This window comes from Lithobates pipiens, unplaced genomic scaffold (assembly GCF_037356315.1).
Source record: "Lithobates pipiens isolate NorthernLeopardFrog02 unplaced genomic scaffold, aLitPip1_a1.2 Scaffold_19, whole genome shotgun sequence".
Classification (NCBI taxonomy): domain Eukaryota; kingdom Metazoa; phylum Chordata; class Amphibia; order Anura; family Ranidae; genus Lithobates; species Lithobates pipiens.
The window spans coordinates 498,101,338-498,389,695 of NW_027507764.1; the positions used below are offsets into that span (position 1 = coordinate 498,101,338).

At 43.8% G+C, this 288,358-nt stretch overlaps 3 protein-coding genes across 3 annotated transcripts; 2 read left to right on the plus strand and 1 right to left on the minus strand.

The window, feature by feature from the left end:
• The first annotated feature begins 20,046 nt into the window (after positions 1-20,046).
• CCNE2 (cyclin E2) lies at positions 20,047-34,293 on the plus strand. Its single transcript, XM_077493057.1, has 12 exons — positions 20,047-20,139; positions 22,431-22,465; positions 23,714-23,798; positions 24,964-25,023; positions 25,928-26,082; positions 26,349-26,484; positions 27,031-27,177; positions 27,683-27,778; positions 27,868-28,002; positions 28,627-28,738; positions 29,403-29,560; positions 30,928-34,293. Exons 2-12 carry the CDS (start codon positions 22,452-22,454, stop codon positions 31,036-31,038), a joined length of 1,209 nt encoding a protein of 402 aa, XP_077349183.1. The 5' UTR covers positions 20,047-20,139; positions 22,431-22,451; the 3' UTR covers positions 31,039-34,293.
• INTS8 (integrator complex subunit 8) lies at positions 34,266-124,437 on the minus strand. Its single transcript, XM_077493056.1, has 28 exons — positions 124,325-124,437; positions 119,398-119,581; positions 117,599-117,773; positions 113,716-113,856; positions 108,149-108,220; positions 105,818-105,869; positions 103,337-103,519; positions 95,517-95,624; positions 92,776-92,928; positions 91,424-91,524; positions 89,224-89,365; positions 87,982-88,052; positions 87,242-87,417; positions 81,631-81,764; positions 81,349-81,459; positions 72,307-72,508; positions 68,468-68,589; positions 66,945-67,126; positions 63,015-63,048; positions 58,886-58,942; positions 58,747-58,808; positions 57,402-57,520; positions 57,194-57,297; positions 45,976-46,026; positions 44,353-44,426; positions 39,564-39,628; positions 38,480-38,523; positions 34,266-34,452 (listed from the first exon to the last, which is right to left on the minus strand). Exons 2-28 carry the CDS (start codon positions 119,570-119,572, stop codon positions 34,336-34,338), a joined length of 3,027 nt encoding a protein of 1,008 aa, XP_077349182.1. The 5' UTR covers positions 119,573-119,581; positions 124,325-124,437; the 3' UTR covers positions 34,266-34,335.
• A 49-nt stretch (positions 124,438-124,486) lies between these two features.
• On the plus strand, positions 124,487-204,588 carry NDUFAF6 (NADH:ubiquinone oxidoreductase complex assembly factor 6). The gene is made up of 9 exons (XM_077493058.1): positions 124,487-124,629; positions 128,947-129,046; positions 133,025-133,147; positions 136,413-136,469; positions 151,344-151,446; positions 158,274-158,407; positions 179,431-179,532; positions 202,439-202,495; positions 204,447-204,588. Exons 1-9 carry the CDS (start codon positions 124,529-124,531, stop codon positions 204,573-204,575), a joined length of 906 nt encoding a protein of 301 aa, XP_077349184.1. The 5' UTR covers positions 124,487-124,528; the 3' UTR covers positions 204,576-204,588.
• Positions 204,589-288,358: the final 83,770 nt, after the last annotated feature.

Genomic DNA, 288,358 nt, shown 5'->3' on the forward strand with positions numbered 1-288,358 from the left:
GGCAGCAGTTGACGTGCTAGCAATTTAGCCAAGCTAGCATTCAACCGCTGGGCATGTGGATGGCTGGGAGTGAACTTCTTTCGCCGGTCCAGCAGCTGGGGCAGGGACATTTGCCTGCTATAATCAGACGTGGGTGTACCGCTAGCAGAGTTCCCGGAAGCACTTGGCTGTGACACACCTAATTCTACACCTTCATTCCTCTCAGAGCAGGTTTCAGAGAGGACTGAAGGTCTAGTGGGGTTGGAGATGCCAGCTGATGAGGAGCAAGGAGAGGTCCGCTTTGTTCTTTGGTGTGGGTCTTTGAGGTACGCTTGCCAACGAGCTGCATGGCAGGTCAACATATGTCTGGTCAAGCATGTGGTGCCCAAGCGGCTGATGTTTTGGCCAGGCGATATACGCTTGAGACATATGTTGCAAATAGCAGCGGTGCGATCTGATGCACTCGTCTCAAAAAAGGCCCACACCAAAGAACTTTTAGAATAACGCGCAGAGGCACCGCCCTGCACAGGTGGAGCTCTGCGGTGTGATTCAGTCGGTGTGCTGCCCCTAAGCTGGCCCCCGGAGGGCATCCTGCCTCGTTGGACATGTGCCTCCTCCTCCTCCTCTCTCCTTCCAGGCACCCACGTGGAGTCAGTGCCCTCATCATCCCCTCCCTCTTCATCGCTGTAGCAAACCTGGCAGTATGCTGCAGCTTGTGGAACATGACTGCCAGATTGCTGTCCTTCTTGAGCATCCCCTCTCTCTGCGCTCACGCTACTGCCTTCCTCTAGCTGAGTGTCATCATCAGAGCCCACAAAACACTGGGCATCCTCCTGGAGCATGTACCCAACACTGTGCTCAAAGAGTTCAGGAGACTCCTCAGGAGGAAGTGGTGGGTCTAGGGAAGGAGTCACTGATGATGACATTGAGAGGAGGGAAGACGATGCGTTGGCAGCTGCTTTGCTAGTACCCTGAGACTGGGTGAGATAGGATGAGGAGGATGAAGAGGGCTTGGTCATCCACTCTACCAAGTCGTTGGCATGTTGCGGTTCAACATGTCCAGCTGCCGAAAAGAAGGACAAGCGTGTCCCATGGCCACGTGCTGATGACAATGCACCGCGTCCACGACCAGCACTGTTGTCTCTAGACACAGAGCCTGCTTGCCCTCTTTTATCGGCTCGCGCCTGTCTGCCTCTCCTTGCTGGCCTTCCAGACATGGTAATGGCCTGAAGGGAGTTGGGTAAAACAGCAGTGTAATGGAGTCACACAACACCCACTAAGCCCTGCAGATGGCTCTATTAGAGAACAGCAATAAACGGTAGATACAGGTGTATATTGTGCTCGAGTCACAAAAAACCCACTAACTCCTGCAGATGCCTTTTTTATAGAACACCAGAGATAAAGGGGTATATACAGATGTATACTGTGCTGTGCTGGAGGCACACACAACTTCCAATAACTCCTGCAGATGGCAAGTGGGCTCAAATAGAGAAGAGCTATGTAGGTGGATATAGCGGTGTGTACTGGATACAGAGCACGCAGACAGCACGCACAAGCTCCTAACACTACTGACTGCAAGCTCTATTATAAAAGATAGATCACTAGCTATATACAGTGGTGTGAAAAAGTGTTTGCCCCCTTCCTCATTTCCTGTTCCTTTGCATGTTTGTTACACTTAAGTGTTTCGGAACATCAAACCAATTTAAACAATAGTCAAGGACAACACAAGTAAACACAAAATGCAATTTGTAAATGAAGGTGTTTATTATTAAAGGTGAAAAAAAATCCAAACCATCATGGCCCTGTGTAAAAAAGTGATTGCCCCCTAAACCTAATAACTGGTTGGGCCACCCTTAGCAGCAACAACTGCAACCAAGCGTTTGCGATAACGTGCAATGAGGCTTTTACAGCGTCCTGGAGGAATTTTGGCCCACTCATCTTTGCAGAATTGTCCCAATTCAGTTACATTAGAGGGTTTTCGAGCATGAACGGCCTTTTTAAGGTCATACCACAACATCTCAATAGGATTCAGGTCAGGACTTTGGCTAGGCCACTCCAAAGTCTTCATTTTGTTTTTCTTCAGCCATTCGGTGGTGGACTTGCTGGTGTGTTTAGGATCATTGTCCTGCTGCAGAACCCAAGTTCGTTTCAGCTTGAGTACACGAACAGATGGTCGGACATTCTCCTTCAGGATCTCTTGGTAGACAGCAGAATTCATAGTTCCTTTTATCACGGCAAGTCTTCCAGGTCCTGAAGCAGCAAAACAGCCCCAGACCATCACACTACCACCACCATATTTTACTGTTGGTATAATGTTCTTTTTATGAAATGCAGTGTTCCTTCTACGCCAGATATACTTGGACACACACCTTCCAAAGAGTTCCACTTTTGTCTCATCGGTCCACAGAATGTTGTCCCAAAAGTCTTGGGGATCATCAAGATGTGTTGTGGAGAAATTGAGACGAGCTTTGATGTTCTTTTTGCTCAGCAGTGGTTTTCTCCTTGGAACTCTGCCATGCAGGCCATTTTTGCCCAGTCTTTTCCTGATGGTGGAGGCATGAACGCTGACCTTAACTGAGGCAAGTGAGGCCTGCAGTTCCTTGGACGTTGTTGTGGGGTCTTTTGTGACCTCTTGGATGAGTCGTCGCTGCGCTCTTGGGGTAATTTTGGGCGGCCGGCCACTCCTGGGAAGGTTCACCACTGTTCCATGTCTTCGCCATTTGTGGATAATGGCTCTCACTGTAGTTCGCTGGATTCCCAAAGCTTTGGAAATGGCTTTATAAGCCTTTCCAGACTGATAGATCTCAATTACTTTCTTTCTCAATTGTTCCTGAATTTCTTTGGGTCTCGGCATGATGTGTAGCTTTTAAGGATCTTCTGGTGGACCTTACTGTGTCAAGCAGCTCCTATTTAAGTGATGCCTTGATTGTGAACAGGTGTGGCAATAATCAGGCCTGGGTGTGGCTAGAGAAATTGAACTCAGGTGTGGACAACCACAGTTATAGTATGTTTTAACAAGGGGGGCAATCACTTTTTCACACAGGGCCATGATGGTTTTGATTTTTTTTCACCTTTAATAATAAACACCTTCATTTACAAATTGCATTTTGTGTTTACTTGTGTTGTCCTTGACTATTGTTTAAATTGGTTTAATGTTCCGAAACACTTAAGTGTGACAAACATGCAAAGGAACAGGAAATGAGGAAGGGGGCAAACACTTTTTCACACCACTGTAGGTGAGGTGAATATAGCGGTGTATACTGAGGTCAGGGCACACAGACAACAACAAGATCAAAAATCGTCCGAAAACGATCGGTGTGTACTGTGTTGAAGGTACACAGAACACCCACTAACTGCTTCAGACGCCAACACACTACACTAGGCCGCCGCGCTGGCGGCCTTATATAGTGTGGGGCGTGTACTACACAGCCTGAGCTATGATTGGCCACAGGCATCCTGCCTGTGGCCAATCATGGCTCTCCTCGCTGCTGGCGCTGTGATTGGCCAAGCATGCGGGGTCACAGTGCATGCTTGGCCAATCATGAGCCAGCAATGCACTGCGATGATGCAGTGCATTGTGGGCCGTGAGCGCCACACGAATTTGGCGCGAACGGCCCATAACGTTCGGAATTCGCCGAATGGGCGAACAGCCGATGTTCGAGTCGAACGTATGTTCGACTCGAACACGAAGCTCATCCCTAGATATGTAGTATAAATTTTGGCCAAAATTTATGAAAAAAAATTACTAATCTGCTAAATTTTATAACAGAAACAAAGAAAAATTATTTTTTTGTACAGAATTTTTGGTCTTTTTTCTTTTATAGCACAAAAAATAAAAACCCAGCGGTGATTAAATACCATCAAAAGAAAGCTCTATTTGTGTGAAAAAAAAAAGCACAAAAATTTCATATGGGTACAGTGTTGCATGACTGAGTAATTGTCATTCAAAATGTGAGAGGTACCGAAAGCTGAAAATTGGTCTGGTTATTAAGGGGGTTTAAGTGCCCAGTGGTCAAGTGGTTTAAGGACTGTTTACTAGTGATGGACGAACTTCCGACGGGACGTTTCGCGAACGCGAAACGCGAACGGACACAAACGTTCGCGAAAACGACCGTTCGCCGCGGGCTCCATTGACTTCAATGGGAGGCGAATTTCGCAAACCTTTAGGTCGAATTTGCGGCCACGGGGTAATTATTAGGGGGTAGCACGTAGTCCCACCACCTGGACAATAGCATAATACATGTATGAGGTGAATTTGGGATCGATAACTACAAGCATTTTTTTTTTATTTGGGAAATTGTTCTGACAATTCAGGACTATGGAGCTAATGAAGGCAATGGAGGAGAGGGAAGGTCAGGGACCAGGGTAGGCAAACAAGAGGGTGCAGGAGATACAGAGCACTGACAGCAGCACCGTAATACAGAGCACTGACATCAGCACCGTGACATACAGCGCTGACAGCAGCTCCGTGACATACAGCGCTGACAGCAGCTCCGTGACATACAGCGCTGACAGCAGCTCCGTGACATACAGCGCTGACAGCAGCTCCGTGACATACAGCGCTGACAGCAGCTCCGTGACATACAGCGCTGACAGCAGCACCGTGACATACAGCGCTGACAGCAGCTCCGTGACATACAGCGCTGACAGCAGCTCCGTGACATACAGCGCTGACAGCAGCTCCGTGACATACAGCGCTGACAGCAGCTCCGTGACATACAGCGCTGACAGCAGCTCCGTGACATACAGCGCTGACAGCAGCTCCGTGACATACAGCGCTGACAGCAGCTCCGTGACATACAGCGCTGACAGCAGCTCCGTGACATACAGCGCTGACAGCAGCTCCGTGACATACAGCGCTGACAGCAGCTCCGTGACATACAGCGCTGACAGCAGCTCCGTGACATACAGCGCTGACAGCAGCTCCGTGACATACAGCGCTGACAGCAGCTCCGTGACATACAGCGCTGACAGCAGCACCGTAAGCAGCCCCAGGAGGAAGTCAGCACAGCACAGGGATGGTGTGATCCCCTCATAATAAGAACCCCCAGGAGGAAGTCAGCACAGCACAGGGATGGTGGGAGCCCCTCATAATAAGAACACCCAGGAGGAAGTCAGCACAGCACAGGGATGGTGGGAACCCCTCATAATAAGCAGCCCCAGTAGAAATATGACACCGCTCAACCTCTTCAAAGAGGAGGGTAGGGGCATATAGTACGGTGTGCTTTTTTGGGTCAGGGAAGTGAGCCAAATGAATTAAGAAGGTCTGTGTGCTTGATTCCAAAAATTGTTTATAGACATATACATGGTCTACTGATCACATGTGTTGAATTCCTCCGAGATCCATGCCTCATTCATTTTTAGAAATGTGAGGTAGTTAACACTGTGGTGAGCTAGGCGAGTACGCTTATCGGTCACAATCCCCCCTGCTGCGCTGAACGTCCTTTCGGACAGGACACTGGATGAGGGGCAAGCCAACAGTTCGATTGCAAATTGGGCAAGCTCTGGCCAGAGGTCAAGCCTGCCCACCCAGTAGTCTAGGGGTTCATCACTCCTCAGAGCGTCCACATCGGCCGTTAACCCAATGTAGTCGGACACCTGACGGTCTAGGCGTTCCCTGATGCTGGATCCGGATGACACCTGTCGATGGGTCGGCTGAAAGAATGACCTCATATCCGAAGTCACCAACACATCTTCAAACCGGCCTCTTCTTGCAGGCGCTGTTGGATTGGTACCCGCAAATCCTTCTCTGGGAGTGGGAATTGCTCCTCTGCCAGCGCACGCAAAAGCAGAATGCAGCATTTCTCGAAGCAAGGCCTGGAAGTGCTGCATTCTGACAGCCCTCTGCGACGGCGGTAACATTTCCGCCATTTTGTGTTTGTACCGGGGGTCTAAGTACGTTGCCACCCAGTACTGGTCCTTGACCCTCATGCTTTTTATACGGGGGTCCCTATTAAAACACTGGAGCATGAAGGCCCCCATTTGCACTAAAGTGGAAGCGGTGTGGTGGCCTGGCTCCTGCTCATCATCCAGGATAATGTCGTCCTCTTCATTCTCCTCTCCCCATCCTCGCACAACAGGGATCCCAGAAAGGTTTAAAGCATGCTCTTCTTGCTCCTGCTCATCCGCCCCGGCACCATCCTCCTCTGACTCCTCATCAGACTCCTGTTGTTGACTTGTCTCAGATAGAGTAGCCCCCCCTGGGAATTCATCCAGCATTGCGACTTCCTCATCTTCCCGCTCCTGCTCCTCCACAGCCTGATCAATGACACGACGCAATGCACGCTCCAGAAAGAAGGCATAAGGTACCATGTCACTGATGGCGCCATGGCTGCGACTGACCAGTTTGGTGATCTCCTCAAATGGCCGCAGAAGTCTGCATGTGTCGCGCATGAGCAGCCACTGGCGCGGTGAAAAAAAACCCAGCTCCCCAGAACCGTTTCTTTCGCAGAGTTCATACAGGTAGACGTTAACTGCACGTTTCTGCTGGAGCAGCCTATCAAGCATATAGAAGGTTGAGTTCCATCGCGTCGGGCAATCGCAAATAAGACGTCTGACCGGCAGATGGTGTCGCCGCTGAATGTCAGCAAGGCGAGCCATGGCCGTGTAAGATCTTCTGAAATGGGCCGAGATTTTCCTTGCCTGCCGCAAGATGTCCTGGACCCCAGGGTATTTGACAAGGAATCGCTGCACGACCAAGTTTAAGACGTGTGCCATGCACGGCACGTGCGTGATTTTGCCCTGTTTCAATGCGCTAAGCAGATTGGCACCGTTGTCACACACCACTTTACCAACTGTCAAATTGAGCGGTGTTAGCCACTCATCTGCCTGTGAACGCAAAGCTGAAAGGAGTGCCGGGCCAGTGTGGCTCTTTGCTTCCAGGCACAACAGACGCAGCACGGCATGGCAACGTCTCACCTGGCATGTGGAATAGGTTCTGGGGAGCTTGGGCGGTGCAGTGGAAGAGACGCTAGCAGCGGAAAAGGAGGAGGCAGCTGAGGAGGAGAGGGAGGAGGATGGAGTAGGAGGAGGAGAAGAAGAGTCAGGCCTGCATGCAATCCGTGGCGGTAAAACCAAATCTACACGGGTGCCACGGGTTACATGCTTGACGGCCGTCAGAAGGTTCACCCAGTGGGCAGTAAAACTGATATACCTTCCCTGCCCGTGTTTGCTAGACCACGTGTCTGTGGTCAGATGTATCTTGGCACCGACACTGTGTGCCAGAGATACATTCACTTGCCGCTGAACATGGCCATATAGCTCTGGGATGCCCTTCTCTGAGAAATACTTCCTTCCTGGGACCTTCCATTGTGGTGTTCCAATGGCCACAAATTTGCGAAAGGCCTCCGAGTCCACCAGTTTATATGGCAGTAGTTGGCGGGCTATGAGTTCTGACAAGCCAGCCGCCAACCGTTGGGCAAGAGGGTTATCCGGCGTCATCATTTTTTTACGCTCAAACATTAGGCCCACGGAAGCCTGCCTTTTTGCAGAAAAATGTGAGCTTGGCGTGATGGAAGGTGGAGTGGAGGACAATTGTGAGGAGAGAGGAGAAGGAGAAGTAGAAGACGAGGCTGGACGGTGAGAGCCTGCAGTGTGGCTTTGTGTGTTCCGTTGCTCCCACTGGGCTCGGTGATGGCTGCTCATGTGCCTTCTTAAGGCGGTCGTCCCTAGGTGAGTATTGGGCTTACCGCGACTAACGCGTTGACTGCAAAGATTGCAGATGGCAACGCTATTGTCAGCAGCGGACACGTTAAAAAAAGCCCACACTGCGGAGCCATGTGCCGGTGTCCTGGGAGCGCCAGATGTGACCGTACATGGTCGATGACTCGCTCCTGATACATTTGCAGTCTGCTTTGTCCCTGCTGTGCAATGTAAGTCATTGCTGCTTCTCCTCCCTATCTGCTGGTCCATATCTCCCTCTGAACTCCCCTCCTCTTCCTCTCTTGTGGGCACCCACGTGACATCACTAGACACGTCATCATCAACGTCACCTTCCCCACCGCTATAAGTAGAGTAGGCAGCAACACCGGGGACCAACCTCCTCCTTGGGCTGATCTGGGTACTGGCGTCAGACTGCTGAGTAGCGCTTGTTGCTACCTCCTCTTCCTGATCCAATACCAAGAGTGGCTGCGCATCAGAAATGTCCTCTTGATATGGATCGGAAAATAATTCCAGTGACTCAAGCGGAAGGTATGTGGTGGTGGTGGTGGTGGTCGTGTTGTTGGTGGTAGTGTCTTTGGGGGTGCACATAGCAGAGAGTGAAGAAGAGGGTGCAGATCGAGAGGATGAGGAGGGTGCAGAAGAGTAAGGCTGAGCGAGCCACTCAACCAAGTCTGGTGCATCCTTTAAAGTAATTGAACGCACCTTCTGCAACTTCCCACTTTGGCTCAAGCCTGTTGCTCCTGCCCTACCCCTACCACCCCTGCGGAAGGGCCTGCCTCTTCCTCTGCATGTCATTTTTTAAATGACCCTGTGACAAAACTCTTAGTCCCTATACCGCTGAAGGACTGCTGCAGTATAGGTGAGCGGTCAGCAGTGGTGCACGTCAACCCTATCTATTGTGGACCTATAGCGGTCCTTACAGAACAGCAGACTGTACCGCACTCAAGCCTATGTACCGTAGCACCCTATACCAAGTTACCAGTCCTTATAAGAACTTTTGTGGACCAAGCAGGTTGTGTATTAGTGTTTAGCAGACTGTACGTCAGTCCCTATACCGCTGAAGGACTGCTGCAGTATAGGGCAGCGGTCAGCAGTGGTGCACGTCAACCCTATCTATTGTGGACCGATAGCGGTCCTTACAGAACAGCAGACTGTACCGCACTCAAGCCTATGTACCGTAGCACCCTATACCAAGTTACCAGTCCTTATAAGAACTTTTGTGGACCAAGCAGGTTGTGTATTAGTGTTTAGCAGACTGTACGTCAGTCCCTATACCGCTGAAGGACTGCTGCAGTATAGGGCAGCGGTCAGCAGTGGTGCACGTCAACCCTATCTATTGTGGACCGATAGCGGTCCTTACAGAACAGCAGACTGTACCGCACTCAAGCCTATGTACCGTAGCACCCTATACCAAGTTACCAGTCCTTATAAGAACTTTTGTGGAACAAGCAGGTTGTGTGTTAGTGATTAGCAGACTGTACGTCAGTCCCTATACCAATGAAGGACTGCTGCAGTATAGGGCAGCGGTCAGCAGTAGTGCACGGCAACCCTATGTATTGTGGACCGATAGCGGTCCTTACAGAACAGCAGACTGTACCGCACTCAAGCCTATGTACCGTAGCACCCTATACCAAGTTACCAGTCCTTATAAGAACTTTTGTGGACCAAGCAGGTTGTGTATTAGTGTTTAGCAGACTGTACGTCAGTCCCTATACCGCTGAAGGACTGCTGCAGTATAGGGCAGCGGTCAGCAGTGGTGCACGTCAACCCTATCTATTGTGGACCGATAGCGGTCCTTACAGAACAGCAGACTGTACCGCACTCAAGCCTATGTACCGTAGCACCCTATACCAAGTTACCAGTCCTTATAAGAACTTTTGTGGACCAAGCAGGTTGTGTATTAGTGTTTAGCAGACTGTACGTCAGTCCCTATACCGCTGAAGGACTGCTGCAGTATAGGGCAGCGGTCAGCAGTGGTGCACGTCAACCCTATCTATTGTGGACCGATAGCGGTCCTTACAGAACAGCAGACTGTACCGCACTCAAGCCTATGTACCGTAGCACCCTATACCAAGTTACCAGTCCTTATAAGAACTTTTGTGGAACAAGCAGGTTGTGTGTTAGTGATTAGCAGACTGTACGTCAGTCCCTATACCAATGAAGGACTGCTGCAGTATAGGGCAGCGGTCAGCAGTAGTGCACGGCAACCCTATGTATTGTGGACCGATAGCGGTCCTTACAGAACAGCAGACTGTACCGCACTCAAGCCTATGTACCGTAGCACCCTATACCAAGTTACCAGTCCTTATAAGAACTTTTGTGGACCAAGCAGGTTGTGTATTAGTGTTTAGCAGACTGTACGTCAGTCCCTATACCGCTGAAGGACTGCTGCAGTATAGGGCAGCGGTCAGCAGTGGTGCACGTCAACCCTATGTATTGTGGACCGATAGCGGTCCTTACAGAACAGCAGACTGTAACGCACTCAGGCCTATGTACCGTAGCACCCTATACCAAGTTACCAGTCCTTATAAAAACTTTTGTGGACCAAGCAGGTTGTGTGTTAGTGTTTAGCAGACTGTGCGTCAGTCCCTATACCGCTGAAGGACTGCTGCAGTATAGGGCAGCGGTCAGCAGTGGTGCACGTCAACCCTATCTATTGTGGACCGATAGCGGTCCTTACAGAACAGCAGACTGTACCGCACTCAAGCCTATGTACCGTAGCACCCTATACCAAGTTACCAGTCCTTATAAGAACTTTTGTGGACCAAGCAGGTTGTGTATTAGTGTTTAGCAGACTGTACGTCAGTCCCTATACCGCTGAAGGACTGCTGCAGTATAGGGCAGCGGTCAGCAGTGGTGCACGTCAACCCTATCTATTGTGGACCGATAGCGGTCCTTACAGAACAGCAGACTGTACCGCACTCAAGCCTATGTACCGTAGCACCCTATACCAAGTTACCAGTCCTTATAAGAACTTTTGTGGACCAAGCAGGTTGTGTATTAGTGTTTAGCAGACTGTACGTCAGTCCCTATACCGCTGAAGGACTGCTGCAGTATAGGGCAGCGGTCAGCAGTGGTGCACGTCAACCCTATGTATTGTGGACCGATAGCGGTCCTTACAGAACAGCAGACTGTAACGCACTCAGGCCTATGTACCGTAGCACCCTATACCAAGTTACCAGTCCTTATAAGAACTTTTGTGGACCAAGCAGGTTGTGTGTTAGTGATTAGCAGACTGTACGTCAGTCCCTATACCAATGAAGGACTGCTGCAGTATAGGGCAGCGGTCAGCAGTAGTGCACGGCAACCCTATGTATTGTGGACCGATAGCGGTCCTTACAGAACAGCAGACTGTAACGCACTCAGGCCTATGTACCGTAGCACCCTATACCAAGTTACCAGTCCTTATAAAAACTTTTGTGGACCAAGCAGGTTGTGTGTTAGTGTTTAGCAGACTGTGCGTCAGTCCCTATACCGCTGAAGGACTGCTGCAGTATAGGGCAGCGGTCAGCAGTGGTGCACGTCAACCCTATCTATTGTGGACCGATAGCGGTCCTTACAGAACAGCAGACTGTACCGCACTCAAGCCTATGTACCGTAGCACCCTATACCAAGTTACCAGTCCTTATAAGAACTTTTGTGGACCAAGCAGGTTGTGTATTAGTGTTTAGCAGACTGTACGTCAGTCCCTATACCGCTGAAGGACTGCTGCAGTATAGGGCAGCGGTCAGCAGTGGTGCACGTCAACCCTATGTATTGTGGACCGATAGCGGTCCTTACAGAACAGCAGACTGTAACGCACTCAGGCCTATGTACCGTAGCACCCTATACCAAGTTACCAGTCCTTATAAGAACTTTTGTGGACCAAGCAGGTTGTGTGTTAGTGATTAGCAGACTGTACGTCAGTCCCTATACCAATGAAGGACTGCTGCAGTATAGGGCAGCGGTCAGCAGTAGTGCACGGCAACCCTATGTATTGTGGACCGATAGCGGTCCTTACAGAACAGCAGACTGTACTGCACTCAGGCCTATGTACCGTAGCACCCTATACCAAGTTACCAGTCCTTATAAAAACTTTTGTGGACCAAGCAGGTTGTGTGTTAGTGTTTAGCAGACTGTGCGTCAGTCCCTATACCGCTGAAGGACTGCTGCAGTATAGGGCAGCGGTCAGCAGTAGTGCACGGCAACCCTATGTATTGTGGACCGATAGCGGTCCTTACAGAACAGCAGACTGTAACGCACTCAGGCCTATGTACCGTAGCACCCTATACCAAGTTACCAGTCCTTATAAGAACTTTTGTGGACCAAGCAGGTTGTGTGTTAGTGATTAGCAGACTGTACGTCAGTCCCTATACCAATGAAGGACTGCTGCAGTATAGGGCAGCGGTCAGCAGTAGTGCACGGCAACCCTATGTATTGTGGACCGATAGCGGTCCTTACAGAACAGCAGACTGTACCGCACCCAAGCCTATGTACCGTAGCACCCTAGACAGACCAAGTTACCAGTCCTGATAAAGAGCTTTGTGGAACAAGTGAGTTGTGAATGATTAGCAGACTGCAGCAGAAGGGCAGCAGTCAAGTATAATATTCTTTCTATATTTGGAAGAAAGAATATTATACGTGTACAAGCCTATTACCGTACCACTGATACCAGTCCTGAAAAGAACCTTTGTGGAACTAATAGTAACAGCAAGTCTTTAAAATTATCCTCACTGCCTGACACACTGCTTCCTGCCTGTCCCTATACAAATTGGCAAAAAAGAGTAGGCTGGAACGATTAGCTGGAACAGCTCTTTTGTGGACCTGATAGTAACAGCTAATGATGATGATGATGATGATGATGAAGAAAGACTAATCTGGCTGAGCTGTCCCTAAAATAGCAGCATACAGCGCTCTGTCCCTTTATCTAAACTGACAAAAGAAACTCAGGCTGCTGACCTAACACCTATACCAGTCCTGAAAAGAACTTTTGTGTACCAAATAGCTAGCGTTTTCTCTGTCCCTACTCCACACAGGATCCTTTCCCTACAGTGACAGAAGAAAGAATGTAAAATGGCCACCGGATCGGGTGTATTTATAGGTTAGGGGGAATGTCCAAGTGTCCATGAGCTGTCATGTCTCAATTGGTTGTCCTGTAACACATGATAAACGTGTCACGAAAGGTTAAAGTTCTTGTATACATTAAACACGTAAGTCCGCCGGGGCGAACGACGGAAAAAGGCGTTCGAACCCGCGGACGGCGAAAGTCGGAAATTCGCCGCGAAACGACCGCCGGGCGAACCGTTCGGCCATCACTACTGTTTACATCTGCTCATGTACTAAGCCATTCAGACCTGGTGCTGCCCTACATTCTGGAGGCAGATGCTTTGAAAAGTGCTGTCGGAGGGGTTCTGTCCCAGCGCCAGGGTTTCAAGAACCTGATTCACCCGGTAGCCTTTTTCTCTTGGAAGCTCGCCCCTGGTGAGAGGAACTACAATGTCGGTGACCGTGAGCTTCTTGCCATAAAAGCCGCCCTTGAGGAATGGAGGTATTTGTTAGAGGAAGCAGCACATCCAATATTGATATACACGGATCACAAGAACCTCGAGTATTTAGGGACTGCCAAACGGCTGAAACCTTTCCAGGCCCGTTGGGCACTTTTCTTCTCGAGGTTTCTATTCCACATAACCTACAGACCCGGGTCTAAGAGTGTCAAGCCCCACGCGCTGTCGCGCATGTTCGAAGATCTTAAGGACTTGCCAGTATCCGACATTATTCTGTCAGCAGGAAACTCTTTTACTGCAGACCGACCTTGTGTCACAACTGAAGCAAGCATCTACAGTTACCTCTGCTCCCACCAGGAATACCCTTCAGGCAAGGGAGGGTCTTCTTTGGAAGGGGGACCGAGTTTTTGTTCCGGAAGGAGTGCGGATGCCGGTGCTGGGTTTCTGCCATGATCATCCTTTAGCAGGGCATTTTGGGATTCGCAAGACAACAGAACTGGTGCAATGCACATTCTGGTGGCCTAACCTGGAAAGAGACTGTAAAGACTACGTAAGTGCATGCACCACCTGTATCCGAAATAAGACCACCCGAAACAAGTTTTTAAGTAGTTTATTAGGCAGCTCTGGGGGTCTCTTTCGACGATTCCGCTCTCTCCGGCCTCTTCTACCGCTCTCTGGCCTTATTTCCCAGTCTCCGGTTCTTCTCCCGCTCTCTGATTCTTCTCGCAGGCTCCTCCGCTATCTTCTGCTCTTTTGCTAGCGGTGGCCCGGTCTCTTCCATCATCTTCTTCCCTCTTCTCTTCTTCCGATGTTGACACGACGCACGTTACGCAACAACTTATATAGGCACGGGGCAAGGTCACCGGGTGGTGTCACCTAGTGACCCCTCCCCTTATGACGGCACAGTCCCAGCATGCCCCGGGCGGTGATGTCATAAGGGGCAGGGTCCCAGGGCATCCTGGGACTGTGCTGTCATAAGGGGTGGGGTCACCGGGTGACATCACCTGGTGACCCCGCCACATGCCTATATAGGTCGTTGCACACCGTGTACACAGCATTACAGCGGGAGAGAGCGTAGTGTCAACAATTACTATTCATTAGGGAGAGGGCCCTACCTACTGGGTTCCGGTGCCCTCCACTGCTTACCGAAGCCGTCGGTGGAGGTGATCAGATGTTGCTCCTTCCTTGGAATGGAGACGAGTGAGGGGAAGATGGCCCCCACCTGTCTCCATACCATTGCAGGGTGGAAGCGAAGTCAAAACCTCACTTCTGCCCATAGCTCTTAAAGGGACATTTTTTTTTAAATGACAATTTTTATTCATTTTTTATTGCATCTTAGTGTAAATATGAGATCTGAGGTCTTTTTGACCCCAGATCTCAAATTTAAGAGATCCTGTCATGCTTTTTTTTCTATTACAAGGGATATTTACATTCCTTGTAATAGGAATAAAAGTGAAAGATTTATTTTATTTTTTTAAAAGAGCAATGTAAAAATAAAAGGTAAAATAAATAAGAAGTTTTTTTTTTTAAATGCCCACGTCCCGCCAAGCTTGCGTGCAGAAGCGAACGCATACGGGAGTAGCACTTATATGTGAAAACGGTGTTCAAACCACACGTGAGGTATCGCCGCGATCGGTAGAGTGAGAGCGATAATGCTAGTCCTAGACCTCCTCTGTAACTCAAAGCATACAAAATGTAGAATTTTTTTTAAACGTTGCCTATGGAGATATTTAAGGGTAAAAGTTGCCATTCCACAAGTGGGTGCAATTTTGAAACGTGACATGTTAGGTATAAATTTACGCGGCGTAACATTATATTTCACAATATTAAAAAAAAAAAAAAAAATTGGGCTAACTTTACTGATGTCTTATTCTTTAATTCAAAAAAGTGTTGTTTTTTTTTTTTCCAAAGTGCGCTTGTAAGACTGCTCCGCAAATATGATGTGACAAAGTATTCCAACGAGTGCCATTTTAGTCTGTAGGGTGTTAGAACCTCCAAACATTATACATTTTTTTTCTATGTAATTTTCTAGCAAAAAAAATAAAAAAATGTTTTTAACTTGTAAACAACCAATCTCAAAAAGAGACTCGCTCCTTAAGTGGTTAAGTGAACCTAGGCGCTTAACCCATGCTTGTGTGAAAAATATATAATATTATATTACATAATATAGTTAACAAAAATATATATATATTTTTTCCTTTAAAAAAAAAAAATATATAAAAACAGTAGAATGTCGTTATTTCAGTGTGTATGTATAATATAAATATATATATATCTAAAGAAACATACAAAACGAAATCAAGATCTACTGTCCTGTGTATCCAGCTCCTGTCACCGCGCACAGATCTGCAGTCATTGCACTATAGCTCAGCCAGTCAGACAGCTCCTGGCGCTCTGGCTGACAGCTGGCCCCGCCCCTCGGCGGCACACGTGTTTCTCTCGCGCTGTGTTTACATTCTCCAGCTGGCCACGTTGTTCTGACTTCCTCTTCTGCTATTGGCTGGCGCTACCGGCGAGCCCTACCACGGGGGCGTGTCTACGCGAAGCTTTGCAGAATCCAGCGGGAAATTTGAACTGCTGACGGCTGGCAGAAAAGAGCGGGTTCACCGCCCGTCACTGGCAGAATATTGCGCGCCCAACACTAACAAAGAGAGGAGAGTCGCGGTCAGCTGAATGATAATACCGCCCCCCCCCCTCCGCCACTTCCTATAATAATGTGATCGATGCTGGATCTTCATTATATCAGAGAAAGGAGGGAAGGACAGCGGTGACCTCTACAGAGCACACAAGGCTGGAGCTCCATCATAGAGGGGGAAGGGCAGACATTGTGTGCTCACTACATGCCACATCATACATACACATGATGTACCCCCCTGACACCCTGCAATGGGCTGATCATACATGACTATTCCTGATCACATATTGATCACTTCAACTTTAAAGGATGACTTCATGTAGAGATCACCCAGTGACAGGATTGCAATTTCAAATCTTTACCAGCAGCAATATACTTCTTCCTATGGGGCCTGGTATAGTAGAAGTGTTAGCCCCCCCCCCCCCAATGCAGGGGGGGGGGGGGGTCATTCCCCCCCCATGCCATATTTCCTTTTAAAAATAAATGTCAGTGCAGCTGGAGGAATAAATGCGCTAGTCTGTGATGTATGGAGGGGACCCCCCCCCCCTAATGGGAAATGACATAGCAAACAAAAGTTCAGTTATCGGGGTATGTGAGGCCAGACTATGACGTCCCCCCATAACACACTGCGGTATAACATTGCACAGTATGGACACTTACCAGTAGTATAACATGGTGCGGCTTGTTTTATCATAGTATAACATTGCACTGTACAGTTTATTATTTCATAATATAACATTGCATGGCATGGTCAGTCATTTCATAATGCAGTATAACATTGCATGGTTCAGATTGTCATATTATAGTATAACATTACATAGTATGGTGCACCAATCTCATAGAATAGCATTGCATGGTATGGTCAATTGCATCATCCAATAACATTGCACAGTGTGGGTGGTCATAGATGTACTATAACATTGCACGATATGGTCAGTTGTGTCATAGTATAACATCGCACGGTACAGACGGTCATATCATAGTATAACGTTGCTCAGTTCGCTCGGTCAGTTGTATCGTAGTATAACATTGCAAGGTTCGGTTAGTCATATCGTAGTATAACATTGCAAGGTTCGGTTAGTCATATCGTAGTATAACATTGCACGGTTCGGTCGGTAGTATCGTAGTATAACATTGCAGGGTTCCGTCAGTAGTATTATAGTATAACATTGCACAGTGCGGTCGGTAGTATCGTAGTATAACTTTGCACGGTACAGTCGGTAGTATAACTTTGCACGGTACACTCGGTAGTATTATAGTATAACTTTGCACGGTTTGGTCGGTAGTATCGTAGTATAACATTGCACAGTACGGTCGGTAGTATCATAGTATAACATTGCACAGTACGGTCGGTAGTATAACATTGCACAGTACGGTCGGTAGTATAACATTGCACAGTACGGTCGGTAGTATAACATTGCACGGTACAGTTGGTAGTATCGTAGTATAATATTGCACGGTACGGTTGGTAGTATCGTAGTATATCTTTGCACGGTTTGGTTAGTCATATCATAGTATAACATTGTACGGTCGGTAGTATCGTAGTATAACATTGCACGGTTCGATCTGTAGTATAACATTGCACGGTACGGTCGGTAGTATCGCAGTATAACATTGCACGGTACGGTCGGTAGTATCGCAGTATAACATTGCACGGTACGCTCGGTAGTATCGCAGTATAACATTGCACGGTACGCTCGGTAGTATCGCAGTATAACATTGCACGTTTCGATCTGTAGTATCGCAGTATAACATTGCACGGTACGCTCGGTAGTATCGTAGTATAACATTGCACGTTTCGATCTGTAGTATCGCAGTATAACATTGCACGGTACGCTCGGTAGTATCGTAGTATAACATTGCACGTTTCGATCTGTAGTATCGCAGTATAACATTGCACGGTACGCTCGGTAGTATCGTAGTATAACATTGCAGGGTTCCGTCAGTAGTATTATAGTATAACATTGCACAGTGCGGTCGGTAGTATCGTAGTATAACTTTGCACGGTACAGTCGGTAGTATAACTTTGCACGGTACACTCGGTAGTATTATAGTATAACTTTGCACGGTTTGGTCGGTAGTATCGTAGTATAACATTGCACAGTACGGTCGGTAGTATCGTAGTATAACATTGCACAGTACGGTCGGTAGTATAACATTGCACAGTACGGTCGGTAGTATAACATTGCACAGTACGGTCGGTAGTATAACATTGCACGGTACAGTTGGTAGTATCGTAGTATAATATTGCACGGTACGGTTGGTAGTATCGTAGTATATCTTTGCACGGTTTGGTTAGTCATATCATAGTATAACATTGTACGGTCGGTAGTATCGTAGTATAACATTGCACGGTTCGATCTGTAGTATAACATTGCACGGTACGGTCGGTAGTATCGCAGTATAACATTGCACGGTACGGTCGGTAGTATCGCAGTATAACATTGCACGGTACGCTCGGTAGTATCGCAGTATAACATTGCACGGTACGCTCGGTAGTATCGTAGTATAACATTGCACGTTTCGATCTGTAGTATCGCAGTATAACATTGCACGGTACGCTCGGTAGTATCGTAGTATAACATTGCACGTTTCGATCTGTAGTATCGCAGTATAACATTGCACGGTACGCTCGGTAGTATCGTAGTATAACATTGCACGTTTCGATCTGTAGTATCGCAGTATAACATTGCACGGTATGGTCGGTAGTATAACATTGTGTACGGTCGGTAGTATCGTAGTATAACATTGCACGGTTCGGTCTGTAGTATCGCAGTATAACATTGCGCGCAGATGAAACTAGCATGATCCCTGAGATAAAATCAGCGGAGTGCTGGGATGAGGCGTTGTATCACACATGTAAATGGTGTCTGTGGAAGGTGTAGATTTACATTACAATCCTCTGTAGCTAAACATGGCTGCCACCTTCTCCTCCCTGCACACAGTGACCCCCGTCACCGGCTCACTTCCTGCACATTACTTCATCACTTCTACCGCCACAGAGCACACAACTCTATACTGATGATCAGGTGCGCCTCCCTCATTGTTGGCCACACATCTATCGATATGATTGAACTGATCAGTTTCAGCTCTGCGAAGTGGATCAGCCCTGAGAATTTTTTCGATCACTTCTGATCGATGGAATAAATATCTGTGTGGGTGTTGGTGAACCGATTGTAACAAACCTCAATAAACTGATTCGTTTTAAAAGATGGCTCAGATTAATGAATGATCAATGTTTTCAGTTGTTTACAAAGTGTTCTTTAATCGATGGTAAATTGCCTATACCTGATTGGCCATACATTGCTCTGTGTATGGACCTCATTAGGTGTACCCAGCCCCCCAGGAGGCATATACCTCTCTATACACCCCTATAGATGCCCCCAGGAGGTATATACCTCTCTATACACCCCTATAGATATACCCCAGCCCTCCAGGAGATGTATACCTCTCTATACACCCCTATAGATGCCCCCAGGAGATGTATACCTCTCTATACACCTCTATAGATGTACCCTAGCCCCCCCAGGAGGTGTATACCTCTCTATACACCCCTATAGATGTACCCTAGCCCCCCAGGAGGTGTATACCTATCTATACACCCCTATAGATGTACCCTAGCCCCCCCAGGAGGTGTATACCTCTCTATACACCCCTATAGATGTACCCTAGCCCCCCAGGAGGTGTATACCTATCTATACACCCCTATAGATGTACCCTAGCCCCCCAGGAGGTGTATACCTCTCTATACACCCCTATAGATGTACCCTAGCCCCCCAGGAGGTGTATACCTATCTATACACCCCTATAGATGTACCCTAGCCCCCCAGGAGGTGTATACCTCTCTATACACCCCTATAGATGTACCCTAGCCCCCCAGGAGGTGTATACCTCTCTATACACCCCTATAGATGTACCCTAGCCCCCCAGGAGGTGTATACCTATCTATACACCCCTATAGATGTACCCTAGCCCCCCAGGAGGTGTATACCTCTCTATACACCCCTATAGATGTACCCTAGCCCCCCAGGAGGTGTATACCTATCTATACACCCCTATAGATGTACCCTAGCCCCCCCAGGAGGTGTAAATCCCTCTATGTCCTCCTATAGGGACTATACACCCCTCTATGTACCCCCTATATACAGAGAGCAGTGCCTCCCCTCCCCCAGCCCCTCACACCTGGGTGTCCCTGTCCAGGAATACAGTAAGGTGACAAGCCTCCCCTCCCCCAGCCTTGTCTAGTAGCCAGTGGGGGCAACCTGCAGAGTGGCTGGGGGCGGGGCGCATGCGCAGTCCCTCCTCCCGGTATATAGAGGCTTGGCGCCAGCTGATCAGCTGTAATCCGGTGAGCGGAGGTCGGTGTGTGTTGTGTGATCGGTGAGTGTGGGGCTGGCGGGATGTTCCCTCAATTCAATTCTCTGCTTGTCCCCTTCTGTCCCCGCACACCCGGAAGACACGTCGGACACTGCGGGCGTCTCGTATTTGAGCGGGACCGGGGATCCCGCGTCTTGTGTCCGGACACCAAGTGTGTGCAGATCGGGGGCGGGAAGGGTGGGGGATGGGGACATTGATGACTGATCACACTGGCTGCATGCTTATTGATCAGTGTGGGGGGAGCTGGCACTGAGCGGGTTAATTGGAGATAGACAACGGGGGGGGGGGGGGGGGCACAGATCCGGGGGTACAATGGGGGACACAGATCCGGGGGGATTTGATCCTGGCTCCAGATTTCTTGCTCTAGAATAGGGGATGAGGTATATTGTCCAGCAGTGAAGGGGTTAACACATCCAGCTAACAGCTGCCCCCCCCCCCCCCTCAGTATGGCGGTATATGGGGGGAGGGGGGGTGTAGATCCTGGCTGTAGACTTCTTATTGGGATGTGTATATATATATATATATATATATATATACACCCCCCAGCAATGAAGGGGTTAATAAAGGCCTGTGTATGTCTCCATTGATGGGCAGCTCCTTGTATTGGCGGCAATGCAGGGGTTAATGGATCATACCCCCCTCCCCAAATAGAGCAATGAGGGGGTACAGGGGTTGGTATTGGGGTGAGGAGTATTAGGTGTGTGTGTGTGTGTATATATATATATATATATATATATATATATATATATATATATATATATATATATATGGATATGGATAACTATTTGTATAGGTGAATATTCTCTAATTGTAGAGGCGAATGAATGGTAAGGACAGTAAAGGGGGTGCAGGGGATAATGGGGGGGGGGGGTGTATTGTATAGCTCTGGCAGTGAAGGGGTTAATGCCCCCCAGGTGCAGGAGGTGATTGGGTGGGGGTGATGGGGTTTATGTTGTTGGGGGTGGATGGTGCGGGGTGATCGGTGTCGTCGTCCCCAGTGCACACAGTGGGGGATGGGGTGGCGGGTAATCTCCATCTGGCGGATCCGGGTGTCGGAGTGTCTCCCGCCCCCTCAGCCCGGTATTGGAGGGAAGGCGGAGGGCGCCGATAAATTGGCGCGGAAGAAGCCCGCTCAGCCCGGGGCCCCTGTGTGTCCTCTCCGGGGCCCAGCCGGTGTGTCCTCCTCACTGATTGGCGGGAGAGTGCGGGCCGGGGGCCCCAGGAGACCGGATACCCATCCCCCACCCCGCACCCCAAAACCATTCCCCCTCCTTGACACCTCACATCTCTATTATCAACTTCTGATTGTCACCGATTACCGGACTGATCCCTGTACCGGGACATTAACCCCTCACCTGCTGCCACTTCTCAGTCTCCTCACATCATTGTCATACCAGCTGTATGGACCTAGATGGGGTGATTTTATATATATATGTATGTGTGTGTGTGTGGCTCTCTCTCACTGAGTCGTTGTGCACAAGATGGGGCTCATTCACATGTGGGGCAGGGGCCACCACCCCTCTGAAAAGCAATCCACAAGCTGATCGCTTCTCAGTGGTGTTTAGCAGGCAGTGAGGGGAGATGTCACCACCTGATTTAACCCTTTACATGTCACAATCCTGAGCATCACACACAACCTCAGGGCAGTCCCGTAGATCGGCATTAGTTGTGTGTGTGGCGGCACCTCCTATGGAATTCCCGGTCTGGCCGCAGTAACATGGCTGCACAGTGTGTTGGGCGCAATGTGATTAGATGCTTATTTTTCGCGGTTTTAGGCGCGTCCCATTGGCTTCTATTAGAACACGTTTTTTTTGAAGGCGCACCCAGGATGCAGCATCTGAGACTTTGATGCGCGCTCTAATAGAAGTCAATGGGAACGCGCCAAATTTTTTTTTTAAAATGTGTAAAATAAGCATGTAATCGCACTGCGCCCAACATGCACCACACTGGTGTATACCTGGCCTTACAGTTTAGGGGGTGTCCTGAGGGGCCCGGACCCCAACCAGGGCCAACATTACTGTGGGGCAGCTGCTGTCAGAGCGCCCCCTCCTGTCCAGCCCCTCACCTTCCACTGCCTGGTTTTACTGGCACATGTGAGCAGGAGCCTTGTACATGGGACTCGCACATGTGTTTTGTACCTCACCATGGTATACAGCACCGCAGTATTCGCTCACTATACACGGATCTGACACAGCATACTGAACCCCCTCCCCCAATGTTGTGCAATAAAATAAAGTATATAAACAATCATGTATAATGTCATCATAAGTAACACTTTGTTTTGTGTTTTGCAGAAAGTTCCTCATTTCTGAATAATGTCCAGAAGAAGGTAAGTCGTTGTTCATGGTTCCTCCCATACACGTTGTTTTGTATCGCACTGTTTTTTAAACATTTTTCAGTGCACTTGTTCCATTTTCTGGTACAGTCAGGTCAGGGATCATGGCTGCCCAGGCTCTAGTTTTGGGGGTGATCTCTGGGGCTGTAGCGGGCAATAGCTGGATTATGTCTAGAAAAAAAAAACACAAGTGGCACAATCGTATGTGCCACTTTCATTCTTCAAGCAACGGAATGTTCAGTTTGACCACATTCACATGGGCATACGCCTTTGCCAGGGCTGTTTTTGGCAGAAAATGGGAGTAGCAGCTGTGTCAATGCAGGCTGCCATTGACATGAAAGGGATTGGGTGCATGGGACACCTGTGCAGGCAAATCTGGCCCTCACGTGGACATACACTATGGTATGCCTGGTTGAATGAGGCCTAGATTTCTTGGCTCCGGGGGGGGGGGGGGCGATGATAATGTGCCGTGATTACAGAACATCTATGGGAATGAATGGAGTTGGTGCATTCATATACAATTTGCTTAGAATCTGAGGACAGATCAATTTTCAATGGGACTCTAATGCATTAACGCACAGGTCTCCAAACCTTCCAAAGGTCCAGTTTACTGTGCTTCAAACCTGAGAGTAGAAAATGTCCTGGGGTCGGTGAGAGTAAACCATTCCCCCAGACATGGTGGTCAGTGGGAGGAGGAATAGTGCCCCATCGTTGGTGTCATTGGGAGGAGGAATAGTGCCCCAAAGGCTGAAATAAATGTAAGCAAAGGGCCATATTCAGCCCGCAAGCCACAGTTTGGAGACCATGGCATTTAAGCAATGCCCTCCCATGTGCTTGTGCTAGATCACCAGGAATGGGCTGCCAAGCACAGATAAGTGTATAGTGCTCCAGGGTTTAAGGTCACTTTTATATCAGATGCATATATTTTGTGTGCGTTTTTTGTTTCGTGCTAAATAAAACGATGACATTCTCGCATCACCAGGACCCAACTACCTAACTCAGGGCAATGTGGCACACACTCGGCTAGAAAGTTTTACTTTATTGTGCAAAAAATTTTCCAGCATGTTGAAGGCTTTTCTGCAACATTCAGAACTTATTATGCCTTGTAGGCCAAATATACAGCTGGTAGTCACCTGGTTGATGGTTGGATAGGTGTATGTCTTGTAGTCATGTCTGGCATATAACTAAAAAGCAACTAAAGAAAATAACCTAACCTATGTTCAACTTTTTTATTAATTACAGTGGTCGTCTACAAGCAAGAAATGGTAACGCTGATACGGAAAACCAATGTCCATCTGGAATTACTGTAAGAAAGCGAAAAGCTGAGGTAGGCCCATACAGTGGTTGACACCTTGGGCCATATGTTTTCTGTCTACATGCAAACTTAATTCAATAGAATTATATGTGTATGTAGTAACCAACCGGACGCCATCTTTACTGGCGTGGGTTGTGATAAGTCACTGCGGGACTTTGTATAAGAACTTTTTGCCATATCGTCTTCCAGGACAGCAGATGAGATGTAGGAACCTCCTTGTAACAGGAAACTCATCAAAGACTTTAAAAGAGAGTCCTTCTGCCCAACTAGTCAGCTTTAGTGTTTCCTCTATACAGAGGAGATACATCACCTGGAATCTGGGTGAGGGAGGCCTCGTTCTCTGGCTGTTTCTTTCTCCTGCTCCTTTACCTAACTGGCTACCTTGGGAGTAGCTGGTAGGGTTATCTGCTAGGTAGCCCAAATCCCCAACCCCCCCCAAGACCCATCCTCAGTCACTGTCAGAGGGAACCAAGCCACCTCCTAACACAAGGCAGCGTGGGTTCCCTGGGTGTGTGCACTTTAGGGTACTTTGTGGAAGGGAGTCATGCAGTTGCACTCTGATAAGCTCTGGTGAATGCTGGGATCAGCTAGAAGTGGCGCACTGCAGAAGCAGACTGGTGGATTATTTTAGGATTCAATTTGCATCATGGTCACACAACTTTACAGAGCATTCTGTATTACAAACTCGGCACTGTAGAACTGGGTTCACACTGGAAAATCTGGTCTCATCTGAGCAAAGGGAAAGCTATGATGTGCCAAGTTGGCCTTGGGGTTGTTTGGCTGCTCTTAGGGGAAGTGCTTGACTTAAGGCCCCTATGCACATTCTGAATTTCAGTTGATTTCCTGTTGAATCACCCATAATGCAAGTGGCCCTGCAAGCACCTCCTTGGCTCCACAAAATCGGCACAGCTGGGTGGGAAATAATCTGCCAACTAGCACATTACTGCAGTTAATGTTCAGCCGTGCATCTGTATTCAGGCAACTGCGGCCACCGAATACAATAGTGCCCCCAAATGCACGGTTAGCATGGATGGGGGAAATCTTAAAATAAATTTTAAACAAAGCTATGTGTAGCCAGCAATTGACTACAGCATGAGAGATGAATTGCATATAGTCAGACTAAATGAAGGCTTTGGGTAGACTTGATTGTTAATCTTATGACTGTATTCTTTTACAGGAAACAAAGGTAACACAAGAACATCTACAGGACACAAAGAGACACAACTATGAGATCCAGGTAACTTCAACAAGAAGTATGGGCTGTCAAAAAACAAACTTATAATCTCCTAGTTGGATGCAGCATTGATCCGATGCTGCATCTGTGCCCTGTTAGCTGTGCAGTGAGAACTGAGCGTTAAAGCACCATTGATTGCTCAGCTCTCCCCTCTGAGCAGAGAGCTGGGACTGTCGGTCACTGGCTCTCTTCCCTGCCCCTCCAGTGCTCACTGGAGCACTGGGCTGTGGAGGGGGCAGGAGGGGCTGGCTCAGGTTCTCAGTGCATCTCTGAGAGGCTGAGCCGGGTGCCAGTCCAGGCATCTGGGTGGATCCCAGCCATGGACCAGTTGAGTGATGTCAGCTGACAGAATTTAGCCTGCTGTTGGCTGAAAACGGGTCACAGGTGTACAGAACGAACTTCACCCCTGTGACCTACAGGAGAAGTATGGCTAAAATCGCTTTTCAAGGAGTAGGCGTAAGATGTGGCAGTTAACTTCTGGAGCGGTTATAGTGGCGTGTAGGTCTGATAACTTCCAGCAGTACTCTGCTGACTTTGACAGCTGTCGGTCTTGGTATCGATGTATGTGGTCACTGGTGTACAGACATGTGCACCCTCTGTTTTATAATGGAGATAAACTAAGGTTTTGTGATGGACTTTGTCACCTTAGCTTAAATGTGTGGTGAGGGGGGAATCCTGTAGTAACATCCATTTCAGGCTCAGGTTTTGACTGGTAGTACTGGTTAACAGTATTTATTCCATTTAACTAGACCCGTCCCTTGTTGGTTGTAGCACTAAACAGCTTGCTGTTAAGACTGCTGTCCTGCATTTTATGGGTGTAGTTTCCTGCAAATTCTTTTATCAGTTGTGGTAGACCTTTCATTGGCAGTGATGGTGTACATTAATCTGTCTGCTTTATTTTCTGCAGAGCTGCTGGTCACAGATAACAGCTGGAGCGACTACCCCATGTGTTCTTATTGAAACTCCACAAAAGGAATCTCCCGATGCTCCTGATGTCTCAAGGTTCACGCGATACCGGTTCCAGAATCTCTTCATCACTCCATCTCCGTTACCAGACCTCAGGTGGGAGTTGCCCCTTCATCCATAATCCTTTTCATTTACAACTAAACCCTGCAATTATCATGCTTTATCACCCAATTCCCCTGCAGTGAAAGGGGATTGGGTGGGGTGGAACTTCGTAACTTATCTGGGCTTTGAAAGAATGTTTAAAAGTACATTTTAATTCTCTACAGAGAAGGGGGTGTGATCCAATTAAAAAACATTAATTTGAAACGTAGGGCAAAAACCATTTTACAGTTAATTTAATTATATATTTGTTTGCTTTTTAGTTGGGGCAACTCAAAAGATGTGTGGCTTAAGCTGCTGAGCAAAGAGAACAAATACATCCACTCAAGCCAGATGCTTCAACCGCACAGTGCACTAACTCCTGACATGCGCTCGATTCTATTGGACTGGCTAATAGAGGTAAGTGCATACGCCTGTTTGGTGTTTTTGATTGCCCTCCATAAAGCTTGTTCTATACTATTAGCGGTGATAGTTTAGTGCTCACTTATATTTAAAAGCTGTACCTGTGTTAAAATATTTAATGTTAACCTACTGGCGCCGGCCGCACGCAAATGTGGCCCCTTCGCACACAGGGGCTGCATATTTGCGTGAATAGCTGTCCATACAGCTGTGCTGAGGGCACGCTCAGCGAAAGGGAGTTTTTGTATCGTGTGACCGCTGTGCTCTTAAAGCCCCTCCCCGGCTTCATAAAACTCTTAAAGCCGGCGCTGCCTGGCCATTTGGAAGGTTTAAAAAAAAAAAAAAAAAAAAAAAAATGGGCCTCGTTCATGTGGTTAACTACTCCATGCATCTGTATGCTATGTGTGGACCTGGATGGTGCCTTGAAGCAAGTACATATGTTGGGGTTGCTTACTTATTTTTTGGTACTTTTAAATGGTGGCTCTTTATGTATTGGTTGACCGTGCATGATCCCATTATGATTGATCTTATTTCTCTTTAAATCAGGTTTCAGAAGTTTATTCACTGCATAGAGAAACCTTTTACCTTGCTCAAGATTTCTTCGACAGATTTATGTTAACACAGACGTCTATCAGCAAAGGCATGCTCCAGCTAATTGGGGTGACGTGCTTGTTCATTGCTTCGAAAATCGAGGTAAGTGCAGTTCTTGGTGTGTAGATTGATTATTTTTTTTGATTATACAAAAGGGGGGGGGGGGGGAGGGTGGGGTGGGGAAGGCATCCTAGTGCACCCGTGGTGCCAAACAAATTGCTTTTTTGTTTTGGGGAGGTGTGTATGTGATATAGATAGATCATAGATAAACTAAAGGGGTGGGGTTTATACTGCCCCACAAATGGGAGTGATGCGACACTGCAGCTCCTTATGACTTCAAGTTTACTGTAGTGAAATAGGCACTCTTGCAAGGCCCTTAATTTCGTAAAGCTGCCTTCTCTTCATGTGCTATGGAGATATAAATCCATGTTACTTTTGATGGGAATGGGCAAGTAAATGCAGGCATTTATTCCAACACAAAATGGATGGGGGACAATAGTGTTTTTTTTTTTTTTTTTTTTTTTTTTGATGGGGAAAAGTGATTTCTAAATGCTTCATGTATCTTTTTGTCAGTATGTAATGTATTTTTTTTTTTCTCTCCCTTCAGGAAATCTATCCTCCTAAACTTCATGAGTTTGCCTATGTTACTGATGGGGCTTGCAGTGAGGAAGATATTATTCAAATTGAACTCATTATACTGAAGGTATGTCGTGTGACGTTCAGCTGTTAGAAGGTTGTGGATTTGTAATCCGTATTGATAATTAATGATGTCCTATTTATTCTAATTTTTAGGCTCTAAAATGGGAACTTAGTCCCATGACTGCAGTCGGCTGGCTAAATCTTTATCTTCAAGTCTCGTCTCTGAAAGAGTCCCCTAAGCTTCTTCTACCTCAGTATTCACAGGAACAATTCATCCAAATAGCACAGGTAAGCACTGGGAGTGCAAAGAGTATTCTTACATATAGAAATATATGAAAGCCAATATGCAGACTGTTTGTAGGTAAAGGCCTTAGGACTGGTTTCTGCCCTACCTAATTAACTGGGTCAAGTATATGGCACGCTTGTTCCAGTTCAAAGACAAGTAAGGTACTGGGAAAGCGGCTAACACATTTGACCCAACAATTGCAGTGTGGGTTTTTTTTTTTTTTTTTTAAACGCCAAAAATACCTGCTCAAGCTCCAAGCTACTAAAAGGTTTCTCTCAATGGTGAGATCGCGGCCTGACCTGTCTCTCTGTTGGGTGGACCAGCTCTTCAAGCTTCAGCTGTTAATGGCAAATGACCTCACATGCTATTTAATGGTTTCCTTCTGCTGGACAACTGAATGAATACAGCCATTTTGTGAGTGAGCAATATTTAACCTTGTTAAGCATCAGTCTCTCAAAAGGATTACCTTAGTAGTTTTAGGTATGCCATTTTAAGTTTCCAATTTGACTTCTGTGTTTTTTACTAGTCCTGTTTAAAAAAAAAAAAAAAAAAAAAAAAATTGCAGACAATAAAACTCCTAACCAAATGGTGTCCTGTAAATAAATGATTTGTGCTTGTCATTGCAGCTTCTAGATCTATGCATCCTCCATATTACCTCTCTGGATTTCCAGTATAGGATTCTGGCAGCTGCAGCTTTATACCACTTTACTTCAATGGAAGTAGTAGCAAAGGCAACAGGTAAGGGTTTTCTGTGTGTGCTTGCTCCACTTTTTTTTTTTTTTTTTTTTTTTCCCTCCTCTTATCCCTGTTGGCAATAGGGCTATTTTAATACACCCCCCCCCAAAAAAAAGTTGGGAATGGCAGCTGCCCTATTTGAGTTCCCCCTTCACAGTTTGCCCCTCTACGGCTTTAGGGCCGGTTCACACAGCGAGCCACGGCGAGGCGTCTCCGACTTACCTCGCCGCGACTTGCGGGGAGCTCAGCGGCGACTTGCAGAGGACTTCTGCATAGAAGTCAATGCAAGTCGCCCCCGAAGTCGCCCCGAAGTAGTACAGGAACCTTTTTTCTGAGTCGGAGCGACTCGAGTCGCTCCTCTCAGAACGGTTCCATAGTACTGAATGGGGGCGACTTGCGGGAGCGAGGCGAGGCGAGCCGTGTCGCCTCGCGTCGCAGTGTGAACCGGCCCTTACTGAATTGACACTGGGTGTGGGAGGCTCCAGGTAGTATTCCTCTCCTGCTTGTGGGTTTGACTTGCTAAGAAAAACAAACATTACCCCTAAGCCCATAGTGGATGGGTCACTTAATTTTGGCAGATGAGGATTCTGAATCTCAAAAATGTATGCAAAAGTTCCTCATGGCACTGGTGATTGGCATGAGTTAATATTGCTTTATTTCCTAATAGGTCTGAATTGGGAAGACATTTCTCAATGTGTCTGCTGGATGAGCCCATTTGCAAAAGTGGTGCAGAGAAACCCACCGGTAAAACTGAAAGTGTTTAAGAAGGTTTCTGCAGAAGATCGACACAATATCCAAACTCACTTGAACTACCTTGACATGCTGGTATGTGTACTGACATTCTGTCTTCTAGAGAAAGATATAGCAGAAATTATAGCTGGTGTGACATTGCTTTGTTTTATGGTTGATAAAAAAATACTGTAGATATTGTACTACAGTGTTAACACTTTACCTTCCTGTCACTTTATTTTTTTTAAATATACTTGCCTGTTTTTATCGTATACAGATTTATGGTAGAAATGTGGTTAGACACCCAGCTGTGAGGTGAAATTGGCCTTTAGGTCAAAAAAAAAAAAAACAGGGACTGTAGCATTAAAATCTGTGCAACCTTCCCATTACATACTTTACTTTTAGAATAAAGCCCTCCCATGGCACACTCACAGCTGAGAGGGCTGCTATCTTCCCCCAGTCTGTCTTCTGGGTACATATGTTCCGGCTGTGAGATTGGCTGGAGCCATGATGACATCGTGCATGTGCACCCTTGTTTCCGGAATTGTATGCCGGACCTTCAGAGCGCATGTACTGGTGATGACATCAGCTGCATCCAGTGTGAATATCTCCTAAATGGTGCATGTTTAGGAGGTATTCATTTTACCTACAGCTAACCCTTATTGGCAAAAGTCATAGTGGGCTTTACTACTGCTTTAGGCCTGATGCACACCTATGCAGTTGCATTTAGCAATATACATTTTTGACCCATTGAAGTCTATGGAACCAAAAACAAATCCCTGGCCCTTTCCCTAAAATGCACAGATGTGAACTACATCCATAGGAAACCATGTTAAATGGACTGTAGTGTGTTTCTGCAAAACTGAAAATGCACAAAAAAAAAAAAAAAATTAAGGCCTGGTTCACACCTATGCATTAAGGGCTTCAACAAAACTTGATGAGAAAAAAAATAAAAAACCCTCTCCCTCACCTTGTAAAACATGCTTTTAAGCATGTTTTACAAGGTGAGGGAGAGGGTTTTTTTTTTTTTTGTTTAGATGGCAATGGGAGTATCCCTTTTATGGTGGTAAGAAATGGCCATAGTCAGCATCTTAGCGGTTGCACCCTACAAGTTACTGCTATATTGGCTATGCACAATATTTACAGATACAAACCTCTACTGATAATCGGGACTTAAGCAGATATCCAGTGGAATGAGTAGGCGTGACAAGTGTTTCACGATTACTTGCGTTACTGAGTACAAGGATTTTTCTTGCATACTCCATGCATTTTTTGCTAGGCTTTTCCTTCATAGGGGTAAATACAAATGTGGTGCAATAGATCCTGATGTCTAGGGGACGCTAGACAGGGGTAAATACAAATGGCAGACCCAAGTTTGAATGTATTATGTGAATGACAATGGGGACAGTTATGTATAAAACAAGACAAGGTTGCAAACAACTGTATGTAATTCTCTTCTGCAGGAAAATGTCAAGGTGAGAGCTGAACCAGTGGTGGTGGAAGAACAGTCTCCTATGGCGGTTGCTGGCATTCTAACTCCCCCCAAGAGTACAGAGAAGACTCAGATTTTATAATGGCGATTGATCCATTGGGATAGTTGATGTGGGTCTCCTGGATGTTTCTGTGGATATTGTGCTGCATGGGAGCTGGACCAAGCTTTATTTCAACTCAACGTCATTGATCTTGCACTGTTGCCTAAGTGCTTTTTGTAATGTAGTTTACTAACTTATTTATTATCCGGATCTACACAGGCAGCTTGCAATTTTACTAGAACACAGTTTCTAGATCTGAAGAACTTTTACTGCTCTATTCAGCTGGTTTTTGGGGCATCAAGTATTATATCCTTACTCGTAAGGAGATTGCTATATGAAGCTCAAACTTATGTTTTATTATACATAAGGAAGGAGGACCATACAATGCCTGCTGGGTGTTACAATTTTTACAATGCAGCTATTTCATCAGACCCCTTTCCTTGTGCTGTGTATATATCACAGGTGGCAACTGCTCCAAGGTTTCCCATCAATGCATGGTTTTAGATATTTTACACATGTGATAACTGGTGCTTTATGTAAGGAAGGCCTTACCCTGCTGTTTAAAATGTTACGTGTGGATTATTTTAACTGTTGGGGTGCCTAAAAAAAAAAAAATGGTTTTGACTATGATTGTTATGTCAATCTCCCCTTCCCCAGTATGCAGATGATCAGGACTGCTACTTTGGCAAGAGAACTGATCAGACATCTGCATGGACAGTGAGTGTTGGGCTATTGAGCTAAATTGTTGGATTATTGCTCTGATGTTTAACATGCTACTAGAGATTAGTCTTCCACTAGCCTTTCTTTTAAAAGGGGGGGCGGGGGGAATTTTTTTTTTTTTTTTTGAACTGTGCTGGGCCTGCATCACGCCAATGCTACATGACAGATCCAGCAGCATGAGCCCATGAGAGAGCTGTATATTTGGTCTTTGTATACGTCATGAGCTCATTCTGCTGTCTCAGAGAGGAAAAAAAATATATATATATATATTTTGAGTGCCTGGTAAGGGGTGGTAATCTTCCTACTGAATTGTTTTTTTTTTTTTTTGGGGCCTATTTCACATGGGGTCTGCAAGTTCAGTCAGGGGAGGGAAGAGATCTCTGCTGTATGATAGGTCTGTGCCTGCTCTACACAGCCCACTGTCCTCCCTGGGGCAAGCGGATCCACCAGAAGGCTGGGGAATAGTTCCCCCATCTGTCTGTTTTTTGGCAGACATGATTGGATTGTGGTGGGTGTTAGCAGACATTTGTCCACTGCCAGCTGTGTCTCCATAGAAGAGACTGGAGGGTTCAATCGGGTCCTCCTGAAAAACTGACTGGCAGACCTGATTGCCTGTTGCCTGTGTGAAAAGGTGCCTTATGGGTTCAAGTGCAAAAGAAACTGATCCAGCCAGAAAAACAATGCGCTTTAACTGCCTTTGCTGCAAAAAAGGTGTTTATAAGCCCTGTTCAGGTCCCTTTAAACTACAACAAACTTTAACCTGGGATGGAGGTGAAAGTGTTTTCTAGTCTTAACATCTCCTCTAATATTGCCAATACTGTTGAGTGCTGTTGCAGAAGTACCAAGCCTCTTTAATAAACAAATACTGCCATGCCTCAAGGGCATTGGCAAACTGTATTATACATTGGGGGAGATTTACTAAAACTGCAGTGCTCAGAATCTGGCCCAGCTGTTCATGGTAGCCAATCAGCTTGTTCAGTTAAGTTTTGGATAAAACCTGGTTTGTATGCAGTTGCACCGCATTTTGCACTCTGCAGTTTTAGTAAATCCTCCCCCAGTGTGTTTTGGTTTACATGCTTTTATCCTGTTTTTTTTTTTTTTTTTACACCTTTTTATGCTTTATTTAAATATCAGATGTGATCGGTCGGGTTCAAGAACATTAGGGCTTGTTCAAACTGTGGCTGTGAATGACATTGTTGTAATTGTCCAACGGCTATAAATGGTGCTTTTGAGCTGTGGCTACCTATTTTAGAGTTTAGCTGTAGGTGGCACATGGCATCCTTTACATTGACTGACTGACATAAACCTAGCCGTCTATGGGTTATTAATAAAGGCAGACCCTATAGGAGTATATGCACTGATCTGTTTCTATAATGGTAAAGCAAGGTTTGTTAATTTCAGGTGCATTTATATGTTTAAAACCTGCATTACAACTGCCAGTGTCTTCTTTCACAATGTGCTTCTCCACAGTAGTGTCAGTGCATTTAGTAAATCTGGTGTAGCTCTGCATAGAAATCAATCGGCTTAGTGTTTTTTTTTTTTTTTGCGTTTTTAATTTGAACTTTGACCAATTTAAAAAACAAGCTGGCTACCATACAGAGCTGCACCAGATCTTGCACTCTCCAGTTTTTAGTAAATCAAATCCACAGTACTTAAAAGGGCTAATTGTTTCCTAGCTCAGACTTTGCAACCCGTGACCAAGGCCACTAATGAAATCTGTATAGCATGCTACACGTACAGCATTAAGATGATGCTATAAAGTCTTAAAAAAAAAAAAAGTATATATTTCTAAGCAAGACATGGGAAAAAACATGTAATGTGCCATGCATAAAAAAAAAAAAAAAAAGCCCTGTTCCATAATCTAACTTTTGTCTGCAAGTTGGCAGATTACAGTTTGTTGCAAATCAGGGAAGCTGTGACTTAAGTACATACTAACTGTAATGCCACCCCCTTCTATTCAGGCTTGGTTCCTAGCAGGGGTCCAGTGCATGCTGGTTCACTATTTCAGCCCGAATTTTGAGCAAAAGACGCATTGGCATTTTTCTACAAAATGCACCAGACCTGCTGCACAGATATGTGAACCGGCTCCATAGAGAGCCTGTCCAAATCTCCTGCGAATTGGATGTGGAGATCCCACTTAAAATGGTGTGAGCCCAGCCTAAATCCTTACACTATACTGGGGTGTTTTCTTCCCTTTTTAAACAGGTATACATTTCTTTATAAACATAAACCATCAAGGTCTAAGCTATGAAATACCTTGTGTGCCATGTTCATTGATTCTACATCTGTTGCCTTTCTTATGTACTGTGAAACTTCAGTGCAGTTATAAAATGTGATGCTGCTAGATAGATTTAATATTTTTTTCTTTAATAACAAGGCAGGTCATTTGCCTGTTTGCTCAGCTGTAAAAACAAGCTGGCAATTTTATGTCTTTTTTTTTTTTTTTATCACGTTTTTACACCACTGTTCAGGAAAATAAAATGTACATTTGTAAAGTTACAACCTGTATATTGTCTCAGGCTGAAATGAGATTTTTGTACAAATGTAAATATGTATAAAATAAACTGTTGCTATTTATTTTGTGTTGGCATAATTATATATACACACTTACATGACAATTTAGAAATACAATTTAGCCATTGCTTGGAGAAAGGTCTTTTTCCGCCTCTGTGCAGCTAACTGCAGCACTTCCTCAGGGTTACTGGCATTCAGTTCTGGTTGCCCAATGGCTTTTATCTGGATACGGGAAAAAACAGCAGTGGTTACTGCAGGATCTGGGAATGGGACATAATTCATAAATGTGGTTTCCACAATCAGCCTATCCCTAGTATAGAATAGGTTAATTCGATGTAGTTAACGTATAGGGAAAGGTTGCATAAAGCCCCATTTCTTCAATTAGGCCTGATTCACACCTATTCATTTTTAGTGCTTTTTACACTACAGTCCATTTAACATGGTTTCCTATGGAACACGTTCTGTAGTGTAAATCTTCAAAAAGCACTAAAAAATGCTAAGGTGTGAATCAGGCCTCAATATCCAAATCCAAGACCCGATGAGGCAGCGTGCCTGAAAAGCTCAGCCCTTTGACCCTCAATGGCTAAGGGGTAGGCAAGAGAAAGGCTATTAGACTCCAGTATCAGTCTGAGTTACAAACTACCAGAATGGTTGAAGATAGCAGAAACTATCCTCCCTGGTATGCAAGAAATACGTTTGGAGCAACCATCCTGAAGAATGGTTTTGTCTTTTTATAAGTCTAGGGATGTTCCTGAACCTCCAGATCTAGTGCAGCAAAGAACAGAAGAATTCTACAGCTGTGGGCATATGTCTTAGAAAGCCAAAACAAAAGGAAGAAACCTGAGGATCGCTCTAACTCTGCCAAGGCAGAAGACCTAATCCCAGTTGATTAAGTTGCTGAAGTCAGTAAGTGGTTCCCCATGTTTCCTGCAGTATGAGACTACTAATGTGCCAAGGTCTGCTGATGAGCCAGGCAGACACTACCTTGCAAGAACTGGGCCTGCGGCATGCCTAGACGTGTGAACCTCTCTATGAAGAAGTATACTGTATTGTGTTATACAGGAACAGGCCTGCTCTTCTTGACATACAGCAAGACTGATCCGTGCCTAGTAATGGAGACCTGAAGGAAGTATCTGAATAGGGACATGAACGCAAGAGGCATTGTGATATAAAGAGGAGTACAATCATCACAGTGCAGCCCCGGTTACCTTTACATTAAGGTAACATGTAGACGCTGTAAAAAGGGGGGGCGCTATGGAAGGACTCTGAATATCCAGTCCATTAAAAAAAATTGTCTGCCAGGAAACAGGTCCCCGGTGCCAAACAGGTTGGGGACTGCTGAACTATGGGGTTCACTCAATGTGGATACAACTACATTGCAAGCTGGATTCCAGCAACCGACATTAGTTCATAGTTGCAAGAAATAGGCCCATCTAGTTCAACCAACAGAAAAAACAAACCAAAACCCCCCATTGATGCAGAGGAAGGCAACCAAACAAAAAAACACACACCCAGCAAAAAGCTGGTGACTGTTGAGCTTTAGCCCACTGGCTGCTGAAAAATGAATCACATGAGTGCAAAATGATCCGCAGTCCTGTGATCCTCCATTCCATAGACCAGGCATGTCCAAAGTCTGGCCCGTGTTCCGGTTTAAATATATATATCTTGTGGCCCCCAGGGCCACAAAAGATATATACTGTATTTATTGGCACTGCCTCAGAGGGGACAGGGTGGGGGCGGGGACGAGCGCCATCAGATTACATACAGGAGAAGCTCCTGTATACTCGGTGGTGTCTAATAGGAAGTCCCATCTTCTGGGCTGCCATTGGACAACTGTTCTGTCTATCATAGGAGGTGGGACTTTGTATTAAAGAGGCCACCCTATGTAATCTGTTTGTGCTCATTCCACACCCCTTCCTGTCCCCTACGAGGCTGCATTCATGGGAATGGTGAGGCTGCAGATGACACTGACCCTTATTTTGCTTCACAGTTCTTTATTTAAAATTACATTTTTTTCCCTGAAACTTCCCTCTTAAAGTGAAGGTGCATGTTATACGCTGATAAATACTGTATTTATTGGCGTAGAACACGCATGTTTTTTCCCCCTAAAATCGGGGGTGCGTGTTATACGCCAATCCCCCGCGGTTTCTATCCCTTTCTGCCACTCTCTGCGGCTTCCGGGTATTTTCAGCCGTTCTCGGCAGCTTTTGGAAAGCCGAAAGCCTTCGAGGACTGCCGAGCGTGACAGAGAACGTCCGAAAATAGCCGAAGGCCGCCGCCGAGATACACAGGACATCCGCTCTGTATCTCGGCAGCGCCATTTTTAAATGGCAAACACACTAACAAGACTGCAAATGACTGAAACGGCTGCAAATGACTGGCAAGGCTGCAATTGACACTGATAAGGCTGCAATTGATGGGCATTTAAATGTAAGTTTTTTTTTCCTTAAACTTCCCTCCTAAAAGTTTTTTTCTTTTAAATTCCCTCCTAAACTTGGGGTGCGTGTTATATGCCGATAAATATGGTACGTATACGAATAACACGCCCAAACTCATCTCTTCACCACACCCTGAATTGCCTTGATTCAGTTCACATTGCAGCGCTATACAAAATCATTTTATTCACTCTTATACACACAGACACAAAGGCAAGAGAATTCTTGTTGGGCAGTGTATGAGTGCTCAGATGAACACACTTAAACCGAATTTGAATGGTTCAAAGAATGTCAGGCAAAATGGTTGACCCTCATGCATGTTCATTTCATCAAATCTGGCCCTCTTTGAAAAAAGTTTAGACACCCCTGCCGTAGACACAAAATGTAAAAATATTTAATTTATTTAATTTTTTTTTTGTAACTGTGTATTATTAGGTACAACCACCCCTGCCCCAACTTCATGGATCTCAGGTGTAGCAAAAGGTAATTCAGAGCCCACGAGGCTAAACCACACTGGACTGAAAGATTGCGGAGCCAGCCTGCAATGTGATTTTCGGGCACCAGGTTCTGTATTGTGGCACATTTTAGACCTGAGTGAGTACTGGTTAAAGGAGAAGTACAGCCAAAGCTTACACATGTAAAACTACAGGCCGCGTCAAGGCACCTTGTTTTCTTTAGTCCCCAACTCAAATTTCTGAGAGTCTCCACAGTGGAAGCGCATGCATTTTAATGGATAGGCACAGAGCAGGTGAGCCTTTTGGTAGATTAGAGCCTGGAAGGAGCACACCCCCCTCCTTAAAAAGCTACAGGAACACAGTGAACACAGAACTATGGCCGCAAAGATGTCAGTGCGTTGCTTGACCAATATAATCAAAATACAAACAAGTGGTCACTGCTCCCACATATAACTGGTTTGGGCAGAGAGGAGCCCTGGAAGGGCAACATATGTCAACAAATACAAAGATTTCCAAGCTCAAACTTACCAACCAGCCAGCGACCAACCGAATTGACCGGTATTAACAATATGTGATAAGAACAGGAACTGTTTTTTATCAGAAGTTAGAGTCAGGAATACAGAAAACAGGGTGCCTTGATGGTGCTCTGTAGCTTATTCATGTATTTGCAAATGTGTGCAGACTAAACCCCTGTTCTTAATACATACTGTGAGCCCTTGTACACACGGTCGGACATTCCGACGTAAAATGTCCGATCGGACTGTGTTGTCGGATAATCCGACCGTGTGTGGGCTACATCGGACCGTTTTCGTCAGAATATCCGACCGACGTTTTAGAGCTGGGCTATAACATTTTCTGACAACATGATCGTTTGTAGAGAATTCCGGTCGGACAAAGTGCCACGCATGCTCAGATCAAATTCCTAGACCAAAGCTATTGGCTACTAGCCTGAACGTAGTCCCGTCGTAACGAACAAACATCATCACGTTACGAATGATCGGATTTTCTGACAACTTTGTCCGACCGTGTGCATGCAACACCAGTTTCGGACAAAATCTGACGGATTTTGTTGTCGGAATGTCCGACCGTGTGTACAAGGGCTTAGACAGGGCAAATCGGTTGGTCACTGGCTGGCTGATAAGTCTGAGCTTGGAAATCTCTTTGTATTTGTTTGGCAGGTGTGGTTGTACCCAATTATACACAGAGTTACAAAAAAATAAATAAATTCAATGTTTACATTTGTGTCTATTGGATGGAGTGGTGGATCTGGGCAATGGGCAGGCACAAAGATACTAGAATGGCATTTTCCCAAACAGGTTAAAATCGGGGTACTCCCACACAAAAACAAATTTAACTTACCGCTATCTGTCTTTTATCGACCTCTCCCCTTTTATGGTGTAAATCTGAAATACTAGTTAAAGAGATTACATATGGGACAAGTACCAAATAGACATACTGTGATACAGTAGCAAATTCTCCTTTTTACACATCCACACAGGGGTCCCCAACTCCCAGGCCGGGGACCGGTAGCGGTTCATGGTCTGTGGATAGCCGGGCCGTGCATTGGGAGGTGAGTGGGGACCAGAGTCCCAACAAGGACATCACAGACCGTAGTTGCTGCTCACCTCCTGCTGTTAGACTGTTGCACAGAACCCATGTTTCTTCTCCCAGGTCTTCAGCCCCACTGCTGATGTCATCCCGTCAGCAGGACAGGGGGCGGGAGGACCTGGAGATCTGCTCTGGAGAGCAGGAGTCTTTCGTATTAATCACCCGCTTGTTAGCATAAGTTGGGCAGCTCCCACCCCTCCATCCAGATAGGCAGCTCCTGACAGAGTCACATCAGCGTGGGGGGCGAGAGACCCAGGAAAAGACATATGGCTGAAATCTGCCTCTGCCCCTGCCTCCCCTAAACAGTCCTACCTGTGGCAGGGCAATGTGATGAAGCAGCGAGAGAGGAAAGGGGGGAAGGGGGGCTTGTCTGCAAGGGACACTGATATACAAAGGCTGCACTGTGAAAGGGACACTGAAATCATCACAGTACCCCCTTTACAATGCAGCCCACATTACATTAATGTAAAGGGGACTGAACTGTAATGTAAAGGGGGCACGGAAAACACAGTGGAACTGCTTAAAAGGAGGTAACTGTAAAGGGGGGGGGGGGGGGGTTTGTGGTGTGAAGGGGAGCGAAGGACAGACTCCGTGAATATCCAGGCCATCCACCAGTCCCTGGAAAAATTGGTTGCCAGTAAAGCAGTCTCTGGTACCAAAAAGGTTAGGGACCGCTGGGTTGGCAGATCCAAATATCTGGTTGCTATGTGGACTGTTTGCTATAAAGGACAGTGATTTTTGTTATGCCCGATTATACTGGTCAGTCCAAATCGCTGATCATTTATCCAACTCATCAATATCATTTGCAATATTTTTCAATCTGGCTGAAGGATACATGTTAAATACTCCAGAATGGTCACATCCCATATGTATTCATAGTAGGAATCCATTGCATCATGGCTAGAATATAAAAATTAGACAAAAATTATTATTTCCCACTTAATTCAGAACTCGAGTCATGTCCTAAAGAGAGCAACATCAAAAAGAATTTTAACTTGCTTGCTTGTAAATGTCATATATTGGCATACAGTAGGCTGAGTATTCATAGCCCCTTGGTTCTAGGCTGGCATTTTCAGCCGATTGGGCACTGGCAAGTTTTTGAGGACATGTGTCCTGGGCAACCCCCTTATAGCTTTAATCCACTCCGTGAGTACTCAGTTTTGTAGCAAACAATGCAGAGTGACCCAGAAATAGAGGGGAGGGTGGCCTGTGGCTTGTACTGTACTCCAAGATAAGGAAGTTACAGGCAAGTCAAAATTCCTTTTTATGTTACTTGTACAGTACAGGACACAGGCCCAGTATTCATAGACACTAGGATGTGCCCAAACAATGAATGAGAAATGTGGGCAAAAACTGTGCCAATAGGCTCCACAACAAGGGTGAAAAGAACCAAAAATCTTGTGGCCTAAAAACTGCATCTGCAGAAGACTGGACATCCACCTGTTAGAACGCTGATATGGTATGAGGCCCAGGTGGTGGCTTACAAAGCTATGCAACAAAGGCTTGGTGCTTAAATGTCCAGGAAACATCCATCTATTTGGTGGAATGGGTAACAGTGCAGGAGGCATTTTTGTCCTTCAGAGTGTAAGCTCTGGTGATGAGTTGTCCAATCCATCTAGCGATGGTAGACTTTGGATCAGAATGTCCCTTGTGAGGTCCTGATGGTAGGATGAATAGGAAGTCAGCCTTCCTGATAGAAGCTGCTGCTTTGAAGTAGATCTAATGGCTCACAGTCAAGAGCAATTTCCTTTGGGTGCTTTGGAGCAGGGCACAAGAATGGCATATCTGGATCTTCACTGAGGTGGAAGACAAACACATGTCTGACGACGTAGTCCTGCATAGCCCAGAAACATTGCACTTTACATTGAGATGTGATCATGAAATAAATGTTTGGACTTATTTTCAAGGATCCTTGGTGTGCTGGCGACATACTTTTGCTTATGGTTCCAGTCTTCAGCTGAAAGTTGCTGCAGTATCTATTAATTATAGCCTTTTCCAGGAAGGTATGAGAAGGGAATATTATACATAGGATCAGACCCAAGTATTCAAGGCAAAGACAAGGTTGGAGAACAGATTTTTAGAAGTCGATCCCCCAACTGACAGCCTGAAGCATATACATTTTCTACTGAATGTTAGCCAATACAGTATCTCACAAAAGTGAGTACACTCCTCACATTTCTGTAAATATTATATCTTTTCATTTGACAACACTGAAGAAATTACACTTTACTACAATGTAATGTAGTGAGTGTATAGCTCGTATAACTGTAATTTTTCTGTCCCCTCAAAATACCTCAACACAGCCATTAATGTCTAAACCACTGGCAACAAAAGTGAGTACACCCCTAAGTGAAAATTTCCAGATTGGGCCCAATTAGGCATTTTCCCTCCCCGGTGTCATGTGACTTGTTAGTGTTACAAGGTCTCGGGTGTGAATGGGGAGCAGGTGTGTTACATTTGGTGGAAACAAAACAAAAAAGGAAGGCGCACTGACCTAGTGCATTACCATAAATAGAGCTTTATTAAAAACAAAACATATAGCAAAATGGCTACTCACAAAACGAGTATTGATAAAAGGCATAATCAATACAATTGGGTCCATCACACCGAACATCCACACGTCCAGATCTGATGTCAGATGAATTGACTAATACCCCAACACAAATGGCTGACGTGTTTCAGGGGAGAACCCCTGTCCTCAGAGCCAAGACGGGCAATGGTTTCTCGCTGGAGGCTAACGTTACATATATAGGTCTCTGAGTGCATGTGGCCAGAGGACCATTGAGCTCCCTGGAGCTCTGAGGAAAGGGGTTCTCCCCTGAAACGCATCAGCCGTTTGTGTTGGGGTATTAGTCAATTCATCTGACATCAGATCTGGACGTGTGGATGTTCGGTGTGATGGACCCAATTGTAGTGATTATGCCTTTTATCAATACTCGTTTGTGAGTAGCCATTTTGCTATATGTTTTGTTTTTAATAAAGCTCTATTTATGGTAATGCACTAGGTCAGTGCGTCTTACTTTTTTGTTTTGTTTCCTCCAGTATTTGAATACTCAATATTCTGAGGAGGGCTGCAAGACCTTTTTGACACTACCTTTTAAAACTGTCGGTATCAAACTTTGAAGAGCTATACACCAGAGCGCAGGAGAAGTTGTCTTTTTCTTGTGTTAAACTTGGTATCACTCTCACTCTCTCATACTGGTCACTGGAAGCTCAACATGGCAAAGAACTCTTTGAGGATCTGAAATAAAAGAATTGTTGCTCAACTTAACGACGTCCTAGGCTATAAGAAAATTGCCAAGACCCTGAAACTGCCTACAGTCGAGCATGGTGGTCGGGGTGTCATGGTCTGGGGCTGCAGGAGTGCTGCCGGCACTGGGGCGCTACAGTTCATTGAGGGAACCATGAATGTCAACATGTACTGTGACATACTGAAGCAGAGCATGATCCCCCTCCCTGCGGAGACTGGGCCGCAGGGCAATATTCCAACACAACAAACCCAAACACACCTCCAAGACGACCACTGCCTTGCTAAAGAAGCTGAGGCTAAAAGGTGAGGGACTGGCCAAGCATGTCTGCAGACCTAAACCCTACTGAGCATCTGTGGGACATCCTCAAATGGAAGGTGGAGGAATGCAAGGTCGCCAACATCCACCAGCTCTGTGATGTCAACATGGAGGAGTGGAAGAGGACTCCAGTGGCAGCCTGTGAAGCTCTGGTGACTGTGTGTTGTTATTTTTTGGGGGGGGGGGGCAGCAAATTTACACTGTTATACAAGCTGTTCACTCACTACTTTACATTGTAGCAAAGTGTCATTTCTTCAGTGTTCTCACATCAAAAAATAATAAACTATTTACAAAAATGTGAGTGGAGTGTACTCACTTTTGATAGATACTGTAGCATGAAGGGAGAGGAGTCCTTCATGGAAGGAGGAGGTCTTTTAGATAACCTGCGACCTGGATGCCCTGTGTTTTTCGAAATGGCAAGATGAAGTGCGAGGACCTTTGTGAATACCCCGGAGGCACAGAGGATAAGCAAAACAGTGTGACAACCTGTGAGCGATTATCTGCATATTCCCTCTTATCTACCGCATCAGCACTTTCTACACTTTACAGTAAGAGACCATCTTGAATGACTACTAATTACAAGTATTCTCTACGTCTCAGAGAGGCAATAACTGACCTTGCCGATTCCATGTACAATTTTGGAATATTAAGGAATATTAAGGAATTTGTTTAGGGAATTTAGTTTCAGGATAGGATGGATACCCCCGCTGAGTTTTTGAATAGAATCCTTTGAATCTGTCCTCTAAGGGTACTGGAACATCTACTCCCCGAGACAAGAGATGGTTCAGGGAATGCTGATAATCTGACTGTCCTTGGGCAGATTTTGCAGTGAAGGTTGGAGTTCTGAACTCTATTTTGTATCCCTTTGAAACCGCCGACTGAACCCACAGCTCTGGGCCATCCTTTGACAAAGCAAAGTGTGACAGACATCCCCTCACTCTTAGGAGTCAGAGCACCCCTTCACTGGGAAGTCTTGGTGGACTATAAGTCTTGCTCTGAAAGAAAGGGTGTAAAAGAATAGCCTTCTTATGAATTTTGTCAAGTCTCTCACCAAAGAAATGTGCTCCTTCAAAGGGCATACATGTGAGGCATCTATTACAGGCAGATTAAAGCGGAGGTCCACCCTAAAGTGGACCTTCCACTCATCGGAACCCATCGGAAGCACCACAATTGGCACCTTTCAGGGGGGAGGGGGGTGCAGATACCTGTACAGTACAGGTATCTGCACCCACTTCCGGGATAGCTCTCTGCGGAAAGGGGCGTAGATTACGCCCTTTTCCGAAAGTCCCCCCGCTGCCTGCTGGGAAACATACAGATCCCAGAGGCAGCGGGTCCATCCTTATTGCGCAGCGCGACTCGCGCATGCGCAGCAAGGAACCGGGAAATGAAGCCGAAAGGCTCCACTTCCTGATTCCCATACCCAAGATGGCGGCGGCAGCACCCGAGAGACGATCGAGAGATCGGCTTCGGGTGCCGACATCGCGGGCGCGCTGGACAGGTAAGTGTCACTATTTTAAAAGTCAGCAGCTGTAGTATTTGTAGCTGCTGGCTTTAAAAAAAAAAAAAAAAAACACGCGGAGTCCCGGCGGACTCCCGCTTTAAGGTGACCAGGTCTCATATTCTGGTCATGTGAATGGAAATCAGAGCCATTCTAGAACGTTGTATCAGAACTTATTATAGGGAACACAAAAGAGCAAGGCAGAAGATGGTTCTGTAATTGCTTAGTTCAAGTACTGAACTGGAATACAGCCTATAACCCAGGGTCTATGAATACTCAGCCTGTGTTGTGTACTGTATGATTAAGAGAACACTTTTCTTAGTATCGAGGATTAGAACCTTTGCCAGCTTTTTTTTTTGGTTATCTGTGACCTTATGGGAAGATTTCTCTTTAGTTCCTGTCCTTCTTACTGGTGCTTCCTGTCACAGCAAATAAATATCTCCCAAACAAGTACACTGCCATTAAAACCCGATAGTGAGTCTAATCCTCCTTCCCTATTCAATCCACAATCTAAAATTTAAAATAAATAAAAAAAAAAACTTTATCGAATGCAGCATTACCCATTTTGTTCTTGAAGAGCTTTGAAAGCAGTTTTATAATCAACTTCTCGAAGGAATTGGCAGAGTATAGCGACCTGTAAAAAGAATAATCAATCATGAAATCTTAGTGATAAAGACTGTAGAATATAACAATGTATATATGGATGTTTATTGTGCAGAGGTTTACACTCATCCCAAGCCTATCTGGATATTGCATCCATGTTCGCTTTACTTTTGTGGATTTTCTCTAAGTATTCCGGTTTCCTCACAAAACGTAAAGACATGTTGATACAATAGTTCCCTCCCATCCAAACGCCCAATGCCAGCGCTAGACTATTTTGTGCCCTAGGCAAAAGAAGCTGACACATGTAGTGCCCCCACCATGTACAAGGGCCGCTGACACCTGTAGTGCTATCCACTATGTAAAGGGGTCACAGACATCTGTAGTGCCCCCCCCCCCACCATGTAAAGGGGCCGCTGACACTTGTAGTGCCTCTACCTGCTCTTGTATTATATTCCAGCTCTGGCAATGGCAGAGTTCTCTCCTTAGTACACGGACCTTCACAAACCATACCAGAGATAGCATACCCCCACCAGACACTGCCAGTCTATACATATGCTAAGTCCACAGACAACTACCCACTGGTACTTACTGGAGTTGCCGAGACCGAAGCATGAATGTGTGCTTGCCTCCCCCCTCTGTACAAGGTTCACAGAGCGTACTGCTGCCTCAGCCAGCTGCACAGAAGACACGCTCCTCAGCCCCACACTTTAGCATTACTTCTTCCTTCTCCGATTTTCTGCTTGGAGGACATGCGGCTCAGTGGACCTGGCCAGCCCTGTTTTAAGGCAAGTCTGCGGCGGCCAGCCCAGTTAGCCTCTGCCAGGTAGCTGTGGGTTGCACAGCCGCCTAGTTTGTCTAGTGGTAGCGCAGACCCTGCAAAGGCCTGTTGTGTTTGAGAGTGTATGACTGCTGCAGGAACATCTGTAAGCTCCTTTAGGGGCAGAAATAAAATGTGAACAATTCAATGTTTCCTAAATAGCTTTATGAATGAGTACAGTTTCAAAGAGAAGTATGGCCAAAGCTTTTTTGGTTATACTTCTCTTCTGGGTCTTCAGTCTCTGCAAGGCTCCCAACTTTAGGTTCCACTTAGATGTCTGACTGGCAGCTGGCTGAGCCTCTTAAAAAGTGCAGCTGAAAGCATGAGCCAGATGCTCCCATCTCCTCCACAGCCTGGGGCTCCAGTGAGCTCTGGGGGGACAGAGCAGAGAACCAGTGACTGAAAGCTACTGCTCTCTGCTCAGTGAAGACCAAGAACTCAGCGAGCAGCAGTCATTTGACTGCTCAGTTCTGTCTTAGAGCCAGTTGGGGACAGCTGCAGCATCGGGCCAATGCTGCAGCCATATAGGTGAGCATAGATTCATTAATTTTTTTAATTTCCCATAATTCTCTTAACCTATACAACAGTGGCGGTTAACTGGAGACACGCGGAAGTACACAGAGTTTGGGAACAGGTTATAAAGACACTGATAATACAGTCCCTGTAAAAAAGAAATGATCCCGTTATCTAAGGGCTTCAGAACAAGTACAAAAAGGTCTGTAGGTTGGGTATCAGGGAAAAACTATATTCAACGGGCACATACCTGAGTGTGGCAGGAGAGTTGGTTACAGCACTTTATCATTCTTTTAATCACCTGTTGAATGAACAGCAAACTTAAGGCTCCATGTTATATTTATCCAATAAGCAAATCAAATCTAGGATCAGTGTTGAAATGGTTAGAGAAGCTTCTCTGCCAATATTCACTATTCCGGCATACAAACTGTGGATAATGAAGATTTATTTGAACAAAGCAGGCCTTTTAGTGTTTGAAAATTCCAAGGTACAGTGAGGGGAAAAAAAATAAAATAAAAAGTATTTGATCCCCTGCTGATTTTGTACATTTGCTTACTGACAAAGAAATAGTCTATAATTTTAATGGTATGTTTATTTTACCAGAGAGAGACAGAACAACAACAAAAATTTCCAGAAAATACCATTTCAAAAAAGTTATAAAAATGTATTTGCATTTTAATTAGTGAAATAAGTATTTGACTCCTTTGTAAAACTTGACTTAGTACAGGGGTCGGCAACCTACGTCCCTCACCCTACCCGCCGCCAAATGCCCGGCCCATCAGTGCGTGTGATGAATTCATGTGCACCAGGCCCGTGAACATTTTAACCCTGGTTGGCTTTCTTGGGCTAACAAACCACTCAGCTGTTATCGCAAGCAGCGGGAGGGGATGCCCCCCCCTCCTGCCGCTCACCCGGGCTCTTCTGTTCCAGCGGGATGCCCGAGTGACCAGCCGGCACATCCGCCGGATGGCTGGAGACCCGAACAAAGCCACAATCGGCTTTGATTGGGTCTCGGATCTAGTAACTCGGAAGCGATGTCATGACAACAAAAAAGCTGAATACATCCAAATGTATATGACTTAGCACATAACCTGCGTGGTCCAATGACCAACACATTAATTAAATAAATTACTGAAAATAATAATATTAGAGGCTAATAAAGTGCTAGAACAATAAAGTGCATTAACAACAGTGCATATAATAATTAAATACAATATCTGTCTGTATAAAGTGCACTCCTAGTGAGGACACTGATGCATTCAACATAGTCTAGTGATATAAAGTGTTCTTAAAGTGCAAAAAGTGCACTCACTGTGGAAATAATAAAGTGCTACCAGCTTCCGGTCCGCGGCATTCACTACCGGTATGTGATGTTTACTTCTGGTTTTACGTCCTGCATGTTACGTCGCGGCGCATTCCCCCGATGGAGTCACGAGGTGTGCGCCGTGACGTAGAGCGTAGGACGCAAATCCGGAAGTAAACAACACATTACCCAAAAAAACAGGAAAAAAAAGGAAAAATTGTGTGTGCAATTGCAACTATACAGCCGCCTACAAAACTTTGTGGCCAAAACAGGCATCAGCCGATGCTCTGACATCTACCTTGTAGAATTTTGTAAAGGTGTGAACAGACGACCAGGTTGCCGCTTTACACACTTAAGCGACAGACGCTTGATGTCGGAAGGCCCAGGACGTTCCGATTGCCCTTGTGGAGTGGGCCGTGAACGGAAAGGGGGGCACCTGCCCCTTCAAGGCGTAGGCTTGTACTTACAATCTGCCTGATCCACCACATGCCTTTCTTTGGACCAGCCACCAAAACAAACAAGGAGTCTGACTTCCGGAAGAGAGCCGTGGCAGAAAAATACACCTTCAGAGCTCGAACCATGTCCAGGGAATGGAGGGCCACCTCTTTAGGATGTGACAACACCAGATTCAGATCCCACAGGGGTAACTGTGGACGCACCGTAGGAACTACATGCCAGACCCCTTGGACAAAAGTGCTCACTAGAGAATCAGACGCCAGGGGGTCGCTGAAAAAAATACAGCCGAAGCTGATATTTGTCCCTTAATGGTGCTTAACGTCCATTTCTGGTCTACTCCTTGCTGAAGAAACAGCAGGATCCTGGATATTAAAAAGGAGCACGGATGCCATCCTTTCTCTTCACACATGGAGATGTAGGCCTTCCAGGTACGGTGATATATCTTCCGAGAAGAAGATTTCCGCGCTCTCAGCATAGTTGAGATCACAGAGTCTGAAAGATCCCGGTTCCTCAACACTTGACTCTCAATAGCCATGCCGTTAAAGCCAGTGATGGTAAAGCAGGATGAAGAATCAGACCTTGCGACAGAAGAACTTCTCGTAACGGCAGTCGCCAGGGGGTGCCTGCCACCAGGAGCACCAGGTCTGCGTACCAGGGACGCTGAGGCCAAACTGGGGCAATCAGAATTACTGGAATCCCCTCGGCCTCTACTCTGCAGAGCAGACGTGGTAACAGTTTCAGCGGAGGAAAGGCATAGATCAGCTGGTACTGACCCCATGGAGCCACCAGCGCATTCGACGTGTCTGCCAATGGATCTCTTGTCCTGGACACAAATCTCGGCACCTTTCTGGTTGAGACGGGAGGCCAGAAGATCCACGTCTGGTGTGCCCCACCTTAGGCACAGTAGCCTGAACACCTCCGGATGCAATGCCCATTCTCCTGGGTCCAGCATCTGGCGACTTAGTCCACCTGCCAGTTCTCCACTCCCGGGATGTAAATGGCCAACATGGCCGGTACATGTCTCTCTGCCCACTGAAGTATGTGAGCGACCTCCTGTGCGGCGCTGAGCTTCTTGTTCCTCCTGGATGATTTACGCATGCCACAGCCGTGGCGTTGTCTGACTGGATCCTGATCGGACGCCCTCAAAGTCTTATTGACCATGTGGAGAGGCATAGTCTGATCGCTCTCAATTTGAGCAGATTGATCGGCAACTTGGATTCCTCCACCGACTAGAGGCACTGGGTCAACTGAACTCCCATTACTCCACCCCAGCCGGAAAGGCTGGCGTCCGTTGTGATCACCATCCATTTCAGAGGTAAGAACGACTTCCCGGACTGAAGTACTGGGGACCTCAGCCACCAGATCAGGGAATCCCTGACTAACTGGCTCACCTGGATTTGACAGTCCAGGGACAACGGAGATTTGTCCCCTTTTGTCAAAATCTCCTTCTGCAGGACTCTGGTGTGGAACTGGGCATATGGAACTGCCTCGAAGGAGGCCACCATGAGTCCCAGGACTCGCATGCAGAAGCATAGCGACAACCACTCGTGGTTCATCAGCAGTTTTACCGTGGCTCTGAGAGTCTGCAGCTTATCTGAAGGGAGAAACACTCACTTCCATGGAGTCCAGCAACAAGCCTAGGTACTCCAAACGCTGAGTTGGTATGATCACCGGCTTTTTTAGGTTTAACAGCCACCCAAATTCCTGCAGGGTCTGCATGGTGATCGCCACATCCTCCTCCAACTTTGAGGTGGAAGATGCTCTCAGGAGATAGTCTAGGTATCCCATGATCCCTCGTTGCCGTAGCAACACCAAAACAGGAGCCAATACCTTGGTAAAGACTCGGGGGGGGGGCTGATGCCAAACCAAAAGGGAGAGCCACAAACTGGTAGTGGGCTTCCCCGACTGCAAAACGCAGAAACTTCTGATGCCAGAGGCATATGGGTACATGCAGGTACGCATCCTGGATGTCCAAGGACGCCAGGGAGTCCCCTTAATGGAGTGCAGCGACTACTGAGCAAACTGATTCCATTCTGAACCTCTGTACTTTTACAAAGTAATTGAGGGCTTTGGATCCAAGATTGAACGTACCCCTTCCTTCTTGGGGACTACAAACATATTGGAGTAGAACCCCTGGCAACATTCCGCTTCCGGGACAGGTACTATCACCCCACGATTCAGCAGGTCCCTTACCACCCCCAAGAGGGCCTCTTGGCAAGCCGGGAGTATGGGTATGCTGGAGTGGAAGAATGTTAAACGGCCAAGAGAGGAGCTCTATCTTGTAGCCGGAGGAAATCAGATTGCAGACCCATTGGTTGGACAGCCGAGAGGCCCACCGGGCTGCAAACTCCCCAAGGCGACCCCCCCACCCATGCTGTGGGTGGGGGCAAATCTTGATGCAGTAGCACTTTTGCTCGCAGGCTTGTGGTTACAGGGACGCTTTGGTCCTTCAGAGGTCGTCCGGACAGGCTGGGAACGTTTGGTCGAAGCTCGGCGGACAAAAAAGCAGTTTGTGAGCAGAAAATGAGGGCCCTTGCCTACGGCGTGGCTCCATAGCCTTCCTGGGCTATGGGAGCAGAGTACTCTTACCACCTGTGGCATTTTTAGTAAAGTCACCCAAAGAGGCTCCAAAAGAGCCGGTCGCCAAGGAAGGGAATATCCGTCTGGGCTTTTTTGGATGCCTGGTCAGCAGACCAGCATTTTAACCAAATCAGGCGCCTCAGCACCACTGCTGACACTGAAGCCCTGGATAACAGAGGGAGAGTATCCAGGGTCTAGTCACAAACATACCTGTTGCTCTCCCAATTCACAGTGCAACAGTTTTGCCCACTCAGTTAGTGTCTGTGACACAAGTGCAGATGCCAGTACTGGTCACATGGTTGACCCCACAACTGTAAACAAGGAACGAGCCACTGCCTCAGCCTTCCTGTCCGTGGAATCCTTAAAAGCAGGAGTCCCCTCTACCGGGATTGTGGTTACTTTGTTTAACCTAGATACTGGGAGGTCCACGACCGGAGAGGCCGACCACTTCTTGAGAAGGCTCTCCTCAAAGGGGTAGCGCACCGCCATGTATTTGGGGACCGAAAAGGTCCATTGCGGTCAACCCCATTCCTTGTAAATTAACTTGTCAATATAAGTCAGATACGGGAACACCTTGGGTGTACGGGCTGGCTTACGGGTCCCAAAAGGGACCGCTATATCAGCAGAGGGATCTGCTGGCTCCTGAATCTTCAGGATATCATGCACAGCTGTGATAAGTGCTCCAACAAGTGCTTTGTCGCGCATGGACCCGGACAGGGACTCATCCTCACTGTCCGATCGGTCCTGGTCAGCGTCATCTGAAACGACAGAACAGGGGTCACCAGCCTCAGCAGGGCCTGAGTCTGCGTCAGAGCTCTCCCCAGAGGACTGGGGGGGGCAGGGGCCACTTTTTAGCACCTTTGCGCCCACGCACCGCCTCCATCTTGGCAACGAACGAATTGAGGACCGCCGACAAAGTGTCCAGGGGCACTGCACATTCTGCAGGTGAACTGGTTGCAATTGCCTGGATTTCGGAGGAAGAAACACTAGTTTCTGAAGCCATGTTGACCCTACCCTGTCTGCCACCAGATGGGGACTTAGGACAGTGATGGTCCCACCCTCCTAACTGCTGCTGGCTGAGGGGCTCTTTCCCGCAGGACTCACCACCCTGACTGGTTCTGCGCTGTCCAGCAAGTAGTGCCTGTGTTCCTTGTCAGCTCCCAGGTGCATAGGAAAACCCACTGTGTCATCCAGAGCTGCTGCTTATGGTGTTGAAACCGCTCTGCAATGTGCTCAGGCTCAAAGAAAATGGCTGCCCAGCGTCCAGTATAAGGACATAAAGCACAGAGAAAATTGCCGCCGGACTAGAGGAATGCATGCTACTCCTAGAGACTGACCAAAAAACGTGCTCAGGCTTCAAGAAAATGGCCACCGGGCGTCCAGTATAAAAGGACAAAACCACAGGGAAAATGGCTGCCAAGCTACAGGAGAGTATGCTGCTCCTTGCCCTCACCTAAGATTGCCATTGAACACTGAAAACCATGAGGGACAGTGACAGAAAATGGCGGTGAACAGCGCTGCAGGGATCACAGACACAGCCTCCACAGACACCCCCAGGGAGAGAAAACACATATCAGGGTACAGCCAGACAGCGCAGTCCCCCCCAGGTGAGAGCCCCTGTAAACGACACACACTGCTCAGTAGCCACATGCAGCATCCCCCACAGGGGGGGGGGAGGGAAGATAGGGGCAGGGAGAGAAGAGAGGGAGGTGAGGGACCCCCAAATCGACCTCCCCAGGAATGCCCAGCTGCCCAGCCCCACCGAGGCAGGGAGAGCTGTACTTACCAGTACTGAAGAGCTGGGAGACATTCCATCACAGACCCACTCTCCGATCAGTACGGGATGGCTGCTGGCCATGGCACACTGACGCAGACATCAGTAGCCCGGTCATATGTGCGCCCCGGAGCATTAAAGCTCACCGACCACCTCTGGAGCTGAGGTACATCGTGGCCGACCCAGCGCGGAGCTCTGGTGGCCAGGCTGGGGAGACTAAAAGGATAAGAGTATCCAGCCTGTCACCCAGCCGGCTGTTGATAATAGATCACAGGATTGTCTTGCACAAAAAGAAGAGCTTCTGCAGAAAACAATCCGGACCGATGGGCCCGCAGGGTTCCTACGTCCTTCTCCTTCACTAGACAGAATAAAACAGAGTGCTGCATGGCAGGCTGGGGGGTTGTTACCCAAGGGACCGCCCCTTGGGCGGAACCAAAAATTCTGTGTTTTTCATAACATGTTATGCCTAGTCTTCTCCTAAAGGTGGCGAAACAACCCAATGGCTAAGGGAGGAGCTGTGTCAGTCGGTGAATATAAGAGAAAGCCAAACTTGGCGTTTTGAATGCTTTTAAGTACAAACGAGAGGAAGAAAAAATTTATAAAAATGATGTAAAGCACTCCATCCCTCCGTGCTAGTGCACAGACGCAAATGCATATGTAAGCCGTGACCAAAAATGCAAACAGTGTTCAAACCACACATGTGAGGTATCACCTCGATCATTCGAGCGAGAGAAATAAATTCCAGCACAAGACCTCCTCTGTAACATGGCCCCGTCCATAGTTCCTTTGATGTAGTAAAATTGTCCTGTCCCCTTAGCAGAAAAACACCCCCAAAGCATTAGGTTTCCACCTTCATTTTTGACGGCAGCATTTTTCCTCCTCCAAACACTGCGAGTTGAGTTGATGCCAAGGAGCGTGATTTTGGTCTCATCTGACCACAATACTTTCACCCAGTTCTCCTCTGAATCATTAAGATCTTCATTAGCAAACTTCAGACAGGCCTGTGCATGTCCTTTCTTCAGCAGGGGGACCTTGTGTGCACTGCAGGAGTTCAGTCCCTTATGGCGTAGCGTGTTACCAATTGTTTTCTTGGTGACTATGGTCCCAGCTACCTTGAGATCATGGCATCATCTACCTTGCATTCTGTCTATCTGGTTTATCTCTGGCACATGTGAATAACAGAATTCTTCTTCATTCAAGCTCCTGGTGGTGTGTGGCTGTTTTTCTTTCCTACCTGTGTTCTATGGTGGAAAGCAGACCTGGCACCCACTTTGGTTGAGCTGATCATTTATGCACCCGAGCGGTGTACACACTGTCTCCAATATGCCTTTAGATCATTGACAAGATTCTCCAGTGTAGTTTTGGGCTGATTCCTCACTGTTGTCATGATCATTGAAACTCCATGGCGCGAGATCCTGCATGGAGCCTCAGACCGAGGGAGATTGAGAGTTATTTTTAGTTTCTTCCATTTGCAAATAATCTCACCCACTGTTGTCACCCTCTCACCAAGGTGCTTGGCGATGGTCTTGTAGCCCATTCCAGCCTTGTGTAGGTTTAAAATCTTGTCCCTGACATCCTTGGACAACTCTTTGGTCTTTGCCATGGTGGAGAGATTGGAATCTGATCGATTGCTTGCTTCTGTGGACAAGTGTCTTTTACACAGGAGAGTGCTCCTAATCTCAGCTCTTTACCTTTATAGAAGACGCATGGGAGCCAGAAATTTTGCTGATTGATAGGGGTAAAAAATATTATTTTTACTCATACACATTAAAATGCAAATCAATTTATAATTGTTTTGAAATGCATTTTTTTTCTAGATATTTTTGTTGGTATTCTCTCACTGTTAAAATAAACCTACCATTAAAATTATAGACTGATCACTGTTTTGTCATTGGGCAAATGTCCAAATTTAGCAGGGGGAAGCAAATACTTTTTTCCCTCACTGTAATGTATATGAATTCAAAATTTTGACAACCATTTTGCTCTTCTGCACTGAAAAACTGTATATTAGGCAATTTGAGGCACATATAGGCACAGAAAGCAACCATTCCTTTACTAGGATCTAAGTATGGTTAATTTAGTGTTGAGCTAAAGGTTAAGAGTCGTTTAAAAGGTTAGTTTTACGAGCTAAGATTTAATTTTAGTGGCTCGATTAGGTGTTCCTTAGAGATGCAAACAATTTGCCAAACTTGATATTGAAACAAAATTACAGATTTTGGCTAAACAAGCCTTTATATTTGCCCTGTAGCTCCGCAAGGCAAAATTAGATGCAAGAAATTATTTTTAAAGCTACAGCATGCTCCTAGGTGTAAGGCAGGCCAAAATGAAAATAAAGCCATGTCATACCTCCTTGAGACATGTCTTTGTTATCAACAAGACCGTATAAGCATGTTCACACTCACAGAGTTATAAAATGTCCTTCTTGACAGACAAAGAAAGCTATGTCATGGCACAGATGAACAAAACTTCCTGAGCATGTGGCTGTACTTATAAAGCCATGTCAGTAATATGGTTGTCTGAAACAAGGCCACGGAACACCCCATCACTGTATATTATTGTTCTGCTGATAAACCATGACATTACTAACATGCCACTTATATTACTTTTTTATCCAAAGTGTTCCATTATCGTTAGAGTTGGCTTGTATGGCCAGCACTACAACAGTTAGGTTAAGGATAAGGGACAAGCTACAGGGGTTGGACAAAATATGGAAACACCAGGTAAAAGAACGGAATGGTTACCCAATAAGATGTTGGACTGTCTCCCCTGGGAATTGACAAATATAAGTCTTTGATGGTGGATAATGGAATCTGATACCACTCTAAAGGCAAAAATCATTCCAGTTCTTGCAGAGATGCTGGAGGTGGAAAACAAGCCCAAACGTTGTTTTCCAAAACTGACCATAGTGGCTCTATAATACTGAGGTCCAGTGACTGTGGCACCCAGGGAAGGTGTGAGACTTCATCTGCATGCTCGTCATGTAAATCAGAGCATTATGTTCTTGGAAAATAGCGCCATCTTCGAGAAACAATGTCTGTACCATGGGGTGCACATAGTCTGCCAAAATGTGTACATAATCACTGGCAGTAACTCTACCTTTCAAGGTAATTAAGAGGGGATTGTGCCACCACTATGCTTTACCGTTGGCACAAGACAGTCCTGGTCGTAAGCTTGGGACAGTGTTCGCGGCGCGTGTGAAGCTCAATTTATTGGACCATATGACAGTCTTCTATTGATCAATAATCCACGATTTATGGGTGTTGCACCACTCTCGCCTCTTCTGAGCATTAATATTGGTCACTAGTGGTTTGGCAATGGAAGTTTGCCCATGAATGTTTTGCTTATGGCGTCCCCTCTGCCTAGTTTTTGTGGACACTGGCTTTGGAAGACCAATGCCGCGTACACACGACCGGACTTTTTGACAGCAAAGGTCCGACGGAACGAGTCCATTGGACAATCCGATCTTGTGTGGGCTCCTTTGGACCTTTGCTTGCCAAAAATCCGGCGGGCTTTAGAAATAGAACACGTTTAATGCCGCGTACATATGACTGGACTTTGAGGGACTAGGTCTGACGGTCTTTCCGACTCACTTACGGCGGAGTTCCAACGGACTTTCCCACACACAATCACACCAAAATCCAATGGATTCGAACGTGATGACATAAGACCGGACTAGAATAAGGAAATTCATAGCCAGTAGCCAATAGCTGCCCTAGCGTCAGTTTTTGTCCGTCGGACTAGCATACACACGAACGGATTTCTCGGTCCGGCTGTGTTCCGGTGGAAAAATTTAAATGTTCGATTTCTAAAGTCCGCTGGATTTTTGGCAAGCTAAAGGTCCGATGGAGCACACACATGATCGAATTGTCCGACAGACTCGTTCCGTCGGACCTTTGCTGTCAAAAAGTCCGGTCATGTGTACGCGGCATTCAATTTTTCTACCGGAACTCTGCTGGACCGAGAAATCCATTCACTTGTATGCTAGTCCGACGGACAAAAACCGACGCTAGGGCAGCTATTGGCTACTGGCTATGAACTTCCTTATTGTAGTCCGGTCTTATGTCATCACGTTCGAATCCGTCGGACATTGGTGTGATTGTGTGTGGCCAAGTCCGTTCATTCGGAAAGTCTGTCGAAACTCCGCCGAAAGTCAGTCGGACCTAGTCCCTCGAAAAGTCTGGTTGTGTGTACGCGGCATAAGATTGAGCTCTGCAGTCACTTTTGCAGCAGTTGTTTTATAATTATGGGTCACAATCCTATGTAATGTCCTTTTGTCTCTTTCGGCCAGTTGACCATGTCAACTGTGCTTATGCTGATCAGATGTTTTCCTGGAAACTGTATATGCCGTCATAACCTTTGATACTGTACCTCGCAACACCACAAATAAAATTGACAACTTCAGTCATAGAGGCACCAGCTAAGCGGGTGCCAACAATGTGCCCTCTTTGAATCTCAGTAAGCTCTGACATGACTCTGTATTACTAGCAGGGCACGCAGTGAATGAAAAGTGAGGCTTCCCATCTATTAGCTAGGTGTCTCCTCACACGGCGGAAGCAAAAGAACGCTCCATCACTTCTGCTTTCAACATGAAACATCTCCAAATCGTGTAGGGTTTCCATATTTTTGTCCAAACCCTATATAGGTCATGAACATTTTTAGAAGATACTCCATCACTTGTTTTGAACATTGAAAGCTTCATACCAGCAATGATTATCTTGGTCCCAATTAAAAAAAAATTATTGAACTCCCGAGGCAAGAAAGCTCCCTTTCGGTTTAGAATTCTACATACCCAACAGATAGAAGCCAAGCAACCTGTGTACCTCAGATCTTTATCCATGGTTGAATCTCTATAGGTCAGACAGCAGTTTTTCATGTAACTACACGCAATCTGGCCAGCCCCATCATTTCATAGTACAGACCATATGATTGACATATATTAGCATTTCCTTTTGTGTGCAGCTATAAAGCTGCGCTGTGAACTTCCTCACGGAAAGGATTTTATTAGACAACAAACATTGGAATCAAATGAAATCGTGCTTTAAGCATGGCAATAGCTTCGGGTCTAAATCAGGATTGCTTGATAACTAATGATAAGTGACTTTCAGTTAAAAAGAACAATGCCAGCCAACAACAGACATTGCAATACACACTAAATTCATAATCACTGACACATTCCCACCATGGCCTCCCACAAGTGTAACTACTGGCCTCTGTGGTTCCTTTTTTTCCCCCAGGGTTGGGCATAGGTTCACAAATGTGTACACAGTACACCTGCATTAAAAGGGAACCCTATACATACAGACTGTTTCCTGGGATCACAAAGCTTTTTTTGCAATATTTGTACATCTGTCTGACCTGATCGGTATACACATCTGGAGGGACCTGCTTGGTGAAGAAGTCAGATGAGACAGCCCCAGCCTGAAGATAGTAGTTTAAAGCAGCAGAAAACTGGTTGGTTGCTGAGAAAAAAAAAAAATATATATATATGTTTGTACGCTGAGCACACTGCTTGTACCGGATGTCTATGTTACAGGAAGATGTATTATGTAAAGGGATCACTCACCAAAATATATATCGGCTTGAATGATGAGCCAGGAGTGGTTATTAGAATTGATTTTCAGTGAGTATTTCACCAGTTCTTTCACAGTGACAGAAACAGCATCAAAGTCTACAGACTGGAAGCTGGAAGAAATTAGGTCAGTGTAAAAAGAAACAGCAATAACAAAGACGTGACCGCATGCCTCCCCTATTAGGACATTGAACGCTTTGTTGACATTCACACTCTTAATGCACCTCCCCTTCCCCTTTTCTCCTGCCCGCCACTACTTTTCTCCCTCCCCCCTTCCACCTCTTCTAGACCCCCCAATGTCTCCTGTGCCCTCCAATGCAGCTAATCATGAACAGATAGTGCTCGATTTGCTGCATCCTTAGCTACAGTAGTCGAGGAATGACATTTGTGAACCTGGAAGTGATGTAATACACATAGTTTCCATGATCATTAGTCTGCAGTTTTCCATGGTACTGGACTCAATGGAGGGCCACTGGGGCACACCCAGCAGTGGGATATATCCATTTTTACATGAAGTCCCTTCACCAGCTGTTAAAGTCGGTATTAAGGTGACAGCTGCTGCTTACTTTAACTCCTTGTGTACCAAGGTACATTTATAAATGCCATGGTAAAATAAGGGGTTAAAGAAAAAAAATATGACAGGTTAGTTTGTAAAAGAAGGTATTATTTTATGGCAGCAAAAGGAGGACCAGCGAGTGGATGCAATGCCCCAAATAAGAGAATTCCATGTAGCACAGAAGAGGGTCAGGAACACTTTATTTCCTGAGCCTTGCAAGTGACCAAAAAGACTCTGATGACGGTCCATGCACACTATTACAAGTGGGAAGAAAATCAATCCGACACTGCATATCAAGCTCCCTAAAAAGGTACCTGCTCTACCCCTTAACTTGCTCCTCTACCTCCAGGATCCAACACAACCTCCTTAAATAACTAGAAATTCTGTACACGAGGCACCCTTCCCTCTCCTCCCACAATTCCATCCTGGGTTCTTACATGGGCAATTGCCAGGCCTCAGAGCTGTCACAGAGTAGAGGAATAGCATGGTTAGCTGTGTGCAGGTGTTGACTTTCAGAAAGCCAAAACTTGCCTCTCCAAAGCGCTATGCATCTGGGCAGCAGGGTAAAGCCTAGTACAGTTTTTTTGTTTTTTTTCGTTCAACTCAGCAGGGCTCAAGGCAAAGAAACTGAAAGCTCAGGAGGAGCTGTTGTACTAACTATCCAACGTTAGTACAGGGATCTCTCCTGCTGCGCTATTGTATTCCGCCAGGGGGACACGCGCCCCCGGAATATGCATGTAGAGGCTCTCTGTAACATAACAGAAATCATTTACAATATCTTACTTTGGTATGCTCGTTGGCCACATAGAGATGTGTTCAGCAGTGATATCATTAACAATATCCTCCTGTATGACAAATAGAAAACATGTTTACAAGCTATTCATGCTCAATTAAACTCAAACCACAAGCCCAAAGAGCTTACCCGGAGATTATGAAGCTTGACAAACAAAGATAGCAATATTGTCAACACTAGAGGTTCCTGGAGGTAGAGGAAAATAAAATGATTCCATAAATCTGGTCATTATTCAAAAACAATTATTATATACACTTGGCATGTATATGAAATGAGTATTCAGGTATATGTCGGCAACATACTGTAAATCCACCAACGTTAGCAAGTATAGTTGCATTACCATATTGTTTATCGGACATACAGGGGTTGATTTACTAAAACCAAATAGACTGTGCACTTTGCAAGTGCAGCTACACTCATTTTCCCCAGAGTGAAGCTTCCCTTTGTAAAGAATATCCAATCAGGTGCAAGGGAAAAAATAAAACAGCATTTTTGCTTGCACATGATTGGATGTTGGAAATCAGCAGATTCACAACATTCACTGCGTTCACGGGAAAAAAAAAAAAAAAGAAGAAAAGTGCAACTGTACTTGTAAAGTGCACAGTTGGTTTTCCTTTTAAAAATCAATCCCACATACTTTCAGGGTAGGATCTAATAACAGAAAGCTTATACAACAACCTGTACACAAGCCACCCATCTCGTAATGGGCTGATAAATATATATAAGCAATGATCTGTTGTCACTTGTACTATAAATACAGCCACCCGTCATCGAATGGTTTGCAGCTTCACATCCTGGATAGGCGTTGATGTACTGGAACATTAGATGTAGCTCCAATCACACCTTTTGTGTAAATTTAACACTTTTTATTAATGAATGTGCATTACAGTAATAATTTTGACAAAATGCTCAACATGAGCACCATAGCAGTTAAAGTACATTTGAACAGACATGTATCAGGTTATTTGAAAATGTATATACAGCTTGCTTGGATCAGAAAATAAAAGCTTTATAAAAGCGTTCAATGGTTCACCGTTATTTCCCTGGGTATGAAAAATCAACATTAAGTGGTTTGAATTCTGACAGTTGTTATACTTTATGTCCGAGTCAATGGGTTTCTCAATTATTGGAAATGGTGAGGGTAGATACGCACCACGCATCCCAAAGTTTATTATATTTTCTTGGGCACCCTGTGTGTTCATATACAAGTTTTTCATAGGCAGTATTTGGTTTACAATTTTTATCCACGTATGGACAAAAGGAGGACTGGGTTGAATCTACTTAAGTGCAATAGCCTTCCTAGCCAAAAACCGTCTCTTTCAGCAGAGCTCTGCGAGACCTCTACCACTGTTCCTCATCCAGAATACCCAAGAGGCATACTCTAGGACAGGGATCTCCAAACTATGGCCCTCCAGTTGTTGTGGAACTATACGTCCCATGAGGCATTATAAAACTGACATTCACAGACATGACTAGGCATGATGGGAATTGTAGTTCCTGAACAACTGAAGGACCATAGTTTGGAGATCCCTGCTTTAGGAGTTCAGAGAACAGGTAAAGACAATACTGTGGACAGAAAGTCCGTCACCGGCTTCCAGTAACGAGCAATGACAGGGCACACCCAAACTACATGTGCAAAATCAGCTTTTGTGTGATTACATCTTGTACCGTTAGACGTGGGTATGCGATGCGTAGCATGCAACCTCACTGGATTAAGGCAAGACTGGTGTAACATGGCAGGAGACACCTGTAAATGAGAAGAAACTTCTTCACAATCCTCCCCTGTTAAATCTGGTATGATTTGTTGCCATTTGAATTGCACGATCAGTGGATTTTTGCTAACAGTAGCATTTAAAAGATAGGTATAGACTTCAGATACGAGTCCTCCAGGACATTGCAACTTTAATATGCCTAGGAGTGGGCAATTAGAAAATTGAGACAATAGCCCCAAACTGAGCATTCAATGTGTGCCTGAGTTGGTCACTTTTCAGGATTAAAAGTACACACACACACACACACACACACACACACACACACACGCACACACACGCATAAAGCCCTTTTGAAACAAATCTAGCTTCTAGCACAGAACCTTTGCAGTTTCCGCATTCAGCTGGGTACTGCACTGTAGGGGGAAGCAGAGAGCACAGCACACTCCCCTGCAGTTTACTTTCACTTTTGAGGCTGATGGAGCCTCTCACAGTGCCGATGTACAGTTCGGCGAGGGATCGGGCTCATCCGACAGCCCTTCTCTCCCCTAATCCCACGGCACACCTGAGAACCTCTGATGGCACACTGGTTGAGAAAGGCTGCTCTAGAGTAGTTACACCTTTTTGTTCCCAGAAAGACCTTTTGTATAATTTTGAGAGGAATGTGTTAGGGTTCACATTTCTGTTGGGTCTTTATACCAGTCTCTGGATAGACAGTGACATCAATGGTTTGACTGTTTGACTGAGTTGGTATACCTCAACAAAACGCGTTGGGACTACATAAATGCATGATGTCCATACAGATGATTTTATATAGGTCTTTTACATTGTTACACCCAAGACTTTTATACACCATCCGCCCCTCCATTGGCCTATGTTGTATAGGACTTGCCTTCATCCCATGATATGCCAAAGTATCATGGTGTCAATATGTATATGTGGTTTTTAGCATGCCTTGCGTTTATGCATTTTTTGTCATTGAGTATGCTGTATATGATTTCACAAAGTACAGTTGAATAATGTTCTTTGCAATGAATATATATATATAAAATTTGAGGTTAATTAAAAAACAAAACACTTTTTGGCGGATATTATGTAATAAACTAGCCCCAGAGAATGGCAGCGGGAGGGGCTTAGTGCCAGGAGGGACAAGCAATTCATTTCAAATATACAGTCTGAGCCTTGGATTCTCGGTTAACCCTAACTAAAAAGAGGTACAGGTTTAAATACTATTGAAATATATAACAGGTTCACTTTGAGGCCTCATGCACACTGGAAGTTTTGCTAACTGTCCTAGACTCCTTTCCTCCTGGCAGCAGAGTTTTGGCAGAAAGAACGATTGACGTTTGTAAAACACGTGTAACGAGTTTAGTGGCATCTTGCGGTTGGGTGTTCATTTCATTGGCCAGAATCATGATTTATTCTTTCGATCGAAATTAATTAATGCTCATGCGTTAATGCTAGGAGAGCTTAGATCATGTTTAGATGTGTCAAGTATTTTTTCAACCAACATGCCACTGCTCCTGGATGTACAGGTTGTAGGGTTCTTTTTTTTTTCTTCCTCTAATCACCTGTGTGTGCATGGATGCATTGGGGTTGATCTACTAAAACTGGAGTGCAGAATCTGGTGCAGCTGTGCATGGCAGCCAGGCATGTACTGGCCATCGGGACTACCGGGAGTTTCCCGGTGGGCCGATGGCTCAGTGGGCCAGTTTGAGTGACAACCTGTCAAAGTAATGGCTGCACGGCTCGTCATCATCTGGGACGGACAAGAAGAGCATGCATGTGTCCTCCACCCCCCCACCCCACGCTGTCCCCCTCTGTCCTCCACCCCCACCTGTGTCCTGCATGGTGTCCACCTGTGTTCTTCAACCCTAATTGTGTCCCACTGTGTCCTCCACGCCCCACGGTGTCCCTCTGTGTCCTCCGCCTCTCACAGTGTCCCACTGTGTCCTACACACCCTACTGTGTCCTCCACCCCCCACAGTGTCCCTCTGTGTCCTCCACCCCCCCCCCCACGCTGTCCCTCTGTGTCCTCTAACCCCCCCCACTGTGTCACCCTGTGTCCTCCACCCCCCTCCAACAGTTTATATACTGTTTTTGTGCATTTGCAAAACTAAAGTGGGCCGGTCTGGATGAAGTCCAGGGCCAAATTTTTGTCCCAGTCCAGCCCTGATGGCAGCCAGATTCCAACTTCAGCTTGGTCATTTCATTTGTAATAAGAAAACCTAGAAGCTGATCTGTTGCACCTCTGGATAGAAATCTATTTTGCACAATCTAGTTTTAGTAAATCAACCCCATAGGCTGACATGCAGGGGTGTTTAGAGGCAGAAAAACAAAAAGCCAGTCAACGGCCCTAACAGCCACGTTAAACACGTCCACTATGCAAGAGGCCTATGTATATAATATCTACAAAAATAGCTGAGGCTAGCAGGTTAGAGATTTAGGGTGTATTTAAGTAGATTTGCAACCAATACATGAAACATAACTTTGTATTAAAGTCTGTTGAAAGCAACTTCAGAAATAAGTTTTGAAAAGAAAATACTTACTCTTAATTTCTTTATGAAAGACAGAAGTTCACTCCTACAATAAAAGGGATTTGGGAATGATCAACAGTAGCAATACACAAACTAAACAGTCAATGCACATTTATTTCAGTTTTTGGTAGAGGTGGGAGATTGATGTGACACAAAACAATACCTTGTAACACGAAACACGTCACCTCCTGGCTGTGTCCTGGTGGCAGTGTTAATGCATGCAATAAATTGGCATTGGATTTATAGTGGTGTGCGGCTACATCTTTCTTTTCTCTGCATCTACGGTGGCGAGTCAGATCTATCAATCCAACTTTATTTTTATCACTCTTACTCTTCTTGGATCAGGGGAAATACTACCCGACAGATATTGCCCCTGATGTCAGAAGACACTGGAAATCATCTGCTTCAACAGAAAGAATAGCAAAACACATACAACTGCTAACAGCTGAGGCCTGAGGCATTGCCAAAGTTCTTGTCAGAAGCACAGCCATCATGATTTATGCAAGAAAACTGGTCATGGGAAAAATATGGGGTGCCCCTTGCTGACATCATTCTAAAACAAACAAAATACAGGCATACCCCCCTTTTAAGTACACACAATTATTTACTAAAGCTGGAAAGTGCAAAATCAGGCTCACTTCTGCATAGAAACCAATGAGCTTCTAACCCCAGCTTGTTCAATTAAGCTTTGGTAATAAAGCCTGGAACTGATTGGTTTCTATGCAGAAGTGAGCTGATTTTGGACTTTCCAGCTTTAGTAAATAAACCCCATTGTGTACTTAAAAAGTGGGGCATGCTTGTATAGTGTAGAGCAACCAACAATAAATCAGGTTCACATATAAAAATTCCACCGTTGTGCAACTTTGGGTGACAGTTCTTAATATCCATTGACTTCAGTGACCACCACCTCTAGTGGGAATGTCTGCTCACCTCCAAATATTGACCCCACTACAGTCACATATGCCTGGTATTAAATATCTCAAGATACCACAGGGAAATGAATCCTCTTGCTGGTGTCCCTGGACAACACAGACCTCCCCTCCTGGGATCACCAAATGTTGACCCCACTACAGAGTCACACACACACCTGGTATTATAGCTCTCAGGATACCTAGGGAAAGGGAATCCTTTTTCTGTTGTTCCTGGACAACACAGACCTCCTCCCGAGATCTCAACCAGTCGTGTGTGTGACCAGGGCAGCCATCAGAAATGTTTGTGCCCATTACACAGCTTTAACCTGACCACCAACATTCCCCAGGGCTTGCCTATGGGCCATCCTACCGAATCCGCACACCAGCCACCTCACCTGTACCCACTCAGCCCCCCCCCCCCCCAATCCTGTATATATGTCAGCCCCCCTCACACCTGTATATATATCAGCCCCCCAAATTCACACACACCCCTGTATATATGGCAGCCCCCCCCCCCCCCCACACACACACACACACCTGGATATACGACAGCCTCCCTCACACACAACTGTATATATGTCAGCCCCCCCCCCCCCACACACACCTGTATAGATGGCAGCCCCACATACAAAAATATGTATGCACAAAAGCCTCTGGCCCCTCCCTGTACAAAAACTGCCCCCCTCCATCTTCGCAGCCCCTACTGGTCCCAGCTCTTTTTTACAAAGCTGACATGTTGCTGAGAAGCATAGTACAGGCAGAGCACGGTCACACGAGGGGTGCACATGCACATAGTTGTCAGAGGTGGCAGTATAGTGCTTGATGTCTAAAATCAATGACGAGAACTGCAGAAATGGTGAGATCTTTCTATACTGCACAGCACTGATCCCCTTCACCCGTCCTGCCTTCTTCTGGCTCGGGCCCCTTACAGTTGTAACGGCTGTACCCCCCTGTTGGCGGCCCTGTGTGTGACCATAAAATGACAAAGGCAAACCACAGTGCTGTCTGCTACTGATATTTATTTAAAATCGGATTAAAAATACTCACATTTTGTATGTGAAAAACATGCATAGCATCAACTTTGATATAAACGTCCTGAATGGCGGCACCTCACACCATACCAGACATATGTGACTTTGTAGTGGGGTCAATATTTAGAGATCCCTGGAGGTCTGTGTTGTCCAGGGACACCAGGAACAGGATTTGTTTTCCCGTGGTATCCTGAGAGATTTAATACCAGGCATATGTGACTCTGTAGTTGGGGTCACAATTTGGCACTGAGCAGGCATCCTAGCTAGAGGTGGGGGTCACTGAAGTCACTGGATATTAAGAACTATCACGCAAAAGTTAAAGTTGCACAACGGTGGAATTTTTAGAACATGCGGAATTAATTTATTGGTTGTGCAACAAACATGTCATACTTACCTGCTTTGTGCAGTGGTTTTACACAGAGCAGCCCTGATCCTCCTCTTCTCGGATCCACCGCCGACTCTTCTGGTCCCTCCTGCCAAGTGCCCGAGAGCATGCAGTTTCCATCCGGGGCTCCCGAAATACGTGTCCATTCACACACACAGCGCCGCGTCTTGGCCCCGCCTCCTCTCTTTCATTGGCTTACGGGCTGTTGACAGCTGCGGGAGCCATCGACTCCCACTGCTGTCTTAGCCAATGAGGAGGGAGAGTCCCCGGAGAGTGGAGGCTTTCATGCACATCACTGGAGGCAGATGCTGCTGCACACTCAAGGTTTTTTTACCTTCATGCATAAAATGTATGAAGGTAAAAACCTTCATCCTTTACAAACACTTTAAATCTTAGCATGCTTTTGGTATACCTTTACGATCTGGGAAGTAACTCAATATGAAACAGTTCCTTTATTGTGTCATTATGCAGGAGTTTCTTATAATAAAGACCAGTCACTGCTGCCATTTCCTTGTTCAGAGTGACTGGTCTTGTATTCACCCCCTTCTGTAGGTATCTGCAGGCAGCTTGTAGTGGGTGGGGCTCACTAGATTACACCTCCAGCTCTGCTCTGTGCACAACAAAATGGTGATGTCTGGGTTTACAAAGGCAGATTTAATCTTTAGAAACCAGGCACTGTAAGTAAAAGGTCATCAATGGCAGTCTATACATTTCTTAAATGACAGGTGTCCTTTAAAATTACTCTGTTGGAAATATAAACACTTGGGTAATTAGGCTTTGATGGAAGCAGTCATTTCATAAACACTTCTGTAATACACTAGTTTTCAGTGGGTAATTCAGTGATGATGTTCAGTTTTACGCTCTCCAAACTAGTATGGGCCATACAAGTCATGGGTTGGCCACTTTCAGCAGATCCTAATCAAACACACATTTTGTATTGACACGAATACCCTTTGAAAAGCAGCTCCAAACCACAAGCGAGAGCAAGAGAAAGAGCGAGAAAGATAGAGAAAGAGAGCGCGCGCACAAGAAAAAGAGCACGAGAGAGAGCGCGAGAAAGAAAGCAAGAAAGAACGAACAAGAGACAAAAAAAGTGTATCCTTGCAGTAGGCCCATTCTTCTCCAGCAAGCTCCCTCAATCCATGCAACAGGTTCAGAGATGCCTCTTCTCCAGTCACACTTTAGCTTTAGGTCCCTTTCACACTGATGCGACTTGAAAGTCATGCGATTTTGCCACGATTTCAGGGAATGCCTGTGTAAACTTGAGGTCTATGGACCTCAACTTGCCTCAAAGTAGGACCAAAGTAGTACAGGGACTACTTTGAAGTCACAAACATATGAATAGTACTCATTGGAAATCATGGGGTATGCCTTGTCATGCAACTTTGCAGTCCCAAGTCGCACAAGAGTGAAAAGGGGCCTTAATATGTTTTCAGTGTATTGGTATTTTTTAAATAATTTTAAATATTGGAGAGAGTAGTCTTGAACTTGGACAAGCTGATGTGCGTAGGACAATCAAAACTCTTCTCTGTCTACTATAAAGAGTTGTAAGCTGGTTACTTCCAAAATACGATTAGCCAGTGCAGAGTGCCATGTTACTCATCCAATAACATACCGGTACACAATTCCCATGGTAGATTCTCTGTTTTTTATCAGGCTAATCCTTCCGTCGTTGTTCCGTTTGTGCTGGTTGGAGACACTGCATATCTGCACTACCACATCCCACAGATCTTTAGCTGCCCTCCGGCTGTCTGGTCCTGAGAGCTCTTTACATGTAGCTGCCAGCAGCTGACCAAGCTGGAAAGAGAACAGAGAATTCATAATAGAGATTGTGAAAATTAAAGGAATAAATTATAAAAAAAACAATTGACAAAAATGCAGTAGGATGTGCATATAACTGTTGTGGTTAAATAGTGACAGCAGGCAACTAGAAAATCATTTGGAAACTGCTACTGCTATCCGGGAAACATTGCAACCATGCAGATATCAAAGTCCACTTTCACATACTTGAAATATTTCAAGAAAGTTTGCAATCCAGTCCAGAGTTATGAGTAAATCTTCACTGTAAAGAGTATTGCCTACAGCCTCTCGCCTCCCAAGACTCACTGATAGTCACTTAATATAACAGATTGCCTCTCAATGACAAAAGAGAGGTCACACAGATATGTATGCGCTGTAAGCTTTATTTTTGCAGGAATAGTTAAGATCAGAGTATAACTTTAGATGACTTCATCTTTGGATCAAATAATTTTGCCCTGTGGTTTTGCCTAAAAGGTAACTTCTAGTTGTTTTTCTCATATGCTTATCCGAGTTGTCCAGGTTTGTAACAAGGGTATCATAAAAGAAAGAATCAGTCAAATAAGCAAGTAAAGATGAGAGATTTATCAAATCTCCAAATCTATGCAGAGGTAGTGGGTAACATGTAAACCCAACCAAGGTTAAAGCCAGACACCCTCATGTGCTGTGCAACAGGGTGGCAATTACTGGCAGTTTGTCATGTAGTTTTATCAGCACAGGATCAATTTAATAAAATCTTTATATTGCTTTACATGCCATGAAGAATAATCATGCTTGGGACCAGGTGGTATGATTTATCCAAGCAAAGACTGTGTGAAAAAACAAAAGCTCTGGACATGTAGACACTATGGGGATGATTTACCAAAATTGGAGGGTGCAAAGTCTGGTGCAGCTGTGCATGGTAGCCAATCAGCTTGTTCAATTCGGCTTTGACAAAAAAAAAAAAAAAACTGGAAGCCGATTGGTTTCTATGTAGAGCTGCACCAGGATTTTGCACTATCCAGTTTTAGTAAATCAACCCCAAGTCTGTGCAAGCATTTTCATGCTTAAAGTTTAAATTTCACCAGACTATAAATCTTTATCAGCTTTAATGGACTGTCCAGACAAAATGTCACCCATCACAGCTGAATCACTCTGTTAGTTATGGAGATTGCCATGAATTGGAAGTGGTGCTAGTTTTGGTGCAGGGACACCTCTGCATCACAGTAATATAGCTTCCCTGAAACTAGCATTGCTTCCTGTAAGAGAACAATAACAGATTGCTAAAATAGAGGAATTTATATTGAAATGATCATGTGCTGACAAACAGAAAAGCAGCTTGAATCTGGAGGAAAATATTACCTTCACATAAGGATTGTTTTGCACTAAGGAGGCAGGTGCCTGTAATGTCAAGTACTCATTTTCTCTCCAGTTAAGTAGGAAAGCTACACACTCTTCAGCAACAACTTGTCGGAGGGGAATGTCTGTAGAGAGAAGATGTACAGCATAATTGGGTGCAGGAGCAAGAGTAAACAAGGTGATCCGTTAGGACATAAAAAAAAGGGAAGAATAAATCAAGAAAAATCCAAATAAAAAAAGCTTTGATCTCCACTATGCATGAGCAAGAAAGGTCACCATTGTCTATCGCCTACTGGATACTAAGCAGAAAAAAGTTGGTGTCTAATAGTGTTGTATAGCCAATAAGAGAAAAACTTTCGCTATTTAATACCCAATAAATAGGACCATGGGGAAAATAATTATGCAATTCCCTGCATATTTTGTAAGTTTGCCACTTACAAAGAAATGAAGAGTTTACAATTTTTAGAATAGGTGTATTTTAAAATAAGACAGAATAACAATGAAAAATCCTGAAAAAACACATGATACATATATTATATATTGAGTTGCAGTTCAGTGAGTAAAATAATTATTTGACCTCCAAGCAAAACATGACTTAGTACTTGGTGGAGAAACCCATGTTGGCAAGCACAGAGGTAAGACGTTTCTTGTAGTTGGTTACCAGGTTTTCACACATCTCAGAAGGGATTTTAGTCCACTCTTCTTTACAGATCTTCTCTAAATCCTTAAGGTTTCTTGGCTGTCGCTTGGCAACTCAAAGTTTCAGCTCCCTCCATAAATTTTCTATAGGCTTAAGGTCTGGAGACTGGCTAGGATACTCTATGACCTTAACGTGCTTATTGAGCCACTCCTTTGTTCCCTTGGCAAAATGTTTTGGGTCATCGTCATCCACAACCCATCTTCAGTGTTCTGGCTGAGGAAAGAAGGTTCTCAGCCAAGATTTTACAGTTTACATGGCCAATGGCCCCGTAACGTGGCAATGTCAGCCTGTATCTTTAACAGGGGAATAGCCCTAAAGCATAATGTTTCCCCCTCCATGCTTCAGGTCATAGTCATTTTTTTTCCCTACAAACACGGTGAGTCGAGTTAATACCAAATAGCTTGATTTTGGTCTCATCTGACCACAACATTTTCTTCCAATTCTTCTCTGAATCATTTAGATGTCCACTGGCAAACTTAAGGGCCTGTACATGTGCCTTTTTGAGGAGAGGGACCTTGAGGGCACTGCAGGATTTCAAACCATGGCAGCATATTTTGTTACCAAAGGTTTGTTTGGGGACTGTGGTCCCAACTGCCTTGAGATCATTTACAAGCTCATCATGTGTAGTTCTGGGCTGATCCCTCACTTTTCACATGATCACCCTTACCCCATGAGGGGAAATCTTCCATGGAGCTCCAGACCGAAGGCAATGGATGGTTATTTTGTATTTCTTCCATTTGCGAATAATCGCTCCAACAGTGGTCTCGTAGTCCATTCCAGCCTTGCGCAGGTTTACAATCTTGTCCCTGACGTCCTTTGACAACTCTTTGGTCTTGCCCATGATGGTGAGGTTTAATGGAAGAAAGATTCCATGGACACTGGACAGGTGTATTTTATACACAATGAGTTGTTGTTAGGAGTACCTTCTTAAATTGACAGGACTAATCTGTTTCCCACGTGAGCACATACTGTAGTCTATGAGAGCTAAAATTATTGTTGGTTGGTAGGGGATCAAATACTTAAAATTTACTCAATGAACTGCAACTCCATTTTTTAAACATTTTTATCATGTGGATTTTTGGTTGATATTTTGTCTCTATCATGTAAAATACACCTATGATAATTATAGACCGTTCATTTCTTTGTAAGTGGGCAAACTTACAAAATCTGCAGGGGGTCAAATAATTTCCCAGACTGTACCCCAAAATACACCACTTGAAACATTAATGATGCTGTAAAGAAGGACTAGAAGGTGTAGACACAGAAGGTATTGGTGTTTTATGAGAAGCTGAAGGATATTTTTCTCATGGTTCATTAATCCATAAAAACAAAATAGTATACACCTGTCTGCAGTGTCTACCTCTTCTTTAGACCATTACCGTAGTTACATAGTAGGTGAGGTTGAAAAAAGACACAAGTCCAACCTATGTGTGTGATTATATGTCAGTATTATCTTGTATATCCCTGTATGTTGTGGTCGTTCAGGTGCTTAGCTAATAGTTTCTTGAAACTATCGATGCGCCCCGCTGAGACCACCGATTGTGGAAGGGAATTCCACATCCTTGCGGCTCTTACAGTAAAGAACCCTCTACGAAGTTTAAGGTTAAACCTCTTTTCTTCTAATTTTAATGAGTGGCCACAAGTCTTTTTAAACTCCCTTCTGCAAAAAAGTTTTATCCCTATTGTGGAGTCACCAGTATGGTATTTGTATATTGAAATCATATCCCCTCTCAAGCGTGTCTTCTCTAGAGAGAATAAGTTCAGTGCTCCCAACCTTTCTTCATAACTAATGTCCTCCAGACCCTTTATTAGCTTTGTTGCCCTTCTTTGTACTCGCTCCATTTTCAATATATCCTTTTTGAGGACTGGTGCCCAGAACTGGACAGCATACTCTGGGTGCGGCTGGACCGGAGTCTTGTAGAGCGGGAGAATTATCGTTTTATCCCTGGAGTTGATCCTCTTTTTAATGCATGCCAATATTCTGTTTGCTTTGTTAGCCTCAGCAATGGTATGCAATGCCAAGCTGCTGCTATCATCTACTAGGATCCCCAGGCCCTTTTCCATCCTAGATTTCCCCCAGAGGTTCTCCCCCCAGTGTATAGATTGCATTCATATTTTTGCCACCCAAATGCATTATTTTACATTTTTCTACATTGAACCTTATTTGCCATGTAGTGGCCCACCCCATTAATTTGTTCAGATCTTTTTGCAAGGTTTCCACATCCTGCGGAGAAGTTATTGCCCTGCTTAGCTTAGTATCGTCCACAAATACCTTACCTTCACTCATATGAAGTAAAAAGTATTAGGCTATCCAGATGCATTAGGATTTCTCTTGTTCAGGCCTGCGGGCTGAATGAGAGAAATCAATAGATCCCCCAACCACATTGAGGCCTCATTCTCATGGATGTACCTATCCGTACACCTGGACCCCATTCAATTTAGTGTTGTGCACGAGAGCAGTGGTTCTTCTGGGTCTCCTCCTCCTGCACCTCATTGACTGAGACACAGCAGTGGAAATCATTGGCTCCCACAGCTGTCAATCACAGCCAGTGAGGAGGCAGTAGGGGGCAGGGCCAAGCAGCTTTCTGTGTGTTTAATAGACACTGAGAACTGGCTTGGGAAGAATCACCAGAGAAAGGAGCCAGAAGTGCCAGCGGGGGGCCCAGAGAAGAGGATCAGGGCCGTTTTGTGCAAAACCATTTCACAGAGCCAATATGTATGAAATTTTTTTTTTAAATAATAAAGAGAAGATGAGCCTTTACATTTGCTTAAACAGCATGGATTTTTGAATACCCCCCGACGACAACTACATTCTGACAGCTGCTGCTATGACTGGAATTAGAGACCTCCATGGCTATACACGGCTCAAAGCAGACTGAAAAAAAAAAAATCCCCCCACTGGGACATTGTATTCTGATCGCTGCACCCAGTGGAAAAAAAAAAATTCTAATATGTCCCTTTGACAAATCAAATGGTCGACTTCTGTTGAGCAGGGACGGCCACACACTGATTGAAAGTCAGCTGGTTCCTGCTGCACTGGCCAAACTTTGATCAGCGCATATAGCCAGCTTAAGGGTGTATAGCGTACGTGTGCGTTAAAAGGATAGTTCAATCTGTAGGAAGCGTTAGTCAGAAGTCTCACCAGGAATCCTCATTTCCAGATAACCTCGTACTCTGCTGACAAGTTCCGATGGTGGCCGATCGCCAGAGACTCCACCTCCAGCCTCATAGGTGTAAATATCCAATAGCAGCATCTCATTGAGCATAACCTGGCGCAGCTTGGGAGAGAATTCTGTCACCAGCTCTAAACAGGAAGTGAGCAGCTGCTTAGCGTGAGGAAAGTCCTGTGAAATACACAGACAGGCCAAATAAACTTCACAGATCGCTTTTTGAAAGTCATCATATAAGCTGGCAAACTAAAAGGCTGGGGTGAATAAACAAAAAAAATAAAAATTGAGCAAACACAAGACAATGGAGTTTATTTACTAAAACTGGAGAATAAAAAATCTGGTACAGATCTGCATGGTAGCCAATCGGCTTCTAACTTCAGCTTGTTCAATTAAACTTTGTCAAAAAAAAAAAAAAAAAAAAAACAACTGGAAGCTGATTGGTTTCTATGCAGAGCTGCACCAGATTTTGCACTCGTCAGTTTTTGTAAATTAACCTCAAGAAATAAAACCCACCTATTTCTGATATAAAAATCACATACTTCAGGTGGCCATTTTAGTATAATCCCGTTTTGGTTAACCAATAACTCTTGCTTCTGAATTAAGGAGATCTTGTTACTAGCCAATCATTTTTTATTCACTTGCAATGTGCCTTTAAAGTTACCAGAAAACTGTACTAACACCATGCCCTCCACCGCGTCAAAGCCCTCTCCTATTCTATACTACTCTCTCTGATCTTTTTGCTGAATGTGGGTTGCTTGGGGTAAAATAAGATTTCTGTATCCACCATAAAATTAAATTCTTGTAGATGTCACTGGGGGAAGACCCCACATGTTGCTGCCTACATGAGAACTGACACATAGGGGGTTGTTTACTAAAGGCAAATTCACTCTGCACTACAAGTGCACTTGGAAGTGCAGTCGCTGTAGATCTGAGGGGGACATGCAAGGAAAATAAAAAAACAGCATTTTAGCTTGCATGTGATTGGATGATGAAATCAGCAGAGCTTCCCCTCATTTCAGATCTACCCCTCAGATCTACAGTGACTGCACATTCCCGAATGCACTTGTAGTGCACAGTGGATTTGCTTTTAGTAAATAACCCCCATAATGTCAGGTATTTGGTGTATACCCTGTGTAATGGGAAGATGCTAAACATCTATGTACCTCTAATAGGAAGACACTGCAGGCCTGGTCTGGTCTATAGAGTCAAAAATGTACACCAACAGCCTATATATTATAATTAATAATAGGAGAAAGACCCTACCACAGTATGTGTGCACCTATGCACAACTTGGGCAACATTTTACAGAGACCTAGACCTATACCAGCTCAGGAAACTAAAAAGACATTTCAAGTTCCCATTTCTGTCAAGTATTCACACCCCTTTAAAAAGTTCAAAATTTTTCATGTTACAACCAAAAACAAATGCATTTTATTGGGATTTTATGCGATAGGAAATGATGTGGAAAATAATAAATGGTTTACACTTTTGTTTTACAAATAAATATGTGAAAAGTGTGGCGTACATTTGTATTCAGCCCCTCTGAGTCAATACTTTGTGGAACCACATTTCACTGCAATTACAGCTGCAAGTAATTTTGAGTATGTTTTTACTAGCGCTGCACATCTAGAATGATATTTTTGCCCATTCTTCTTTGCAAAATAGCTCAAGCTCTGTCAGATTGGATGGAGAGCATCTGAACAGCAATTTTCAAGTCTTGCCACGGATTCTCAATTGGATTTAGGTCTGGACTTTGACTGGGCCATTCTAACATATGAATATGCTTTGATCTAAACCATTCCATTGTAGCTCTGGCTGTATGTTTAGGGTTGTTATCCTGCTGGAAGGTGAACCTTCGCCCCATTCTCAAGTCTTTTGCAGAATCAAACAGGTTAGGTAAGATTGCCCTGCATTTGGCTCCATCCATCTTCCAATCAACTCTGACCAACTTACCTGTCCCTGCTGAAGAAAAGCATCCTCACAACATGATGCTGCCACCACCATGTTACATGGTGGGAATGGTGTGTTCAGGGTGATGTGCAGTGTTAGTTTTCCGCCACATATAGCGTTTTTCTTTTAGGCCAAAAAATTTAATTTGGGCTTCATCTGACCAGACCACCTTCTTCCACACGTTTGCTGTGTCCCCCACATGGCTTCTCGCAAACTGCAAACGCGACTTTTTAAGGTTTTCAACAATTGCATTCTTCTTGCCACTCTCATAAAGGCCAGATTTGTGGAGAGCACGACTAATAGTTGTCCTGTGGGGAGATTCTCCCACCTGAGCTGTGGATCTCTGCAGCTCCTCCAGAGTTATCATGGGCCTCTTGTCGGCTTCCCTGATTAATGCTCTCCTTGCCTGGCCTGTCAGTTTAGGTGGACGGCCATGTGTTGTAGGTTTGCAGTTGCCATACTCTTTCCATTTTCGGATGATGAATTGAACAGTGCTCTATGAGTTGATCAAAGCTTGGGATATTTTTTTTTTTCTTAACACCCAACTCTGTTTTAAACATCTCCACAACTTTATCCCTGACCTGTCTGGTGTGTTCCTTGGCCTTCACGATGCTGTTTGTTCACTTAGGTTTTCTAATAAACCTCTGAGGGCTTCACAGAACAGCTGTATTTATACTGAGATTACACACAGGTGGACTCTATTTACTAATTAGGTGACTTCTGAAGGCAATTTGTTACAATTGGTTCCACTAGATTTTAGTTAGGGGTATCAGAGTAAAAGGGGGCCGAATACAAATGCACGCCCCACTTTTCAGATATTTGTAAAAAAAAAAAAAAAAAAAATTGGAAAACCATTTATCATTTTCCTTCCACTTCACATTTATGTGCCACTTTGTGTTGGTCTATCACATAAAACCCCCAAAAAAAACATTTACGTTTTTGGTTGTAATGTGACAAAAGGTGAAAAAGAAAAAAGGGGGTATGAATCATTTTTCAAGGCACTGTAGGGTTTGTATAAAACATTGTATATATAAATAAGTGTTGTGCAAACCAAATGTTGAATAAATATCTAAACTGTTAAAGGGGTTGTAAAGTAAAAATTTTTATTTTTTTAAAATAACAAACATGTCATACTTACCTCCACTGTGCAGCTCGTTTTGCACAGAGTGGCCCCGAACCTGCTCTTCTGGGGTCCCTCGGCGGCTGTCTCTGCTTCCTCCCGCAGGTGCTTCTCACGTTAATGCGAGCTCCCTCGCATTGGTGAGAAGCACTGCGGGCGCGCTCCCGTGATACAGCCGGCGGCTATAGCCGCTCGCTGTATCACAAGGCCCCGCCCCCCGGCGCGCTGCGTCATTGGATGTGATTGACAGCAGCGCGAGCCAATGGCTGCGCTGCTTTCAATCCATCCACTCCAGCCAATCAGCGGCCAGGCTGAGCGGCGAAGAGGACGGCGGGGGCGAGCACGGGATTTTCGAGGGGTCAGGTAAGTAAAACGGGGGGACTGGGGGCGCCAGCAGTGTGAGATGTTTTTTCACCTTAATGCATAGAATGCATTAAGGTGAAAAAACATTTACCTTTACAACCCCTTTAAGCTCAAACAAATTTATCAAGACATACACCAAAACCATATAAAAAAGGAAAATTTGCGCATCCCGGACCGGAAGGGAGGTTTGGATGCCTTAGTATATGATGTACCAAAGGCATTTAGCTGCTATTTTGATGTAAGAGTTATTCCTGTAATAAAATTGATTTTACTGGCAATATTACATTATGGGAAGTCACTTTGTTTTTATCCCAACATATGGATAAACATATGTGAGGGAGTCTTAAAAGGGACCACCACCACAGGATATCCAAACCAGCTGAAAAGGACAACTGGACTAACATTGATGAGGAGGATTTGATTACTCATTAAGGCGAGAATACTGGGAGCACTTCGGCGTCATGATCGGGTGGAAGCACACCATTTGTTTTTATGTTGTCACACTGAAAATGCTATCACTGAAGAAGGAAAAAATTGTGCACTTTATTTACTGTTGGATACAGACTATTATACACTTTCAGCACATGTGCACTTTATTTTAAACAAATCACTGCATTTTTTTTTAATATGGTTTTGATATACGGTATGTCTTCATGACAGATTATTTGAGCTGATCAGTTTAGATACTTATTCACCATTAGTTTGCGCAACACTTATTTCTATATAATCATTTTATTGCTGATGGGAACACAGTGTTGTGTGTGTGGCAACCACAACTGGCCATTTTTGAACAACCATTAGTACTGAAATACTATTATTATTATATTATAATGATAAATAATATAATATAATAGGATTTTGTCTACAGCTTACCTGAAAAATCCTTTTCTTTATCGTACATCACAGGACACAGCGCCGGTTATTATATTAATAACTACTTGGGATGTCCCAAAGCAATATCCTTGGGGAGAGGGAGACACCATCATAGAAACTGCCACCAGAGAAATAATACTCCAAAGGCAGTATCTTCTACGTTATTGACATTCACCTGGTCCTGTAGGTAGGTATAGGTATAAACCAAAGACCCAATTGTGGTCTTGCACACCTGGACCACTGACACCCAATGATGGATGGCCCAAGATACTACTCCACACCTGGTAGAGAATCTCTACCATAGGCATTATTGATAAACTGGCAGATCCACTGCTAAATATTCAACCTCAATGCTGCCTGCCCGTCCTGGGCCTTCTGGTAGCACAAACCAGGATTCCTGACCTGTGCCGACAACTCAAATAGATTCTGAGCCCCTGAACAACTTCTAGAGCAGTGGTTCTCAACTCCTGTCCTCAGGACCCACTAACAGGCCAGGTTTGCAGGATAACTGAAATACATCAAAGGTGATATTTTCTGCTCAGCGATTGCAGTATTCTAGTCTGCATCTCTCCAAGGTAATACATAAAATCTGGCCTGTTAGTGGGTCCTGAAGACAGGAGTTGAGAACCACTGCTCTAGAGTATGTAGCGATCTTTCTCCTGCCGACTGTGGATTAGGAGAAAAATAAAAAGGCAAGACACTGTCCTGATTCAAGTGAAAACTAGAAACCACTTTAGGCAATAAAAGTGGATGAGGACGCAACATCACCTTATGATGAGAGACCAAGAACGGTTCCTTGCATGAAAGAGCCGCCAACTCTGACACTCCACTCAGTGAAGTGATAACAACCAAAGAAGCCACCTTACGAGGACCAACAGAATCCCCTGATTGGTTCAAAAAGTGGCCTCTGCAAGGACAATCAAGATCAAATACAAGTCCCAAGGACACAAGAATGGCCTGACAGTTGGGACTGTCCAAGTTACATGCTGTATGAGGTATGCACAAAGAGTGAGAAATGGCCTCTGGAAAAGAATGGATAGGGACAAACTCTGACCTTTAAATGGTACTTAAGGCCAATCTCCATTCCCCTACTGATTGGAAAAGAAAAAGAAAATCTCCCACTCACATTTCTGCAGGTGCCACTTCCTGGCTTCACCCCAGGAAAAAAATTTTTTTTCCAAATCCTGTAATTTAAGTTCCCCGAAGCTGGGCCTCCAGGGGCGCAACAGTGCTGAGATATAGGACTCAAGACCATTAGGTCCCGCTGGACTTGGAGTGTCCAAAGAGCAAGCCCTGCAAGACTCACTATGTCAGTGCACCAAGCCCTCCTGGGCTAATTCGGCCAACACTAACATTAGTGTTACCACCTCACGTGGCAGAAGCCGAAACAGGGGAAAAAAACAAACAAAAAACAAACGTCAAATAAGGGAGAACTAATCCTTAAGATGTTACCAGTACATTTACCCCTATTGGCAGTGGGACTCCTGTCCCGGACACAGCTGTCCCAACCTGTTGTAAAACTTGGAATCTAGTAGATTCTACTGCAGAGATCCCCCTGCCACTATGCTATCCCTGGAACATGTATTGGCGATAGAGACAGCACATGTACTGTCCCATACAGAATGTTGGTTCACCTCCCTCTGTCGCATGACCTCTGGTGCCGCCTTGGTGGTTGATATAGATGCCTGCAGAGGCCTTTCCAGATTGAACCTACAACTGGTTTGCCCTAGAATCCAGAGCAAGGCGTACTGGCCAAAAATTCAAAGATATTGTTGGACAGTATTCTCTCCTGTGGAGACCAAGCGCCCTGAACTGTAGCCAGCCTCAAATAAACTTGGAGAGACTGGCATCAGTGGTTATTCTCAAAATTCCTGAAAAGGAATAAACATCAACCACCAATTTTTGTTCTGCAACACTCCAGAAACAGAGCCTTCCGCCAATCCAATGCCTGGATCTTCAAATTCCAGACAGAGAGAATGATCCTCTATCACGAACTGGAGTAGGACTGTATATAGGGAATGTGCTTTGGCCTAAACACAGCTTTGTCCTGTAGAAATATATCGAAGGAACCCCTGGAAATCGACTTTTTCCTGAGCAAAGATTATTGAGGTAATGATTATTGAGGTGTCTTCAGCAAGTCCAGCACTGGGGCTAGACACTTTATGAACCCTCCAGAGCTGTGGCCAACCCAAAGGAAAAATTCTCAAAAAAAAAAAACAAAAAAAAAAAAAAAACACGTCTTTCAACTGCAAATAAAGAAATCCTTTATGAGCCTGGAAACAAACCGCCACATAAAGATGTACATTTACAGATTATTATGGACCCCAAAATCTACCTCTTGCAGAGAAGTCATCACTGAACAGATCTAGCCTATCTTAAAACAGAAGGATGTTCAGCGGCTTGAGATCTTAAGATGGACCTCATATCCCTATTTGGTTTTCGGACCTGCTACCAGTAGTTAAAAAAAAAAAATAATAAAAAAAAAAAATTTTATTAAAATAGATTTTAATGCAGCTGAAAAATGCTAAAATAATTTTAGAAGTGCAACTCCACTTTAACCTACCAGGTTTCTACTGGCTAAAGATGGGACAAACCACCTCAAAGACTGCACTAAGGTCTTCTGGTCTGACAAACTACCTAAACACAGCCGCCTCAGATGCCTCCCTCACTCAGGTGGGGAAAAGCTTAAAGCATCTGGTATTCCCGGGCAGTCTCCAATCTATATACTAACCAGGCTTGATCCGCTTAGGCTTCGATAACCCAGATCAGACATGATCAAGGTGATACGGCCGCAGTCTGGCGATAAAGATGAATGCATCAGGAAACACTGCAATGCCAAACACCACAGTGGCTCAGATGCACCTGACACCACTGTCCATTTGGGAGATGTGGACACTGACAGATCCCTGAACCTGAGAGCAGTGCACCTGCCTCCCCTGGCTGCCTCTCTTTTCTGGAACCATTTAACTGGTATAACAGGTAAATAATGCATGCCGATATGCAAGTACCTAGGCATGCAAACATGCAGGTATACAAGTATTCTTGCCATTCTTGCATTTATGTATGCAGGTCAAGGCCAATAAGCACACACGCATGTACCTCTAGGCAAATAAGAACATATGTATGCATATGCAGTCCTAGGCAAATAGATATGTATGTAGTCCCAGGAAAACAAGTACATATGCATACAGCTAAATGGAAATAAGCACACATGTATGCAGTTTAATGTAAATAAACATACGTATACAGTACAAATGAAAACATGCCAGCATGTGTTTAAGCAATGTGCATCTATGGAAGCCTGCGTTTATGGAAGCACATGCTTATGCAACTATGCATTTAGTCAAAACATGAAAGCGCGAGTCCCTATAAAACACGCATTTATACAATACATGCCCATGGAATCATGCATTTACGCAATAAGCAAGCGTTAATGAAACGTGTTTATGCAACATTACACAACATGCATCTATGCAGACATGTATAAACCTGCATCTTTATGCAACCCTGTATCCTTATGCAAACATGTATAACCATGTATATTTATGCAAACATGTATAAAACATGCATCTTTGTGCAACCATGCATCTTTATGCAACCATGTATCCTTATGCAAACATGTATCACATGTATCTTTAGAAACCGTGCGTTCCAGCAACCGCTAGTTTGCAAGCATACACCTGCTTAACTGCAGTTGGCCCCATACTAGTCCTGCAGGATTTAGCCAAGCACCTATGCATCTAATGCAGCCTCTATGCCATTTCAGAACAGCGAAAAAATAAAAAAAAATAAGCTGCAGACCAAAGTGCACACTATACTGGAGACAATTCCTTAAAGTGCTCCCATGCCCATGTTTTTCTGAACAAGTTTATATTTAAACATGCCTTTAAGCAACAAGTTTGCAAGTATGTATACTACACTGCACCTGGCTTCCGAGCAGTAAAAAAAAAAAAAAAAAAAAAAAAAAACACACTTTAAAAGTGAACTGCTATCTGTACAGGGGTGTATCGACTTTGTTGAACAGTCCCCCCCGGATTAAGCAGTAAATATGCAGCATATAATCTTGTCCACACAGTTCTCACATAGTAAGTACTCACACTTTGTTAGTATCCATGGGCTGCTGTTATGTCTCCAGAGGCCCTGCTGAACCTGTTGACCACATGGCAAAATGGCCGCCCTTCCACTTCCTGCCTCCATCTCAATAGGCCATAATGAGCAAGCCTGCGCCCTCTGGCCAGGAGGAGAAAAAACGCAGCCCACACGACTAAGAAGTACACAGCATGATTAAACAGCCACTGCCCCCCCAGTGGCCACCTGGACATGTCAGATCTCGCTCTTTTTTTTTTTTTTTTTAAAGAGAAACTGCAAACAAATGCAGATTTACCATTCCTGCTGCAGGACTCTGAACATACCAGGGGTCCAATCTTCACCCATCATGGCAAACTGTCATAAAACACCTTCAGAGAATGAGCCCCCTTGAATGTGGGGTCCACTCCCTTGGACCTGTATAGCAGCCTGCAGGAAAGCACCTTGGTCAGAACAAACACTGCACAGGGCTCCATTAAGCAGGGTCCAACGCCATATTATTATTATTATTAGTACTGTATATTTTACGCTTTAAAACTTTCTTTTGCACAGAGGTACCACAGAGGTATTTATTATTATTTCACTGCATAAAATATTCACATCAATAAGCAGAGCAAATCACCTTAATTGCACTGCAGTGTAAGCCTTTGGCCAGCAGTATATAGACAAGGTCTCTTGTCAGGTTATCTTTAATTCCCAGGATTATTCCGCCGTATACTGTTGGCACTTCCCACTAAAATGAAAAAAAAAAAAAAGCATTTTCAGGAACATGCATGCAAATTTAAAAAAGGGGGGAAAATTACAAACAAAAAACAAATAAATGGATGCAATACTACTAAGAACAACTGCCCAGGAGAACATTAGTACGTGTCTGTGAAGCGGTTACTTCTTGTATGTACTGTACCTTGCTAGACACAGTCCAGAACTGGTTGTCAGAGGTCATGCCATATAGTTCAATCAGAATCTGCCGTATTCTCCAGGGATCAACACTAAGGATGAGTTGATGTTCTAGCTGTCCAACGTTCACACTGGCGGAAGCTAAAAAAAAGTGCACCAGATTAAAAGCTGAAAGAGACGCCATAACAGTCCACACATTTGTTACTTCCTGTACAGACATTTATTTTGTGGCACACCTTAATGTACAGAATCTAGGCATTAATAAATATCGAGATTGTGAAAAAGGAAAAATGAGTATGCTTGCATCTATGGGAAGGGGAGAAGGAGCACTTGGAGATGAGCAATCTATATAGTGGTTCATAGCTCGCCAACCCTCAAAATCCACTCGCAAAATGCAAGCAGAATTTTTGAGGGCTGTCATAGGGTACCATCCTTTTTGCACAGTGTTTTCACAATGTTCCACCTTAACCACTTAAATACAAGGCACTTATACACCTTCCTGCCCAGACCAATTTTCAGGCTTTAGCACTGTCGCACTTTGAATGACAATTGCGCGGTAATGCCACACTGTACACTGTATTCTCCCCCCTCAGCATATATATCACCCTCACTTCTGTCCTCTCCTTATTACTGTACCCACCAACTCCTGCTAATTCTAAATTCACACACACTAAAAATCTCCAAGACCCTGGGCCATGTCCCTTCATATAAAGCATACTCCCATATTAACTCCCTCACCCTCCTGCTTCTCCTAACCTCTGGAGATATTCCCAAACCCTGGGTCTCCATCATTTAACTGTACCCCATGCACCCATCACCCTGCACCCTCTGGCAGCAGCCGCAATCAACACAATTTAGTTCCCATTTCTATTCTTCCCAAGACCAGACTCCCTTTCTCTTGTGCCCTTTGGAACTCCCGCTCTGTCTGCAACAAACTCACCTCTCCATCGTCAACTCATTTAACCTACTCGCCATTACCAAAACCTGGCTTTCACGAATCCAACACTGCATCTTCTGCTGCCCTATCCCATGGTGGTCTTCTCTGGACTCACTACCACGGATCCAGTGGACATAAGGGAAAAGGTGTCGGAATCCTTCTAGCCGCATATAGCACCTTTCAGGTACTTCAGCCACCTCCCTCTCTGTCACTCTCCTCTTTTGAAGCACACCGCATTCGTCTTTTCACTCTCTAAGGATAGCTGTGATCTACAGGCCTCCTGGACCAGTATCAACCTTTCTTAATGACTTCTCTGCCTGGCTACCCTACTTTCTTTCCTCTGAAATCCCCACAATCAAACATTCTCGGGGACTTCAACATCTCTATTAATACCAACACTCCTGCCCATTCCAAACTTCTCAGCCTAACCTCCTTTGACCTGAATCAGGGGATACATGCTCTTACTCACTCCGAAGGCAATATCCTTGACCTCATTTTCTCTCACCTTTGCACTCCATGCAACCTCTCTAACAATCCATTCCCTCTCTGATCACCACCTTATTAGTTTCACTCTCTCCCTCTCCTTCACCTCCTCTTCCTCCAACCGCATAAAAAGTTACCCGCAGAAACCTACGTCTTCTCAACCCTTCTCTTCACTACTCTGCCATCGACAACCTCTATGAAAAAATCTCAAGCCTATCTTGCACCAACCTAGCCACTTCTGTCTACAATGCTTCACTTCTAGCCTCATTGGACTCACTGCCCCCCCTCACTACACACAGAATCAGGCCCCAACTCCTTCAACCTTGGCAAACAGATGATACTAGAAGTCTGAAAAAACATAGTCATGCTCACAAGTGCCTGTGGCGTAAGACCAAGTCTCAGAGAGATTTCAACCAATATAATACATATATACATATCTGCCCTCTAAAAATACAATTCCAGTCTCCTCTCTGCCAAGCATACCTATTTTATCACTCTCATTAGCAACTTATCAGCCCGTACCCATCAACTCTTCTCTACCTTCAACTCTCTACTTTGTCCTCCACCGCCTCCACCCGCCAACTCACTCACTGCCCAGGAGATCGGCAATCACTTCAAACAGAAGATTGATGCAATTCGCTCTGAGATCTCTACTGTTCCGATACCCTCCACACTTTACACTTCATGCCCACAGGCACAAACATTACTTCCCTCTTTCAACCCCACCACTATAGACAAAATTACTAAACTACTTGCTAATGCCCACCTTACTACCTTGCCCTCTGGATCCTGTTCCCTCACAAATGCTACGTAAACCCTCTGGCTCTATGCTACACTCTCTAACCCACATCTTCAATCTCTCCCTCTCTCTGGCATCTTCCCCAACTCTCTAAAACATGCACTTGTCAGCCCTCACTGGACCCATCCAATCTTAACAACCTACGGCCCATCTCCTTGCTCCCCTTCTTATCCAAACTCCTCGAACGTTTGGTCTACAACCGACTGAGCATCCACCTCGCTGGGAATAGCCTTCTTGATCCCCTGCAGTCTGGATTTCGTCCGCAACACTCCACAGAAACTGCTCTCCTAAAAACGAACAAACGATCGACTAACGGCCTAAACCAATCAACACTATTTTATACTCCTACACCTCTCTGCTGCCTTTGATATGGTTGACCACCCCCTCCTCCTCAAAAAAAAAAAATCCACGCCTTTGGACTCCGTGACTGTACTCTTCACTGGTTCTCTTCCTACTTATCCAACCGCACCTTTAGCGTTTCTTACAACTACTTCCTCCTCTCCTTTTGCTTTCTCTGTTGGGGTCCCCCAAGGTTCTGTTTCGGACCGCTCCTATTTTCAATCTACACCTCCTCCCTGGGTCAACTGATAGTCTCCCATGGCTTCAAATACCACCTCTACGCTGATGACACCCAAATCTATTTCTCTACCCCTCAGCTCACTCCCTCTGTCTCCTCACGTATCACTAATTTACTATCAGATATATCAGTCTGGATGTTACACCACTTCCTCAAACTCAATCTATTCAAAACCGAACTTATAATTTAACCTCCCCCATATGCCCCTTCCCCTGATCTCTCTGTCAAAATCAAATGGCTATACAACTATAAGGCTATCCCCACATGCCAAGATTCTAGGTGTAGTCCTGGACTCTGAACTCTCCTTCAAGCAACACATACAATCACTGTCCAAATCCTGCTGCCTCAACATCTCCAAAATATGCCCCTTTCTAACCAATGACACAACAAAGCTCTTAATTCACTCGCTGGTCATCTCCCACCTCGACTACTGCAACTCCCTTCTCATTGGCTTACCTCTACATAGTCGATCACCTCTTCAACCAATCATAAATGCTGCTGCCGGAATCATCTACCTTACCAATCGCTCGGTGTCTGCCACTCCTCTCTGTTAATCCCTCCAATGGCTTCCGCTCAGCCAAAGAATTAAATACAAAATACTAAAGCCGCGTACACACGAGAGGACTGTCCGTCCAACTTAGTCCGCCGAAACACATTTCAGCGGACAGTCCGCCCGTGTGTGGGCTTCAGCTGACTTTTTCAGCGGACAGTCTGGCGGACTATGCCTTTCGGAATTTCCGTAATATTGTCCGTCCAACTTTGGACTAAGTATGGCGCATGCTCAGAAAGGATTTACACGGCGAAAGGTTGCATTGCAGTGTATTGGACGTCGTATTTCTAGTCCCGTCGTACGTGCTGTACACGTCATCGTGCAAGCTTTCAGCGGACTGTCTGTTCATCGTGTGTGGTCAAGTCCGTTCATTCGAAAGTAGGACGGACTGTCTGTCGGATTGTCTGACGGACTTAGTTGGCCAGACAGTCCGCCCGTGTGTACGCGGCTTGACAACTACGTACAAAGCCATCCACAATTTCGCCCCCAGCTACATCACTAACTTAGTCTCTAAATACCAACCTACTCGTTCTCTTCGTTCCTCTCAAGACCTGCTCTCTAGCTCCCTCGTCACCTCCTCCCATGCTCCCCTCCAGGACTTTTCCAAAGCATCTCCAATCCTATGGAATGCCCTACCCCAATCTGTCCGCTTATCTCCTACTTTATTAGCTTTTAGACAATCCCTGAAAACTCTTCTCTTCAGAGAAGCCTACCCACACCTAACAACTGTATTTAAATTTTCTCCATCAGCTCATCACCCACAGTTATTACCTTTTGTTTCCACTTGACCCTCCCTTTTAGACTGGAAGCTCTAACAAGCAAGGCCCTCTGATCCCTCCTATCCCTCCTAAGTGTACTGTCTTCCCTCATGTTTTAAAGAGCTGCTCAAACTGTTGGTGCTATATAAATCCTGTATTATAATAATAATAATAATAATAATAATAATAATAATAATAATAATAATACCCAAACTAAATGTTTATCATTTTGTTCCCACAAACAGAGCTTTCTTTTGGTGGTAAATAAAAAAAGACCAACATTTTTGGAAAAAAAAAAAAAAAAGCGGCCCGGATGGATGGTACTGATGGGCACTGATTGGCATCCATTGTGGGCACTGATTGGCATCCATTGTGGCTATGGGTGGCATACCTGGTGGAGACTATTGGTGGGCATCCCTGGTGGTCCAGTGTGGGCATCCTCGGAGGGGCTGCACTGATAATCAATCAGTACAGACCCCCTCTGTCAGAGCAGCCGATCGGCTCTCATCTGCTCACGTCTGACAGACATGAGTGAGGAAAAGCCGATCAATGGCTCTTCCTGTTTACACTGATCAGTCGTGATTGGACACGGCTGATCATGTGGTAAAGAGTCTCTATCAGAGACTCTTTACCTAGATCAGAGTTGCAATGTGTCAGACTGACCATACCTCCATAACGATCGCTGCGATGAGCGCCCGCGGGGGCGTTCAGCGGCTTGATATCTTGGCGATGTCATATGACTTCCGGTCAGAATATCGCAAACACTTTGCCAATGTCATATGTGCTATATGGCAGGCGGCAAGTGGTTAAGATTGGTATATGGGAAACTACCACTAGCTGATATCCTCAGACATCGATAACCGAGACCCAGGGAGAAATAATCCAGGATTATTCACTTCATGGTGGAGCACTTCTATTAGGAGTATTTGAGGCACGTTTAAAGACCAGGAGCAGTGATTGGAGCTTTCTTCAGCAAGATTTAGGAAACATTTTTTGGACTGTGCAATATTTATTAATAATTCTTATAATTAAACATGATTTCACCTTTGGACTCTCGTATATTTGGACTGTTTTTTTATCCTTTGTTCGCCTTGGTTTTCATAGGTGGTTTATTCACTTAAAAGGGGCAGCTTCACTATTTTTAGCATATTGTCATTTTTAGTTGGTGCTGGGCTTACTAATATTTCTTACACTGCACTACATAGTTGAAGGAAAATTTAAAGGAGATTGTAAGAAAATTGAACAATGAATAGCCAGCTGACACCCAAATTTAGATACCTGGCATAAAATGCCTAGCTAAGTCACAAGCCCTGGATGTACCTCTAGGAATTCTATCCCCCACAGTAGCAGCGTGGGAACTCTGGAACCTCCCAGTTTATCAGCAGTCATACATTGATAATAAATCCTGCTCAGTGTGCTGTCCTGTCCAGGTAAAACCTACTAAGTGAATGTGATTATAAGAAGAAATAGCACTAAGAAAAAACAATCCAAAGAGAAGAGACATTGCAGCTGACCTGGTATATCATAGAAGGAAGTCACAGGCTTAGTACAGAGATTGGTGTGGGAGGTCCTCTGCCTGATTTGCTCAACCAGCATCTTCCTTTCGTCATCTGTCAGCAGTTTCATGAACAGCTCATGGGAGGAAATCATAAACACTAGCTGTAAGTCTTCGATGCCCAAGCACAAGTTTCTGGATGAAGAAGTGGAAAAACAGGAATTAGGTACTCTGGCAAATGTTTACATTGAAATACAACTTACTGTTTATTTGGACTTCTTGGGAGGAACTAATGGAATAAACAGGCTTTATCTATAGTATCACATTCATTCTAAGATAAGTTGCACTCAATTTTTTAATGCGTGAAACAAAATAAAAAAGGCAGAGAGGTTACCCATTCCTAGGGAAGTGAGGAATGAACCAATAAAACAAGTGATCCTTTTGATTATAAGCATTGCTTGAGAAGATCAGGCCCAGAAAAGCTCCACCACAAAGATCCCTTATGTATACTTATTGGTACTGGATCCCTGCACTCTATGGCCATCCTTACTTGATACAAAACTACACAGGGCTAGAAATATAAAAAAAAAAAAAAATTGTACAAGGACATGGAACTTTTTCTAATGGCAGGCTAATTTAACATTTCACTTTTCCAGTCCAGGTTACAGAAAGGAAGCTTATGAAACACAATCGGTATCCAATTTATTTTTCATAATCAGTCTTTCTTTGGCAATGCTTACAGATGAAGCGGATCCTTACTTTAAAAATGAAGCTACCATTCGTCTTTGAGACTCCGTTGCTTCCTCAAACTTCAGAGACTTGGAACACACCTAAAAAAAAAAAAAAAACACAAATAAAATGACTGCTCTGTATTTATATTAAAGCGTAATTCCAGTCAAATTCTAAGGCTAAATTTACTCACACCCCAATTCTAAGACTTTTCTATCCACCCTTGGTAAAAAAAAAAAAAAAAAAAAAATGTATATCTACCCATTCTGAAGCCATTCCAGTTCAATCCTATGACTTGCTTCCAGTGCCGGCTCCCATGTAGGAGGAGGGACAGCTGACAATGGCTGCCCCATAGTAAGCCTATGGGCGACATCTCCAAGGTTCTGCAGCCATTTTTGCGGGCTCTCTCCTCTACACTGAAGCTGACACTGGGACCCGATCATGTGACCGGACTAGTGTGGCTTCAGAAAAGGCAAGTATAGGCATTTTTTTTTTTTACAGGGTAGGAGAACAGTCTTAGAATGGGGGTGGGAGTAGATGTATCCTTAATAAGACACTTTATAATTTGTTTATCTAATGATATGCAGTATGTATACATGACAAATTGTATTTGAAAGAACTATAGGCAAAAAATCATTTTCCTGGGTTTTTGACCGCTAGCTGCTCACCTCCCCCTTCTGGTTGAGTTCACAGAGGCGAGCTCAGCCAGAAGAAGTACGGCCTCCCTCCGCCTTCTCCCGCCACCAAGCCATTCACAAAGCGCAGCACGCTTCGCACATGCGAAGAACTGATCAGGCTGTGCAGCCGCTAGGCAGCAGCACCCGAGATCCATTTGAAAAATTGGTTAGGGTGAAGACACTGCTGGATTCATGGACAGGTAAGTGTTCTAATATGTAAAAGTCAGCAGCTATAGTATTTAAAGCAGCCTGGAGCCCCACTTTAAAGTACAAGGATCAGCACGATTACCAGGCGACTAATATTTTCAAAGATCAGAAATGGCTGCCCACAAACACAGATATAGGAGGTATAAAGGAGAATTCATGCAAGTTTAAGATATGCAGATCTTGGGATGTGGGTTCCGGTCTCCCTAAAAGGGTCCCACACAGCAAAGTAGCTACCAGAATATTAACCATGTCCCATTCTAAGAGGAGTACATTTGGTTTGAGCAACAAATACTGCATGTTATATATAACACATATACAGTATATAACATACGGAATGTATACTTATTATAAATAAATGAGCAACAAGGCAAATAAAAGAACCTCATACCTCAAGAAGATAGTCTATTTTCTCATTGTTTGGCTTCATAAAGAGCTGGTGAAAATGCACGCTGACTGGACGTCCATTAAGAATGTCTCGCATTGTGTTGCAAGCACAGATTTTAAAGCAAATCTCCTTCAGAGCATCATTCCTGCAGTGAAAGGAAATTGTTTCAGGCAGATCAGGCAACAACATAATGCTTTTGAGCTTAAACAATCTTCCTTAAACTTAACATTTTTGCAATTCCAGAAGAAAAACTTTTCTGAAGGTTTCAGTATTTATTATTTCAAATAGATTGGATAGAAACACATGTGATCACGAACATGCTTATGTTAACCTAAAGTACATCCAGGACAACGACATACACAAACGTGACAACCACGACGACTTAAATGTAGTAAGAGTCATGATGATACTGTGTAAGGAATTACCCACTGCATCAATGGCAGCCAAGTGGAATACCTTGGGAATTGGGAATGATTCGAGCCCCAGAGTTTTCATCGCTGCAGAAGCTTGCAATTTTTTAACACCTGCTGAAGAAGCTTCAGAATAAAAAGCAACCTTAAAGCCCATTTCACACAGCGCGATCCAATCAGGTCCACCTGTTGGTTTTTCAGGCGTAACTACAGGGGTCACAAATGTGACCCAGCCCCATGCTCCAGGTGCCTTAGCGAACAACCCCCCCCCCCCCCCCCACTCCTGTACACCTCAATAGGAGGGGCATGGTATATAGAGGAACTGATGCCCTCCATTTTCCTCCTGCAGCCACTGGATTGGTTCCTATATACCGTCACCCCTCCCTATCCAGCTTCTTTCTGCAGCCCTGGGCTCCCGTACTCTCTCCCAGCCCCTCTTTGCTCTCCCATGGCCCTTCCTTGTCCCCCCGAAGCTCTGCCGGGTTCCTCCCTCCCTCCCTCAGCCTCTCCCAGCTGCTGTCAGGGACATGTCAGGATGGAAAGCGGGGGAAGGGCCAGTAAATGTGCAATTTACCAGCCTCTTCCTTTTCTGAATGAATAGAGTCAACGATTGGCACAATCACTAACTCTGTCCATTCATAACTTAAGCAAATTGAACTGTATTTACTCTGCTTCAGTTTGTGAATGAATGAAAAGCTTTGTACAGAGCTATTCCTGTCCATTCATTCTGTGCAGCTGAGGCTGCAGAGATGGAGAATGGGGCTGTGTCCTCAATCTCCTTTCTCAGTCTCAAGGGAGAAACATCAAAGGTCTGTTTAGACCCCTGATATCTCACTAAGGATTGATTCACACTGGTGCGATGTGGGAAACCCTCCAAATCCAGTGCAGGCTCCTGTATCCTGCCTGAATTAAGGAAGATTCACACTGCCCTCTGCGAACTGCTGTGGGTGTCAATACAAAAAGGTAATGACATCCCCTCAAGATTGGTTCACAGATCGCATTGCAAACTGAGAATTCAGGCAGGAATCGGAACGCATAGGCGTGAACACCCAGGATAACCGATTCTGATGCAGGCCAAAAAAAAAAAGGGTCCTGCACGAGTTTGGTCCCAATGGGATGCATATTCAGTTTGTATGGCTGAATACGCATCGCACAGACATCGCATGTGATCTGCATAACAATGCGGTGCAATTCACATGCGATGTCTGCCATCGCACCAGTGTGAGCCAGCCCTAAAACCCTCCAACAGGGCTCCTAAAAAATAGTAATAAGAAACAAAATTGTAAAAAAAAAAAAAAAAAATTAAATAAAAATAATCAACCACTGACACCAGTGGCAGAACTATCAGGGTTGCAATGGTCATATCTGCAACTGAGCCCGGACAGCCTGCCAAAATTGAGTGGACACAGATGTGTTATTCGCCCACTCTGCTCCAATCAGCAAGGGATCTGTGAGCTGATCGAAACAGAATCCTCCCCATGTGAAAGGGGCCTAGCTCTCCAAAATCCTCAGTTTTTTCCAAATAGCTTAAGTTCTGAGGAAGAGGGTATTTTACAAACCTCCAAAATGCTTTGGAGTTTTTCCTCCCCCCAGTTTTTAAACACTATCTGTGTTCCTGTTAGAGACTTCTATGATTGAGCACAAAAAAATTCACAACGGGACAAAATCAGCGAATAAAGTAAAGCAATGCTTCATTTTTTTTATTTTTACCACATCTAAAGGAAAATAAAGATGGCTGGGATTGAATTCTAAATTACAGGTGCAATTTAGCATTAACAAGTGAAAGCACGTACCCTTGCTGTACCTTCTGGAAGAGCTCCCTCAAAACCGACTGTCTGAATTGGTCAGGTAGGTTACCATATACATTATCTTCATAGAAAATATTTAGTATTCCCTAAAAGTTACAAACAAAGGCGACCATGTATAAAACGATAAGCTAAAAAGGAGAACCCCAAAAGGGATTATACTGGAAAACTGAAGAGGCACAAGTCCATTATATTGCAATTTAAAGAAAGAAGTTATACTTTTCTGCTCTGTGCAAAAGTATTGCACAGTGTGGTCCCTTAACTTTGAATTCTGGAGTCCCCTGCCAGCACTGTCTATTCCTCCTTTCCTGCAGGTCTGCTCTCAAGCTGGGCTGTGTGCATCCATAGACACACACACACACCCCCTCCTGAGGACTTGACTGACAGCAGCAGAAGCCAATGGCTCCCCCTGCTCTCAATGTGTTCTGTGAGAATAAAGAGAGGGTAAGTGCACAACAAGTATTGGGGATTTTTTTTAACCATAATGCAGAAAATGCATTAAAAAATCCCGGTTAAAAAAAAAAAAAAAAAAAAAACCTCTGTGCACTGATTTTTTTTAAATACATTTTTGTAACGGTAAAAATAAAAGTTATACGAATGACACTGGCTGGGAAGGGTTAAAAACGTGTGCCTAACCAGTGTTTATGTGTATTGTGAGGGGCTTTCACTGAGGGATTTGCTGGTTTTAGCATATCCCCACTGACTGCACAGAGTTCTGTCCCATCTTCCTGCTCACCGATTAGTGGATGTTGGAGATCGGGTATTGGCCGGCACCCACTGATTGGCTTGTGCTGCGACTAATCACAGCACAGCCGCCACACACACACACACACACACACACACACACACACACACACACACACACGATTTGGCACAGCCGACCTGCACTGTAGCATTACTGTCTCGGATGTCCTGTGTCTCTCTCCCCTCAATGGCTGAGACACAGCAGTGGAGGCCACTGGCACCCACTGTGCCAATGAACAGAGAGAGTGGGAGGCGGGGACGAGCCATGACTATACGTCTTATGAACGCATAGAGCGGTGCTCAGGAGAAAGCACTCATTGCTTGCTATTGGAGGCACTGATCAAGGGGGAGGAACCAGGAGTGTCGGCAGGGGACCTGAGAAGAAGGATCGGGGTTGCTCTATGCAAAACCATTACACAGAGCAGGTAAAAATAACATATTTGTTTGTTTTTTTTAAACCCCAAAACTTTTAGAATCACTTTCAGCTTTAATACTGACGTCAAGTAAATGGTCAGGCAGACCCTACAAAAACAAACGGTTTTATAACCAGTTGCAGACAGATATTTTACAAAGGACAAATAAATGATCTGCCTTACCTGGTAATTACCACTCTTCATAAAGTTATGAATCTGACTATATGTTGATGATTGCTGGACAGTCACATTTGATGGGGCTAGAACACTGCATGCCTGGCAGTACCCAGCCAACCTCCTTTGATCTATTGCGCAGTGGGCGGAGTCTGAACCAATCTGAAGAAAAGAGACAGAGAAACAGACCCTTCCCTTAAGACCGTAACAGAACTTTCAGGGCTTCAAAAATAACATTTAAAGCGAGCTTAGTTTTTTTATTTCTAGGTTAAATACAGGTTTGCAATTGTAATATTAATAACACAGGTACGGGTTTACAACCACCAGGGTCTACAGTACTCCCCATGACAATGTATTCATCTGCTCTTCTTTATAGAAGGATGGACACGTTTTTACAGACATAATTCAAAATCAGCATCTACTTCCTGGATTGAGATGCCAGCTCAGAGATGGCACCACCATGCAAATCCTGGTGCCTGCACAGTTCTTGGCTGTGTTCAAAAAAAATGTCCAGTGCAGATCAGCCCCTGCTGCAGTCTCTCACCAGGCGACATGCCACAATGTTGCAGTCTGATCGGAGAGGAGAGGAGAGGAGAGGAGGGGAGGATAAACCTTGCCTCTTGCCAGAAACAGACTGGTGTCATCATGACCACCTAGGCAAAGTCACTAGCCTATACCACAGGATTGTACCTTGAATTTTACAAGGCTGAGCTTTTCTGAAAAATTTGAGGTTTTGCTGTATATGGTGACATATCAGAAATCTTTTAAAGTTAGTGAAAGGTCACCTTTTAACCACTTAAGGACCGGAAGATTTTCCCCCTTAATGACCAGGCCATTTTTTGCGATATGGCACTGCGTCGCTTTAACTGACAATTGCAACCCTGTACCCAAGCAAAATAATTTTTTCCCCACAAATAGAGCTTTCTTTTGGTGGCATTTGATCACCTCTGCAGTTTTTATTTTTTTGCGCTATAAACAAAACAAGACTGACAATTTTGAAGAAAAAAAAAACAATAAAAAAAAAATAAAAAATAAAAATAAAAAACACATTTTTTTTTTTACTAGTAATGGCGGTGATCAGCGATTTTTAATTGTTTAAGCTCCGGTGGGCAGGCGAAACATGTCAGGAGTGTGGCTTTGGTGGAGAGTGAAATGAGTATTTGACCCCTTCGCAAAACATGACTTAGTACTTGGTAGCATAAAGAGGTCAGACGTTTCTTGTAATTGGTCACCAGGTTTGCACACATCTCGGGGGGGGGGGGGGGGGGAATTTTGTCCCACTCCTCTGCAGAGCCCCTCCAAGTCTTTAAGGTTTCGAAGCCAACGTTTCGAAAGCTCCCTCCACATAATTTCTATGGGATTAAGGTCTGGAGACTGGCTAGCCAACTCCAGGACCTTAATGTGCTTCTTCTTGAGCCACTCCTTTGTTGCTTTGGCCATGTGTTTTGGGTCATTGTTATGCTGGAATACCCATCCACAACCCATTTTCAATGCCCTGGCTGAAGGAAAGAGGTTCTCACCCAAGATTTGAGGGTACATGGCCCCGTCCATTGTCCCTTTGCTACAATGAAGTGGTCCTGTCTCCTTAGCAGAAAAACACCCCCAAAAGCATAATGTTTCCACCTCCATGTATGACCGTGGGGGTGGTTTTCTTGGGGTCATAGGCAGCACTCCTACAAACATGGTGAGCTGAGGCCAAAGAGCTTGATTTTGGTCTCATCTGACCACAACCCTTTCACCCAGTTCTCAGAATCATTCAGATGTTCATTATCAAACTGCAGACGGGCCTGTACGTGTGCTTTTTTGAGTAGGGGGACCTTGAGGGCGCTGCAGGATTTCAGTCCTCCACGGCGTAGTGTGTTACCAATTTTTTTTTGGTGACTATGGTCCCAGCTGCTTTGAGATCATTGACAAGATTCTCCTATGTAGTTCTGGGCTGATTCCTCACCATTCTCATGGTCATTGAAACTCCACGAGGTGAGATCTTGCATAGAGCCCCAGACTGACAGTTATTTTGTGTTTATTTTGTGTTTCTTCCATTTGCAAATAATCACGCCACTCTCTCACCAAGCTGCTTAGCGATGGTCTTGAAGCACATTCCAGCCTTGTGTAGGTCTGCAATCTTGTCCATGACATCCTTGGACAGCTCTTTGGTCTTGGCCATGGTGGAGAGATTGGAATTCGATTGATTGCTTCTGTGGACAGGTGTCTTTTATACCGGCAACAAGCTGAGTTTAGGAGCACTCCCTATAAGGGACAGTGCTCATAATCTCAGCATGTTACCTGTATAGAAGGCACTTGGGAGCCAGTGATCTTGCTGGTTGATCAGGGATCAAATACTTATTTCACTCATTAAAATGCAAATCAATTTATAACTTTTGAAATGCGTTTTTCCTGGATATTTTTGTTATGCTGTCTCTCATTGTTAAAATAAATCTACCATTAAAATTATAGACTGATCATTTCTTTGTCAGTGGGCAAATATCCAAAATCAGCAGGGGATCAAATACTTTTTTTCTCTCACTGTATACACCTCAAAACATCCAATTTTTTATTTTTTTTGCTGATACCACAGTGGTCATATGTCACCAATCCAGACCCTGTATTCACGTAAGAGGCATTTTACTGTGCCAGCAGTGAGCCAACAGCGGTTTCTCACTCTTGTACAGCATGCAGTGCTTTATGGTTTAGAAGACATATGGTAAAGGGGACACAGCAAATATTTTATCTGTTCAGTTTGACAGTCTTACCTTGGATACTAGTTGTTTGGTGTTGAAGAAATGCTCCCTAGCCAGCTCATAATTTACTGGGTTGGAGGGTCCTTGCTGGAAATAAAAGGCTCCAAGGTCATAGCACACCTGCAGAAGAGAAATAAATCTATTGGTTCCAACCAAATAAAATGTTTCATGAAGATGTTAAAACATCCAGCATAACCCTCACCCACTCATAACACTGAAAAGTAAAATAAATGAATATGTTGTGAATCAAAACACCTGTGTGAAATTATCTGGATGGAAGCAGACATTTTCTGACCATATGTTGCATACCATTTGAGCCAAAGACTATTTTTTAGCTTTAAAGACCCAAAAGCAGCACATGAACCCTGGGGAGCAGCTATTTCTATGAGGATCGTCCCATACGGGGGTTTTACTTTGAACCGATTCCTCTTATGCCGCGTACACACGATCGGATTATCCGTCAGACTCTGGACAATCCGCCCGTGTGTGGGATCCGGTGGACTTTTTGTACCCAAAAGTCTGGCGGACTTAGAAAGAAGTTTTGACTCAAAATTGTCCACCGGACTCGGCAGTCCAGCGGACAATCCGCCCGTCTGTGTGCTAGTCCGCTGGACTTTTGAAATGAACGGACTTGCCCACACACGGAGAAAAGTCCGGTCATTTTGAACGTGGCTCCAGGTAGACGGGACTAGCGCAAGAAGTCAGTCGCCGCCTCCATCGGCGAGATTGACACCTCGCGAGCCCCGTCACCTGGTATGGATTTAAAGGGGAACCCCTACGCCGAAAAAACGGCGTTGATGAGGACAAGGGCCTCTTCCCGACAACCCTGGCCATTGGTTGTCGGGGTCTGCGGGTGGGGGGGCTTATCAGAATCCGGCCCCCCACCATATGTGAATGAGTATGGGGTACAATGTACCCCTACCCATTCACCTGGGTAAAAAAAAAAAAAAAAAAGTTAAAAAAACACAACTCAGGTTTTTAAAATACTTTATTAGACAGCTCCGGGGGTCTTCTCGCTGGACTCCTCCACTATCTTCTGCTCTTTTACTAGCGGAGGAGCCCGGCTTCCTCCTGCATCGCCGCCGCCACCCGGGGGTCTTCTTCCGACTTCAGGAGTCTTGTCCCGATCTTCGGTTCTTCTTGCCGGGCCTCTGCTTTCTTCTTCCAGCTCTTTTACTAGCGTTGACCCGGTCTTGTCTTCTTCCGATGTTGACACAACACTCTCTCTGGCCGTAATGGCAGGGACACGTCACGCAGCGACTTATATAGGCATAAGGGGCAGGGTCACTGGGTGATGTCACAGTTCCAGCATCCCCGGGACTGTGGCATCATGAGGGGCGGGGTCACCATGTGACATCACCCAGTGACCCCGCCCCTTATGCCTATATAAGTCGGCGCACGATGGGAAGAGGAAGGAGGAGGAAGAAGAGGAAGAAGAAGACGACGACAGCCACAAGACCGGGCCAACGTTAGTAAAAGAGCTGGAAGAAGAAAACGGAGGCCCGGCAAGAAGAACCGAAGGAGCGGGACAAGACCCCGAAGTTGGAAGACCATCCCTGGACATCGGCGGTGACGGGTTCCTCCGCTAGTAAAAGAACAGAAGATAGTGGAGGAGTCCGGCAAGAAGACCCCTGGAGCGGTCTAATAAAGTATTTTAAAAACCTGTGTTGCGTTTTCTTATTAACACTTTTTTCCCCCAGGTGAATGGGTAGGGGTACATCATACCCCATACTCATTCACATAGGGTGGGGGGCCGGAATCTGGGGGCCTCTTATTAAAGGGGGCTCCCGGATTCTGATAAGGCCCCTGCCCGCAGACCCCGACAACCATTGGCCAGGGTTGTCGGGAAGAGGCCCTTGTCCTCAACATGGGGCACGCGGCCTGGTACGGCTCAGGAGGGGGGGCACTCGCTCGTCCCCAACCCCTTTACCGGGCTGTGTGCTCGGATAAGGGTCCGCTATGGACTTTGGGGGGACCCCCACGCCGTTTTTTTTCTGTGTAGGGTTTCCCCTTTAAATCCATACCAGGTGACGGGGCTCGGGAGGTGTCAATCTCGCCAATGGAGGCGGTGACATTGACTTCCTGTGCTAGTCCCGTCTACATGAAGCCACGTTCATAATCAACAGACTTTACTCCGTGTGTGGGCAAGTCCATTCATTTCAAAAGTCCGGCGGAAAAGTCCAGGCGTGTGTGAGCAAGTCCACTTGTTTGGAAAGTCTGGCGGACCTCTGCTGCAAAGTCCGGCCGGATATTCCGATCGTGTGTACGCGGCATTAGGAGAACTATAGTTTGAGCTATTTTGCTGAAGCACAACATGCAGAAATTTTTTCAGCCTTGCTGAAAGGCATTTTGTGCCATTCTTCATAGGACAGCTGGACCAATCTGAGCAAGGCAAAAGCCAGTTTTTTATTTTTCAAAGGTTTTAATTTTAAGATTAGACAGAAACATAAAAAAAAGGAGCACACAAAAATAAATAAATAAAATACATAGTCCTACCAGGTTGGAGGTTCTAGTATGAAATGCATGACAGGAGCCATGCGTCATATGTCCATACAGTTACACAGCACAGAGTAATCAGATAGACAACAAACACTTAGAGAGACTAAACTGTACAATAAAAAGGAATACACCAAGCACTTAAAGTGTTACTAAACCCAGGACTCTGTATTCACTATAACTGGTCTTCCACAGTACACAGAACCTGGAAATGCAATTATTTTAGTAAATATAAACTGCTAAATACCTTTTCTCATCAGCAGTATATAGCAGTCTTGTGACTTCTATCAATGTCTGGCCAAGCACTGGTTAAAGCTTGTAGGAGGAGTTTTAATTCTCCCCGATTGTCCTATGAGGATGCATGACCCCTGACCCTCTGTCTGGACAGTGCTGATCACATGCACCTCCCAAGAAAAAAAAAAACAAAAACAAACAAACAAACAAACACACACACACACACACACACACACACACACACCTCTCTAGCAATACACGCCAAACTGAGCATATGCAGCTTGCCCCCAAGGCTCTGTTCTGTAAGCAGATGGATTGGGAACTGTGGAAAAAGAGGAGGATCATAGAAGACAGGATCAAACAGCCTTTTTACGCATTGCAGGGGATTAACCGCTTGGGTTCCAAAGTGAGTATAACAAACATGCTTTACTGCATATACAGACTGATTTTACTGTTGTGGGTTTAGTAACACTAACTATCTCGGAGACGCTAGGCCTGTAGGAACGATGGGGTTGATGCAGAATATATGAAGAGTATGCCAAATAAGATATGATAGGTAAAATGATGCATAAACTATACATACAGATATGAAGAAGAAATCATGTATTTCAGTGCACTCAATAAACCAGGCATTTGGTTTAACAGATAAAGTATACATGTAGAACAAAATAGGTAAATCATGCACTGTGCTGCAGTGGCTGAACTAAGCATTTAGGTGTGATGGGTTAACCAGAATTTAGGTATAATAGACTTATCAAGCATATAACCATGATGCCAGCATGTGTCTTAGTAAAGTAGTTGTAACAATAGCGGAATAGAGGGGCTTTAAAGCAGCTATACAAAACGGATTTGAAAGGAATTGAATAAAAGTACTTTATTTAGGAAAATATAAAAGGTAAATAGCACGTTGCTGTTAAAATATAGACTCTGGTTAGGGGAGAACAAAAACATTCCACGTTACAGAAATGCAAACATAAAATTACAGCATCACATATATGTCTGCTGTGATGGTGCCCTGGTACGTTTCGACCCATGTGGTCTTCTTCAGGGGGTTGGTTTGCTATAAAGAGATATATTTAGCATCTCACATATTAAAAGAGGATTTTCCAACATGTATTCAATTTCATATATACACAAGGTATAGTTACCACTGAAAGGTGAAAAAAAAAAAAAAAATCATCTCCTGACCAGTTTTTTTTTAAACCGTTGGATGATCCCTGAGGTTCCATAACCATCCGTGCCCCAAAGGTGGGAAAAGCTTGATCCATTTGTATTGCTGCTTTAAAGCCCCTTGGGGGAACCTTCCCATATTGTTCATTTTGGGGTGTGCAGCTTCTATACCTCTCATGTCTTTCCCATGCTATATAATGTTTGGTGGTTAAACACCCCTTCCCCCTTCACACATGAGAGATATGCAAGACAGATTGGTCCAATTGAACCAGATATCACCATGGAGAATAAAAATGAAGGATTTAAATATGGTTTAATGTTGGCTCATATTGTATGTTGCTGTTATTTACAAATTGTATTTGCATTAATCTATATATATATATATATATATATATATATATATATATATATATATATATATATATATATATATATATATATATATATATATATATATATATATATATATATATATATATATATATATATATATATATATATATATATATAAATTTGTCCATCGTCCCATTCGTGGTAGATCCTGGTGGGTTCCCACTTTCCTTGATGTCTCCTCAAGTGGGGGTTTCGGCCCCCTATAGCTTCCCAGCAGGGTGGGGGGATGCAGAGTGTTTCTGTGTTCCAACAAGGCTCTAACAGGCAGTCGAAATTTCATTTGGTCACGGGGGGGGGGGGGGGGGTTGTTGAGCAACATCCTGCCGGCATCCCTGGATCACATCTGGACATCTGCCGCGGGGCGCACATGCGCAGGACCCCTGTGTGTGCGGCGTCATGATGTCACATAATTAAGGCGGAAGGGACAATGGCAATTGGGGATTTCCGCCTTCCGGGGCGCCGAGGCAGTGACACCATGGCCGCTTCTCTAGCGGCCTAGGATGCCACACCTTGGAGGTGGGAGAGGGGACGGCACCTGCAGCCTATTTGACTTTCCCTAATCCATGAAGCCCTATAATACCAGGTTGCATGAGGATGAAGACAGGATCCCATGCATCTCCGAACTGATGGTCATTCCACACAAATGGTTCCATGTAAGTACTCTATACAACTATGGTGGATCGCTGAGATTGCCAATTTAGGTTACCATCATTAGAATACATCTTAGATTTAATACTGCAATTTGGGCTTTGTTTATAGAGCTTCTGGCTTCTTGTATAGTTGCAGCCAGGTATCCAATTGATGGTTTATTGTACTCACACTTATACTAAGGAACATGACATTATAATCTATATATAGTTTGCGGGTCTGCACTCCCTGTCACCATATATTATTACGATTACAGTACACTTTGACTGCTTTGTCTCAGTCATTATTTTCCACATACACTTCCAAACTAGCATCAGATTCCTAGTTGAATTTATTGTACACGCCCTTTAATTTATTTTCATTTTACATTCATTTGAAATTTACACACCCTTTCCCATTATTCTGTATGCCTTCGCACTCTTTCACCTGGCATAGCACAATTCACGTCCCACACTTCGACACTTCTTTCATGTAATCTAACCTTCTCATTCACCTACACTTCTCTACTATTCACACTTTCATACAACAAATAATTATTTTACTAGTTTTTCCTTTTCACATAATAAAACATACCATTATTACAACAACATATATACAGTGCCTTGCAAAAGTATTCACCCCCTTGGCTTTTTACATATTTTATTACATTACAACCATTAGTTCAATGTTTTTTAACCTGAATTATAGGTGATGGATCAGAACAAAATAGTCTAAGTTGGTGAAGAAAAATTAGAAAAATATATACATAAAACTATTTTTCAGAAATAAAACAAATTATAATTGGCATGTGCGTATGCATTCACCCCCTTTGTTATGAAGTCCATAAAAAGCTCTGGTGCAACCAATTACCTTCAGAAGTCACATAATTAGTGAAATGATGTCCACCTGTGTGCAATCTAAGTATCACATGATCTGTCATTACATATAAACATCTTTATGAAAGGCCCCAGAGGCTGCAACACCAAGCAAGAGGCATCACTACACTGCCATGAAGACCAAGGAACTCTCCAAACAAGGGACAATGTTGTTGAGAAGTACAACTCAGGGCTAGGTTACAAGAAAAACAAAACAAAACTTTGATGATCCCTAGAAGCACCATCTAATCTATCATAACCAAATGGAAAGAACATGGCACAACAGCAAATCTGCCAAGAGACGGCACCAAAATCCACGAATCTGTCAAGGAGAGCATTAATCAGAGAGGGGGCACAGAGACTCTCTTTTCACCTTTCAGTGGTAACTATAATTTGTATATATGAAGTTGAATACATGTTGGAAAATCCTCTGATATTTGAGATGCTAAATATATATCTCTTTATAGCAAACCATTCCCCTGAAGACCACATGGGTCGAAAACGCGTCGGGACATCATCACAACAGACATATGACATGTGATGCTGTAATTTTGTGTTTGCATTTCTGTAACGTGGAATGTTTTTGTGATCCCCTGACCAGAGTTTATATTTTAACATGCTATTGAACTTTATATTTTCCTAAATAAAGTACTTTTATACAATTCCTTTCACATTCATTTGTATTGCTGCTTTAAAGCCCCTATCTTTCCCATGCTATAGTAAAGTAGTTGTAAACCTCAGACATGAAATAAGAAGAAAACACATCCATCTATTCTTTGTATTTGCTCCCATCCAAAGCACTGACTGTGATTGCTCTCTGCTCCTGCCTTATTTCTTCTGTTGAGTGCATAAGTCAGTTCGGACAGGTTTTCCCGACTCCAAGAGAAAATTGTTAACAGGGCAGGAGGGCTGCAGCACACAGCCTGTGACCAATATCTTCAGCTGTGCATATTCTCAGTGTGCTGAAGGGGGGGGTCTGGCAGGGTGTCCCATACCTCCAGCCAGGGCTCAGAGCTCTACTCACTGAGATCTACAGTGCGGGCACCTCTGTTATTTGGATTCCACTTGCTCAGCGGGGGATCGCTCTGCTGATCCCCACTGAGCAGGCAGATGACAGGTCTGCCTCCACTCACTGTGCAGAGCGGACACAGACCCAGTCCTGCTCTCCTCTATGGGAAAATCGGGTGAAAAAGGACCGCCTGTTTGTTTTCATGCGATCATATTCAGTCCGATAGACAAATGGGAAATAGGACCACCATATGTCTGAATTTTGCATACAGTGTTTGAACGGATAGTGAAGGAAGTCAGCGAAGTGGCGGATGTCACCGCTGACATCCGCCACTCCATAGGGGAGACTAGAGGGTCCGATCAGGTCCTCCTGAAAAACTGACAGGCAGACCTGATCAGAAAGCTTGTGTGAAAGGGGCCTTAGACTTCAGATCTCTGCTCCCTGCTTTTCAGAGCTGGGAGATCCTGTGCAACTTTTGAACTTTGAAAGGCAGTGGTTCTCAACCCTATCCTCGAGTACCCCTAACAGGCCATGTTTGCAGGTTTCCCTTTATCTTCCACAGGTGCGTAAATCAGAGTCAATGGCTTGGTATTTTGGACAGCTATTTTATCTAAGAGAAATTCCCAAAACATGGCCTGTTGGGGGTACTTAAGGACAGGGTTGAGAACCACTGTTGTAGGAGGACAGATGGCTACTATAAACTGGTACAACCTATGTAAAACTATTGGTTTCTTTTCTGTGCGTCACCTGAGGTCACGGTGAAGATATTTGCCAGCACACCATGGAACGACACAAATAGCGTCCAAACGGGTGATTTATTGCATGAGCACAACACAAAGATAGTGCAACGTTTCAGAGCATGTGAGGTCAGTCACGTCACTGGATATGTGAGGGTTTACAACCACTTATAATGGGGTCAAGTTAGAAACGGAACCACAGCCTATTCTGCAACATTTTATTTAGGAAAATGAAGAAAAAAAAAAAAAAAAGGAAGAAGAAGGAAGAAGAAAAAACAAGCTTGGTATTACCTGACATTGCATCTCTTCAGAACTGATCACTAAACCAGCGGTGGAGCTCTCCGTTTCCCCATTCACAGCTCCAGGCTCCATCGCTAGCAGGTCCAGGGTCCTCATGGTATGGACATAGAAGGACTTCTTTAGTTTTAATGCCTCCTCCAGCACTCTGACAGAGTCCTCTGCTTGCTCTTTCAGCTGTAGACATAAAAGAACAAGGCCCTTTTTTTATACAGTAGCTGTCAAATTAGAAATGTTGACAGGGTTGGGAATTTCTAATCCCAATCACAGTTCACATCCTCCTCATGATGTCAGATATAAGTGCATCTGTGTGTGGGTCATAAAAAAACTCCATCGATTGATAATATGTTAAAAATATGGGGCATCAAACTATCAATGTGAAGCCATCTCAACACCGCAATCCAGCTTCATTGTGAAAAACAAATCCTTGCCCATATATCAACCTGTCACTCTAGTTATCTGCCTTTCCATCCAAAAATCTCTGGGACAGGTCATCTAGTCTTCAGTAAAGTGATCTGCTTATCCATCTAACTGCCATTCTGTTCAGATCGTTAGACAATAGACTCAATTCACATAGCTTTATCACAATGTGCATACCCATTAGTGTGCGCAGCCTACTGCATTATTGTGTGCACCCCAGAGCACAAACACAGATGTGTTTATCAGCAGAGCAAAGATGGGCATCAGTAGGGCAGTGGACGGTATCAGTAATTTTTATAATTTTTTACAATATAATTATTACTCTTACAAATTTTTCTAAGGAGCCCCGTGAGGCTTTGGTGAAATATTAAGGGTCCAAACCCCTGATGTCTCACTTTTGAAGAAACCGAGGACAGAGATTTCCCAGTCCCTTTCTCTGTAGCCTGCAGAAAGTATTGTTTACTATGCTTCAGTTAAGAATTAGCACAGGAGTGATTGGTACAGATCACTTACTATGTTCATTCAGAAAAGGAAGGCTGGTTAATGAAATATTTACCAGCCCCTTCCTCGCCCCTGAGAGAGGAGAGGAGAGGGGGGAAGCTGGCAGCACTGCAGGGGAGAGACAGGAAGCATCGGCACCACACAGGGTATTTAGGGTGTGCCCAGGCACACCATCACCCTGTGCACACACCTTTTATGCAAATCATTTTTAAATGTTGTTGGACTCCACTTGATCACTTAAAAAAAGAGTAACTCCACTTTAGAGGGGAAAAAAAATAGCAAAGAAAAATAATATAGCAACATTAATCATATTGTAATTGAATGTTATTAAAAATACCCTTTCCTTTTCAATCTGCAGCTCTTTTCTGAGAATACATTAAAATATGGCTACCGGGTCGTGTTTTGAACACAGAGTGTGTACTGACCACTCCCCAGAAATGTCCTGCTTGTGTGATTGCCTCACCAATTTTCCCAAAAATCTGCACCAAGGTACAAGTCACATTTCAGGCATCCCCTGCAACAAAAATGTCATTTTTGGAGAGATACATTCAATAGGAACCTGTCTAAAGGGATGCAGGCCCAGCAGATTTCCTCATTAGTGCCCTGCGGCTGCTAAACATGACAGTTATTATAAAACCACTCCCAATAGACTCACTCAGAACAGAGGCACAGAGGAAAACACATGGATTACTTCAGAATAACAAAAAGGTAGGAATCTGCAACAAAGTTTGTTATACTCCCTGCAATGTACATAGATCACCCATGGGGGATGTTTTTTTCTCAAAAAAAAAAAAAAAAAGAAAAAAAAGGAAGGTATTCTTATCCTGGTGTGGTAGCTTTGCAAATTCAACCTAATGCATCGGTTTGTCAGATAGTCCATCAGACACCAATGGACTGTCCATTCGTCCACCCAGCGCTCCGTTTGTTTACCAGCCGATGGTAAATTTCTCCATCGATTGGCCCAACATTTTATTGTACGTATTTTAGATGATAGATAATACAGTCTGAGTAGCCCAGAAAATCATAGAAACCCAAGATGAGATCCTTTGCTAAAGCTACCATCTATGAATGAATGACATACTTGTTTACGGTGATCTGATGCTTTAGATTAAAAGTAAATAACTCAAACACAAGTAAAAATAAGTTGTTTTTTTCAAAAAATATACTACAGAAACGGTGTCACATCCAGAAAGCATGACACGGGGTAATAATAAGTAAATTATATATATATATATATATATATATATATATATATATATATATATAGTTTCTGATATAAGCAGTCATTGCGGTTTTGAAAAAAGTCCCCATAGAAGAGTTGCATTTACTCTTTGTATTCATCTCAATAAGTGAAACACTATTTCACCAACAAGGATCATTAAATAAAATAACAAATGACACCATCCGCTATGTAGAATGCCCTGCCTCTAAATGTTTTTACAATGAGTAGGCGTCACCCGTAGACATTGTATATACAGCGACTCCAGACACAACTAGCAATGGTTGACTGAAATACAGACTGATTATCATCAACTGTTTCCATAGCAAACCTACCACTTTCAGAATATTTTCAGTGAGCTCTTTTTCTTGTTGCATTTGATTCATTCTGTTGAACAAAAAATAAATAAATAAACACACATTATTCAAGTGTGCAGTCTTGTGATCACAACAACATTCCATATTGGAGTATTTAACAGAAAAGAACAAATTCATATGGCTTACACAAAGTGGGACATACAGCTTTGTCACTGAACTTGTACAGCTACAATTTGTCAATAACCTAAGTAAGGAGATTTTTGTGCAGGCGGTTTCATTATTATAAAGCAGATCTAAATGGTGGCAATACCACACATATACATGGGGCAAGTCTATTAGCCAAGAGAGAATGGGCTTGTTTACACTGTAGCCCTTGCTCCCTTTCTAAAGCGTGTTCCACAGTGGATCACTTTTCAGTGGGAAGTTGACAGGTGGCTGGGAGGAGATCTGTCCCCTTCTCACTTCCCGTTTTGATCCTGAAAAAAGTCTGTACCATTGCACCGCAATTGTGTACATGTGGTTGCAGCACAGCCCAGTCTATTTTTTACTGCAATCCCCCTGCCATTCCTCAGCTGCATGTGTGAATGAGCCCATATAGTAAATATACACACAGACATATGTCAGCACATGTATATGGTTATGTCAGCTGCAAGCAAACAAATACATAGGAACTATTTTGCCCACCAGAAAAATGGTAAATAGAAACAGCAGTGCTATATCATATAATTAAAAGGGTGAGAACATTTTTCAGAGCCTGACATTCTATAGATTCAATTTGCTGAAAGGTAGATGGATGCTACCCATTTACATTGTTTTGGATGCAAGTACCCCCCCCCCCCCTTTTTTTTTTTTTTGGGGAGCTCTTGCACAATGGATTTTTTTTTTTTTATGAATCAACCCCGTTCTATTCGCTGTTGTGCAGGGCAGGGTAACCAATGCTGAGCTATCCACCCTCATGTTTAAAAACAGACATCGCAATTTCTTGCTGAGGCATCACCTGAAGGCAAATTTTTGTAATGTAACAACCAAAAATATCTGATAATTAGGGGCCAATATACTAAAACTGGAGCATTCAGAATCTGTTGTAGTGGTGCATAGTAACCAAATCAGCTTCTAAACTTCAGCTTGTTCAATTAACCTTTGAGAATAAAACCTGGAAGCGCATTGGTTTCTATGCAGAGCTGCACCGGATTTTGCACTCTCCAGTTTAAGTAAAATCAACCCCACAAGGTTAGTGTGAAAGGCTTTAATTGTATTAAGGACCAGTAGAAACGCAGTCCAGATGTGTTACGGATTCTTTTCTGCATACGCATTTTTGATGCGTGCCACCGCCCCTCATTTTTCTTAGTCTTAAATAAGGACATGTGCGTTACAGTTAGGGCTGAAACAATTGATTAATCGACAATTAATCGATTACTATTTTCATAATCGATTAATCGGCCAGTAACATAATGGGGTTAAAAAAACTAAAAAACTAAAATGAGCACAGGACTGTATGTGGTGTGAATTAGCCCCCAGAGTATCTAAAACCAATGGGGTTGATCAACTAAAACTGGAGAGTGCAAAATCTGGTGCAGCTGTGGTAGCCAATTGGCTTATAACTTCAGCTTGTTCAATTCAGCTTTGACAAACTGGAAGTGGATTGGTTTCTATGCAAAGCTGCACCAGATTTTGCACTCTTCAGCCTAAGGCTAGGTTCACACAGATGTGAGAATCGCTCTGACTTTGGAACACTTATCGCTTATCAGAAGTCAAACCCCATATGCACAGAGCCTATCAATTTGTGGCTGCCGCTGAGACTGCCATTGCTGGCAGATCTTGAAGGTCAGATTGCTGGTTCGGACTGTGCAAATATATGGGTTGATTTACTAAAGGCAAATCCACTTTGCACTACAAGTGCACTTGGAAGTGCAGTCACTTTAGATCTAAGGGGAAGATCTGAAATGAGGGGAAGCTCTGCTGATTTTATCATCCAATCATGTACAAGCAAACATGCTGTTTTTTAAATTTTCCTTGCATGCCCCCCTCAGATCTACAGTGACTGCACTTCCAACTACACTTGTAGTGCAAAGTGGATTTGCCTTTAGTAAATAAACCTCATAGTGCTGCATTCAAAAGATGCTCATTTTGTTTTTAAGAGAAACAATTTCATGCAATTAAAAACAGTAAAGTACAATTGCTATTTGGTTCTGCAACAGAAGGGCACAAAAATCAAAAGATACAACGATAAAAAAAAAAAAAAAAAAAAAAAAAAAAAGCACACATGCATTAATAAACATCCCCCCATAAAGTTTACCTACAGTCAGATAATGAAGCTGCATGACTTTTGTTATAATCTTGAGGACTTACACATTTGGTTGTAGTGGACCCTGCTTAACTGGCTTCACAAGGAAACTGCTTTGTACAATGGTCCTGATTGCCCTGTAACAGAACAAATAACAGAAGAGGTAAAAAAAAAAAAATTAGTTGCCTTCACAATTTCCACTGTAAAAGTAGCTCGTGTCCAGAAGCAATTAATTATCTGTTCTTAACTGCAGATAAAAAAAGAACTGGCTGTGCGATTATATCTGAACACCGGATAACAGCAGCGCCCACTGTCAGCCGGTCATTGCTTTGTGTATGTGGAGCAACTATATGCATCTGTCCATCTGGCCTAAGAGGGAGGTGTGAAAAGCCTATGACTTCTGGTCTGTGAAGGATGGGGAGAAACAGAAGCCCCTCTAAGTATAGACTTTTAAAAGGTCTATTACAGGAAATGTGTCAGAGCAACTGACATTTTCCAGGTTAAAAGCAAGCATAAAACAGGTCCTTCTCCAGTGGGATCAGTCTGTCACATCCATCATATCAGCAGCTGCTCGGTATGCTGCTCATCTGTGTTCCAGGAGCTGGCTGTGTGTGGAAGGAGAGCAGAAGAGAGCTGGAATGCTCGTGGAGAGTAGCAGCAGCATGATGACGTCACAGAGCGTGTTCATCACGCGTTTCTGAGCATGCGTGCTGACAGTGGCATGTCAGACATGCGCCTTCAACAAGCCTGACATACCAAATCCGACACATTTTCTGTAATAAATCTTTTAAAAGTCTACACTTAGAGGCACTTCCGTTTCTCCCTTTCCTTTGCATGTACCTTTGGAGATCATTTTTACTCCTTCAAAGAGGCTTCTTGCCCTAAGTTTGACACATTTAAAAAAAATAAAAAAAAAAAAAAAAAAAAAAAAAAAAACACCCTTTCAGCTTTTACCCCTATCCTTGGATTGAGCCTACCTATTCTTATTTATGGACTGTGCTTTTTCTAATGATCTTATAATTTGTGCCAACACTATACTACTTCTACTATGTAAAGCTTGCAGAGCTGAAGCAAACCAGCATAGAGAATCCCAGGTACTACACTGTGCCTGCACAGAAACTGAAACACACATAGGGGGACATATATCAAGTCATTTGTGACACAGTTAAATGCAAATTAGCCCGTCTCGCTTTTAGCAACGTATAAAGCTGGGAACACACAAGTAGTTTTGCAGCTGAACAATTCTAATCTGAAAGCGTAACTGGGTTAGTCAGACACTTTTTTATTCCCCTCAATAATAAGATGCGGCACTGAACAGAATTAGCAGAAAATTGACGGGCCTCCCACAGAGAAGATATGTGAAAAAAATTGACTTAAATGGGAAAATTTAAATCGGTCATGGATTAGGGAGACGCAGACCAACTTTCTTCATTAACTACAGCTCTGCATGCTTTATCATCATCAAGGATAAAAACAGACATTCAATATTGCAAAACAGGGGATTAGAATTTAAATCCATATTAATCCCAAATATAGGAGAAGCGCAACACAAATTCTATCCAACCAACATTTGATTGCCGCTGCAAGTTTAATAGGTTTGTACGTAAGAAACAGTAAGAACCACAATAAAATTTGCTTATTTGGGTTACAGTCTATAGTATGTTTCTGATGTACTTTACACACTGTCTAGAGCTGTGTGTCTCAAACACACCCATGAGAGATATTTTGGACATAGGTGATGCAATTTACATGTTTTTGTTTGGTACAGACACACACTGGAGGTCTTCAACTGGCTTAAAGTGGTTGTTAAGCCACTATCTCATCTTTACATCATCCCCCTCTGTCAGCTAAAAGCTGCATCCTAGTGCCTGTGCTTGATTAAAAAAAAAAAAAAAAAAAAAGAAAGAAAAAAAAAAAAAAAGGGGGGATTACTACATGTTTAACAGCGTCTCCCAGTGATAAGATGACCACAGGCTCTCAGCTCTCCCAGTGTGATATCTCCAGTGGGCTGGACTGATAATCCCCTGCTGTCAGCCAGGAAGGAGGGGAGCAGAGCGGAGCGTACACTGACAACAGTGTCAGGGCTCAGCAGTCCTGACATATTGTGGTCAGCATACAGAGGGGAGGGTAGAAACTGGCAGGATCAGTCAGGTATTTTTAGGTGATACAGGGGGCCAAAATACACAGCGCAAGCACTGTGCTGTATAACATGCTTTAAAAAGGAACAGGATCTTTATTTTTATTTAGGTCTTTTTTGGTTCAAACTGTGGGGATTGTGCTGAAGAACTGTTCTGTTCAGTGTACTGCCCTACTCCCTACGGAGACGAATAAGCCGAAGTTCCACTTTTGACAGGACCCTTCCCCACTTCCAGAGACGGTGCCCTGGCCAAGCTCAGCCCCCCTCCTCCTTCCTCCATCGCCAGGCCAATTAATAAGGGCAGTGCGCTTCGTGCATGCACAGTATGTAACCAGCCGTGAAGCTGGAAGGCTTTACTGCCAGGTTCACTAATCGGCAATGACGGCGGCTACACCCCACAGCCAATTCGTAGATCAGCTAGGGTGCCAACATTGTGGGCTCCATGGACATGTAAGTGTCCATATATGAAAAGTCAGCAGCTGCAGTATTTGTAGCTGCTGACTTTTAAATTATTTGTGGGGTGGGCGGACCTCCGCTTTAAATATAAATTTATTTTGGGAGAAAGGAAAGTCGTAGCCACAGCAAGTGTTTAGAGCTCAAGCACAGAGATCTCACCAACAGGGTCCAAGGGAAATAAAATAACTTGTCAGGTAGTTTACCATCCACAAAAAACTGACCCAATGAAATGAATGTCAACAAAAACCAGTATCACAACTGATGCTAAAGTCTGGTTTATTCCAACATCTCCCTTTGAGAAGCCATCCAGAGAAAGCTTAGTGCAATGAGCAAGCCTGGGCCATTGAGTGTCAGCCTCTATTGCCTGCATATACAGTACAAGCATTTTGTAAGCATAGTGCCAGAAATCAAGATATTAGAAGCTTAAAGCTATCCTTTACATAGTTCCTACATCCCAAGACATATTCCTGTTATAGATAAAAAAAAAAAAAAAAAAAAAAATTAGCTGGCTGAAGTGCAGCACCCAGGCTAAGAGAGAAAAGGTCAGTACTAGAAGTCAGTCAAGATCTGATGCAGTGCACATGTGCTAAAAAGGTAAAATAATGACAGAGGAAGTGGACATATCTCATCAGTACACTGCTGTACCTTTACTATCCAACCACAGACAGTGGAAGATCCAACACCAGACTGTATTGCTTAAAGATCAACTCCACCCTTGGTGTGGAAGACGCCCGGTGCTGGATTGCGGGGTGGTGAGTCTGCAGGGGACAGGGCTACAGAGTATACACTGTTAGGGAGCGTGCTAATTTTTTTTCTTATTTGCACGCCAATAAAGGATGTTTAAGTTTGCCTACCTTTTGGATCCTCTCTATTGTCATTGGGGCAGCCTGTTATTTTAAGTGATTGACTATCAGGGAGTCTTGGGAGGCAGGAGGTTGTGGACCAAACTCTGCGTTTACAGGATTTTTTTTTTTAGATTTACTCATAACTCTAGACCGGGTTATCCAAGTTTGTGAAATACACTAGATTACCAAAAGTATTGTGACGTATGCTTTTACACGCACATGAACTTTAATGGCATCCCGGTCTTAGTCCGTAGGGTTTAATATTGAGTTGGCCCACCCTTTGCAGCTATAACAGCTTCAACTCTTCTGGGAAGGCTGTCCACAAGGTTTAAGATTGTGTCTATGGGAATCTTTGACCATTCTTCTAGAAGAGTTCAGGCACTGCTGTTGGATGAGAAGGATTCTGTGCAGGCCAGTCAAGTTCCTCCACCCTAAACTCGCTCATCCATGTCTTTAAAGTGGTTGTAAACCCTTACAAACCACTTTGACCTACAGGTAAGCCTAGATTAAGGCTTACCTGTAGGTCCAAGCAATATCTCCTAAACCTATATGGTTTAGGAGATATTTGCCCAAAAACAGGCACCGTTGTCTACAGCACATGCGCCGTAGACAGCGGCGCGCAGGCGCACTGAGCGCGGCATTCTCAGAGACGGAGCTGCCGCGCGTGTCGGCTCCCGTGCGCATGCGCGGGAGTGACGTCATCGCGGCTTCGCCGAATGACAGCGGCGGAGCTGCGAGACCCCACCAACAAGATGGATGCGGCGGACTACAGGGGACAGCGGCGACTTCGCTGGCTCCTGTGTCAGGTAAGTGACACATAATGGACTACTATGCGATGCATAGTAGTCCATTATGCGTTGCCTTTGCAGGGAATGAAAGAGGAAGTAAACTCATCAGGGTTTACTTCCTCTTTAAGGCCCTGGCTTTGTGCACTGGTGCGCAGTCATCTTGGAATAGGAAGGGGCAATCCCCAAACTGTTCCCACAAAGTTGGGAGCATGAAATTGTCTTGGTATATTTACACCTTAAGAGTTCACTTCACTGGAACTAAGGGGCCAAGCCCAACCCCTGAAAAACAACCCCACACCATAATCCTCCCTCCACCAAATGATTTGGAGGGGTGGCCCAATACTTTTGGCAATATAGTGTGGATGAGCAAGTTTGGGGTGGAGAAACTTGACTGGTCTGCACAGAGTCCTGACCTCATTCCGATAGAACATCTTTGGGATGAATTAGAGTGGAGACTGCAAGCCAACCATTCTCGCCCACATCAGCGCCTGACCTCACAAATGTGCTTCTGGAAGAATGGTCAAATATTCTCGTAGAACACAGTGGTGTAGTGGTTAGCACTCTCACCTAGCAGTAGGGGTTGCTGGTTTGAATCCCAACCACGGCACTACCTGCCTGGAGTTTGCATGCTCTCCCTGTGTCTGCGTGGGTTTCCTCCGGGTGCTCCGGTTTCCTCCCACAATCCAAAGACATGCAGGTAGGTTAATTGGCTTCTGTCCAAAATTGGCCCTAGTATATGAATGGGGACCTAGGATTGTGGGCTCCTTGAGGGTAGGGACCCATGTGAGTGTACAATGTACAGGGATAGGGACAATTGTAGACAGTCACTCAGGTTGAACTGGATGGACTAGTGTCTTTATTCAACCTTACTAACTATGAAACACACTCTTAAACCTTGTGGACATCCTTCCCAGAAGAGTTGAAGCCATTATAGCTGCAAAAGGTGGGCCAACTCAATATTAAAGCCTACGGACTACTACTGGGATGCCATTAATGTGTGTGTGTGTGTGTGTGTGTGTGTGTGTGTGTGTGTGTGTGTAAAGGCAGGCATCCCAATACTTTTGCCAATAGTGTGTGTGTGTGTGTGTGTGTGTACAAACACACACACTTAGCAGTGTAAAATTTACCTGGAATGCAGCATTAACATACTGTATCACCACACCGAGGTGGAAAATCATCATCTGTACCTAAATATTTTTCTCACTGAATCTGTATGGAAAAATATTGCTAACTCTACATATAATATATGCTCAGCTAGCCTACTAATTCATGGATCCTATCTCAGGGGGCAATTGCAACCAGTCACAAATCTGTTAGCAGGCAGGTACAAATAGACTAATGAGTGGTAAATGGATTTTGATTAAATAAGTTGATTTATTCAATTAATGGCTACTCATTTACATTACCATCTGTTGTACAGCATGATGGCCATGGCAGTGGTTGGAGGTAAGCTGGAGAGGTCCAAGTCCACATGCTTTGTTCCGGGAGGTACTTTACTCACACAAAGGAGCTCATTGAGTAACATGTTCAGCACAGGTACTGATAAACTGAAACACAGACAGACAAATAAAAACATTAGATGTTATCAAAGACTAATATGAAGACATATAAATAATATTGGCAAATGAGACCTAAAAAGTTAAAAACCACACAAATTTAGAAAGAAATAACTACAAAAAAAAATCAAATAAATAAAAGTTGAAATGAAACTCTTGTGGTGCTGAGAAGCAAAACAAAGACATGGTTACCTTGTTACATTTATGCTGCTGATCAACAATACAAATATTAGAAAAACAAAATGGCTGTTAAAGTCGAAATGTTAATTTTAGGTAGTATAGAGAAAGGTTACTACATTTGTCAAACTGCTCTCTGTATCCCCACTGGGACATTTTTACTCCCTTTTTGGACAGGAATCACACAGAACAGGAACTGGGGAAGTTGGTCCCATCAGGGCACATATAACAAAAACAAACCTATAAAGCAAAATTAGGAAGAATAAGAACCTCTTTCAGCTTTAATGCTATTTATATTCCTACAGGGGAGATTTCTCCTGACTTCCTATTCAGGTGACATTTGTCAGACAAAGCAGGAAGTGGAGTGAAATCTCCTTACAGGCGATAAGACAGCATCATCAACATCTAAACTGTCCCCATCTTATCCACAAAAGGGGACTGACTGGAGCTGGACTCCGCAGAATAATAATCAATGAATAGCTGCATAGCCATGCTTTGTTTTCACAACAAAATCATTTTTAGGCATCTATGAAAAGCAATTTTTCTGCCTTAAAAATTGTTATACAAAAACTAAAGAAGCCCAGCAATGATTCATATAGCACAGTGGATGTTATTCAGTATGAAATATCGCTTAAAGGGTAACTCCACTTTCATGGCAAAAAATATAGGCAATAAAAAAAAAAAATTTCATAATGCATATGCAAATGCTACAAAAACTAGTAGGAGCCACTTGGTGTGCATGCACAGCGATATGCAACATGTCTATCGCAATCGTTATATTGTGTATATTTAAAGAGGAAGTCCACCCTAACACTTAAATTCTTACCCTGCAGTCATTAATGTGAGCCAAGTCTTATGCTCTAAAATGAAAAAGAAAAATATATTTTTTTTGCGGCAATTTGTCAGGGCAATGACTGCTGTTAGCGCTTCAATCATCCCAGCACCATGATTGATTTAGTGTCAGGGTGACTGAAGCGTTCATTATTTCTATTATTACATTGTAAAATTAAACAGTTAAACTCTCCATAATGCAGAATCAGTGGGAGCCCTGAGCGTGTCACTTGCCAAAAGATGCAGCGTATCACTTGCCATGTCACCTGCCACCAGATTTGTATTGTCACTTGCCACATCGCCTGCCATCAGATGCAGCTTGTCTCCTGCCACCAGACGTGAATTGTCACTTGCCATGTCGCCGCCACCAGATGCAGCTTTTCATGTCACCTGCCACCAGATGTGGATTGTCAATTGCCATGCTGCCTGCCAGATGCGGTTTGTCACTTGCCACGCCACAAGCCATGTCGCCTGCCACCAGATGCGATTTGTCACTTGCCACGCCACGAGCCATTAGATATGGATTGTCACTTGCCACCAGATACAGCTTGTCACGTCGCCTGCCAGATGCAGCTTGTCACATCGCCTGCCACCAGATGCGAATTGTCACTTGCCATGTCGCCTGCCACCAGATGCAGCTTGTCACTTGCCACATAGCCTGCCACCAGATGCGAATTGTCACTTGCCATGTCGCCTGCCACCAGATGCAGCTTGTCACTTGCCACATAGCCTGCCACCAGATGTGGATTGTCACTTGCCATGTTGCCTCCCACCAGATGCGGTTTGTCGCTTGCCATGCTGCCTGCCACCAGATGTGGTTCGTCACGTGCTACGCCACGAGCCATTAGATGTGTATTGTCACATGCCATGTCGCCTGCCACCAGGTGCAGTGTGTCACTTGCCACCAGATGTGGTTTGTCATGCTGCCTGCCACCAGATGCGGATTGTCACTTGCCACGTCGCATGCCATCAGATGTGGATTGGCACATTACCTGCCGGTGCCACCAGATATGGATTAGTACTTGCCACGTCAAATAAAACCAAGGAATTTCCAAGCTCAACTTACCAACCAGCCTGCGACCAACCAAAATTAAATTAAAAACAGGGATTTGCAAATGTGTGCATCTAAACACCTGTTTTTAAACGCATACCGATAGACAGGTTAATTTAGTTGGTTGCAGGCTGGTTGGTTAGTTGAGCTTTGAAATTCCTTGCTTTTGACATGCGTTTGCCCTTCCAGTGCCTCTTTGCTGTGAAGACCAGTTATAGGTGGGAGCAGCAACATTTTTTTTTTGTACACTTGCCATGTCACCTGCCAGTGCCTCCAGATGTGTATAATCACTGCACTGGTGGCAGCACTGGTCCATTATGCACAGAGGTAGGATGCCGGTTCTAAGTGAGGGCAGGAGAGCAGTGATGCAGGGTGGGCGGTGAAAGATGATGTCATCTCTCTGCTCCCCGCCACACCTCCGACATTGATGAGGCCCGCACCATGTGGGCAGAAAATCGGTGATGTGGGGCGGGCAGAGAGAGAGAGATGATGTAATCTCTGCACGCCCACCCACTCGCTTCTCTCATCCACCCACCCGCCCCATGTCTCTCCTGTGCACCACTGAATGTAATGTTGTGCAGATCACACTGCATTACATTCTTTCCCCAGCCAGGGCTAAATGTAGAAAAAAATAAATAAATGAATGACTTGTTCAGTGTTGTAACTGCATGTTCCTGGTGTCGGCCATCACAAATTGTGCATCCCTGCAACAGTGAATGGGCTGAAAAAAGTCTAGGCGCCATAACGCAATTTCTAGTCACCATGGTGCCTGGGATTTGTTGAGCCCTGCTGTAATTTAATGTAATTAAAAAATACCTTTTTTCAATCTGCAATGCTGTAACTTTCTGTAAAATTCAATGCAACCTAGAGGTATCTCCAGAAATGTCATTTCCTGCTTGTGTAATTGGCTCACTGATTTTCTCAGAAGTCTGTACTAAGATACAGGTCAGATTTGAAGCATCCCTTGCAACAGATATTTCCATTTTTGGCGAGACACTCTCTAAGGTTTAAAGTTCTAAAAGGATGCAGACACTGCAACTCTCTCATTAGAGCATTGAAAGTGCATCAGCTGGTTATAATGAGCCCTTCACTCCAATCAGTAAGCAAAAGACAAGGTAAAACAGCTATTTCTTCAGATCAGAAACAGGTGGGAATCTGCAACAAAGTTTGTTAAAATCCTTGCATTGTACATAGATCACACAGAGGGGGTTGTTTTTTTTTTCTCAACAAAAATTGAGTCACTCTTTAATACATAATGGAATGCTTAACCAGATCTATAACACTCCTTTAGCCAGAAGGCAGAAATCAACGAGCTTGATTGAGTGCTTCGGGAAAAAAATCAAGACTGAAAGAGGGAGATGGATTTTTGTACTGAAAATTAAACCAGAACCTATCTGCAGAATGCTTTTGAGTGGTGATGAGCTCAGGCATGTTTGGATCTTAGTCCAAACCTGAGGAAGGAAGCTGTATTGAATCAGTCATCTGTGGCATGGGCATTCTCCACTCCGCACCCACATATACAAAGGGTGTGTATATGTGTGTCCACAGGGCAGGCAAGGCCTGGGCCATGTACGATTGGCCAATAAAGTGACTGCTTCCCGGCAAGCTCGCTCAGGTGGGTTTGGATGAGGATCTGAACACACCTGAGTTAAACCTTACTTGAACATTAAATACCTCTTCTCCAGCACATTAAGGTCCCACTTTAAGTGAGCTGCCACTTTCAAAGCCAACAGTTTCAGTGTGCGATTTCTCTTGTTGTCAGTAGGGGGTTGTACTTGATTCTGTTCATTTACAGTGGGTTTGGAGGCTTGCTCTAGAAACTGGACGATCAGCTGAACAGGAGGTGGATCTAAGGATAGAAAAATGTCAAACCATTAAATTAACAAGTCAAAGACATCACAATGTTTACAAATACATTTCTTGCTGTGGTCAGATGAGATCAAAATTGAGCTCTTTGCATTAACTCGACTCGCAGAGTTTGAAGGAAGACAAATTCTGACTATGACCCCAAGAACACCATCCCTACAGTCAAGCAAGGAGGTGGTAACTTCATGCTTTGGGGCTGTTTCTCTGCTAAAGGTACAGGCTGACTTTGCCGCATTGAGCGGTCAATGGACAGGGCCATGTATTGTACAATCTTGGATGAGAACCTTCTTCCCTCAGCCAGAACACTGAAGATGGGTCGTAGATGGGTCTTCCAGCATGACAATGGCCCAAAACATACAGCCATGGAAACAAAGGAGTGGCTCAAGAAGAAGCACAATAAAGTCATGGAGTGGCCTAGCCAGTCTCCAGGTCTTAATCCTATAGAAAATTTATGGGAGGGAGCCGAAACATCGAATCGCCAAGCGACAGCCAAGAAACCTTAAAGTGATTGTAAAGGCTTTTTTTTTTTTTTTTTTTTTTTTTTAAATAACAAACATGTGTAAAACATCAAAAAAATTCTATAAAGACTGATTTCAGCAGCGCTAATAAGCAATTATCGCCTTGAAGCAACAGTTTAAATATCAGCCTCTTTTTGTGCAATAAATATAGTCCATATATTCGGGATCGCTGTCAAACACTGTAAAGCAGAGTCTATTGCAGGTAAAACAGATGTGGAATACTGGCACCAACAGATATCGCCTCCACGTGTGCACAAGTAAAAAGGAAAAGGGGGGGGGGGGGGGGGTGGAAGAGAACCTCCCTTAGTATTGCTCTTACCGGGAACCAAAAGGTTCAATCTGGCATATAAATCAACAATTCAATAGTGGCACCAGTCTTCCCATCTTTTATCCACCTCTGCGCTTATCCCCTCTATACCCCCATGGAATAGAAGAAAAACAGCAGACATAGCTTAATCCCGTTTAAAATATTTTAATGCTATTCTTAAAAAGCCTTCATAATATGCACTCACACAAAAAAAGATTAATATCACAGCGTTTGGTTCACATTACAATTGCAACATCAGATCGATGCAGATCTCTCCTACAACGCACTGTAGCTTGCTGTAGTTATAGCTATTGCCGATGGAGAGCCTGACTTCCCTTCTGAGATTACAGGTGATTTACAAGTGTATCATCATTGTACAGTAATAACATAATCTGCATGTGAGAGAACATATACTCTGTACATTTCTTCAATCCTCTGCCCATTAGCCCCAAGAGATCTCCACACAGCTTTCTGTAAGCAATGCTGGCAACTAAACAGCAAAGCACACCTCGCTGTTATGTAAACTCCACAATAGTAACACAAGAATAAATGAAAAATAAATCAAATTTGAACACAAATAAACACATTAGGGTTTGTGCTTTGCATATAACACTAAAAGATACTGCTGCAAAAGGAAAACCTTGAGTGAGATTGCTCTGGCACATTCCCAGCAAGTTCCTAAAAAGGGTTCACAGAAGAACATGCTGGTTGTTTCAGTAATACGGGTCTTTTTTCAGAAAGTCAAATGCACCAATTAATGCACATAAACTAAAAGCCAGTACCTGGAAATAACTTCTGTAGGTGAGCCTCCATCAATGAATCATCCAATAAGAACTCAAACCATGAAGTCTGAGGAGGAGTACAGGGCCGGCTGGAAGTTGCAGCTTCCCTGTCTGCAGCTTCTGCACTCATCTTCTTCGGCTGGACCTTTTCACTTCCTGGGTTTTTCTTCTTCATTTTTTCAGCCTGCAAACAGATGAGAGATGTCTGAGCCACAGAAATATTCTACAATTAAGTACAGCAAATGTCTGCATATAACCAGCCAGTTATGGTAAAGCTGGACTGAACTACAATTTTAAGCTTACTGTCCATAATCAGTTTAGTGTATGAAAACTGCTCCCTTAAAGTGGAACGCCAGTCCAATAGCTTCATGGGCACAGGTACGGTAATTATATTTCTAACACTGCACAGCCAGTCTTTCGAAAATTTCCAAGCCCGTGGGAAAGATCACTTCTTCCTAGTTCAGCTTGGCTTTGAAATGAATAGGGACGATGATGCCGAATCACTGTCAGGTCAGCAGGCTGGAGGCAGGGGGACATAGGTGGCATGGGAAAGTACAATGATGAACCAGGAGGTAGCATTTATCAAACAAATTAGCAACAATATTACCGTTATAGCATCCACCGTGTAAAGCTCTGCTCCAGACTCCACTCCTCCTCCCCAGTATGGGATGAGACAGGTTCCAGCCATATGAGCCTGTCCTTGCTCTAGTGCACTGCTATATCTTTACAGGGAAGGCTGCACACTAATGGCATCACTCCTTTGGAACAACTTTATTCAAGGTCTGTTCATTAGGGCTGGGTATAAAAGATCAGATTTTCTTTCCTGCAACCAGGAAAGAAAAAAAAAGAAAAGAAAAAAAAAAAAACGGTGGAGAAATCTCTTCCCCAGTGCTATCGTGTTGTTCCGAGGGAGGTTGGGGGGGGTGGTCGCAGCGGCCAGAAGAACAAACCGTGATTATTGCAGGCGGCTATAGCACGAAAAATCTGACAGACTTGTTGTACCCAAGTGGTACAATCAGCCTGCCTATAAATGGTTCACAGCGGCCCGCTCCTCCTTTTCTGGGGTCCGCAAGTGGTGCTCCTGGCTCCTTCTCGAGTGCCCCCATGGAGAGCGGCATTCCGCGTGGGCATGCTCCCGAGTCCAGCTGGACTCGGCCCTGCCCCCACCTCCCGTGGCACTGGATTTCATTGACAGCAGCAGGAGCTAATCGCTCCTGCTATCACTCTATCCAATGAGGACCCCGGGACTGCAGCTGCTGGGTTTGTGCTCATCGCTGGAACGATAGGGTTTAGATAAGGAAAAGGGGGGCTCTGGTTGGGGGCAGATGTTTTTCACCTTAATGCATACATTGCACGAAGGTGAAAAACCACAAGACTTTACAACTCCTGTAACAGTTCCAGCCTGTAGCCAATGACACATTTTACCATGGTAGGGCATAGTTGAAACTAAGTCCAGACTAAACACAACAGTCATCCGCCTGATCAGTGGGGATCAGTGGAGACATTATCATTGAAAACAAAACTGTGTTAGTTAAAGCAGAGTTCCGCCCTCCCCCTCCAAAAATTAAAAGTCAGCAGCTACACATATTGTAGCTACTGACTTTTAATATTAGGACACTTACCTGTCCTGGAATCCAGCGATGTCGGCACCCCAGATGATGATTCCATCGGCTGTCGGGTACTGTTGCTGCTGCCATTGCTGGTTAGGGAACCCAGCAGCAAAGCCTTATGGCTTCACAGCTGGTTCCCTACTGTGCATGCATGAAGTGCGCTGTGCTCTCTTACTGGCCCAGCAACCTTCTCTGTCCATGTGCATCAATGAAACTTAGCCATTCATGACCCCGTCACTGGTTCACCAGTTCTCCTTCCTTGGACCACTTTTGGTCAGTCCTGACCGCTGCAGATCGAGTCGCCTTGACCCAGACATCAAGCCATTACAATGTGGCCCTTGTCAAAGTCGCTCAAATCCATAGGCGTGCGCACACCCCAATTACCCTGTACAGATTCCCCCTGCTGATTGGCTGCACAGAAAGAGACTGGGAAATCTCTGACCTTGGTCCCTTTCTCTGTCCCAGACCCCTGATATTTCACCAAAGCCCCCCCCATGGGGATCCTAAAAAACATTAAAAAAAAAAAACACACAAATAAAAAAATATATATACAATAATACATATATACACACACACACACACACACACACACACACACACACACACATACACACACTAGCTCACAAAAGTGAGCACACCCCTCGCATTTTATTATATCTTTTTATGTCACAACACTGAAGAAATGACACTTCACTACGATGTGAAATAGTGAGTGTACAGCTTGTATAACAGTGTAAATTTACTGTCCCTTCAAAATAGCTCAACACAAACACACAGCCATTAATGTCTAAACCACTGGCAACAAAAGTGAGTACACCCCTAAGTGAAAATGTCCAAATTGGGCCAATTTCTCTCCCCGGTGTCATGTGACTCGTTAGTGTTACATGGTCTCAGGTGTGAATGGGAAGCAGGTGTGTTAAATTTGGTGTTATCACTCTCACTTTCTCATACTGGTCACTGGAAGTTCAACACGGCACCCCATGGCAAAGAACTCTCTAGGGATCTGAAAAAAAAAAAATTGTTGCTCTACATAAAGATGGCCTAGACTATAAGAAGATTGCCAACACCCTGAAACTGAGCTGCAGCATGGTAGCCAGGACCAGACAGCGGTTTAACAGGACAGGTTCCACACAGAACAGGCCTCGCCATGGTCAACCAAAGAAGTTGAGTGCATGTGCTCAGCGTCATATGCAGAGGTTGTCTTTGGGAAATAGACTTATGAGTGCTGCCAGCATTGCTGCAGAGATGAAAAGGGGGGGGGGGGGGTCAGCCTGTCAGTGCTCAGACCATACGCAGCACACTGCATCAAATTGGACTTTATGGCTGTTGTCCCAGAAGGAAGCCTCTTCTAAAGCTGATGCACAAGTTTTTCCAGCACTGGGGTGCTACAGTTCATTGAGGGAACCATGAATGCCAACATGTACTGTGACATTCTGAAGCAGAGCATGATCCCCTCCCTTAGGAGACTGGGCTGCAGGGCAGTATTCCAACCTGGTAACGACCCCAAACAAAACTCCAAGACGACCACTGCCTTGCTAAAGAAGCTGAGGGTAAAGGTGATGGACTGGCCAAGCATGTCTCCAGACGTAAACCCTATTGAGCATCTGTGGGGCATCCTCAAATAGAAAGTGGAGGAGCGCAAGGTCTCTAACATCCACCAGCTCTATGATGTCGTCATGGAGGAGTGGAAGAGGACTCCAGTGGCAACTTGTGAAGCTCTGGTGAACTCCATGCCCAAGAGGGTTAAGGTAGTGCTGGAAAATAATGGTAGCCACACAAAATATTGACACTTTGGGCCCAATTTGGACATTTTCACTTAGGGGAGTACTCACTTTTGTTGCCAGCGGTTTAGACATTAATGGCTGTTTGTTGAGTCATTTTGAGGGGACATTTGAGGGGTGTACTCACTTTTCTGAGATACTGTATATAAAAAAAAAAAAAAAAAAAAATATATATATATATATATATATATATATATATATATATATATATATATATATATATATATATATATATATATATATATATATATATATATATATATATAGATATATATATACACATACACACACACACACACACACACACACTAGGGCTGTTACTGATTAAAATTTTTGAGTTTGATTAATCAATTTTTTGATTAATCGGCTAATTTTGATTAATTATAACGCACATACAGATTCAACTACTTTTAGCTGATCTCCTTGCATTGCAATTCTGCATTAGTCAGTGGTAAATGTGGTATACACTATATACAATCACCCGACACTAGTTAGTTTCCACAATCCATGACTTAACTTCACAGTTCACACAAATACATTTTAGATTCAAACTGTAGCACTGATGTAAGTATTTTTTTTCCCACAGTAGTGTAACAATCCCTCCACCTCCGGTCTAACTAATCACTCTCACCTTATGGCATGGACCCCTGTGCAAACAGGTGGTCATGCAAGTGGGTATCAAAAGGGTTAACACGGACCATAAACTTCTCACCTCTCCTTATATCTCAGCAAGGATGCCAGGTCATGGGTAGAAAGAAAAGATCTAAGTGCTCACCGCTTAAGTATAAGATTTCATTTTTGTGTTAAAAAAACAAACTACTCACATAAAGATGATAAAAACACAGCATGTAAAGCCGACAATCCTGTTATTTCTGTAGGGCAGCAGCAGGTGACGTCATGTGTAGCTCCTCCCCGTACGCGTTACGTTCAATCAGAACTTCAACGTCACCGGACTCCTCCCCCCTTCCCTTCTTTAGCAGACAGAGGCACTTGGGGAAGGCTGGAGGAGTCCAGTGACGTCGATGTCTGTGACGTCACCGGATCTCCGATGGAACTCCCTGAAGCCGAAAGAGAGGCGAGTACCGATCAAAAGAATTTTGATTGATCAAAAAAAAATGTATTGATTAAGCGAGGAATTCATCTTTAAATTTCCACAGCCCTAATTTATATATATATATATATATATACACACTGTTTTTTGAGCTTTGTGGTGTACACCCTAATGCAATAGGCTATGCACACCTATTATCAAATCCTTACACTTCCTTGCAACATCAACTTCAGGGACAACATGTTCACCTCCTGCCTAATACATCCCACCCAAATTCAGATGCCATTGTTATGAAATAATGAATGTTATCCAGTTTAGTAATGTTATGGCTGATCGGTGTATGTGTGTTGTTGGGATCACTGTACCCCTGACCGGCCCTCCTCCTCAGAAGGACCGCTGTTTGTACACAGGGAATGAATGGGAAGAAGTACACCCCCGCCCCCCGGTGGAAGCCCCTCCCTCAGCACCCCCTCCCGGTCACTCACCGGCTCCGCACACCGAGGGATGAAAAGAAAAGAAGAATCTATGTAGACGGTCCGGCGCCCGTGAAATGCGTCACTTCGGGTCACATGACCACAACACAGGCTGCGGATGATGACGTACAGGATTGCGGTCTGAACTTTCCCCCCAATGAGAGGATGAGCTGAAGTGGTGAAGCCCCGCCCCTTGAGTGCTGGGGTGACTTTGTCATGGCAGTGAGGGCAATGCTGCGCTTCCAGTCACCTGTGTACCCGGGGAACAGCCGGGGGAAAAGCGGCAAGGCGGCCTCATACTGCGCCGAGCTGGTCAGGTAGAGTGAGGGGAGGGACAGCATGGCTGAGCTCACCTGTGTTGCTATGCACAGCTTCTCTAGTTTTAGTTAATTCCCCCAATAGGAATCCTCACTGCAATCCTTCTTCCCTGTGGAGCACTATATAGAGCAGGGATATTCAGTCAGAGGACCTCCAGCTGTTGCAGAACTACAAGTCCCATGAGGCATAGCAGGACTCTGACAGCCTCAAGCATGACACCCAGAGGCAGAGGCATGATGGGACTTGTAGTTTTGCGACAGCTGGAGGTCCACTAATGGCATATCTCTGATATAGAGATTGCTCTGTTTGTCAGATACTTTGTATGGTTGTTGGTTGTCCATCAGGCTGCATTCGAACCTGAGCTGACATCATATAAACACGACCAGTAACGCCACCTTCTGCCCACATCTCCACAAAGCACTTCACCGCTGTGGTGCCATTTCTTTCTTTAATAGCACTTCAAATGTGGGTAACAGTTGTGCATCTTGTTGCATACTTTCCGCATGACAAAACGCATGTTGCTAAGCCTGCGTGGCTCAGTGCCATGAATGATACTTGAGCTTCTTTGATGCACAATGGGCAGCTCGGGTTGCCACCTGTCCGGGTTTTGAATCTTGTGTCCGGGTTTCAGTCCCCCTGAAACCTGCACACATTATTCAGACAGGAATGTGTCTCAGAGCAGGGCCTGACAGGATGGAGAGGGGGGCATTATGTGTGCTGCATTACTATTCTAAAAAAGTGTCGCAAAATGCTTAGTGTCGCTCAGTATAAATGCGGCCTTAAGACACGTTTACAGGGGCTGCCGAAGGGGCAATAAAAGCGGGTGGTTGAGTCATGGTTTTACCACTCTGCTACTGCTCACCTAAACTAGGGCAAGCAAACACACAGGGCAGTACACATGCCATGGCTGCTGCAAACATTAAACAGCATGTGGCATTTGATTGGTGGCACTGCCCACAAAACCGTCTTGTTCAAGTAAATCGCATCAGTGCCGCCAGTGTCCACTGCATTTTGTCTTTCAGAGGGACGGCAGGGGCCACTACCCCTGTGAACTAGCCTTTAGCATAGGCTGTTATAAAAATGAGCATTATAAATACCTATTTAGAATGATCTTCAGGCCGGTCACATGACTCGCAGCCACTGAATACATCCGATTATATGACTTCTGCGGGAGGGGCCGAGATCCCCCTCTGACGTTAGCGGGGGAGATCACATGGCCACTCAGCCTCTCATGCAGTAGCCCTGGAAACTGTCCGAGAGTCACGCTAAATCGATATTTACAACACTTGTTTTTATAAGACTAAGGGCCGGTTCACACAGCGAGCCGCGGCGAGGCGTCTCCGACTTACCTCGCCGCCACTTGCGGGGAGCTCAGCGGCGACTTGCAGAGGACTTCTGCATAGAAGTCAATGCAAGTCGCCCCCGAAGTCGCCCCGAAGTAGTACAGGAACCTTTTTTCTGAGTCGGAGCGACTCGAGTCGCTCCTCTCAGAACGGTTCCATAGTACTGAATGGGGGCGACTTGCGGGAGCGAGGCGAGGCGAGCCGTGTCGCCTCGCCTCGCCTCGCAGTGTGAACCGGCCCTAATGCAGTGTGCTCTACCAGCCTATAAGAGAGAGGCCAGCAGGGATCATTTATAATTATTCTAGTAATGGCATCAGGAGGGCGGAGACAGAGCCACACAGAGATCACAGGTAAAGAGGAGGGGGGAGAGGAGAGCTGAGATCAGGGCTGCGTAAAACGGAGGGATACACTCTGACCACAGTGGTCAGGGCTCAGCAACCCTGACCACCATGGTTAGTACAGAGAGGGGGATACAGGAAGTGTCAGTTTTTTTTTTTACAGTTTAGAAGTGGGTAGATTACACAGCACAAGTACTGTTCTGTTTAATCTGCTTTAAAGGGACCAGAAAACCATTTTCTTTTTTTTTTGGGGGGGGGGGGGGGGGTCAACAAGCACTTTAATTTTCTGACTTTTAAAGTGGTCTAAAACTCTACAAAGAATCGGTAGAGGAGAAACCAAGGGCACCAGCATTCCAGTAGATATACCAAACCAAAAACTATGTCAAGAATGAGACCTTTGAGGTGCTGACATATAGATATATAAAAACAGATAATTTTATTGATACAACAATTTGTATAAAGACATTCATTAAAAATCCAGCGGGATACATAGTTCCAGAAAGATCAATGACATCATATACATAAATGAACCTTGCTCCTATAAATTTCATATGTGGCAGCTTGAAGAAGTCATCTCAACAGGTTTCACCTTTTGGCTTCATCAGGAGATTTTCTACTATACTAAGCAGCTGTATCGAAGAGATAACACATCACTGTGCAAAAGTTTTAGGTAGATGTGAAGAAATGCTGTAAAGTACGAAGATGGTGGAGCGCTGCTTGATTAGAGCTGAGTGGGCAGCCATATTGGTACACCTGCATCGAACAACAAAATTACTCCTGTCACTTCACTGCCACAGTGTGAGAAGGACACCAGGGGGCCCAACTACTCCTCCTACACAGTGGGGAAAAAGGGAGAAGGGACTTTATATGAGACACAAAAAATGTGTCTCCATCCCTATATTGGTTACAAAATAAAAGTTTGGGACTTTATATGAAGCATATGACAGACCATAAAATGTATAAAAGTATCAAAGTATTTATTATCAAACAGTATATCTAGCACATAATATATGCATGCAGAATTGATATATGTACAAAACACGATTACATAAAATATATATATGCATATATTGCATTGATGTTAAGGCACGTGCTAGTGGCCGGTATGCAGGGCTCCATGTGGTTAGTAGGAGATAATAATGGTAAAAGCTATAACCATATATAAAAGGAACATGATGGATTAAAGTCATGACTGCATCCTGAATAAGACTGACACGGTTCATGGTAAAAACCACTCATCGGGGGCGGATGCATCGACATGTCTGAAAAAAGACCAGTAAATTTAATAAAAACCTTTAAGAGGTAATATAGATATATACAATGGCAAGGAAAGGAAGTATTCAATCCTAAACTTACATGAAGTTAATAGGCAAAACATACGGTATAGTCCATCCAGGGACCCATGATGTGGCCCGTCCCGGGAGCTGAGGTGGCGTCATTTTGGGGGTGCAGACCGCACCCGGGTAACACCCACCAGAGGGGTGACACCCAGGGTATGCTGCTGGATTGCCTCCGCTGCTCAACAACACAGCAGAATGGAGCAGGAACCAGAGCTGAAAGTTTAGAGGGACGGCCAGGTCTTGGTAGATTTGCAGTGGTCTGATACTCCTTTCATTTCAAAATGATCGCATGCACAGTGCTCCTTGGGATGTTTAAAGCTTGGGAAATCTTTTTGTATCCAAATTCGGCTTTAAACTTCTCCACAACAGTATTACGGACCTGCCTGGTGTGTTCCTTGGTCTTCTTGATGCTCTCTGCGCTTTCAACAGAACCCTGAGACTATCACAGAGCAGGTGCATTTATACAGAGACTTGATCACACACAGGTGGATTCTATTTATCACCATCAGTCATTTAGGACAACATTGGATCATTCAGAGATCCTCGCTGAACTTCTGGAGTGAGTTTGCTGCACTGAAAGTAAAGGGGCCGAATAATTTTGCACGCACCACTTTTCAGTTTTTTATTTGCTAAAAAAGTTTCAAAAATCCAATAGATTTCATTCCACTTCACAATTGTGTCCCACTTGTTGGTGATTCTTCACGAAAAAATAAAATTTGATATCTTTATGTTTGAAGCCTGAAATGTGGCAAAAGGTTGAAAAGTTCAAGGGGGGCGAATACTTTCGCAAGGCACTGTAGGTCTCTTATGTGAAAGGGGGAGAGTGGCCGAGATCTCTTATGTGAAAGCACAACCTTGCAGCTCCCTCCAGACTGGGAAAACCTTGAACAGTGCTAAAAAAAAAACATACTGAAAGCGCACAGCGTGAAATTCTATTAGAAGGCAGACTTGCACATTTCAAGTAGCTCTGAAGAGGAGGTATGCCCTTGAAATGCGCAAACCATTATGCACAATTGACACAGCGATTACATTCTAGTGTATGGAGTCGATAGTTGGATATGTGTGCCTTTTAGTCTGAGAAAGCTTCCACATGAATGGATCTAATGATACACCAGGTACCTCCTTTGAGTATAAGATATAGCTTTTAATAAACATTTATTGAGGATTTCACACAATGCCAGTGCACTTTCTGCTTTTTACTATTCCTCTACATCACAGATGAGAGGTGTTTGTACATGCCTTGCATACCTAGATTAACCTGTTAACCCCACATAAAAACATTATTTTTTTTGCAGGAAACGGGACTATGAAGGATTTTTATGTACATTGCTGCTACCCCCAGAATCCCAAAATTCTGTACTTGCTCTGCGTGCCTTTAATGTAGAACTATCACAGGTAGGTATTCTACAACTCCAGTAAATGATCTTTGTGTTCTGTATTAAATCTTGTCCACATGCCATCGACATAATGCACCACAACCTCCTGCAAGCTTGGTATAAGTCCTGTACATTGCCTCTTTTGTGAGCACCTTCTCTTCAGCACTAGTTTAATTTTAATGTTTCCATCATGATGTGCTCACATCTTCTTCCTAGTAGCAGATTCAAACTACTCATGGCTTCCTTGCATCATCTGTCCCCCTATGCTGCTTGCTTGTCGTGCCTATCTACTTTTATAGGTCAAGATGTAATTGGGTGTAATGCTAAAATGAACACTTGGCCTGTGCTCATGCACGCCCACTTATTTATTTATTTCATTACTCTCTCTCACCCAGAGACATTCATTTTTTGAAGCCAGGGGTTCCATATTTTAACAAACTTGCTATAATTTCCTTGTTTGGTTAGCATTGCTTTTTCTGACCATACTAATTTATTCATAGTTCTCTCTCAATCTTTCAGGGGCGGGGGAATCTGTGATTGCCAGTTCTGTGCAATCAGTTTTCTTGCCTGATACAATACACATGTTCTGGGTTCCAGTTCAAGGTTTACACTAAACGTGTTATTGATTATTTTCACTATCTCTGCCCAATATCGATGCAACTTTGGGCATCTCCAGAACATTTGTATAAGGTCCCCTGTCTCGGTGCATCTAGAGCACTTATCATCTGATCGGTGGCCAAACATGCACATTTTCTTAGGTGTGTAATAAGCTCAATACAGAAGAAACAGGTGGGATACTTTTTGCGAGGGGGAGACCGACACCAACGATCCGAACTCTAGGATCCTTGCCCATTGGTCTGCTGTAATTTCTCCTACATCCTCTTCCCATCTTATTTTATTATTGAGCAAGCTTTCGTTCATATTCTTTTTGCCCATAATTTGCAAATACACTATTGATATCAAACCTTTATTAGATACAGCTTTAATTAATCTTTGGAGAAGGGAAATCTCGCTCCATGCTGGGATGCCGTTGTTAAACTGTTTACCCAAAGCATGTCTTATCTGTAAATAGCTGTAAAATACCTTATTTGGTATCCCGTATTCCTGTCTCAGCTCTATGAATGATTTTAAGGTGTTACCCTCATACAGTTGGGCTACCTGGCACACTCCGTGTTTCTCCCATTCCTTATTCTTTTCTATATTAAGAAGTTCTTGCAGATTTTTATTATTCCAGATGGGTGAGAATTCAGTAACTCCCTTATACCCCATTATTTTCTTAGTTGTTAGCCATATTTTAGTTATCAGTTTTGATGTTGGTCACCTACTATCCAAGGAGCCTGCCTCTAGCGCTTCTACTATGGATCTGTGCGGAGAGTCCAGCAGCAACAATTTGTCGCTCATCTTCCCCCCTCCCCTTATAGCACTTCCTCCTAGATGTTGCAACTGAGCTGCCAGATAATAGCTATACGGTTGGGGAACAGCCAACCCTTCCTCGCTTGTTGGACATTGCAGGGCTTTTAGGCTAATCCTAGGCTCGCATTTCTTCCAAATTAGCTTTCTAAAAAGTGTTTGTATCTTTTTGAACCATTTTTCTCCAATTAAAATTGCGGAATTATGGAGCAAATAGAGCAATTGCTGCATCCAGATCATTTTGACCAAATTGGCCTGTCCAGTCACTGATAGGGGAAGTCTGCTGCAGATGTCACATTTCTGTTTAAATTTTAACAATAGTGGAGCTAAGTTGTCGGATATATACTGATTCGGGTCCTTTGACACCACTATCCCAAGATATTTTATTTTGTCTACTACTTTTAGCACCTTCTCTTCAGCACTAGTTTCATTTTAATGTTTCCATCATGATGTGCTCACATCATCTTCCTAATAGCAGATTCAAACTACTCATGGCTTCCTTGCATCATCTGTCCCCTTATGCTGCTTGCTTGCTGTGCCTATCTACCTTTTATCTGTCACTGGTGAGCAGGTTAGTGAAGATGTAATTGGGTGTAATGCTAAAATGAACACTTGGCCTGTGCTCACGCCCACTTATTTATTTTAATTTATTTTCTCCCCGTGCTTTGTCACTTTCACTTTGGTGTGTGTGTGTGTTTTTTTTTTTTCTCCATAAGATGAAGGGTGTGAGTCCCCGGGCTTGCCCTGACGTCTAAAAATAAAATTCGCATAATGCTGTGAGGGTCCTGGTGACCCAAAGTAATCTGGGTATCCTTGCTGGTGTAACTTTTCACTTTCCTCTCCTTCCTTCTCCGCCACTTTCTTTTATTTAAAGCCTTTTGTCACTTTTTGTATTTTGTTTTTGCATGTGTGACTGGTAGGGTATAGGACCTCAGGCCTTGGTTTGTCCTCTCATAGGGCTTCCCTTCGGGGGAGCCCCACCAAGTACTTGGGTGGGTCTGTTTCGGCAGACCCTCCAGAGAGGGTCTGGTTTTCGGCCAGATAGACCAAGTGTAAAGTACCCCAGCCCCCGTCTGGAGCCTCACGCCCTGGGGGATCAGGGCAAGGCCCTCTGATTTTAGAGGGCTTGTGTACACCCGTTGCACGTTTTTGCGTTTCACTCTTTGTGTGTGCACATTTTTTTTTTTGGCACCGAGTGAAGTTTTTGAGTGTGTTTTACACGCCATGGGCTTTAAAAAAATCCTTGCTGGTGTAACTGGATGGATGTTGAGCCCGTGCTAGTATAAAGGAATTCCATAAAAGCTGTGAGAGTCCTGGTGTCCCAAAGCTATCTGGTGAGTGGCCCCTTTCTATAGGTGGTGGTGCACATCTGTAAAAAGGAGCACTTTGAAATAAGAGCAGCATAGTTCACAATTGCACAGGTGGTGATATAAAGGAATTGTAAAAAGGACTGATATTGCTTCAATAGAACACAGGACATTGTCTCACTGCTATCATTAGCATGGATTTGTTTTATTGTATATTATGTTATTTTTATTTCACTTGGTTGTTTTTTGATTATTGAAGAGGACCCATGTATAAAAATGTATGGTTTTAATTGTAATAGCCACCCCTCAACATATAAAATCTTATGTTTTTTTTTTTTATTTATTTTTTTTTTTTTTCATTTAACTCCCAATGCCATCCATACATTTTTTTTTTTTTTTTTTTTTTTTTCCCCCAAGCTACATCACCAACCTCATCTCAAAAATATCACCCAAACTATCCACTTCGCTCCTCCCAAAACCTCCTGCCCTCCCATCACCTTCTCCCATGCTCACATTCAGGGCTTCTCCCAAGCTTCCCTTTTGCTGTGGAATGCCCTACCCCAATGTGTTTGGCTATCTTCTACTTCCTGAAAACTGATCTCTTTAGGGAAGTCTGTCCTGCCTCAACCTAATATTTGTACTTTTTGCTTTCTCCATCAACTCATCCCCACAGTTATTACCTTTTTTGTATTACATTTTGTAAAGCACTGCTACATAAACCCTGTGTAATAATATTTAAGTGGCTCTAAAGCCTAAATATTTTTTATACCTTGCATTAAGGTAAAACGTATTTAGGCATCAGTAGCACCTCCTCCCCCCTTATGTACCCGAGCCTTCATTCCATCCAGTGCTGTGCACATTTGCAGCTCTCCACTTTCCTCACTTCCTGGTCTCACTGGCATTGCTGAGTTAGCGAGGGCTATTGGCTCCCGCTGTTGTCAATCAAAGCCAGTGGCAAGAGGCAGGATTAACCCCTGCTGTCTGACGCAGACCGTGAATCTCAGGAGTGAGCCTGCACAAGTGCCACCATAGAAAGTGGCTTTCTTTGGGGGCACTCACCGGAGTGGAGGAGAAAGGAGCAGACAGGGGACCCTAGAGGAGGTTTGGGCAGAGCGGGTAAGTATAAACTTGTTATTTTTATAGAAAAATAAAATAATCAAAGCTTTACAACCACGCTCCGTCTATATCAAGTAACCAGATCTTTAGTTATTGGATTATTAAGCATGGCCTAAGGAGAAGTGACCTTTATAGAACCCCTTGTGTTTTTTTTTTTTTGAAAGGTGAAGGACTCTGTGTCTCAGAAGAACCTGGGTCTGATGCGGATGCAGTTCTGGAGGGACATTCTTCAAGACATATACCAAGAAAATCCCCCACATCACCCTGTGGCTCTGGAATTAGCTAAGGTTTCCCTTGTTTGTTTAGCACATGTGAATTAATTGAAAAATGTATTAATTTACTTTTTGCGTGGGAAGTGTTACTGTATATAAACATAAAATAGAAATCCAACTCTTGGTGAAAAGTGAATGTGACTTCTAAAGTGCAACAGTGAAGTACTTATAATTGAACACAAACTCCAAAGTCCAATGCTTATGACTCCTTGAAGTACAATAATTAAATAAACGTCCCGTGCAAATGAGCAAGACTATTAAAAAAAATAAAATAAAAAATTCACAAAGTGCTTGATGGATAAAGTGCAATAGTGATGATCACTAAAATCAAAAGTACTGAAAACGTGATTGTCCAAACAACACAGGTGTGGTGGTTCTCTTCTTTCCATTCAGTGACACCTCTAGAAGGGGCCTCTAACCTCACAGCTGTAAGGTAACAACATGAAAATGTAGTAATGGTCTGGTTTCCTCTTCGGGTCCCTTTCTGGGTGTCTGGTCGATTGTGTAGCCTGGGGGTGGGGGTTTACTTCTTGTGTTCATCCAATAATCAGTAATAGTAGCTGATGGCTCCGCTATACTCCGCTTCCACATACACCCCAACCTAGTAAGCGGGGGGGAGAAATGTCCAAATGGTGTAGTATGTATTTTAAAATGTTATTCCATAAAAACTGTAAGAGATTAAGCAATAGTAGAGTAAGTAAATCTCCATGAGCGCCGAGCTCGTCGCCTGCGTCACTTCCGGTTGTTTCTGTCAGCCAATCCTGATGCATATGGTCACAGTTCTTTTGCCTTCATCACCTGAAGAAGTCACGTTACTCTCTCCTCCCAGGCTACACGATCAACCAGACACCCAGAAATGGACCCACAGAGGAAACCAGACACCCAGAAATGGACCCACAGAGGAAACCAGACACCCAGAAATGCTGGGTGTCTGGTTTCCTGTTACTTTGCAGCTGTGGGGTAAGCAGCCACCCCTTCTAGTGTCACTGCATGGAAAGAAGAGAGACCCACCACACCTGTGTTGTTTGCATGATCGAGATTGGGACAATCACGTTTTCACTACTATTGATTTTAGTGATCCTCACTATTGCACTTTATGTATCCATAAAGTGCAATAGTGATATAGTCTTGCTTATTTGCCTATTTGCACTGGATGTTTATTTCACTATTGCAATTCAAGGATTCATATGCAGTGGACTTTAGAGTTTAGACTGTCATCTTGTGTTCAATTTTAAGTACTTCACTGTTGCACTTCAGAAGTCACATTCAGATTACACCAAGAGTTGAATTTCTATTTTATTTTAGTTTGAATTCATTTGTATTATTTCATTATATGTATATTGTGTAGTTTATTTGTAACCGCGCAGCACCATTCGTTAGCAATTATAATTTTGGTTCTGGAGTCCCCTATCGGTGCTTGCAGCAGTTACACTTCTATCTATTTATATTTACCTTTACCTTAGTGATAGCGTGGGAGTACCCCCTTTTTCTAGTTACTGTATATAGCCCTGGTGCCCAACCTGCAGTCCAGGGGTCGAATGAGGCACTTTTTGTGTGGCCCTTGGGGCCCCTGCAGACAGTAATCTGTTCATAGTATCTGACAGTTTCCTGCAGCATGTTCACAGTCCACGAATATCTCTTGTAATATGTCTGCAGTCTCTGACCATCGCCTGTATCGTGTCTAGTCTCTGACCATCTCCTTTACGGAGTATGCAGTCTCTGACCGTCTCCTTTACTGAGTATGCAGTCTCTGACCGTCTCCTTTACTGAGTATGCAGTCTCTGACCGTCTCCTTTACTGAGTATGCAGTCTCTGACCGTCTCCTTTACTGAGTATGCAGTCTCTGACCGTCTCCTTTACTGAGTATGCAGTCTCTGACCGTCTCCTTTACTGAGTGTGCAGTCTCTGACCATCTCCTGCCCCATGTATGCAGTCTCTGACCGTCTCCTGCCCCATGTATGCAGTCTCTGACCGTCTCCTGCCCCATGTATGCAGTCTCTGACCGTCTCCTGCCCCATGTATGCAGTCTCTGACCGTCTCCTGCCCCATGTATGCAGTCTCTGACCGTCTCCTGCCCCATGTATGCAGTCTCTGACCGTCTCCTGCCCCATGTATGCAGTCTCTGACCGTCTCCTGCCCCATGTCTGTAGTATGACTATCTCTTGTATTATGTCTTCAGTCTTTGATCTTTTCCTGGTCTGTGTCTGCTCTGCTGTCTCCGAATAGCTCTTGTATCATGTCTGCAATTTCTGAACATCTCCTTTATTATCTCCACAGTCTCTGACCATCTCATGCCCATAGTTTGTGACTATATCCTGTTGTGTGTCTGCCATCTCTGAAACTAAATATTTTCTGAATTTTATGTACAACCCTTTGGTGATAATGAGGGCCACGCTTGAGGACCCCATATCATGAAAGTTGGACCACCACTGATATATAGTATGACTACATATCTAACGTATTCATGCTCAATAGTCAGATCAGGGCAGTAATGAGAGGCACAGTTGATTGAAATACTGTAGATAAAGGAGTTTATCAATTTATTGTTGGACTAGGATGGAATATGCTGATATCTGCTGACACTCATTCTTTGAATGTGCAGAGATAATGAAGAACTAGATCATTTATGCACATCTTTCTGTTTGTGTAGGACTGATGCTAAGAGCAGCTATTGCTGTCCAGTATACAAAGCTATCACTGTGCAGTCATCTGCATGACTGCCTGATTGGTACAATGCCCTCTGGGTGATTAATATACATTGCAAGGATTTTAACGACCATTCTTACCTGTTTCTGCTCTGAAGGTATAGCTGTTTGTTAGATCGTGTTTTGTACAAAGTGAATCTGAATGGGAGTGACTTTTGCATTAATAACCAGCTTATGCACTTGCAGAGTTCTAATGAGGAAAATTGCCAGGTCTGCGTCCCTTTAATAAGTATCAACCCTTTGGGAGTACCTCACCAAAAATGAAATTACAATATGGATTATACAACAATTGTGTATACTATCATTATTATTTTAATTTGCTATTTCTCTTTCCCACAAAATTGGAATTGCCCTTTTTAAAGAAGTCCTGTACTTGAGAAAAATAAAGTCTGTGATTGCTGTGATAGTGTTGCATTATCCTGTATAGTCTCATAGAATGTAGTGAAGTACAGTGAGCTAAGTTAGGGTCTTTGAAGCAAGTTTTTTTATTGTCAAATGCCTAAGAATTGCATAATTTAATGAGCTTATAGAGAATGCTAAAATCTTCATAGACTTATCTTATTTTCTGTGCACAGGCTGTGCAGAGACACAAACTGACAAAGCGATGGCTGACCAGAATCATTGATGACAGAGTGAGTATTTTATTACAGGCATTATTATATAGTTACAGGCATAATTATCATTTTATATTACTTGTTACAGATATTTATATAGTGGCAACAATTTACACAACTCTTCACCTACTGTACATTCACATCCGTCCCGGCCTTGAGGCTTACAATAGAGTTTAGCTGTGCTGTTCTGTCTGGTGGGAGGTTGACTTCGGGGTCTAGGTCAAAAGACTGAATGTACTTAAAAATCCTTTGGGTTAAACAGCTCCCATATACATCTCTCAACTGTATATTAATGAGATGTATGGGAATAGCAAAAAATACTCGCCTGACAAATGCGTGGTCATGCAGCGCTGTACCCAAATTCAATTTTTATAATTTTTTTCACACAAATAGAGCTTTCTTTTGGTGGTATTTAATCACCTCCTGGGTTTTTTATTTTTTGCTAAACAAACAAAAAAAGACAGAGAATTAAAAAAACAACAACAAAAGAAAACGTTATCATTTTTTGTTATAAAATTTTGCAAACAGGTAATTTTTTCTCCTTTACTGATGGGCACTGATGCTGCGGCACTGATAGGTGGCACTAATAGGTAGCACTGGTGGGCACTGATCAGGAGGAACTGATTAGGCTGCATGGATGGGTGGTACTGGTGGGCACGGAGAGGTGGCACTGGTGAGCACTGATTAGCAATACTGATGGGCACAGATTTGCAGCACTTGGGGGCACTGATTAGCACTGATGTCCCTCTAACAGAAGCCAGTTACTGGCTTCATTCTTTTCTTCATGCTGATAGCGTGAAAAAAAAAAAGAAGCCGTAACCGGTTATTGTTTACGACCATGATCAGCTGTCATTGGCCCACTGTTATTGGCCCTTTACCCTGCTCTGTGATCTATCGAGTCTGAAGAACTCGGCAATCACAGAGTGCGCCCCAAGAATGGGAGAAAGTACACTAACGCCTTCCTGGCATTTGAGGTCTGCACTGTAGCCCTTTTTTAGCTACAGCGTGGACGTCAAGTGGTTAATTCTCTGCAAGTCTAATGGACAGGATCTGTCGGAGAAGAATAAACTATCAGTAGTTCCATGAAATGCCCACACTGCTCCCGGTAACTACAGTCCATGTAATTGTGTGTCCAGGCTTGGGTGCCGTGAGGGAAATTGGCTGCAACATTTTAGTTACCCATTTTACTGCTGCCATACTGCGTGTTCATACATGGAAAAGTGGTGGATAATTATTTCTGCAGCTCCGCTTTAATATGGCTGTATGTTTATGGAACTATCATTAGGCAGACAGATGTACAAAGCATAAAGGAAAAAATGTTGCACTAACTACTGGTAAATGGATAAGCTACTATCTGAATAACAATAATATAATATGTGGCAACTTTGTGACATAATTACAATAAAGAGCTTTCTTGTGCATCATCTTTTAGAAGAGGCTTCCTTCTGGAATGACAGCTATGTAAACAAATTTGATGCAGTGTGCGGCGTATGGTCTGAGCATTGACAGGCTGCTCCCCTTCAACCTCTGCAGTAATGCTGGCAGCACTCATACGTCTATTTCCCAAAGGCAACCTCTGGATATGATGCCGAGCATGTGCACTCAACTTCATTGGTCAACCATGGAGAGGCCTGTTCTGAGTGGGACCTGTCCAGTTAAACCGCTGTATGGTCTTGGCCACCGTGCTGCAGCTCAGTTTCAGGGTCTTGGCAATCTTCTTATAGCCTAGGCCATCTTCCTGTAGAGCAACAATTCTTTTTTTCAGATCCTCAAAGCGTTCTTTGCCATGAGGTCCCATGTTGAACTTCCAGTGACCAATATGTGAGTGAGAACGATGACACCAAATTTAACACTCCTGCCCCCCGTTCACATCTGAGACCTTGTAACACTAACGAGTCACATGACACCATGGAGGAGAAGATGGCGAATTTTTCCCAATTTGGACATTTTCACTAAGATCTCTTTCACACTGAGCCGCTCCGGGCTTCAGCGACGATATTCGGCCGCCAGCGGGGTGGTTTTAACCCCCCCGCTAGCGGCCGAAAAAGGGTTAAATCCGCCCGAAAAATGTCGCTGCAGCGGCGCTTTGCTGGCGGTATTGTTTTCAATGGAAAGGAGCAGTGTATTCACTGCTCCTCTACCGCTGCACAGAAGCTGCTGGCTGGGTCTGCAGCTGAGGTTTTTTTCAGGCGCTATTTTTAGCGCTGTGGAGCCTGAAAGGGGTCTTAAGGGTGTACTCACTTATGTTGCCAATGGCTGTGTGTTGAGTTATTTTGAAGGGACAGCAAATTTACACTGTTATACAAGCTGTACACTCACTACTTTACATTGTAGCAAAATGTAATTTCTTCAGCAGTGTTGTCACATGAAAAGATATAATAAAATATTTACAAAAATGTAAGAGGTGTACTCACTTTTGTGAGATGCAGCGTGTATGTATGTGTGTGTGTGTGTGTGTGTATATGTATGTATATATAATTATTATTATTATTATTATAAAATTTATATTTTTTTATTTTGGGAGAAATTACCAACCTGTAGGATGAAAACCTGAACTCGACTGACCTGAGGAAAAGACAGAGGAGAGTTGAATAGCCGTTACGCTACTGAAGATAAATGTATGACTGGATGTTGCTATGTGTATGCGAAGGCTGATTGGATGCCCCCGTGGTTTGTTTGTAATCTGGTTTGTGCCTGGAATGTTTTGACGCTACTGGAGATAAACTGACATTTGCGTGGTTGTGAAGGTCACTATGACTGTTGTAGGTTGCTGCCACGAAATTGCATGATTGCAAGGGTCTCAGTTTGGTGTTCTGCGATGCTATAGCGTGGTCGCAAGGGTCTCGATGTGTGTGTGATGCTAGTTTTTGAGATGGTATTGCATGGTTGCAAGGGTCCCGGGGAGTGTCCTGCTGCTGGGACGATACTGATTGCAAGGGTCTCGATGAGTATGAGTTTTGTTTCAAGATGATATTGCTTGGTTGCAAGGGTCTCTGCGAGTGTCAGGCTGCTGAGACGATAATGCGTTTGCAAGGGTCTCAACAAGAGTGAAAGGCTGTTGATACAGTTTTGTGAGGATGCAGGGTCTCAACGAATGGGAGTTGGGTTGGTGAGAAAATGATAGAAACACCTAGCTTGTTTCACCGAACCCCTGAGTGGGTAGTACAAGGAATAAGGACAACATCTGACCGATTCGTATGTTCCCTAGGGGGAACTAACGAACGATCTGAGGGACAACGAATGCTAAGGAATAGGTACAACATAAAGAGAGTGGTGATGATTCTTTATCTGCAACAGTGAGCCATTTGAGTGGTTCGCGGCGGACTGTGGCGGGAGTGCAACGTATCTGGAAGGTGTGGCATAAGGCAAAACAACAAAGTTTGGTGTGGAAAATGGATGAAGAGTGATTCGTAAGTTCCACTCCGGGATTTGAAGACATGGTATGGGTGACACTGTGAGTGGCTACGAGTTAACACAACAACATGGTAACGAATCCTACCTGTGACACTGGCCATGCGACTGGCTCCGTATCAGTCCAAAGTGGATATGCAACGTATCCGAAGAATGTGGTGTCGCGCTGTGCATGATGCACACAAGATAACTTGTTTTGGAAAGTTACGGGGGGAAGAACCGTGTATGAACGATTCGTAAGTTCCTCGGCAGGAACTGAACACATGACATGGGTGATATAACAAATGGCAACGATTAGGACATAAGATTGTAAAGTACCTCCTACCTGCAACCGCATACGAGATTTGAAGGAAAAGCTTTGAATAAGCAACCTCAACATACTGTATTCACGAAGACGAAGTGAGCTGAAAAGTCGGCCTGCTGACATAACGAATCGCGCACTGGAACCGACAATGAGTATAGGCGAGTGGTCTGCTTAAATACCCTCCAGGCTCCTCCCATAAATTCAGGCCACCATTCTGGCCTTCTTATATAATATTATTATTATTATTTTCTATTTTCCCCAGACGTCCTTCATTGATGGTCTCAGCACTTATACTTATAGTCACTCTGACTACTTCAATTTCTTGAAATCTGTCTCCCCTGGATGATTTTCTTTCTGGACAGCTGGCCACTCACACCACCTCAGCTCCCATTGGAGGTGCCCCCCTTTAGGGGTCCCTGATCTACAGTGCCACACCTTTTTATTATATAGACAACCTTGTAAGTATGGTAAAGAGTGGGTTTCCATACAGTAACTCCTTCTACTATATATTTTTTATTGAACTCATGTGCATGCTCCTGAAGGGTGGATGTCAGTATGTATAATTTTTGATATTAATCGTTTATAATCATGTGGCAACCCATCTATATTGTATGTATAGATATACATTTTTATGAACATATCATAATTGTTTTATATAATATAATATATATATATATATATATATATATATATATATATATATATATATATATATATATATATATATATATATATATATATATATATATATATATATATACATAATTGTATTGAATATACACTAAGCCCCTGTACACACGGTCGGAGATTTCCACAACCAAATCCGTCGGATTTTGTCCATCAGATTTAGTCTGACGGATTGTGTCCGAAACTGTTGCATACACACGGTCGGACTAAGTTGTCGAAAAATCCGATCTTTCGGAACATGATGACGTAATTTCGTTACGATGGGACTAGATTCAGGCTAGTAGCCAATAGCTTTGATGTAGGAATTTGATCTGAGCATGCATGGCACTTGGTCCGATCAAAATTCTCTACACATGATCGGATTACATCCGACCGGCCCAGTTGGTCGGGAAATATTTCCAACATGTTGGAAAATTGGGTCCGACGGAGATTCGGACGGAATCAGTCCGATGCATACCACACACAGTCGGATTATCTGACGACACGGTCCGATAAGACGCATTCCGACGGATTCTCCGACCGTGTGTACGTGGCATTACTCAAGATTATGCGTTTGTATGTTAATGTATATAAAAAACTGAATTCTTTATACCTACATGCTTCATTGAAAGTCCCAATCCCCTTTCCCCTCCTTTTTGACATGTAGCAGAATACAGTTTGCCTAAACTGATGAATACATTTTATTTATTATATATATATATATATATATATATATATATATATAATATATAGCAGAAAGTAAAAAAAAAAAAAAAATACTTATAAATTTGGATGTGCATTATAGCAGAAAGTAAAAAAATATATAATATATAAATTTTTTTATTTTATTTTTTACAAAATTGTCAGTCCTTTTTTGTTTATAGCGTAAAAAATAAAAACCACAGATGTGATCAAATATCACCAAAAAAGCTCTATGTGTGGTACTAAAAGTACATCAATTTTGTTTGGGTACAACGTCGCACGACCATGCAATTGTCAGTTAAAGCAATGCAGTGCTGTATTGCAAAAATGGCCTGGTAAATCCTTCCGGGGCTGAAGTGGTTAACCACTTAAAGACTAAACCTTTTTCTGACATTTGTTGCTTACAAGTTAAAATCGATATTTTTTTGCTCAAACTTCTTCGAACCCTCAAACTTTTTATTTATATATCGTTGCAATATTTTATGTCTCCCTGTATTTGCACAGCGGTCTTTGCAAATTTTTGGGAAAAAATACACCTTCATGAATAAAAAAAAAAAAACACACGAAACCGTAAAGTTAGCCCATTTTTTTTGTATAATGTGAAAGATGATATGCTGAGAATCGTGATCATTATTCGAAGCAAACAAATTGTGATTCTTATTTTATCCAGATTCGTGCAGCTCTAACAGAAAGCAATAGTAACAGGTTACTTTATGCTCAAGATGAGCTTAATTAAATATTGCTGACGTTTATACCTATACTATAATATTTTTTTATGTAAGTGTTAATTTGTAACAGTCATAGCTCTTCTTTAAAGCAGAACTAAAGCCACATTTTTATTTTTATTTTTGGATCGAGTAAGGGAGGGTTATAACCCCTGTCAGGGGTTTTTGCCATCTGTTTCCTATTGATCAGATTTCCCTTCACTTCCTGTCCCAAAGCCACAACAGAAAGTAATAGGAAATCTCTGGTTGGCAACAAGAACTAGTGACATTAGTAGATTTCCTCTCCACTCTTGTCCTAGTAATAACTCAAAATTTAGGATTTTCATTCTTTGTGATAAGTCGCAAGGTAAATAGAGTGGGTGAAGTTAACCAATAGAAATAGACTAAATAGAAAAATAACACAAATGGAGAAAAAAGAATAAATAGACAGGGTGAAGGTAACCAATAACAATAAAAACCTTCCAGGTGTTCCAATCCCTCTCCACTGTATGCTATAAATAAAAGTTTTGGCTGCTGTTGTGCTTTCAGAATAGCTGTGAAAAATAGATCAATGCTGCCACCTAGTGGTGTAATATACAGAAACAATTTATCACTAGAAATGAGACCGGGGTGGAGGCGCATGAATACATGCTCTTCATTTAAAGTGATTGTAAAGGTAATTTAAAAAAAATAAAATAATAACATACATATCATACTTACCTTCACTGTGCAGCTCGTTTTGCACAGTGTCCCCAAACACCCTTTGATTTTTGCTGTTCTGGAGTCTCCCGCCAGCCCTCTTTGCTTTTGCGTACACCCCTGGTTCAGGCTCAATCCTGAGCCACATGGTGTATGTCTATTAACATAGTCACTATGCTTTGTGAGGAGGCACTGCTATGTCACAGAATTCTAAATGACAGAAGTGCTGAGGCAATCATTTTAGCTCTTCTGTTACTTTTTATTTATGCTTCCAACAAGACTGTTAACATAGCATTACGGTAGCATTGAGCATAGAATTTAAACCGGTATAAAACCAAAAAGCAAACTATACTGTAAACTTGAATGCAGCCATCAAATTTTAGAAATTGGTAAGTTTTAAGTTTTCTTCTTTTTAGGCTTGCTTCTATTTTCATCTGGTGATCCAGTCAGCATGTCGGTTGTTTTTTTCACAACACAAACTTTTCAACAGAATGTATCAGTTTACATGGATGAGATAAACCACTTTACACTGGCAGGGGTGATTAAATTGACCAGTTTTTATTTATTCATGCAAAACCTTTATCCCAAAAGAAAAAAAACTTTGTTGTAAAAGATTTTTAAAGTATGAGCTGAAGTTTGGCCACAATTTGTTAGTTATTCTAAATCTGCTAATATCTTTAATATTCTGCTGGAAATGTGTTACTGGCCAGATCACCAGGTGAAAACGGAAGGAGAAAAAAGCCAAAGAAAAGAAAACAATCATCTAACGATTGGTAAGCTGTAATATAATACATTTTTGGGTTTATTACCGCAAACAAATCGCAACCTGGACTTCACTTAAGAAGTGTCCGATTGAAGAACATTCAGTGTTTCTCTAGTCTAGTAGTTGCTTCTGCCTTGGGGCCCATTCACACTATAATGCAGTGCGGGAGAGCCGCTTTCCCGTGTGGCTTCTTGCACCGCATTGCGATTGCAATGGCCTTGCAATCTACTGCAGGGGTCAGTTGATGTTAATGACACCCCAAACCCAGGTCACAAACGCATTGCGTTGGCCCGCACAGTACAAAAGTACCACGCAATGCGGTTGCTGCATGTTCAAAATGTAGTGCAATACGTGTGGTGCAATTATGAATGGGATTGCAATCGCACGGCACAGAATTGCATATAGAGTGCACAGGAACCACACAGCCTTCCTGTGCGAATCACATGCCATGCCATGTCTAGTGTGAATGGGCCCTTACCTGTTTCTGGAACAGATTAGCTATTGTAGGAGAGACAATAATTGGGTGTAAATGGACAGCCACTGAAATTGCTCCTTCCTTCCTTCCTTCCTTCCTTCCTTCCTTCCTTCCTTCCTTCCTTCCTTCCTTCCTTCCTTCCTTCCTTCCTTCCTTCCTTCCTTCCTTCCTTCCTTCCTTCCTTCCTTCCTTCCTTCCTTCCTTCCTTCCTTCCTTCCTTCCTTCCTTCCTTCCTCATACACTACATATGTCATTCTAGCCTCAGGCATGTCTGAAGTTCGGGCTTTTTTGTACGCAGACAGTTGATGGTACAATATCCATCTCTGCTGATATTAGATTTATATCTGCATTCGTTACAGGGTACAGCGAAAGACATTCTTAGCTATGTGATGGTTTTAAGGCAAGCCAAAATGTAAAAGTTCCATGTTTACACATCGCCCTCTTCTGAGACTCTGGTGCATCCAAATGTAGTTTATAATGAGTTCCCTGCAGTCTAGGTTTCCCTTCAAGCATGACTTTGGAAAAAGAAAGGCCTGAATTATGTTGGAGGTTTAGTATTTCTGGATATTGTCTTCCCTGACCTCTGTACTATATATATGGGCTGATATCCTATACCTGCACATTATATTCATGGGTTTCTTCAAAGGGGCAAAGGTGAAGCCTCCTTCATTACTGAAAACCTTTTTCAGAACAGCTTCTAAGCCAAAGGGCCTAGTTTCCTTATTTTTATATCCGATGCATTCAGACTATGGATAGCAGTCACTTTACTCTATATGACCTCTCTGGTAGCTGATTCCCTCAGGGTTGGAATAGACTATGGGAGGAGGTACCTAAAAAAAAAACTCTTCTGCTGTCGCATGGTATAAATGCTTACAAAAATGGTATTTAAACTTCTTCTCTTGCTTGTTACCCATTAGTCTTTTGAATATCCAGGTTAAAGTGTTCTGCTATACATGTCTGATAAGTGCAAAGAAAAAAAAATACCTGTTGATATCTGCCAAAAATAGTGAGCTGATACAGTGCCTTGAAAAAGTATTCATACCCCTCAGGCTTCACAGAACAGTTGTATTTATACCAAGATTAAATTACACACAGGTGGACTTTATTTACTAATTAGGTGACTTTTAGATTTTAGTTAGGGGTATCAGAGTAAAGGGGGCTGAATACAAATGCATGTCACACTTTTCAGATATTTATATGTAAACATTTTAAAAACCATTTATCATTTTCCTTCCACTTCACAATTATGTGCCACTTTCTGTTGGTCCATCACATAAAATCCCAATAAAATACACTAATGTTTTGGTTGTAATATGACAAAATGTGGAAAATGTCAAGGGGTAGGAATACTTTTTCAAGGCACTGTAACTTCCTGTTCTCTCAGCTTGTGCTGTACTCTTATCAGTTAGCAGTATGAACTGCAACTCCCTCCCCCATGTTATGGAGAAGAAAACAAGAGGAGGTATTTTGTAGTCCTGTCCAAGGGTGACAACACTGGGGTATAAAGATCACTGCAGTGCATATGCAAAGTAAAACTGAAGGCAAAACTTTTTCCTGGTGCCTCCATGGCAGCATACCTGTGGCTCCTCCCTCATGACCAGTGAATATTATAAAAGAAAATGATTAGTGCACTCCCAGCATTATCCTTTTTTTTTTTTTTTTTTCCCCTCATACCTCATGGTCAGTGAATGGTGGTCAAACATCCCTTACCTCTTCAGTCGGCAGCTTCCAGCTGGGTTCAAGCCTCTCCCAGGTGCATTTCCTATTCTTGGGCAGCTAAATGCGCTAAGAAGATAGGGAGTGCCTTCTGTGGGTTTTTTGGGACAGCAGTTGTCTCTTAACTAAGAGATCCTATTTGCATTTATATACTGGCATTTGCTCAAGCCTGCAGCAGAGAAAGCAGCTATAACTATTTTTCACTTAGCCTTATCCTTCAATTTCTCCCTCATGTCATCTATTCTCTTACTTTCCTTTCCTTGTGTTCCTCACTCTCTCTTTCACTTTCTTCCTCCCTCACCACCTTCCCCTTCTGATATTGTACCTTTCATTCCTGGTTGCTATTGTGGGCGACGTGCATTTTGTGCTGGCTTCTCTGAGTCCCTCAGCGTCTTCCTGCCCGCTCTCGGATGCGCGGACATCAGGAGCAGGCTCGGTGGTCTGGGCTGAGTCGAGTAGGCCGCATGGGTCCTGGTGCACGGTCTGACCGGAGGTCGTGGCGGCCATCTTGATTAGTAGGAAATTTTAAATTTTTGCCCTTGTTTGTTGAAATAATTTTTTAGAGGGTTGTATCTACCACAGATGTCCCTCCCCTCTCTATTGTTTATTACTGGGGGCTTTCAGCATGGCATCCTGTTATCTGTTTTTTTGCCAACAGTAAATGTAATACATTATTTTCTTTTTACTCATTAATACCGTTTCCTTGCGCCATCTGAAATGCCAGTTGCAACCTCCTTTTTCTTTCTCTAGCTGCTTTTTTCTGTCTTCTGCCTAAAATAAGCAGTACGCCACCTGAACAAGAACCTCTCCAACATTTTAAGGTAGGGACCGTCGTCCAGGTGAGTAAAAAAAGGAGCACTTATGCTGGTACGTTTATGTATTTCAGCCTTGTACACCAGAAGAAGTTCAAGTGGACATCAAGGCGACATAAACAAACTTGTGAAGATCCCAACCAGAGAACACTGTCCAGATCAGGATACCATGCAAGCGGCGAGGGTTCATCCGTGAAAAGACATAGTTCTTCACGTTCACCAACTCTCATATCCCTAAGAGCCGAGCATGCAAGGTCATCCCATTACCAGCCATTTGGTCTGCAAAAGCTGTTTTAGAGTCTATGCAGCAGACAGAGTCAGAGGGTTAGCTGTCCTAATCAAAAGATATCATCACAAATATCCTGGAAATCCCAGGTGGCTTATCTCGCATCGACAGCATTTGTTCTCTCTGATCAGGACAAATCAGTTCTGATTCAGATAGACAATAGAGCTGCAATATCATATATGCATCACCAAGGTGGAACCAACAACATTTCCTTACTAGGGGTAGTGGAACCCATCTTCATTTGGACAGAGGGGAATCTGAGGGACCTAAGAGTAGTCTATCTTCCAGCCCACTTAAACACAAATGCCAATCGCCTATCCCAAGGATTCCTGGATCCCAACAAATGGTCCCTACAACTGAAGTTATTCAGTTGGATCGTGGGCCAGTGGACTTTTCCTGCACTGCATCCTTTTGCTACAGCGAGCAATACCAAGCTGCGGAGGTTTGTTTCACATCTACCTCACCCTCAGGCAGAAGCAGATGCCCTGTCAAGTCCTTGGGCATGCAATCTAATTTAGGCCTCTTCCGGCCTCCTACTTCAAAAATTCTCTTGAGACTTGCAATATCAACAATAACAGTCCTGCCATATTTGCAGGGAGACCCATGATTCCCTAGGGCAATATATCTTGGTGTCCAGTCTCCGGTAAATATTCATTTGATACTCCTTCTTTTTTTTTTTTTCTGGCTCGAGGCATCACACCTATCGGACTTCTCACATATTGCACCTTCACATTAAGAATGTTAAAACGCAGAGGCTTTAATCATTAGGATGTTCCTCCAGAGTTGTTTCAACTCTGGTCAAAGCACAGGAGCCTTCAACAAACAATATGTATGACAATGTTTGGAATAAATTTTATATTTTTTGCCAATGGAAACTTCAATCCTGATGTGCCCTCTTCCTCCCAGCGCCTTCATTTCCTGCAAACAGACCTGATTTAGGATTAGGATTAAGCAATTTAAAGGTACAGCTGGTGGCAATCTGCTGTGACCACAAGAGATATGCCAAAGATCCTTTTAATAATCAAATTCTTCAAGACAGTCAAGAAGATAAGCCCACCCATTAAAACAAATCTTTCCCACTTGGGATCTCTATCGCTCTGGAGCCCTCATCCAAACGGCCTTTTGCCACATCTGATTCAGCATCCCTGTGGAATCTCACTTGGAAACTATTTTTCTTGTGGTGATGGCATTGGGCTGGGGAGTATCAGAACTTCAGGCTCTGGGATCAGAAGACAATATTATTTTTTGTACTCTGATAGAGTGAAACTTAGAACGGTACATGGATTCATCCCTAAGTTCTCCTTTTCTTCTACAAGCTCAGAGCCTTGGGCCCTGCCAATCTTTTCACAATTTCGACCTTCTTCACAAAGAGGTTCTTCATTCGGTACTAAGACACTATCCTCAAGCCACAACTCCCTTCAGACTTTCATATAACCTATTTGTAATACCCCCACCAAAAAAAAAAAAAAAAAAACAGGCAAAGAAGCAACATCTGGGGCGGAGGCCTCCAGAATGTGGCCCTCCAGCCAATCCGGAACTGCTAGCCATAAAAAAAAGTTGCCTATATATAACCCCATTTTCATGGTGTTTCAAGTCAATAGAAGAAAAAAAACAGGCCAATAAACCAAAAATATTGTAATTATAATTTAAATCATAGTGACATTTCCTGCCTTAGGGAGACAGCACTTGCTGTACTGCATTTCTAAAGGACCAGCATTGTTACCATACTGCAAGGGGTATCACTCTAGGATAAGAAATGATAGGACTACTAACACACTTCCCTTCTCCACAAGTTAGGCCTCATGCACACGAGACGCAGTTAAACGCGCGTTCAGAAGCAGTTGGACAGTTTTTTCAACTGCCCCTGAACTCATTCAATGTTATCCTATGTGTCCATGCACACAGTCTCGTTTTTTTCCGTTTTTATGCAGTTGCGTTTAGTCTCGTTTTTCCAGAAGCAAAAAAATGCGTTCAGAAACAAAAATTTCCACGTTTCAGACGCAAAACGCGGCAAAACGCGGCAAAACGCCGCTACCGCGTTTTGCCGCGTTTGCGTTTATATGCGTTTTTAAAGGTGACCTTTTTTTTACATTAAAAATCTCAAAAATGATTGCAAATGATGAAAAACCATTAGAAAAATATTTTAAGCAATTGCAAGTGGACAATCCACAACTTGTGGCAAGTGACATGGCAGGTGGCAAGTGACGTGGCAAGTGGACAATCCACAACTTCTGGCAAGTGACATGGCAGGTGGCAAGTGATGTGGCAAGTGGACAATCCACAACTTGTGGCAAGTGATGTGGCAGGTGAAGTGGCAAATGACGTGGAAAGTGGACAATCCACAACTTGTGGCAGGTGACGTGGCAAGTGACCTGGCAGGTGACGCGGCAAGTGACCTGGCAGGTGACGTGGCAAGTGGAAAATCAACAACTTGTGGCAGGTGACTGGCATGTGACGTGGCAAGTGGACAATCCATAACTTGTGGCAAGTGACGTGGCAAGTGGACAATCCACTTGTGGCAGGTGACGTGGCAAGTGACGTGGCAAGTGGACAATCCACTTGTGGCAGGGGACGTGGCAAGTGACGTGGCAAGTGGACAATCCACTTGTGGCAGGGGATGTGGCAAGTGACGTGGCGAGTGGACAATCCACAACTTGTGTCAGGTGACGTGGCAAGTGGACAATCCACAACTTGTGGCAGGTGATGTGGCAAGTGATGTGGCAAGTGGACAATCCACTTGTGGCAGGTGACGTGGCAGGGGACGTGGCAAGGGACGTGGCAAGTGGACAATCCACAACTTGTGGCAGGTGATGTGGCTGGTGACATGGCAAGTGGACAATCCACAGCTTGTGGCAGGTGGCATGGCAGATGACGTGGAAAGTGGACAATCCACATCTCGTGGCAAGTGACGTGGCAGGTGATGTGGCAAGTGACGTGGCAAGTGGACAATCCACAACTTGTGGCAGGTGATGTGGCAAGTGGACAATCCCCAACTTGTGGCAAGTGACATGGCAAGTGACGTGGCAAGTGCACAATCCAAAACTTGTGGCAGGTGACGTGGCAAGTGACGTGGCAGGTGATGTGGCAAGTCACGTGGCAAGTGGACAATCCACAACTTGTGGCAGGTGCCGTGGCAAGTGACACGCTAAATACAAGTACACTGCAGCTCTCACAGCTGCTGCTACTCACTCTGGTCTCACAAAATTGCTGAAATAGTTAATTTTTGAGCTGGGGAGGGTCTATGATGTTAGCTTAACTAAACGCTTCTAGACACAAACGCGGTAAAACGCCGCCAAATCGCGGTAAAAATCGCGGCAAAACGCGCGTTTCTAAACGCCGGTTTCAACATGTGTCCAGCAGCGTTTGCATCTGCGTCTCGTGTGCATGAAGCCTTAGTGTGTGTGTGTGTGTGGGTTGGGGGGGGGGGGGGGGGTGGGGGGTCTGTTCAGAGAGAATTGGAAACAATGCTAATTAATAAGAGTGTCAAGCACAGGAAGTTATCCACGGACAAGATTTCTGGCAGAATAAACCGATATTCTTTAGCACTTACTGAGCAGATCTAACAAAATGCTTTCAATACTTTATTTATTAGACAAAAAAAGAGGACAAATGAGAAGTTCATTGTTAGGGTTTACCTACACTTGAACTGCACGTCCACACACAGGTTAACTCCCTTTTCTAGAAAATGCTTTATTGCAGTCCAAAATTTTATCTTAATTGGTTCTAGTGTTTTTATTTTCTACCACCGCAGTTTCAGTTGTTTTCTGGCCTCCTTTTCTCTTGGCTTGTGCTTGCAGTATACATTTACTGTCACTTGGTGGTGCTGTCATTTCTCTTTTAGAACATCTGCACAGGTACAAAACTATTTAACCATTTTTATGTTTTTTTTTTTATTTTATTTTTTTATTTTTTTTGCCATTTAGCTATAGGAAAATTGAGGCAGTTGTGGTGCGTTTTAAATACAATACACACAGATTAAGCACATTTTTTTTTTCTTTAAACAGAAAAGTCAATCTTTGACAAATAAAGAACTTTTTTTTTTTTCCTTTTTTAATGAAAAGTAAAGGCTGCTTTCCTTTGGTCTTGATGGTAGCAGGGCTAGAGCTCACTCTTCTGGTTGTTAATTGCCTTTCTATAGCTCAAGGCTGCAACTAGATTGGCTTCTTATCCTGTGCTCTGCACTAATGCATTTACTTGCTGATTCCTCGGTGGCTTGAGTGGTGCCCTGTCGGAAATGGGCAAGATAAAATAATGCTAAAGAAGTAGATAGAATGTGGCTGTGGTTTCCTGAACTGTTGGTTTGGATGCATCCATTTTCAAAGATTTATTCTGTTTTGACTGTTTTTATTGTCAGGAAAAGAATCTAGATGATAGAGCATATCGAAACATTAAAGAGATGGAAACCTATGCAGAGAACACGCAGAGCTCCTTGCTGTATTTGACCTTGGAAACACTCGGTGCGTACTAAAAATGTACTATGTACTTTAAAGCAACTATACTATGTACTTTAAAGCCTTCTTTCTTCCTTTTGTTTACCTGGTTAAAAAATACCTGTATTGAGGAAGGATGTAGGCTTATACCGTTCTCTCCTTTTTAAAATTGTAATTGCCAGGTTGTTATGTTAATCCAGTGGCTTTGATACTTAAATTGCTGAACAAAGTATGCAGAGCCATTCTGACTTTGCCTTACTGCATGCTTGTTTTGTGTTCCCCTACCGAGTGCAGCTTACCTGATGAAATACTTGCCTTCTTTCCTGGTCCTGAGAGTCCCTGCCTGGCATCACACAGCGAATCCACTGAAAACGCCCCACTAGGCCTCCTCCTTACTTCATATGAGTCCTGGGGCTCCGTTTATTCTCATGGGAGAGCCGGACTTCACTAGACTGCTAGAGGGAAAATCATCCCAGTGGGAATATACTGCAAAGAAAAGTGTATCAGAGATTCCCTTTCCCCAGTATGTCCAAAACTACAAATAAAGTTTAAGGCTAAGATTTAGCTGGGATTTAAAGTAAAATTAAAAAATGTATACGTTTATAAAGATCACCAGATACAAATATAACCAAGATGTGACTACAGACACCATTTCCTATTGGGCAGTGACACTGCCCATCACACTGTAATACTAAAAACACAAGCGTGGAAGGAGGCAGGGCCAATCGCTGACTTCCTGAATGAGGTCAAGATTTGCAGTATACACCACCCTGGATTTTCGGGATTGCAGGATTACTGGAGCTCTGTGTGGTGCTTTATATATAAAATAGCAATTCAGACTTAAAGTATATAATAAGGCTTACCTGTAGGTAAAAAAAATCTCCTAAAACTGTATGGTTTAGAAGATATTCCCCTTGCAATGAGCCACTGACTGCAGCAGCTCATGCGCACAGGGGATTCTCGGCTGGGTGACAGGCTGGATAATATAGATCCTTGTAGTCTCCCCAGCCTGGCCATCAAGCGAGAGCAGACCCTAGCTACGCACTGGGTCGGCCACGACATGCCCCATTCTGGTCCAGGGGCGGCTGGTGAGATATTTACATCGGGGCACACATATGACTGGGCTACGACTGTCCGTGTCAGTGTGCTGTGGCCTACAGCCACCCCGTACTGCTCGGATGTGGGTCTGTGGTGGAATGCATCCAGCAGTCCCGGCAGGAGGGGTAAGTACGGTTCCACTTGTCTCAGCAGGATGGAGCAGCTGGGCATTCTCTAGGAGTTTGACTAGGGGGTCTCTCACTCTCCCTTTCTTCTCTCCTTGTCCCTTTCCCTCTTCCCCATGCTATGGGCTTCTGTGTGACTGGGCATATAGGGGTGCGATGCACATACCTGGCTGGGGGTCCTCCGTGGGGGCTCCGAGCCTTGGCAGGGGGCTGCGCTGGTATCAAGTCTCTGGTGGGAGGCCAGGTTTCTAAGAGGGCGCCCCTTGCAGCCGAGTGCAGTGTACCCCTGGGAGTGAGACAAGGAGTATGGTGCCCAAAGGTGCATGGGTTGGCGGATGCAGTTTCTGGGTAGCCGAGCTGCTGGGGTGCGCAGGTAAGTTGGCTGGGCAACCGTGCGTGGAAGGTTCCAGTGGAGCAACAAAGAGCTGGGTCAAGCCAGGCCAGGGGTCATACACAACAGGTTCAATCTGATACAAGGTACAGCATGATGTATCAGGAACAGAGTTGGTAGCCAGACCAAGGGTCAATACCGTGCAGGCAGACGGAGGTACAGAAGTTCAGGCGGAAGCGTAGTCGAGTCCAAACCAGGGATCGGTGCAGGCGGAGAGCAGGGAGAGTCAGGCAAGCCAAGTAGACAACAGGCAGCAGGTACATGGAACACGGGGAGCTGATGACAATCCAGCAACCTGCCCATAGTCTGCAACAGACTTAAATAGGCCAGTAGGCGCCAACTACAGTTACCGTGCGCACACATGCGTCGGCCTTATGCACCTTGCCTTAGATCCCTAAGCGGTGACAGGCGTGTGTGGGTCAGCATGGCGTCAGAAGCTGGCGCTTCTTCCCCAGACATCCCTGTTATTGCAACTGGCTCACTCGCACCTGCCGTGCCTATAAATGCATTATCGGCGGTCCTGGAGTCCTTTGTTTGCCAGGTTGGAAGCGACACGCAGGCTCAAGGGGGGTAAAAAAAAGCGCCCCTCCCCCCACTGTCTTCTGGGGAGTGCTCTGATTCAGACTCGGGTGAGAACCCCTGTTCTGATGGTCAGAGGATGCGAACCAGGACTGTTCGGACAGTGAGGATGACTCCTTGTCCAGGTCAGCACAGAAAAAAGCGTTAGTAGGAGCACTTATTACAGATCCCTCTAGATACAGGATACGACTGGGACATCTGCAGAGGTGTCGGTCCGTTTTGGGTCCCACAAACCGGCCTGCACTGCTTAAGTTGTTTCTGTATTTAACTTATTTTGATAAGTTCATTCACAAGGAAGTGAATTGGGAAGGGGAAGCCTGCAACGACCCTTTGAGAAGAGCCTCCTGAAAAAATGGGCATCTCCTCTGGTCTCCTCTGGTCGTTGACCACCCCCCACCCCCCCCCCCATGCAATGGGCCTTTTCAGTACTGAGAAGAATGGCGGTGTGTGACCCTTTTGAGGAGAGCCTCCTGAAAAAATGGGCATCTTCTCCGGTCGTTGAGGAGGAGGGCCGGTCCATGTTTACGGTGGTGAGGTCAGCGTTACGAACGGTGTTGGCCATGGCCTGGGTGTTGCAGATGCTTACTGAAGGGGCAAAATTGTTACACCGTAAATTGGAGATGGAACAGGGTTCCCCTCTGGAACTAGCAGACCAGTTGGTGCATGGCCTTAAGTATGTCTGTGATGCGGCCCTGGAAACGGTCCCCCTGCTCTCTAGAGCATCAGTATCAGCAGTGCTACGGCTCCTGAATTGGCTGAAATGCTGCACTGCGGACCAGGCATCTAAGAAAGCACTGGCAGATTTGCCCTTCCAAGGTGAGAGGCTATTTGGAGCCTCGCTGGATGACATTAAGAATGTTACCGGTGGGAGTACGTTGCTCCCACAGTCCAGGAAGGGTAAGGAGCCACATCGTAGGCAAGGGCTCTCTTTTTCTACTCAGAAGCGTATTCTTCGCCCGGGTCGGCAGGTAAGCGTTCCCAGTCCGACAAGGCGCCGGCTGAGGGACAAAAGCGTTGCTGGTTTCGTGAGCAAATCTATTACCGCATGAAGGTTTGCCCCCGCCCAAATCGGGTGAGGGGTCGCCTTCGGTAGTTTGCAGCTCGGTGGACCTTCCTATTTTCTGACCAATGGGTCTGCAAACTGGTTTCATCAGGATACAAGATAGTTTCTTTCTTGTCCGCAAAACAGATTCTTTCCTTCCAACCTTCATCTCCCTCTGGCTAGTCGGTTGGCTCTGTTTGGGGCAGTACAGGACCTGCTGCTACACGGGGTAATAGTACCTGTACCGACGCTGGAAAGGTTTCAGGGTTTCAATCTATTTGTAGTCCCACAGAAGGAAGGGATCCATGCAATCCTGGATCTCAAGGCCCTCAACAGCTTTGTGCGAGTGCAAAGGTTCAGGATGGAATCAGTCGCTCCGTGGTCGCTGCACTCCATCAGGGGGACTTCCTGGCTTCTATGGACATCAAGGATGCATACTTGCATGTTCCCATATGCATCAGGCAACAGAGGTTTCTGCGTTTTTGCAGTAGAGGAAGAGCACTACCAATTTGTGGCTCTCCCTTTTTGGCCAGCGTCAGCACCCCGGGTCTTCACCAAGGTGTTAGCCCCAATTTTGGCATTTTTAAGGCAACGTGGGATCGCAATCGTGGGTACCTAGATGACCACCTTCTGAGAGCAGCTTCTGCCTCAGAATTAAGGGAGGATATGACGATCACCATACAGACTCTTCGAGAACTTGGTTGGGTACTGAACTTCCAGAAGTCGGTGTTGGTGTAGACTCAGCGCCTGGAGTACCTGAGCTTACTGCTGGACTCCTCAGAAGCGAGAGTCTGCACCCTTTGGACAAGCTGCAGACTCTTAAAGCTGTGGTGAAGTTGTTGGTGACCCTGAGGGGGTCGTCACTGCGTTTTTTGCATGCGAGTCCTGGATCTCATGGTAGCCACTTTTGAGGCTGTACCGTATGCTCAATTCCACATTTTGGTCTTGCAGAAGAGATCCTGTCCAAAGTGGACAAATCTCTGTTATACCTGGATTGTCAAATTCGGGTGAGCCAGCTAGTCAGAATCCCTTCTCTGGTGGCTGAGGTCTCTGGCCCTTCGGTCCGGGAAATCGTTCTTTCCTCTCCATTGGACGGTGATCACAATGGATGCCAGTCTGACCGGTTGGGGGGGATTTTTGGATCTGGGTCGCTGGACGCAGGAAGAATCCTGCCTGCCGATCAATGTGCTAGAGCTTCGGGCGAGCAGGCGGTGCCTCTCCACATGGTCAAAGAGGCTGCAGGAGCGTCAGGTCAAGATCCAGTCGGTCAACGCCACTGCGGTGGCGTATGTCAACCAACAAGGAGCTTGGCTGCAGCATGGGAGGTCGCTCACATCCTGCAGCGGACAGAGCGGCGTGTGGTGGCGCTGTCGGCCGTATACATTCTGGGCGTAGAAACCCGGCAGGCGGACTACCGAAGTCATCAGATTCTAGACCAAGGGGAATGGTTGTTGCATCCGGATGTATTCCGGCTCATCTGCCTAAGGTGGGGCACACCAGATGTGGATCTCTTGACCTCTCGGCTCAATCAGAAAGTACAGAGGTTTGTGGCCAGGACAAGAGACCCCTGGGCGGACACATCAAACTCGTTGGTGGCTCTATGGGGGCATTATCGAATGATTTATGCCTCCTTCCCCCCCCCCCCCCCCCCACTAAATCTTCTACCACGCCTGCTATGCAGAGTGGAGGCCAAGGGGATTCCGGTGCTTCTGATTGCCACAGATTGGCCTCGGAGTCCTTGGTGCACCGACATAGTACGATTGGTGGCAGATGTTCCTTGGCAGCTGCCAATACGGTAGGACCTTCTGTCGCAAGGTCCAATACTTCATCCTGCCTTACCGTCGCTGGTTTTAACATCATGGCTGTGAAAGCCAGGTGCTAAGGGGCAGAGGTCTGTCGGACTCAGTAATTTCCACCATGCTAAGGTCACGGAAGTCGACATGCGACCCCATCCGGTTCGACCACCGCTGCCTCCGTGGGATCTGAATCTGGTGTTATCGGTTCTTCAAAAACCACTGTTTGAAAACATTAGGGAGATTCCCTTGTTGACTCTTTCACAGAAAATAGTCATCCTAGTGGCGAATACATCGACCGGGAGGGTGTCTGAGTTGGCAGCCTTGTGATGCAAGTTTCCCTACTTGGTCCTGCATCTGGATGGTGCTGCATCCGCAGCCTTCTTTTCTTCCCAAGGTGGTTTCAGCCTGTCATCGGAATGAGGACCTCGTATTTCCGTCCCGATGTCCTCGGCCATTACATCCTGTTGCTTTGCCTTACCTGGATGTGGTCCGGGCTCTACGGGTGTATCTGTCTGCTACTGCTCCTTTCCGGAAGTCGGAATCTGTTTGTATCGGTGGCTAGTCCGGAAAAAAAGGGCTGGCGGTCTCGCCAACCACCATCTCTCGGTGGATCAGACAGATCGTAGTTCAGGCTTATGCTTTAAAGGGGCGGGTGCCCCTCTTTCCTTTCACTGCACATTCCACCAGGGCAATTGGAGCCTCCTGGTTTTTTTTCGACATCAGGCGTCAGTCTCCCAGGTGTGTAAGGTGGCGACTTGGTCGTCCGTTCACACTTTCACTAAATTTTACAGAGTTGACGTGAGCGCATCTTCAGATGCTTCCCTCGGCCGCAAGGTCTTGCGGGCGGCTGTGTAAGGTTGCAACTCACACTCTCATTGAAATTACAAGGTTGTTGTGAGCGCGTTTTTGAATGCATGCTTTGGCCGCAGGTTTTGCTGGCGGCCGTTTAAGGTGACAACTCCTCTGTTGAGGAGTTCCTCTTTGTTGTGGGTACAGTTATTTCTTGCTGTTTCCATACCTCATTTTTTGACACTGCTTGGGGACGTCTCTAAGGTCAAGATTTAAGGAGCTGTGTTCATCAACGAACGAAAGAGAAAATACGATTTTTGTACTCGCCGTAAAATCCTTTTCTCTGAAGTTCATTGACGGACGCAGCTCCTATTTATGTTTGCACTGCTTTTTGACCAACTGAGCTGCAGGAAGCAGAGTGAGGGGTTATAGCCAGTGGCACTGCCCTCTGAGTGGTACTGTGCAGTTTTGCTGGTTTTACATGTTCTACCTAGTCCTCTCCTGAAGGTGGCAATATAACCCTAAGGTTAAGATTTAAGGAGTTGTGTCCTTCAATGAACTTCAGAGAAAAGGATTTTACGGTGAGTACAAAAATCCTTTTTTTCCACTTCCAAGACGCCTTTTTTTTTTTTTTTATCCTTCGCAGGCCCTTATAAGCCTTCAAACTGAGAGACAATTCCTCCTACTAATGTAGGGGTACCCCCACTTGCTTGGGTGGGCAGACGATTGCTGGCCTTCATGGACATTTGCATTGGGGAAATTGAGCATGATTGGGTCTACAGTGTACTATCTCTGGGTTACAAACTGGAATCCCTGAACCCTTCCTTTCCCTTGTTTCGTGCTGTCAAACGTTTTGCTTAATCCACTAAAAAAGAGCAGTCCATGCAATAGAATTGTTCATACAATAGGTGTGATGGTTAGATGTCTACTAGCTTTTGGCCATCATGTATCTAGCTGTTCATTACAACATAAACTACATTTAAACATCAATGCATTAAATAATGGCTGTATATATTCCTCCTCCTCTTCTGTAGATGTTAAAGATGTTCATGCAGACCATGCTGCCAGTCACATTGGCAAAGCACAGGGTATCGTCACATGCTTGAGAGCCGTTCCTTTTCACAGCAGCCGGCGACAGGTCTTCCTGCCTGTTGACATCTGCATTCTGGTGAGTATGTGCCTACATTCATTCAGTAAATTTCTGTGTGTTCCCTGCAAAGGTCAAGTACATTGTCACGGACACCTGGTAAACTTCCAGTGAATTATCTTCAAGTGCTGGTAGTAATGGACTTATTTAACCACAATGTGCGATTTCCCTTCAGTTCAGCACACGCTGTTTGTATAGTGGAACCATGCATTAGGCGGCTTTCTCAATCATTTTGTCCTTTTTTCCAAGTGTGGTTGTCATGGCAACATCCTGGGATTTCATTAAAATGGGGGGGAACAAAAGAAAAAGCTTACATGCCATAATAATTTGTGAATGGTTTTAAGAATGACAAGTCCTTCAATTTGTTACTTTCTGTCTGGACTTCATAATCCTCCACTAGGTCAAAAGGCGAGACTAATCTTTTAACTCTATTTTGGCCATGGCTGAGTAGGCCCATGTTACCTCCCTTGCTGTTGAAGCAACAAATTGGATTTTTAACAAGTTGAGACTCGAGGGTTTAAAATTGTGATTGGTGCATCTAGGAGTTTTTGTCGTCTGCAGTGAATTGCCCCCTCGTGTACTTGAGCCTTGAGTAACTCTATCTTCAGTCTGAGGGCAGTGAGCTTGAAAAAAAAGTATGTTACCCCTTGGAATTAATTGGTTTTCTGCAGTAAATTACCATATAATGTGATCTGATCCTTATCTAAGTCAACACAATGTGCTTAAAGTGTAAGTTCTCCTTTACAGGAAATCTGTAAGGTTACCTTACATTGGACCCCATCCCTCCTGGTCGCACCTGTACCAGATTGGAACGATCCCCCGCTGTTAGACACCGAAATGCCACTTCACCGATCTAGGGATTTGAAATCCAACCACTTTCTCTCCTCTTCTCGCAGTGCTAACAGTACAGGCTATACCGCTTCCGATTGGGCAGCATTGTCCATGTGATGGTGCTGACCAATTAGAATCCCTGTAGTCAGTACTGGCTTAGCAATACGGATACACAAGCCCCAAGGGTTTCAAATCAATGGACCGGTGAAGCAGCTTTTCGTTGTCTGACAGCGGGGGATCGGGCCAATCTGGTACAGGTGGGACCAGGAGGGATGGGGAAGGGGTCCAGTGTAAGGTCACCTTACAGATTTTCCGTAAAGGTGAACTTACACTTTAAACTGAAAATACACAATTCAAATTTCTCCTGTCTTTATTGAGCAGATTGAGTAGAAGTTGGAGCGGCTACCTGCTAACGTTGATTTCTGTACTGATTCCGCCTCCTGAACCTACTCCTCTCAGCACCTCTGTAGTTCAGAAGGCAGGCTCTGTGAATTCTGTGACACAGCAGTGCCTACTCACAGGGCATAGTGCATAGGTGTCACCAAATTCATGGAATGAAATGTGTAGGGTTCTTCACAAAGTAAATTTACAACCTTCAAGATCGTTGTAAAAAAACAATGTGCAAATGACTGATTTTCCACTTTACCCATCCGCCATTGCCCTCTGAAGCTAAAAATGAAATAAAACAAATAGGAGAAAACTATACCGCTGCTGCTTGTCGGCTCTTGGCTGCCACAGTACTTACAAGCTCAAATGATATTGTCGTTCTTAAAGTGATTGTAAAGTCTTTTTTTTTTTTTCTAAAAACAACAAACATGTTATACTTGCCTGCTCTGTGCAGTTGGTTTGCACAGGGCAGCCAGGATCCCCCTTTTCAGCTATCTTGCCCCCTCCCTCTTGTTGAGTGCCCCCACAGCAAGCAGCTTGCTATAGGGACACCCGATCTCTCTCCCTCTCCCTCTCCCTCTCCCTCTCCCCCTGATTGGTGAACTGACTTTGACAGCAGCGGGAGCCAATGGTGCCGCTGTTGTGTCTTGGCCAATCAGGAGGAGAGTCACGGACTGCCGAGGAACTTGTGGACATCGCTGGACAGAGATGGGGCTCTGGTAAGTATTAGGGGGTGCTGGGGGGCTGCTGCACACAGGTTTTTTTTTAATCTTTATGCATAGAATGCGTTAAAATAAGGTATGTGCAAGACTGGCCAATTATCTCTATAAGCAGATTCTGCAACCTCTTAAGCTGACCATACATGCTACAATCAAATTGTGTAATCATCTTTCAATCTACCAACAACTTTGAAGCAGAAAAACCTGCCTGACTGGATACAAATTGGATGGATTATTATACTGTTTTTAAGGGAAATTGTACAATCAGATTGTCACATGTATGGTAAATTGCTTGTATACAACCAATTATTTTGAGGTGGTGGGGGAGGTGAGTGAGAAGCTATACAGCTGCATCTCTGGATATACCAGTCACCCTCTATTTGTTTTGGTAACTGTTTGTCAGTATGAATCACCTGAGTAGTTTGAGCCTGAAATGGGAAAAGAATCCCGTAAATGAGTAATCTTTTTCTCCATTCAAGTTTATGTAAGGGATAGGATTATTCATCAACACGTACTGCCCTGTGATTAAACTGCTGTATTGTGCTGTTGTAGGAGATTGATAGCTTAATCAAACTACTGCAAATTTCTTGCATAGCATATCTTAAAACGAATGTGATCAAAAGAATCCAAAAACATGTCACTTTAATCCTGTGATTGGGAAACTAAAGCCTATCTGTCTATATATATATATATATATATATATATATATATATATATATATATATATAGCCGTCACCTACTGTATATCTGTATATTTCTTATAAATCAAGCAAACTGCTGTAGTTTTTGTTTGCGGGCGCTAGGCCTGTCGTCCTAGACCAGGGTGACATCGCAGATTTTACAAAATGTCAGTGAATTTACTATCTGTCCGTGAATGTCTGTTATGGACTGAGGACTGCGAGAGGATGATGCCAGGTTAAAGAGGTGCTCCAGGCTCCCCCCAAAAATGTTGACTGCTGACTTTTAATATTGGGGCACCTGTTCGGGCATCCAGCGGTATCCTCACACAAACCAATTCTTCAATCGGCTATCAGTCCTGACGCCGCCATCTTGACTAAGGGAAACCGGCAGTGAATCCTTGCGACCTCACATCTGATTTCCTTCTGTGCATGCGCGAAGGGCACTGCACTTTGTGAGGGGGCTGCAATGTTATGGGAGCTGTAATTTATCCCAGAGGATTACAGGGGAAGGAGGGGGCCGAACTTCTGGCTCAGTTTGCCGTGTTGATAACCAGGTACCCGCTACCCCCCTTCCCCCCCCAAAAGGGTTGCCAAATGTGAAATCTGAGGGGGGGAGCTGACAGACGAGCGCAGCTTTCCCTTTTGGTGGAGCTTCTCTTTAAATTCACTGCTTGCATTTTTACAGATAAACATTAGTTTGTGTCTTTTTTTAGATTATGACTTTTTCCACCCAGTCAAGGGTCTGCCATGATCACTACACGGTGTTCGTCTCTCTATAGGTTGGTACGGGGTACATATAGAATTGCTGAAAGGTGTGATGGGAAGAAAAATTCACCTCGAGATGAAAGTTGCAATTTGTGCATAAAGGGTCCAGGGGGACTAAGTAGTGCGGAAAGACTTTTAGGCTCCATGCACGCTAGTATTTTTTATAAGCTAAAAAAATGCTGGAAAAAAAAAATCTGGATAAAAGCCGCTGGTAATAGCTTTTTGTAAGTAGCGTTTATTAGCATTGGCGTTTTATTAGCATTTTTGCAGTTCCTTAAAAAAAAAAAAAAAAAAGCTCAAAAAAATGCTATTAGCAGAATTTAGCAGCAGCATTCCTCTCCCTCTCCTCCCCCTAGTGCTTTCTATTGGCTAAACAAAAATGTCTGAAGCTGTAAAACGCTTGTAATACACTTTTAAAAAGCTTTCAAAAAATCTTTAAAAACCGCCAGTAAAATCGATATGCTCAGCTGTGAATGGAAAGTGTAGTGAATCGGGGATCTGGTGCTCCAAATGGTATGTGTCCTTTTTTTTAAAAATAGTAGGTAATTGTTGAGTAGCAATAGTTAAGTCTGCTAGGCCAAACTGATAAGTGAATGGGGGGTTAAAAGGCAGCAGCCATCCTCAGAGGGTGGAATCATGTAGCAAAGGAGGGAGGTGGAGGCGCCAACTAATTGTAGTATTAAGGGGTATTCCTTTATTGCACAGGATAAAAAATACTTGCAAGATGCCGAAAGAATTCATGCCCATCATAATCAAATCAGTCAAGGTGGTTCCTATGCCATCCCGCGGGCTACACGTATGGTCCGATAGCTGGTGGGGATGTAAGCCAGGTATATAGCTGGATCTCCAGGGCTAGCAGGAAAGTTGATGCTAATTGGCATGCAACGCGGATGCGGAAGTGACGTCACCAGCTGTCAGACTGTATGTGGAGCCCACTGGACGGCATAGGAACCCCTTGTTTACTTATCAGTTTGGACTAGCAGACTTTACTATTGCTACTCAACAATCGCCTACTATCTTTTAAAAAAAAGGACATATACCATTTGGAGCGCCAGATCCCCAATTTCACTACACCCATTCACTAGAGAATATCAATTTTACTGGCATTTTTCTGGCTTTTTTTTTTTTAAAGATTGTTTTTGCAGCTGTTTACAGGCTTTCTCTAAAGCGTTTTAGAAGTGTATTACAAGAGTTTTACAGCTTCAGGTGTTTTTTTGTTTAGTCAAAAGACTAAAGCTGCTATTTAAGACTTTTAATGGGCGTTTTTCTGCTCAAGTCAGGCATTTCTATTGAAGTCTATGGGGCCAAAAAACGCTTGTAATCTGCCGAAAACAAGCGCATGTACTTTTTTGAGCATCAGTCTACAGAACGCTTGTATGTGAACAGGGGCCATTGAAATAATGGAATTTGCTTGGGCGCTTCAGTGCTGAGTGTTTTTACAAGCTGAAAATCACTCAGGTGTGAATGGGGCCTTAGGGTAGCAAAAATAAGTACATGTTGTGTATAGTTTGGAATTCCAACTAGTTATCCTGTCGTCATGCTACAGTCAAAATTCAAGTTGTCTGTGCCCAATCCCTAAATAAATAGAGCTCCTGGAAAGTAGAAATTATAGATGCCAGCTAAGCTCTACACATAAAATTCTAGATCCTCTTGAAGCTGCACATCTAAAACCACATGTCAGAAAGGAGCTAGGAGAAAGGCGGGCAAGCTTTAGGGCTGAAAGGTCAACAGCATATCACATATTTCCTTTGATGAGAGTATTCAAGTGAATAGAAATGTTTCATCTGCTGATTTTTAAGAGCCATATGATTTTGTTACTCAAACACAGGTGTAAATATTCATAAAGGATTTGGCCATACCAGAAATGCTAATTGAGATGGTAAAGAACCGCAGCATGGTCAACAGTTGTCAGATCTTGCCGTAATGTCCAAATGTACAAAATGTACATGCAAATTATAACAGACTTACCTCCTGGGTTTGCTTTCTTCCAGCAGCGAATGCTCTGTGATTCCCCATTGCCACCCCATTTGCTTTTTCAGCTATTTTCTTCCCTCATTGGCTGCTGAGCAGTCGCTGATGATATAATTCCTGCCTTGTCAAAGTCACTGAGATTTTTCAGTAGATTGAGGCAAGTTGAGGCATTGACATGTATTCTTGTTATTAGGCAAACAAGGAAAATGGGAAATGACTATCAGGCGTTAAACGGTCATCTCCACACAAATATAACAATATTGGGAATACATAAATATATAATTTATTATTGATAAAAATAAACAGAGACATACATACATGCATATAAACAAGGGAGCAAAAACTATCCCTATAAAATTATATAGAACGTCCTGTGAGCCTCCACTAACAATAATAAACCAATAAAGCCTCTTTGAATCAGCTGCAAGCGGTAAACCTCTCATAAACCATGTAAAAGTACTAAACATACATTAAAAAACACTGCACTTTCCAAGGTATAAGCATAAAGCCTCTGAACTGGTAAAAATATATCCTCTACACCAGGGATATGCAATTAGTGGACCTCCAGCTGTTTCAAAACTACAAGTCCCATCATGCTTCTGCCTCTGGGTGTCATGCTTGTGGCTGTCAGAGTCTTGCTATGCCTCATGGGACTTGTAGTTCTGCAACAGCTGGAGGTCCACTAATTGCATATCCCTGCTCTACACCGTGGTAATGATAATGTATAAAATAACAAGTGCTTAATAGCTAAATAATAAAGTGACAATGTGCATTCATACAGTAATGGAAAATATTAAAACAAATAAGTCAGTGGAAAGCTAAATAGATCCAAATACTGGAATTATAAAGTGCTTAAGTGCACTTTGCAAAGTTCAAATTGATCTGATTTACAGGTGCTCCACACTCCATGCAATTCAGTATGCTGTGAAAGTGATGCGATAAACAGATGCTGTGTTCTCACTCAGGTGCCCCCCCCCCCATGTAATGAAGGCTCACCTTAAGGTGTGTGACCTTGCTGTTAGGCTTGGTCAATACATGCTTTGGAACCACTACAGGGTTCAACAGTGCGTCCGGGATACTGGATCAGTCGCCAGTGTGCCTCAGTAAATCTGTGAAAAAAGGCATCTTGCAGTGTAGTATGCTTATGCAATTTATTGGAACAAAACTAAACGGGTCCCACACAGGGTACTTACAATATCCAGGAGCTTCAGTGTGCCATTCTACAGCAAGCAAAAAATGAATGGTTGAAACCGGCCGGTAACGGGATGGTATGCTGATCATTCCTAACAGCTGATCTGCTAAGCGTGTAGGGACAAGGGACAGGTTGGCACGCTGAGCAGATCAGCTGTTAGGAATGATCAGCATACCATCCCGTTATCGGCTGGTTTCAACCATTCGTTTTTTGCTTGATGTAGAAAAAAAATGTTGTGCTCCCGGGACTGCAGATAAGGGAAATAGATCTTTCAAGTCTTCCCCGAGAGGTCCCAAGCAACCTTGGTCAGTTAAGCCTAGACCTGGCTTCTCCGGTCCCACAGACAAGACCCCTTCAGCGTGAAGATCTGCCCTCACCCATAACTGGAGTGGGGTGACATCTTCGCTGATTTCCGGCTTCCTGGACCTCCTTCGCGAGCATCAAAAGGGGGCGGGGGCAGAGTTCATCCATTTCAAAGTTTTTAGGCCCCGAGTCTCCCTGCGGATACAATTCCTGTAAAAGTTCAGGTGATGTCGGAACTACCAAAGTCCCCCCCATCCCCGTCTGGGGAAATGGAATCACCTGAGTCTGCTTCTGGATTTAATGTTGACCAGGGTGGGCCTTCTTTTGGTCGTGCTCCCTATTTGGTGGTCCACAGAGATAAAGTGGTTCTTTGTCTCTGTCCATCGTTCCTACCTAAAGTTGTCTTGGACTTCCATTTGAATGGGTACATTGTGTTGCCTTCCTTGTGTCCCAAGCTGTCTCATCCTAAGGAATTTACTCTGCATGCCTTGGCTGTGGTTCGAGCAATTCAGGTGTATCTGGCAGCCACGGAGTCCTTTCGGAGGTCAGGCTCACTTTTTGTGGTTACACAAGGACCAAGGAAAGAGCTGGCTTTTTCTTAGGCTACGATCTCCAGATGAATCAGACAGATGGTGACTAAGGCCTATTCTTTTAAAGATGGGGTTCCTCCTTTCCCTGTCACAGCGCATTCTACTTGGGGGGCTTAGTATTTCTTGGGCCTTCCGTCATCAAGCGTAGATATTTCAGGTTTGTAAGGCAGCCACTTGGTCGCCGGTGCATACTTTCACTAAATTCTACAAAGTCGATCTTTTAGCATCTGCAGATGTTTCTTTTGGCCGCAAGGTTTTGCAGGCTGCTGTTTAAGAGGGGTTGTTCCCACCTTGAGGGGTGTTTTTCTTTAAATTTCTATTTCAGATGGGGCTCCTGTCTCCTGGTTGAGCTTCTGAGACTCGGTTAGGACTCTTGTGTTTAGCCTTGGGTTATTTTCCCCACCCCTCATTTTCCTTTGTCACTGCTTTAGGATGTCCCTATAGTCAGGATTAATGGAGCACTGATGAACTAAATAGAAAATGGGATTTTTGTACTCACCGTAAAATCCATTTCCCTTAGTTCATCGATGGACACAGCACCCTCTCCTCTATGGAGTTTCAATACTTCTAATACTACTTGCTATTGAACTGGATGCCTATAGCAGAGGGGGGTTATATACCAGCTGAGGATGGCCCATGGGCATAGCCTAGTTTTTTGTTCTGCCTAGTCCTACTCCTGCAGAAGGCAATATAACCCTATAGTCGGGATTAATGGAGCACTGTGTCTGCCAATGAACGCAGAGAAGTTGATTTTTACGGTGAGTACAAAAATCAAATTGTTCCCTTTTAATTGCAAAGCTACTGTGCAAAACAATAATAATTAGAACTAACCAACAGGTTGCCAAAAGGCCTTTACTCTGTAAACAAATTTCCGCTTTAATTGAAAACTATTGTGCAAAATAGTATATAAGCTAACTCTAAAATAATTCCACACCGCAGACATGGGCCGCCTTTGCTGGTAGTACAGTAATATAAGATTAAAAGCTAGAGTGGGCGCAAAATCTGAAGGGGTAAAAAATGTACTTTTACTCCATATCCAGCACTCACCTTGGCAGTCCTTTTGACTGATTGGGCAAGGGTCCAGTGGGAGGAGTTTATGGTGACATCACGCAAAAATAGTGCAACTATTGAGGGCAAGCACTAGAGCAGAGTAATGATAGTGGAGATAGAGTGGTGTCTGCGGAGGCTGCACATTACAGCACTGGTTGTAATATGTAGGCATATAGCTGCCTTTCTTCTATTGGCAAAACGCTGATAACCCTATTTTCGGGCCAATAATTTTCAGCTGCCGATATATTGGTGCATCCCTAGTTATCAGTAATGATACACATTGCTCATTTAAAATGTAGTTATTATAATGAGTGACAAGAGGTCTTTTTCAAATAAGGACCCTAGAAGCAAGACAAAATGGGAGAAGACATATTTCCCAATTGGATGCAATGAAGAGGAAAGCAGGGAAGATGAAAACCAATGACTGGTGGGCGTGGATGTAAGAGAATGTAGGAAGATCCCGCAGGAGTCCATAAAATTTGAGTTGTTACAGTGATAATATTGCAAAAGCTTCTCAGCATGACTGAGAAGGATTAATAGGACAAATAAAATTGCATGTAAGCGATAACTAAAAATTATCTCCCTCCTCTGGTATACATGCTGAGCCCCAGCCTAGGCTTTCTGTTTTTTCCTCCTAGATGTCTTCTACCTTTTCTACCTTGTAACCACTGCATAGCCACTTGTATGAATGTATTCTCTTTACTACCCATTGTAGATTAGTTACCTGGCTTTGCCTACCTCCAGCATGCCCCACAATGACTGGAGGCTCAGAGCAGGATAATCTTCCAGATTACTCACCAAAACAATAAAGACCAGAGAAATTTTAAAAAACACATCATGAAAGAATTCCAGAGGTAGCCAATATGGGGATAGCCTCTGAAAATGCTAGCTGCCTGGCTTTCCTTGGCTTCAATGCTTTGAGTAACAAACCTCAAACTTGTATGCTGCAACTGAAGTCACTCCTGATACTATTGTACATACTAATTCTCGGTCAGTATCTAAAAAGTATTGAAGCCAGTGGAAGAGCATGGCAGCCAACTAATGTTTTCAGAAGGATAGGGAGCCCTCGATTTTCAATAGTGTAAAAAAATAAAACTATTTAAGGCCGGTCTGGAACAATTTCAAGAGCCAATACTGCTTACAGCTGGTGCCTAACCAAAGTTTTCTGTATTTGACAATGGAACTGCTTGATGGGGGAAAAAAAATAAAACCTGCTGGCGCCTTGATTGGGCAACTGGCTTGTAAATTTCATATTTGTCTATTTTAGAGTACTTGCAGACCTCAGATAATGATCGATCCAGTTTCACAGATTCCCCATTCTTGGGCTAGCTAGTGATTTTTTTGCCTTGTTGGTTAGTATGTCTGCCAACAACAGTTGTTTTCTTTATATTAAGATGCCACGAACTCTCACCCTACAGCTTGGTTTCATTTGTACAATTGAATGATTAATAATGGACAAAAGCAAGGTAAATCAATGACGTTGTGGTCTGATTATATTTTTGATTAGAAAAAGAATTGTATGCTTTGCTTGTTCCTGTCTGAGAGCTTTACATTGCTGAATATAATTTCATCAGTACCCAGATGTCAGTAATAACATGCTAAATCTGGGGATTAATTTCTGCTGCTCTGTTTGTATGGAACATTTAGTTCTTCTGTTATGTTTTATTTATAGTGATTCAATTATGTGTCATTTGGGACAAATATTGGGGAACAACTGTTTCCAGAATCTTGTGGATTTGCTCAAATTCAACAGATGAGCGCTATAATTCAGCAAGTTTACATGTCATTTGATTTTGTAATATTTGCTTGGAATAATGCAGAATTTTAATGTATATACATATATAGTTTAACCCTTTCATGACTAAGCCTATTTTTGGCATTTGGTGTTTACAAGTTAAAATCCATATTTTTTGCTAGAAAATTACTTGAAACCCCCAAACATTATATATATTTTTTTAACAGAGACTCTAGAGAATAAAACGGCGATTGTTGCAATATTTTATGTCACACGGTATTTGCGCAGCGGTATTTTAAATGCAACTTTTTGGGAAAAGGGACACTTTCATGAATTAAAACAAAAAACAGTAAAATTATCCCATTTTTTTTGCATAATGTGAAAGATAATGTTACGCCGAGTAAATAGATACCAAACATGTCACACTTTATATTTGCACGCACTTGTGGATTGACGACAAAGTACGGTACCTAAAAATCTCAATAGGCGACGCTTTAAACATTTTTTACAGTTACCAGGTTAGCGTTACAGAGGAGGTCTAGTGCTAGTTATAATTATTGCTCTCGCTCTGACGATCTCGACGATACCTCACATGTGTGATTTGAACACCGTTTACATACGCGGACGCGACTTCCGTATGTGTTTTCTTTGCTTTGCGAGCTCGCGGGGACGGCGGGCGCTTTAAAAATTTATTTATTTTTTTTATTTTTTTTATTTATTTTAAAATGACTAAATTGTTTAAAAAAAAATAAATAAAAATTTGATCACTTTTATTGCTGTCACAAGGAATGTAAACATCCCTTGTGACAGTAATAGGCGGTGACAGGTACTCTTTATGGAGGGATCTGGGGTCTAAAAGACCCCCCACCCCTCCTTTACACTTCAGTGTATTCAGATCGCCGAAAACTGCGATTCTGAATACCGGATATTTTTTTAAAACCGGCGCCATTGGCAGCCGAGTAAACGGGAAGTGATGTCATGACGTCGCTTCCGTGTTTACTATGAGGAGACTGGAACGAAGCCGATTAAGGCTTCGTTCCAGTTCCTCCCCAGCGGCTGGAGGCATCGCACAAGGAATCGGTGCTCCCGATCGAGCGGGAGCACCGGTAACAGCGGCGGGAGGGGGGATGTCCCCTCCCGCTCCTCCGGCATAACAGCCGAGCGGCTTTCAGCCGCATCGGTTGTTATGGCTGGATAGCCAATCGCCCGCTGAACAAAACGGTACCGGGATGATGCCTGCAGGTGCGGGCATCATCCCGGTATACCCCCCGGAAGCCGAGTACGCAGATCTGCGTACGCTCGGCGGGAAGGGGTTAAGGTTAAACCTCTCTTTTCTTCTAATTTTAGTGGCCACATGTCTTATTAAACTCCCTTCCACAAAAAAGTTTTATCCCTATTGTGGGGTCACCAGTATGGTATTTGTAAATTGAAATCATATCCCCTCTCAAGCGTCTCTTCTCCAGAGAGAATAAGTTCAGTGCTTGCAACCTTTCTTCATAACTAATATCCTCCAGACCCTTTATTAGCTTTGTTGCCCTTCTTTGTACTCGCTCCATTTCCAGTACATCCTTCCTGAGGACTGGTGCCCAGAACTGGACAGCATACACCAGGTGAAGCCGGACCAAAGTCTTGTAGAGTGGGAGAATTATTGCTTTATCCCTGGGGTTAATCCCCTTTTTAATGCATGCCAATATTCTGTTTTCTTTGTTAGGAGCAGCTTGGCATTGCATGCTATTGCTGAGCCTGTCATCTACTAGGACCCCCAGGTCCTTTTTCATCCTAGATTCTCCCAGAGGTTCACCCCCAAGCAAGTAGATTGCATTCCTTGTTTTTGCCACCCAAATGCATTATTTTACATTTTTCTACATTAAACCTCATTTGCCATGTAGTTGCCTATCCCATTAATTTGTTCAGATCTTCTTGCAAGGTTTCCACATCATGCATAGAAGTTATTGCCCTGCTTAGCTCAGTGTTGTCTGCAAAAATAGAGATTGAACTGTTTACCCCATCCTCCAGGTTATTTATGAACAAGTTAAACAGGATTAGTCCCAGCACAGACGCTGGGGGACCCCACTTCCCACCCCTGACCATTCTGAGTATTCTCCATTTATCACCACCGTCTGAACTCGCCAGTTTTCAATCCATGTACTCCCCCTACGGTCTATGCCAATGGACCTTACTTTGTACAGTAAACATTTTATGGGGAACTGTGTCAAATGCTTTTGCAAAATACAGATACACCAAGTCTACGGGCCTTCCTTTATCTAGATGGCAGCTCACCTCCTCATAGATTGATTTGGCAAAAAACGATTCTTCATGAATCCTTGCTGATTACTGCTAATGATACAATTTTCAATACTAAAATCTTGTATATAGTCCCTTATCATCCCCTCCAAGAGCTTGCATAATGTTGATGTTAGGATAACTGGTCTGTAATTCTCAGGAATGTATTTTGGCCCTTTTTTAAATATTGGTGCTACAGTGGCTTTTCTCCAATCAGCTGGTACCATTCCAGTCAGTAGACTGTCAGTAAAAATTAGGAACAATGGTCTGGCAATTACTTGACTGAGTTCCCTAAGTACCCTCGGGTGCAAGCCATCTGGTCCCGGTGATTTGTTAATGTTAAGTTTCCCAAGTCTATTTCTATTTCTGTCCTCTGTTAGTCATAAGGGTGCTTCCTGTGATGTATCATGAGGACAAACATTGCAATTTTGATTATTGAAGCCCCCCCGATTCCCTCGTGAAGACTGAGGAGAAGAATAAATTCAATACCTTCGCCATCTCCCCATCCCTTGTAACCAAATGTCCTTCCTCTTTCTTTATTGGGCCAATATGGTCTGTCCTCCCTTTTATTTTTTATTTTTATTTTTTTTTACTGTTTATATACTTAACCACTTCCCACCCGGCCAATGCATATATACGGCCGGGTGGGAGCCGTCTATTCCTGACAGGCCGTTCAGGAACGTCCTTCAGGAATAGCGGGACCGCGCGCGCGCTCGCGCAGCGGCGCGATCCCGATGTGCTCGTGTCACCCGGACACGGCACATCTCAGATCGGCAGGAGGGCTCTGTGATTGGCCCTCCTGATCACATGACGGCCGTGTCCAATCACGGCCGTCATGTGATGTAAACAAACAGCCGGTTGCTAGGCAATCGGCTCTCCTCTCCTCACACGGAAGTCACCGCTGAGGAGAGGAGAGCAGAACGCTGCAGCCGGCTGATGATCAGTGAGTATGGGCTGCTTTTTACAGCTTTTTACTCACTGATCATCAGTGTAGTGTCAACACACAACACACCACACAGTCCCCACACATGTCCCCAAAACACACATGTCCCCAAAACATACATGTCCCCAAATAATAAAAACACATGTCCCTAATAATAAAAACATGTCCCCCACATATGTCCCACTAAAATCACATGTCCCAATGATTATCTGCACACATATGTACGTGATCACCTGCACACATATGTACATGATCATTTGCGTACATATGTACGTGATCACACAAACCAATTATTATACACTTAACGGAATTTTTTTTACCAAAAACATGTAGCAGAATACATTTTGGCTTAAATTTATGACAAAATTTGATTTTATTGGATTTCTTTTCAAATAGAAAAAAGAAAATATAGTTTTTTTTCCAAATTTCCGCTATTTTTGCGCTTATATCGCAAAAAAAAAAAAACGGAGTCGTGAATAAATAACACCAAAATAAAGCTCTATTTGTGCGAACAAAATGATAACAATTTCATTTGGGTACAGTGTAGCATGACCGCGCAATTGTCACTGAAAGCGCTAGAGCGCTGAAAGCTGAAAATTGGGCTGGGAAGGAAGGGGGTGAAAGTGCCCTGTATTGTAGTGGTTAAAGAACTTCATGTGATTTTTTTTTTTTTTTTTTTTAGCTCTCCTCCGCTATGTGTCTTTCATGTTCTATCTTAGCCACCCTAATTGCACCCTTTCCTACCTTGTGGTATTCTTTGTAAAGTCTGAATGCTGATGATGATCCCTCAGCCTTGTATTTTTGAAGGCCTTCTCCTTTGCTATATATGCATTTTTACATTGGAGTTAAGCCATCCAGGACTTTTGTTCGCTCTTTTAAATTTATTTTATAATGGGAGGCACTGGCTAATGCCCTTATTTAATATGCTCTTAAAGCAAACCCATCTCTACTCCGTGTTCTTTGTTTCTAAGATTTTATCCCAATTTATATCTTCTAGCAAGGTTCGTAGTTTAGGGAAGTTGGCTTTCAGTGTCTTTGTATTCCCCTTATGCTTCCTATTTATACTGAAGCAAATTGACCTGTGATTGCTGTTTCCTAAATTGCCCCATTTTACCACATCCGTGATAAGGTCTGTATTCTTGGTAATCAGTAGATCTAGTAATGCCAGGATTCACGTTTAGCTCTCTCATCTGTACATATACGCAGACTCTTATGGCTTAAAGTGGTTGTAAACTCTCCCCCACAACTTTTTCCCATGTGAATCAGCATAACAAACCCTAATGAACACTGCTTGTAGATATCTCCTTACTTGCATCGTATTGTTTTAATCCTTTTTGTTCTTTAGAATGACGTCACTGAGCATGCCCATATCTCCCATGATTTACGGAACACTCTGTGTGCCTGTCTATCTAATATTAGGACTTCCTATGGCACAACACTGAAATCCCACGAGACTGCATAATCATTTAGAGCTTCCTACTACACCCCCATGTGACCATGTGCCATCACATGGTGTGGAAAAAAAGGCATCGAACAGCATTACTGCAGTCTTCTATCAGCTGACGCTGATAAGACTGACATAGGCAAACACTAGATAATCGGCACAAGTAAATACTATAAAATAAAACAAGTCGGCTATGAGCAGGGAAGCAGGGTTGCCATAGAAACATTGGATTATGAAGGAGGCTTGGTTAACCATACAGGAAGTGCTCAATGTAAGGGTGGAAATACACTCTACTGTGGGCTCGGAAAACAATACTTAAGATGGCGCTGCCTTACCCCTGGAAAAAAGTTTTTTTAAAGTTTCTTTAAGTAGTAAGTTATTTGCAATTTGGGATTGATTACAGTGTCTATAGTTTTGATAATTACTTATTATAATGGACTAAATGAAAAGAAGCATCAGAGTGGGAGAGTTTATGTCCTCTTTAAGAACTGGTCAGCCGAGCTTCCTTGTAAAAAGTTATTGGCAGGTTCCCCTTTTCATGGGGAACATTTATTTGGTGATCATTTGGACAACTATATCCAAAAGAGTTCTCTACTTCTTGTGAAGAAAAACACCAGACGTCCCTCATTTAAAGCCTCAGGGACTGCTTCCTTCAATGTCTCAGCGTCAAGGCGGTTCCACTGCCAACAGGGTGCTAGGGCCAGGGGTACTGCAGGGCCAGAAGAAGCCTTGCGTCCAAGATTCTTCTAAACCCAGCACCAAGCCCTCCTTTTGAGTGGATGCCCCCACTCCAACGAGTGGGGGTAAGGCTGCTGCACTTTGCGGACATTTGGAGAATAATAATTCGGGACAAGTGGGTCACCTTAATTATATCTCGCGGTTACAAGCTAGAGTTGCGGGGGGTTCTCCCTCAGAGGATTTTAAGATCCAGCGTTCCCTTGGATCCTCCAAAAAGAAACTTATTGCTTCAGGCACTATATCATCTAGTACATCAAAGAGTGATTGTAGAGGTTTGGTTATCCGAAAGGGGCACAGGGTTTTACTCAAACCTGTTCACGGTTAAGCAGCCAAACGCGAACACAAGGCGCATTTTGGACCTAGGATCCCTGAACAAGTATCTGCTGATACAGTCCTTTTCAGATGGAGTCTTGTCCGCTCAGTAGTAGCCTCACTCCAGAGGGGAGACTTTCTAGCCTTGATATAAAAGATGCGTATTTACACATACCTATCTTTCAACCTCATCAGAGGTTCCTACGTTTTGCAGTAGAGGAATGTAATTTTCAGTTTGTGGCTCTACCCTTCAGGCTGGCTACAGCTCCCCAGTTGTTCACAAAGGTCCTAGCACCAGTGCTGGGTCTTTTAAGGGCCCAAGGGAGCCTGGTGCTCGGGTATCCAGAAGACCACCTACTCAGATATCATTACAGGCTCTAGAACAGAGCATAATATGCACAGTGCTGTATTTGAAAAGCTTAGGCTGGATCATAAATACCGAAAAGTCAGCCTTGAAACCAGCTCAAAGTCTAAAGTATTTAGGTCTGATCCTAGATACGGTTCAAGCAAGAATATTCTTGCCACCCATAAGGATCTGTGCCCTGAAGGCTCGGGTGCATCAGATAAGGGGCACCAGACAACCCTCCATTCAGCTCTGAGTCTTCTAGGGAGGATGGCATCCTCCGAGGCAGTGCCCTATGCCTAGTTCCATTCCAGGCCTTTACAACAAGACATCTTGTTGGCCTGGACCAGAAGAGGAAAAGCCCTGGATTATGCAATGTGCTTATCTCCTCTGGCACACTTAATCCTAAATTGGTGATTGCAGGATCAGAACCTGCAAAAGGGAAAATCCTTTCTCCCAGTATTTTGGAGAGTATTGACTACAGAAGCCAGTCTCTCAGGCTGGGCAGTGACCCTAGAAGGGCTCACAGCTCAGGGGAAATGGTTAGGGACAGAACAGATTCTGCCCATCAACATCCTGGAATTATGGCCAGTACATCTTGCCCCTACGGTCCTGGGCGGTGGAGCTTCAGGACTGCCCTATCGGGGTTCAGTCCGACAATGTCACTGCAGTGGCCTATATAAACCACCAAGGCAGTACCAGGAGTCGTTCAGCTCTGAAGGTGAACCACATACTAGCCTGGGCAGAGGGACATGTGTCGATTATATTGGCGGTCCATTTCCCAGGAGTAGAGAACTGGAAGGCAGATTATCTCAGCTGCCATCAGATCTGCCCGGTGGAATGGTCCCTACTCCCAGGGGTGTTCAGGGGAATTTGCCAGCATTGGGAATGACCAAAGGTCGACCTATTGGCATCCAGATTCAACAACAAGCCACATCAATTTGTGTCCCGAACAAGGCCTCTGGCAATCGGAGCATATGCTATGATAGTTCCATGGAGACAGTACTCCCTGTTTTATGCCTTCCCTCCGATCCCTCTCCATCCACATTTGTTGCACAAGATTTGGAAAGAGGGGGTTCCAGTCATTCTGGTGGCACCAGCATGGCCCAGAAGGCCCTGATTCCCAGAGATTGTTTCAAATCTTCTTTTTATTATTTCCCAGAGATTGTGAGACTGACAATAGACAGGCATGGACGCTTCCATGTCGCCCCGATCTACTATCCCAAGGTCCTATATTCCACCCCAATTTATAGTCTCTAAATTTGACGCATGGCTATTGAAGCCAGGGTTTTAAAGGACAGTGGCATCTGGGAAAAGCTGTCACTAAGAAAATTTATTATATGGCCTGGAAGACTTATATTGCTGGTGTGAAGCCAGAAAATGGCATCCTCAGAAATACATGATCGGGAGAATTCTCTATTTTCTACAGTCAGCTGTGGAAATCAAATTGGCTTTGAGTACAAGCAGAGGTCAATTTTCATCCCTATCAGTATTTTTCTAAAGGCCTTTAGCCTCCCATTCACTTTATGCAGGGGGCAACTCGTATGCTTCCCCCTATTAGGTCACCTATGTGTCCTTGGGACTTGAACTTGGTGCTATCTGTATTACAGAAACAACCATTTGAATCTATCAAGGAAATTGGGTTAAGTCTGCGATTTTAAAGTTTGAGAATACTGGGGGTATGGCGAACCAGTCTAGCATTATATTTGGGCTCGATGAGTGACCCATTTCTTGTATGTAGTCGTTGTGCGGAAGTGTATCCAACAAGCCCATGTAGATGTAAATGAAGGCACTTAAAGAAACTTTGTTACAGAGTTTTACCTGTTTCTACTTGGAAGAAAAAGTTGTTTGTTGTCTACACAGTGAACCTAAATGAAAGTGACTTTTATTATTGCTATTAGGCCTCTTTCACATGTGTGGCCATTTGTTTCACCAGTTCAGTCACTATTTTTCAAACAAAAAAGGATGAAGTTTACATCCAGTTTTTCATCTGTTTTATATATCCTCCAGCTAGAGTCCTTAACCACCTTAACCAACTTAAGTCCCGGTAACATTTTTTCATGCAAAAATGGATTTACGTCTGTTTTTTGTCCGATACGTTTTTTTTTTAACTGAAAAAAATAGGGCTTTTGATCTGTTCCGAAAAAGTGGATGTTGACGAAAGCGCATGTAAAAGAATGTAAATGGATGATAATCTGTTTACATTCGTTTTTCCATAGAGCTGCATTGATGTTCGTTTTCCACTCGTCAAGGGATGGATGAAAAGCAGACAAACAGTCCGCGTGTGTAAAAGGGGCCTTATTCAGCTGAAGCCCCTGTAGTGTTCTAATGAGGAAAATGCAGGGTATGCATCCCTTTAAAAAGTGATTAACCCTTTCTGAGCATCTCCACAAAGAATTACATTTTTGTTGCAGAGGATGCCTATAATATAACTTGTATCTTAGTGTCGACTTATGGGTAAGTCAGTAAACCAATCGAACAAGCAGGAAATTTAATTTCTGGGGGTATTCTGGATATCAGTGGTGTTTGTAATGCCTCTCCAGGTTGCCCTATAGCAGGGATATGCAATTAGCGGACCTCCAGCTGTTGCAAAACTACAAGTCCCATCATGCTCTGCTCTGGGTGTCATGCGTGTGGCTGTCAGAGTCTTGCTATGCCTCATGGGACTTGTAGTTCTGCAACAGCTGTAGGTCCGCTAATTGCATATCCCTGCCCTATAGCATTGAATTGTACAGAAAATTACAGGGCTGCAGATTGAAAAGCAAAGGTCATTTTTAATTACATTCAATTACAATATGGCTTGTGTAGCGATTTCTATGTGCTATATTATAATTTGTATTTATCATTTTTTTTCCCCACAATAGTAGAGTTACCCTTTTAATGCTGTATTTGAGGTGAGGCAGACTAGCCTTTTGTGTGGCAGTTTGTACTGGGAAGGGAGCTGTGCCAAGTGTTTACCATTTTGATTACATTTCTGAGTACATCCATGTGTTCGGTAATGTACTTTATTGCAGGAAATTACCTGGCCAATGTGTTTTATGGGAATATTAAGTGCAGCGCTAATCCATATTGTGTGTGTGTGTGTGTGTGTGTGTGTGTGTGTGTATATATTAGAAAATTGTGCAAGTATGCAAACTGTAAGTATAACACATTTACTGTGCAAATTAAAAATAAAGTGGTAGGTGCAAACAGCAATAAATGAATATAAATACAATTCATAGATTGAAATCACGAAAAAAATCAATGTATGTGAAATGGCATTGAGACTAAATGACCCATGAGGGGAAAAAAAACAAAAAACAGGTGACATGAAATCACAAGTGTTTAGGTAGAAATCAATGTTGAAATTGAAAATATATTTGACCTCTGAAGAATAGGCCACGATCCAGTAAGAAATCACGATAGATTTTGAATCCACCACTGATGGGGAAAAAATGGATACTCTTACTGGACTCGGTGGACCCAATGCCAGCGGCACGGATTCAAACGGGCATGGAACTGGGAATGTGGTGACTCTCAGAAAACATGTGAGGTCATCTTCCGTTCAACCTTGCCACCGGACCCAATCATGGACTCCATCATTCATAAAAGAAAAAGGCTGCCACATAGTGTAAAACCATCAACTATGGGTTTTATTGTAAAAGGTAGAACGTTTACCGTATTTATCGGCGTATAACACGCACTTTTTCCCCCTTAAAATCGGGGGAAAGTCGTGGGTGCGTGTTATACGCCGATCCCCACTGTCTGTGAGGCAAAAATATGAGCGGCGCCGAAAAAGACCGAGCCGTCTGCTCGGCTCCGCTCGTAGTCCCGCCCATACTGGGCGGGACTGCGAGCCGAGCCAAGCCGAATACACAGTAGAGTCGGCTCGGTCTTTTTCGGCAGCGCTCGCTCCAGAAACAGCAGGGAGGCGGGACTATGAGCGGAGCCGAGCAGACGGCTCGGTCTTTTCCGGCGCCGCTCTCTTCGGTCTGTCTCGGCGGCGGAATATTTAAACATGGAAGGCTGCAAACGGCACTGGGCGAGCTGGAAATGACACTCTGCAAGGCTGCAAACAGCGGTGGGCAAGCTGCAAATTACACTGATCATTCTGCAATGATGGACAAGGCTGCAGATGCACACTGATAAGGCTGCATTGATGGGCATTTAAATGTAAGTTTTTTTTTTTCCCTTAAACTTCCCTCCTAAAACTTTTTTCCTTAAAATGCCCTCCTAAACTTGGGGTGCGTGTTATACGCCGGTGCGTGTTATACCCCGATAAATACGGTATGTTGATGATATAAAAAGGCGAGATAAGGTATGTGATCACAAATTCATACAAGAAGTGCAGTAACGTGAAGCTAGTTCAGTCTACCGTCCGGTTTCGTTCAATAGAACATCATCTGGGGCGTGAGCCAGCCCCGTACACACTGCAAATATTTAAGCTTCCACATTTCATCTAATTAGTAAAATTAATAAAAGCTGGTCACACACAGCATCAAGATCAATATTGACATCCAGTGTGCACACCAAGCCTCAATATGAGATTGTGTTTCATGATCTAGTAATTGGTGGTGCAGTTGTTTGCACATGAACTGTGTGGCCTCGCATGAAGCTGCTGTGTGTGCAGGTGTGGAATTGGGCAGAAACCTTTTTTCATCTCTATTTCAGAGCAATATGAGACAACTTGACTGAGCTGTGTATTCTCTAATCCCTGCTGGATCGACATGTTTATTTTTATTCATGTGTCTTTTTTTTTTTTTTCCCTCCTTCCTGCAGCATGGAGCTTCACAGGAGGATTTCATCAGAGGGAGCCAAGAGAGAAATGTCAAAGATGTTGTATACGATATTGCCAGTCAGGCTTATGTACACCTAGAGCATGTAAGTATATAGTTATTTAATGATGATATGCTAGCAGGACTCTGTACTGTTCATTTTTGTGCTACGTTTGTAGATCATCCCCTGGTTTGGTCACATAAAAAAAAGGTTATGTGTAGATCCAACTCAGAAAGTCTTTTGTTCCTGGGCATGAAAATGTGTATTTTTTTTTATGGGTGAAGGCTAGTTTGGTGAAGTTACCAATTAATTTTTATATCAAAGTCTCCTTGGTGGAGTTCTTGGTCCTACTTCCATTTGCCTTGTAGTCTCGTGAGTTTCTATGCTGCTTCTGTATTACCAGTATTGTAAAATGAGTGGGCCAGCAGAGTCCATGACAGATGTAGAATGTGAGGTAACTGCAATTGGAAACCACTCAATCAGCTGGCTACCAGGACTAACTGGCATGGAATGCTGTTTATTATTACTACTATAAAGCAGAAAGCACAATTTATATAAGTATTGAGTAAATATCCCTTAATCACATCATTTATGTATACCAATCAGACATACCACTGACAGGTAAAGTGAACAACTTTGATTTTATTTTTACAATGGCAGCTGAAAGGGGGGTGGGACATATTAGGCAGCAAGTGTGTTGATAGCATAAAAAATGGGCAAGCGTAGGGATTTCAGTGACACTGACTAGGGCCAGTTTGTAATGGCCAGGTGACTGGGCCAGAGCATCTCCAAAACTGCAGCTCTTGTGGACAGAACCTACTAAACTGCTCCAGGGAAGGAAAATCGGCAAACCAGCAAAAGGACCATGGGTGGCTAAGGCTCATTGGTGCATGTGGGTAACAATGGTTGGCTTGTGTAGTTTGATCCAATAGAAGGGCAATTGTAGCTCAGATTCTTGAAAACATTATTGCTTGTTCTGATAGCCAGGTGTCAGAATACACAGTGCATTGCAGTTGCGTATGGGGCTGTGTATCTGCAGATTGGTCAGAGTGCCCAAGCTGCACCCTTGCCCACAGCCAAAAGCACCTACAGTGGGCACTTGAGCATCAGAACTGGACCATGGAGCAATGGAAGCAGGTGGTCTGGTCTGATGAATTCAAAAATTATTTGAGGAAAACTGCAAGTTTGACATGTTAACTTGGCCTCTAAATTCTCCAGATCTCAATCCAATTGAGCATCTGTGGGATGAGCTGGATAAACAAGTGTGACCCATGGAGTAAAGATCTGTCACTGACAGCTTAGTGTTTAATACAGCATGCCTTCAGAGGTCTAGTGGTGTCCATGTCTCAACAAGTTATGGTGGGTGGTCATAATGTATTGCTTGTTATGTGTGTGTGTGTATATATATAAGACCTGCAGTGGCAGCATCTCCCTGCTTATGCTTCCTTCACTACGTGGGTATCTGCTTCCTCCATCTCTCCTGCTGCATCTTGATTATTCCCACATCAGCCATTACAATACCAGTCCTCAGGGGGCAGCTCTAACACAAGGAAGCAAAGCCCTGCCTCTATAAGATGGATGCCTCCACACAGACACCATGCAGATCAGCTTTTTTTTTCTTTTCCAACACACTGTGACCAGAGAAATCATTTTACCATTGTAACACTTTACCATGGGGAAGTGATCAGGATCTTTTCTTTCTTGTACATCACGGGACACAGTCTCGGTAATTACTGATGGGTTATATAGGGTATCACTAGGTGATTGGACACTGGCACACCCTAGACATATATAACCCCTCCCCTTACTGGGAGCATCTCAGTTTTTTCGCCAGTGTTTTAGGAGGTACAAATACCCCGAAAAACAGGGGCTCAAAGGGATCTCCCTCAGGCTCTGAGGACCCCCCCCCCTCTACAGCACCTTCCCCCCGAAGGACCTGGCGAAGCTGGCCAGGGCCAGCCATCAGGGCCAGGGGCTGCATCTGCTTCTGGCACTTCAGCCCCTGTATGCATTACACAGGAGGTTTTTTCCTCAACCATAAATGGGCTAGAGGAAAGATTAGTGGACTTAATCGCATCTTCACTCAGTGGAAGAAAATGCACTAGGTCCCCCTCTGCCACCCATGACCCTCAAACAGAGGAACGCTGGGGGGAAAAAGGAGAGAAATCCCCTCAGAGGATCAGGATGAGACTGATGATTCCTCTTTTGAGGAATCAAGTGGAGAAGGGCCCTCTTCAGCTTCTCAGGATAAGAAGGTGTTGGTGCAAATTCTTGCTGGATTGGTCCGCTCCACATTTAAGTTGTCCGTATCTGAGTCATTTAAAGAACCCTCCTCTTGTTTGGGTTTACTGAAGCCTCCTCAAACTGCACATGCCTTTCCTGTTCATAGTTTACTAGAAAAGCTTATTATTCTGAGTGGGATCACCCAGATGAACATCTTTTCCCTCCTAAAAAGTTTTCAACACTTTATCCTATGGAGGAAAAATGTATTAAGATGTGGGGTATACCAGCTATTGATGCCGCCATATCAATAAAAGTCTGACTTGTCCTGTTGACAACAATCAGATGCTTAGGGATCCAACTGATAAAACATTGGAATTCCTGTCAAACAATTTTTCTCCTTGACAGGTTCAATCTGCAGGGGCAGCAATCGGAGTTTGTCAGTACTTGAGAGACCATGTTAAACAGGTCCTCAAGGCTTTACCTGAACAGCAAGCCTGGGGGATGGCCAACCTACCAGCGGCTTTGTGTTTTGCTGTTGATGCTATCAGGGATTCTATCCTCCAGACCTCTCGCCTTACGCTTGGGTTGGTGCATATGCATAGAATCTTATGGTTGAAAATTTGGTTAGCCGAATCACCATGTAAGAAGCTTCTGGCTGGATTCCCCTTTCGTGGTGCAAGGCTGTTCGGAGAGGATTTGGACAATTATCATCCAAAAGATCTCTAGTGGGAAAGGCACCCTCTTGCCGGTTAAAAGAGGAGTTATCGTCCCTCTTTCAAACGTGCTCTTTCCCCAGTGCCAGGAGCATCGGCCTCCAAACAGTCGCAACGGCCTTCTCCGTCAGGCTCAAGAACTAAATCTGAGTCAACCCCAGGAACAAAAGTCCTGGGGGAGGAAGTCTACAAAATGCTAAAGCCTCTTTATGAAGGGGTGCCCCCACTCGCTCGGGTGGGGGGATGACTGCTACAGTTCTCAAGGCTCTGGCAGGAGGATTTTCAGGACAGATGGGGGCTCTCCACAATAACTCTAGGTTACAAACTAGAGTTCCAAGAATTCCCCTCTCATCGTTTCCTCTGATCCAATGTTCCCAGAGACCCAGAGAAAAAGAAGTCTCTTTCTAGCGTTGGAGCGACTATTGTCGCAAAAAGTTATCGTGGTAGTTCTCACGCAAGAGCAGGGATTGGGGTTTTATTCAAACCTTTTCACGGTACCAAAGCCTAATGGAGATGTCAGGCCCATTCTAGATTTCAAGGATCTAAACTGATTCCTAAAAGTACAGTCCTTTCGCATGGAATCGATCCGTGTGGTAGTCTCCATCCTACAAGGAGGAGAACTTCTGGCATCAATAGACATCAAGGATGCGTACCTGCATGTACCTATTTTCCCTGCTCATCAAAAGTACATGGTTTTTGAAGTAGAAAAAACGCCAGTTTTTCTCAGTTTTTTTTTTTTTTTTTTTTTTCAGTTTGTAGCTCTGCCTTTCGGGCTAGCTACTACAGCTCAGGTGTTTACAAAAATCTTGGTCCCTCCTCTGGCCAGTTTAAGGGCCCAGGGTGTAACAGTAATAGCATACCTAGACGACCTGCCCTTGATAGAACAGTCGGTAGCCCGCTTGGACCAAAACTTGGTCGCCACGGTCTACTACCTGGAGTACCTAGGTTGGGTCCTCAACTTGGAGAGGTCTTCTTTAAAGCCAGTAAGAAGACTAGAGTATTTGGGTCAGGTCATAGATACAGCCCAGAAGAGGGTATTTTTACCCAGGCAAAGATCAGTGCCGTAAAGGAACTGATTCAGGTAGTCAAGGCAAAGAATGGTCCTTCTATTTGCCTTTGTATGAGGCTGCTGGGGAAGATGGTGGCTTCATTCTAAGTAGTTCCCTATGCTCCGTTTCATTAGAGACTGCTGCAAAACCGTATCCTGTCTGCCTGGAACAAGAAGGTTCTGGCGTTAGATTTTCTGATGCGTCTGTCTCCTGCAGTGCATCGGAGCCTCAGTTGGTGGCTGATACCTGAAAATCTGCAAAAAGGAAAATCCCTTTTACCAGTTACCTAGAGAGCTGTAACAACACATGCCAGTCTTTCAGGTTGGGGAGCAGTTCTCGAACAGTCGCCTGTCCAAGGGAGATGGTCCAAGACTGAGAGGTCCTTACCCATTAACATTCTGGAGATCCGTGAGGCTTATCTTGGCCTAAAGGCCTGGACACTCAGGTTCCAGAGTTGCCCTGTCAGGATCCAGTCCGACAACACAATGCCACAGCAGTGGCTTATATTAATCACCAAGGAGGCACCAGGAGTCGTGCAGCTCAGAGAGAAGTGAACCAGATCTTAATCTGGGCAGGAAAGCATGTGCCGTGCATATCGGCATTCTTCATTCCGGGGGTAGAGAACTGTCAGGCGGACTACTTAAGTCGCCGGCAGTTAGTCTTCACCCGACATCTTGGCCATATGCCAAAGATGGGGGATTCCGGATGTAGATCTCTTTGCGTCCAGGTTCAACAATAAGATCAACAACTTTGTGTCAAGAACAAGGGATCCTCTTGCATCCGGGACAGATGCGTTGGTGACTCCATGGCATCCGCTCTCACTGATTTATGCATTCCCTCCTATTCTGCTACTGCCATGACTTCTTTGCAGGATCGGGCAGGAAAAGAAGTCGGTACTTCTGGTGGCCCAGAAGAGCTTGGTATGCATAAATAGTAAAGATGACAGTAGGTTCCCCATAGACCCTACCGTCGCATCCAGACCTGTTATCCCAAGGACCAGTGTTCCATCCTGCCTTACAAATGCTAAATTTGATGGTTTGGCTATTGAAACCCACATTTTAAAGAGTGGTGGGCTTCAGGCCCTGTGATTTCTACCTTGTTTAATACAAGAAAGCCAGCAAGGAGTCTGCCTCCTGGTGTCAATCCAGGGTTGGCATCCCAGTACATATGTCATAGGTAGAATCCTTGACTTTCTGCAAATGGGGCTGGCCTTGAGTACCATCAAGGGCCAGATCTCAGCCTTGTCAGTATTGCTTTGCATTCTTTGGTCCAAAGCTTTTTACAGGGGGTAACGCGTCTTAATCCTCCGATTTAAGGTCCCCATAAACCCCTGGGACTTGAATTTGGTTCTGTCAGTTTTACGGAAACAGCCTTTTGAACCGATATGTCAAATTTCCTTGGTCCTGTTGACAAGGAAGTACATTTTTTTTCTGGTTGCCATTTCTTCTCCTAGAAGAGTATCAGAATTAGCAGCTCTTTCCTGTAAAGAGCCTTATTTAACCATGCACAAGGATAGAGTGGTATTGCGCCCTCATCCTAGCTTCTACTGAAGGTGGTTTCAGGTTTTCTTCTAAATCAAGGTATTGTTCTGCCTTCCTTTTTTCCAGATCCTTCCAGATGTTCTATGGAAGAAAGGTCACTACATTCTTTGGATGTAGTGAGAGCAGTCAAAGCCTATCTGGAAGCAACTGTTTGTATTGCCGGAAAGCCACGTACACACGGGCGGACTGTCTGTCCAACTTAGTCCGCCGAAACACATTTCAGCGGACAGTCCGCTCGTGTGTGGGCTTCAGCGGACTTTTTCAGCGTGCAGTCTGGCGGACTAAGTATTTCGGAATTTCCGTAATATTGTCCGTCCAACTTTGGTTTCAGCGGACAGTCCGCTCGTGAGTAGGCTAGTTGGACGGACTAAGTATGGCGCATGCTCAGAAAGGATTTACACGGCGAAAGGTTGCATTGCTGTGTATTGGACATCCTATTTCTAGTCCCGTCGTACGTGCTGTACACGTCATCGCGCAAGCTTTCAACGGACTGTTTGTTCATCGTGTGTGGTCAAGTCCGTTCATTCGAAAGTAGGACGGACTGTCCGTCGGATTGTCTGACGGACTAAGTTGGCCATACAGTCCGCCCATGTGTACGCGGCTTAATTGTTCAAGCTTATGGTTTGAAGCAGAAAGTTCCACCTTTTCAGATCGAGGCACACTCCACAAGGGCTATTAGTGCTTTGTGGGCAGTGCATCACCAGGCCTCTATGGCTCAGATCTGTAAGACCACAACCTGGTCTTCGGTCCATACATTCACCAGATTTTATCAGGTGGATGTGAGAGCGCATGAGGATATAGCCTTTGGGCGCAGTGTGCTGCAGGCAGTGGTACAAGGTCGTCGGGTCTGATTACACCCTACTTGTTGTTCCCCCTCCCCTCAGATAGCATTGTTCTGGGACATCCCATCAGTAATTACTGAGACTGTGTCCCGTGATGTACCTCAAAAGAAAAGGATTTTACAGGTAAGCTGTTATAAAAATCCTATTTTTTTTTTTTTTGCACATTGATTGCTTATAGCAGGGAATTTCATTGCTATAAGCATGCATTTTATTGACTGAAATCAATTCTTTCAGTTTTTGTTGTTTGATTGGCCAGAGCTAATCCCATGGTACAGATGGCCTGTGATTGGCCCTGTCTGTACCCATGTGTTCACTGTGACCAATCACAGCTAGCAACACAATTGTATACAATGAATGGCATGAAAGGAAGCCATCAATTGTTTACAATTGTCATGTGATCTGCTGTGATTGGTCAGAGTGATCACGCCATTGCGTGGCCCTGCGCTTTGGAAGAATGTCATATGTCCTCCCAGAACAATAGTGCTCCCGTCTGGCCTATAGTAAAATATTAGTCATATGACGTGCTCCCAGAACGCAGGGTCACGCAGCACTGCGATCTGTCACTGGCCATATCCACCAGACGCAGCGGATGACTGATCATTGAAGGTGCTAAAAATCAACAAACAAGTTATACTTTCCTATTGGTTGAACTAGATGGTCTTTTTTCAACCAGACGAGCTATGTATCCTGCTCTGTGCAGTGGCTTTCCTCTTCTTCTCGGACCCCCACCAGCACTCCTGGCTTCTCCCCCCTGACCTATGCTCCCAATAGCAAGCTGCTTACTATGGGGGTACTGGTGCATGCCCGCTACGGTGCTTTGCTCTATGCATGCATAAGACACAAATAGCTGTGGCTCAGCTCCACCCTCCGCTTTCTCCTCCTTCTGGCTGTGATTGACAGCAGGGAGAGCAAATGGCTCCCTCTGCTGTCTCAGCCAATGAGGAGAGGGCGTCCCGGCACAGCTGAGGCTCTCGTGCACATCGCTGGATCGAGGACAAGTTCAGGTAAGTATTAGGGGGCTGTGGTGGGAGCAGCACAAAAAAGGGTTTTTACCTTCATGCATTAGAATGCATGAAATGAAAAAACCTTCAGCCTTTACAACCGCTTTAATGGCCCCAAAATGTTGTGCTTTGTCTTTGACAAATAAATATCCCTTTTTTATTTGTGAAATGGTGTGCAGGTGACATTTTGCTTTCTTTTGCTGTCATGGAGACCTGTGGAGAAAGCACCACTAATGAGTGTAACTTGTGTCTTTTTATGCACACATTTCATATGAATTTTTTTTTACTTTCATTATGTACATACATTCAGCCTAATGAACTCATCACAGTATGTTCTTATCGAAGTAGCTGTAAAGAACAGCTGTCTGCCTGCCAAGCTCATCTCTTATCTCTTTAGCTTGCTACCGTATATGTATTATAATTCTTGCATTATATCACCTAGAGAGGAGGTGTATGTACCTTGCAGGGCCATCTTATATAACTGATAATGGCTTTGGCCTTCTCTAAAGTACTCAGTCATGTTTTACTATCAATTAACGTTACCGTCTTGCATTCAGACCCATAGAAATAATTCAGCTACTCACTGAGAGAGCAAGAACTGCTTATATTCTGTAATGGAAATATGTAAATCCCTATTTGATGCAGTATTACTTTCCTCAAACGGCCTCTTAGCATATAGTAGCAGTGCACTCTGCCTGCTGATGATTGAAGTTCTCGATGGACTGAAATTTGGCCGCAAAAATATAATTGTTCTCTTAGGGCTGCAGTGCGAGCTTTCAAGCTGAACTTAAAGCAAACAGCTAAACACAGATAGATCAAATACATAGAGAAGAGTGATTTTACCTGCCGAAGGGTTTATATTTCTGTCAATCTTTGCCTGAGATTTACACAGTGCCGCCACACAACACAGTCCTGTCTGGCATGGTAACAAACATGATTATTTTCTTATCTGCAAATAAAGTGGTTGTTAAGTCACTGTGTAAAATAAATGCAATCCCCTCTGTTAGAAAATGTCCTATGCTTGTAAAAAAAAATATGCCCATTACCACCTTTTTTCACAGCTGCGCTCACGTGACTCCTCACTACTCCCTCTCGCGATCTGACAACTACAGCGGGAGGGGGCGAGAATCCCCCCGCTGATGTCAGTCAGGAGGAGGAGAGAGCGGAGACGTAAGCCGAGGAGGAGACGCAGCGCAGAGCGGCGTTGTGAAATAAGGTAGTAATGGGCATGTTTTTTTACAAAGCACAGACACTGGGGCATAGACCATTTTCTAGCAGAGGGGATTGCATGTACTTTACACTGTTATTTCAGCAACAGGAGGGGGAGTGGGCCCTGACACAGAGCTGACAGGCAGGATGGGGAGGGGGGAGAGAGGACCAAGGAGAGCTGCAGATAGCTGCGGATGATGGAGACACGTAAACTGACTACAGTGTCAGGGCTCATCAGCAGTGATGGCTGCTACTAGAGCCTTATGAAGCCTACTAGAGCCTCTGGCTCTAATTACATGCTTAAATTTAAAAAAAAACATTGGAATCCATGTGTCTGGTGACCCACATGTATATTAGGGATCCAGACGCATGGATAGGGTGGCTGGGCCCCCACTGCTCAGCAGCCATGATAAACCGTGGTCAGTTTAGAGAGGAGAATGCAGAACCACATTATTTTAGGTGATACAGGGGGCCAAATTAAACAGCACAAGCACTGTGCTGTATAACATGCTTCTAAACGAACAGGATCCAATATTTTTTTTTTTTTTTTTGGGGGGTTACAAATGCTTAACTGCTTGCCGACCAGCCGCCAACATTATACTACGGCAGATCAGCACGATCCCGTGAGCCGCTGTAGCTATACGTTGGCTCCTTTAAACGAGATGACAGGCGCAGCACCCGCTGCACTCGAGGGGTTCCAATGCTCGTGGCCGACAAACGCAATGACTGCTGCCCACGAGCGATCACGGGCATAAGAGGCAGAACAGGGATGCGTTTGTGTGTAAACACACAAATCCCTGTTCTGTGAGGAGAGACAGATCGTGAGTTCCTAATAGCTAGGAACCATGATCTCTCATTTTCTCTAGGTCAGTCCCCTCCCCCTAGTCGCACCCTGCGTCATAATGTCCCAGTCCTGATAAAAATTGCAGATCGCCACCCTTACTAGTAAAAAAAAAATAATAATAATAAAAATGCTATAAATCAATCCCCTATTTTGTAGACGCTATAACTTTTGCGCAAACCAATCATTATACGCTTATTGTTCTTGTGTTTTTTTTTTTTTTTTTTTTTTTTTTCAAAAAATATGTAGAAGAATACATTTCAGCCTAAACTGAGAAAAAAATTGCTTTTTTTTAAACAAAAAATTGGGATATTTGTCGCTCTTATAAAAACCGCAGAGATAATCAAATGCAACCAAAAGAAAGCTCTATTTGTGGGAAAAAAAGGACGTCAATTTTGTTTGGGTGCAACGTTGCACGACCACGCAATTGTCAGTTAAAGCAACGCAGTGCCGAATCGCAAAAATGTCCTGGTTATTCAGCAGCCAAATCTTCCGGGGCTGAAGTGGTTAAAGTAACACAGGTCTAGCCCCTCCTCCAACCGAAAAACCTGAACAATGAAAAGGGAAGCAATGGGCTGATGTTCTCATCTTTCTTTCTGCTCTCTTCTCCGATCAGCATGTTCATAGTTTGTACATGATCACTGCAACTCCGTGGCTCCTTGTACTGCTTCTCCCTCTCCCAGTCTGAGCTCTGCTGTACAAGGGGCAGCAAGAGGCTCAAACCCAGTCAAATGTAGGTACTTGCAGTGCTTCAAAAAATCCCTTTTTATATATATATGTATGTGTGTATATATATATATATATATATATATGTGTATATATATATATATATATATATATATATATATATATATATATATATATATATATATCTGCCTGAATTCAGCTTTAAAGCGGGAGTAAACCCGCTGACTTTTTTTTTTTTTACACCTGCAAGGGAAAAGGCATAATGAGCTAGTATGCACCGCATACTAGTCAATATGAAATACTTACCTTAGAACGAGGTGCCGGCATCTCCCTCGGTCCACACCGAGGGAGCTGACATGTTCCCTTGGCGTGTCTTCCAGTGCTGTGAGTGGCCGGAGCCACAATGTTGTCACTCCCGTGCGTGCACGCGGGAGATTTCTTTCCGGCATGGTCCGACGTCTGCTGGACTTTCAGCCAAGAATTCCCTGTGCGCATGCGCTGCTGAAGTCAGCTGCTCATTGCGAGGGGAATATCTCCTAAACCGTACAGGTTTAGGAGATATTTTTTTTCCTACAGGTAAACCTTATTATAGGCTTACCTGTAAGTTAAAGTACAAAATTTAACTATACAACCGCTTTAAAAGCTTTTTCCTGTTAAAACTCGCTTCAAGTGATAGAGCTTTTAAAGACACCGCCACTTTCTTTTTTCCAACTTTATTAAAATAAAGATTTGAGATCAAAGCATTTCCCTTGCAGGGGTTTTAAGCACTTCTCTCTCTTGCAAAGAAGAAATACACACTCAGCCTCCAGGCTTGCACTTACAGCACCGCTGTTCTGGCCTTCCACTTTAGGCCCTTGTCTGTCTCCTACAGACTTTTCCCACCACCTGTGTTCGTATAGATGGCAGCCCTTTGCTGCTCTGGCTGACTCCTGGATGAAGACCTTGTGCCTGCCGTGGTGGAGCCCAGAACCCTAGTCGGGTTATTCAGAACAAACTCAGCACACATATGTCCAATTAGGGTGCTTGGGGTTCTGAAAACCAGGACTAGAGATTTCATCCCACCCAGATCACTACAAAATCTCCTGGCTCCAGGTCAAAAAACTGATTTTACTAAATAGTGAGGAAACTGAAAAGCTGAATAAAGCCCCCTGAAGCCCTTTACCCCACCTGGATGAGAATCCTGGGTCAGCAACTCTTTCTACACTCTGGCAGGGCAGAGCACTGCCGCACTGTCCTTGCAACACCAAGACAAGAAATGACGGGAGTGGTTGACTCTAGGACAGGAAGATACAGACAACAGTAATAAAAATTCTAACAAGTGATGACCCATTTGCACTAAAACTCTTGGCCTCCAGGCACTGCTTTAAGACTGCACCGGGACAGTGCCTATTTGTAACTTGTTACTCCACAGTACTTCCACCTAGTATGAAGGCTCAGGCAGACCTGCTGGTATAGTGATCTATTACTAGATGATTGCAGCCAAAAGTGAAGTGAATCTGTTGCTGCACAACTCTTTTTAAAATAAAAAAAATCTATATATCCTGACAAAATTAAAGTGGTTTCGGTGGGATGGACCGAGGGTCTGGTGGTGGGGAAGGTCGAGCCCCTCTTCGTTTTTTTTTTTTGCCCCTCTCCCCCTCTCCTCTGCTCCTCCCATATATGTCTTCGTGACATGTGGTAATAGCAGAATTGATAGCGATGCGGGATGAGAGGGAGGGGTTTGGGAGACATGTTTTGTAATGGCATTACACTTTTCTTTTTTTTTCTATGTGCTTGGCTTATCCGCCGTCGCTGGTTTGTCCCCACATCCGACCCGGTGCATGACGCCCCCTCTTTTTCGTAGGGTGTGCCTCGTGGACACTATGGGACGGGTTTTGGACATATTTGTCCTTCAAATTCTACTGTTGGATCATCTGGCCTTTTGCCACATGACCCCCTTTTTGATTTTGAATATTCCAGTTTTTGTTCTATTTTGCTATTTGGCCAGTTTGGCCCAGTTTAAAAAATGCATAATTATTATGATTGTTTACTCTATTTTGGTATTATGGTACAATTTTTACTTTACTTATGTGATACCTCATGTCTGCATCTCATATCCCATTATCTATATCATACTCACCAGATTTATTATTTCCACCTCTCCCCTAGATGTGGGCTTTCATTACGTTTCATTCTCCCCCTCTATACTCCCACGCACCTTCTCTCAACGGAGATTCATCTCCCATTTTGTCACCACTATCGATAACCTTCCTCTAACATATCGCACTCAAATCTCTCCTAATGGGCCTTAGAGTACTCTCTCACAACGTTCAAGGCTTCAATTCCCCTCACAAACGCAAAAAAGCCTTCCAACATTATAAAAGACTGAAGGCAGACATTATCCTCATGCAGGAAACACATTTTTCAGCCACAAACCACCCAAAATTTTTTGATAAATCTTACAGCCAAATTTATTTTACCACATTCCACAACAAAACTAGAGGGGTTGCCGTTTTTGTCCGCAACTCTATTATTTTTGATATCCAAAACATCTACAAAGACGAAGACAGCCGCTTCATCATCATTAAGGGCACCATCAACAACCGCCATATCACAATTTCTTCACTTTACGCACCCAATGAATCCCACCACGCCTTTTACTCCAAATTTTTTGATACCCTGGAAAAATTTAACTCCCCACACTTGATTATAGCAGGAGACTTCAATCTAAGGGCTCATCCAGCTTTAGATAGAAGTAATGCAACACCATCCTCTAAAACCTTCTCTAAATTTATGAACAGAACTCTCAACAGCCTACAATTGATAGACTCTTGGAGGGCACACAACATCGGTATTAGGGAATACACTCATTATTCCTACCCTCACAATTGTTATGCCCGACTAGATTACCTATACTGCACACCCATCCTACTCGCTAATTCATCCGAAGCACTTATTCACTCCTGCCCATGGTCAGATCATAACATAGTCTCGATCGATCTCACCCACATAGGACTACCTCCAACCCCTTTTAACTGGCGTTTAAATGACTCTCTACTAACAGACCCCTCTATTATCCAAAAGGTTTCTACCCATATCGATAATTACTTTCTAGATAACTCTACAGATGACGTATCTCCCACAACCCTTTGGTCTGCGCATAAGGCAGTCTTAAGAGGCCACCTCATTCATATAGCGGCTACCAAGAATAAAGAGAGACTTGCTACAATTAAAGACCTTACTAGGGATCTGGATCTGCTATACCAAAAAATACACTTTTCTCCATCTCAAGAAATTAACTCTCAGATTCAGGAAAAACGCCAACAACTTGACACTATATTATCAGCAAACACGGAAAAGGCACTTAGATATTCCAAAGCTAAATTCCTACTACATGGCAACTCCGCATCAACGATGTTCGCACGAAAACTCAAACAAGAAATTAACCCGCCACATTTATATAAGTTGCGAAACAACAATGGCAACATTGTTACTCACCCCCAGGAGGTTATGGAAATCTTCACAGCCTTCTATAAAAATCTTCTCTCTGACCCTAACCCCCATCCTCAAACCCCACCGCTTGATTGGATAGACAACCTACACCTCCCTTCCCTCTCGAATGACCAAATTAATTCTTTGAAAATCCCATTCACAATTCCTGAAACCATAAAAGTCATTAAATCTCTTAAAACCTCCACCGCCCCAGGCCCGGACGGCTACACATCCTCCTACTATAAAAAATTCACTCCCCTCCTGGCTCCCAAATTAACTAATCTTTTCAATCATATTCTTCAAGGTAACCAGTTCCCCGAAGAAATGCTCCTGGCCAATATGTCCTTAATCCCCAAGCCACATAAAGACCACTCCCTTCCACAAAATTTCCGTCCAATATCTGTTTTAAATAATGATCTAAAAATATTTGGCAGACTGTTGGCAGATAGACTTGCAGCAGTAATTCACAATCTAATTCACATAGACCAGACTGGATTCATTCCTAATCGTCAAATAGTTGATAATATTAGACTTGTCACCAATATTATACAAGACGCTAATCTGCATGCCAAACCAGTCTGTCTTCTTAGTCTCGATATTCATAAGGCTTTCGACAGTGTTGATTGGTCATACCTTAATCTTCTTCTTCCCAAATTCGGCATCCCTGACAAATTCCTTCATGGCTTTAATGCCCTTTATCATTCCCCACACACCAGGATCAAAATACCTGGCATAAATTCAAAATTTTTCCCTCTTAGCAGAGGCACTAGACAAGGCTGCCCTCTATCCCCCCTCTTATTCGCCTTAGCCATAGAACCCCTAGCCCAAGCACTAAGGAACAACATCAATATTAAAGGGTATACCAAGGGTCCCCATGACTTTAAGTTGAGTTTATATGCTGACGATGCTCTAATATTTCTATCCGACCCACTTATTTCTATACCTAATCTTCTTAATGAACTTAAAGTCTTCCAAAGGCTCTCGGGTTTAAGTATTAACATCAGCAAATGCTCAGCCCTTCCCATTAATATCCCCCAAAACATTCTAAATATCCTACACTCAAACTTCCCATTCACCTGGACCACAAGCTCATTTAGATACCTTGGCATTCACATATCCCCCTCTTTCAAATCCCTTTATAAGGTCAACTACCCCCCTTTATTTTCCCACATAAGTGCCCTACTAGATAAATGGTCCTCTTATCATATCTCCTTTTTGGGTAGAATCTGTGCCATTAAGATGTCCATAGTTCCTAAACTTTTATACTATTTTAGGGCCCTCCCCATAAACGTCCCCAAAACTAGAATTCTAAAGCTTCAAAGAGAAATAAACAAATTTATTTGGGCTAATAAAAAACCCAGATGTAGTAACTCCCTCATGCACAGGCCGCAAAATTTAGGAGGTCTCGGTCTCCCAAACATCTGGCACTATTTCCTCGCATCCAAGCTCTCCCAAATTTCTCAATGGCATGCCCCTATATATAACATCCCATGGAAAACATTTGAATCTTCTTCTATCCTTCCTCTATACTTACAAGGCCTCTTATGGTCGAATCACAGCAATTTTCGTACTTTAAACAAGGCTAACATGATAGTTGCACAACTTTTCCAAATTTGGACAAAGATCAAGGATACATTTAACCTTGCATCTACCATTTCCCCACTAACCACATTCCTCGGGGATAGGAGATTTTCTCTTTCTTTAGATGTCTATAATCAATATGCTTTATGGTCTAAATACAAACTTTCTACACTGGGCTCCTTTATCTATAAATCTTCTTTCCCTACATTTAACTCACTTCAAATCAAGCACGACCTCCCCCCTACGGAACTCGCACGTTATGACCGAATAAAACAATTCTTTGATCTTCACTACACCTTACAACCCCTCTCTTCAGAAACACTCTTTGAACACATTTGTTTGCACTCCTCCAGAGACAGGGGTATCATCTCACTACTCTATAACCTGTTAAACTCCTCCTCCACCCCGGAAAAATCTACCCCAATGTTACACTGGGAGGAGGAGCTTGACTGTTCTTTCACCCCAGAACTTTGGAGAGAGATGACTGACAATCTCCGGAAAAGTAATAAAGCAATTGCCTTTAGAGAAACCCCTCTCAAACTATTCTCAAGATGGTACATGACCCCGTCCAAAATTCACTCCTTTTATCCCGAAACTTCCCCTAATTGCTTCAGGGCTGCACAGAACCAGGCACATATGCTCATATTTTCTGGAGGTGCCCTCAACTTCAACCCATATGGCAAGCAGCTATCACCAGATTTGAGCTATCCTCAAAGCACAAAGTCTCCCTTACACCACAAGTATGCATATTGTATGCCAATCTCCCTAACACTCCTACTCCTTGCACGAGACTGTTTCACTCCCTCATTAGCTCGATACAATGGATGATTGCTTTAAATTGGAGAACTAATACCCTTCTCTGGTCGCAAGTTTTGAACCGTATGGAAATGCTCAAACTATCAGAAAGAATTCACCATACCTTATATGACAGTATGCACATCTTTAACAACAAATGGTTATACTGGTCCCTACCTTGATCATATTCTGGTACCCCCACTCAAAATCTCTCTTCTCTCCTTAGGTCCCGTACATAAAATTGTATTTCTATTATCTGTATCACTTTTCCCATCCCCTCTAATTTCTGTACCACCCTCACATTATGTAAACCCTAGCTTGTATTATCATCTACGCTTTATGCTATATTTTTACCAAAAAATTATCTTTTTATGCATTTTATTTGTATTTTCTAACTGACAAATAAAGCTTTTGTAAACAAAAAAAAATTAAAGTGGTTTCATAGTCTTTTTTTTTTTTTTTTTTTTTTTTGATTAAAATTAAAAAGAGGTTTATACTTCCTTGCTCTGTGCAAGGATATTGCACAGAGAAGTCCCTTATCCCTTCTTTTCTTAGTGGCCCCCTGCCATTGTTCTCCCCTTATTCTCACTGCCTGTGCCCACATATCAAGCTGGTGCTCCCTAACCAGGCTCTGTACGTCCATAGACACAGCGTGGCTTGAAGAGGGAAGACCTGTTGGATCAATTGAGAACTCAGCTAAGTGTTTGGGAGGGAATAGTAGCTGTAGTGGGGGGAATAGTAGGTAACAGCCCCCCCCAATACTTAACTGAGCCCCATCTCGATCCGGCAACATACACAAGATCCCCGGCTCGCTGGGGACTCACTCCTCATTGACTGATGGAGCAGCGGAAGCCAATGTCAACCACAGCCAGTGTCGCCAATGAAGGAGGAGGGGTGGGACCAAGCCATGGCTCTGCATGTGAATGGACATGCAGAGCCACGGTTCAGGAGCAAGCCTGCTTGGGTGCCCCCAGAGAAAGCTGCATGCTCTGGGGGCACTTGGCAGGAGGGAGGGGCCAGGAGCTTCAGCAAGAGACTCGAGAAGAGGAGGATTAGGGCTGCTCTGTGCAAAACCACTGCAACACAGCAGGTAAGTATAACATGTTTGTTATTTAACCTCTTGACATCCGCGCTATAGCCAATTGACGGCCACAGCGTGGACCTGAATTCCCGGGAGGCTGTCATATGACGGCCTCCCTTGTGCACATTCTCTGCGCGCGCTGCGATCACTGTGTCAGTGAGACGCAGGTGATCACCGATCCGAGTAAGGGGCCAGTCCTGGCTCATCTGAAAGGGACATCAGTCCCGAAGAGGAAAAGGCAATTATGCCTCATTTATGCCACCTGACAGTGCCCACAAGTGCCACCTATCAATGCCCACCAGTGGTGCCAATCGGTGCCACCTAGAAGTGCTGCCTATCAGTGTAACCCATCAGTGCCCATCACTGCCACCTATCGGCGCCCATCAGTGCCGCCTCATCAGCGTACATCAATGACGGACAAAAATGACCTGTTTTAAAATTTTATAACAAAATAAAAAAACATTTTTTTATTTAATTTTAACAAAAAATAAAAATCGCACAGGTGATCAAATACCACCAAAAGAAAGCTCTATTTGTGGGAAAAAAAATATATAAACATTTAATTTGGGTACAGTGTAGCATGACTGCGCAATTGTCATTCAAAGTGCATCAGAGCTGGAAGCTGAAAATTGGTCTGGACAGGAGGGGGTTTAAGTGCCCAGTAAGCAAGTGGTTTAAAAAAAAAAAAACTTTAATATCACTTTAATGCAAAGAAGGCATTCAGGCAAAAAACATCTCGACTTTAGAACCACTTTAATCCCCAGGCCATAACAATTATCGGGATGATACAAAGGTAAATCAGATGGTGAGGAGTTCACATTACACCTCCTCAACGCCTGTCAAAGGCCATCTGTAGAGTGATCCAACACAAATTGTTTATCAGAGGGCACTGCGTGTGTGGATGAACCCTAAGTGGATTTGTATGGACAGCTTTTGAACCCTTATGAATCAATGGTGCTTTCTTCCTGATAGGCCAGAGAAATTCCTCCACCAGCTTGCTTCATAGGCTGGAAAGTTTTCACCCAGTGTCCATTCATGTTTGGTGACCTGGCTGCAGACACGAATGTCTGGGGGTACAGTCTGTTTAACTTTAAAGCGGTTCTGCACACAATTATATAAATTTTTCTTCTCCTTTTAAAAAGTCTTTTCAGTCTAACGTTAAACTCACTTTTTCTGTGTCTGTCCGGTATCCATGTCCGTTTTTTCTTCAAATCTGCACTTTTAAAATCAAAACAGAATTTCCATTTTGCTTGTGGGCATTTGAAGCCCACAAGCAATAACTTCCTTGTTCCCATTTCCTTATATCTACCAGAATGCCTCGCTGGTTCCCGCACATGCGCACTGGCACAAGCACCGAGCGGCGTAAACAACTGTGTTGCCATAACAACGGTATAGCAATAACGTCACGTGCGTGAAATCACGTGAGATTTTGCATCAGCTGTCCGCACTGACTCCTGGGATGAATGACACCAGATCCCAGGAGACTGTGCGGCACTCAAAGGAAGTGATGCGGATACCCGCACAGACCCCGCCCACAGCCGCAGACACAGAGGGATGTATGGATAGACTGGGCAGGAATAATAAGGTACGATTGAATACATTTTTTTTTTTTAAACTCCATTTAGCACTAGTTGGATGATTAGGAGAACAATGACCTAAAATTAAATCGGCGTGTGCAGGACTGCTTTAATTCTAGGTTTACTATCTGGTGCGTGAGATGGCTTTACACTATTCAAAACCATAATACTGGTGAAAATATACATCCCAGTGTGACCGTATTGTCTGCCTGCTTTATAAAAATACAGATAATAAATAATAAATAATAAAGCTGACTATACACTAGTAGAATTTCAGTAGAAATTTTTTGTTTTTAGAACATTCATTTGATTTTCTAATTCTTTCTTTCTATATTAAGACCAATCCATGCTGCTCTCTCTCCCCTTGTATATGGTGACTGGTCTTGTATCTGCCAACATGTAGATTTCAACTGTGATCCCTCCCACACCTCTGCTCTCTGCACAGGCTATTTAGAGCCCAGTGGTGTCACTGCTTCTTTTATAAGGTAATAACTGGGTTGGTGCACACAAAGTGAATTTATATTCTTTCTGCCTATTGAGGAATATATTTAAATGATAGATTTTGTGCCCCGAGTTCAGCTTTAAATTTGGAAGTATTTTGATTTTTGAGTGATGACAGAATCACTCTAATGACCAACATAAATTGTGCATGGCGATTTCTATTGTATTTTTTTTTTATGTAAAAATACAGTTAAACTAAAAGCAGCATTTCAATTATTTTGCTTGCAAATTCATAAGTCAAATATAATAAAGTATGAACTGCTGGAAATAGATTTTTCTAATGATATTCATCAATGACAAGACCAGGCCAGCAGTCTGAGATTCCAAGAGTTTGACAAAAACTGTACACAACGATGTTCATTACTTTTAGAAAATGTGTCTGCCCTGTTGTCAGGAACAGCAGGTAGTGTAAAAGTTATCGGAGCATTTTTTTTATAGATGACGTCTTGCTGAAATAGAAAAGATAACACATTTTTACTGTGATGCTGTCATGATCGGTCTTTGTTCTTTTGAACTCAATTGCACAAACAGACATATTTTCCTTTTAAAGTTATAATAAACCCTTACATAATAAGCACACTGAAGTGACCTGCCTCAAGTGATACTCTGTGATTAATCAAATTCTCCTACATAAGCTGTTTCTCTGCAGCCTTCTCTCCTCCACGGCTTTATAAAGTACACAGTTTAGATGGTATTTCTTAACTTCCAGTAGGCAGGGAGTGGAAATCTGATGTCACAAACTGCACAGCAGAGAGCCAAGTGTAATCTGAGACCTGAGTGGAGACAAAGGACCTGCCTGCCATACTGGGAAACATGCACATGTGCGGCTGCCAGTCACCTACTGCATCGTGGGGGGGGGGGGGGGGGGGGGGGGGGGGGGTTGTCCCCAGGATTGCCTATTGTGACTCTGCAGGTAGCAGAGGCAGGAGATAGCAGACAGCAACCACACAAAGTGCTGTGGGCTGGGATAAGCGCACACTGTATGCCTGGTGATATGCTTTTGTTTATCACTTCAGATGTTTCCAACCACTTTGAGTGCATGCATGATAAATGGGTGGGCCTATCCTGCACCCTTACAAAGCTATTCCTTCGCATGCAATGAAAAGTATATGTAAGGTGCCTATAGACAACTGAGGGGGGTTGGTTAAAGCTTGCAAAGTGTTCTGCAGCCTTTAGAGAAGGGGTCTCAAACTGGCAGTACTCCAGCTGTTTCCATGAGGCATTGCAAGGTTGACAGTTACAAGCATGACTCCCACAGGTAGAGGCATGATGGGACTTGGATGGGTTTTGCAACAGCTGGAGGACCGCCAGTTTAGACCCCTGCTTTAAAGCTACAGCCAGTACATCCCTTATGTTTAGAATTCAGCACTTTAAAACTGGAGCTGAAAGTTGCTTAAGGCCTGGTTTACATTACTGTGGTTCTGTGATCCGTGTTTTGCGCGGGCACAGCAGCCATTCATTTGAATGGACTGCCGTGTTCCTTAAAACCCAAGGAAAAAGTTCCTGCATAATTTTTGATATTGCAGCTCACACAGAAATAACAAGTGCAGTGTGGTTTCCAGTGTGTGTAGGTGGTTGCAGATGCGGGGGCAGGTGCAGACCGACAACAGGAACCCCCCACAAAAGTGTGAACCAGGCTTTAAAGTAATTCAGTAAAAAACCTGTTTAACCCAAATTAATAATGAGCAGAGGATGAAAACGACATGTTAAAATGATAATTAGATCCAGAGATACAGGCAGCTGGAAACAGAATTATGGAAATGATTACTTTTCCTCTTGAACCTGGGTGCATGTGACCGTATAATGCAAATTGCAGTTGTTTTTCTGCACCAAGAATACATAGCTGCGATGAACAGCCTACCACTAACGAATTGCCTACCTGTGTAAACCTGCACATGCATAAAGCCATACACTCCCAGGTATAGACTGTGCATACAGGGTTGTAAGCCCATAGAAATGTTTGGGTTCACATAGGTAGCTGTGTGAACCCCCGTACAGCCACATACATCTATATTCATTTCTGTGCCTCTGCTGCACTGGAAGCCCAGGAAGTCCTATCTGCCTTGCTGAACTGCAGAACACCTTCCCCATGTTATGGGATAGAGGAGGGGTGGTAGTTCTCTAGTACACCAGAGAAGGACTGCACAGGGCGGACAACACTGTTTTGACATTTAAGTGTAGCAGATGCTCTGTGTTGTTAGTTCAAACAAAAAGTTGGAAGCACACTGGATCAACAGGTATTTTTGTGTACTTGCAGGGGGTTTAAAAGGATAAAACAAAGAAAATGGGCATGTATTGTGGAGATATGCTGCATATATTTTTTTATTTTGCCCAGATGTCAAAAAAGCCGCTTGAAGCTTGTTCAGGCCCCATTCACATATGGGTGGTTTGGAGTAGTGGGCAGAATCACTGTGAGTCCAAATCACGCCAAGACACACTTTTGTGTGTCATTCACCTTGAATGTCACCCCAAACGCAACGTGACTTTGCTGCCATTGTTGACTGGCAAAATGTACGAGAATTGCAGCAAACCACAAATGCAAAATGGTTCCTGGCTCAGGGCCAAAGATTGGTCCCTGAACTTTTTTGCCATGACAGTTGCACATAGATCAGCTCATACAAGTGAATAGGCTGCCCTATATGTGACGCACATTTCCGCCTGAGAATCGTGCTAACAAAATCGCAAGCAGGTCCTGTTGATTTTTTTTTCCAGCAGGACAGTTCCTGTTGTACTGGCTACATTTCGGCCTGTGTGTACCCAGCTTAAAGTGGTTGTAGAGGCAGAAGGTTTTTTTATCTTAACGCAGTCTATGCATTAAGATATAACCCCTTCTGTGTGCAGCAGCCCTCCCTAATACAGGGTACTTACCTGAGCCCATCTTGATCCATCAATGTTGCATGAGAGACTCGGCTGTCTGGGACTCTTAGCCCTTGTACACACGGTCGGACATTCTGACAACCAAATCCGTCTGATTTTGTCCGAAACTGTTGCATACACACAGTCAAAGTTGTCAGAAAATCTGATCGTACTTAATGTGATGACGTTATTTCGTTAGGACGGGGCTACGTTCAGGCTAGTAGCCAATAGCTTTGGTCTAGGAATTTGATCTGAGCATGCGTGGCACTTTGTCCGATCATGTGTAAAGAATTCCGATCGAACTTTTCCGATCGGAGCATGTTGTCGGAAAATTTTATAGCCCAGCTGGAAAACTTGGTCCGTCGGATACTCCGATGGAAACAGTCCGATGGAGCCCACACACTGTCGGATTATCCGACAACACGGTCCTATCGGACATTGTCCATCGGAATGTCCGACCGCGTGTACAAGGGCTTACTCCTCATTTGCTGAGACAGCAGCAAAGTAGCATTGGCTCCCACTGCTGTCAATCAAAGTCAGTGAGCCAATGAGGAGAGATAAGGGCAGGACTGGGCTGTGGCTCTGTGTCTGAATGGACACAAGGAGCTGCAGTCTGTCTCGGGTGCCCCCATAGCAAGCTGCTTGCTGTGGGGGCACTCAGCAGGAGGGAACAGCCAGGAGCGTAGAGGAGGGACCCAAGAGGAGGAGGATCTGGGCTCTGAGCAAAACCACTACACAGGGCAGGTAAGTATAACACATTTGTTATTTTTATGGAAAAAAAAAAGACTTTACAATCACTTTAAAAATTATGAACGCGTGTGTTTAGGGTTTGAAGATTCAATGCCAGTTTTTAGAATGCTCCACTGAAAAACAAATCTTTATCAAAATGTTTATTTTATCTGTAAACTCTGCAGTTGAAAAATAATGAATCACTTGTAAAATCTGAGTCATATCTTTTACGTTTGCTTCTTGAAATATGCTGTCAGTCTGCAACAGATACAGCAGTAGAAAACTAACACAATTATTTTCACTTTGTCATTCAGGCGCGTTCTTTCCAGAGGAAGGTTTCTGAAAAAGCATTTCCTGCCTTTAATATAACGGTAAGCATTCTTAGAACTGGCTGCTATTCTGTTATCAACAGCCTGCTAGTAGAAGTTTCAAGGATACCTTCACATAAGTGTGTATAGCTTTGGTAGTGACTTGTTCATGAATTGCAATTTATTGTAAACATGCCGGGATAGAAATTTCTTAAAGTGAACCTGTGCTCTGCCCATCCTAAGTAAAGTAACAGGTTGACTACTGTATAGAAGAAGGGCTATAAGGAGAAAGTTCTTTGCTCTCACGGACAGCCAGACCAAAGAAGAATTATCTGGTAAGGTATTGGCCTCCATGGTACTCTGTGCCTGAGTGACCATTCAACAGGTCCAAGCATTGTGGCAGAGAAAGAAATTAATAATTAATTTAAACTGCGCTCTCTCTAAAAATGAAAGACCTGAATAACTATAAAGTGCAAATGCATAAAAAGTGTGTACAAACAAAATCATAAAATATAACGTATGTAAAGTCCATAAGAGACAACATCTAATAAGTGTCCAATATATATAAATTCAATTAAGTGCATGTGAATCTTCTTGATTCTGGTGAACAATAAAGAGTGACTGTAGATCAGAGGTCTCAAACTGGCGGCCCTCCAGCTGTTGCAAAACTACAAGTCCCATCATGCCTCTGCCTGTGGGAGTCATGCTTGCAATGGTCATCCTTACAATGCCTCTTGGGACTTGTAGTTTCCCAATAGCTGGAGGGCCGCCAGTTTGAGACCTCTGCTGTAGATCTTCCACCTCCATCACCTGCTACACATCCTACTCACCAGAATTCAATGACACCCATTACAGGTAGTCAAAAGCGCTGGAAAAAGATTATGCCAATGGGGGGGTTTCTCACCACCACAACCCCGGTCCCAACAGATGTCCAATCATCGGTGGAGAGATGAAAAGAAGAAAAGGGCTCTCATGGTGAAGTATATCACGATTTATTCAAAGGTTTAAAAAGTAAAAACACAAATATCCATCACAGTGGCCGCGATGTCCCCGGGCAACCCGCAATCACTTCTCATAGAGCCAGAACGGGATCTGTCAATGTATACAGACAGATCCCCGTTCTGTCAGGGAAGTAGAGAGAGATCTGCTGTTCCTAGTGATCAGGAACAGCAATCTCCCTCTACTCCCCGTCAGTCCCCTCCCCCCAGAGTTATGAACACCTCCCTAGGGAACACTTAACCCCTTGATCACCCCCTAGTGTTAACCCCTTCCTTTCCAGCAACATTTATATAGTAACCAGTGCCTATTTTTAGCTCTGATCACTGTATAAATGTCAATGGTCCCCAAAAAAGTGTCAAAAGTGTGCAATCTGTCTGCTGCAATGTCGCAGTCCTGCTAAAAATCGCTGATCACCGCCATTACTGAAAAAAAAAATGAATAATAAAAATGCCCTAAATATATCCCCTATTTTGTAGACACTATAACTTTTGCGCAAACCAATCAATATACGCTTATTGTGATTTTTTTTTTTATTTTTCTTTTAAAAAAATTATGTAGAAGAATACATATTGGCATAAACTGATTTTATTTTTTTTTTATTTTTTTTTTTGATATTTATGATAGCAAAAATTAAATAATATTGGGTGTTTTTCAAAATTATTTATTTTTTTGTTTCATAACGCAAAAAAAACCCGCTGAGGTGGTCATATACCACCAAAAAGCTCTATTTGTGGGAATAAAAAGGACATCAATTTTGTTTGGTTACAATGTCGCACAACCAGTGGATAAATGACAATTGAACTGCTAGTGTCAGAAATACAAAAAAAATAAAAAGTTATATACATATATATATATATACATATATATATATATATATATATATATATATATATATATATATATATATATTATATAAATTTCAACTAGGATTAGTGTATCTTTCACATTGAGTTTGTGTTGATAGATCCACTATAAGTTCAAAATTGTCACACTGAAGCAAATATTTGTTTTCCAGGTTCCCTTGGACAGTTATCTAAAGAGGCTTCGTAAAGCAGACTTCAATATCTTCCACCCTCGTTTACAAAGGAGAGACCCCTGGATTCCTTTGTCTTTATATATGCGGTCCTGGAGAAAAACCTATTAAAATGTAAAAATATTCTCTCTTGTGCTCATTCCTGTGGCCTAAATGCAGTGATAAACCTATTAAATGGTAACGGGAAGCTTTTCGTTCTTGCGTCTAAGGATTATGCAATCTCTTGCATTACAGTAAGGAGTTCTGCTGTTCGTACAGTATGAAGCTGCATTAAATTTTATTGCATTCCTTAATTGTCATAGTATACCTGAGGCCTGAATAGAGATCACCTATAAAGAAAAAAAAAAAGGTGAATGTACTGTACTTCCTCTTCAGGCGGCTCATGTATGAAAATGCACTGGAGAACTTCTGGAAATATTTGACTTTTCCATATGTGTAGAATACTTGCTCCCCTCTGGCTGCTGTGATCCCTACAGGATGTACAAGCCAGTGGACGGAACCACAGCAGCTAGCAGGGAAGCAAGTAATTTACTTATTCAACGGTCAGATACTCGTTGAGGCTGCAGAGTCAAGATTCTGTGGCTTTTCAATACATTAGATGGCAAAAAGGTAAGTTTTCCCCTGCATCTGCCATCGCTCTGCAATGTATGACAATATTCTCTGCAGTGCCATTCACATCAATGCAACATGGTGCAGTGCAATTTTTAAAAGGTGTAGGTGCTTAGTAGTGCATTTTTTGGTCCCATAGAGTTTGGTTAGAGCGTATGAAAAAGTGTGTCTGACGTATGTGTTTTCTCTACATGACAGTGCATCTAAAACATGTGTTAAAATGCACTGAAAAACACTTTATTGTGCAGCAGCACTATTATGAACCTAGGCTAAAGCCGGTCATACATGGATCAATGTTCAGCTGGAACCAGCCAAATTTGAAGCCATGCATGCCCATTCCCATTCATGATAAGTCAATCTATTTAGCGATCTCTCAGATTCAATGAGCGCCGCAGCCATTCTTGTATCTGTGTATCCTGATGACAGGAAGGCAAGGGGGTCTCCTCGCTGTCAAAATACAACACAGCAGTGAGGATTCCCACTTAACACTGAATATGTGGATGGGGCAATCACTTCAGGGTTTTTTTGTTTTTGTTCGGCTGGCTGAAAAAACCCCCGAAACTAAACCATGGGTTCAAAAGCTGGCCATAGATTGATAGAATTTTGACAGGAAAGATCTTAGGAAACTTCTTAAAGGGGTTATATAGTTAGTAAGGTTGAATAAAGACACAGTCCATCCAGTTCAACCTGAGTGAGTGTCTACAATTGTCCCTATCCCTGTACATTGCATGCTTACATCGGTCCCTACCCTCAAGGAGCCCACAATCCAAGGTCCCCATTCATATACTAGGGCCAATTTTGGACAGAAGCCAATTAACCTACCTGCATGTCTTTGGAGTGGAGTGTGGGAGGAAACCGGAGGACCTGGAGGAAATCCACGCAGACACAGGGAGAACATGCAAACTCCAGGCAGGTAGTGTTGTGGTTGAGATTCAAACCAGCGACCCTTTTTACTGCTAGGTGCGAGTGCTACCCACTACACCACTGTGCCGCCCATAAAGGTTGTTGTGAAAGTAAAAGTTTTTTTCACCTTAATGCATTCTATGCATTAAGGTGAAAAAACATCTGACAATGCCGGACCCTCCCCGGTTTACTTACCTGACCTCTCGAAAGTCCCGCGCTCGCCCCTGACATCCTCTTCGCCACTCAGCCTGGCCGTTGATTGGTTACAGTGGATGGATCGAAAGCAGCGCAGCCATTGGCTCACGCTGCTGTCAGTCACATCCAGGGACGGGGCGCGCCAGGGGGTGGGGCCGAGTGATACAGTGAGCGGCTATACGGGAGCGTGCCCGCAAGCACTCCCACACCATGCGAGGGAGCTTGCATGAAGGTGTGAAGTCCTTGCGGGGGCGGAGCCGAGACAGCCGCCGAGGGACCCCAGAAGAGCAGGTTCGGGGCCCCTCTGTCCAAAACGAGCTGCACAGTGGAAGTAAGTATAACATGTTTGTTATTTTAAAAAAAATAAAAATTCTTTAGTGATCCTTTAGGAAAAGTCATACACAAATTCTCAGGACTTTTAAATGTCTTTTGAAAGATTTCTTTTGATTGGGAATGAATGGATTTTACTGAACGAAAACCACTTATGCTGTTAGAAATTCATTCATTCCAGAACAATATTCCATTGTGCTCCTTTGATTTTTCCTGTCACTGTGGTCGAAAATAAATGTCATGTTGACCCACTAATGATTATAAAAATGAACAAACTGTCTTGGAGCATTCATTTCCTAGGAATTTTTATTTTACATTTTACCCATCTATGGCCAGCTAAAGCATTATATACACTGAGCATTTACCCAGTTCTTATAAACGTTTTTCTTCTGGCACGAGAAAAGCACCAAAAACAGGCCTAAAGCTGTGTTTTTGCAAATGCGCTTAGGCATGCTTAACCACCAGCCGACCGGGTCATAGCCGAAAGACGGCTGCAGTGCGGACGGCTTATTCTGGGAGGGCAGCCATGGAAGTCCTCCCAGAATCTTGCTCCTGCGCGCCCCCTGGGGAATATCCCGGGAATATCAAATGACGGAGCGATCACTTGTAAACAAACCAGCGTAATGTCTGGTTCATCTTTCCCCTCCCTGTACCGATCGGTACAGTGTGAGGGGAGAGATCGGATGCAGCAGCGTTGTGGGCTGCATGTGCAATGTCTACATCGCTGATCTGTGCCCATTCCAGCACTCATCCAGCCATCCCATACATACTCAGCAATACTCATCCAACCATCCATCCATACTCAGCAATACTCTTCCATCCATCCATGCTCAGCCATCCATACTCAGCAATACTCATCCAACCTTCCATCCATGCTCAGCAATACTCATCCATCCATGTTAAGGAGTTATTCCTGCGCCTAATCAGGGAAGGGAACAACGATCTAATTTTTTGTACCGCTGCATACACTGGAAATGTGGTACTTGAACCCCTTTTTGCAGAATAGAAAAATATGGGAAGTAGTGTTGCGCAGTACTGGATAGGTAAATATTATCCTGAAGATTTAATAAATTCTGTCCGCATCACAGTAATTAAAAAATAAGTGTGCTATCACCCAAACTAAAACAGGGTGATATATGGGAGGTAAAAAATTGGCAAAATGAAAGAAATGATGTTAAAATGTGGATAAATTTGTGTGAGTATCTTCTATATCACAGTGTGGATAACATAGTACATAGATAATCAACAAAATAAAAATAGTGATTCTTGATGCGATTAACCAAAAAATCGCATAAACAGTGCCAGTGCTGAATGGTGAGTAAATCTATAGAAATATCTCCTACACCATAAAATAACAACCAATAGACATATAAAAGTCACTAAAAACCAGAATTATGTAAAAAACTTAATAGTGACTACGAAATCGCATAAAGTGCCAGTGCCAAGAATTATTGTAGATAGGTGCGTATACCATATACTAAAACGTGTAAGTACGGTGAACATATATAATCGTGCAACATTAAACAAAGAATAAAAACTTATAACAAAAAAAGGAAGAGATGAAATCTCTCAAAAAGAAATCACAGTGAGTGTGCACAGTGATTTAGAACTATATCAACCAATACACATAGTTAGAGAGGTTCTATAATCGCATATATAGGGTTAATGTCCATTCAAAATGTGCAACAACTGGTGGCGATTCTATCCAAAATCGCATGCAACAGAAACGCATATGGTGCTGGTGTTGGATTATTTTGTGTGCACTGTAAGATAACGGAGCGATAGGTGATTGTATTGGTGATGGTGACTATATCCCACGTGGTCCTGTGTGCTCAGGGTATGGATGTCCCCTTACCTTACAGCTGTAAGGTAACAGCGTTTGACATGTGTATCTTTAGGGTTCTTGGTAATCCTTATCCCTCGAGGTCCTATTCTTGTGGCCCCAAACCTGGCGTCTGCTGCCTATTGCGCCGTGTTGATCTCCTCAAATGGACGCTCAGCGGTACTCAGGGGGGGGGGGGGTGGTTGTTAGGTTGCCTCAGCGGTAAATTTATGTGGGGGTTAAGCAGATAAGGAAGAGGGGAGCCCCATAGTGTAGTAATTTTGAACAAAGTTTAGGTTTTATTTAAATATACTGAATAGTACTCACAAACATATAGAGCTTCTTTGCAAGGTATAAACGAGCCTCGAGCTCGATTGCGTCACTTCCGGTAGCGTCCCGACGCGTGTTCGTCACGGTCACGTGACTTCATCAGGGGATCAAGTCACGTGACCGTGACGAACACGCGTCGGGACGCTACCGGAAGTGACGCAATCGAGCTCGAGGCTCGTTTATACCTTGCAAAGAAGCTCTATATGTTTGTGAGTACTATTCAGTATATTTAAATAAAACCTAAACTTTGTTCAAAATTACTACACTATGGGGCTCCCCTCTTCCTTATCTGCTTAACCCCCACATAAATTTACCGCTGAGGCAACCTAACAACCACCCCCCCCCCTGAGTACCGCTGAGCGTCCATTTGAGGAGATCAACACGGCGCAATAGGCAGCAGACGCCAGGTTTGGGGCCACAAGAATAGGACCTCGAGGGATAAGGATTACCAAGAACCCTAAAGATACACATGTCAAACGCTGTTACCTTACAGCTGTAAGGTAAGGGGACATCCATACCCTGAGCACACAGGACCACGTGGGATATAGTCACCATCACCAATACAATCACCTATCGCTCCGTTATCTTACAGTGCACACAAAATAATCCAACACCAGCACCATATGCGTTTCTGTTGCATGCGATTTTGGATAGAATCGCCACCAGTTGTTGCACATTTTGAATGGACATTAACCCTATATATGCGATTATAGAACCTCTCTAACTATGTGTATTGGTTGATATAGTTCTAAATCACTGTGCACACTCACTGTGATTTCTTCTTGAGAGATTTCATCTCTTCCTTTTTTTGTTATAAGTTTTTATTCTTTGTTTAATGTTGCACGATTATATATGTTCACCGTACTTACACATTTTAGTATATGGTATACGCACCTATCTACAATAATTCTTGGCACTGGCACTTTATGCGATTTCGTAGTCACTATTAAGTTTTTTACATACCGGTAATTCTGGTTTTTAGTGACTTTTATATGTCTATTGGTTGTTATTTTATGGTGTAGGAGATATTTCTATAGATTTACTCACCATTCAGCACTGGCACTGTTTATGCGATTTTTTGGTTAATCGCATCAAGAATCACTATTTTTATTTTGTTGATTATCTATGTACTATGTTATCCACACTGTGATATAGAAGATACTCACACAAATTTATCCACATTTTAACATCATTTCTTTCATTTTGCCAATTTTTTACTCATCCATCCATGCTCCTCCATCCATACTCAGAAATACTCACCCTTCTATCCATACTCATCAGTACCTATCCTTCCATCCATACTCAGCAATACTCATCCATCCATCCATGCTCAGCCATCCATACTTGGCAATATTCATCCATCCATCCCTACTCGGCAATACTATCCATCCATCCATACTCCGCAATACTCATCCATCCTTTCTCAGCCATCCATACTCAGAAATACTCATCCTTCCATCCATACTCAGCAATGTTTATCCTTCCATCCATACTCAGCAATGCTTATCCATCCATCCATACTCTGCAATACTCATCCATCCATCCATACTCTGAAATACTCATCCATCCATCCATGCTCAGCCATCCATACTCAGCAGTACTCATCCATCCATCCATGTCCTTCCATCCATGCTCAGAAATACTCATCCATCCATATTCAGCTATACCCAGCCATCCCATACAAACTCAGCCATACCATGCTCAGCCATCCATACTCAGCAATACTCATCTATCCATGCTCGGCAATACTCATCCATCCATGCTCGGCAATACTCACCCATCCATGCTCGGCAATACTCACCCATCCATGCTCGGCAATACTCACCCATCCATGCTCGGCAATACTCACCCATCCATGCTCGGCAATACTCACCCATCCATGCTCGGCAATACTCACCCATCCATACTCGGCAATACTCATCCATCCATACTCAGCCATACCCCGCCATCCTATCCACACTCAGCCATACCCAGCCATCCCATACACACTCAGCCATACCATGTTCAGCCATCCATACTTAGCTATACTCATCCATCCATCTATCCATCCATACCCAGCAATACTCATCTATCCATCCATACTCGGCAATACTCATCCATCCATGCTCAGCAATACTCATCCATCCATGCTCAGCAATACTCATCCATCCATCCATGCTCAGCAATACTCACCCATCCAACCATCCATACTCCAATACTCATCCATTCATGCTCAGCAATACTCATCCGTCCATCCATACTCGGCAATACTCATCAATCCATCCATGCTCGGCAATACTCATCCATCCATACTCAGCCATACCCCGCCATCCTATCCACACTCAGCCATACCCAGCCATCCCATACACACTCAGCCATACCATGTTCAGCCATCCATACTCAGCTATACTCATCCATCCACACATCCATACCCAGCAATACTCATCTATCCATCCATACTCGGCAATACTCCTCCGTCCATGCTCAGTAATACTCATTCATCCATCCATGCACAGCAATACTCACCCATCCATCCATGCTCAGCAATACTTACCCATCCATCCATGCTCAGCAATACTCACCCATCCAACCATCCATACTCAGCAATACTCATCCATTCATGCTCAGCAATACTCATCCATCCATCCATACTCTGCAATACTCATCCATTCATCCTCAGCCGTACCCAGCCACCCCATACACACACAGCCATTCCCAGCCATCCCATTCATACCCACCCAGCCATACCCAGCCATCCCATCCACACTCAGCCATACCCAGCCATCCCATCCACACTCAGCCATACCCACCCAGCCAATCCATACTCACCCAGCCACCCCTTCCATCTCCACCAGCCATACTCAGCCATCCCATCCATGCCCAGCCATCCATATTCATGGCCCAATCATGCTTAGCCATCCCCATCCATGGTTTATCCATGCCACTACAGTGCCCATCAGTCCCACTACAGTGCCTCAAAGTGTAAAAGGTAGTCAAATTAGATTTGAAATTTATGCACCCAAAAAAGCCTGAACTCCTTGCATGTGGCCAGGCTGTGTAAAAGTCTCACATGTGTATCGTCATACTCAGGAGGAGTAGCAGACAATATTTCGGGGTATAATTGTTGCTGTGCACATGCGATGTGTTAGAAAAATTGTATAAATGGACAACATTGTGTAAACAAAAATGCGTTTTCATTTTCTTTCTACATTTTCTAAAAACTTGTAGAAAAAAAATTACATGTTCAAAAGACTCATTATGCCTCATAGATTATACGATGGGGTGTTTTCTTTCCAAAATGGGGACATTTTTTGGGTGTTTCCATTGTCCTTGTGCTCCAGGGCCTTCAAAAGTGTACAATGTAGTCAAGAAATGATATGGGTAATTTATGCTCCTAGAATGCTTGATGTTGCTCCCTGCATGTTGGGCCTTTCTACGGTATGTGGCCACTCTTTGTAATACTCTCACACATGTGGTGTCACCATACTCAGGAGTAGTAGAATGTATTTTGGGGTGTAATGTGTGATATGTATATGCTGTGTGAGAATTAACCTGCTAATATGACAATTTTTTGAAAAAAAAAACCTTTTTAAAAATTAGATTTAGCAAAGAATCGTGGGAAAAAATAACTTAAAACTCACCATGCCTCTTTCTAAATACCTTGGAACATATACTTTCCAAAAAGGGGTCATTTGGGGGGTATTTGTACTGGCCTGGCTTGTTAGGGTCTCAGGAAATAAGATAGGCCGTCAGTACTTCAGGTGTGATCAATCTTGAGTGATTGGCACCATAGCCTTGTAGACTCTATAACTTTCACAAAGACCAAATAATATACACCGATTTGGATTATTTTTACCAAAAATATGTAGCAGTTTAAATTTTGGCCAAAATTTATGAAGAAATATTACTAAGTTGCAAAAATTTTATAACAGAAACAAATAATTTTTTTTTTTTAACAGAATTTTCGGTCTTTGTTCATTTATAGTGCAAAAAATACAAAACCCAGTGGTGATTAAATACCACCAAAAGAATGCTATATTTGTGTGAAAAAAGGTCAAAAATTGGGTACAGTGTTGCATGAGTAATTGTCATTCAAAGTGTGAGAGTGCTGAAAATTGGTCTGGTTAGGAAGGTGGTTTAGGTGCTCAGTGGTCAAGTGGTTAAAGGAGTTGTAAAGGCAGAAGGTTTTTTATCTTAATGCATTCAAATAAAAAAGCCTTCTGTGTGCAGCAGCCCCCCCTCTCATACTTTCCCAAGCGCCATCTCTGTCCAGTGATGTCCACAAATCCCTCGGCCATCCGAGACTCTCCCTCCTGATTGGCAGAGACAACAGTGGTGCCATTGGCTCCCGCTGCTATCAATCAAAGTCAGCCAATCGGAGAGAGAGGGGATAGGGCCGAACGGCAGCTCCCTGTCTGAATGGACACACGGAGCTGCAGCTTGGTTCGGGTGCCCCCATAGCAAGTAAGTGAAATGTAGCGCTAAGAGTGATAACACAGTGAAGTGAAAAAAAATATCAAACAATGAATAGTCCAATAAATATGCAATGTAGTGATGAAATCTAACATATGAAAATAAGTCCCATAAACTAAATCCAATCCTGAAAAGGAAAATAGAATGGGAGTCCATAACTGTGGAGTGATACTCTTCAAACAAGTAGAATGGGATAACTGTAATGCCCCGTACACACGAGCGGACTTTTCAACATCCAAAGTCCGTCAGACCGAGTCCGTCAGACTATCCGATCGTGTGTGGGCTGCAACGGACTTTAGCTTCGCAAAAGTCTGACGGACTTTAGAAATGAAGCATGCTTCAAATTTTCCCGACGGAACTCCGCCGGACCCAGGTCCGATGTAGAAGTCCGCTCGTCTGTATGCTGTTCCGACAGTCCTAAAACGACGCATGCTCTGAAGCAAGTACGAGACGGAAGTGCTCGGTCTTGTAAAACTCCAGTTCGTATTGGAAGTAGCACATTCGTCATGCTGCAAATTCTGTGCTCGTTTAAATGTATAGCGCATCTTCTTTATAATGCTAGAAGAACGAAGCCTTTTTATTTATAATGCTAGAAGAACGAAGTTGCTTTGCTGCTCATATTCACTCACAGAGTTCTCACCAAACACATTTCTGTTTTATTTCTCCTCATCTCATGAATGATCTTGTTTTTATTTTAAAGCCCCATCTCAATATTTATTTTTTTTTTTTTTTAATAATTTTTTTTACTCCATATTTTTGGTACAATTCTTTACCATGTTTTTCTTGTGATCTCCATATTTAATTATTCTGTCAATTAAAACCAAAAAAAAAAAAAAAAAGTTGTTAACTTGACCGAATAATTAAATATGGAGATCACAAGAATAAAAATGTTCATGATTTCACCCAAAAATATTGATGAAAAAATTACTCCAAAAAAATAAAAAAAAACAAGAAAAAATGTTGGTGACTAATTTTTGGCCTACATATTTTTGGTACAATTCTTTACCATTTTTTTTTTATTGTGATCTCCATATTTAATTGTTCCGTCAAGTTAAAACCAAAAACTTTATTTTATTTTATTTTTTTTTCATTACCACAATAACCTTTTTATTTTTATTCTGGTGACAAGTTACCACAATAACATTTTTATTTTGTTTATAACCTCAAGGAGGTTAGTGTCCCTTGTTAATTTCACATTGTCTTTTATAGAAAGGTATTTGACCAAAAAACACATAGGCAATTATATTTTCAAACAAAAATACCCATTTATTCTGGTTCAACAAACAAAAAAATGAAGGCAACACTGGAGAAACTTGTGACATTTGTGTAGCCTTTTGGCCCCAGGGCAAACGTGAAACTGTGGACAAGAAAATTCAAATATTACAAAATCCAATATGGTCCCAGAATCCCAGACATCAAGAGCAGCATCAGATGGTATATATGTCCCCAGGCTGTGGTACAACAGGCTGCGTCTTTTTGGTGGGACCAGAGTGAAGCCAGGTCATCACCTTCTTCTCTTCGCTCCACCCTTCACTGCACCCTTCCCTGCAGACTTCCCTGTAGCCTTCCTGGGAGGCTGTGTCTCCGGTGGTGGACTCGTGGCAGGAGGAGGAGGAGGAGGAACAGGAGGAACTTGCTCCACAATATTACTGTTGGCAGATAATTCTCCACTGAACCCCTTCTGTAACGCCAGGAAAATGAGCCTTTCACAGTGGAGACGTTGGCCCATCTCTAGTTGCTGGAGCCGGCTGGCGATGTAGCAGCCATAGGCCTCTTCTGCGTCAGGGGGGCTGTTTAAAACATTAGTAGCCTCTCTAATTAGTCGCAGGGATTCCTCTTGTGCCTGCGTATTTTTTTTGGCCCTTTTGGATGGAAGACGGAGGGGAGGCACTTGAGATGTTGTCATGCTTCTACTAGGCCCGGCCACCTCCTGCCTGACAGAGGGCATGGACTCCTCCTGGCTGAGAGTGGGCATAGCCTCCTCCTGCCTGCCACTTTCCCCACCTTCCTCCTGGCTGAGCTCCTCCTGTGTATAAAAAAGGGACATTGTTTTAGTTTTTTGTTCATCAATCCTAAACATTTTTCAGCTCCTGACTTCAAAATTCTGTTAATACATATAAAAGAGTATCATTATGACACCACTATTTCTTGTTTCTGCTGGTGACAAACATTTGTGGCCACTACTGTAAATTGATATGTCCAAATTTTAACTATTTTTTAACATCAATAATAGCGTACAAATTCGAATAACATCTAGTTAACATCATTAATATTATGAATATCACTATTTTTGGTAAAAAAATACCTGGCTCCAGCTGGGTGCATCCGCTTCTTCCAGGATGGAAGGCTCATCAGCCTCTGCTGAGGTGGAGGGAATGCTGCAGGGAAGGGTGGAGGGAAGAGTAGAAAGCGACTCCCTGGGTCTACACCGGTCGTCCAGGAACCGTAGCTTTTCAAAGTACCACAGCCTGGGTACATACACATCACCTGGTGCTGCTCCTGATGTTTTGGATTGTTCGATTTTCCTCTTTTCCTTTCGGTACATATTTTGCAATATTTGAATTTTCTTATCCACAAAGTCCACGTCTGCCTCTGGGATCCAAGTCTGCACAAATGTCACAAATCTCTCCAGTGTTGCCCTCCTTACTGGTTTATTAAAATAATCCTTGTGCTTGGTATGCCACAGATTTGACATCTCTTTATACTTGTCGATAAACAGACTTAAAAATTCTGGATCCCTGAATTTTTGATTCATTTTTCTGCAAGACAATACACAAGCCAAAAAACATAATGTTAGCTCAGACTCTTCTAATCTTAGCCCAAGATAGACTCCAGGATCTGCCACTTATTTGGGGAAATGGTTTAAACTTACCTTCGTTTTTCTTGCTCCCAACTTCTGTTCCTATTTTCGCAAACGAACATACGACATGTGATTTTTGTCGTTATATACAGTGCGTACGGGTAGAACTACGCCTGCGTTGCCCGCCCCTGACGTTCTTTTAGTCAAGTTCATGTTTTCCCGCCCCTTTCTGCGCACTTAACGTACGTACGACGTGTGATTTTGTCGTAAGATCCAGTGCGTACGCGTAGAACTACGCCTGCGTTGCCCGCCCCTGACGTTCTTTTAGTCAAGTTCATGGTTTCCCGCCCTTTCTGCGCACTTAACGTACGTACGACGTGTGATTTTGTCGTAAGATCCAGTGCGTACGCGTAGAACTACGCCTGCGTTGCCCGCCCCTGACGTTCTTTTAGTCAAGTTCATGGTTTCCCGCCCTTTCTGCGCACTTAACGTACGTACGACGTGTGATTTTGTCGTAAGATCCAGTGCGTACGCGTAGAACTACGCCTGAGTTGCCCGCCCCTGACGTTCTTTTAGTCAAGTTCATGGTTTCCCGCCCTTTCTGCGCACTTAACGTACGTACGACGTGTGATTTTGTCGTAAGATCCAGTGCGTACGCGTAGAACTACGCCTGCGTTGCCCGCCCCTGACGTTCTTTTAGTCAAGTTCATGGTTTCCCGCCCTTTCTGCGCACTTAACGTACGTACGACGTGTGATTTTGTCGTAAGATCCAGTGCGTACGCGTAGAACTACGCCTGCGTTGCCCGCCCCTGACGTTCTTTTAGTCAAGTTCATGGTTTCCCGCCCCTTTCTGCGCACTTAACGTACGTACGACATGTGCATTTTGGCTTAAGATCCAGTGCGTACGCGTAGAACTACGCCTGCGTTGCCCGCCCCTGACGTTCTTTTACAAGAATATTTCCCGCCCCCTTTTCTCTACGGTGCGCAGTAGGAGAAACATGGCGGAAACACAACAGGTGCTTGATATGAACGACTCCAGTAGTCAGGAATCCCCGGAGCCACAAACGTCCCGATCCGGAAAGAGGAGATTTAAGGCCTCAAATATGGCATTTCAAGAGATGGTGGAGATGGTGGGAATCTTGCGAAGTAGGGATTATGATGGCAAGCATGGACCATACACCCATCCGAACTTGCGCAAGGCCAGAATCATGGCCAAAGTAGTTAAGACCCTGCATAATCGTTTTGGGGTACGACGGTCAAAAGACCAATTGAGGAAACGGTGGTCCGACCTTAAATTGAGGGAGCCGGATCAATACAGAAGGATCAAGAAAGTTCTGAAAAAAAGTAAGTACTTGTCGTGTGTTCCTATTTTATGATTATTGCATACAGATCCATATGCTTTACCTTTGTACAATGTAAAAAATTGCTGCTTTCATGTTGTATACAGTAAAAGAATCGTATCGTTTTAACAAACCCTCGTAAATTGTTCGTGGCAAACCTCGTTTATGATACAGGGTTTGAACAGCATTTTTAGGGTGTGTAATTTTTAGGACACAACAAATGATTAGGACATTGTGGTTTAGATGTGTTTCAAAATACAATGACTAGAAAAGAACATTCAGTGTAATTGAAGGAGAGGACACTTGGCAGCTGGGTAAAAACACATCTGCACTCATGAGCAAAGGTGTGGGACACCAGAGAACATTTATTAGGGTAAACCACACGCCACACGGGGTTCCCTGGTATACTTGGGGGGGGGGGGGGTTGGGCATGTGTGAACCTTGGCACAAAAAGCAAATTATTTGCTTTTTTGGCAAAGTGAATTGATTTCTCATGTCTTCACATTTTGCATCTCTTCATAAACCGACAATTGTACAACACTTCTAATCAAGGTTTCATCTTCCTAGTTCTGGCCTTAAATATCTGTGTGCTAAAGTCTACCTTTTTGTTTGTTAATTTCTCATAGGGGAGAAAAGCCTCACAAAGCAGGATCCCAGGGACCGCCACCCTTGCCAGCAGGAATGTGAGGTTAGCCCCATCCCCCCCGTGGATGTGCATGTGGAGGAAGGAGAGGTGGAAGAAGGAGAGGAGATGGGCACCCCACCAGGTGAGTGTCTGACACCACAGCTTCAGGTAATCGATGTATACCTGCATATTTCCAAACACATGTTTTTACATCTATTTTAGGTGATGTTGTGGTTGTGGAAAGCGACACATTTCCAAGCACCAGTGCCCCCCCCGAGGATGTCGAGGAAGGAGAGGTTGAGGAAGGAGAGGTGGAGGAAGTAGGGGAGCTGGGCACCCCACCAGGTGAGTGTCTGACACCCCAGCTTGTTGAAATCCATGTATGACTGCATAATTTTTGACCCAATTTTTCCCATCTATTGTAGGTGATGTTCTGTTTGTGGAAAGGGCCCCATTTTCCAGTGACAGCGCACAAAGGCTGATTGGCCAGATAATGGGCTGGAATGGGGAACTAGATGACATGCGAACTAGCCTGGATCTCATGAAGAGTCAGATTGACAATATGCAGCTGGAAATGAAGAACATGATCGATATTTTGGGGAGAATATAATCCGTTTCTCCATAATATCGATCATGTTCTTCATTTCCCTTGTTTTAGTTCAAAGATTGTTACTTCACCAATTTTTACGATTGTGGCTGATTGTTGTTTTATACATTTTTCATATTTTTTCTAGAAAAATAAAAACCACCAAAAAAATAAAAAAATAAAAAGTTTTTAAAAAATGGAAAAAAAAGGAAACAAAAAAATGTTTGGCAAAGAAAGTTAAATAAACCCAAAAAAAAATTTAGATCACTAAATATTCAATGGCACATGTGAATGTGGCCAAATTAAAATTTTGAATAATCAAGAATGTGTGGCGTATTCTTTCAATGCTTAATACCAGTTTGGGAAAAGGGATTTTGTGTATCCAGTGACAATGGGCCTTATTGAATTTAATGAAAATACACTTGGCACTACAAGTGCACTAGGATAACATAGGAGACAGCACAAACCAAAAGCAAGCAAGAAAACACATTTCAGATTTGAGGTTATTTTATTATTTTACTCTTTTTAAAAATTAAATATTGGGTGGCATTGCAATGGCCCCCCTACCGTTAAAATAAGTCACATATCTTTCGCGCACTTCACGTGCACTTTGGGGGGCCAAGCCAGTACGGCCAGTATCCAGGCCTGTCATGGATTCTGGACCAACTCCAGCCTCCGGCATTATTCCTGATAAGTAAGTATTGGAGTATTTGTGTAAAAAATTATGCAAAATGCAGCACGTAAGTATGACATAGTTCAGTTTGTATTCCGCTAGGTTTAGAGCCGTCAGAAATACACGGAACCGGCTGGCCATTATTCCAAAAGCATTTTCCACCACTCTTCTCGCTCTGGCCAGCCGGTAGTTGAAAACCCTCCTCTCCGGGGTGAGGGCTCTTTGGGGGAATGGCCGCATTATGTGGTTGTCAAGAGCAAAAGCCTCATCCGCGATGAATACGAAGGGTAGTTCCTCCACATTCTCCGAATCAGGTGGCAAGCCCAGGCCACCTGTCTGTAAACGGCGGTAGAACTCCGTCTGGGCGAAGACTCCTCCATCCGACATGCGGCCATTCTTCCCCACGTCCACATAGAGAAATTCATACTGTGCCGACACCACCGCCATTAACACAATACTGTGAAACCCCTTGTAATTAAAAAAGTATGACCCCGAATGGGGTGGTGGCACAATGTGGACGTGCTTCCCATCTATGGCACCACCGCAGTTAGGAAAGTCCCACCGGGTGGCAAAATGGGATGCCACAGTCTGCCATTCCTGTGGCGATGAAGGAAACTGGGGAGGCAAAAAGCAGAAAAAAAAAAAAATAAGTACTTTTGCACATTAAACATTGTACATTACAACACAAACTTTATTTCACGCTTCTGCCTAGTCACATGACACCGATCGTCTGCTCCCTGTCATTGGGAGCAGTGATCAGGGTCATGTCACTGCTAGCCCATCCCCCAGACAGTTAAGAAAAACACTCACCCAGAACACACTTTAAACCATTCCTTGGCCCCCTTGTGCTTAATAAAACACCTTCACTGCATGTGACATTTTTACAGTAATCAAGACAATTTTTGACAGCATTGATCACTGTATTAATGACAATGGTCACAAAAATGTATGGAAATTGGCCAATGTGTCCGCCATAATGTGGCAGTCACCAGAAAAACAAAAAACAAAAAAAAAAAAACAAACGGTTAGCAACGCCATTACTATTTTCAAAAATGGCAAGATTTTACAAATGCCAGCAAAATAGACCATATTTACGAAACGATTGAACTTTTAACCAAAACAATCAAGAAACGCTTAAATTGTGATTCATTTTAACACATTTTTGTTTACTAAAAGACTACGTATCAGCATCAAATGATGTCCCAAAAAATCATGGTGATATATTTTTGTGCCTATCTTTCTTTAGAGCGAAAAGAGAGAAAAAAAAGCATATTTAGAAAAATGCATTTTGGGTTTGTTGGTGGTTAATCACCAAAACTAAAAAAGCAGAGGTGATCAAAGACAACCAAATACAAAATCGCTTTGTGCTAATAAAATGAAGATAATTTACTAGGAGGAGCCATGTTACAAGGACGCACAATTGTTAATTCAAACAACGCACTGCCAAATCACCCAAAAAAGTGATGAAGGTCAGGAAGGGGGGAAAATCATTCCAGGGTTGAAGTGTGTTAAAAATACAATATATAATTCAACATTAATTTAAGGACACACAGACTCGTTGGAATTATATTAAGTGTGTGTGGGTGGGGGGGATCCAGTTAAAGGACACACAGACCATTTGGGATACTATTAAGGGGGGGGGGATTCAGTTAAGGGGACACAGACCATTTGGAATAATCTTTAAAATGTTTGGTTTTAGGATAAAGCAATAGAATGGAGCTGACAAAAGACATTTTAAGTGACTAGACTAGGTGGATATGGGCCTACCATAGCATGTTGGTGAGGTTTAATGAAGGCAAATATGCATGAAAAACAAAAAAGGAGCATTAAAAGATTGCAGCATGCATGAGGACAAAGGGGACATTCACAGCATATTGCAATCATGGTAATTAGAGATTGAGGAAAGAAATACAAGGCATTAGCAAACATTAAAGACAATAAAATGTGATGTTAAATGCTAAATCTTACCTTAATATAGTCCTCCTGCAGGACCTGTATAATGGCAGAACAGGTCTCTGGGATAATGATCCCCAGAGCCTGGGGGGAGATGCCTGTCGAGAACTTCAAGTCCTGAAGGCTTCTCCCTGTCGCCAAGTAGCGCAACGTGGCGACGAGCCTCTGCTCCGGAGTGATGGCTTGCCGCATGCAGGTATCCTGCCTGCTGATATAAGGGGTCAGCAAAGCCAGCAGACGGTGAAAAACGGGGTCCGTCATCCGGAGATAATTCCTGAAATCATCAGGATTATTCTCCCGGATCTCACGAAGCAAAGGCATGTGCGAGAACTGGTCACGCTGGAGCAACCAATTCTTCGTCCATGAACTCCTCAACACCCCGTCCAAGGACTGTTCTTGGGTTGCAGAATGAACTACAACACCAAGCGCAAGCAAAGCACGAACTCGACGACGAGTACGTACACGCAACATGGCTTCAAAACGGTCGGATTGTCAGAGCGAACTTAACAGACGTCACTGAAGACCAGCAAGGCCTGTGAAGAGCGAGCTGAAAGTCAGCGAGCGCAGTTAGATCGCACTGCAAAATACAGACACGAACTGACTACACGCACTAAAAAACAGATACAAACCTCACAAGCACAAACTGAAAAGCAGTGAAAAACGTTCTGGAAAATACGAGTCTGAAAACCGCGAATCGTCTCTCACCAAACTTCTACTAACATGAGATAAACACGAAATTAGCAGAAGGAGCCCAAAGGGTGGCGCACTTGGTATTGAACTTCCGTTTTATAGTCTCGTCGGACCTGGTGTACGTCACCGCGGACCAGACGGGCAGACTTTAGTGGGATCGTGTGTAGGCAAGTCCGTTGCGTCGGAACTCTGTCGGAACTCCGGCGGAACTCCGGCGGAACTCCGTTGGGAACTCCTTCGGATTTAAGTCCTCTCGTGTGTACGGGGCATAAGACAAAAAATATATCAGTACAGCGCAAATACAAAATAATACAGTAAATATCATAAAGTGAAAAAAAATATAAGTAAAAAGTCCATATAGTGAAAGAGATATTCAGAAAGAGTCCACTTGTGTAATGTATCTTCAATCAATAAATCAAGTGACGATGTGATCCCTTCACCATTGAGCAAGTTGAACTCTCACCTCAACAAGTGGACCTCTGATAAATCAGATAGGTCAAAAACGCATATTCCCATCAAGGGTAGATCATAAGATTACAGCAGACCAAGCGGAAGCATTTCCAGGTAAGGTTCTCCTCCGTATCATCAGATCAATGTGATATCATATAAAAAAGAACAGGCAAATCTAGTGCTCTCCGTTGATGTAAATTTATTAAACAAATAAATAAAAAACAAATACCACTCACATTTAAAGGCACTGATCTCCAGTGCTGAGTGCTCAGATAAAAAGTACCATGCATGGATCAGTGTGTCAGCTGGCGGATGACGTCACGACGCAGGTCACGTGGTCCGTACGCGTTGCGTCCCAGAAAGTAGGCGGGACTTCATCAGCGGTGACGGAATGACGTCGGACGGCCGCTTTTATACCAACACACCATTAGAGAACCAATAGTAAGCGGAGTTGTGCGCAAGACAGATACCGTAGACAGCACGTATCAAACGTGACACCGGAACATACATCTGCGTTCACTCCAAACACAGGAAGGAGAGAGAGAGAGCATCAAAAAATATAAATATGCTATGGAGACATGAAAACAAAACCAGAGGGAAGCAAAATAATAGTCTGCTAATTGGCAACAGGATACCATCCTTTAAATATTCTCACATAAACTATGTGAGGACCAAAAAAAAGGATATTGCCTAAAGAAACAGTACAATATAATCCCCTGGTAAGTCAAAAATAGAAATCTAGTGAATAAGCCCGCAATGCCGCTGACGTCATCAGAAAGCTACACTGATCCACACATGGGTTGATAACAATATGTACCAAAATATAAATCAAAGCTAAAAATGGGAACAAATAAAATAAATAATAAATATAATTTATATTTTTTGATGCTCTCTCTCTCCTTCCTGTGTTTGGAGTGAACGCAGATGTATGTTCCGGTGTCACGTTTGATACGTGCTGTCTACGGTATCTGTCTTGCGCACAACTCCGCTTACTATTGGTTCTCTAATGGTGTGTTGGTATAAAAGCGGCCGTCCGACGTCATTCCGTCACCGCTGATGAAGTCCCGCCTACTTTCTGGGACGCAACGCGTACGGACCACGTGACCTGCGTCGTGACGTCATCCGCCAGCTGACACACTGATCCATGCATGGTACTTTTTATCTGAGCACTCAGCACTGGAGATCAGTGCCTTTAAATGTGAGTGGTATTTGTTTTTCATTTATTTGTTTAATAAATTTACATCAACGGAGAGCACTAGATTTGCCTGTTCTTTTTTATATGATATCACATTGATCTGATGATACGGAGGAGAACCTTACCTGGAAATGCTTCCGCTTGGTCTGCTGTAATCTTATGATCTACCCTTGATGGGAATATGCGTTTTTGACCTATCTGATTTATCAGAGGTCCACTTGTTGAGGTGAGAGTTCAACTTGCTCAATGGTGAAGGGATCACATCGTCACTTGATTTATTGATTGAAGATACATTACACAAGTGGACTCTTTCTGAATATCTCTTTCACTATATGGACTTTTTACTTATATTTTTTTCACTTTATGATATTTACTGTATTATTTTGTATTTGCGCTGTACTGATATATTTTTTGAATTTTGAAATGTGGGATTTGGTAATTTGACCTACAGTATTCTAGCTGCACTTTTATATTTCTTTTCACTGTATTTGTTGTGTTTCTTAGCGCTGGTTGATTTTTCACTTTATATAACTGTAAGACATCCAGGATGGTGGAGTGTCTCTAAAAATATGAGATTAAACACTTACTGAAACCAGTGGACCCGGATGTCAACAACACCGAATCATAAAGGCATGGATATCCAAAGGGATGACCCTCCAGAAACGACCCAGGATCTCCAATGTTGTCTCCAAAGGACCTCTTGGATTCCAATCAAACTAGGAAGACCAGTGCACAGTGGGAACATCACATCGACTCATATTCAACCAGAGTATGCGGGAAGAAAAGAAGGGGGGGGGCTCCAAATAGTGCAGGTCAACAAAGTTGGTTTATTATAAAAACCAACATACAAAGAATAAAAGTGATCACAAATAAAACAAAAGCAATGTGGGGAGCGATGAACCTTTCCCAATGCGTTTTGTCCAACTAAGACATCTACAGGGGCATCTAATGCTCCCCCACGTTGCACATATATATATAAATATCTTTAAAACATCACATCCAATCAGCAAACAATTAGATATGGAAATACCAAGGTCTCTGATTGGAGGTGGATTGGTCAGCTGCTCGCTTAACTTCCAGGCCTTAATCTGGACAGCAAATAAAATAATAAAAAAAAAAACCTTAGAAGAGTTCTAACCAATAAAAAAAGCTTCTAACAAAAAGAACAGAAAAATGGCATGGCTTCCACACGGTAAAAAACCCAGTCGGAGAGCCCGCAAAGTAGACCATGCATTCACATGATACCTAACAGGCAATTGCACAAGGAGGGGGGGGGGGGGGACTGAAGTGTCACCAAGGCCCATAACGGGATGACGCTGATGCCATGCGTCACATAGCAACAACAACCCCGTGCCACACTACGTGATAAACACCTGACCTGGCTCTCCTGCTGCACATGACGGGGGCAGCCAATCTCAAAGAAGAGTAACCAGACGTCGCCTGTCACACGACCGAACAGCAATGACACCATGTGTCACAGGGCACCAACAGGGAGCGGCACCACGTGGCAGGGTTCCCCATTACCTGCTGTGGAAGGGGCCATGAATAAAACATGCCGCACCGTACAGTCGGCACCCGGACCAACACAGAGCCAGTTATTAAAACAGAAAACATATACCAGAAATAATAATGAACCCAAAACATGGCCACCATTAAGGAAGAACTCTGAATATTGAAATACAAACATCATGTAATAACTGAAGAGAAATGGAACAGTAATACCATAAAGTTTAAATATATTGAAAATAAAACAATAAAAGGTGATAAAAAGATGAGTGTGTGAATAAGACCAAAGCTCATGGCTCCAATAAGTCTCAAGTCTAGAGACCCCCCGTAAATGAGACTAACCACCCCAGTTGGCAACAAACAAACAAATACCTATGTATTGCTTTTTACAAGGACAAGTCAGGAGGTACACTACAAACTTAGTGGCACAGGTAGTAAAGTGTCTCATGGGATAGGACCGTTGTGTGACAGATGACTGAAATGTCTCCATTTTACGTCTGCCACTGATGTTGTAGAGACATACATTGCGTCTCCTGCAGGGGAAATAACCTTTACACTGTTGGAAAAAGGAAATATTTCTAGGGGGGTCTATTATATTAGGAGCTATCTGACCCTGTATAGACCGAGCTCCCCTAAAAATAACACCTGCTAAATCTGTAATTCTGGAGTACCCCCCAGTGTTTTTTCATAATATTTTTAATTTGTCTCAACTGAATAGAATATGTAGTAAAAAAGGACCACCTGAATTTATTATCTGTGGCTACCTTTGGACATGTTTCTAATAGTGACTTTCTATCCATAAGCGAAATCCTCTGGATCTCTGCATCCAATTCCATAGATACATAACCCTTCTCTAGAAATCTACTTGTCAGAGTCTGGGATTGTACAAAAAAATCCTCCATCCAAGTACAATTCCGCCGCAGTCTGAGGAACTGACTGCACGGAACTGATTTGAGCCATTGTGGATGGTGGCAGCTATCGACCGGAATGAAACCATTCCGGTCAGTAGGCTTTAAGTAAGTTTTAAACTCTAGATGTTGGTCAATAACTGTAATTTCCAAATCCAAAAAAATGGATAGAGGTTAAACTAGCTTCAAAGCTAAGGCGTATACCCCAATCATTGGAATTTAGCAAAGCCATAAATGCCTCCAATGATGCAAGGTCGCCATTCCACAGGAGTAGGATGTCATCTATGTAACATGCCCAGAGGACCAATTCAGGTCTCCTGAGACCCTCCTTGTGCAATTGGCTTTTAGGTATCATGTGAATGCATGACCCATTTGACTGGGTTTTTACCGCATGGAAGCCATGCCATTTTTCTGTTTCTTTTTGTTAGAAGCTTTTTTATTGGTTAGGACTCTTCTAAGGGTTTTTTTAATTATTTAATTTGCTGTCCAGATTTGAGGCTTGGAAGTTAAGCGAACAGCTGACCAATCCACCTCCAATCGGAGACCTTTGTATTTCCATATCTAATTGTTTGATGCTGATTGGATGTGATTTTTTTAAGATATTTATATCTATATGTGCAATGTGGGGGAGCATTAGATGCCCCTGTAGATGTCCTAGTTGGACGAAACGCATCTGGAAAGATTCATCGCTCCCCACATTGCTTTTGTTTTATTTGTGATTACTTTTATTCTTTGTATGTCGGTTTTTATAATAAACCAACTTTGTTAAACTGCACTATTTGGAGCCCGTCCTTCTTTTCTTCCTGTATACTCTGGTTGAATATGAGTCGCTGTGATGTTCCCACTGTGCACTGGTCTTCCTAGTTTGATTGGAATCCAAGAGGTCCTTTGGAGACAACATTGGAGATCCTGAGTTGTTTCGATCGTTTCTGGAGGGTCAGGCCTTTGGATATCTTTGGATATCCATTCATATTTTTAGAGACAGTCCACCATCCTGGATGTCTTACAACTATCCCATTCTACTTGTTTGAAGAGTATCATTCCACAGTTATGGACTCCCATTCTATTTTCCTTTTCATGGTTAGATTTAGTTTATGGGACTTATTTTCATGTTAGATTTCATCACTACATTGGATATTTATTGGACTATTCATTGTTTGATATTTTTTTCTCTTCACTGTGTTATCACTCTTAGCGCTACATTTCACTTTCTAATTCGAATTTTGTCACATTCTTGTGTAGCAGCTTTGCGCCCATCACATGGTTATTTTTTAATAATATTATTTTTTTGAAATTTGCACAGTATATTTACACCGGCCCCCATAGAAAACTGCTTTCTGTGGGGGCACTCCAACAGAAGGGAGGGGCCAGGAGTAGCGAAGAGGGACCTGAGAAGAGGAGGTTCCAGGCTGCTTTGTGCAAGTTCACTGCAACAGAGCAGGTAAGTATAACATATTTGTAATTTTTTATTTTTTATTAAGAAAACAAGACTTTACAACCACTTTAAGTGTGTCAAGCACTTGGGCGTTTATTCCTGTCATTGGCCAGAATATTCATTTCTTCTGGCCATTGAAATTAATAAATGCCCAAGTGCTTGATGCTCACATCTAGGCGTTGCTATTTTACAGGCGTTTTTCGGGCGTTTTTGCAGCATTTTTTTACAGGTGTTTTGAAGTTCAAAAGGTCACCAATGTAAAAGAATTAAAACGCCTGTAATCTGCCTAAAAAGAAGCTCATGTACTTTTTTGAGCGACGGGCGTTTTGCTTTAGGCGACAGAACGCTCAGATGTGAACAGGGGCCATTGAAATGGGTATATGTGAGGGTTTACATCCACTTTAACCACTTAAAGCGGAGTTCCACCCATTTTTTTCATTTATTAAAAGTCAGCAGCTACAAAAAGCATAGCTGCTGACCTTTAATAAACCGACACTTACCTGTTCCACGGTCCAGCGATGCGGCCACCTGGAGCCTCGCTCCTCTCACCCTCCTCTCCTTGGCGCCTCCATTGATACTGTGGGCACCCGGCCATAACAGCTTACGGCTTCACGGCCGGGCGCGCACTGAGCATGCACGAGTCGCGCTGTGCTCTGCTAATCTTCTGGGACTAAGGCGAGGAGTCGCCTAGATGGCTAAGAACAGGAGGGAGAAAGTGGGTTAAGAAGTCCCACTAAAAAGAGGGTACACACTCTTCCCCCCCCCCCCCAAAAAAATTACATGCTAAATGTGGCATGTCAGGGGGCGAGGATTGCTTAAAGTGGAAGTTCCACTTTTGGGTGGAACTCCGCTTTAAGGAGGGAGCCTCTTTTTGAGATGTGTTGTTTACCAGTTAAAAACTGTTTTTTTTTGCTAGAAAATTATTAGAACCCCCAAACATTATATATTTAATTTTTTTATAACACCCTAGAGAATAAAATGGCAGTTGTTGCAATACTTTGTTACACTTTTTTTTTTGAAAAATACACTTTTTTGAATAAAAAAATAAGACAACACTAAAGTTAGCCCAATTTTTTTTATATTGTGAAAGTAATAATGTTATAATGTTACGCCAAGTAAATTGATACCCAACATTTCACACTTCAAAATTGCAGCCGCTCGTGGAATGGCAACAAACGTTTACCCTTAAAAGCGCCATATGTGACGTTTAAAATTTTTTACAGGTTGTATGTTTTAAGTTACAGAGGAGGTCTAGGGCTAGAATTATTGCTCTTGCTCTACCAATCGTGGCAATACCTCATGTCTGGTTTGAACATAGTTTCCATATGCGGGCGCTACTCACATATGCGTTCGCTTCTGCACACGACTCGGCAGGATGGGACGCTTTTACATTTTATTTTTTTATTATTTATTTTACCTTTCTTTTTTTTTTTTTTTTTACACTGTGTAAACATCCCTTGTAATAGAAAAAAAGCATGACAGGACCTCTTAAGTATGAGATCTGGGGTCAAAAAGACCTCAGATCTCATATTTACACTTAAATGCAATTAAGAAAAATAAATTGTCATTTAAAAAAAATGGCCCTTTAGGAACTGTAGGCGAAAGTGACATTTTAACGTCACTTCCGCCCTGCATTGTTATGGAGATGGGTGGGCCATCTTCCCCTCACTCGTCTCCATGCCCAGCCAGGGTGAAGATCCAATTGCCTCCGGAGCACGGCGGGAGGAGGGGCCTCTCCAGCCGCCGATAAAAGTGATCTCACTGTGAATCCGCCGCAGACAACACTCTTATCAGAAACTGGACCACCAGCCGAACGCGAGAATGCTGGGGTTATGGCAGCTAGCTGCGGCCATAACAATGATATCCCCCGTCAAAGTTAGGACATATATCGGCGTGCGGCAGTCCGGAAGTGGTTAACCATGTTTAGACGTGTTTTTTTTTTTTTCAAATATACATTTTTATTGAAGATTACAAAGAAAAAGAGTACAGAAAGGTACAGTACAACAGCGGTCACATTCAACATTCTAATAGATATAGAGGTCTTCAGTAGAAGGCTCGTGTTCAGTTTCCAGGAAGGGTAGCATACCATATGTCAAACAAAAGAAAAGGAAGCGGTAGCTCGTTGTATAAATCATACTATTTGGCCCGAAAACCAGTCCATACAACTTATACAGATATACGTAAAAAATTGCTATAATTACTGGTTGGTGTACCCAGTCGGAATACAGACTACTCTATGACCTTAGCAGAACTGGAGGGAAGGGACGGCCTCATAGTAACTGAAAATAAAACCATTAATTGAAGAAATAGGGGTGTGAAACAGACAGAAAGTAGAGAAGAAATGGGGGAGTGGATATTTGTTCAACACGAGCGTGATGGACACGGCAAGGGCATCGGCCTGTAGTTGGTCTGAGTTTGCGCGACCCTCAAGAATTCAGTAAGGGTTGTCCTTCATCAGAAAAAATGAACATATTCTATAATAACCAGGTTTTGGAATGTTTGTCTTGTTTGTGTTGGGCTGTGAGCACTGGATCTTCCAGTGTTTTAATTTCTTCTAATCTGCGCAATCACAATCTCACTGAGGGGGGTACATTTTGCTTCCATGTAGCTGGAATGCAAGACTTTGCGGCATTGAGCAAATGTCTAACCACCAACTTCTTGTATGGCCATGCCGGGACTGCGGTGGCGTGTAGCAGAAAGATCGCAGGGTCTTTCTGAATTATGCGATCTGTAAATTTCGGAATGATTTTGTCAATTGTTGTCCAAAAGTGTTGTAGTAATGAGCAAGTCCAGAAGATATGGAGAAGTGTCCCTATGTCTGTCTGGCAGCTCCAGCACTTATCTGATGTATTAGGGAAGAATCTGTGTAGCAATTGAGGTGTATAATACCACCTAGTTAGAATCTTATAATTTGTTTCTTGAATTTTTATGCAGATGAACGACTTCAGGGGGAATTTAAGAATGTTTTGTTTTTGTATGGCTGTGAAAGTACATTGTAGGTCATTTTCCCATTTCTGCAAGAACAGCAGATCTGGTTGTTCTGCTGGGGTGTAGAGCAGAGTATATGTTTTGGAGAGTATCTGGGGTAATGTACCTTCGTCCCTACAATAGACTTCTAGGGTTGTCAGGTCGCGTTTAAAATGTGCAGGTTCTGGTATTGAGTGAACTAAATGGTGCAGTCGGATCTTTCCATAATGATAGTTGAAAACCCCCAGTATCACTCATCAGTGATTGGATCGAGGCCCAATGGTCCCTGTCTACGTAATGTGGTGCGCAATCTTTACCCGCCGTCCATAGCGTTTCATACTCTGAGTGGTGTAGTCCTGGTGTGAACACCAGATTGCCTAAAATGGGGAATAGAGAGGACTGTCTTGAGATCAGGGAGAGGTGGTCTTTATTACTGTCGCTCCCACATATAGTGTGGTGCCTACGATAGGGTGTGTAATCATGTCTGGGGGGGGGAGTCGATGTGTTTTTTGTTTTTTTTGTCAAAACTTAATTAAAGAAGCTGACCTTAGAATCTGGTTACTATGCAGAGCTGCACCAGATTTTACACTCTCCATTTTTTTTGTAAATTAACCACTTAGAGTTCATTTAAATTTTTTTTTTTTTAAGACTTAATTCTAGATGTAGAACACACCCACTCCTCTCACATAAAACAGAAAAAAAGGATACATACAGTGCCTTGCGAAAGTATTCGATCCCTTGAACTTTTCAACCTTTTGCCACATTTCAGGCTTCAAACATAAAGATATAAATTTTTTATTTTTTGTGAAGAATCACCAACAAGTGGGACATAATTGTGAAGTGGAACGAAATCTATTGGATAATTTAAACTTTTTTAGCAAATAAAAAACTGAAAAGTGGTGCGTGCAAAATTATTCGGCCCCTTTACTTTCAGTGCAGCAAACTCACTCCAGAAGTTCAGCAAGGATCTCTGAATGATCCAATGTTGTCCTAAATGACTGATGGTGATAAATAGAATCCACCTGTGTGTAATCAAGTCTCTGTATAAATGCACCTGCTCTGTGATAGTCTCAGGGTTCTGTTGAAAGCGCAGAGAGCATCATGAAGACCAAGGAACACACCAGGCAGGTCCGTAATACTGTTGTGGAGAAGTTTAAAGCCGGATTTGGATACAAAAAGATTTCCCGAGCTTTAAACATCCCAAGGAGCACTGTGCAAGTGATCATTTTGAAATGGAAGGAGTATCAGACCACTGCAAATCTACCAAGACCTGGCCGTCCCTCTAAACTTTCAGCTCAGACAAGGAGAAGACTGATCAGAGATGCAGCCAAGAGGCCCATGATCACTCTGGATGAACTGCAGAGAACTACAGCTGAGGTGGGAAAGTCTGTCCATAGGACAACAATTAGTCGTACACTGCACAAATCTGGCCTTTATGAAAGAGTGGCAAGAAGAAAGCCATTTCTCAAAGATATCCATAAAATGTCTCGTCTAAAGTTTGCCACAAGCCACCTGGGAGACACACCAAACATGTGGAAGAAGGTGCTCTGGTCAGATAAAACCAAAATCAAACTTTTTGTCCACAATGCAAAACGATATGTTTGGTGTAAAAGCAACACAGCTCATCACCCTCAACACACCATCCCCACTGTCAAACATGGTGGTGGCAGCATCATGGTTTGGGCCTGCTTTTCTTCAGCAGTGACAGGGAAGATGGTTAAAATTGAGGGGAAGATGGATGCAGCCAAATACAGGACCATTCTGGATGAAAACCTGTTGGAGTCTGCAAAAGACCTGAAACTGGGACGGAGATTTATCTTCCAACAAGACAATGATCCCAAACATACAGCAAAATCTACAAAGGAATGGTTCACAAATAAACGTATCCAGGTGTTAGAATGGCCAAGTCAAAGTCCAGACCTGAATCCAATCGAGAATCTGTGGAAAGAGCTGAAAACTGCTGTTCACAAACGCTCTCCATCCAACCTCACTGAGCTCGAGCTGTTTTGCAAGGAAGAATGGGCAAAAATTTCAGTCTCTCGATGTGCAAAATTGATAGAGACATACCCCAAGCGACTTGCAGCTGTAATCGCAGCAAAAGGTGGCTCTACAAAGTATTAACGCAAGGGGGCCGAATAATTTTGCACGCCCCACTTTTCATTTTTTTTATTAGTTAAAAAAGTTTCAAAAATCCAATAGAGTTCGTTCCACTTCACAATTGTGTCCCACTTGTTGGTGATTCTTCAGAAAAAATAAAAATGTTATATCTTTATGTTTGAAGCCTGAAATGTGGCAAAAGGTTGAAAAGTTCAAGGGGGCCGAATACTTTCGCAAGGCACTGTACCTCCCTAACATTTTTTTTTAACAATTCAATGATTCCATGGGTCCGTCTTATCTGCCTGTGGGGGGCATTCCTTACTGCAATGCAAACTTCAACTTGGGCAGTGTTCTGTGTCGTGGCACTCTGAACCCAGGCTGTGTGATGATGTGACCTGTGGCGGTTCCATGACAGTCGGGTTCTGAAGAAGTGGGTTAAAATGACTTGGGTCATCATGCAACCTAGAAGTCTGACAGGATACAGCGGAGAAGAGAAAATCCTATGAGGAACTATTCATACTGAAGGTGAGTATTGTAGCAAACGTTTATTTTTATTTTTATTTTAACGCCCTTTTCTGCATGTCTTCTTTCTAAAACTAGAGTACAACATTTAAAATGTTACTGAACCCAGGACCCTGCATTCACTATAATCTGGTCTCCCACAGTACACAGAACATGGAAATGCAATTATTTTAGTAAATATAAACTGCTAAATGCCTTTTCCCATCAGCAATATATAGTATATAGCAGCCTTGTTACTTCTATCAGTGTCTGGCCGAGCACTGGTTAAAGCTTATAGGAGGAATTTTCATTCTCCTCTGACTGTCCTATGAGCCTGCAGAACCCCTGACCCTCTGTCTGGATGGTGCGGATTGGCCCTGTGCTGATCATATGCACCCCCCCCCCCCCCAAAAAAAAAAAAAAAAAAAAAAAAACAATACACACCAAACAGAGCATGTGCAGAGTGCCCCCGAGGCTCTGTATTAGGAAATGGATTGGGGACTGTGAAAGAACGGGAGAAGACAAGATCAAACAGCCTTTTTACACAATGTACAGGATTAATCCCTTAGTTTCCACAGTGAGTATAACAAGCATGCTTTATACATATACATGCATATACAGACTGATTTTAATGTGGGTTTAGTAACACTTAAAGGAACTTAGTCACTGTTGAAATAACTTTTTCCTGCAAAGTAAATGGAATACTAACCTCTACCACTGCCTGCTCCTCTGACCTCTGCTGTAATGAAGAGAAGTTGCCAACTGAACACTCTGCAGAATAGGACACTTTCAGCATTGTTTTCCCAGTGTTCCTCTCACTAGTGCTTACATCATTGGGTTGGCAGACTGAACCACTGAGCACAGTGGAGGACCAGGAATCTGACACTCCCAAAAATGTTAGGTTCTGCAGGATTTTCAGTTTCTCTTGGAGGGGCGAGTAGTCAATGTTTTCTTTGCAGGGAACACACATATATCATATATGCAGTATTGTGCAAAAGCAAATAATTTAAGTGTGTAAAAATGCTGTAAATTTAATAGTTAATTTTTATCAATAAACAAAATGGAAAGTAAATGGACAGAAGAACACTTTGTAAATTGATAAATAAATATATATTGTTTATTTTTTATCGTACATCACGGGACACAGAGCCACAGTAATTACTCTATGGGTTGTATGGCACCTTCTGATCACCGATCCGAGCAAGGGGTTGATCCCGACCCCTTATCACATGATCAGCTGTCAGCCAATGACAGCTGATCATGTGATATAACGGAGCCGGTAATCGGCTATTATTCCTCCTCACGCTGACAGCGCGAGGAGAAAAAAAAAGGCGATCACTGGCGGCCGTGATCGGGACATCAGTCCCGATCACGGCCAGCCCTGCCAGTGCCCACCTGCCCCCTGCCAGTGCCCACCTGCCCCCTCATCACTAAACATAATTAAAAAATAAGTGCCCCCCGTCAGTGCCACCCAGCAGTGCCCATAGTGCCACCCAGCAGTGCCCATAATGCCACCCAGAAGTGCCCACAGTGCCACCCAGCAGTGCCCACAATCTGCCTCAACAAAGGTGCTGCACCACAGTGCCACATATCCATGCCCAGCAGTGCCGCCCAGCAGTGCCACCTATCAGAGCCACCTATCAGTGCCACCTATCAGTGCCCATCAGTCCCATCTATCAGTGCCCCTTAGTGCCACCCATCCGTGCCACCCATCTGTCACCCATCCGTGTTATCTTATCTGTGCCCATCTTTGCCCATCAGTGCCGCCTTATCTGTGCCCATCAGTGCCGCCTTATCTGTGCCTATTAGTGCCGCCTTAACTATGCCTATCAGTGCCCACCAGTGCAGCCTATCAGTGCCCACCAATGCAGCCTATCAGTGCCCACCAATGCAGCCTATCAGTGCCCACCAGTGCAGCCTATCAGTGCCGCCTCATCAGCGCACTTCAATGAAGGAGAAAAATTACCTGTTTGCAAAATTTTATAACAAATTATTAAACATGATTTTTTTTTTTTTTTTGCATCTTTTTTGTTTGTTTAGCAAAAAATAAAACTCCCAGCTGCAATTAAATACCACCAAAAGAAAGCTCTATTTGTGGGAAAAAATGATAAAAATTTCATTTGGGTACAGTGTTGTATGCCTGGGCAATTGTCATTCAAAGTGCATCAGCGCTGAAAGCTGAAAATTGGTCTGGGCAGGAGGGGGGGTTTAAGTGCCCAGTAAGCAAGTGGTTAAGTAAATGTTGTCATGCCTATAGTCGCCACCGGGGGCTGTCAAGTGCATGTACCTGATTCCATGCTTGTCAGTCTTGCTCTGTCTCACAAGCTGCACTCTTCCTCCAGCCCAAGCTCCAGGTAAGATGTGGGAAGGGGGTTTTTCTCTTTTGAAATGTCCCGCACCTGGAAAGCTTCTCTCCAGGAGGCCGAGGGAGCATGGCTCAGTCAGCGGTATGCCGCTGCCGTAACCATTACGGCGATTCTCCATCCGGCAGCTCTCCTCCACCCCAGCCCTCCTACACATGCGATCCGGTCGGATCGGAGCCCGCTTGTGTGGGAAACACTCTTTTGGAAAAGATGAGGGGGGGCGCGGTGGGTGGTCGGAGGAAGGAGCGGGGCTTTTTCGACGTGGTTCAGCTTCCACAAACGCCAGCTGTGTAAGCTATAAAGAGCACCTTTTTTCAGGTGCATACAACTGAAGGAGGGACACAGAGCAGAATGGTGGCATGTGAGTGTTGGTGACACAGGCATTCCTAGGGCATGTTTACTTAGCATCAGGCTGAGCTTCAATAGCAGCAGCACTTGCTGGACTATTGCTCAGCAGTGGGTGCATTTTTTTGGTAGTACCTCTGCGTTTGTGCTCAGCACTATGATCAGAGGAGATGGTATAAATACCACAGAAAACAAGGGCACAAAGGGTCGCCTTAAGGACCCTCCCTCTGCAACACCATTTCCCTTCAAAGATCTAGGGAGGCTGGTCAGAGTGAGCCATTGGGGTCATCAGGGGCTGCAATTGTTTCCGACACTTCAGCCCCTGTCTATACGACTTAGGAGGTTTTCTCCTCAGCTATGAGTGGATTGGAGGAAAGGTTAAAGGCTTTAATCGCATCTTCACAGAGTGGAAGAAAGCAAATTAGGTCCCCTTCTACCACCCAGGATCTTCAAACGGAGGAGCAGTGGGAGAGGGAAGATGAATCCCCCTCAGGGGACCGTAAAGCGACTGATGACTCCTCTTCCAAGGGATCAAGTGGAGAAGGACCTTCTTCAGCTTCACAAGCTGAGAAGTTGATGGTGCATTCTCTTACTGAAATGGTCCACTCCACATTTAAGCTACCCTTAACTGAGTCGGTTGAAGAGCCCACTTCTTATTTAGGTTCACTAAAGCCACCTCAAGCTTTGCGTGCCTTTCCTGTCCATTCCTTGCTGGGAAAGCTTATGTATTCTGAGTGGGATCACCAAGATAAGCATTTTTTCCCTGCTAAAAAGTTTTCAACACTTTATCCTATGGAGGAAAAATTTACTAAGATGTGGAGTATACCAGCAATTGACGCTGCTATATCCTCTGTGAATAAAAGTTTGACTTGTCTGGTTGACAATGCGCAAATGCTTAGGGATCCAACTGATAAAAAATTTGAATTCCTGTTAAAAAACATTTTTTCCATGGAAGGTTCAGTAGCTCAACCTGCAGTGGCAGCAATAGGGGCATGTCAGTCCTTGAGAGATCATTTGAAACCGGTTCTCAAGGTTTTCCATAAACAGCAGGCCCAGGAGTTAGTCGAGCTGCCAGCGGCTTTGTTTTGCAATTGACGCAATCAGAGATTCTATTCTTCAAACCTCTCGCCTTACCCTTGGGTTGGTACATATGCCTAGAATCTTATGGTTAAAAATTTGGTCAGCCGAAGCGCCATGCAAAAAGCTCCTTGCTGAGTTTCCTTTCCCTGGTGAAAAGCTGTTTGAGGAGGATTTGGACAAATATAACCATAAAAATATCAAGTGGGAAAAGTACCCTTTTGCAAGTTAAGAAAAAGAGTAAATGTCCCTAATTTAAATGGGCTCTTTCTCCAGTGCCAACCGCAGGGACAAAAGAAGTCCTAGGGGAGGAAACCCACAAGCTAAAGCCTCTTTATGAAGGGGCGCCTCCAGTTCTTCGAGTGGGGGGAAGACTTCTGCAGTTCTTAAGGGTCTGGCAGGAAGAATTTTGAGACAGATGGGTGGTCTCCAATAGCTCTAGGTTACAAACTAGAGTTCTGAGAATTCCCGTCTCCTCGTTTCCTCAGGTCAATTGTCCCCAAAGATCCAAGGAAAATACGTCTCTCTTTCTCTTTAGACTGAATTTTGTTGCAAAAAGTGATCATGATGGTCCCCAGGAAAGAGCAGGGGTTGGGGTTTTATTAAAACCTTTTTATGGTGTCAAAAACAAATGGACATGTCAGACCCATTCTAGATCTCAAAGATCTAAACCGGTTTCTGAAAATTCACTCTTTTCGCATGGAATCAATCCGATCAGTAGTCTCCATCCTACAAGGAGAAGAACTTCTGGCATCAATCAACATCAAGGATGCATATCTGCATGTACCTATTTTCCCCGCTCACCAGAAATATCTGCGTTTCGAAGTAGAAAAACATAATTTTCAGTTTGTAGCCTTGCCTTTCGGTCTAGCTACTACACCTCGGGTGTTTACAAAACTTCTGGCCAGATGAAGGACTCAAGGTATAACGATAATAGCTTACCCAGACAAACTGCTCTTGATAGACTGGTCGGTGGCCCGCTTGGACCAAAGCATGTTCACCACAGTCAACTACGTGGAATACCTAGGTTGGGTCCTCAACCTAGAGAAATCTTCTTTAAAGCCAGTAAGAAGATTATAGTACTTGGGTCTGGTTATAGATACAGCCCAGAAGAGGGTGTTTTTACCCCAGACAAAGATCAGCGCCATAAAGGAGCTGGTTCAGGTGGTCAGGGCAAAGAAGGGTCCTTTTATTCACCTTTGTATGACGTTGTTGGGGAAGATGGTGGCTTCATTCGAAGCAGTTCCCTATGCTCGGTTTCATTTGAGACTGCTGCAAAACAGTATCCTGTCTGCCTGGAACTAGAAGATGGAAGCATAAGATTTTCTCATGCGTTATTCACCAAAAGTGCGCCAGAGCCTCAGTTGGTGGAGGATATCTGAGAATCTGCAGAAGGGGAAATGCTTCTTACCAGTTGCCTGGAAGGTGGTAACAACAGATGCCAGCCTTTTGGGTTGGGGAGCAGTCCTAAAAGAGGCATCTGTCCAAGGGAAATGGTCCAGAACCGAAAGGACCTTGCCCATCAACATTCTAGAGATTCGGACAGCGTACCTAGCCCTAAAGGCCTGGACATTCTGGTTGTGGAATTCTCCTGTCAGGATTCAATCCGACAATGCCAAAGCAGTGGCTTATATCAATCACCAAGGGGGACCAGAAGTCAGGCAGACCAGGGAGAGGTAAACCATATCCTAACCTGGGGAGAAAAGCATGTGCCGTGTATATCTGCAATCTTCATTCCAGTAGTAGAGAACTGGCAGGCGGACTACTTACTTGGCCAGCAGTTGTTCACGGGGGAATGGTCCCTTCCCCCAACATCTTCCTGGCTATTTGCCAAAGGTGGGGGATCCCAGACGTAGATCTGTTTACGTCCAGGTTCAGCAACAAAGTCGACAACTTTGTGTCAAGAACAACAGATGTGCTGGTGACCCCGTGGGATCAGTTCTCACTGTTTTATGCATTCCCTCCTATTCGGTAGTTCTTGTGGCCCAGAAGACCTTGGTATGCAGAAATAGCAAAGATGGTGATGGGGCCCCACCACCATGTCCAGACCTGCTATCACAGGGACCAGTGTACCATCCTACTTTACAAAATTGCTAAATTTAACGGTTTGGCTATTGAAACCCACATTATGAAGAATCGTGGGCTTTCAGGCTCAGTGATATCTACTTTGATTAATGCAAGGAAGCCAGCTACCAGAGTCATTTATTATAGAGTCTGGAAGGCATATGTTTCTTGGGTGAACCCAGGGGTTGGCATCCTAGAAAGTATGTCATAGGTAGAATTCTTGCCTTTATGCAAATAGGGTTAGAGGTGAAACTGGCCTTGAGTACTATCAAGGGCCAGGTCTCGGCCTTATCGGTATTGTTTCAATGTCCGCTTGCTTTGCATTCTTTGGTCCGAAGGTTTATAAAGGGGGTAACGCGGCTTAATCCACCGGTTAGAGCACCCCTGAACCCTTGGGACTTGAATTTAGTTCTGTCGGCATTACAGAAACAGCCTTTTGAGCCGATAGGACATATTCCCTTGGTCCTTTTGACAAGGAAACTAGTTTTTCTGGTAGCCATATCTCTGCAAGAGAGGTTATCAGCGGCTCTTTCTTGTAAGGAGCCATATTTAATCATTCACAAGGATAGAGTAGTATTGCATCCTCATCCTAGCTTTCTGCCGAAGGTGGTTTCAGGTTTTCATCTAAACCAGGATATTGTTCTACCTTAATTTTTTACAGAACCCTGTTCTATGGAAGAAAAGTCACTACATTCTTTCAATGTAGTGAGAGCAGTCAAAATCTATTTGAAGGCGACTGCCTAGATTCGGAAAACAGATGTTTTGTTTGTGTTGCCTGAAGGTCCTAAGAAAGGACAGGCAGCGTCGAAATCCACTATTGCCGAATGGATTCGGCAAGTAATTATTCAAGCTTATGGTTTGAAGAGGAAAATTACACCTTTTCAAATCAAAGCACACTCCTCCAGGGCTGTTAGTGCTTCGTGGACAGTGCATCACCGAGCCTCCATGGCTCAAATCTGCAAGGCCGCAACTTGGTCTTCAGTCCATACATTCACCAGATTCTATCAGGTGGATGTAAGAAGGCATGAGGATATCACCCTTGGGCGCAGTGTGTTGCAGGCAGCAGTATAGGTCCTCAGGTCTGATTGCACCCTACTTTTTTTGGTGTTTCCCCTCCCCTCAGATAGCATTGCTCTGGGACATACCATATAGTAATTACTGTGGCACTGTGTCCCGTGATGTACGATAAAGAAAATAGGATTTTTACAACAGCTTACCTGTAAAATCCTTTTCTTGGAGTACATCACGGGACACAAAGGTCCCTCCCCTCGTTCTGGTTACACGTGTATTGCTTTGCTACAAAACTGAGGTACTCTCAGTAAGAAGGGGGGGGGGGGTTATATGGGGAATTGAAATTCCTGTCTACGGTGTGCCAGTGTCCATCACCTGAAGGTTCCATATAACACATACAGTAATTACTGTGGCTCTGTGTCCCGTGATGTACTCCAAGGAAAGGATTTTACAAGTAAGCTGTTATAAAAATCATATTTTTCTGAACGTATGCTTTCTTTGCAGCATTTCTTCACACCTGCATAAAGCTTTTGCACACTTCTTTGTGTGTATGTATGTATGTATGTATGTATATGTGTGTGTGTTTTATATATATATATATATATATATATATATATATATATATATATATATATATACACACATACACACACATTTTGTGTGTGCACTGAAGGTAACGCCACATGAAATCATGTACAGTATGTGAAACTGAGGACAAGTTCCTATTTTTTAATGGGAGGAGGACTTTGTACAATACAACAGCTTTTCTCAACCAGGGAACCATGTTGGGTTCCCTTTTGGTGTCGTAAGCGTGAGACTTGCTTTACCCAACGTCATGAGTTACCATGTTGCAGGGGGGCCAGCCGCCAGTACCAAAATAATCAATGGTGCTTTAAGACCAGGACACACAGCATTATTTGGTGTTTGGGTGATGGCACCCAGCGCATCTGCACAATGGCAATACATGCAACGCTGCCTGCAGCATTCAGAAGAAGATAGAAGTATACCTGCTCCACCCTCTGCTGTGCTTCTGGAGCCGAACTGTAGGGTTCTGCTGTGAAGAGGGGTCTCTGTGATGGGGGACTCATGTATAGAGGTGACGCTGATGTTATGGGGTTCTTATGTAAAGGGGGGACTCTGACATGAAGGGTGACCTGATTTAAAGGGGGGCTTCTTATGTGGTTAATTTCTACAAGATAGTTGTGTGGATTGTCCCAGGCTCAGGTTTTTCGTTGATAAGTAACATTTACAATCTTTACATTTTAGAACTGGGCGTCTCAAGATTTTGCATACTTTAAAATGGTGCCACAAGGAGATTCACAACCTTGTGTGAGACAGGTTTTATCTCCTGTTATGTATGTAACCTAAAATGAACCTCTTAGATCATAACATGGAAGTTGATTTGTTTTTTAGACCCCTTTTACTCTGGGGCCACGTTCATGGTAAAGCGCAACTCATTTTAGCAGCGCTTTACCGCTAGCGGTAAAGACTCCATTGTTGCGGCACTTCCGAAGTTCTGCCCATTCATTGCAATGTATACAGTGCTCCCAACACGCCCCAAAGATGCCGCTTGCAGGACTTTTCCCAACGTCTCACAAGCACATCAGAGGCAGTTTTCAGGCGCTATTTCTAGCGCCAAAAGACCTGAAAACTGCCTCAGAGTGAAAGGGGTCTTAAATCATAACTTCTGTAGCTCCTACCCATCCTTCTCTGTGAACTGTGACTTGAAACATACAAGAATGTCATGTGTTAACATACCTGATTAATTCATACTTGTTACAGGGCAGTGATCCACTAAAAAGTGAGGCGAAGATGACTATGACAGCTTTAGAACATGCACTCTCTGAAACAAATCAGCATAGCAAGTCCCAAACACTATATGGAAAAAAGTTTGAGCGCACCTGACCACAAAACCTATGACCAGATATGTGTAAGGACAACCACCAAATTTCTAGTAAATGGTACTGTTAATTCTACAGCATTACATTTTTTTTTAGGAAACTTAGCACTTACAACATTGTGATAAGAGTTTGGAGAAGGCAATTTTGCTTCCCTGTGCACAAAACCAGCTTCTTAGGCCGCGACACACGCGGGGACTGTTCGCTCAACTTTGTCCGTCAAACAGTTTCAGCAAACAGTCCGCTCAAAATTAGCATGGACGGACTTGCCAACACACGACGAACGAACAGTTTGCTGAAACCGTGCGCGATGACGTGAACGGCACGTACGACGGGACGGAAAATACGACGTCCTATACACTGCATTACAACTTTCGGCGTGTAAATCCTTTCTGAGCATGCGCGGAACTTAGTTTGACGAACAAGCCTACACACGAGGGGACTGTTCGCTGAAACCAAGTTTCAGCGGACAGTTTTTCGGAATTTCCGAAAAACTTTGTTCAGCAGACTGTTCGCTGAAACTGTCAGCTGAAAGCCCACACACGGGCGGACTGTCCGCCGAAACACTGTTCAGCGGACAAAGTTGGGCGAACAGTCCCCGCGTGTGTACGCGGCCTTAAAGACATGGTTTGATTAATTTGGTTTGGAGGAACTTCAGTGGCCTGTATAGAGCCCTGACCTCAACTATAATAAACACCTTTGGGATCATTTAGAATGCCAATTGTGAACCAGGTCTTCTCATTCAACATCAGTATCTTACCTTACAAATGGTCATAAATGAATATGCTCCATTGTAGCCGCTGAATTTAGATTTAATATTGCTGTAATGAATAAGGATACAGGTTATAGTTCTGAATTGACTGAGTCCTGTGTCTGCCTCAAGGATGCTTTATTAAGGTCATGTCTGGGTGAAGGACAAGTGTGGGCTGAAAATATACATTTCTCTGAATGCACTTGCTGATCTTATTATCCTTTTTCTTGGAAGTATACCATTGTTCTACCTTATTTAGAAATACATCTTTAATAATAAGTTTAAAAATCCACATTTACCCTCATGTTAGCTGTGCTACAAGTGCCTTGCGAAAGTATTCGGCCCCCTTGAACTTTTCAACCTTTTGCCACATTTCAGGCTTCAAACATAAAGATATAACATTTTTATTTTTTCTGAAGAATCACCAACAAGTGGGATACAATTGTGAAGTGGAACGAAATCTATTGGATTTTTGAAACTTTTTTAACTAATAAAAAAATGAAAAGTGCTGCGTGCAAAATAATTCGCCCCCCTTGCGTTAATACTTTGTAGAGCCACCTTTTGCTGCGATTACAGCTGCAAGTCACTTGGGGTATGTCTCTATCAGTTTTGCACATCGAGAGACTGAAATTCTTGCCCATTCTTCCTTGCAAAACAGCTCGAGCTCAGTGAGGTTGGATGGAGAGCGTTTGTGAACAGCAGTTTTCAGCTCTTTCCACAGATTCTCGACTGGATTCAGGTCTGGACTTTGACTTGGCCATTCTAACACCTGGATACGTTTATTTGTGAACCATTCCTTTGTAGATTTTGCGGTATGTTTGGGATCATTGTCTTGTTGGAAGATAAATCTCCGTCCCAGTTTCAGGTCTTTTGCAGACTCCAACAGGTTTTCATCCAGAATGGTCCTGTATTTGGCTGCATCCATCTTCCCCTCAATTTTAACCATCTTCCCTGTCCCTGCTGAATAAAAGCAGGCCCAAACCATGATGCTGCCACCACCATGTTTGACAGTGGGGATGGTGTGTTGAGGGTGATGAGCTGTGTTGCTTTTACGCCAAACATATCATTTTGCACTGTGGGCAAAAAGTTAGATTTTGGTTTCATCTGACCAGAGCACCTTCTTCCACATGTTTGGTGTGTCTCCCTGGTGGCTTGTGGCAAACTTTAGATGAGACTTTTTATGGATATCTTTGATAAATGGCTTTCTTCTTGCCACTCTTCCATAAAGGCCAGATTTGTGCAGTGTACGACTGATTGTTGTCCTATGGACAGACTCTCCCACCTCAGCTGTAGTTCTCTGCAGTTCATCCAGAGTGATCATGGGCCTCTTGGCTGCATCTCTGATCAGTCTGCTCCTTGTCTGAGCTGAAAGTTTAGAGGGACGGCCAGGTCTTGGTAGATTTGCAGTGGTCTGATACTCCTTCTATTTCAAAATGATCGCTTGCACAGTGCTCCTTGGGATGTTTAAAGCTTGGGAAATCTTTTTGTATCCAAATCCGGCTTTAAACTTCTCCACAACAGTATTACGGACCTGCCTGGTGTGTTCCTTGGTCTTCATGATGCTCTCTGCGCTTTTAACAGAACCCTAAGACTATCACAGAGCAGGTGCATTTATACAGAGACTTGATTACACACAGGTGGATTCTATTTATCACCATCAGTCATTTAGGACAACATTGGATCATTCAGAGATCCTCGCTGAACTTCTGGAGTGAGTTTGCTGCACTGAAAGTAAAGGGGCCGAATAATTTTGCACGCACCACTTTTCAGTTTTTTATTTGCTAAAAAAGTTTAAATTATCCAATAGATTTCGTTCCACTTCACAATTGTGTCCCACTTGTTGGTGATTCTTCACAAAAAATTTAAATTTTATATCTTTATGTTTGAAGCCTGAAATGTGGCAAAAGGTTGAAAAGTTCAAGGGGGCCGAATACTTTCGCAAGGCACTGTATATACCATATTAACTATGAAAAGTGAAAAACAAGTAATCACTGATCCCTTTCAACAGCGTACCACACTGGGGAAAAGTGGAAGCAGGCAGACTCTCCACAACCTTTCTACCTGTACCTTGTGTTTTTGAACTGTGCAGTGTCACTTACAATTCTACTTCCTCCTCTCCTCTTCCCTTCTCCGTCCCCCAAGGTTCTTTTCTCGGACCTCCCTTCTTTTCAATCTACACCTCTTCTCTGCGTCATCTGATTGCCTCTCACAGCTTTCAACATAATTTCTACGCTGACGATACCCAAATCTATCTCTCCACCCCTCAACTCACTCCATCAGTCTCCTCACTCATCACTAACAGACATATCTGTCTGGATGTCACACCACTTCCTCAAACTCAACTTGTCCAAAACCGGCTTATAATATTTCCCCATGTGCCTCTTCCCTTGACTTATCTGTCAAGAGCAATGGCACAACCATCCAGCCCTCCCCACATGTCAGTGTGCTAGGTGTTATCCTGGACTCTGAACTCTCCTTTTAGCCCCACAGCCAATCACTTTCCAAAGCTTGTCGCCTCAACCTCCACAACATCTCTAAACTACCTCCCTTTCTAACCAATGAAACCACAAAGCTCCTGATTCACTCCATGGTGATGCACCTGCACTGAGGGGAGGCACTGCGCCCCCACACATTGTAAAAGATGGGAAACATTTTTTGGTTCTCCAACTTTGCTGTAGCTGTGATCGTCAACTTTTTGTGACGGGGAAGAGATTGGGTGCAGTTCTGGTTGAGGGGGCGATCCTTGTTTCCAGGAGGAGGACTGTCATTGGCCACTGCTAAAGCCAATCACAGTCCTGCTAGCCCTGTCCATATGGAGGAAGATGACTTGCTTGGTTGCCATTACCAGTCTCAGAAAAAGGGATTTCTCTTACTCTGACACAGCTCTGAAGGGTCTGGTATGGATATTTAGGGGGAACCCCACGTCAATTTTTTTTTAATTTGACGCAGGGTTCCCCTTAATATCCATACCAGACCTGAAGGGCCTGGTCATTGAATTTGGGGGACCCCCACGGTTTAAAAAAAAAAAATTTAATTTTTTTTTATCAATGACTTTCAATGAGTGTTCTCTGTATTACGGAGCCGACAATTCATAATAGCTGCGAGTGATTTTAAAGGACTTTTTTCCTGCATAAATGACACTTTGTGCAGGGACAGTTCTAAGCACCAGAAACATGAGCCCCTTTACAGGCATACTATAGACACCCCCCCCCCCCCTACGAAATTTAAAGGAATATTACACTTTTATTGTTTCACTTTAATCATTATTAAAATCACTGCTCCCGAAAAAATGGCCGTTTTTAAAACTTTTTTTTGCATTGATACATGTCCCCTGTGGCAGGACCCGGGTCCCCAAACACTTTTTAGGACAGTAACTTGCAGAATCTTTTCTCTCTGTCAAATGTTTTTTCTCTGTCGAATATTTTCTCTATATAATCTTGGACTAATAGAGGTAAGGTTAGGCACATTTGACCACAGGTTCTATAGACACAGATTGTTATTGTCAGAGTAATGTCGAATCTCCTATTCTATATCGAACTGTTGTAGCAATGAAAACGAAAATAAAGCATTTATTTATGTTGGATCTTTCGTTTTTCGGATTCTGTGCTTTCGTTATCGTTTGTCAAAACGAAAACGAAAATAGCTGAAATTCGGACGAAAATGCATTTGGACGAAAACAATTACACATGTCTAGTTCAGAATGAAATCAGTTCGCTCAGTAGTCATTACACTCCATCAAGGGGACTCCCTAGCGTCCTTGGACATCCAGGATGCGTACCTGCACATACCCCTATGCCTTCGGCATCAAAATTTTCTGCCGTTTGCAGTCGGGGATGCTCACTACTAGTTTGTGGCTCTTCCTTTTGGTCTGACATCAGCCCCCCGAGTCTTTATCAAGGTATTGTCTCCAGTTTTGCGTTGCTGCGGCAACATGGGATCGCGATCATGGGATACATAGATGATCTCATCTTGAGGTCATCTTCCGCCTCAGAGTTAGAGGAGGATGGGGCGATCACCATGCAGACCCTGATCACCATGCAGACACCATGCAGAATTTGGGTGGCTGTTGAACCTAAAGAAGTCGGTGATTGTACCAACCCAGCGTCGGGAGTACCTTGGATGACTGGTGGACTCCACTGAAGCGAGAGTTTTTCTCCCTTCAGACAAACTGCAGACTCTCAGATCCACGGTTAGACTGCTTATGAACCGCAAGTGGTCGTCGCTCCGCTTTTGCATGCAAATCCTGCGTCTCATGGTAGCCTTCCTTGAGGCAGTACCTTATACCCAGTTCCACCCCAGAGTCCTACAGAAGGAGATTTTGACTAAATGGGACAAATCTCAGTTGTCCCTGGATCATCAGATCCAGGTGAGCCAGTCAGTCAGAGACTCACTGATCTGGTGGCTGAGGTCCCCGGTGATTCAGTCCGGGAAATCGTTCCTGCCTCTGAAGTGGACAGTGATCACAACGGACGGCGGCCTATCTGGCTGGGGTGGAGTGATTGGGGTTCAGTCGGCTCAGGGCCTCTGGTCGATGGAAGAATCCAAGTTGCTGATCAATCTGCTCCAGTTGAGAGTGATCAGGCTATGCCTCTCCACATGGTCGATGAGAATTCAGGGGCGTCCAATCAGGATCCAGTCAGACAACGCCATGGCTGTGGCATATGTCAATCACCAAGGGGGAACAAGAAGCTTAGCCTTTGCACAGGAGGTCGGACACATACTTCGGTGTGCAGAGCGACACGTACTGGCCCTGTCGGCCATTTACATCCTGGGAGTGGAGAACTGGCAGGCGGACTATCTGAGTCGCCAGATGCTGGACCCAGGAGAATCCGGAGATTTTCAGGTTACTGCTCCTGAAGTTGGGCACACCAGATGTGGATCTTCTGGCCTCCCGTCTCAATCGGAAGGTGCCAAGTTTCGTGTCCAGGACAAGAGATCCATGGGCAGATGTGTCAGGGCGCTGGTGGCTCCGTTGGATCAGTACCAGCTGATCTACGCCTTTCCTCCACTGAAACTGTTACCATGCCTGCTTCGCAGATTGGAAGCCAAGGAGATCCCAGTAACACTGGTTGCCCCAGATTGGCCTCAGCGTCCTTGGTACGCAGACCTGGTGGGTCTGGTGGCAGATGCTCCCTGGAGACTGCAGTTGCGAGAGGACCTTCTGTCTCAAGGTCTGATTCTCCTTCCTGCTTTACCATCGCTGGCTTTAACGGCGTGGCTATTGAGAACCAGTTGTTGAGGAACCGGGGTCTGTCAGACTCGGTGATCCCAACTATGTTAAGGACACGAAAATCTTCCCGGAAGATATACCACCGTACCTGGAAGGCCTACATCTCCATTAGTCAGGAGAAAGGATATCATCCGCACTCCTTTTCTATATCCAGGATCCTGCTGTTTCTTCAGCAAGGAGTAGACCAGGAATTGGCATTAAGCACCATTAAGGGACAAATTTCAACCTTGGCTGTCTTTTTTCAGCGACCCCTGGTGTCTCACTCATTAGTAAGTAACTTCGTTCAGGGGGTACGACATGTAGTCCCTCCGGTGCGTCCACCGTTACCCCCATGGGATTTGAACCACTGTTTTGAAAATATCAGGGAGATTCCCCTGTTGACTCTTTCTCAGAAAGTGGTCTTTCTAGTGGCCATCACATCAGCCAGGAGGGTTTTGGAACTGGCGGCCTTGTCTTGCAAGTCGCCCTATCTGGTTATCCACAATGATAAGGTGGTGTTGCGGCCGCAACCGTCTTTTCTACCAAAAGTGGTCTCGGCTTTTCATATTAATGAGGACATTGTATTACCATCTCTCTGTCCTAAGCCGAAACACCCTAAGGAGGTGGCCCTTCACACTCTGGATGTGGTTCGGGCTCTGAAGGTGTATTTGTCTACCACTGCTCCCTTTCAGAGGTCAGACTTGCTGTTTGTTTCGGTGGCTGGTCCCAAGAAAGGCATGGTGGTCTTGTCGGCCACCATTTCCAAGTGGATCAGACAGATTGTAGTACAAGCCTACGCCTTGAAGGGGCAGGTGCCCCCCTTTCCGGTCACGGCCCACTCCACAAGGGCAATCGGAATATCTTGGGACTTCCGACACCAAGCGTCTGTCGCTCAGGTGTGTAAGGCGGCGACCTGGTCATCTGTCCACACGTTTACCAAGTTCTACAAGGTAGACGTCAGTGCATCAGCTGATGCCTGTTTTGGCCGCAAGGTTTTGCAGGCGGTCGTATAGTTGCAATTGTATATGCAATATATTTCCTTTTTTCCTGGTTTTTCGTTAAAAACACAGTACCGTTAAGTTAATGCGCTGTTACATTACATTGCACAGTTTTTTTGTTTGGTTGTGGGTAGTCACTCCTGTTGAGGGTACCCTGGTTTGGTGGTCGATTTCTCCATGCACTGTTGTGTTTTTTGTGGGTAATGTTTCACTAGTTCCCACTTGCCACTGTGGATGAAGTTTTTATGCTGTTTTCCCACCCCTCATTTGGCATTGCTTGGGGACATCCCAATGGCTAAGAGAGGAGCTGTGTCAGTCGGTGAATATAAGAGAAAATGGGATGTTTTTGTACTCACCGTAAAATACTTTTCTCTGTAATTCACCGACCGACACAGCTGCCGCCCCTCCTTTTTATCTTTACGTTATACTGTTTCTTGATGTACTGATGGCTGCATGGCAGGCTGGAAGGTTGTTGCCCAAGGGACCACCCCCGCGGAACTAAGAGTTCTGAGTGTTGTATTACAACTAATGCCTAGTATTTCCTAGTAATAGGGCATAACAACCCAATGGCTAAAAGAGGAGCTGTGTTGGTCGGTGAATTACAGAGAAAAGGATTTTATGGTGAGTACCAAAAATCCCATTTTCACTGTGATTGAGAAAACCAAAATCAGGTGACAGTTTGTGGAATTACTGTTGAGTTTCTGGGAACTTTGTTGAAACCTTTGTTCAGCCTTTTGCATCACTTACTACTGAACCCCTGCAATCTGTGTCCCTTTAAGCCAGAGCCTGAAAATCACACCCAACTTTTGCTGCGGCACAGAAACTTTTTCTCAGCTGCAGGGGCCCAACTTATGATCCTGCGCACAGGCCCACTGCTTTCAGAAAATACCCCTGACCTGAGCTCATCATTGCATATCCATTCCAGATGCTTGCATGTGACATCACATACAAGCACGTGGGCTGGATGCAAAAGGTATGGATCAGAAGGAAGAATGTGTCAGGACAGGTAGATGTGTCTCATCTCTGCTTCCTTTCACTTCTCTGCATATCACGCATATCATAGATGAGAAGAGGGTACAGCGGTGGAGTAGATGAGTAGGAGGGTACTGTCACGTACCTGGTCGGAGTCTGAAGTGACGAGGTCTCTTGTATCTCCAGCCCCGGTCCCGCTGAGAGTGGAGACGGAAGGAAACAAGCGACAGGAGGAACACGAGTGCCTGCAGATGTAGCCCTGGAAGCTTGAAGCAGAAGATGCGACTCTTGGAAGGCAGGAAGTCGCAGCTGGTCACAGGAGCGGAGTTGCAGATAACCGGCAGAGTAGAGCCAAACAGGAGACAGGAACGTAGTCACAAGAATAGCCGGGATTGGTAGCAGATGGACAGCAAGGTACCAAGACATCAGGCAAGAGCAGGATCAAATAGGAAGCCAGGATCAGTGTAGGAGAGTCCAGTAGCAAGGTCAGGGAAAGCCAAGGTTCAGCAACGGATAACAGGCAGGTAACAGCAGGATACAGGTATAGGAACAGCTGAAGATCGGTCAGCATCTGTCTAAAGTCAGGGCGCCCCTTAAATAGGCCGTCTGGTGCCAAAGGGACGCGTGGCCACGTTCCCACGGATGAGCACACTTCTTCGTGCACGTGCATTAGCGCATCTGTGATCTGTTGAATTTCTTGTGCGCGCATGCGTGCAAGAGTGCACCCAAAGTATAACAATAGTTCTCTTATATTGCCTCCTTCTGATGGGCAGCCTTCGGATTCCCCTCAGGGGCTTCTTCTCTGAATGGCACTGGAAAAGGGCTTGTACTTTTTGTGCGGCATGCACATTAGCAGCTGGTTCCCAAGAATTCTCTGGGCCTTAACCTTTCCATTTGATCAGGAATTGTGTTTGGACCCTCTTGGTTTTACAATCCAGCACAGCTTCGACTTCATATTCCTCATTGCCTTCAACGAGCAGTGGAGAAGGGTTTTCCAGATCCTGGTTGGGAAAAGGGTTAGGCACTGTTGACTTTCGTAGAGAGATGTGGAATACCAGATGAATTTTCAGATTTTTAGGTAGTACTAGTTCAAATGCCACAGGATTGATTTTTCTCTTAACTGGAAAAGGCCCCAAGTATTTCAGACCAAGTTTCTTGGAGGGGCAGCTACGTTTTAAATTTGTGGTAGATAAGCAGACTTTGTCCACCTGTTCCAGATTCAAGTTACCCCTCTTCAAAAACTTTTTGGTTGTTCGCCTGGGTCATGGAGATGGTCTCCTGAAGTAGTTTATTGTTAGAATTGAAAAAGCTCAGTCTGTCTTTTGTACAGTAGGTACGGAAGACTCTATAGACAACTCAGGCAAAAAGGAAGGGTGATAGAAATAACTGTTGAAAAAAGGTGATTGTTTGGTAGCTTAATGAATGGAAGTGGGAGAAGGGATGACCAGTCAACCTGAGAGAAAGAGGAGAAACAACGCAAATACTGCTCCATGGTCTGGTTAGTCCTCTCCGTTTGTTTGAGGGCGGTAAGCAGTGGGCAAGCGGAGTTCAATGTTTAAGGCTTCACACAGAGCCCTTTAAAATCTGGAGGTAAATTGCACCCCTCAATCAGAGACCATGTCAGGAACCATGAAACAGACTGAGACAGAAGTACAATCAAATCACACTTGTTTATCAATAAAAATAAAAAGGTAAATAGAAAAAAGCGTAGTCAAGCATAGCCAGAGTCCAGTAGCCAGATGTCAGAAAGCCAGTCTTGAAAAAAACAGCAGGAGATGGTTCCTTGTGATGTGACCAACGCGAAGGCAAAGGAAAGAGTGAGCTGGAAGGCTTTAAATAGGCAGGTCAGACAAGCATCATCGGGAACAGCTGGTAACTGTGGAAAGAGAAGAGAGCTGGCAATTAGCCGACAGCTGAGCGGCCAGCCCAGAGGAGGAAGGGCTAAGCCAGCCCTAACAGACCGTCAGGGATACCGTGCAGTCTTACAATCTAGCCTAGAAGAGGTGGTCAAAGAAGGGAACAAAGATGAGCTGGAGGCAGAGTAGTGGTGCCAATAACCACACATGGCAGGTTGAACAACAGCTTATATTCAAATCTGTTCACTATACCAATGCCCAGTGGGGATATTCATCCCATTCTGGAGCTAAAATTCCTCAACATCACTGAACCCAATCCCCAACTAGGCATGCATGGTCCTAGCCATGCTGTGATTGCAATACAGACACCCGTGGGCTGTGAGTCCATTTTGCTACTGGTGAGTGTATAGGAGGGAACTCTCTCCTTTCATTACCCATACTTCCTTTTTCCAACATGTTGGTGGTAGTATATTATATTAATGAGGTCATTGTGTTTTAAATACTGTATGTTGTAGATTACTGCTGTGGGACCTTTCCTCCTTACTCTGTTTAAATATTGGTATCCTCTCTGCTATTCTGTCTGCGGAGCCAATTTGTATTCTATTATTGACCTTACCCACCGCTTTGTTTTCCATCAATTCCTATGATCGATATATACAATAGGCTTTTGTGAGGCCTTACTATCCAGTTAGCTTAATTTTTTTTAAAATCATTTTCAATTTTTTTTTAAAGATATATTCCCCTTGGTGTCTGTTCCCACACTCACCCCCTGGGAAGGGGCTTACCCCGGGGTTTTGGGTCTCGTCCTATGTTGGGCCCCTTCTGTAGTCCTCATTGGGTGAGTTTCAATGCCTAGCCTAATGTTTGCTAATGATATTATAGAATTATATTATGTTGTTACATTCATTATGTGTTTTTCTTTTTATTCAGAAATGACTACATATCCCCTATGTCTCCTGAAGAAGCCGTATGAACTGCAAAACATGTGGAGAAACACATTATATCTGGAGTTTGTTGTTTCCCTATACTGTAGCTATGTAAATTTTGCTCATCTCTAATGCCGCGTACACACGACCGGACTTTTTGACAGCAAAGGTCCGACGGAACGAGTCCGTCGGACAATTCGATCGTGTGTGGGCTCCATCGGACCTTTGCTTGCCACTTTAGAAATAGAGCATGTTTTAAATTTTCCCACCGGAACTCCGCTGGACTGAGAAATCCGTCTCAGACAAAAACCGACGCTAGGGCAGCTATTGGCTACTGGCTGTGAACTTCCTTATTCTAGTCCGGTCGTACATCATCACGCTCGAATCCGTCAGACTTTGGTGTGATTGTGTGTGGCCAAGTCCGTTCATTCGGAAAGTCCATCAGAACTCCGCCGAAAGTCAGTCGGAAAGACCGTCGGACCTAGTCCCTCAAAAAGTCTGGTTGTGTGTACGCAGCATAAGGCCTAGTTCATACCTATGCAGTTTGCTTTTTATCTATTTCTGCAGTGCTTTCCGTGGTGTGTTCTGCATTTTTGCACATTTGTTGGGCAGATTAAAAAATACAAAATGCATGAAAAATGCTTCATAAAATACACGTTAAAAACACACTACATGCTTTCCTGCAGCTTTTCCATTGAAGTCTATTGAACCAAAAATAACTGTTTTGCAATAAAAAAGTCCATGTCCCTCTTCAAAAATGTCTTATAGGAAACCATGTTAAATTGACTGTAGTGAGTTTCTGCAAAAAGCACCAAAGAATTCATCCTGCTGCGTTTGTCAGCAGTCACATCATCAATAAATACAAGAGAATCAGTTCCATTGCAGCCATGCATGCCCACGCCATGACACTACCACCACCATGCTTCACTGATGAGGTGGTATTCTTTGGATCCTAAGCAGTTCCTTTCCTTCTCCATACTCTTCTCTTCCCATCACTCTGGTACAAGTTGATCTTGGTCTCATCTGTCCATAGGATGTTTTTCCAGAACTGTGAAGGCTTTTTTAGATGTTTGGCAAACTCTAATCTGGCCTTCCTGTTTTTGCTCACCAATGGTTTACATCTTGTGGTGAAGCCGCTGCATTCACTCTGGTGAAGTCTTCTCTTGATTGTTGAATTTGACACACATACATCTACCTCCTGGAGAGTGTTCTTGATCTGGCCAACTGTTGTGAAGGGTGTTTTCTTCACCAGGGAAAGAATTCTTCGGTCATCCACCACAGTTATTTTCCGTGGACTTCCAGATCTTTTGGTGTTGCTGAGCTCATTGGTGCATTCTTTATTTTTAAGGATGTTCCAAGCGATGTTCCAAAAAGTTGATTTGGCCACACCTGATGTTTTTGCTATCTCTCTTATGGGTTTGTTTTGTTTTTTATCTGCTCCTTGTAAATGAGATAATGAGGGAATAACACACACCTGGCCATGGAACAGCTGAGTAGCCAATTGTCCCATTACTTTTGGTCCCTTAAAAAGTGGGAGGCACATATACAAACTGTTGTAATTCCTACAACGTTCACCTGATTTGGATGTAAATACCCTCAAATTAAAGTTGAAAGTCTACAGTTAAAGCACATCTTGTTCGTTTCATTTCAAATCCATTCTGGTGGTGTATAGAGCCAAAAAGATTAGAATTGTGTTGATGTCCCAATATTTATGGACCTGACTGTTGATTTTTATAACTGCGCATCGTCTCTGTTCTCTGCTGCTTGTCAAAAGGGGCGTCATATGCCTTGGTATAACAGCTGTAGTAAGTAAAAACGATGTGCTTGTTTATTTTGCCTTAGAGCTGAACCCCAGGGAGATATAAAAGGCACAAACTGATGCAATTATGTTATAATTAATACATCCTTAAATGTATTTAAATGCAAACACTATAATTATGTGAATTAGACTTTGTAGCCTCTTTCAGTATACTGTACATTCTAAATAGCAGAGCTCAGAGAGGTGGAGAGAGAAGCAGCGCAGGGAATCAATCAATTGTGTTGAGATGCAAGGAGCATGTTGATAGGAGCTGAGAAATTAGCTTCCTGTCCATGTCCACCCAAAAGGGGTTTGCTCCCCTTCAACCCCCGCAGTACTGCGGCCCAATGATGACATAACACCAGCCGGGAAAGTCTCTCCTGACAGTTAAAAACTGCCAGGAGACACTTGCTGGTGGACCTCAGGACTGCACGCCAAATGATGGATCTTACCAGAGGACGGACCCTTTCGTGACATCTACTCATTTCGCGGGCTGACCTGCTTCATCTGGGCCTCGGATTATAACTGTTTGCCCCATAAGTTGGGGTGTTTGCCTAACTCTTACTTATTAAGGTAAGGACCCTCAACGAACACTTTCTCCACCCCCTCCCTTTCCTGTCCATTCTCTTTTCCTCCCTCCCTTCCTTCCACACCTTGGTTTCTCCCCTTCCCTCCTCCCTCCCCCTTCCTGTCAGGGCTCTGCTCAGCCCTTCCTTCTCTGGGCTGGCCACTCAGCTGTTAGCTAATTGCCAGCTTCCATCTTTCTCCACAGTTACTCAGCTGTTGATGATATCCTGCTCATCAGTCCTGCCTACTTAAGCCTTCCAGTCCAGAGGAGATCTGCCTTTGCCTTGGTCAACATCACAAGAAACATCTCCTGCGTTCCTGTTTAACCACTTGCTTACAGGGCACTTAACCACCTCGCGCCCGCCCTATAGCCAAATGACGGTCGTAGAGCAGACGCTTTCGTCCGGGAGGCCGTCCCTGGACGTCCTGTTGTTTACTTCCGCAATGCGCGCCGCCGCGGGCGTGCATCGGGGAAGTTCTGTGTTTGCCGTGTCCCCCGGAGACAGGCAAACACAGATCGCTGTAAACGGACAATCACAACGGCCGTTTACAGCGTGATCGGCGTGTCCAATGTGAGATGATCTCATATGTAAACATATGAGATCATCTTTCAGCGCCGCTCTCCCTCCTCACACAGACAGCGTGTGAGAGGGGAGAGATGAATGGCTGCAGCGGCCGTAAGTGTAAAAAAAAAAATAAGTTAAAAAAAGTGCCATCCTCACCCAGTGCTATCCTGCCCCAGTGCCATCCTGCCCCAGTGCCATCCACCCCAGTGCCATCCTGCCCCAGTGCCATCCGCACCAGTACCATCCACCCCAGTGCCATCTGCCCCAGTGCCATCCACCCCAGTGCTACCTGCCCCAAGTGCCACCTGTTAGTGCTATCTGTCCCCAGTGCCACCTGTTGTCAGTGCCATTTGTCCCCAGTGCCATCTGTCATCAGTGCCACGTATAAGTGCCATCTGTCATCAGTACCATGTGTCATCAGTGCCACATAGTGCCATCTATCATCAGTGCCACATATTAGTGCCATCTGTCATCAGTGCCACGTATCAGTGCCATTTGTCATCAGTGCCACCTGTCAGTGTCACGTGCCATCTGTTGTCAGTGTCACGTGTCATCAATGCCACTTATCATTGCCATCTGTCATCAGTGTCACGTGTCATCGGTGCCACGTATTAGTGCCATCTGTCATTGGTGGCACGTATTACTGCCACATATTAGTGCCATCTGTCATCAGTACCACATATTAGTGCCACGCGTCATCAGTGCCACGTATAAGTGCCATCTGTCATCAGTGCCACATATTAGTGCCATCTGTCATCAGTGCCACGTGTCATCAGTGCCACGTGTCAGTGCCATCTGTCATCAGTGTCACATGTCATTGTCCTGGTGCTCCAGGGCCTTCAAAAGTGTAATAAGTAGTCAACAAGTTAGATGTGTAATTTATGCTCCTAGAACACGTGATGGCGCTCCCTGCATGTTGGGCCTCTCTATGTGGCCAGGCTGTGAAAAAGTTCCATACATGTGGTATTGTAATACTCAGGAGGAGTAGCAGAATTTTTTGGGGGGTGTAATTTGTGGTATACACGTGCCATGTGAGAGAAATAACCTATTACAATTACAATTTTGTGGAAAAAAATAAAAAAAATGAAAAATCTTAATTTTGCAAAGAATTGTGGGAAAAAAATGACAACATCAAAAAGCTCACCATGCCTCTTACTAAATACCTTGGAATGTCTACTTTCCAAAAAGGGGTCATTTGGGGGGTATTTGTACTTTCCTGACTTGTTCGTGTCACAAGAAATGAGATCGGCCACCAGTACATCAGATGTGATCAATTTTGTGCGATTCGCACCACAGCTTGTAGACTTTCTAACTTTCACAAAAACCAAATAATATCCACTAATTTGGGTTATTTTTACCAAAGATATGTAGCAGTATAAATTGTGGCCAAAATTTATGAAGAAAAATTAATAATTTGCATAATTCTGAGACAGAAACAAAGAAATATGCGTTTTTTTTCAAAATTTTCGGTCTTTTTTCATTTATAGCGCAAAAAATTAAAACCCCAGAGATGATCAAATACCACCAAAAGAAAGCTCTATTTGTGGGAAAAAAAGGACAAAAAATTCATTTGGGTACAGTGTTGAATGACTGAGTAATTGTCATTCAAAGTGTGAGAGCACCGAAAGCTGAAGATTGGTCTGGGCAGGAAGGGTGTTTAAGTGCCCAGTAAGCAAGTGGTTAAAACCTCCCTCCTATCCAGACCAATTTTCAGCTTTCAGCGCTGATGCATTATGAATGACAATTACACGGCCATACAACACTGCACCCAAATTATCATTTTTTTATCATTTTTTCCCCACAAATAGAGCTTTCTTTTGGTGGTATTTCATCACCTGTGCGATTTAAATTTTTTCTCCAAAAAATGTAAAAAGACCGAATTTAAATATTTTTTTTTTTTACATTTAGTTATAAAATTTTAAAACGGGTAATTTCTGTCTGTCATTGATGTACGCTGATGAGGCGGCACTGATGGGCACAGATAGGTGGCAGTGATGGGCACTGATCGGTTACACCGATAGGCACCACTTCTAGGTAGCACTCATTGGCACCACTGGTGGGCATTGATAGGTGGCTCTTTTTGGCATTGATAGGTGGCACTTGTGGGCACTGTCAGATGGCATAAATGAGGCATAATTGCCTCTTCCTCTTCGGGACCGATGTCGCTTTAAGATGAGCCGGTAATGGGCTTTTTTTTTCTCCTCCACTGTCAGGGGGGAGAAGAAAAAAAGATCACTGAGCTTTTGTTTTGATCATGTGATCAGCTGTCATTGGCTGACAGCTGATTACATGGTAAGGGGCCGGGACTGGCCCCTTACTCAGATCGGTGATCACCTGAGTCTCAGTGACTCGGTGATCACAGCAGGGAGCGTAGATGGGGAGGCCGTCATATGACGGCCTCCCAGGAATTCACATCCTCGCTGTGGCGGTCATTCGGCTATAGCGCAGATGTCAAGTGGTTAAATACGGGCTTTGTTGACATCCTATCTGGCTCTGGATCCTGCTTGCTGTTCCACTACTTTGATCCCTGACTTCTGGCTTGGCTGACTATCTGTTCCGGTTACTGAACTTTGGCTATGTTTTGACTACGTTTGTTCTTTTTACTTTTATTATTAAACAAGGGTGATTTAACTGTACTTCTGTCTTGGTCTGATTTCATGGTTACTGACACTTCACTCCCTTCCCTTCTCTCCCCTTTTCCCCCCTCCTTTTTCCCTTCTCCCACTTGTCCAATTCCCTTGAGTAGGGACATATATTTATATCGATCTCAGTTCTTTTCAGGTGTAATTGCCACTCTCAGCTTGAATACTTAATTAGCCATGACTATATGTGAACAATATCTTCCTGTTGGGGGCATGCTTAACCAATCCCCACGGGCTCCCCAGGCTTGATCTCAATCAGGCCGGTGTCAATTTTCTTACAGGTGAATCTGAATTTAAAAATTTCTGCTGCCTCTCATGTTTTTCTTGATTTAGATTTGTGAAAAATTTACGGCATAGGCTGCATATGCACGTGTTTTCAGATGGTCGCCCTCTTCCTCCCTCCCACACTTTGTCATGGTGCATATCACAAGATTTATTGGGTTCTAATTGGTAAACCATATAATATACCATAAATAGGCACAGAATAATGTGTTATTACTAGATAATATTGTTATAACAGTCAGTACATTTTTTAATATCAATATGAATTTGTGTGTTAATAACTAATTTGTATATCATTACAGTATTTACATAATTTGTGATATAATTTGGAGGCCCCGATGAAGCGTGTCAACCTCCGAAACACGTAGGCCATTTCTTCGGATTCCTCTGCCAGGTTAATCATGCCCTGGACAACCAAACTGTAATTGTTTTTTAACAAATGTTCTTCTCTTTTTCTAAATGAAACTATATGTATGTGCAAAATAAAGATTTGTTTATTTTTATAATTTACTAGTTTTGGCATTTGTTAGACCCCACAAGGTACATGCAAAGTCCCACCTATTTTTCTGTTATACAGTAGATGCTTATATTAATTTTAATTTTTTTCCCTAGGTTGGAACTCCTCTTTAAGTGAAAGTGAAACTACAACAGAGAAAGATCAGGTTCGCTCACCTGCTAGACAGAGCTGTGCTGTGCTGTGAGGCAAAGCTGTATAACTCTTAGGAGTGAATGGACAGAAATACAAACCCTTGGCAAGGAAAAAAAATATTTTATTTTGACAAAGGTGTGCATGCTCCAAAACGCGTCACTGCCCCCTGCTGTGTGACGTCATCTCTGCTTCTGGTGTGTTCCACAGTGGTTCCAGAAGTGAGATCACCAGGTGAAAACAGAAAACAAAAAGAACACGATGCAGCCACATGTAATGAATGGTAAGCTGCAATATATTACACTTTTGGTTTGTGGTTTAATACCACTTTAGCAGTGAGGAATAGGGCAGACAAAGCATTATGAAACTTGCCATGGAAATTGGAAGGTATCAATAAGGACTGGATTTCTGCATAGCCAACTGTAGCACTAACCCCGAAGGAGCTGCTGGTTAGATTTGAGCTTACGTTACCTTCTGTTCTCCTCATTGCACGTCTAGGGGTATCCCGTGGTAAATGGGCCAGTAACTTGAGAGACCGACAACAGATCCATTTGAATGGATTTTATTTGCAAAACATAGACAATGAACAGTCTCTTAAATTGGGATCAGAGGGTTGGAAAGGAAAATTCAGGTACTCTTAGTGTCAAAGTCAAAATGTTGAAGAACTTGCTTACTTTGACTGCATCCAGAGAATAGCCATTCACAACTGGATGATCACTCAAGTTGGACAGTCCCTCTCTCACAAGGCCCAGCAGCCAACAAGGTGCTTACTCAGGAACAAGTCTCTGCCACAGATGTTGTAGAACGTACAAGATAATGTCTCTGCCACAGACGTTGTTTTAGAACACTGAGGCCGCGTACACACGGGCGGACTGTTCGCTCAACTTTGTCCGCTGAACAGTGTTTCAGCGGACAGTCCGCTTGTGTGTGGGCTTCAGCGGACAGTTTGACGAACAAAGTTTTTCGGAAATTCCGAAAAACTGTCCGCTGAAACTTGGTATGAGCGGACAGTCCGCCCGTGTGTAGGCCACTTTCGAAATGAGCAAACTGTTCCCGCTCGGAGGAAAGTCTGCTCATTTCGAGCGCGTCTACAGGTAGGCGGGGCCCGCGAAGGAGACGTCGCTGGCCCCGCCGCCTGGTATGGACTTAAAGGGGAACCCCAACGCCGAAAAAAATCGGCGTGGGGGTCCCCCCAAAGTCCACAACAGACCCTTGTCCGAGCACGCTACCCGGCCGGCCAGGAAAGGGGGGCGAGCGAGCGCGCCCCCCCTCCCGAGCCGTACCAGGCCGCGTGCCCTCAACATGCGGGGTGCCTTGGGGAAGGGGGGGCCGCGCGGCCCCCCCCACCCCAAAGCACCTTGTCCCCATGTTGATGAGGACAAGGGCCTCTTCCCGACAACCCTGGCCGTTGGTTGTCGGGGTCTGCGGGCAGGGGGCTTATCGGAATCCGGGAGCCCCCTTTAATAAGGGGGCCCCCGGATACCGGCCCCCCACCCTATGTGAATGAGTATGGGGTACAATGTACCCCTACCCATTCACCTGTAAAATAAAAGTACCCCAAAAAAAAAACACAACACACGAGATAAAATATTTTATTGCACAGCTCCGGGGGTCTTCCGTCTTCGGGGGTCTTCTCGCCGGACTCCTCCGCTATCTTCTTGTAGCTCTTTTGCTAGCGGAGGAGTCCGGCTTTCTTCCTCCCCGCCGCCGGCCTCTTCTCCCGACTTCGGGGGTCTTGTCCCCCTCTTCGGTTCTTCTGCCGGGCCACCGCGCCTTCTTATAGCTCTTTTACAGGCGGTGGCCCGGTCTTCTGTCGCCGCCGCCTTCCGTTCTTCTGCCGGGCCACCGCGCCTTCTTATAGCTCTTTTAGAGGCGGTGGCCCGGTCTTCTGTCGCCGCTGTCGCCTTCCGGTCGCCTTCCGTTCTTCTTCTTGTTCTTCTTCTTCTTCTCCAGGAGATGTTGACACGTCGCTCTCTCCGGCCGGAATGCCAGAGCCGCGCTGCGCGGCCACTTATATAGTGACAATGGGGCGGTGTCACATGGTATATGTCACATGGGTTGGTCACATGGGTTGATGTCACATGGGGACTATGACATCGTAAGGGGGCGGGGTCACCATGTGACCAACCCATGTGACATATACCATGTGACACCGCCCCATTGTCACTATATAAGTGGCCGCACAGCGCGGCTCTGGCATTCCGGCCGGAGAGAGCGACGTGTCAACATCTCCTGGAGAAGAAGAAGAAGAAGAAGAAGAACGGAAGGCGACCGGAAGGCGACAGCGGCGACAGAAGACCGGGCCACCGCCTGTAAAAGAGCTATAAGAAGGCGCGGTGGCCCGGCAGAAGAACCGAAGAGGGGGACAAGACCCCCGAAGTCGGGAGAAGAGGCCGGCGGCGGGGAGAAAGAAAGCCGGACTCCTCCGCTAGCAAAAGAGCTACAAGAAGATAGCGGAGGAGTCCGGCGAGAAGACCCCCGAAGACGGAAGACCCCCGGAGCTGTGCAATAAAATATTTTATCTCGTGTGTTGTGTTTTTTTTTGGGGTACTTTTATTTTACAGGTGAATGGGTAGGGGTACATTGTACCCCATACTCATTCACATAGGGTGGGGGGCCGGTATCCGGGGGCCCCCTTATTAAAGGGGGCTCCCGGATTCCGATAAGCCCCCCGCCCGCAGACTCCGACAACCAACGGCCAGGGTTGTCGGGAAGAGGCCCTTGTCCTCATCAACATGGGGACAAGGTGCTTTGGGGTGGGGGGGCCGCGCGGCCCCCCCTTCCCCAAGGCACCCCGCATGTTGAGGGCACGCGGCCTGGTACGGCTCGGGAGGGGGGGCGCGCTCGCTCGCCCCCCTTTCCTGGCCGGCCGGGTAGCGTGCTCGGACAAGGGTCTGTTGTGGACTTTGGGGGGACCCCCACGCCGATTTTTTTCGGCGTCGGGGTTCCCCTTTAAGTACATTCCAGGCGGCGGAGCCAGCGACGTCTCCGTCGGGGGCCCCGCCTACCTGCACACGCGCTCGAAATGAGTGGACTGTTGCCTCGTGTGTGGGCGAGTCCGCTCATTTCAAAAGTTGCGCGGACTTAGTACGACGAACAAAGTTTGCCGTATTTGTCCGCTCAAAAAGTGCCGTGTGTGGGCGTGTTCGTTCATTCAAAAGTTTGAGCGGACTGTTTGACGAACTTAGTTTCGGCAGACAGTCCCCGCGTGTGTACGCGGCCTTAGGGAAAATTAAGCTTGAAAACACTTGTAGCATACCTGGATCTTTCAGCCAGCTTGGCGATATCCACAAGACTGGATTCTCTCGGGTACCTCAGCCCTTCCAGGCTCTTACTAAGAAACCAACCCTTACGTGGTCTTCTTCTGAAGAGTCCTCCCCTGGAATGCTTGAAGTCACTGGGTCTCTCCCAAACCGGAGACGGCACCCAACCACCTCAGAATCATTCTTTAGTTTCCTTGCCTTGGGCTAGCCAGCCCCAAGACATCAAAATCGGGTGGATCCGTACCCCAGGCCATAGCCTTCCTGGGGGCTGGTCAGGAGAACCAGGACCATGAAGTCAGCACATCATTCTGGACCGGAACCCCGAACCACGTGACGTCTGCATGTTAAATACTATCTCCCAGAAAGCACAGTGAGAGCACAACTCCCACTGGGCAGGCTCCGAGAGAGAGCACCTAACCAGGCCATAGTTCCATGCCTGCCAGAAGAGACAGTGCCCACCCTTGGCCAGGCTGAACATTTCACAGTCCAGTCAGACTGATGCTAAAGTCTAATTTAGATAATTGTACCCAAACCAAAACTGCAGTTCAGGCATAACTTTGAAAAAGCCCATAGCATTGCTCTTCAGGAGCCGTCGTTACACAACATAGGCCATATGCAGCACGCATGACGGGGGGACATGCAGCCACCCATATCACCCACTTTAAGTCCATACACCTAGAACGTATCTGCTAGTAAGTCTAGCCATCTAGGTCTAGCTGTTGGTTCTACAGTAGGTGAAGGGGGGACAGCACAAGACAGTTGTCACTGGAGGGGCAGGGAATATAAATCTGGTATAATTCTATATATATACATTTTGTGTGTCTGTTGTGATTAGAGGGTGGGGGGGGGGGGGGCAATACTGAAAAGCCTGAGTGCCCTTATCTTGACATAAGTTGGTGACTTTCTATTCTGACCCTTGTAAACTATGACCATGAAAGTAAAAGCTGATTAGCATGTTAAGTTTAAGGTGGCATATTTGTAAATTCTATTTAAAAGTATAATCATATATATATTTTTTTTATCTCTGAAAAGCCTGTGCTCCAGATGATCCTTCCTCTCCCCACAGACAGCACTGTTGATTCTGCATTAATGAAGGTGAAGTCATGTTTTTTGATCAAACCCATTTGAAATTCAGAATGTGTCATATTCTGTTCAGTATGTGTCCTTGTCAATTTAGAGCTGCTGATCCATAAAAAAAAAAAATCACCAGTCTGCTGGTAGGAAGCTAAACAGTGGGGACATTGAGTGGAGAGTGAACAAGTCTTGCTTTTTGACTGCTGGTGATTGCTGGGTTGCATTTATAGGTTATTTTTGGGGCATTTCCCTGTAGCTTTTTTTTTTCTGAAACTTTTTAAACAGCTTTTTTTTTCTTTGCTTCCTTCTGCTTACTAATTAAGGGGAGTGGTTATTTGGTCACAGGTGCTTGAGGCCTATATAACTTTGTGCAGAACTCATTGTGAGCCTGCTCATCTTTGAGTCTGCTGGAACTCTGTCCAAGTGGAACTGGTCTAAGTGGTGAGTTAAAAACCACAGTTAGTGGAATTCGTCTAAGTGATGAGTTAAAAACCAGAGTTAGTGGAACTGGACTAAGGCCCCTTTCACACTGGGGTGCTTTGCAGGCGCTACAGCGCAAAAAAATAGCGCCTGCAAAGCGCCCTGAAACAGCTGCTGCTGTCTCAGGATGGTCAAAAAAGTCCTGCAAAGCGCCCTGAAACAGCCGCTGCTGTCTCAGGACGGTCAAAAAAGTCCTTCAAGCTGCATCTTTGGAGCGCTGTAGGAGTGGTGTATTTACCCTTTTTCGGCCGCTAGTGGGGGTTAAAAATGTCCGCTAGCGGCCGAATAGCGACTCTAAAATTACGGTAAAGCGCCGCTAAATATAGCGGCGCTTTACCGCCAGCTCCCGCAACGCCCCAGTGTGAAAGTAGCTTAAGTGGTAAGTTAAAAATCAGAGTTTAAAACAGAAGGTTATAATAAGGGGTCATAGTAGTGTGTGTAACTGAGTGTTGTCTGAGTAGTGTGTGTGGATCGTTAGTACTTGTGTATTGTGTACTGTGTATTGTGAGCGCACGTAGGTCTGCGAGTACCTGTGTGTTATATTGTTGAGTACCTGTGTATTGTCTTGTTGATTATTGGTGCCAGGAAGCTAGTTGTTAGATAATTTGGACAGGGTATAATCCCCAGTCCTCATTAAATTTAATGAGTATGATGCCGGATAGGTGGATCTTGCGGCATGTATGCATTCCTTGATCATCCAATTGAGGGTGACTACTGCTGTGCAAAATGTAAGCACGTTGTTTCCCTGGAAACCCAGGTTCTGAATCTGGGGAAGCAACTGTCAGCACTGAGAAGTCCCTCCATACTAAAGGAGAGCCAGAAACGGACATGGCAGGTGCCGGCTGGGGCCAGCACAGAGGCAGGTGGAGACAAAGAGGTGCAGGCACTAGCAAAGAATAGACGGGTGACAGTCAGGAAGTGTAGAGGGGGAAGTGCCAGGGAGGCCGATCCAGGGCTGGAGCATCCCAATAAATACTCTCCATTGAATGACATTGATGAAACCAGTCAGGGACCAGCACTGCTGGAGCTGAGGGACTCTCCTAGCTGCTGGGGGAAGAACTCCTCCAGTGAGAGTGGGGGGGGGGGGAGGGCGAAGGGAAAGGAAAGACCGATTCTGGTGGTAGATGACTCAATTCTTAGAAGGACAGAGAGGCCAATCTGTAACAAAGATCTGAAGTGCTGAAAAGTATGTTGTGTACCAGACGCTCGGGTTCTTCATCACAGATCTGGTGGACAGACTACTGGGAGGGGCTGGGGAAGACCCAGCTGTCATGGTGCACGTTGGTACCAATGACAAAGTCAGAGGCAGATGGAGTGTCCTAAAGAACAATTTTAGGGACTTAAGAGCTAAATTAAGGAAAAGGGCCTCCAAGGTAGTATTCTCAGGAAATTACCAGTACATTAAGCCACACCAGAAAGGCAGAGGGAGATTAGGCAAGTAAACAAGTGATCTGCACCTAAATTAGGAGGGTGCAGATCAACTGGGAATGAAGATGGCCAAAAAGTTAGAGGGGTTTTTAAACTAGGCGATGGGGGAGGATCCAAAGGTAGAGATAGTCAGCACAGAACATATTCCAGAGGGTAGTATTGGGGGCATTAGTGGTAGGTTGACCAAAGCGCATATACCCAAGGTAAGTATAGTAGCAAGTCCTAGTTGCAATCTCGGAACACCCAATAAGAGGATAATATGCGACCGGTCTAAACTACGTGGCATGTTCACCAATGCCAGGAGCCTGGTGGACAAGATGGGTGAACTAGAGATACTGTTGTATAAGGAGGATTTGGATTTTGTGGGAATTTCAGAGACCTGGTTCAACAGCTCTCATGATTGGCTGGCCAACATTCAAGGGTATACCCTTTATCGCAAGGATAGAGAGGGTAAAAAAGGGGGAGGGGTAGGTATGCCTATATATCTAGAATAATGTACAAGTGAATGTGAGAGATGACATTACTAAGGGCGGAGGAAGGAGGTGGAATCCTTATGGGTAGAACTCCAAAGGGATGAAGCTAAGGGGAAAATAATACTGGGAGTATGCTATAGGCCCCCTAACCTGAGGGCACAATTTGGATTAGCAGCAAGGATGGAAAGTGTTATCATAATGGGGAATTTTAACTATCCAGACATAGACTGGGCAGAGGGAACCGCACATTCATCTAAGGCTCGCCAGTTCCTAAAAGTCTTGCAGGACAATTTTATGGGTCAGATGGTAGACGTACCAGCTAGAAATAACTGTTACTGTAATAAACGTTACTGGATCTACTGATTACCAACAATACAGACCTGATCGTGGATGTGGAAATAGGGGGCAATTTAGGTAACAGCGCTCACAGGTCAATTGGTTTCAGTATAAATCACACAAATAGGAAACATAAGGGGAATACAAAGGCACTGAATTTAAAAAGAGCCAACTTCCCCAAACTACGAGCCTTGCTAGAAGGCATAAATTGGGATAAAATCTTAGGAACAAACAACACGGAGGAGAGATGGGTTTACTTTAAGAGCATATTAAATAAGGGCATTAGCCAATGCATCCCATTGGGTAATAAATTTAAAAGAACAAACAAGTTTGCTTTTTTAAGTCCTGAGTGGCTTAACTCCAATGTAAAAATGCTTATAAAAGCAAAGGAGAAGGCCTTAAAAAAATACAAGGTTGAGGGATCATCATCAACATTCAGACTTTATGAAGAATGCAACAAGAAATGTAAGGATGCAATAAGGATGGCTAAGATAGAACATGAAAGACATAGCGGAGGAGAGCAAAAAAAATAAAAAATCAAGAAATTCTTTAAGTATGTAAACACTAAAAAAGGGAGGACAAGACCATATTGGCCCCATAAAGAATGAGGAAGGACATCTGTTTACAAAGGATGAGATGGTGAAAGTATTGAATTTATTCTTCTCCTCAGTCTTCACAAGAGAATCAGGGGCTTCAGTAACCAAAACTCCAGTGTTTATCCTCATGACACATGCCAGGAAGCACCTCCGTGGTTAACAGAAGACAGATTTAAAATTAGACTTGGGAAACTTAACATTAATAAATAATCAGGACCAGATGGTTTGCACACGAGGGTACTTAAGGAACTCAGTCAAGTAATTGCCAGACCATTGTTCCTAATTTTTACTGACAGTCTACTGACTGGAATGGTAACAGCTGATTGGAGAAAAGCCAATGTAGCACAAATATTTAAAAAGGGCCCAAAATACAACCCTGGGAATTACAGACCAGTTAGCCTAACATCAATACTATGTAAACTCTTGGAGGGGATGATAAGGGACTATATACAAGATTTTAGTAATGAGAACGATATCATTAAAAGTAATCAGCATGGATTCATGAAGAATCGTTCTTTCCAAACCAATCTATTAACCTTCTATGAGGAGGTGAGTTGCCATCTAGATAAAGGAAGGCCCGTGGATGTGGTGTGTCTGGATTTTGCTACAGCATTTGACACAGTTCCCCATAAACATTTACTGTACAAAATAAGGTCCGTTGGCATGGACCATAGGCTGAGTACATGGATTGAAAACTGGCTACAAGGGTTCAGAGAGTGGTGATAAATGGGGAGTACTCGGAATGGTCAGGGGTGGGTAGTGGGGTCCCCCCAGGGTTCTGTGCTAATCCTATTTCATTTTTTTCATAAATGACCTGGAGGATGGGGTAAACAGTTCAATCTCTGTATTTGCGGATGATACCAAGCTAAGCAGGGCAATAACTTCTCCGCAGGATGTGGAAACCTTGTAAAAAGATCTGAACAAATTAATGGGGTGGGCAACTACATGGCAAATGAGGTTCAATGTAGAAACATGTAAAATAATGCATTTGGGTGGCAAAAATACGAATGCAATCTATAGACTGGGGGAGAACCTCTGGGAGAATCTAGGATGGAAAAGGACCTGGGGGTGTCCTAGTAGATGATAGGCTCAGCAATGGCATGCAATGCCAAGCTGCTGCTAACAAAGCAAACAGACTATTGGCATGCATTAAAAAGGGGATCAACTCCAGAGATAAAACGATAATTCTCCCGCTCTACAAGACTGGTCCAGCCGCACCTAGAGTATGCTGCCCAGTTCTAGGAACCGGTCCTCAGGAAGGATTTACTGGAAATGGAGCGAGTACAAAGAAAGTCAACAAAGCTAATAAAGGGTCTGGAAGATATTAGTTATGAGGAAAGGTTGCGAGCACTGAACGTATTCTCTCTGGAGAAGAGACACTTGAGAGGGGATATGATTTCAATATACAGATACCATACTGGTGACCCACAATAGGGATAAAACTTTTTTTTGCAGAAGGGAGTTTAACCAGACTCATGGCCACTCATTAAAATTAGAATAAAAGAGGTTTAACCTTAAACTACGTAGAGGGTTCTTTACTGTAAGAGCTGCAAGTATGTGGAATTCCCTTTCACAGGCAGTGGTCTTAGCGGGGAGCATCAATAGTTTCAAGAAACTATTAGATAAGCAATGTAATACTGACATATAATCACACACATGGGTTGGACTTGATGGACTTGTCTTTTTTCAACCTCACCTACTACAGTGGTGTGAAAAAGTGTTTGCCCCCTTCCTCATTTCCTGTTCCTTTGCATGTTTGTCACACTTAAGTGTTTCGGAACATCAAACCAATTTAAACAATAGTCAAGGACAACACAAGTAAACACAAAATGCAATTTGTAAATGAAGGTGTTTATTATTAAAGGTGAAAAAAAAATCCAAACCATCATGGCCCTGTGTGAAAAAGTGATTGCCCCCTAAACCTAATAACTGGTTGGGCCACCCTTAGCAGCAACAACTGCAACCAAGCGTTTGCGATAACGTGCAATGAGGCTTTTACAGCGTCCTGGAGGAATTTTGGCCCACTCATCTTTGCAGAATTGTCCTAATTCAGTTACATTAGAGGGTTTTCGAGCATGAACGGCCTTTTTAAGGTCATACCACAACATCTCAATAGGATTCAGGTCAGGACTTTGGCTAGGCCACTCCAAAGTCTTCATTTTGTTTTTCTTCAGCCATTCGGTGGTGGACTTGCTGGTGTGTTTAGGATCATTGTCCTGCTGCAGAACCCAAGTTCGTTTCAGCTTGAGTACACGAACAGATGGTCGGACATTCTCCTTCAGGATCTCTTGGTAGACAGCAGAATTCATGGTTCCTTTTATCACGGCAAGTCTTCCAGGTCCTGAAGCAGCAAAACAGCCCCAGACCATCACACTACCACCACCATATTTTACTGTTGGTATAATGTTCTTTTTATGAAATGCAGTGTTCCTTCTACGCCAGATATACTTGGACACACACCTTCCAAAGAGTTCCACTTTTGTCTCATCGGTCCACAGAATGTCCCAAAAGTCTTGGGGATCATCAAGATGTGTTGTGGAGAAATTGAGACGAGCTTTGATGTTCTTTTTGCTCAGCAGTGGTTTTCTCCTTGGAACTCTGCCATGTAGGCCATTTTGCCCAGTCTTTTCCTGATGGTGGAGGCATGAACGCTGACCTTAACTGAGGCAAGTGAGGCCTGCAGTTCCTTGGACGTTGTTGTGGGGTCTTTTGTGACCTCTTGGATGAGTCGTCGCTGCGCTCTTGGGGTAATTTTGGGCGGCCGGCCACTCCTGGGAAGGTTCACCACTGTTCCATGTCTTCGCCATTTGTGGATAATGGCTTTCACTGTGGTTCGCTGGATTCCCAAAGCTTTGGAAATGGCTTTATAACCCTTTCCAGACTGATAGATCTCAATTACTTTCTTTCTCAATTGTTCCTGAATTTCTTTGGGTCTCGGCATGATGTGTAGCTTTTAAGGATCTTCTGGTGGACCTTACTGTGTCAAGCAGCTCCTATTTAAGTGATGCCTTGATTGTGAACAGGTGTGGCAATAATCAGGCCTGGGTGTGGCTAGAGAAATTGAACTCAGGTGTGGACAACCACAGTTATAGTATGTTTTAACAAGGGGGGCAATCACTTTTTCACACAGGGCCATGATGGTTTGGATTTTTTTTCACCTTTAATAATAAACACCTTCATTTACAAATTGCATTTTGTGTTTACTTGTGTTGTCCTTGACTATTGTTTGACTATTGTTTAAATTGGTTTGATGTTCCGAAACACTTAAGTGTGACAAACATGCAAAGGAACAGGAAATGAGGAAGGGGGCAAACACTTTCACACCACTGTAGTAGGTGAGGTTGAAAAAAGACAAGTCCATCAAGTCCAACCCATGTGTGTGATTATATGTCAGTATTACATTGCTTATCTAATAGTTTCTTGAAACTATTGATGCTCCCCGCTAAGACCACCGCCTGTGAAAGGGAATTCCACATACTTGCAGCTCTTACAGTAAAGAACCCTCTACGTAGTTTAAGGTTAAACCTCTTTTTCACACCACTGTATGTAACTATGTAACATTTTAGAACTAGGATACAAGGAGTAAACAACTGCCCTACATAGTTTCATCAATACAGTTAAAACATAATAAGTTACTTGCTTAAAGTAGAACTAAAGCCCCGTAACACATACAGAATGTTGGGAGACGTTTGCCGGTAAAAAACAAAACAAAAAAACAGCCGTGTGTATGCCGGTCTGTCCGACAGAAGCCAGCCGTTTGGCCAGCTTCTGTCGGACGAGCATGCTGGAAAACCAGCAGCCGACTGACTCCCGATCAGCAAACTCAGACAATGGCAAAATAGTGCAACCCAGAAAAAAAAACTATATGTGTACCAGGCTTTAAGTCAAGTTTAGGAGTGAAAAGGGATTAGAAAAGCATATCTCTCAACTGTCCCTCCTTTGAAACAAAATCACTCTGTTCCCTTTCCTCTCTTTCCTTTTCAGTTGTCCCCCTTTGTGGTGCTGATATCTGAAATGAATTATTCAACTACTAAAAGTGTTATTCTGCACTAAATCTTATCTTTTAATTATTTTGTTTGCTTTTTCAACCTTTTTGCTGCCAGAGCCATTTTTGCATTTTTTGCCCACGTTTAAAAAATAATTTTGTTTCTGAAGATCATGTAAAACCCCCAAACAATATATATTTTCTGAAAGCAGACACCTTAGAGAAGAATCTTGATTACGTCATGCTGATGAAGCTCGTAGGACGGAACCACCAGTGTCATTGCGCCACTTCCTGCCAAAGCCGTGGAACACATGGCTTCCTGGTTCTAAATGCTTATTGTTTGCAGACAAAGTGAGTAAGTTTCTAGCTGTTTAATTGTAATAAACAGCGTGAAACCAGTACTGCGCTATTGGATGTAATTTTTCTGCATGTGGAGGGAACGGAGAGGCTGAATCTTTATATGAGGAAGGAGAGAAAAGATATGTGGATCTGGGTCTGCTACACAGTTGCATATACTGTGAACATGTGATATCCCCTAGAGGGTATTTTATTTTCTAGAGAGTGCAGTACTGTAGGGGAAGCACTACAAGTAGCACCAGCATAAGCATGCATTTTTTGATATGCATGATTGAAGAGCACCTGTCACATACAGTTGCAATAAAAAGTATGTGAACCCCTTTGGAATGATATGGATTTCTGCACAAATTGGTCATAAAATGTGATCTGATCTTCATCTAAGTCACAACAATAGACAATCAGTCTGCTTAAACTAATAACACACAAAGAATTATATGTTACCATGTTTTTATTGAACACACCATGTAAACATTAACAGTGTAGGTGGAAAAAGTATGTGAACCCTTGGATTTAATAACTGGTTGAACCTCCTTTGGCAGCAATAACTTCAACCAATCGTTTCCTGTAGTTTGCAGATCAGACGTGCACGGTCAGTAATTCTTGACCATTCCTCTTTACAGAAGTGTTTCAGTTCAGCAATATTCTTGGGATGTCTGGTGTGAATGGCTTTCTTGAGGTCATGCCACAGCATCTCAATTGGGTTGAGGTCAGGACTCTGACTGGGCCACTCCAGAAGGCGTATTTTCTTCTGTTTAAGCCATTCTGTTGTTGATTTACTTCTATGCTTTGGGTCGTTGTCCTGTTGCAACACCCATCTTCAGCTGGTGGACAGATGGCCTTAAGTTCTCCTGCAAAATGTCTTGATAAACTTGGGCATTCATTTTTCCTTCGATAATAGAAATCCGTCCAGGCCCTGATGCAGCAAAGCAGCCCCATACCATGATGCCCCCACCACCATACTTCACAGTTGGGATGAGGTTTTGATGTTGGTGTGCTGTGCCTTTTTTTCTCCACACATAGTGTTGTGTGTTTCTTCCAAACAACTCAACTTTGGTTTCATCCGTCCACAGAGATGTTAGCATATGCCAGAGACTTTTGTAAGTCTTTAGCCGACACTCTAGGATTCTTCTTCACCTCATTGAGCAGTCTGCGCTGTGCTCTTGCAGTCATCTTTACAGGACGCCCACTCCTAAGGAGAGTAGCAACAGTGCTGAACTTTCTCCATTTATAGACAATTTGTCTTACTGTGGACTGATGAACAGCAAGGCTTTTGGAGATACTTTTATAACCTTTTCCAGCTTTATGCAAGTCAACAATTCTTAATCGTAGGTCTTTTGAGAACTCTTTTGTGCGAGGCATCATTCACATCAGGCAATGCTTCTTTTGAAAAGAAAACCCAGAACTGGTGTGTGTTTTTTATAGGGCAGGGCAGCTGTAACCAACACCTCCAATCTCATCTCATTGATTGGACTCCAGTTGGCTGACACCTCACTCCAATTTGCTCTTGGAGATCTCATTAGTCTACGGGTTCACATATTTTTTCCACATGCACTGTGAATGTTTACATGATGTGTTCAATAAAAACAAGGTAACATTTAATTCTTTGTGTGTTATTCGTTTAAGCAGACTGTGATTGTCTATTGTTGTGACTTAGATGAAGATCAGATCACATTTTATGACCAATTTGTGCAGAAATCCATATCATTCCAAAAAGGTTCACATACTTTTTATTGCAACTGTAACCCATTGCGTATCCAATCAAGGAAAATGTACATTTACCAAAGACTATTTGTTTACCTTTTATATTTTTTAAAGAGCACTGGTCACTTTAATCTACAAATATTTATCAAAGGTTTTTTTTTTGCACAGCAAAGGTTTATCAGATTGCCAGGGATTTATTTAAAAGAGCACCTGTCACTTTAGAAATGTATTAACTAAATAATTCACCGGTTATGAAAATACCCAAAGTTGTTTGCCCAAGGATATTTTCTGTAAAGTTCGTCAAATTTTTATGGTTTTAATCCTTTATTTTTGATCAATTAAGAGCACCTGTCACTTTATAATCTCATTAATAAGAGCAAGTTAAAAATAAAAATAAACACTTGGAGGTATAAAACCTAAACTAATCAAACACCAGATATTTACTTAAAGGGCACCACACATTTTAAACCAACTGAACAGGGCCACACTTTCTACTGTTGGAAAAGCAAACTTTCAGTAAAAAACACACTAAAGTGAATTTTAGAGAAAACAAATGCAATAAACGACTCAGATTTTTGGTAAGATATAAAAGATGAGGTTATACCAAGTAAATAGTTAACCAACATGGCAAACATTAAATTTGTCTGCGCCCGTGAAATATGTGTATACATGTAGCAATAATTGCATTTATAAAGCCCAAAAATGTCATTTTCCGTTCAAGCTTTTTTTATTTTATAAACAACGGCTTGGAGAGGCAGTCTGTATGATAAGGCCACAATTTAGTGCACTCGAAACAAGATTAGAGATTTTTTGGATAAATTCTGGTGTCTCTTCCGCAGACTAAGGCCGCGTACACACGGGCGGACTGTCTGGCCAACTAAGTCCGTCAGACAATCCGACAGACAGTCCGTCCTACTTTTGAATGAACGGACTTGACCACACACGATGAACAGACAGTCCGCTGAAAGCTTGCGCGATGACGTGTACAGCACGTACGACGGGACTAGAAATACGACGTCCAATACACTGCAATGCAACCTTCGGCCGTGTAAATCCTTTCTGAGCATGCGCCATACTTAGTCCGTCCAACTTGCCTACTCACGAGCGGACTGTCCGCTGAAACCAAAGTTGGACGGACAATATTACGGAAATTCCGAAAGACTATGGCCGCGTACACACGGGCGGACTGTCTGACGGACTTGGTCCGCTGAAACGTGTTTCAGCGGACAATCCGCTCGTGTGTGGGCTTCAGTGGACTTTTTCAGCGGACAGTCTGGCGGACTAAGTCTTTCGGAATTTCCGTAATATTGTCCGTCCAAACTTGGTTTCAGCGGACAGTCCGCTCGTGAGTAGGCTAGTTGGACGGACTAAGTATGGCGCATGCTCAGAAAGGATTTACACGGCCGAAGGTTGCATTGCAGTGTATTGGACGTCGAATTTCTAGTCCCGTCGTATGTGCCGTACACGTCATCGCGCAAGCTTTCAGCGGACTGTCTGTTCGTCGTGTGTGGTCAAGTCTGTTCATTCAAAAGTAGGACGGACTGTCTGTCGGATTGTCTGATGGACTTAGTTGGATGGATAGTCCGCCCGTGTGTACGCGGCCTTAGTCCGCCAGACTGTCCGCTGAAAAAGTCCGCTGAGGCCCACACACGAGCGGACTGTCCGCTGAAACACGTTTCAGCGGACCAAGTCCGTCAGACAGTCCGCCTGTGTGTACGCGGCCTTAGGATAGAAGTAACAGGTGTGGAAAAATTGGGCTATGGGTGTTGGTGGTGCCTTCACACCGTAACCCTATAGAGTTACTGTTGATGAATCAAGTAATGCCTGTGCATCATCAAGGAGCAAGTGGCTGACGGTGTGTTCTAGACATGTGTACACTGAAATATTTTGTTTCGGAATTTAGTTTTCGTCTGAAAAATACATTTATTTAGTTACTCCCGAAATTCGTTTTTATTTATTTTGTTGGCCTCCTTGTTGGCCTCCCAGACCTGATGGGGGGCAGGCTTATTAAAATGTAATAAAGATGTGGAAATGTGTACGTAGATGCACTTTAGTCAATGGAAAGTGGTGTTTGGTGCACTTTAACTTGAGTACTCACTACACAGACACACTCCACTGACACTACAATATACTGCAGTAAACGAGCACTAACGCACTGAAATATACTGCGTTAAATGTGCACTAACCTTACTTTTCTTAGCTACAGTTAGGCAATACAGCTTGGTCATTGATCCATCTCTGGCGTGATATTGGACTGCCATCACTCCAAGTTCTGCTTAGTGGGGATTACAGGAATCTAATATAAAGACATGTTGCGTGTTTAAATTAGTTATATTAAAAATTGAGGATGTATAAAGAATACATAAACTAAATTATATCTTTTAATTATCTGACCCAAGTTCAAGTTTAAGACATCTTACATTTTTGTATCTCTCTACACACTAATAATCCTGTCCCAGGAGGGATTTTCTGATAAAATGTATGGTAGGGATTTTCTGATAAAATGTATTTCCTGTCTTTTGTGTGTTTCATAATAAAAATTCAGGACGCACTGACATGAAGACATTCTATTCAGACTGCTCTCCCCATCCTTCATCTTCATTGTCAAACACACACAAGTTAATAGAAAAAAGAACAGTTCTTCAACTGTAACTAACATTTTATAATCAGGAAAATGGAACATAAGAAAAAAAAAAACAAGAAAAAAGTATATTTGGGGAAAAAGTAACAAATTTACTTATTATTTATTTAAAGTTTTTAGGGAAACATGCAACCTTCTGAGTTTATCAAAATAGAAAAAGGAAATGGAACTCAACACACAGTCTAATCCTGCTGTTTTTTTATTGTCAACACAATAGGAAATGCCCTCTCAGATGCATCATGTTTTTTTAATCACATCTGGTTCTAGTCGTATACATTGTTTTGACACAATGGATTAACATCTATTCACACTTTAATTTTGTGTAAAACAAAAGTTCTTTGCACAGCCCAGCGAAATGTCCTTGAGTGGTGAAAGTTTGGACACTAAAGGCATCAAGGCAACTGGAGAGGTTGTGATAAGACCATCCATGAATTGAAGATTTAGTTCAGCAAAAAGTTCCCTGACCACTATTATAGTGGTGTTTTTTTTTTTTTGTACTACCATTTGCAGGCAACTAAGCACAGAAATATGGTCTCTAAGATAACTAACCTTCGGTAGGTTCCGTAAGGCTCGGTTTCCACTAGTGTGACTTGGGACTGCAAAGTCGAATGACAAGTTGCACTCCATGATTTCCAATCAGTACCGTTAAAATCTGTGCAACTTCAAGTCGCAGAGACTTCAAAGTAGTCGCTGCACTACTTTGGTCCCACTTTGATACGACCTGAGGTCCATAGACCTCAAGAATACACAGGCATTGTTTCAAGTCGCATTAAAATCATGGCAAAAAATTGTGCCAAAATTGCGCAACTTTCAGATCGCAATAGTGGAAACCTAGCCTTACTGAATCATTTGCAAATACTTATGGTAGATTTCCTGAGACAGTACAGAGACAGCAGGTCCTGTGTTAAGAGTTTTTCTCGGTAGCAGAAGTGGTAATAATAGTCACAATGCACAAAATTAATTAATTAATTTATCTGAAATTAAAACATCATATGTATCCACCCATGAAACGGTAATTTCTGGGGCAGTAACTTCAAAATCACAAAATTTTTGCAAATACGGTAGATTTTTTCAAAGTGTCTAATTTTCATCTTTTGCAGGGCACACAGCATAGTTTGTAATGTGCAGTGTTGAACTACAGCTGTTCTGTATTAAGTGTTTAGTTGTAATTTTTTTTTATATATGATACATAAAACTTTTTTATAAACTTAAAATAAATACTTATGACAAATTTAAGATGCAAAAAAACAACAACGCTAAACCAATATATATTATATATATATATATATATATATATATATATATATATATATATATAAAATGTGTAGAGCTATTTAATGCCGTGTTTCCATCTATACACATCCAGATTTTCAAGTTATGATACTACTATTACCCCCAACAGGCTCAGTGAGGCATTAGGTCTTGCAAACATCATCTTGTAATTATTGTTTTATCCAACCTTGCCTTGGTGGAACTATGGAATTTTATTAGAGTCCTACTCATGACAATTTTGTATCAGTGCATTTACTGTTCTGTTACTTTGTATAATTTTCTACTATTTGACACCAGTTGTCATACTCTGAGACAATTGCGTTATTATTATGGGTATTGTTGTCACTGTATCTACCATTTACTCTGATACCAACAGTATATGTATGCTCATAAGCTATTTATGTGAATAAAATTCCCTTGTTCAGCCTTAATTATCCAATTGCTATCCTGTGCTTCACACAAAGTCCCAACTCCCTTGCTCCCCTCTTCTCTAAACCAATATAGTTTCCCTTAAAACCCCTGTTTCTAGGGAAAAATTTGAAAGAATTAGTATTTTTGGACAGCAAGCAATTGCAAATGGTTCAAGAAGGTAAAAGGAGCAACATAACAGATCTTTTTAAAGATGACTTAGCCCTGTAGATGAGGCATTATTCTTCAAAATACCCCACTATAAAACATACAGAGTTATAAAAAATATATACCGTATATATAATTTATAAGTAAAATTTAGATCATAGACATGGTGGTGTCAGGGCCCTATAGATGGCTTGAATTTCGGATGATCTTTGCTCAGTCAGTGAAAGTTCGAGCTGTGGGTGGCCCTGCATCAGACACAGTCACCATTCCACAGTGCCACCAGGCATAAGAGCCATGGCTTCCTAAATACAATGGCAGTGTGGATGGGAAGATTGTGTGATTTCCTCTTTCACTTCCATGGGCTGAACGGCTGAAATTCAAGCTGTCTATGCCTGCCTTCAAAAATAGCTCAGCAGGTATTAAAAACGAGACAAAAAGAGAACATATAAAAAATAATACTATTCCTCTATACAAGACAGGTAATTAAAATGATGAAATTAATCCAGCCTTTTATATTGGATTGCTTGACTTCATTATTTTACTTTTGTTATACTACAAAATAGTTTTTCTTGGTGCTGCCTATCAAAGGTTGATTTTAATAACTATGACTCAACGTGAGGATCATTTTCTGAACAGTTTGGCTGACAAATTAAGAATGCAGGTTTTATAGACATGCACTAAAATTTAATTTAATCTTTCCGTGTTTTAAATATGGAGCTTATTGTATGGTAAATAATTGATGATAGCATTCACTTGGGTACAAAAGATGTTGGGCTTACATAGCTTATAAAATATAACTTAATTATAAAATCTGCAACTGAAGCTATCCATAGATAGACATAGAAGATTGTTATTTGGTGTCACTTACAAAGTCCAATTAGACAAGAGACTAGCAAGCATTGGAACTTCGATTGTGATGCAGTAAATATGAAAGTTTTATCTCCTGGTACTCTGGAAATCCGGGAGACTATGGGGTTTATTTACTAAAGCTGGAGAGTGCAAAATCAGTCTCACTTCTGCAGAGAAACCAATCAGCTTCTAATCTCAGCTTGTTAAATTAAGCTTTGGCAATAAAACCTGGAAGCTGATTGGTTTCTATGCAAAGTGATTTTCCACTCTCCAACTTTAGTAAATAAACCTCTATGTTTGTTTTAATGTACCGCAAAAATCTTGTGTATGACAGCCTACACAAAAATACCAAATGCACTTAGTGATGGAAAAGCCTTTTAAGTAAATCTTCCTTTACCTTCCTTAAATTATTATTATTATTCCTGATTTATATAGCACCAGCAGTTTACGCAGCACTTTACAATATAGAGGGGGACAGCACAATTACAGTACAATATAGAAGGGACAGGAGGGCCCTGCTCGTAGAGCTTACATTCTAAAGGGAGGGGGTGGTGGTACAAAAGGTAATAGATGTGGGGAATGATTTGATGGGGTTGTTAGGTGGGAGTGTGATAGGCTTCCCGGAATAAGTGAGTTTTCAGGGATCTCCTAAAGGTCAACAGGTTAGGGGCTGATCGGATATACCGGGGCAGGGAATTCCAGAGGATGGGAGAGGCTCTGGAGAAGTCCTGAGTCGTGAATCCTGAGTCCTAAATGAATATGTTTCATATGCCCCCAATCTGCAGCTCATGGTAACAGACATAAGGTTTAAGTAGCCCAAAACAACCATTTACAGTTCCCCAGCACTGAGGCTGAAAAGCAATGAGAAAAAAAAAAAATTCATACACACACACCAATAGCCATGGAAACCCAATGCTGGAACACCAGCCGCCTGAATCACTTCTGCTAGAAAGCTTGCAGGCAAGAATAAATATGTAAAAAAAATTCCTTAATGCTGTAGTCACGTTGATGGCATCAGATGGGTTAAAGTCCTTTATCCATTGGAAACCACCTTAATTTCAACTTCTCTATTAACTGCATTGCATTTCAACAAAACAGAAACATTTTGCTGAAATATCCATATTCTTACCAAAATTTTAGGGAAAAGAAGACTCTCAATGTTGCTCATCCCCAGTTAAGATTATTGATTTCAATTTTTTTTTTCCATTGCAAAATTGCTAAAATATGTTGAATAAATATAAAAAATAGAGGCTTGATTACCATGTAAACAGTCTATGCCTAAGATAATGATGATTGCGCTTCAACCCCCAAAAAAACTATTGTAAAAAATATCCCAAACACAGGGGGACAGAAAAAGATGAGGCTTACTGAAGGACAACACACATTGTGAATCTCTAATCAAAAATTTATGTTTATTAGGTATATACAAAACATGTAGATAAAATAATGAAAACCAATGCTAGACTAACTCTAGTACAAAATTGCTTACTAGCCCAAATCGGCTGGTCAATGACAAAAATGGGGGGACAAAAAAACATGTAACAAATAACAACAAGAGCGCCCGGACGCAAGGGAGATTGGTGTCAGCCTTGCCATCCACTGATATGGAGTGTCCAAAAATTGCTGAGTGTGGCAGGTAAATTACCTGTACCTGTATCTGTCATAAATATGAAACAGGGGACTTCTTACATATGGTTTGGGGGTGTAGTAGGATTTGGCTCTTTTGGTCACAGGTGACGGTGTTTATTGCTGATACCTTTGACCTCCCAAATATATGCTGTCCTAACTGGTGCCTATTAGGATTTTTTGAAAACCTGGAGGTGTCTGCAGTTACTGAACACTACCTTAAACTCTTGTTTTACTACGCCTGTAAGACGATTGTGCTTAATTGGATCCATACGGAGATACTCCATATTGGGTTATTGAAAAAGGTTATTATTCAGACCTTGCCCATGTATAATTTAATTGGCAAAGCAAGAGGGTACACTAAAAAGTTTTATCAGCTCTGAGGTCCATGGCTTTATACTCAGGACACTAGTGAATTTGTTGACACTAATATCTGCCCCCAGGGTTGAGCAGTGTTATTTTGACCTATTCATTTGATAGCAAAGTGTACCCCTACTAGGATGTCAGTATGCATATACCACCTACTGCTCTGGCCACTGATTTATATCTTTCTCTTTGCTTTGGGAACAGGCCCTTGTCGTAGTATGTTTAACTGCAATTGTATTGTTAGCTTCAGAGTTTTTTTTTGTATTTTTGCCTATTATAGATTGTAAATGCAATGGTTACAGACAATATCATGCTTAAATGGACACCTTATATATGGACTGATTATATTGTAATTAATTTTTGTTGTGAGATTACGTTCACTTTGCAATAATTGCTTTGGTCCTTATTTTATGTAATAGCCATATAATGCTGTAATTGCATTGGTCTATGTCTTACTTTGATTGTTTTCAATAAACTCTGTTTAAAAAAAATCAACAGCCTCAGTAAATAAGAAAATTTGCAATATGATTGAAATGTAACAGGAGATATCTATGACAATCCTATACAACATACAATGGAATCTGATTTTTTGATTACAGCAATTTTGAGTCCAACTGCATGCATTCTTTATAAACCCCCATATTATGTCTGCAATTGCTTTGCTATTTTGACCAAAGTTCAACCCCTCAAGTAAATTGTCACATTTGGCCACATTGTTGATGGCTATATACTAGAAAATTTTCAGTCTATCAGTTTTGTTCAAACAAGTTATAAGATTTGTAGCAGTCTACATCTCATAGTTCAATTGTTTTTCCAGTTTCAAGCAACCATATCATGGAAATTGTAATGAAAGTTGGATAAAACCACCACAGTGACAATAAAAAGGAATTTCAATTCATTTCTACTCCAATTTGGATGGCTTGAGTGCCGGAAACCAGGAAATGAATGAAGCTGTGTATGGCAAATTGCTGTGAACCAGTCCGCAATCAGACAACAGAAAGTTTTCAAAATTGAAGATTAAAGGGTTGTAATTTTTCTGCAATTAGCTGTTATTATTTTACCACTTTAGATGTAAGTAGTTCTTACCAGAGTTCTTTTTTAGGTCTGTAACTCCGTCCTGTATCTTTTATAAGAAATACCAGTAATATCTATAATTAAGGAAAAAATAATTTTAACCAAAAATGACACATCCGTGCCCACAAAAGTAGATTGTGCTGATTGTGTGCTGAGAGAATTGCCAGCCCAGCACTATCAGAACGGCACAGGCACTGGTCTAATTTACTTGACTTGCCCTGAATTTTGTTGACTTGCGCAAAAAAAATAAAATAAAAAGATAATTCTAGCTCAGTAGAGACAAAATTATGTAGCTAAGCACGAATGGCATGTACATCATTTAAACAATATATTTTGTGAAGTTTGAAGTACTCACGCACAGGCCTCATTAAAATGTTGTTTTCTGACTTGAGATTCTTATTCATACTGTACATTCACATTATAATGCTTTGAGAACAGACTTAAAACAAGCCCATTGGTACTAATGTAAAGTAAACTTTTTCTTACTAAAATGCCTGTTGGTGAGCTTAATGAATTGATTCCTTTCATTAACGTAATTTTCTTCATGACTGCCTTACAAGCCATAAAATTCAGTGTGCTATAGAGAGTAAATGTAATATTTTGCAGAAAACATTGGTGGCTGCCTTGGTTTGGACACTGAGCAGTGGCAACTGGTGGGTTCTTCTTTTGGGGGGCAGCAAACAAACAACACCCCCCCATGGCACGGCGACAATGAAACGCCCCCCCCATGGGTGGTGTTCTCTCCTCCTGGAGTGCGGGCAGCGGTGGCTCTGGTATCCGCTCCTCCAGCTTCCTCCACTGCCGCATGTCTCCTCTTCCGCCAAAGCGCTAGGCATCCAATAGGATCACCTGACACTTTGGGCAATCGAGAAACAGGTTTCACATATCTGCCTCCTCATTGACCGGGAGGAACTTTAGTGTGATAATAGCAAAAATGTATTCGCTTATCGTCACGCAACAGGGTGGGATTAGAGCACAATGCTCTGCGCTCCGAGCCGACCCTTTTTTGAAGCCTGTTAGAGCCTTTGGTTCTAATCAGGTGCTTAAAAAAACACCCTCCACCATTGGAATCCATGGTTTGGTGCCACTGATATGTAGATCAGGGGGTTGGGCTCATTGATCGGGGAGGCGGTGCACCATGCACCCTTTATGGACAAGCACTGAGCCAAAAATCTGAAAGAGAAATTGATATGGAGTAATGGCAGGTGGAGACTAAGGATGAGCTTAAAGCAGGACCAAACAATCTGTGCACCACAATATTAAAATTCTTTTGAATTATTTTTAATATTCAAAGCGAACTCACCCATCCATCCATATCTCCATGCTGTATTTTGTTGAGAAATCACTATAAAAAAAATCCAATGGCATTTCTAGCCACAGCCATCTTAAGTAAGGGCAGATGATAATTCATGGAATCTGTCTGCCCTTAGCTCAGGCATGCAGGCGGGAGGGAGGGTGTGCTTAGCTGAAAAAAAAACCTCCTCCCCTCCTCCAGATGAAAAAATAATTCCCATGAAGACATCATTTTGGCCTAAGCCAGAAACCAATAATCAATTGAACAAATGTAAAAAAAAAAAAAAAAAGGTGAAAGTAAATTTTTTTTTAAATCTTTCCAACTGTTTACTAATGCTAGCAGCATAAGGGTTAGAAAATTGTTAACTGAGTCCTGAGAGTAAAGGGTTAATGTGGTTATAAAGTGATATACTCTCCTAACTTACCGATCTTCATATCTTATATTTCTACACATTAGTATTGATTCTGCCAATTATGGCAGAAAACCATCATCATAAGATCACTGTCTCTACTCCCCTCTGTCACGAGCGATCGTGGGAGACAAGTGGTCATCGTGCCTGCCGGCCACACGCTGTGGCCGTGTGTGGCTAAAAGCAAAGCGATATAAGGTAACATTGTTTCGCCCAGCCATGCCATTCTGCCTCAGTAAAACTGCAATGGCTGGTTGGCAAGTGGTTAAAAGCGCATCTTTCAGCTGTCAGTTTGTGTAATGTACAATAGTGATGTCATCTTCATCTAGCAACTGATGTGCACACCACTAGAGTGCACGCATGAGAAACGTCCAGAAATCTGCAAGAGGCGCCCCAAGGTTTCAACTATCTAGGGGCCTTCACATAGTTTAATCTGACATTGTCCAGCATAAAAGTCTGGAATAGATAAATGGAATTCTAAGATATTTGTTTACAAGCAGAATTAAGTGGCTGAGAACTGTCCTTTTGCTGGCAATTTAAAGACACTTTTTTATTTGTAAATGTCAGTTTAGCTGTAGTAGGTGGTATACATTCCACATGCTGTATGTGCCACACATGTTTCACTTTAGACATTGCTAAAATCGCTGCTGTCCACCAAATGGAATTGAAAAAATATATTTTTCGCTTTGCTACATTTCCAAGAGCAGTGCCCAGCCTCTTTTTGCATTTGTTTAACCTCCCGGGCAGTATGATTATATCAGATTTTAGGTGCTGAAAGCGATACCATTATTTTGCATGGAAATTTGGCGTTTTATATTGTAGGCCTTTAATTCTTAGAAATAATTCACTTAAATCCATCCAAACGAGTCTAATAGACACCCCAGTTATGATAAAATTTGAAATATGAAATCATAAATTATAATATAAGATAATATATATATGTACTCCTGATGAGTACCCTCTATGTATGTAAATTTCGTTTTTGCTCAAAACTGTAGTTGAGTTTTGGGGTTAATTGTGTGAAATTCTAGTCCGAGGCACAGTAACTGGAAAGAGGATTCTAAGGTGTTCCGATGCCGTCTTGGGTTTGGAGAGGCTCAGCAACTCTATATGTAACCAGGGGAGGACTCTTCAGTAAGAGGGCCACGCATGAGGCTGGCTGCTCGGTAAGAGACTGGAAGCAGAGCTGTTAAGGACGATAATTGAATCTGCATTTCTTACGGTATCGCCGGACCAGCTGCAAGATTCTGGTACAGTAAGAAAGTTCCTACCTCTATCCTTCCGTTTGCAACTAAGTTTTCAACCCAGTCTGTGGCAGAGACTTCGCTAAGCTAATGCCGCGTACACACAATCAAACAATCCGGTGGAAAAGTCCGGCAGTCTCAAGTCCGCTGGACAATCCACCCGTGTGTAGGCTCCGCCGGACTTTTTTTACCCAAAAGTCCGGCAGACTAAGAAAGTAGTTTTGCACACCAATCTGTCCGCTGGAATCGCATTTCGGCAGACAGTACGGCTGTGTGTGTGCTACTCTGCCGTACTTTTGAAATGAATGGACTTTTCCCGCCCGGAGAAAAGTTCGCTCATTTTGAGCGTGGCTCCAGGTAGCCAGGGCCAGCGAAGGAGGCATCGCTGGCCCCGTCACCTGGTATGGACTTAAAGGGGAATCCCTACGCCGGCGTGGGGGTCCCCCCTAGATCCATATCAGACCCTTATCCGAGCACGCTACCCGGCCAGCCAGGAAAGGGGGTGGGGACGAGTGAGCCCCCCCTCCTGAGCTGTACCAGGCCACGTGCCCTCAACATGGCGGGTGCCTTGGGGAAGGGGGGGCACGCGACCCCCACCCCAAAGCACCTTGTCCCCATGTTGATTAGGACAAGGGCCTCTTCCCGACAACCCTGGCCGTTGGTTGACGGGGTCTGCAGGCAGGAGGCTTATCGGAATCTGTGAGCCCCCTTTAATAAGGGGGCCCCCGAATCCCGGCCCCCCACCCTATGTGAATGAGTATGGGGTACAATGTACCCCTACCCATTCACCTGTGAAAAAAAGTAAAAAAAAAAACCACAACACACAAGGGTTAAAATAGTTTATTGCACAGCTCCGGGGGTCTTCTTCTGTCTTCGGGGATCTTCTCGCCGGACTCCTCTGCTATCTTCTGCTAGCTCTTTTACTAGCGGAGGAGCTCGGCTTTCTTCTTCGCCGCCGCCGCCCTCTTCTTCCGACTTCGGGGTCTTGTCTCCCTCTTCGGGGGTCTTGTCCCCCTCTTCAGTTCTTCTTGCCGGGCCACCGGGCCTTCTTCTAGCTCTTTTACAAGCGGGGGCCCGGTCTTCTGTCGCCGCTGCTGCTGTCGCCGTCTTCGGTTCTCTTCTGGAGATGTTGCCTCGTCGCTGTCTCCGGTCACTATGACAGGACACGCGACGTGCGGCGACTTATATAGGGACATCACTGGATGATGTCCCCGCCCATTATGCTGTTACAGTCCCAGAGGATGCTGGGAATGTGACATCATAATGGGCGGGGACATCATCCGGTGATGTCCCCATATAAATCGCCGCACACCGCGATTCCCCTTTAAGTCCATACCAGGTGGCGGGGCCAGCGACGCCTACTTCGCTGGTCCCGGCTACCTGGAGCCGCGCTCAAAATGAGTGGACTTTCCTTCGTGTGTGTGGACAAGTCTGTTCATTTCAAAAGTACGGCGGACTTAGTACGCTGACTTAGTCCGCCGCAAAAGTACCGTGTGTGGGCAGGTAGCTCGTTCAGAAAGTCCAGCAGACACTAAGTCCGCCGGATAGTCGGCTACATGTGTACGTGGCATAAGATTACTTGTTGGCTGTTAGTATCCATAAACAAGGATCTATCCAACCATTAAAGAATCCAGTTGCGAGTGGTTATTCCCTGGATTATGTAAAGAGAGACTTTTATTGAAGTTAGCAGTTCCAAAGTACCATAGCTATACTTCATCCTTATGCCCTCTATTCCCAACTGAGAGACTGAGTTCTGTTTAACTGTTTTATGCAAATAAAAACCCTAAAAAGGAATTCAAGTGTGGTCTCTGCAGTTACTGGGCCATCAACCCTGGGAACCCCTAGACAAGAACGACGAGTTACGAGCTGGAGGAGGTAATCAGTAAGCCCAGAAAATTTCAGCCGCTCCTTCGAGGGTCAGTGCTACACGTGTGGGCTCGTCATCCAGGATTTGCCGTTACCCCTCGCAATGGAAAGGACATACATGTAAGTTTATTGGAATGAAAGGTGAAGTTTTTTTTTTGGACTGCGCCATTTTGACTAAGGCAAGGACTTTCACTGTGGTGCATAAGCGTGGGAGGAGCCCTCCAGAAAAGCCTGCGAAATTGCGCAACCTGAGGAGCCAGTGGGAGGAGTCTATGTTTGTTTTGTCTTTCTGCACGAGGCACCGCGTGAGTGTGTTGCAGAAGGAGAGTGAAGCTAGTCACGTTTTGCTTTGCTGCAGAAAAGGAAGCTTCTGAGTCACCATGTTTCGTGTTCCGGGTACACAATCTGTTCCAGGACCCAGGATGCCATCGGTCAGAGGTCCTACGAGTATGCCGATTCCCGGCACAGTCTTGACCGACACGGAAAATCCGCCTGCTGCCGCAGGGGCGGTTTATACTCTACACCACTGGGGATGTTGAGGCCCACGGTATGCTCTGTGGAGGATGTAACGGTCTGATTGCAAGTCCTCAACCGTTTGCTCGGTGTCAGAGATGTGGGGACTATGTGTTCAAGGTAGAGAAGCCTACTGAATCGCCTCGGGCTTATCATATGGACTGGGCCACGGGTGTGGCCACCAAGGAGGCTATCGTTTATGTTCCCGGCTGTGAGGTCTACGGTTTCGGCCCCATCGACCGTTGCTGGCAACTTAACCACTTCAGCCCCGGACCAATAAACACCTTAAGGACCAGAGGTCTTTTTCCAATTTCGCACTGCGCTGCTTTAACTGGTAATTGCGCGGTCATGCAATATTGCACCCAAACGAAATTTGCGTCCTTTTCTTCCCACAAATAGAGCTTTCTTTTGATGGTATTTGATTGCCTCTGCGATTTTTTTTTTTTGCGATATAAATGGAAAAAGAGCGAAAATTTTGAAAAAAAAAGATATTTTCTTCTTTTTGTTATAAGAAAAATCGAATAAACTAAATTTTAGTCATACATTAAGGGCAAAATTTATTCAGCCACATGTCTTTAGTAAAAAAAATGTCAATAAGCGTATATTTTTTGGTTTGCGCAAAAGTTATAGCGTCTACAAACTAGAGTACATTTTCTGGAATTTACACAGCTTTTAATTTATGACTGCCGATCTCATTTCTTGAGGTGCTAAAATGGCAGGGCAGTACAAATCCCCCCCAAATGACCCCATTTTGGAAAGTAGACACCCCAAGGAAATTGCTGATGGGTATGTTGAGCCCATTGAATATTTATTTTTTTTGTCCTAAGGGATTGAATAATGACAAAAAAAAAAAAAAAAATTTTTTTTACAAAAAGTTGTCACTAAATGATATATTGCTCACACATGCCATAGTTATATGTGGAATTGCACCCCAAAATATATTCCGCTACTTCTCCCGAGTATGGGGATACCACATGTGTGGGACTTTTTGGGAGTCTAGTCACGCACGGCACCCCGAAACCAATCACCACCTTCAGGATTTCTAAGGGTGCAAATTTTTGATTTAACTCCTCACTACCTATCACAGTTTCGAAGGCCATAAAATGCCAAAATAGCACAAAACCCCCCAAAATGACCCCATTTTGGAAAGTAGACACCCCAAGCTATTTACTGAGAGGCATGTTGAGTCCATGGAATATTTTATATTTTGCCACAAGTTGCGGGAATATTACAAACTTTTTTTTTTTTGCACAAAGTTGTCACTAAATGATATATTGCTCACACATGCTATGGGCATATGTGAAATGACACCCCAAAATACATTCTGCTGCTTCTCCTGAGTACGGGGATACCACATGTGTGGGACTTTTTGGGAGTCTAGTCGCGCACGGCACCCCGAAAACCAATCACCACCTTCAGGATTTCTAAGGGTGCAAATTTTTGATTTAACTCCTCACTACCTATCACAGTTTCGAAGGCCATAAAATGCCAAAATCGCACAAAACCCCCCCAAATGACCCCATTTTGGAAAGTAGACACCCCAAGCTATTTACTGAGAGGCATGTTGAGTCCATGGAATATTTTATATTTTGCCAAAAGTTGCGGGAAGATTACAAACTTTTTTTTTTTTTTGCACAAAGTTGTCACTAAATGATATATTGCTCACACATGCTATGGGCAGAAGTCAAATTACACCCCAAAATAAATTCTGCTGCTTCTCCCGAGTACGGGGATACCACATGTGGGGGACTTTTTGGGAGCCTAGCCACGTACGGGACCCCGAAAACCAAGCACTGCCTTCCGGATTTAAATATAAAATGCTACCAAAAAACCTGTTAGCGATGGCAGGGATCAGGCCTGACTCTGCGATCGCTGCAGTTATGTGTTTAGTGTTTTGTAAGTGACAGTGATCGATCGATACTGCACTTGGGTGGGCTGGGCAGAGGGGCAAAACGCAGGTGCTAGCAGGTATCTGGGCTGATCCCGCTAACAATGCGTTTTTTTGGAACCCTAAACTGCTGGGGACGCTAGTATAGATCTGATCAGATCAGATATTGATCTGTTCAGATTCTATAGCACTACGGGAGGTGTATGCTTTGCGTGTGGGTGTTAGCGGTACTGGCACTAACCTAG

What these genes read in the sequence shown, in the direction of transcription:
- CCNE2 (XM_077493057.1), top strand. An exon ending in TAAGAAAGCGAAAAGCTGAG is followed by an intron (nt 23,799 to 24,963) that starts GTAGGCCCATAC and finishes ATTCTTTTACAG; the next exon opens with GAAACAAAGGTAACACAAGA. An exon ending in TCATTGCTTCGAAAATCGAG is followed by an intron (nt 27,178 to 27,682) that starts GTAAGTGCAGTT and finishes CTCTCCCTTCAG; the next exon opens with GAAATCTATCCTCCTAAACT.
- INTS8 (XM_077493056.1), bottom strand. Translation starts at nt 119,572, where the DNA reads ATGAAGAAGAAAAACCCAGGAAGTGAAAAGGTCCAGCCGAAGAAGATG. An exon ending in ATCATGCTGTACAACAGATG is followed by an intron (nt 108,221 to 113,715) that starts GTAATGTAAATG and finishes GTTCTGTTACAG; the next exon opens with GGCAATCAGGACCATTGTAC. An exon ending in AAATAGACTATCTTCTTGAG is followed by an intron (nt 88,053 to 89,223) that starts GTATGAGGTTCT and finishes TTTTTTTTTTAG; the next exon opens with GTGTGTTCCAAGTCTCTGAA.
- NDUFAF6 (XM_077493058.1), top strand. Translation starts at nt 124,529, where the DNA reads ATGGCAGTGAGGGCAATGCTGCGCTTCCAGTCACCTGTGTACCCGGGG. An exon ending in TTTGACCTTGGAAACACTCG is followed by an intron (nt 151,447 to 158,273) that starts GTGCGTACTAAA and finishes CCTCTTCTGTAG; the next exon opens with ATGTTAAAGATGTTCATGCA. An exon ending in CTTATGTACACCTAGAGCAT is followed by an intron (nt 179,533 to 202,438) that starts GTAAGTATATAG and finishes TTTGTCATTCAG; the next exon opens with GCGCGTTCTTTCCAGAGGAA.